The following is a 247,517-nucleotide window of genomic DNA, read 5'->3' as shown; positions in this document are numbered from 1 at the left end:
AGCCAGGTAACCTTCAGAATGGAAACTGGCAAAGGAAAGGTCTTCAGGTTTCATTTAACATCCTTGAATATGATGCAAATTACTTTTACTGTAGGGAATGTTCACTGCTGTTCATAGATAACCTAAAACACAAATTTTAAAAATGGGAGACTACATCATGTCCCCTCCAGAATTGCTACGTACTCATGTAAACACATTTTTCTTTTCTTTTCTTTTGTGGGTCAGGGATTAAATTCAGGGCTTCACACATGCTAGTCAACTTCTCTGTATCCCCAACCCAAAACACATATTTTTACCTAGAGTTGAGACTCAGATTTCTGTCCTTATTAGATCATCAGAATGACATTGTACCCATTGAGTGCCTAATCCCAGTTCTGATTTTCCCCCCAATTTTCTTGGTGGATCCAGCCCTTCCAGCCTTCTGCATCAATCCCACTCCTAAACAATTTTTGGTTTTGTTTAGTTTATATTTTATTTATGTATTTTTGTCATTGTTTTTAGTTGGTAAAGAAAAACTTTTGGATATATTTCCTGGTGACTGTTTTATCCTTTTTGATAAGACCCAGGCCAGCCAGGCAAAAGCCAGAGAGAAGACATGAGATGGTGGTAAAACCAGAGAGAAGACATGAGATGGTGGTAAAGATTGAAATTGTCTGATTTGAAGTCTGATGGTATTAGGTACTAGCTCTATGACCTTGGGCAAATCATTTAATCTCTGTGAGGCTTAAATGAGAAATATGAGGGTCCAATATTTAATATGGTAATTATAGCATGCATCAACTAAAAACAAACTGTATATTTGTTAAGTAAATTACATCTTTGAGAAACCCCTAATTTCTAGTACTGGGACTGGGGTTCCTGGTGAATGGGAGGAGTGTGGTTGGAAAATGATCTTTCTGGGCAGAGAGAGCAAGCTTCACACAGAGCAGAGGGTGTGGAAAAGTAAACTCCTTTTCAAAGTGGACTCTTCCTCCTAAACCCCTACACCACCTCTTCGAGTTTGGTATAACCTTAACCCTCCCTGTTTGTTCTGTGGGTTGAAAACCTGTTGGAAGGGGATGTTTATTTTTTATGTGGCTGAGTACGTGTAGTGTGTACGAGTAGTACTAGTACTCACATTTTACTGGGAAAAGAGAGATTGGGAAGGAAGGAGGGCTGAATAAGTAAAAAACGAAGAGCATCTGTCTAAAATATGTGTGTTCCAGGCTGTGTGATTTGTCCTCTGTAGTGACACCAGAGGGACAATTCAGGTCCTATGACTTTCAGCCCACAGGTCTGCCTGGAGGGAGAAATGAGAGAAGTGCATCCAAAGACATGTGGGGACATGCCCCAGGCTACATGCTAGTAGCCAAAATAAGAACCTAGGTCTCTGAGAATGTAGGTTTAGAGGTCTCTGGACACCTCAGGTAGGGGAGCAGTCAACCAGTGCTTTCTACTCTGTGGCCTCCCTTTCAGAAATATGAGTGGCTGAAAAACCAGACAAAACAAACAAAAAAGCCCACCACCACTAACAAACCCACTAACAAACAAGAAAGGCCAAACTAGTTTCTAACTCATCTAGGGAGGCAGAGGCACTCCCCATTGACCTTGAACATCCTGTGGAAGTTCAGGAGAAACAGGGCTGCTGTGGAAACCCCGCCAGCCTGCGTTGCTGCATAAGCCTCTTAGAAGTAAAAGTGTGTTGCGTTAGCAACTGTTTCCTACCTCCTCATAAAAATGGTGCCGAAACTAAGTTCTCTGCCACCCTTGGGCCCACACTCCTCTAAATGAACCAGTCCACATTTCTGAGGGTTAACAGAATAGTTTCTTTTTATAAATGGGTGTGATGACATTATTGGAATGGAATGGAATGGTTGGCTCACACACTTGCCACCTCTGTGTCAGATTTCTGTGACCTTTCATTTCTAGATTGAGTTTCTGAAACTCGCCCAGGATTTGCAAGTCAATGATTTTGAAAGAAATATCTTGTAATGAGTGAGTGCTGTTTAAGGCCCTCTTAATGGTTATAGAATTAACTTTATTAACTATTAATAAAAAAGGGTTGGGCAAACCAGTTCCTTTGCTAACTCATGGTCACAGTTTAGAAATGAAAATAATTTCTTGGCTCAGTGGTGGAACGCTTGTGCCTAGCATATGTGAGGCACTGGGGTTGATTCTCGGCACAGCATATAAATAAAGTCCATTGACAACTAAAAAATAAAAATTAAGAAAATAATAATTTCTTAGAATGTCACCCCTCCCCACATCCTTCACCCTGTTTTGCCACCTCCATACCCTGATTGTCCTGCCTGACTCTATTCCCTGAAAAATCATCTATTTTTTTTGGGGGGGGGTGGTCTAATAATTTTTAAAATTTGTTCTTTTTAGTTATATATGACAGTAGAATGTATTTTTGCATATTATACATACATGGAGTATAACTACCCGTTCTTGTGGTTACCCATTCTCCACCTGATGTGGAGTTACACTGGTCGTGTATTCATCTATGAACATAGGAGAGTTATGTCTGATTCATTCTACTGTCTTTCCCACTCCCATCCTCCCTCCCATCCCCCCATTCCCAGCTGTCCAATCCAGTGAACCTTCACTACTTCCCTACCCCTGCCTATTGTGAGAGTCAGCATCCACGTATCAGAGAGAACATTCAGCTTTTTGGTTTTTTGGCTTATTTCACTTTTGCATAATATAGTCTCTGCTTCCATTCCTTTACTAGCAAATGCCATAATTTCATTCTTCTTTATGTTTGAGTAATATTCTATTGTGTATATGTGCCACATTTTATTTATTCATTCATCTATTGAAGGGGACACATAGGTTGGTTCCATAGCTTAGCTATTGTGAATTGAGCTGCTATGAACATTGATATGGCTCTGTCACTGTAGTGTGCAGATTTTAAGTTCTTTGGGTATAAACCAAGAAGTGGGATAGCTGAGTCAAATGGTGGTTCCATTCCAAGTTTTCTTAGGAATCTCTATACTGCTTTCCAGAATGGTTCCACCAATTTGCAGTCCCATCAACAATGTATTAGTGTACCTTTCCCCCCCACATCCTTGCCAACACTTATTGTTACTTGTATTCTTGATAACTGCCATTCTGACTGGAGTGAGATGAAATCTCAGTGTAGTTGTAATTAAACATATATATTCTTAAAGCAACTTGCTCCAATTAACTCTTGACATTTCTTTTTAAAATTATTTTAAAGCACTTTAAAGAAAAATTCATTAAAATCTTTAAAAGCAAAAAAAAAAAAAAAAAAAAAAAAATCTTTAAAAGCAAAATTCCCGGCATATAAAGCAACAAAGTTTAGAGTCAAAACTTTTCTAGAACATAAAAATCATCTTATTTTGTTCATATAAACTGACAATCTGCAAGCCAGATTGTGCAACAATAAGGTGCCAGTTCTCCTATGGGAATTGCAGAGGGCATTGGATCAGGAGATCTGGATTCCAGCTTCAGCTCCTTGGGTTCTGGCCATGATGCCATGGCACAACTTGATCTAAGCTTCCTTTTAAAATGGAGATCAATAATAATATTTTCCATACTGAGATGCTATAAGATTAAATAAGATAATATGTATGAAAATACTTCAATATAATAAAATAATACATCTCTATTCCATGAAGTGCTCCTATTATATAGTCTCAGATCATGAAAATTTATTTGACTACATTCTGTTATGATTGTTCTATTTAATGACACTGCTTGTGCAAATGAGAACATACAGGTTGTAAGGCTTCTGATTATAACTGTTTTTGCTAAGAGGAAATGTAGTTGTGAAGGGAAGTATCAGCCAAGCTCATTTCAGACTTGGAATAATGAGAACAAAACCATGTTGTCTGATGAACTTAAGTTGAAAGAATTGTGATTCTCAAACACGTCGTAGTTCATTGGTAGGAAACTGAACTCCAGGAAAGGAAGCTTAGACTTCAGGAAGGGACTCCTAGACAAGTATTTGCACCTTCTGATGCATTTTTGTTCCACAGATTCGCCAGATTGAATTAACTGGTCTGGTTTTATAGGTACATGTGACACAGACTGAGCAATGTGAAGACATAATGTTCTCTGGACAGCACAATGCTGCCTTTGGTAAAATTAAGATGTCAAAAGATAAATACCAAGTGGGCAGGCAGTGGGAGTTGAGGACAAATAGGAAAGATGCATCAATCTCTTAAAAGGCAATTGCAAACTGTTCTTCAAACTCCAGGTACTCTGTATGCATGAGTGTGGCCTCTTCCACCTTACCTGGATACAGATGCCAAATGAGAAACAGTCTTGCTGCATGTAAAGTCCAGGAACTGCCTCTCAAGATGTAAAAATGGCCTCATGCTCTGCCCTGTGGAGATGCAGGAAGTGACATATCAATACCACTCAGCAATGGAGCTGTCTTGGCCACCAATTTGGTGGGTGACTTTACTCTTGACTTCTGTGTCGACAGTCTTTGTGTCTCGGATGAAGCCTCTCCTGCACATGGCTCCCTGATGTCTGTGATGACCTCCCCGCCCCGCTCTGCCCTACCACCATTAGTTCATGTGAGTTTCTGCTCTTTGAAATTTTAATTCAGGCAAGGGACTGACAAATAACTGAGACATGAGTACAAATCCCAAACTGCAGTACAATTCACATCCCGTTTTAGGACCCAGGGTTAGACTTCCTCAGAGAGGAAATCGGTAGAACTGAGAACTGTGGTAACTTACCCTCTGAACATTTTTTCCAGTTGAGCAAGTGATTGAGAGGAGGGGAAGGAGGCAGCTGCGGTGGCCTTCGACCCTCAGAAACTTTTCCAAGAGGCCTGGCATCATGGGAATTTGCTCAGTGTGCTTTGAGGAGGTATTTCAATCCTGCTGGGGCCATGCTCAGAGCAGTTTTTGGCTTCTCTGGAGTTCTAGGCTTGAATGTCTCTGTATAGAAGTATAGTATTTTGTTTCCTAACCAGTTGTTCCTTCCCATGGAAAATTCACGTAACACATTATTGGGTTTCCTGAGAGGTATGCAATAAGATTCCCTTACTGTAATAAGAAAAGGGACATTTTTTTTTCTTGTAGCTTATAAAGATAACTGCTATTTTTATTCAATGGATTACATATGCTCATTAGCTATGCACCGAATACTAGCCACATATAAAGGGATACTCTATTCTTTTCCAATGAAGGAGGTTTGATGATAAAAGACCTGATTTCATTCCTGGGATAACATTTGTCTGGCTTTACTTCAAACAAATGTATTCCAAACTGGAATCACCACTCCACACCCAACCACCAAAGAATGGCACTCACATATCTGTCTGAGCCTTTGGAATATGAGGTCTGAGTTCTGAGCTCACATAAAAGTTATGGTGGAATCCTCCCTCCCTCCCCGCCCCATTCTAACTGTGGGTACATTGACTAGAATAAATAAATTTGGATGATTTGAATTTAGAATATGAAACCAACAATTGGAATTTTTGCATTCTTGAATCAAAATGACTTAAAGCCACTCCTTATACTTGGTACACATTAGTATAACCTAAGGATTTGAAAACAACCACTACAAAAAGCCTGATGCTTGGGTCCCACCTCCAGAGATGCTAATTTAATTGACATGGTATGTAGCCTGGTAACTGGAATTTTTAAAGCCTCCTTAAATGATTCTGATGTGCAGTAGATTCTGAGAATCACTGGTTAAAGCTGTAAGTTGAAATGATAAAGAGAAACCAAGAGTAGATAGAAACTAAGATGTAGAGAAAGATATGAAGAATGCAAGTGGATATAGGGAGGGTAGCCGCAGGAGAATCAAAAGAAGGCGTGCCATGAGCTGGGTGCGGTGGCATATGCCTATTATCCCAACCTCTTGGGAGGCTGAGGCTGGAGGATTGCGAGTTCAAAGCCAGCCTCAGCAAAAGCAAGGTGCTAAGCAACTCAGTGAGACCCTGTCTCTAAGTAAAATATAAAAATAGGACTGGGGAATGTGGCTCAGTGATCATGTGCCCCTGAGTTCAATTCCCAGTACCTCCCCAGCCCCCCCAAAAAGAAGGTGTGCCATGAGAGTTGGAGCAGAGCAGAGATTTGTTGATGGTGGAGAATTAAAGCACAAAAATGTAGCAGATTAGATTTCTGTTGCTGAGAGCTCTGGACTGTCTAGGATCCAGAGAGGCTGCCTGGGAAGGGCCTCTCCAACACTGCTCCTGTTGTTCTTGCCTGTCTAGGAGCAGTTTCACTCCTCACTGATCTATGGTGGAGTGAACTGTTCTTTAAAGTTCAACTATTTTTTTTTTTTTTAAGTCACAGGGTCTCACTGTGTTGCCCTGGCTGACCCTGAACTCTTGAGCTCAAGGGATCCTCCTGCCTAGCCTCCTGAGTAGCTGAGATTACAGGCACAGGCACTTTGCTCAGCGTTTATTTTTGTTTTGTTTTGTTTTGTTTTTTGAATAAATGATGCTACAGCTGCTCAGTGGGCAGCACTTGTTGTGGTCCTCCCTCACGAACATCTGGCACTAGGGCTGTTCACATGCCATTGCTCTGTGGGTTCTTTTGTCCAGTAGGTTGGGGTGCAGTACGTCCCATCATAATGCAGTTGTCATGCTCACTCTGCAAGCCCCCATGTGGCTTCTGGGTGGTGCCCATGTGAAGCAAACCATGAAAGGAAGATGGCCCAGAGCCACTGACGTACTCAATCTACATGGACACACCTCATGAAGACCATTTCATAGGCACCAGAGTAGAACAAGCCTGTGAGCCCCCATCTGTCCTTGTGGAATATTCAGTGACTTCGTCTGTCCTTGACCTTTCAAAATCACACTTTATATAGCTTTAGTTCACGTCTTCCACTTCTCTGGGGTAATGGGTAGAGGAATTGTTCCTGGAAATGATTGGTAAATACCACCCACCACACATTTTGATTCTGTTTGTCCTTCTTTCTTTCTTTGTGTGCATGTGTTGGGGAGGCAGTGCTGGGGATTGAACTTAGGGCCTCACACATGCTAGGCGAGAATGCTACCAATAAGCTACATCTCAGCCCTTTTTATTATTTTATTTTGAGACACTAAGTTGCCCAGGCTGGCTTTGAACTTGCCATGCTCCTGCCTCAGCCTCTGGAGTCGCTGGGTTTACAAGGATGCACCACCACTCCTAGCACCACACATGTTCCTAATGGAAAATCAGATGTGTGAAGGTCTTGGCAGTTTTGTCCTGTTCCCCTTCCTTCTGAATTACATGTTTTTATTTTTTAATTAATTTAACTGCTCCAAGATCTCAAGTGCCATATTGAACTCCTGGAGTCTTAAAGCATAGGTTGGAGTTACTAAGTGTCCTGAGCAGGCTCTCATCTTTCAACAGGCAGAGAAACCCCCAATTCTGTCAGATTCCAGATGGACTGTAGGGTTCTCCTTCTGTAACTATTGCTTATTAAAGTGGCTGCATCAAATATGTATTTGTCACCACCTGTCTCTCATGTTCTGTGGCCTTAGGCGTCTTAGCAGGTGGCAACTTTGAAAAGTCTAGTTCGTGGGTTCGATCCCCAGCACCCAAAAAACAAAACAAAACAAAACAAAACAAAACAAAACAAAACAAAACAACAACAACAAAAAAGAAAAGCCTAGTTCGTTCTTGGTAAAATTATACTTCTGAGACTCACCTCTTTGTGCCTTTGATTTGTCCAACTGCTGTGCCTGATCTAGAGGCCTGTGGCGCTCTGTCCACTGACTGCCAGATCGCTTAGTTTGGTTTGTCAGTGCGTTTTAAAAATGGCATTTTCCACTCCACCCTTGTTCTCTTGTCAGATTCCATTCTGATGCTGTGTTTGCTTAGTGGGTGGGGTGTGTAAAATTACACTTGGGGGGACGTTTGCTTGGTCAGGGTGTTTACTGCTTACGAAGGAAGGTTGCTATGTTGTTCTCATGAAGGCTGTGATTCAAAGGAACATTTCTAGAGGAGTCTTTGGAATATTTCCTTAAAGGTGTCTCTTAGGAATCAGCCATCATTATTTACTGATTATAAGTACAATCCATAAATGGATATCTAAAGTAATCTTTCATGGAACTCTCTCAGGGAACATTTTCATAACCTTTTCTCCTTCACCCTTATAACTTAAAGGAGCTAACAATGAAAAGAAAACCATTTCAACTGACTAATGGTTTCATGTTACCAAAGTGTTTTTGGTAACTATATTCAATTGTCTATTACGTCATTTGGATTTGTGTTCTCTGTCCCCCTACACACACACACACACACACACACACACACGCACACACACAAATGGTACACTGTTTCCTCTGCTTGGAATATAATCTTTTTTCGGGGGAGGGGTACCAAATTTCTTTACTTGAAGGAATGGTATAAATTAAAGAACATAAGTGGATGTTTTGGTACAATTTATAGAAAAGGTGAAGGTAACCCCAACGTGCATGCACTGCCTTGGTGACCAGGGAAGTCACTTCCATAGCTATGGGCAAGTCAGCCTAAGGTTTAGCTCTCATTATCACCGTCTCCCAGGGTGTGCTTGTCAAAGAGACTCTGCCATGCCAGATTCTGGGGCTCCCATCTTGCCCAAGTTGGTTACATGGTCACCCAATTCTTTGATGGATTTCACCCGCTCATTCAGGTAATGAGTCTCAATAAAGTCACACAAGTGGGGGTCATTTTTGTCAGTAGCCAGTTTGTGCAGTTCCAGAAGTTACTGATTCACACTTTTCTCCAAGTGCAAAGCACATTCCATTGCATGGAGCCCACTCTCCCTGTCATCACGGTCTGATTTCTTGATATTCTGAAGGAAGTTCTGGCGACCTGGTTGGTTCTGCAGCTTCATCAGTTTCTCAGCATATTCCCTCTCGTTTATGAGATTGGTGAAGAAAGTATTTGGCAAAGTTCTTCAAAGCCACCTCATCACGGTCAAAGTAGTAAGACATGGACAGGTAGACCTGGGAGGCATAGAGCTCCCGGTTGACCTGGCGGTTGATGGCGGCCTCCGAGGCCTGATGGTAGTTCTGGCGCACCTGCAAGTGGGACGCGGTGGTCATGGTGGGCAGCTGTGCTCCGCTGCAGTGTCGGTGGAGGCCTCGAGGGAGGTCCGAGGGCGCTGTGAGGAGGTGGTAGAGGGCTGCTGGCTCTGAGGGGCCGGCCGGGGTGGGGGTTGAGCGCTGGGTTGAAGCAAGAAACTGCAGCGACTCTCAGGGAAGAACGTCTCTGGAAAATAATCTTTGATGAAAGGGATTTTAGTCAGTGTGCTAGTCCCAGTGCTTGGGATGGTCTCTGGCACATAATATGTGCTCACCTAATATTCGTGAAATGAACATGAAAATGTCCCCAGTAGCCACTGTGCGCATGGTGGTTAGGAGCACTTGCTCGGGCCAGGTCTCCTCATTTTGCCTCTCAGCTTTGCCATTTACTCTTCAGGGCCCTAAGCCAAGTTACACTAATGGCAATGCCTCCCTCGCTGGTATAGTAAATGCTATTTAAATGTTGGATGTTCTTAATTACATCATTAAACAGGGCTAGTCCTTTTTCTTGCATTCGTTTATTGGGACAGGTTGTTTGAGCTTATCCTCACTGTCTATTTTCTGTGGAACATTGTCAATAGTCTTATCACTAAACCAACCATACTTTTTACCTATATCCCCTACCAAAGAAGAAACATAATTGAGAGTTATTCCCCCTCTGTGAAATGAGATCCACCTAATTGCCTCCCACCATTATTCCCCTGTGACCCTACTTAATAAGGTGACCCATTGCCAGTCTTTGTGCCTGGTCTTTGGTCTGCTTCCTATGGCAGGGCGTGCTCTGCTTTATTCCCTTGACTTCTCCAAACCTCACTACAGTCAGTGACCTCTGCAGTCACCTGTTACCTGAAGTTACTATTTACCCCTACACCTCCCCCTTCCCCTCAGAGATAGGTGCTGTGTAGTGGTTAGGAGCACTGGCTTAGAACCTAAAAGAACTTGATTGGCAACACTGCCCTTTCTGTGAGATCTTGCCCAATGGATTTCAACTACCATTTTTCTCATTAGGGAAGTAAAATTAATCATTCCTACTTGGTCTGGAGATTGTGACAATAAAGACAACATGTGTAAAGAAAAAATTGACCCACTTTCTTTTTTAATTTTTGACCCATTTTCATTCATAATTTCAATAATAGTTATTGAGCAGGAGCTAGTACCCACATTCAGCAAAGAGATGTCAAATGGAGTCATGTCCTTCTTTTTTCTACGAGAAGTAGGTTCTTTCCTATGTGTAGCCATTTTGCTGTACCACCACCCAAAAGATGTGGGTAGGAGCAAGATTCAAGGTGGATTGGGGCTCATGTTTCTCTCCAGTGAGGGTTAAACCTAAACTAGACAGAAATCAAATTTGTCAAGGGGGAAAAAAACAAAAGCAATGGAAAAGAGTGACCGCAGATTTAAAAGGACTTTGTATGGTAGAGGGTGGAAGATGGGTAGGGGGGTCACAGGCAAAGTCTCTCTGCTAATTCCTAGGGCATCATTCTGGAGAACAGCTCCTGTTTTATGAAAGTTGAAGCACCAGGCAATGAAAGGACTTAGGCTTAGGTCACAGGTCTGGTAAACCACAGAATGAGGAAGAGAAGTCAGATGTTCTACTACCAAGTCAGCCAGGGTGTACACAAATATGGAGCACTTCAGAGGCCAGAGCTATTTTTTGTTGTTGTTGTTGTTGAATTATGTAGCTTACTTGAGGTCTTCATATATATATATATTGCAGTACTGGGACTTGAACCCAGGACCTCACTCATACTAGGCAAGTGTCCTACAGTGGAGCAACACCCTCCAGCCCCATCTTTTAAATCCTTGATTATATAATCCTTCATGTTCTGGTTTAGTTTATTCACATAATATGCAATTGCTTCATAATTTAACCTTCCCCTGAGTGTAGATCCTTAAAGCTGTTTATACTCTTTTTTCAAATAATGATAAAAGGAATTTCTTTCTGGCCAAATCTTTGAGTTCTAGTTGAGATGAAAGTGGTCATGTTTTATTTGATGAGTCTCTTTCTTACACTTTAGTATCTTTTCTGTTTTCCTATTTTCTTTCTGAAGCATTTTTTTTTCTCCCTTAAAACATGAACTTTCTTTACATCTTGAGTCAAAAACAGCCATGATACCTGTTTACCATACAAATACCTAGTCCCTTCCCTAAATCAGACTGGGAGGGGGCTGGCTGTTGAATAAATCTGCCTACGGATTATCATATCCTCAAAGCTTGCAGCCATAGTCGTAGGAGATGCAGATAGGCCCTCCTCTGGTTGGGTGAGGTCATCCCTCTGGATCTTCCTTGTCTCATTGGTCCCCACAAGGCACAAAAGGATGGGATCAATGTTAATTTGAGTAACTTCATGGTTATTCTCAAAAGATTTCTAGCACCAGGCCTCTTCCTAGCTTTGATGTGCAGGTGAAGTTCAAAATTCAAACTTGCAATTTCGAATAGGGCTTGGGGACAGTTCTCATTTTCTCTGAACTTCTTCACAAGCATTTGAGAACACAACTCAAATGCACAGAAAACAATTTTTTTTTAACAAGCAATAGTTTGCAACTTTTCTTCTTTCCAAGGACATAGCAGCCTGTAGCAGTTTCTAAAAATAGACCTTGCTAGTACAGGTCACTAAGCAGGAATGACCTCCTTGTCACTCTGTTTACACAGTTTTACATCTGACACCCTCATAACAACAGTGCTGAGGCACCAGAACCATCTGTCTGTGGGAATTCTTGGTAAAAATGCAACCTGGGGCTACAGCCCTGGAACAGTCTAGCCAAAGCTGGAGGTGTTTGGACTCAGGGCCCTTTCAACCTTTGCCTCATGATTTCTCATCCCCCTTCCATCACTGTCTCAAAATCAGGGGCAGAGGTCAAAAACTCCATGTCATTCCATGAGATACTAATGAACAGAAAAATGAACTCGTGTTGAGGAATTTAAGACTCACAGTGCTTGATTTTGTTTTGTTTAATGTATCTTGCATTTCTCCTCTTTCAAACATGTGAGCTTACATATCATCAGCTAATTGCAAATTTCATGTTGGAACCTTTAAAGGTTCAAAAAAGTCTTTTTCTTTGCTGTTTTCAAAACAGCCCTGTAAAAGTAAGCTGTCTTTTCTCTTTGTGTAATAAGTTGGATATATCCCTGTCCCTGACCCTAAATGCACAGACAACATGGGTGGTATCAGAACTACAATTTCTTAGGATTAGCATTCTAAATTTATGGAAATGGGATAAAAGAGTGGGGGAGCAGTTGCTATTGAATATACATGAGGAGATTGAGCTGGACCATTGGACATTCACATATGTAGAATTCCTTGCAGGTTCTGAAGAAATAGGTTAATTTGGATCAAATTTTGAATATTACTTATAGGAATCAATTTTGATTCATGCAATAGTCTGTGATCTTTAAATAAATAAATAAATCGACTAAGCTCTTAAAAACGTGGGTTCCGGGTGCCCTAGTCTTTTACATCCTCTCATTTAATTTCATAATGACCTTGAAAACAGGTAGGTACCATTATTTTTCTATTTTACAGATAAGGAAACTGACTTGTGAGAGAGCAGTCAGCCGAGAGGGCACCTCTATTAGTGTGGAATTGAACTCTAGAGTATGACACAGAAGCCCAAGTTCTTACGCCAGTCTGTGTTCAGAGGAGCTGGTCTTCTGTGATTTCTCAAACCCCAGAACCCACGCTGGTTCCTCAGCCTCTGGTTGACTACAGGTTGGACTCTGCCAGTGCGTTCCTTTGTTTTGCTTTAAAGACAGCATACTGACTCCGGCTGCAGGCTCTCTTCACGGGGCGATCCAAGATGGCGGCCTAGAGGGAGACTGCACTCCCAGTGGCGCCAGAACCCAGGAGTTAAGAAGGGGAGGCACTGAGAGACTCGGACTAAAATAGAGCCACAGGTGAGTCTGCCCACTGGGTAAAGCTCGGCCCGGGTGGCAGGCCCAGATAGAGGTGGCTTATCGGAGCCGGGCAGGGCAGCTAGAGTCATCCACAGGCAGCCCTGCGCACTCCGGCGGTGGGCCCCGCCCACACAGCCAGCTTCTCCAGGTTCTCGGAACGGAACTGGCCTGCTAGTGAGAGCCTTTCTGACCAGAACAAGCTCCGAGTCCCAGAGCCACTGCAGCGCAACGTACTCCGGCACACAAGCAGCTTCAGGGACCAGGATAGGGCAGCCAGAGACCTCCCCAAGTAGCCTGGACCCCTGCGGTGGGAGGTGCCTTTCAAGTCTAGCTTCTCAGACCAGACCGCCCAGTGAGAGGTTTTCTACATAGAACCAGCCACAAGTCCCCGAACCAACGGAGAGCTTCGATCTGCAAGCAGCCTCTGGGATCAGGGCAGGGCAGCCAGAGACCTCTTCAGGTGGCTCTGCCCACTCCGGCTGCAGGCTCTCTTCACGGGGCGATCCAAGATGGCGGCCTAGAGGGAGACTGCACCCCCAGTCGCTCCAGAACCCAGGAGTTAAGAAGGGGAGGCATTGAGAGACTCGGACTGAAATAGAGCCACAGGTGAGTCTGCCCACTGGGTAAAGCTCGGCCCAGGTGGCAGGCCCAGATAGAGGTGGCTTATCGGAGCCAGGCAGGGCAGCTAGAGTCTTCCCAAGGTAGCCTTCCACACTCCGGCAGTGGGCTCCTCCCACACAGCCAGCTGCACGGTGCAGGCCCACAGTGAGAGCATTTCCGCACAGAACCAGTTCCAAACTGTGGAACCAGTAGGGGGCTAGGGGCAGTTTTCTTCGGATGCGCTGCTGTATCAGATTCCTCCAAGACATCAGGCTACTGAAGGCTGGGAGGTGATACACTGGAAATCTACCGGGACACTATAAGCCAATAGCGGAAAACTGCAATATCTCAGGGTCCCACTGACAGCTGACCAATATGAGAAAACAAGGGAAGAAAATGTCCCAAGCAAACCTAGATACTACATCAATAAAACCCAATGACAGCACAGCAGAAGAAATGTCAGAAAGGGAGTTCAGAATGTACGTAATTAAAACGATCAGGGAAGCTAATGAGGAGATGAAAGAGCAAATGCAGGCATTGAAGGAGGAGATGAAAGAGCAAATGCAGGCATTAAATGATCGCACCAATCAACAGTTAAAAGACCAAATACGGGAAGCAAGAGATCATTTCAATAAAGAGTTAGAGATACTGAAAAAAAAAACAAACTGAAATACTTGAAATGAAGGAAACAATAAACCAAGTTAAAAACTCCATAGAAAGCATAACCAATAGGATAGAACACCTGGAAGACAGAACCTCAGACATTGAAGACAAATTATTTAACCTTGAAAGTAAAGTTGTCCAAACAGAAAAGATGGTAAGAAATCATGAACAGAACCTACAAGAATTATGGGATATCACGAAAAGGCCAAATTTAAGAATTATTGGGATTGAGGAAGGCTTAGAGAAACAAACCAAAGGAATGAACAATCTATTCAATGAAATAATAACAGAAAATTTCCCAAATCTGAAGAATGAAATGGAAAACCAAGTACAAGAGGCTTATAGAACTCCAAACATACAAAATTACAACAGACCCACACCAAGGCACATTATTATGAAAATACCTAACATACAAAATAAAGACAGAATTTTAAAGGCCGCGAGAGAAAAGAATCAAATTACATTCAGAGGGAAACCAATAAGAATATCAGCAGATTTTTCAATCCAGACCCTAAAAGCTAGAAGGGCCTGCAACAACATTTACCAAGCCCTGAAAGAAAACAGATGCCAACCAAGAATCTTATACCCAGCAAAACTTACCTTCAAATTTGACGATGAAATAAGATCCTTCCATGATAAACAAAAGCTAAAGGAATTTACAAAAAGAAAGCCAGCATTACAGAACATTCTCAGCAAAATATTCCATGAGGAAGAGATGAAAAACAACGATGCAAATCAGCAACAGGAGGCGCTAGCCTAAAGGACTAGCCAAATAAAGGAGAAACCAAATCATGTCAAAAACAAATATGAGTCAATTGACTGGGAATACAAATCATATCACAATAATAACCCTGAATGTCAATGGCCTGAATTCATCAATCAAAAGACACAGACTGGCAGATTGGATTAAAAAGAAAAATCCAACAATATGCTGCCTGCAAGAGACTCATCTCATAGAAAGAGACACCCATAGACTAAAGGTGAAAGGATGGGGAAAAACATACCATGCACACAGACACAGCAAAAAAGCTGGAGTATCCATCCTCATTTCAGATAATGTGGACTTCAAACCAAAACTAGTCAGAAGGGATAAAGAAGGACATTACATGCTGCTTAAGGGAAGCATAAATCAGCAAGACTTAACAATCATAAATATCTATGCCCCGAACATTGGCTCATCCACGTCCGTCAAACAAATCCTTCTCAATTCCAGAAATCAAATAGACCACAACACAATAATACTAGGCGATTTTAACACACCTCTCTCACCACTGGATAGATCGTCCAAACAAAAACTGAATAAAGAAACTATAGATCTCAACAACACAATCAACAATTTAGACTTAACGGACATATATAGAATATACCATCCAACAAAGAACGAATACACTTTCTTCTCAGCAGCACATGGATCCTTCTCTAAAATAGACCATATTTTATGCCACAAAGCTACTGTTAGCAAATACAAGAAGATAGAGATACTACCTTGTACTCTTATCAGATCATAATAGATTGAAATTAGAAATAAATGACAGAATAAAAACCAGAAACTTCTCCAATACCTGGAGATTAAATAATACACTATTATATGATGAATGGATAACAGAAGACATCAGGAGGGAAATAAAAAAATTCTTAGAAGTAAACGAGAACAAAGACACATCATATCAAAATCTCTGGGACACTATGAAAGCACTACTTAGAGGAAGATTTATTTCATGGGGTGCATTCAAAAAAAGAAGTAGAAATCAACAAATAAACGACTTAACACTATAGCTCAAAGCGCTAGAAAAAGAAGAGCAGACCAATACCAAAAGTAGTAGAAGACAGGAAATAGTTAAAATCAGAGCCGAAATCAACGAAATCGAAACAAAAGAAACAATTGGAAAAATTAACAAAATAAATAGTTGGTTCTTTGAAAAAATAAATAAAATTGATAAACCCTTAGCCACACTAACAAAGAGAAAGAGGGAGAAAACTCAAATTACTAAAATTCGGAATGAACAAGGAAACATCACAACAGACACGAGTGAAATACAAAACATAATTAGAAGCTATTTCGAAAATCTATACTCCAACAAAACAGAAAACCTCGAAGACATCAACAAATTTCTAGAGACATATGAATTACCTAAACTGAACAAGGAGGACATATACAACTTAAATAAACCAATTTCAAGCAATGAAATAGAAGAGGTCATCAAAAGCCTACCAACAAAGAAAAGTCCAGGACCAGATGGGTTCTCAGCCGAGTTCTACAAAACCTTTAAAGAAGAGCTCATTCCAATACTCCTCAAACTATTCCATGAAATAGAAGAGGAGGGAACCCTCCCAAACTCGTTCTATGAAGCCAATATCATCCTGATACCTAAACCAGACAGAGACACATCGAGAAAAGAAAATTTCAGACCAATATCCTTAATGAACATCGACGCAAAAATTCTCAACAAAATTTTAGCAAATCGCATACAAATATATATTAAAAAGATAGTGCACCACGATCAAGTGGGTTTTATCCCAGGGATGCAAGGTTGGTTCAACATTTGGAAATCAATAAATGTCATTCACCATATCAACAGACTTAAAGTTAAGAATCACATGATTATTTCAATAGATGCAGAAAAAGCATTCGATAAAATACAGCATCCCTTCATGCTCAAAACACTAGAAAAAATTGGGGTAGTGGGAACATTCCTTAACATTATAAAGGCAATCTACGCTAAGCCCATGGCTAATATCATTCTAAATGGTGAAAAACTGAAAGCGTTCCCCTTAAAAACTGGAACAAGGCAGGGATGCCCTCTTTCACCGCTTCTATTCAACATCGTCCTTGAGACTCTAGCCAGAGCAATCAGACAAACCAAAGAAATTAAAGGGATACGAATAGGAAAAGAAGAACTCAAACTATCCCTGTTCGCTGATGACATGATTATATATTTAGAGGAACCTGGAAATTCCACCAGAAAACTTTTAGAACTCATAAGTGAATTCAGTAAAGTAGCAGGTTACAAGATCAATGCTCATAAATCCAATGCATTTTTATACATAAGTGATGAATCTTCAGAAAGAGAAATTAGGAAAACTACCCCATTCACAATAGCATCAAAAAAAATAAAATACTTGGGAATCAATCTCACAAAAGAGGTGAAAGACCTCTACAATGAGAACTACAGAACACTAAAGAAAGAAATTCAAGAAAACCTTAGAAAATGGAAAGATCTCCCATGTTCCTGGATAGGCAGAATTAATATTGTCAAAATGGCTATACTACCTAAAGTGCTATACAGATTCAATGCAATTCCAATTAAAATCCCAATGATGTACCTTGCAGAAATAGAGCAAGCAATTATGAAATTCATCTGGAAGAATAAAAAACCTAGAATAGCTAAAGCAATCCTCAGTAGCAAGAGCGAAGCAGGGGGTATTGCAATACCAGATCTTCAACTCTACTACAAAGCAATAGTAACAAAAACGGCATGGTATTGGTACCAAAATAGACAGGTAGATCAATGGTACAGAATAGAGGACATGGACACAAACCCAAATAAATACAATTTGCTCATACTAGACAAAGGTTCCAAAAATATGCAATGGAGGAAAGATAGCCTCTTCAACAAATGGTGCTGGGAAAACTGGAAAACCATATGCAATAGAATGAAATTAAACCCCTATCTCTCACCCTACACAAAACTCAACTCAAAATGGATCAAGGACCTCGGAATCAGACCAGAGACCCTGCATCTTACAGAAGAACAAGTAGGTCCAAATCTTCAACTTGTTGGCTTAGGATCAGACTTCCTTAACAGGACTCCCATAGCACAAGAAATAAAAGCAAGAATCAACAACTGGGATAGATTCAAACTAAAAAGCTTTCTCTCAGCAAAGGAAACTATCAGAAATGTGAAGAGAGAGCCTACGGAGTGGGAGAATATCTTTGCCAACCATACCTCAGATAGAGCGCTAATTTCCAGAATCTATAAAGAACTCAAAAAACTCTACATGAAGAATACAAATAATTCAATCAACAAATGGGCTAAGGAAATGAACAGACACTTCACAGAAGAAGATGTACAAGTAATCAACAGATATATGAAGAAATGTTCAACATCCCTAGTAATAAGGGAAATGCAAATCAAAACTACCCTAAGATTTCACCTCACCCCAATTAGAATGGCGATTATCAAGAATACAAGCAACAATAGGTGTTGGCGAGGATGTGGTGAAAAAGGAACACTCATACATTGCTGGTGGGGTTGCAAATTAGTGCAGCCACTCTGGAAAGCAGTGTGGAGATTCCTCAGAAAGCTTGGAATGGAAACACCATTTGACCCAGCTATCCCACTCCTTGGCCTATACCCAAAGGACTTAAAATCAGCATACTACAGAGATACAGCCACATCAATGTTCATTGCTGCTCAATTCACCATAGCCAGATTGTGGAACCAACCTAGATGCCCTTCAGTTGATGAATGGATAAAGAAACTGTGGCACATTTATACAATGGAATATTACTCCACAATGAAGAATGATAAAATTATGGCTTTTGTAGGCAAATGGACGAAATTGGAGAATATCATGCTAAGTGAGATAAGCTAATCTCAAAAAACTAAAGGACGAATGATCTCGCTGATAAGCGGATGAGGACATATAATGGGGGGTGGGAGGGGTTAGCATTAGGTTTAGGGTTAGGTTTAGGGTTAGGGATAAGGAGAGCGGTAAGAATGAAGGAAAGAAGGACTGTATAGAGGGAAAAGAGGGGTGGGAGGGGTGGGGGGGAAGGGAAAAAAAATAAACATCATTGCCCTATGTAAACGTATGATTACACAAATGGTATGCCTTGACTCTATGTACAAATAGAGAAACAACATGTATCCCATTTGTATACAATTAAAAAAAAATAAAAAAAAAATAAAAAAAAAAAAAGACAGCATACTGGTGCCTTTTGTTTCCCTTGTAGTGTTGATTCATATTTCCTTAAATAAATTAACCTTGCCATCTTGTCTCACTTGTTTGACGGGAGCACGTCCATAGGCCAATAAAAATAGAATTGGAGGAAGTAGCCTAGCAGAAGGGAGTAGTGACAGAGGGATTTATGGTTTATCAAGATATGGGCACAAATTCATCATGTTCTACCTGCTGTCTAGAAGACAATAAAACAAAATCCCCCAGCTAATCACAGCTTGTTCTATAATTTTAAAAGTGATTGAAATACCTGATTAATATTGAAATGTCAGATATGCATTATTTTGTAAGAGAATATTTTCTAGTTCCAATGAAATTTTATCATTTCTGTCCCAAATGGGAGATGCTTATTAAGAATGCTCCTAAGTATAGAATTTGCCAGTACTAATTTAAGGCCCTAGAAGTCTCCTTGTCCCTTGTAGGATGGGATCTTCTCAGGATTAATCATATTTCAGAAGGAGCTGAAATTTATTTTTGTGCTGTTACTACCAGTATTCTAATGAAATCCCCTTATTCCCCCATCTGCTCTCTGTTCCCTATCCCCAAATCTCTCCTTCCTCAGAATTATTCCTCCACAGTTGTCTCTTTCCTAATTCCTCATCCAGAGTTGCCTATCCATTCCTTACTCCCTTGGAACTTTGCTAGATGACTTGCTAATCTCCAAAAATGTGGCTAAGAATGGTAAAAATCCTCCAGTAACATAAAACAGGAATAATAAAGTAACATAAAACAGGAATAATAAAGCTATTGCTCATATATTTTTGTTTGTCTGTGTGGTGCTGGGGATTGAACCCAAGACCTTTGACATTCCAGGCAAGCACTTCACCACTGAGCTACATCCTAGTCCTATTGTTCATATTTTTATGATATATGACTATATTTTTGTTTGATTTTGCAGATTATCAGTATTCTCCATAAAGGAGTGGGTTCCCCCTGGGGTAATCTTAGTGACAAATGGCTTGGTATTATTTGAATATCGATAGGTGGGTCTGTCATTAGATGAAGCCTTCAAGTCGTGGGCCAGAAGGTGACCTGGAAGGCCGACATTGACCACGCCAGTCTGTATGTTCTGTGTCGTCCTGAGAGATTGGTGTGTGACTCTCACTGTTCCCTAAGGACAGGGCACTTTAGGGGCAGTGACTGTAGGCCATGAAGGTGAGGCATAGAGGATATATCAGATATCCTGACAGTATAGTAAAAGGCTCATTCATAATTTTGGAAATCATTTTGCAAGGATACTGTGAAAATTCAATGTGACTCTATATTTTGAACATATTAAAAAGAAAGTGATTGGCACATCTCGGGTTCAGGTCTATCAGTACAGTATTTGTCTCTTTGTGGACTGTCAGTAGGGGAGGGTTTATACTGAACTACTTTTTTCTCTGCCAGACAACTGTTTCTGAAATATTGATATAAGCCTGAAACCCAATAAAACTGGGGTTTAGATCTGTCCTTTCCTCCAATTGGCACTATAAATATATATTGAAACTATATACTGATTTGAGATTTGTGGTTGAAGTGGGTCGTTGAATAACCTCATCTTCCCATGTGCACATGCAAATGAATAGGTTACAAGTAAGGTGGCCCATTTTAGCAAATAAAAATACAGATGCCCAGTTAAATTTTGGTTTCAGGTAAACAATGAATAATATTTTCCAAAGTATAATTTTAGCTAGCAACCTACTTACATGACAAGTTAGATGTGCAGAAAAAAAGTGGGTTCTTTCTTTTGTCTAAACTTAAATCTTCCTTACAAAACTATTCCTGCTGGTTAGCCAAGAAAGAAATGAAATAACTTCTAGTCTTTCTAGTAAAAGCTACCTTGGGCCAATCATTTGACTAGTCCTTTGAGGTAATGCTTAGTTTCTAAAATAAAATGCACCCTTTCGCAAACATCATCTTTTATCTCCACTGTATAGCCACCTTGCAAAATAGGCAGGGCTTAGGGGTTTGGGACAGTGGTGACTACAGGTCTTTGGCAGTGTCTCTGGGTCGCCAAGTTCTTTCTGTAGGTTTCCCAGTTGCTGCTGGCCTCCACACTGTGTTCTGCAGCTGGTAAATATGTGGTCAGTTTTGTTTTGGCCTGGTCAATGCCCTTAGGATCACTGTGCACCTCCCACCTGCAAACAGCCTCTGCTGAGCTTCAGATACCTTAGCATCTGCTATTTCCCATTCCAGCAGCCCACAGACCCAGGGTCCCACCCTAGGCTCATCTCACCCTCCCCACCATAGCTATCTTGTTGCAAAACTACTGGCTAACATCTGGAGTCTGAGACTCTTCTCTCTGACTAGACCACTGGAGACCTCTGGATATATAGCTGGACCAGGTCCTCTCCACAGTGATGTTCTCCTAGGATTTCAAATAGAGCAATAGAACGAAGATTCTTTGAGCCCTTGATTTTCCTTATCTCTACAGAAGAACTTGATTCCCACAGCTTGACTTGTCACCATCCTCTCCCTCATGGGAGAGGATAAACACCCTGGGATGGTGAGAGTGGGCCCTTCTCGCATTCTCTTACTCTGCTCTGGGCCTTTCTTCCTCTAACTGCAAGCCTCCTGTCTCAGGTGGGAGGGAATCATCTGTGCAGTGTGGGTAAAATTTGGAGATTGGAATCCTCTAGGTTATAGGGATTCTCAAAAGTGTGTTCACAGATCAGGAGCTTCTATTAATTGCAAATTCTCGGGCCTTACTCTAAGCCTCCTAAATCAGAAACTCTGGGATTTGGGCCTGGCAATTTGGCTTACCAAGCCTTCCCTGTGTGTGATTCTGATGTACCCTAAGAGCCACAGCATTAGAGATTTCAAATAATTCTCTTTCCCTTTCCACCACTTCCTCTCTTATAGTTAAACAGACCAGATACTCTTTCTTAATCTAATTGATTGATTACCCTAAACTCAAAACATTTTGTTGTTTAACAAAAAGGATTTGCCATCCTGAAAAAGGAAATTCTGCCACATGCTACAACAAGGACAAATCTTGAGGACATTATGCCGAGTAAAATAAGCTGACTAAAAGACAAATGATTCCACTTATATGAGGCACCTAGTCAAATTCATAGAAAAGAAAGTGTAATGATGATCGCCAGGGCAGAGTGGTGGGTTGAGGAGCTACCGTCCCATGGGAACAGAGTTTCAGTTGTGCAAGGTGAAGAGCGTTCTGGAGACAGCTGGTGATGATGGCGACACACAGTGTGAGAGTCCTTAATGCCATCGAACTGTATGTTTTTAATTTTAAAAATGAAAGAAATTTGATGATTAAAGTAAAAATTAAAATTATGAGTTAAAAATGGCTTAAGTTCTTAACAATAGGGATTGATTTGAGAACAACCACCTGGCTAACTCAGCTGCTTAAACATGAGCCACAATCCTAAAGGTTAGGGTTCAGATCTGAATGTTGAAGCAGATGCTCCTGGTATTTGAGTTTCACCAGATCTTAGTTGAGTTTCTGAGCTGTCTAAAGTATAAGAAGCTAGTCAAATAGAGCTGAGTCAAGAATTCAATTAGTGTAGTTGACTCATTGTGGCTGTTGAGTTAAAAGATAATACTGACTTGGAATTTTCACATACCTTCAGCTAAGAAGTCCTCGGTATAAATTAACTCCTAATGGCCTCCATCCTTCTATATTTTTACATAGGAAGTATTGGCAAGTTGTGGCTTCTCCCCATGTGCCAAAAGGAAGAGCCACTGAGTAGAGCCTGGCAATTTACCCTGTGCTTGGTTTGGGTAGGAAGTCCTCTGGGTCTCTTACTGCTCTACTCTTCTAACCATTTATCATCGGTTGTTGGTCCTGTCCTCCCAGAGGCAACAAAATGGAGAGAGTGGTCTTAGTAGATGGTGGGACCTTTGAGCACCTTCTCTGCTTCCTGTATTACCTGTCTAATAAAAGGATATTCCTGAATATAAACAATTCACATTTTCTCAATCTTGATGAAGGATAAATTAAAGCATCTCTAGGAAACTTCCCCGATCTAAGGAAAAACAGTGAACTTAATATACAGAACGCAGATTCAAGATGAATTCCTACAACTCATTCACAATCCAGTTGCCACCCGTTGGCCCCCTTTTTATGAAATTCTGAGGCCACTGCTGTTTTAATACAATTTTCCTGTTGCACACATTTCCAGAGAACAATCTTCAAACATCCAATTCTACCTCCTGTCTCAGAACTATATTGATGCAAGACAATGTTCTCATGGGTCTTGGGAAATTAGCTTAGGTGAATAAAGGTAGATAAGACCTATACTAATAAAAGATAATTATATCTTTCTCTTTTTTCACTAAGTTGTGCTTTTTTTTAAGTACCTAAGGCTGGGTTTGGTGGCACAGGCCTGTAGTCCTACCTACTCAGGAGACTGAGGCAACTTAGTGCAAACTCAGCAACTTAAGCCCTGTCTCAGAATTTTAGAAGGCTATGGGTATAGCACAGTGGTAGAGCATTCCTGGGTTCAATTGCCAGTACAGAAAGGGGGCAGGGATGTACCTGCATAATAAACACCAGTTTTTGATACCGCCAACACCAGTCCTTATAATTTGAGTCATAAAATTACACATTTTAAGTGGAATAAGGTTTATGGTGCTTCTGGTTAAGAAATGATGCTTATCATGTTCTTGTAGAAGAGTTAAGAAAATATACCATCTATTAATCTTATGGGAAGGCCAAATAGTGCAATGGAAAAGTACTTGGGTTTTGGAGTAACCCTACCTTTGAATCTAGACTTTCTACTTATTAGCTGTGCAATTCCAGCTGCATAACCTATCACAGACTCAGCTCCCTTTAGTGTACAGTTGGAATAAAGTTGCATCTCAGAAGGTTTTTTTGTGATGCTTAAATAAGATACAGAGATAAAATTGTCCCTCTGTATCCACTGGGGATTGGTTTCAGGACCTGCCCCTCTTCCCCAACTATGGATATCAAAATCTGCAAATTTTCAAGTCCCTTATATAAAGTGGTATAGCATTTGCATGTGACCTATGCATATCCTTCATATACTTTAAATTTCTTGTTTGTTTCTTTCTTTTGGTGCTAGAGATTGAACCTGGGACCTTGTGTGTTCTAGGCACGCACTCTGCCACTAGGCTGCATCCCAGCCCTCTAGATTGCTTTAAATACCTAGTACAATGCAAACACTATGTAAATAATGATACTATATTGTTTAGAGAATAATGAAAGGAGGAAAATCTGTACATGTTCAATACAGACACAAATTCTTTTTCTGAATATTTTGGATCAAAGGTGGGTTGAATCCATGGATGCAAAACTCACAGATACAGAGGACACACTGTGCTTTATGAAGAGTGATATGTAAATACATGCATGGTCACTGCACAGGAAGTAGAAGTTACCAGGAGAACAGGTGTGTGCAGGCAATGAGCATCAGAAGCTGATGAAGCCCTGGGCTGAGTCATCACTCTTTCCAGGGATGCCTGCATTTTGTTAAATGCAGTTTTATTTCTTTCAACCTGAAGCAACTCGGTCAGTTTCTCATGATGAAGATTTGAATAAGGCAGCAACAGGCAACATGCTGATGATGGAGGTTCAAATCGGGGCTGGAGAGTCTGGAATAATTCTTGGTGTTACTAGAAATGTTCTCATTGTTTCCACTTTTTACGTAGATTACTACACTTCACATCATGCTCTGTGTATTTACACTTTGGGGTAGGGGTTCTGGAATCAAACACAGGACCTTGTGCATGCTAGGCAAGTGTTCTACCACTGACCTGTATCCCGAACCCTTAAAAATGATTCAAACCAGCACAGTGGCACACACCTGTAATCCCAGCTGCTTGGGAGGCTGAGGCAGGAGGACCATAAGTTCAAAGCCAGGCTCAGCAAAAGCAAGGTGCTAAGCAACTCAGTGAGACCCTGCCTCTAAATAAAATACAGAATAGGGCTGGGGATGTGGCTCAGTGGTCGAGTTCAATGTGCAGTTCCACCCCCCAAAAATGATTTGAATGCTGTGCACATAAAGATCACAAGTCTACACATACAAATCCACTATTAAAGTTAGTCATTTTTAATTTTAAAAAGCCAACTCAGTGAATTTAGTAATGTTCTTTGTTTGAATTTGAAAGTATCATCTTACACACATATGTGGTCTGCAGATATTTGTTTAATTCCACATTAAAAATTGGAAAATTTTATATACTGTGGATTTCTAGCTTCTGGAAAAACCAGACCATCTGGTAGAGTGACTTGGAACTGCATGCATCCACATCAGGAGAGGCATCCCCTCTCTGGTTAGCAGTAGGGCCCCACTGCTTCCTATGGTCTTACACCTGCCACTTGGCTGTTACCTGCCTGGCCCAGTAGGTACTTGAGGTTGCCAGGCTGGTCAGCCAGATGCCAGTTATCTTTTCCATCTCCATCTGACTGTGCTGCCTTTCCCATTAGTGGGCTGACTGACAATTTCAAATACTGAAGTGGGGAGGGAACCACCGTATCTTGCTCCCTTTGATCTTTCCAGTACTCTCCATAGCAAGTGCTCAGGAAATGTTTGCTGAGTGAACGAACAGCCCCATTTCCTGTGCTGCCTGCCCACCCATGTGTGTCTTCTGTCACATTTCTTTTCAAAACTCATAGGTTTGCTAGCTCCACTGTGATTTTCATTGCCTTTTGCTCCTATAGCACAAGATGCAGGCTAGGAAAGAGAAAGGAAAAAAAATGTTCTCCTCCTTGTCAGTTTAAATTATGATTTGAAGCAGGTTTTATTATACCAAATTATCATCAGGCTAATTGCTTGACAGGCTCTCCTATTACTGCTGGCTGGCGCCATTTGACTGATCTACTTTGCTGATATCTGGCTGGGAGAGGTGGGGCACATACTCACCAGGGAGAATTCTGCTCCCCAGAAAAATGCCCAAAGCCCCTAAACACCATCAAATCCAACATGTGCAAAAGTGTTAAAGAGCATATAATCTGAAACCAGGCTACTAGGCTCTAAGTCCTGTTAGTACTATTTGTTAGTTCTTTGACTTTGGGACAAGTTTTTCATCTCTGCGTCTGAGATTCTTCAACTGTGACATGGGCATTATTATAGCATTCCCATTGGAAAAAATCTTAAAAAATAATAATGCATTTCCTAGTAGGGTTGTGGAGAGAACTAAAACAAAATTTATATAGTACTTGGTATCTCCTGCGTGATAGGTTGTAAGCACCCTAAGTAAAGAAGTGCATGTGTAGGTAAGAGTATGAATGTAACTACATGCGCTGCTGCTCTGACACCTTATTCATTCTTTGGATTAACTGCATAATGATCCTAGAGATGGAAATGAGCCATTAACAGTGCTGTAATTTTGTTCCGCAATGCCATTTCTCCAGAGTTTTTCCATCCCTGAGGCTAATTGTGAATCTAAATGTAATTTCTTTACCCTTATTCTTAGCGCCAAATGGTAACCTGGGTCCCCTGGCTGGGATGCTGGGACTTTGAAGCAATGGCTGAGTACAGTGCCTTTGTTGACCACTAATGTTCTTGTGAGGAAGCACCTTGGTTTTCCCAAAGAATTAGAGACTGTGAAGAGAGAGAGAAAAGAACAGGGATGGTATGATTAATTTAGGCCAGTAGAATAGAGGCAGAATTAGACTGAAAAGTGTATTGACTGTCATTAGGAAAGTGAAAAAATATCATGGCTTTTGAGTTCTGTGTCATGTGTGGCTTATGTCTTACAATTATTATACAGGAGAGGTATTGGATAATGACACTTTGGACTCAACTGACATCTTTTATGATGTTTAGAGGCCTTAGGCGTTATCTCATCAACCTCGTAAATGTCAGGTGCCCTCAGATTGGGATGAAAGGCGTCGCCTGAATGCACAGGGAGCATTGGCTCAGCCACTGTGTCTCTTAGAATGTCCTTGAAAATCTGACTCCTGCAGACACTTGGAGTTCTCCAGCAAATAGCTTCCCATGACATTAAATGAAAATGAACTGGAAGCAACAAATAACTTCCTGGTGTCTCTCTCCACTCACTGCTATTTTCCTTGTGCTGGGAGCCTGTCTGTGGGGGTCTGCGCAGTTGGCTACACCAGTCCTGAACCCTGTGAAAGGTTATTGACTGGAATCTTTTCCCACTTCACACATCATCACCACATCAGTCACTGTCACGATCCTCACCATCGTTATTTATTCTACAAGCCTTCTTCCTTCTAAAGATGAAGTGGGATTTCTAAAAGTGAGGTGTGCAGGATAACAGTTCTACCTGAATCTTTTGAATTATTTTATAAAGTTCAGTTTTTTTATTAAGCATCTGACTGTTGCTCTAGGTGCTTGGACTCAGCCATGATCAAAAGCAAACATCTTTGTCCTTATGAAATAGACATTCTTATGAGCAAAGACAATAAACAATACACACAATATGTATGTAAATTATGCAGTATGTTGGAAGTTGGTAAGTGCACTAGGAAAAGAAAAGCAGACCAGAGCCCAAGAGACTATTTCTGTCACCTCCACTCATAATATTCTTTAAATTCCTCCTTGGAATATTAAGGACAAACTTCTAATTTAAAAAATCCTACCCCAGGAAAACTCTTCCTGCTTCAAGAATATACCATAAAGATCCAAGATGGTGGATTAGAGGGAGGCTGCATTCCTTGTTGCTCCCTAACTCGGGTTTCAAGCAGAAGAAAATCTGTTTCTCTGTGAGGCAGTCTTTGCTGCTCATCTATCCTGTTTACACCATTTGTCCACCTTGATCACCTGCAGTCTGCCAGCATATTGACTACTTTTTGAGTGCAGATTGCTCACTGACTGCTGGCTGTCATCCGCCACTTGCCCGTTTGCCTGCCTCTTGCCTGCCCATCACCTGCCTTTCATCTACCCATCACCCACCACCTGAGTTCCATCTGCTGATCGTGTGTCAGTGGCCTGCAGACTGCCTGCAGACTGCCAGCGGATCACCAGCTGCCTACTGTTGCCTGGAAGTTCACTGTCACAGTACCCACAGGTTTGGTTACACGTGGCTGCCGCCATTTTGGGACAACACCCAGGACCTGCAGGACCCTTGGCCAGACTGACCACACCCTGCCTTCAGGACCCCTGCCCGACCGACCATACCCCACACGGACTCGGCACCCATGCCCCAGCTGAAGCTCCCCATTTACCAACACATTTGGAAGCCAGTGCAGCCATCTTGGATTATCCTGGAAGCAGAAGCTGCCATCTTTAGTTGGAACCAATCCCATCCTGAGACACCTGCTGGAGACTGGAAGCTGATTGTTAGGTACCTTTCATGCATCAGGCTACTGAAGACTGGGAGGTTTGAATAGTATATGACTGTTATAGTGTAAATTTTTTTTCTCCTTTTTGAAAATTTTTCAGTTTTTATTTATTTTTCTTGCTCTATTTTCCTTTTGTTTACTTATTTCCTCAGAATCTCTTTCTCCCTTTTCTCATGCTAACAACCAACTTCTTTTCATTCTGCCTTCACTCTTCCTATGATCTAGTACTTCTATATACTCTTTTCTTATCCCATTAACAGTTACATCCTACACCCCTTCCCATCCTCTTTGTCTACCATTAGAAACTGTAGACCTCATTGCAAATCTATTTGTTATACTGTAGATAATAATTAAACTCATCCTTTCTGTTTATTATGACAATATTGTTAATATCTTCATAGGGGCTATTTGTTTTAGGGCTGCATATTGTCTGTACTGGGTGTTGCTAATATTGATCTTCCCCTTAAAGAAGAGGTTTTGGAGACCTGCAGGGTCACTAAGTCTACAGGAGGAAACTGCAGTACACCAGATCTGCACTGCTAGAGGGGAAGATACATGAACAGCATGAAAAAACAAGGGAAGAAAGGATTCCAAACAAACCAAGATTCTATATTAATAGAATCCAATGATAGCATGGTAGAAGAAATGTCAGAAAAGGAGTTCAGAACATACTTAAATACAATGATACGCAAAGCAAAGGATGAGATAAGAGAGCAATGAATGATCACTCCAATAAATGGTTAAAAGAGCAACTGCAGGAAGCAAAAGATCATTTCAACAAAGAGAGATTCTGGAAAAAAAAACACAAACAGAAATCCTTGAAATGAAGAAAACAATAAACCAAATAAAAAACTCAATGAAAAGCATCACCAACAGACTAGATCACTTGGAAGACAGAACCTCAGACAATGAAGACAAAATACTTAATTTTTTTTTTCTTTTTCAGTGCTGGGGATTGAACCCAGGGCCTTGTGCTTGTGAAGCAAGCACTCTCCCAACTGAGCTATATCCCCAGTCTTAAAATATTTAATCTTGAAAGTAAAGTTGACCAAACAGAGAAGATAATAAGAAATCATGAACAGAAACTCCAAGAACTATGGGATATCTTGAAAAGACCAAATTTAAGAATTCAGGATTGAGGAAGGCACAGAGATACAAACCAAAGGAATGAACAACCTATTCAATGAAATAATATCAGAAAATTTCCCAAACCTGAAGATAAAATGGAAAATCAACTACAAGAGGTTTACAGAACACCAAATGTACAAAATTACAACAGATCCACAACAAGGCACATTATAATGAAAATGCCTAATATCCAAAATAAAGTTAGAATTTTAAAGGCTGTGAGAGAAAAGCATCAGATTACATATAGGGGAAAACCAATACAATATCAGCAGATTTCTCAGCCCAGACTCTAAAAGCTAGAAGGGCCTGGAACAACATATTTCAAGCTCTGAAAAAATATGGTTGCCAACCAAGAATCTTATACCCAGCAAAACTAACCTTCAGATTTGAAGACAAAATAAAATCCTCCCATGATAAACAAAGGTTAAAAGAATTTACAAATAGAAAGCCTGAGCTACAGAACATTCTCAGCAAAATATTCCATGAGGAGGAAATGAAAAACAACAATGTAGGCCAGCAAAGGGAGGAACTACACTAAAGGAAAAGCCAATCAAAGGAGAAACCAAGTCAAGTTAAAAACCCAAAATAAGCCAAAATGACTGGGAATACAGATCATATCTCAATAATAATGCTGAATGTTAGCGGCCTAAACTCATCAATCAGAAGACATAGACTAGCAGATTGGATTAAAAAGAAAGACCCAACAATATGCTACCTTCAAGAGATTCATCTCATAGAAAAAGAAATCCACAGACTAAAGGTGAAAGAATGGGAAAAAACATACCACACACACAGACTCAGAAAAAAAATGGGGGTTGCAATTCTTATATTAGATAAAGTGAACTTCAAGTCAAAGTTAGAAGGGATAAAAAAGGACATTTCATACTGCTTAGGGGTACCATAAATCAGGAAGGCATAACGATCATAAATATTTATGCCCCAAACAATGGTGCATTCATGTATGTCAAACAAATCCTTCTCAATTCCAGGAATCAAATAGACCACAACTCAATAATTCTGGGTGACTTTAACACACTGCTGTCAGAATGCACGAGAAAATGCTTTCCCCTCCAGAATCCTATCAATAGATGTTAGTTAACTTTGGACTTTTGTCAATGAAGAGAGAGAAAATGGTCTTTCATCCACAATTTTAATTTACATTTCTCTTTTTTAATAAGTGAAGTTAATGATTTTTGTTTATTAATAGCAAATTTTATTTCCTTTTTCTATGTTTCAAAAGGGTTATGATTTTGTCAATTTACATGTTAGGAAGGATTGCTCTTTGCGATAAGAGCTGTAAATATCTCCCTTAGTTGTCTTTTTTAAAAAGTTTATTTATGATGCTTCTTTCCATAAAAAATTGATTTTTTTTTGTAACAAAAAGTACCAGTGAAATAATTTATGACTTGGGGATTTTGAGTCATGAAAGGTTAGATAGTTCTTGCTAACTCCAGATTCGTAAAGAAAAAATTTTCAAGTTTTCTTCTTCTTATTTAATGGTTATTTTATTTTAAAAATATCTTTGGTATATATGGAATTTATCATGGTATATGAGGTAAGGCAGGGATATTACTCTACTTATCCCTATAACATTTATTGACTACTTCTTTTTCCCAGTGACCTGAGATGATGTCCTCTTTATGCATTCAATTTCTATATGTATCTGAGTGTACTTACATCTGGGCATTCTGTTTTGCTAATAGACAAGTATGATACTCTTAAATTATTTAGGCTTTTAAAAATGCCTTAGTGTGTTTTAGTACTGGTCCCACTTCTATGTTTATTTTTTCACTAAACTTAGCATCAGGTGATAAAGCTTAAAACTGTTAAATTTTCAGTGACAGTTTGTTAAATTTACAAATGAATTTTCACAATAATATGGCCCTTCTATTTGTAGAAAGACTATTTTTTTTGGCTTCAGTGGTATTTTAATTTTAATTTTTAATAGGTCTCACATTTTTATTGACAAATATATTAATATATCTTTTGTTACTATTATATATGAAATCTTTCTTCCATTAAATTTTCCAAAAGATTATTTGAATATGTGTAAGCTACTGATTTTTGTATACTGATTTTGTACTTGGTAATCTACTTGAGCTATCTTACTATTTGTAGTAGCTGTTAATAAAATATCTTGAATCTAAAAATTAAAAAAAGAATATACCATAAAAATATAAGACCTGGTGAGTAAGTGCCCCAGCTGCGTCCAAAGGGACCTTAGGTAGAAAATCAGTCTACCTTACAGCTCCTAGAGAATAGAGTGTTATGAACTGACACAAAGGAATGGAAAGTGAGCAACAAAACCACATTGTCTTTCTTATGTTGTGCAGCTTTCCCACCACAGACCCTCATCTCTAATCCCAAGCAAGCACCCTGCAAGGACATGTGCAAATCATTAAGGAAAAATACCAGAGGAAATCTGGTGTTCTGAAATCAAGCTATCCATCTTGGTCTGCAGTTCATCACTAGAGTAACATAAAACTCTCCTGTCTGTGGGTTTGTTTTTTAAAAGCAATCAGAAGAAAATAGGATGTGCCAGAGTAGAAGAGCTGCCAGCTTTTAGAGAAAAGGAAAAATTAAAGCATCTTATTCTTTGAAAAACACATCTAGTGTTGGGCATGGTGGTGCACACCTGTAATCCCAGCCACTCAGGAGGTTGAGGCATGAGGGTGGCAAGTTCAAGGCCTTCCGTGGCAATTTAGTGAGACTCTGTCTCTAAATAAAAAAATTAAAAGGGCTGGTTCAATCCCTAGTACCCAAAACGAAACAAACAAACAAGATACTTCATCTAGTATATTTTATTCCTCCTTCACCATAAATATTAGGATGGGAAGAAACTTAGGAATGTCTGGACCAGGGCCCTCCTCTAAGAATGAAGAATGGAGTATAACGCCTTAAGTGACTTGTTCGAGTAATCAATGGCAGAACAAGAGGGAAAGGCAAGTCCCCTCCCTTTGGGCCTGAGGAGTCCACAGTGCTGCTCCAGATTGGACCATCAGTACTTCTTCAAACATGGATGGCCTAACCCTCTACAACTGATTACCAAAGAAGCTAGGCAGGTGGCACGTAAGAAGTGGATGTTTGGGAAAACATTCGAGATGTTTAGTAGAACTCTGAAGTAGAGAAAGCAGGCAAATAGGAGATGGGACTGAGGGCAAGGTTTTACCTGGACAGTAGGCAGTAGGATGGGAAGCAGCATTATGTGGATGGTCTTTTTTCTAAAAGAGGGGTTTTGGGGAAACTCACGCACACTCCCTTATGAAGAACTTCTACACCAGAGTAGTCTGTACTGATTGTGAAAGGCATCTGCATTAATCAATTTTCCACTGCTACAATAAAATAAATGAGGCTGGGTAATGTATAAAGTAAAGAGGTTTGTTTAACTTACAGTTTTGAAGTCAGAAAGTCCAAATGATATGGTGCTAACTCTGGTGAGCACCGCGCCCCTGGTTGTTTCAAATCATGGCAGAAGTGTATGTGAGGAGAGAAAACAAGGTGAAAGTGGAAAGGGGGTCAGTTTTTGTTTAATTGTTTTTATAGTACTGGGAATTGAATCCAGGGCCTAGTTGAATCTAGGCAAGTGCTCTACCACTGAGCTGTATCTCCAGACCATTTTATTGCCTATGTTGAGCTGGGTCGTTCTAAGTTTCAGGCTGGCCTCAAACTTGCAATATTCCCGTCTCAGCCTCCTGGGTAGCTGGGATTACAGGTATGCACCACCACCCCTGGCCAGTCTTGCCCTTTTATAAAAACCTTCACTTGAGAACTAACCAGGGTCTCCTGAGAACTACATTAATCCCTACTAGGACGGCATCTCCAATGGTCCAATCACCTTACACTAGGTTCTACTTCTTAACGGTTCCAACAACCTCTGACATTGCCATATTGAGGACCAAACTTCCAACACCTGAACCCTCAGGGGACATGCCATATCCAAACCAATGCAGCACTGCTCCAGACTTGAGGACCCCTGACTTCATTGCCCTGCCCCACGAGTGGCCATCTGACCACCCAGGGAGATGGGGACACACACATGCTGTCTCACCTTGAGTCATGCAAAGATTGGGAAAGCAATCAGCTAACCCATACCACCATCATTTCATGAGAGCCCTAGTGCAGCCAGGCACAGCATGGTGTGCATCCTTTTATCATCGCCTTCAATCCTCCTGTTTGATGGGTACCCATTTCACAGGAGAAAATACTGAGGCTTGGGAAAATTCAGTAAGTTTGATGGAGTCACAAAGCTAGCGACTGTCAGAGCCTCTATGATAGAGTATGGTTCAAAGTGTGGATTTTGGAGTCATATCCCAAAGTGTGGACCTGGGTGTTCATTCCAGTTCTGCTGCTAGTTGTGAAATGTTTGACTGGTTACTCTTAACCTCCTCAAGGCTTGACTTCCACATCTTTAAAATTGAAATAGCAATTTTAGTATTTGCAATTTTAGTATGGAATTGTGAATGATTAGAGAAAGGGACATACTGTGGATAAAACCACATGAGATTGCTACACATATTAGCAATTTCAAATGGTTCAATCTGATTCTACTAATATGCATCCATTCTTTGTAAATGTTATAGTGGTTGCTTTATTCATCTGGTAATTTGTGAAGGGACAGGTGATTTAATTACTTAGTATAATTTTAGTACTGGAGATTGAACCCAGGGCCTCACACGTACTAGGCAAGCTCTCTACCACAGAGCTACCCCAGTCACCCTTTCTATTTTTTATTTTGAAACAGGGTCTTGTGCCCAATGCTAAATTGCTTGAATTTATGATCCTGTCTCAGCCTCCGAAGTGGCTGAGATTACAGGCTTATGCCATTGCACCCAAATCACTTTAATATAATTTTAATTTTTTTCCTAGCCTGCTTATTTTATCTTCCCTAAAGAATCACACAAATATTTCTTTTAAAATGACATAGCTTCCATGACGACATACGCACTATACATAGTTCCTGGAACCAGTAATCTATCCAGATAGATAGATTTCACAGAGAACTTGAAGAGGAGTAGATTTCAAGTGAGCTTAGGGTGGACAGAGTTGGGCTGTGAAGAAATCACTGGTGGAATGAAGAGGGAGTTGACTTCTGGCTCTTTTAAACTCCTGTGAATATTCTGCTGTTTGAGGGAATGGTGTTCCCACACTAAAGGCGGGTTGGGATAAACAAATGTCAAACATAACCATTTGTCATTCCACACAGTGGAGAAAAGATTCTTGGTCAGCAGCAGGAGGTTGTTAAATTTGACACATTCAACATGAATTGTGTAGCCGGCTGCTCTTGAACTCTGGCCTGCTGTGCATAGCTCATGCAGGAAGGAAATGCAACCCAGTTGTGGTGTTCGGGAGGTTTTGGGGTGGGAGGAGGAAAACACAAGACTGGAATGAGAATTTTGCTTTCCTAAAAAAGAAGGCTGTTTTTGAAAGAATGCATCTGGTAGAAGATCCTCTTCTGATAGAGGATTCTGTGCCCCTCCCCAACCATTGTTCACAGACACTTGTGCCTCCATCCGATTTCCTTAAATTTCACTCCAGAGATATAAATAGCTCTGGAATTCAAGTGGAACTGTTCTGGAATGACAGCCTTTCTAGTTAATATAGAAAGGGTCTTTAAATAACAATGGTCTCACCTTTGAAACGCAGTGATATATAGGTTTTCTAGGTGTCTGGACTGGAGATTACTCTTGTATATAGAATATAATGCCCCCTATGATTTTAGAATTCTGACACACAGTGTACATGGGCGTGCATGTGTGTGTGTGTATGTGTAACTGTGTTCTTTCTTCTTTCTTTCCCTACTAAAAAATAATTTGCAGGCTGAGTTGTGGCCCAGTGGTAGAAACCCTGGGTTCAATCTCCAGTTTGGCAAAAATAACAAAAAACACAAACACAAACCACATACTGGGATTGAAAAAAACAAAACAACACAAACAAAAAAAAACCCCAAAAAACTGCAAATCTTAAGATTCTTTTTGCTGGACTGGGGAGATAGCTCAGTTGGTAGAGTGCTTGCCTTGCAAGCACAAGGCCCTGGGTTCGATCCCCAGCACCGCAAAAAAAAAAAGAAAAGAAAAGATTCTTTTGCAAAGAAATTTTCAAAATATCTCTAGGTATTTGTTTTTTGCCACCATGGCAGCTCTAAACTGATGAAAATGCTCTGACATACCCAGGAACTCAGACACACTGGGAATCCCATTTTCGATCTGTGTGTACTGTTCTCTTTCTCTTTGTGTCTATGGTTACTGTTAAGCTGACCTCTACAGTCTGGGGCAAATACCAAACTTGAATCAAGCACTGCTTATCCATACAGCTGCGAAGGATTGCAGTTTCAGGGGCTCAGATGATAGATTTAAGTAAAATTCCTTTCACTGGTTGCACTTCAGGGAACCCATGATAGTTCCATCCACGGGTAGGCTACATTGCCTCCGCGTTGCTGAATTTTAAAATGAGTTTTCTTCGTTGTGGCATCTTGTTGGTTTTTTGTTTGTTTGTTTGTTTGTTTTTTCTTTTTTACAAGCAGCATCTTTTAAAATTTTTGTGTGATCTAGGTGGTTTTTTTTTTTTTTAATACAATATTGAATTTCATTGTTGGAAATCATGACTGTAAAAAAGGTCTGTATTTGCTTCTGCTTCCCATTCTCCCAGTTTCTGTAAGCAACAGTTGCTTGCAAAAACCATAGCTAATTAAAAATTGAACTTAATCAGTTGCAAAAATCCTGACCGAAAATTAACAAGGGGAGGGAGGAAGAGCAGAACAAAGAGGCACTGGATGGTTGCCAGTGCTACCTATTCTTTACCTTCACTTTGTCGTCGCAGCACATTGTGGTGTCTGTGCGTCAGAGGACCCTACAGCGACACTTGTCAGGGAGGGAAGGAGAGAGCTTACCAACACCACAAGCTTTCCTTGCCACAGCCTGACAGCCTCTGCAGGGTGCCCTGGAGCCCGGCTGCCTGCGGCCACTGTAGAAACCGGTTCTCAGGTTCTGGCCGAGTGGACTTCCCCTTACATCGGGGGCCAGCTCCTGTCAGGCAGGCTGACCGGTGATTGGCTGGGGAGAGGGCAGTAATTCGAACCGCCTTTTGTACTTGGCTAATCAGGGCAGCGCAGGTTCCGAGGAGAGGTGCTTCAGTGGTGGAAGACACCTGTGTCTTAGGTCTCGCCTTCCCGGGGCTGGTTCTCCGGGATTCTTTCTGCGCCAGGATTGCACCTCTGTGCCACCTTTCCCTTGCCACTGAGCACCCTCGGTGGGCCGGCTTGGCCCATGACATGCTGGACAGAGATAGCTAGCAGAAAACTGAGAACAATGAAATCCTGGGCTTAGACTGCCATCAGGTAAGTTCCTTTTAAACCAATCATTTCTCCATGACGTTTTCTCTACATTCATCTTGACAGAAATGCCAGTAATGGGAAGGTAAACTAAAGTGAGACAGGGAACTTGTTCAGTGCAGGCCTGTGTGGTGAAATCAAGTTCCTCAGCTATTGGGCGTGCTGGCAAACGATACAAAGGAATAAATAAGGATGTAAGCGGGGAGGGGGGACTTGACAAATTATTGTAACCTTTACAGGCACTTAGCACCTCACTGTATACTCCTTATTTGATAAGAACTCAAGTGATAATAAAGTAACTTAATTAATGATAACAAATATGTATATGCTAATTTGTACAATATTAGAAAGTCAGATGGAATGTCTTGACTCCTCCAGTCATGCGACCCCAAGGATTTGTAGTCTAATTTTAATTTCTCATGTGATGTGAAAGCAGCTTTTCTTTTTTCAGGTTTGTTCACCATAGGTGAGTTAGTCAATTCCACTTCAAACGAGGGCTTCTGATTGTATTGGTTGGCTCACCTTGCCCATCTTATGTTTGAGAGAAGGTCAGATTCTAAATGCAAGCCCCTGAATTGGTGCAACAGTTGAGATGCTTAGGAATGTTAAGCTGTCGTTCTGATTAAGCTTACATTCTGCTCTGATTTCATTTTACTTGTAAATTAATTGACAAATACGTCAGGAACTGTCCTATTTTCCAGCTTGGGTTGGTGTTGGAGTACTTGTAATTTGAGGATTTAATAGTCAAAGATGTGTAAAATGTTAGTGGTTTGGGATTGCTATTTTCACCCTGAGGTTTTTTTCATGATGAGGAGGAAGTAATTTTCCCTTGGATTTAATTTTTTTTTTGAATGAAAACATTTTATAAATAGGTGAGATTTTAAAAAAAATAAATCTAAAGAGGTTCCAAGATTATTTTTCCCATTTTATTAGTTTCAAAAGTATAAACACCTTCCTTTCATGAATTCAGTTCCCAGTGATTCTAGTCAAGTAATAAACAGAAATGGAGAAAACAGAGGTGACAGGCATTCAGAAGCCATATACTCAGAATCTAGGTTAATCTTCTGGAAATATGTCATTTATTTCAATGTTCATAGCCATTTGGAATTTTCCATCTTAGCTATTAGCTAAAATGTCTTTATAAACATATTTTTCCTGTAAATCAACATATTAATAATGCTAAATATAGTTGCTAAAAATTACTGCTCCGATGAATAAAGGTACCAGTATTTTGATATTGCCCATCAGGGGAAATGTGATCATCACCCAAGACTATAGTAATTACTATAATATAATATGATATGATATAATATAATATAAAATATAATATAAATGTATATATGTATATATATCTGTGTGTGTGTATATATATATGTATATATATATATATATATATATATATATATATATATAATGGTTGATAATGACTTAAAAATATAGATTGATAGGTAGGTAGAGAAGTAATACTAAGTGAATTTATAAAGGTCAAAAGAGTTAAAGAGACCTGAACATTAAAAGCTAAATAGATATCAAGTGTTTGAAATACGTTTATATTTCAACATTTTACCCTTTGCTTATGATTTACAACCAGAGAATATATAAATAAAAGATAATTTCATGGGTTAAGAATAAGTCATGGGGCTGGGGTTGTGGCTCAGTTGTAGGGCACTTGCCTAGCATGTGTGAGGCACTGGGTTCGAGTTTCAGCACTGCATATAAGTAAATAAAGTCCATTGACAACTAAAAAGTGTTTTTTAAAAAGAATAAGCCATTTTTGAATGGGGAGGAATAAATACAATATTAGCTCTAATTAATATCTTTAAAAGAAATTCACTATCAATAAAAACCCCAGTGTTTTAGAAAGATAAAGAAAGCTAGATGACAAGCTTTATTTCTACTTTATTAATAAGTCACATTAATAAACCCCACATTTCGTATTAAGAGTATGGAAAGTCTCTGTACAAATCCACATTGTGCCAGGTGACGCCCAATATGTAACTCAACACAGTCGTTAGTAACTAGGGTGGACACAGAGGTATTTCATTCCAAGAACAGTATCATTAGAGAGTTAGATTGGAGGGCAGGGGGATTAAATATCTTAAATTTATTGTTGGCCATTTTAAAAGCCTCCCTCTTGGAGCTGTGGAATGCCTGCCAGGCTCTCTCCACAGACCACTGTGTGGAAGGGTTCCTTCTGGTGCTGGGGACAGCACACAATGGGGCACAGTAGGGCTGCCCAGTCTACCCCTTTCATACCCCAGTGGTTGCACTTGGAAGGTTCAGCTCTGCAGGTGGAAGGCTGCTAGCATCAGATGTCTCTCCCTCCCTCCCTTAGAAGCTGCACAGCTGGGCAAGGACCTTCCTTCTCAATGTGCTCTGGCCATAGTCATCAGATGAGCAAAGTGGGGTTCAGTAATCCTAGACACCTGAGAACAGGGAGCAGCATCCTCACCATCACCCCTCTATAGATGACTTCATTAAAACGTCCCTGGTTGATAGGAAAAAGTTAGTACTTTCTGTGAGGCCATACCTCTAAAGGCATGTTTTTTAAAAAAACAAAACCCACAGCAATTCAGATGGCCACATTTTTGAGACAAGTGGGAAACTACACCACAGGACCTACAGGAGATTTTAGAAGGCAAGAACCTGAGCAGTCTCCACTCATTTTTTTGCTTAGTTGGACAGACAGGGCTAAAAAAATCATGATAGTGGCAGAGTGGTATTTGTGGCATATCATCTAATCCTATTCATAGAAAAGCTGTCCATGGCCTTGTAGGAACTGCAGATGGTAGGAGAGCCATGCTGATGCTGTTCCTCAAGTGATCAGGAGAGCTGGCGGCCAGTACTTAAGGAGGACTTTGCTTCTGTACTCCAGGCCTGGTTCCAAATTGAAAACTTGGGATGGAATGTAAATGAGCCCCACCCTGATAAGCTAGGGCTGTTTAGAGCTGCTTGCCTGTTTTTTTTTTTTTTTTTTTTTTTTTCCCTAAGTATCAAACTCCTCAGTGAGCAATCAGGTTACAAGGGGACCCTCCTTACCAACATCTGGGGCCAGCCCAGCCTCGCGGGAGTGGTGGTCTTGGCAATGAGACACCAAGGTAAGGTGGGTCTTCAAGTTCCACCCTTATCTTTCCTCTCAAAGCAGTGGAGATCTTAGTGACCTTACATTTATGCCCTGATGGTTCACTTGTTTATTAATCCTGGCCCACTGATTCCACCATCTGATGCCATCATTATCCTAGTTTGGGAAACAGAGAAAAGGGCTGAAGCAGGATGATTTGTTCATCAGCACCAAGAAGTTAGTGAGAAGTGAGAAACTCGAATGCCAACCAGTTCTTCCGTTTTGTCTTTCTGTTGAAAGGGGAAACTTTCCCCCCAGCAATTCTGTCTGGGCACTAAAATTGCTTCAGGCCAAAAGTATTCTGGCACTCTTAGGAGGATTCCTCTGCACCTGGGAGGGAGTCAGAGGCTTAAAGACAATGAAATGAAGCCGGGCAGGGTGGGGCATGCCTGTAATCCCCGCAACTCAGGTGACAGGAGGATCACAATGTTCGAGGCCAGCCTCGGTAATTTAGCGAGACTAGGTTTCAAGCGTTTTTTAAAAAGGGGTGTGGGTGCAGCTCAGAGGTAGAATGATCCTGGGTTCAATCCCCAGTACCACCCCCCCCCCAAAAAAAAAAGACAATTCAATGAATCAGGCATAGAGTGATCTGTACAAATGGGTGCGTGCACCCTCTGTGCACCCTCGTACACGCCCACCTGCCCACTAGAACCACCCAGACACCCAGTGTTTGGTAAAGTTTGCTGGAAGCCTCAACTGAGAAAGACCGCCCCTCTCCACTGTGACCTTTTCCTGGAGAGTCCTGATCATTTCATTTATAACAAATTTCAACCCAGGCCCCTTGACAGGGGAGGGCAGCTGGTCTGAAGGTGGCTGGCCCGCTTTGCCTCCGAAGGTATTTCAGGAATGTTAATGGTATGCCTGAGTGGAGGGCTTCACAGCTCCTAGCTCTGGCCTGAGAACTGTTCCTGCAGCCATCTGTTGTGGCCCGGGAAGTCTCATAGCAACGGGCGTCTCAAGAATGGAGCCCTTTTTTAAAAAAATTAAAATTAACTAACACAAAACCAAAAAACTGCTCCACTGCGCAAGAAGAATCAGGACAGGATTCAGATTCTTTGTACAGAGGGATGAGCTTTTAAGGAAGAAAAAGCCCCTGCATCTTTAATTCCTGTTCTTTAAATGAGCAATTTGTACTTGATGTTGAGGTCTTAATTCCCGCCCCCACCCTGCCACCCGCAGGGTAGAATTCTTTTTTCCTAGAGAAGAATGGAGGTGAAAACAAGTTTCCAAAGCTTTGGGCAAAATAATTGGCAAAAATATGGTTAAGAAAAAAGTGGTCAGGATTTTGAGATTTTCCTGGTATTTGGTGCTCTTAGCGATCCTGTTAGTCCCTGCATTTTTTTCCCTAGTATAATACTGTGAGCTTTATAAGCCAGGCTGTTTAGTTAATGAAATGATTTTTAGACAAAGACACTAGTTTTTACTGTGACCGTACATGCACTCCTGTATGAATCTCTTGAGTCTGGGCAACAATAGGTCTCAGAAGAAGAGGGAGAGGAAGTAATATTTGTAGTTTTATATTTTTTAATTGTTGAGTATTAAAGTAACCATTTACAAAAACTGAGGTCATTTCCCTGGATAGTAAAAACTTGAAAATGATAAACACCTGAAGCCTGTGCAGGCAACCAGATGGAGACTGAAGAATTAGATTCCATTTCACATTCTGCTATTTACCGGGCTATTCTAGGAAGGTATACAACCTCTCAGAGGGCCCTTCCTCATCTGCAAATTGGATTTCTGCGTTATTATGAAGATTAAATATAATCACATAAAAGGAACTCAGAAACAATCCTGGAATCTGAATAGCATCTATAGAGGAAGGTTCTATGCAGTCATTCTTGTTCAACTCTGGGGAAACATTTTCCTGAGAACTTTTGCATTTCCTTCATTTTTTAGTTTGGGACATTTTCCCCAAGTCTCATGAAATAAAATTTCCCAGTGTCACAAACTATTCCAAGTGATTTAGCCTAGACATGTGTAGTTCCTGGACTTAGGACACGTTTGGAATCTCCTCCGTATTTTTTTTTTAGTTGCAGGTGGACACAATACCTTTATTTTATTTTTATGTGGCGCTGAGGGTGGAACCCAGGACCTCATGCATATTAGGCGTATCTTTGACGGCTAATGTGTGTTGCTGTTCATGTAGTTCTCAGGTCTCATGTACTCTCTCTGATGGTCCAAGGTAATGCCACCAACCCCAGGAAGAGGATATGCACTGAGTTTGTCTTCTGGAATGTGAATTCCTAGTGGAGTCTTTCTATGAAAGTCATGACCACTTACCTTCTGTGTGCCCACTGCCTCACACGTAAAATTTAACCAACAAATATTTATGGAGGGGCTACTATGTGCCAGGTGTGTTTCTAGGTACTGGATTTAGAGCCGTGAACAAAAGTAAACAAAAATCCTGGCATACTTTCCAGTTAAGGGACACAGACAATGAACTGAAAAGTCACTTGGTTAGGAAATAACTTCTATAGAAAAACAAGCAAAAGGGTTATTGCATTTTTCCAAAGGACAGTGGGAGAAGGACTCACTGGTTACCTGTGGAGCCCTGTGGGAGGAGAGGATGGCATGTGCAAAGACCCGGAGGGGGAAGTGTTTGTGGAAGAGCTGTGAGGCCAGTGTAGCTAATCGGAGCAAAAATTAGAGCAGGCCAGCCATTCAGGGCCTTCCTGGCCACTGAAAGGCTTTTGGCTTTTTCTCTGAAAGTATCCTATGAAAACTGAGAGAGATGTTGTGAGGATTTAATGAAACAAATTTGTGCAAACCTTTAGCAGAGTGCCTAGCACTAAGAAAACCTTCCATACTTGTTAGCTATTGTCTGTTCATTACCACCACTACTGAGGGTTTAGGATAGAACAGTGAGCACACAGCACAGAGCCGTGGTCTATTTAAAATGCATGCTTTTGCCATTGGGAATGTTCCAGGAGGAGCTGGTCATCAGTGGTCAGAGGGTTACCAAGCAATTGGATGAGAGTTTGATTTTTAAGATCCTTTCTAAATTTATGATTCTGCTGTCTTCTAATTGTTCCCTGTAAAAACCAAACTCCCAGCCTTGGCCTTTTAAGTATTCATTTCTATTGACTCATCAGGTCCCAGACTACATCTTTGCACTTACACAGGGGGAAAACTGAAAAACTGACCTTGTTTTAGTTAAACCGTTGCTTCTATTATGAAAGTACAAAGTTCATACTCTTCAGGGACAGGTGTATTCTGAGACATTTGGTTCCAATTTCAGCAACAAAAGTCCTGTTGGATTCCACTGAATTTACGTGATACCTCAGTGTACTTATGGGTGAGCTTGGATATCAGTTCCCCTGTCTAGGCCAACAGGACTTGAGGTTGAGAGGAGCCTACTGCAGGGTTAAGAAGACAAGGGGTCAATGTGGTTTCCTTCTCCCCAGAGTCTACAAGCAAGATTGCCTTTCAGGGGCTCTTCAAGGACCTCTCTCAAAATAATCTTCCTGGACTCCTCCCTTTGTCCAGATTCTTTCCTCCTGGGACCTTGGAGGATTTGGTCTTAACTCTGTCAAGTGATGGTGAGCTCAGGAACTAGGGGAATTGAGGGAGTTCTTTTCTCCAGGCATATTTGGAGTCAGGTGTATTCTTATTTTGGAGCCAGGATAAATTCTCAATAAATGTAAACGTCTATTTAAAAATGTTCTCCCTCCCTGAAAATGTTCCAGGAGAGGATGGGTTATCAATCTCCGGGGGTTCTCAGACATTTGGATCAGAGCTTGACTTCCAAGACCCCTTCCAAATTTGTGGTTCCGACTTGGTTCTGACTTCTAAGATCTGCTTATCAAGAACTAAATTCCCCTGGAAAAGTCACCTTAAATTCTCTTTAACCGACACATTATTTGGGGGTTTCTGAGAGCAAAAAGTCAACCCTCTGTGGCAGTGGGGTGGTGACCATAAGAGTCATCCTCCTGTGTCTCCAAGGCCCTGGAGCCTGGATCCCCCCCATTCCCCCCAACACTGACAATGCTGTGTGCCTCTTTGCAGATTTTGAGGTTCACATGTTGTCATATCACTGCTGCTTGCTGCTCAGGTACCATCTGTATACAGAGTTGGTTGGAGCTCCTTTTTTCTTTTGAGCAAATGTTTATACAGCACTTACCACATTCTAAATGTTACTTAGATGAAAAATGTGCTTTTCAATTGTCTGACCTTTTACTTATGAAATGCTAGTTCTCATAACAGCCCAAGACAAAGTGACAACTTTTACCTCCATTTTACAGGTTAAACAATTGAGAGACATTGTAAGTAACTAACCCAAGGTCAGACAGTGGCAGACTGGGATTCGTACCCAGGCTGTCACCAGCTACAGGGCCAGTGCTCTAACTGCTCTGTTGGATTTGCCCACAGAATGTTTAATCTAGTCCTGTGCACATACCCCAGCCCCCACTTTTCTTTTGATGGTAATAGGGATTGCACCAGGGCCTTGTGCATGCCAAGCAAGTGCCCTACTACTGACTACTCCCCCAACCCCTCTGCACTTTTTATTTGTTGTATCTCTCTTGTTGATATAGAAAAAAGTCATATGGCATATCATTACATTTTATTGCCCTCAACGAGGGCAGAGAACGTAAGCTGTTGATACCCAGGGCCTAGCGTAGCATACAGATACTCAAATATTTGTTGAATGAGTGAGGGAGCGAGGGTGTGACATGAATAAACAGTCGTGAGGCCATAGAAATGCTTTGCTAGTCTTGAAAGTCACAGAGACATATGTGATTGCTGGATGCCACTTATGTGAAAACCTTAACCTTGAAAAGTTAATAAATAAATAAAATTAGAGGTGGGGATATAATGGACAGTTAGTTGAACCAGTGTCGATCATTTCATCCCTGCAGTGTGCGCCTTGATGTTTTAGTTAATAAATCACATCACACTAGAAGTAGTACCCCAAACGACCCGTGTCACACTCACTCCTGTCATGTTACAATGAAGGAATGAAGAAAATGGAAGCATAGGAACACCAGGAATTCCACTGAACGGGGCTTTCGTGTGTGGTTTGGATTCAGTGCAATTAACACATGCAGACTGAGACTCACAGATCTGTCGTGGGGTGAAGGAGGAATGGCTGGGCCCGCCCAGTGCCAGTGTCTGAGGGAATATTTGGGTTCAAAGAACATAGGCCCACTCAGACCAGGTGAACTTTGGGGTTCACCTGGTGGTTAAGAGTTCTGGAATCAGAAGGCCTGGGTTTGGACTCTACTTTGGCCTTGCTGAATCTGTGACATTGGATAAATTACTTGATATCTCTAGAACTTGTTTACCTATCTAAAAAGCAGGAAATAATCAAAGTGTTTACCTAGTGGGTTCTTGTGTTAGATTAAGTGAGGAGATATATTTAAAGTACTTGGAATATTGCCTGACCTATAGTAGCGACTCAATAACTATCAGCCTTTATAATTATTTAGAAAATTGGTATCTAGTCACTTTCTCTTAGAATTGCATAGTTGCTCATTTTAGTTGACTTTGAACAGTGGGTCTATTACCCTCCTTGCAGACTGGCTTCCTGGAAGACATGGTGCCAGGGTTCATTCAATGGCATAGATTTGCCATGAAGGCTGCAGGTTTGTTTATATTTATATTCTCCCATCTTTGGATGTTGACTTTGATCCTCAGGTTTACTCCTCTTAATCACAAGATGGTTGCTCCAACTCCCTCCAGGCTTCACGTCCTCATACAGCCTTATCTAAGGAAGGAAAGGCGTTCCAATTTTTAAATATTGTATCAATAATAAGGAAAGTGGGCGGGGGGAAGATGTAGCTCAATGGTAGAGCACTTGCTGGCATGAATGAGGCCCAGGGTTTGATCCCCAGCACTGAGAGGGTGGGGGGAAGGAAAAGGAAAGAATGATAAGCACTTTTAAAATAACCTACCTGCATACTTTGCTTTGAGTCAGATCTTTTTTACCTAGGGTTCTGTCCTATATCCGTGCCTACACTAGTAACTGGAGGGATTCAGATTGCCATGACTGGTGAAGATTAAGCATGATTAATTTCTTGGGGTCATGGAAGGATCCACCTTTCTTAGCATATAGCCATGTGGTACTACAATAGAATCAGAATTATATTTGTGAGGGAAAAGGGAACGGTGGCCATTGAGTACTTGATCCTAAGGGCCTATCTTACATGAGCAAGTGTCTAAGGCCAGGCAAACCAGAGTCCTTCCCTAGAACTTTTTTTTTTTTTTTTTTTTTTGTGGTGCTGGGGATTTGAACCCAGGGCCTTAGTGCATGTGAGGCAAGCACTCTACCAACTGAGAGCTATATCCCCAGCCCTCCTAGAACTTTTAAATCTATTATATTCTGAGCTCAACCAGGTATGGTAGTACACACCTATAATCCCAAAATATTCAGGAGACTGAGGCAGGAAGATGGAAAATTCAAGGCCAGCCTAGGCAACAGCCAGACCCTGTCTCAAAATAAAAACTTTTAGAAAGGGGCCTGGGTTTGTAGCTCAGTGGTAAAGTGCTCCTGGGTTCAATCCGCAGTATTGAAAAGAGAGGCAGCGGTGAGGAGGCAGATTTCTTTCCTCTGAAGTTGTTAATCAGGGATGAAATAAACCTGCAGTTCCCACTCTGTGGTTGTTTTCTGTGTGTGTCTCACACCCAACACATTGAATTCTTTTTGGGTAGATAAAAGTGAGGTGTGTCTGTGTATATATGTGTCTCTCATTTTTTCACTAATAGGTATACATATCTAGATATTATGATATCTATATCTACATATATCTAGGAGGTAAGTCTTTAAAAATATATATATGGTGGGCGGGGAACCCAAGTAATAGTGCCCAAAGGGGTGGGAAAGAAGGAGAACCTGACAGTATTTTTCATTCCTGGAGGCCATCTCCTTCCCCGGCCTTCACAAGACATTTTCTGTTTTGCTTTTCAATTTCTTTGTGAGTTCAGTGTCACTGGTATAATTTGCAATAATAAAAACAAAATATGGTTGGATAATTTCTTTTTGGGGGCACTAGGGATTGAACCCAAGGATGCTTGAGCACTGAGTCACATCTCCAGGACTCCAGCCCCCCCAGCCCCAGCCCTTTTTCTTTTTTTTAAATTTGGAAACAGCATCTCTTTAAGTTGCTTAGGGCCTTGCTAAGTTGCTGAGACTAGCTTTGAACTTGCAATCCTCTTGCCTCAACCTCCCAAGCAACTGGGATTACAGGTATGCACCATCGCAACCGGCTAGTTGGATAATTTCCTTACTGACTCTGGGATTCTGTCTTCCCACATCCGTTGGCATGTGGCTCTGCTCTCTGTGGAGGTGCCCAGGTCTCTCCTCCATGTGTGCTCACAGCTCTAGAGCCTTCACCTGGCTGACGCAGCCTGGGTCCCAATGGCAGCAGTCTGCATGGCTCTGCTCATAGCCCAGGTAGAGCTGGGCCAGCCTGGCTCCTTCAGCAGGGGCTTCGTCGGGACTATGATCTGCTAGAACATATGTGAATAATGGACAGGAACTTCTGTCTCTAATACAGATGTGCAGTATCTGCCCAGCCCTTCCTAAAATGATAGTGTAAAAGGCCATACAATTGAAAAGCACATTTTTCATTAGTACCATGATAAATTTGCATATATACAAGTGCCTTTGACAGGGAGTTAAAATTTGGTGCCACCACTCCCTTCAGTCGATTTAAATAGGAGAAGAGAATTCAGGATTTGCTTGGGTAGGAAGTTAGTGAAGGATTTGAGAAGTGACTAGGAGAGCTGAGTAGAGTCATGAATGAAACCAGTGTGGCTGTCAGGTCACTTGTACTCATGAGAAAAATTCCACAGGTGAACGTGGAAGACTAAAATCTGTGGTTTAGGAAGCATGAATAGGTCTTTTTAAATTATTATTATTATTCACTTTTACTTTTTTATCATGAGAACATCCAAAGTTTTGTGAAATTAGAAAGTACCACAAATTCTGTGCACCCTCCACCCAGGAGGATAGCTCGTGTTAAGTAGAACAAGACAAGGAGGAGGGAGGTGAAAGAATCCAGTGAGGGGCAAAATACTCAGACAGATGTATTAGTGAACTTGTCAGGAGGGGACAGGAAGTTGAAATCCAAGATGTTTGTTCTCCTTAATCATAGGTTAATGAAATAATTGCTAAATGAGATCTGGCTTCTAGCTATTTGAGTAGGGATTATGTAATTTGAGGAAGCAGACCTCATGGCCTAATCTCCAAATTGCTCTGTGGTGGGGGCTGAAAGGCCCCCATCCTACGTGGTGACAAGGCTGAGAAAGCAAGAGGCGGTATTCATTTGGCATTTGGCAACTATTTATTATACTCTTCCAGGCACTGTGCTAGGCTGTATAGGCATTCAGATCTGGAAACAAGTTCCTTGCTCTCGGAAAATGGAGCATCCGGTGGGCGGAATAGATGAGAAAATCTGTGATTATAACAGACACCAAATGAAAAGGCGAGGGCTGGGGATGTAGCTCAGCGGTAAAGTGCATGATGAGCATGCGTGAAGTCCTGGGTTCCATCCCCAGCTCTGCAGGGAAAGGGGGAGGGCTTCCTGTAGGAGGATGATTGTCTTGATTTCTGGAAGGATAAGTAGGAGTTAGGTGATGGCTATAGTGATGAAGGCATTGCACGAAGTAAACACTTTGTGCAGAGGCAGAGAGGCACTTAATGAGAACCTCAGGCCAGGGCTGCAAAGCCTTTGCTGCATTTGTGCTAGAAGACAGTGTGAACCTAGCCAGGAAGCAGGATGCAGGGCCTGAAATCCAGGCTGGACTTTGCTTGCTGGTGCAGCTGCATCCACTAGAAAAAAAGGTGTCTTTCTAATTTGTACAGGTGTCACATGGGCTGGGGGTAGCCCTGCCTGAGTGGATTTGGTCTTCTTTGACTAAAGAGTGTATGTGAAGGCTGGGCCCAGTGAGCCCACCGCGCTGGAGGAGGCGGGCGCAGGCCGGGCCGCCCTGGACCACAAGCCACTGCTGCAAGAGTAGCCTCCCGCCTACAACCTGGAGGCCGATGCGGGCAACTTTGTGTGCAGCCGGCTCGGCTCTGGCGCCATCCCCGCGGTGCCCCCACTGCTGCCCTACCCCTACCTCATCACAGGGATACCCACCCACCTCCCCAGGGTCTACAGCATCCAGAGTTGAACAGTCACCGGTGCCCTGCCAACTCGATCGTCGTCGGAGGCTGCCAGGTGTGCAGAGTCCGGGTCCTGGAGGACAAGGACAGCTTCACATTCCTGGGCATCTCCCTGGCCATCATCTTGTTTCCCTCCGGGTTCATCTGCTGTTTTGCCTTGAGAAAGCGAAAATGTCCCAACTGTGGAGCAACCTTTACTTAAAGGGAACAAAACACCTGGCTTTCCTACATCTAACTCTTTTCTAATGTGAATGTTGTGTATAATAGTTTTATTTGATTAAGCTTCAAATAAAGCTGTTTTGTAAAGTGAAGTGGGATAGACATGGCATGTGCCAGCCAGGGCTTGGCAGAGTGTGGAAGGCAGCGACCCTGCTCCCAAGGTGAATGACAACTCAAGAAAGCATTGCTTTTATTTTTTGCAGTCTTCAATTTAAGAAAGGTGAGGAACACTGTTTTAAATAATTGAGATTCATACCATTGGGGGGGGAAAAATAGTATATGTGAGAAGGCTCATGAGTTTGAGCAGGACCCAAAAGTTGATGAAGAGTTAATGAAGAATCGAAAAGGCAGAGCTGTGATAAAATCAGACCAGGGTTAAAGAAAGGCCATTCGGATGTATTTTGGAAGGCAGTCTTGAAGATGGCAAATCTGGAGGAAAAGAAACTCCCAAGGGCAGACTGATCAGATGAGGAATAATGAGGGCCCGGCCTGTGGCTATGGGTGGGGGCAGCAGCGCATTTGGTATCTAGAAGTGGCCTGGGTAGACTTGGTGGCAGGCTGGCTGCCTGGGTGAGGGGAGCAAAGATGACCTGTGGCCTTTTAGCTTCAGCTGCTCAGTGAAGGTTATCTCTGTCCAGCAAGGACTGATAAGCCCAGGAACTTTGACATAATATGTGGTAAGGTGCTAACTGTTGAATAATAATAAAAAAGCTCCTTATATAAGTGTTGTGGTTAAAGATTAAAAAGAAGGCTTCAATAATAGCTTTTGAGGCAGAAGAAAAACACCCTGGTCTTGGGTTGTAGCCCTTCAGAGAATGACCAATTGTTACAGAAGGAAATCATAGCTGTGTTTTGGGTTAGGATTTCTTTCAAGTATAGCAAAACCCCCAGCAAAAAATCAGGCCACTCAAGATAGGACATAAAACAATGCCTAGCCATAGATGACTAGTTTGTTACCTCTATTCTTTCTTTTACAAGTGAAATGAGCCTGGGCACAGTGGCACACGCCTGTAATTCCAACTACTTGGGAGTGTGAGGCAGGAGGATTGCCAGTTCAAGTTCAGCCTAGACAACTAACAAGACTTTGTCTCAAAATAAAATAAAAAGAGCTGGGTATATAACTCTGGTAGAATACTCACCTCGCATGCGCAAAGCCCTGGATTCAATCCCCCAGGACCCCCCAAACACACACACAACTTGAAGAATAAAACTATATAAATCTAGAATATCCCAAATCCTTTCTTCATTATCTTTGGAGAAAGCAGTGTTTTGTTTTGTTTGCGTCTGGTAGTGGACACATTAACAGCATTCTTCCTGTGACCCTGTGCTTGTCAAGATGGTTAATAGTTTGTGGTTTGAATTCCAAGTTTGTCACCTTCTATCATTTTGGGAAGAATACTTACCTCTATGAACCTCATCTGTAAAATGGGGATATACATGGCGTACCCCATGGAGCTCCTGGAGGGTTAAGGGATAAAGAAAGTGGAGTGTTTGGCATAGGTTGGCCTATTGGTCATAAGTGGTGGAGGTAGACACAGTCATTGTTGCTGTTATTCTTGTTATTAATGCCAAGTTCAGATATCAGGAAAGGAAAGAGTTTGCATTTTTGGCCTTTGGTTATTCCTTAGGCCCACATCTATTAGATGGCAGCTATATACCATGTTGCTGCTTTTGCGGGTTGGCCCAAGGACGAGGAGTTCATGTTGCATGAGTCACAAGAGCATATTGAGTACACCCCATCCTCCTTCCTGATGTGCCTCGAGGTAATGCACTGATTACTCTTGGTATGGAGAAGAATATCATTAGACTGTAGAAACCTCTGGAAAGAAAGCAGAAGACTATGGTGCTCTTGATTTTCACATGACTGAAATGTTTTTTTCTAGGACATGAGGCTCCTGAAATTACACTAGATATTGCTTTAATAATTTAACATAGAATATTTATTGTAAACTACCAGCCTGTGGCTTGAGCAGCTGAAAGTACCCAAAGAAAAAGTGCTTTGACTTTCTTATCAAGAAACGGCTCTGATATAACTCAGTGAGTGTAACTGTGGTCATCGTTCTGGAATGTCCCCTAATGGTGTTGCCAGTTTTCTTTGCCCAATAGGTATGATATGAAAAATTTTACAAATGTTCCCATTTTATGTTTTCACAAATGAATAATACTTTTATGCTGCACTGTAACTGGAAACAAATTAGTATGCTTCCATCTCACCTATAATAAAGAAGTAGTAAGAATTCAGGAGGTAATACGTTAGAGTGGCTGGCATAAGAACTACATGTTTAAGTTTTAAGTAGTATTATTTTTTTAATTATTAAAATCTTTTTTATTTTTACAGACTGCAAGTAGTATTATTTTTGATTACCACCCAATCTTCAGGAAGCAACCACCTATTCTCAGAAATCAGACTAGGAAAAGTGGAAAATCTGTATTTTTATGTTATTCTACATCTGTTCGAGAAGGAAGAAAAAAAAATTTAAGTGTTTAAAATTAGCCAACCATGACAAGTTTGCCATAAAAGAGAAAGCAGAAAATTCAGTGTCAGTTAAAATTTTAAACGAGTTCCCAGTTAGAGGTGAATTTTCCTGAAGGAACATTTAACAATGCCTGGAGACCTTTTTGGTTGACACAACTGTTGGGGTGAGGGTCCTGCTGCTGACATCTAGTGGGTAGAGGTCAGGATGCTGGTTAACATCCTAAAAACACTGGATGGTTCCCATGACAAAGAATTATCTGGCTCACAATGTCAGCAGTGCCAAGGTGGAGAAACACTGAGGTCAAAGATGGCTGTTGGGAAAAACAGGTGGTTATGAGCCAGCACTGGAGTCTCTTTCAGCAAGAAATTAGCCCCCCCATTGTTTTCTGAGAATTGAAATTATTTTCCTCAGACTACATAGGGCAAAATCTCCTCTAGCTTCTTACAGGTTTAGTCTGGGCTTTCTTCTTTAAACTTAACTCTCAAATTATCAAAAACAAATCAAGCCAGGAACTTGGGAGACCGTGGGTGGGGAGTAGGCCTGCGTCAGATCCACTCAGGGATTCACTGACCGGCTCCTTAGTTGATCACCCTGTGCACACGCAGCTGTTCTGCAGTGATAAAGGGAGCAGAAGGAAGAGGCTGGGTGGGGACATGCCTCCACATTTCAACACTCCTTCAAGGAAAAGGAAAGTTAACTTTTCAAATACTTGCCAAGTATGAAGCTATCCAGGGCGATTGCAGAATCTTTCTTTCCATCTTTCTTCTTTGTCTTCCTTGATTTAATTCAGAAGCCATTTACTCAATATTTATCATCTCAGTTCTTCTGGTAATTGCTTCTCATGCTACAAAAACTTAAGGATTTTAAAAATAACTATAAGAAACCTACAAAGTCGTATCAATAATCACCTATCTGAAAAAAGAGAAAGACAGAAATGTTGAACAAAGGAAAGATTTCTCCCCAAGATTTTATATCTTACAAATTACCAAATAAATCCACATTTTACTTTTCATTTTTCTTTACTGAAAATTGTAAAAATATACAAATTCATAATAAATGACTGCTGTAGCCATATGTTCATTTTCGTGTTTTTCCCCCCAGTAGAAAGGCTTTGCACCAGATGTGGTAGTGTACACCTGTAATCCCAGAGGTCCCCCCGGTTGAGGCAGGAGGATCATGAGTTCAAAGTCAGCCTCAGCAACTTATTGAGACCCTGTCTCTAAATAAAATATAAAAAGGGCTGGGGATGTGGCTCAGTGGTTGAGTGCCCCTGGGTTCAATCCCCAGTATTTTAAAAAAAGGAAAAAAAAAAAGGCTTTACTTTCTGAAAAAATACCCAGATCTGGGGCTTACTAGTGGAAGCATATTGGTGCATAGTAGGCAAAATAAAATTTAATTACAGTAAATAATTTTTAAAGGTGAAAAGCACATACCTTTTATTAATACTTACATACTTTGGGACTCATAGAAAATAGATTGGTCAGAATCAAATTAGACTCAGGGCTTGTTTACCCACAAAGGAAATAAGGAGAAAGGGCTGAGGCTTGCTGAGTGGTTTATAGGAGGCCATTGTTTGGACCAACCAAAGCAGGATGGAGTTACTGGAGCTAGATTCCATGGACTCAAACTTTAAAATGGGTCTGTTTTCCAAAAGATACAAGATTCACAGCAACCAGTTATAGAAGGGACCCTTTTACCCCAGCCAGCATAAGGAAATCCCATGTGTCAATCCTGCAAAAACCTTTGAAATGATTCTAGAAAAGTCCAAATATATCTTTAAATATATATATTAAGGTATATTAATTTGGAATTTTGTGTTTCTATCTGGCTTAAAATGAGTAGGAAGTATGGAAATATAAGGGTAAAGTCTTGGAAGATAAAGACCATGTTATTGTGGTCTGTTGATACATACTCATCTTGGTGTTCACTGTCTTCAGTGACAATTGTAGCCCTTTTGTCCTGGTATGATGGAGTACCTTCCTCAGAGGGTAATGTAAATCTTCATCTGCTTTTAGGCAGATTGACAAAGGTCGAGAACTTTCCCTTTATCTGAGTCTCAACTGTAGTTAACTCAACTTAGTCCATATGCCAATGTAACATGTTTTGTGGTGGGATGTTCTGATCCTTCAGAGCAAGTTCAGATAGGTCATAAGAAAGAGAAAACTATAAATAGCCAACAATTTTACTTATAACACATAAGATGGATGGATATTGTAAATAAGCTCAGTGGAAACGTATTGCCAATGTGAACATTGACTTTGAGGTTGGTTTTTCCAAAGGGTAAATAGTAAATAATCTTATTAAATGATATAAAATGGCTTTTGAGTTGAATTCCTAGTCCAAACTATTAAAAAGCAAATTACTTTTCATTATGATAACTGCTAGTGCATCTCCAGTTTCTGTAATGGAACTCTGTGCAAACAAAACATAAGAGTTAGGAGGATAGACTAGAGCCAGATAGCCTGCATTGAAATCTTGGTCTGTTGCTGACACTCTGTGGCTGTGAAACTTTGCACACATTGCTTCTTTCCCAGTGCCTTATCTTCAAAATGAGGATACTAGCCATTGTATTTTCCTCAGAGTGACTATAAGGATTTAATGGGCTAATGCATGTAACTAGTATACAGTTAGTACTCAATACGTGTTAATTTTATTGTTATCATCATCATCGTTTTATATTTATTATTGCATATTTGTATCTAGCATGGGACTGATAATTGGGCCATTGCAATTCACCCAATTCTAACATGTTGTAAAGGTACCTAAGTTGATTACTAAGATAAAATAAAAATGCTTTACACAAACAGGTGGTAATGATTCATAGCTTTGACTTTTCAGTTTATTTCCTAGAAATGTATCTCACTTGCTCTCCTAATTAAAGACACATGATTGTTTTGAGCTTAACTACATTTAACTTGGTATCTAAATTGTTTATGCATTATTCCAGTAAAGAAAAGTGCCTGATCAAAATGATCTCTTAAAAGTTCAGATTGGTTTGTTAAAATGAGAACTAGCCACCTAAAGAATGCCTTGAAAATATTAGAAATCATTATCTTTCAAGCATCAGTGATGATAATTATTAATGTCCGAAACATTTGAAATCTAACAACCCAAAGCAGCATAGGAAAGGGGAAGAGTAAGGATATAGAGACATTAAAATTGTTTATTTTATAAGACAAAAGTGATATTACTTTCAAAGGAAGAGTTCTGGGAATTGTATTGATTCCAGGTTGGATTTCTAATAAATAACCAGTTACCTGGATATAGAAAGCCAAGGATTTGCTCATCTATAAAACCAACATAGTGGGAACTAGTTGATCTCTAGGGTACATTTTGTCTCTAAAATGTCAAAATCAATTTAATGTGTTTTTCTGGATTGAATTCCTCAAGGGTCAGAGCAGATGTACTTTTGATACAGTGGTGAACAAAGCATTACTCGTAAACATTAAACTGATTTGGATTTAAATACCCTCTTATGCAACTTGAATGCAGGCTCTAAAAGTAATGTCCCCATGGTGATAAAAGCATCAGTATGAGGCAACGTGTGGAAGGATTTGTTGTAGGAGGATCAGTCGGCTCTATTTCATGATGACTTCAATGATGTGGGCACAGCCGAGGAGTTAATGGCCTTGACAGCATCATCAGAGAGAACTTTAATTAAAAACATGAGTGGAGAAATCAAGAGCCGAAATGTACCCAAGAAACAATTAAATGACATTCAGTCCATATTTTGAAGCACCATTTTATTGTATGGTTCTCATTACAGATATTCCAAGTATATCCCATTACAGATATTCGGTAATGAACACCATAAATTAGATTTGAACTCGACAGGCTTTGTAGTCTCAACACATTCCATTCTATATCCCTTTAAACTGTCAGAGGGTAAGTAGGTATAGCCCATTCCTCTAACTTGGGCAAGGAGAACATAAAATAGTTTTAATATGCAAATAGCAAAAGGAGGAATCAATAAATACTCAAATAGAATTGCCCAAGTCTCAGAGAAAACTGCCACTCAGCTAAATAACAACAATGGGGGAGTTTAATGGAGTCTGTGAAGAGGAAAAAAATACTTTTTCAGTGACATACATCCAGAGCAAAGAAAAGAAATAAGGAAAAGATGTAGGCTTTTAAATAGAAAAGCCCTTGATTTCTTAAATGTGACTCTTGGTGGAAATTCTAATACTTACAGTTAAATTTCTCCAATAATAAAACTTTAGATATAGAATCACCCTTTACCTTTTCAGTTCTAAAACCAGAAAAGGCACAACACAACATATTTGAAACAAATATTTCTAAATGTTAAACTTTTTGCTGACTTTGCTGCTTACGAGGGTAGAGCAAGTTAACTGCCCTGAACCTTTGTTTTCTTATTTGTAAAATGGTTGTAAAAAAACCTCTGCCTGTGGAGTTACCTGGAGTATTAACTACACACATATTACATTAGATGACATACACAGTATTGTACTGGGTAGCTGGCAGGAGTTCAATAAATGCTGTAGGAACATGCAGGTGGTAGTTTTGGTAGGTTAAACTCCGACTCTGACATAATTTTCATAAGTATGTCACCAAATCAGCTTTCCAGGCCTCGACTACAAAGTCTGCAAAAATGAGGGAAAAACTGTCAAATGTGTGTGTATCTGTGTGTGTGTGCATGTGTGTGTATAATATTCACATTTATATGTATGTGTATGTGCATGAAATATTTGGGATTTGCAGTGTAATCATGAATATAAAACATCTTGGGGAAAAAAATATGCCACTCAAATACAAATTATGACTTGTCGTTTTCCCCCATTTAAAAGCACCAGTTGCAACATTTTATAACCTTATCCATTTCTGTTTTATGGAATTAAAACTTGATTCAGTGCATGTTTTGTGGCCTTTCTGGGTTTAGGAGGTGAACAGGCCAAACTGGAAATAAGTAAAGCCAGAAATCTTAAGCAAGAGTGGAGAGACTATTCACTCCCACTCCCTGAGGAATTTATGACCAGTAAGTTGCTCTCTAATGAGCACAGAACAAGAGCACTGAATCTTCTCTTAATTAGTTTGACAGATATTCATTTAAATTTGAAAAGATTCCCAGGCTTGGGATAGCCAAGGAAGGGCCTGAATTCCTTTTGCATCTTAATTCTGTTTTTGTTGTGGTGGCTCCCAGAATGTCAATATCTGAAGACAAAAAAAAAAAAGGCCATTCCTTCATGTGGGACCTCCACATTTTCTATTTATAACTAGCTGCAAACCACCTCATTTTTGAGTTTGCAGCTGTGAAGTCCAACACAAAGCACTAGGTTCTGGAAGAATATTGTTGGGCCTGGTTTCTATGAGGGGTGGAGTTTTTTTTCTCATGCCTAATAAAGGATAGAGTTTTGAGGAGGGCCTTAAATAGCCAGCTTTACATCAGAATAAGTCACTATTTAGGGGTCAGTGACATGAGGTACAAACCCAAGTTGATGAATTCGATAACTAAGGAATTGTACTTCAAAGCAGCATGATCATTGGGTTACCACCAGTCCTTGGTTGTCCATGGAAATGAGTCATCAGAAGGCCATATATGCTCCCAGACTCTTTTAACCAATAGTAACACTAACCTTTATCTGGGGTGGTTAAAGTATAGCCACAGTGGTGAGGTGGTAACTGGTGACCTGTGGGAACGACTGGCCCCACGTTATTACACTTTGATCTCCAGCTGGCCAAGCTTTTCACTCCAGGCAGTGCCCAGGTAGGGAGCTCCATCATTGGCCTTGCCAGGTACCTGAGGTTCTGTCTGCACTGCCTGAGGCCTGCCCTTTCTTTCTGCATACAAGGAAAAGCCCAGTTGGCCAGCTGCACATGGACCGACTGCATAGAGCTACTATCAGGGAAATGTCCAAATGCAGACCACCTTGGAAGGAAAGCGCAGTATGCCTTAATCCACCAAAGCTAAACATTTAGCTCTCTCTCAAGGGTAGTCTGGGTCAGCTTTACTTTGGCCTCCCACCACTGTTTCTTTCCTCATTGCCTTAAAGCAAATTCCTTTTATCAACTCATCTTAATGAAGCCAGAAAATAACATACAAGTAAAGGGGCTGTCTGGTATTTTTGTTTCTGATTAAAAGAAAAAGATGCAGAGTTTGCAGCATATCACTTCTTAATGCAGTCAGTTGGGCTGGTCTGTAGATTATACACGCTGGGAACCTTATTTGATTTATTGGGCAGAGATTATATAGCATCATACAGTACAGGTCAGAAGACCCACATGAAAACCCCTGCTTTACCATTAGTAGAATGTTCTTAAGCAGTTTAATTCACCCTTTAGAGAATGCATTTCCTCTTTGGTAATACAAGAAAAATAATGTGAGGATCAGATAAGTTAATACCAAAGTACTTTGGAACTGGGAGTGTAGCTGAGTGGTAGAGCACTTTTGTAGTATACATAAGGTCCTGGGTTCGATCCCTGGCACCAGAAAAAAATAAATAAAGTGCTTCACACTATCTTTGTGGAAAGCAGTGGTTCTGTAATCCTGGGTCTTGGCCCACCCACATCACCTGGGAACTTGTTAGAAATGTAAATTTTCTCAGACCCCCAAATGAAAACCTCAGGAGCGTGAGAGAAAATATTTGTGAATCATATGTCTGGTAAGGGGTTAATATCTAGACTATATAAAGAACTTTTGGAATTCAACAAAAGCAAAACAAAACCATTAAAAAGTAGACAAAGTAGAATGGTGATTGCCAGGTGCTGGGGGCTGGGGCGTTCTGGTTTAATAGGAATTGAGTTTCAGTTTTGCAAGATGAGAAGAGTTCCTTGGATGGATGGGGGTAATGGTTGCACAGCAAGGTGAGTGTACTTAATACTTGTGATGTGTATAGTTTAAAATATTTAAGATGGCCAGACATGGTGGCAGATGCCTGTAATACCAGCTATTCCGGAGACTCAGGCAGGGGGATTGCAAGTTTGAGGTCAACCTCAGCAACTAAACCAGTTTCTATCTCAAAGCAAAAAATTTTAAAAAGTGGTAAGGATGGCAGGCTAGGGATGTAGCTCAGTGGTTAAGTGCCTGTTGGTTCAATCTCTGGTACCAAAAAAAAAAATAAAAGAAAAGTAAGCTTTTACTTTCCTTTCAAATGGGTCATCAGAATGGAAGTCAAGAGCAGCATTAGTGGGCAACTGAGTCCTTGCACCCATGGAAACTTCCCAACACTTAACTAATCAGACAAAGTCTAGAATTATGTGCTCCCCCTTCCATTTGTTCTGTTGAAATTAACAATAGAAAAGAGAGCATTAATCTACTTTTTCGGTAAAGGCTCCTGAACTATAAATATCCCATTTGCCTTGAGTTTAGGTTTTAAAATTTGTTTCAAACAGTTCTTGCCACCTGGTACCCATTTTGCTTTATTTTTATTTAACTCTGGAGAGCAAAAGGTGAAAGGTTTTGAAGAATCCCCCAGGCAAGAGAGAAGCATTTTCTGCAACAAAAGTTGATTGTACCTTGTTTTCCTTTTTAAAGAGCAATGAGGATATAATCTCAATACCACATTTGACCACCATCTGTCAAACCAAAGCAAACAAGACATTGCCAGTCTTTCCTTATTGTAAAACTGGAACCGAAAATAACCATGATGTGGTGGTTGTCCAGCCAAAGAAAACTACCCTTGTTCCAGAAAGTGTTTACTCTTTTGCTCTCATTGAGTGACATGCCATCAAACTATGAGTTAAACAGTGGTATTTTGTGGAGATGTCTTATTTGTTTAGCAAAACCACAGCTGTTCATTTTTGGTAATTTTGGGTTTCCTAAAAGGTAGCATTAGATTCTGAGTGAGGCTTTTAGTCATCTTTAGGATGTTAAGGGTTTTTTTTGTTGTTGTTTGTTGTGTTTCACCTTTTTTTTTTTGGATGGTGCTGGGGATTGAATCCAGGGTCTTGTGCATGCTGGGCAAGTGCTCTACCACTGAGATACACCTTCAGCCCCACACTGAGGGATTTTCTGATCTAAACATAAAGGTATTGATGCAAAGAGAGAGAGAGAGAGAGAACAGTTAGTGTCATATGAATTAATAAGAAATTTGGAGATTAAACCTTCTCTTTTGCAGAAATAATTGCATACCGTTGTTTTCTACCATCCACTTACATATTTCCCAAATAACCACATATCTTGATGTGCTCTTCTAGTGATTCTTGTTTTCTTTGTTTGTGTTTTCTTTACAGTGAGATGCATCCCTGGGAATCTATCCCTTACGTTTCCATGTTTTCGTCTACAATTTGGGTTTTTCATGCAGGCATCCCTGCTGAGGGATCCTGGTGTTAACTTCTCTCTAGGCCAAATCTCAAGGTTATCTTCCCTTTTCTGTTGACTGAGAGGTGCAGAATCAACAGTGGGTCAGAGATTATGTGTTTAGGGTCTCACTAATGAACAAGCTCTCCAGATCTCCAGACTCAACTAAGTGTGTGGGCATCGGGTAGGAGAGGGGGGCTATGGTTCTGGTAGTTGGTGATATGAGATGCTGCTTGCATCTAAGTTCAGTAGCCCTTGTCCAAATGAGAAACTTTTAAGAAGTTTAACAACCTTAACTTCTTTGTTCTCCCCTGTGGGTGGTAGTGGGAAAGGACTTGTTTAAAGAATTATAGGTGATTTTTTTTTTCTATTTGAAAATATTGTAGTAAAATATATGAAACATGAAATTAACCATGTTGGCCATTTTTAAGTGTGCAAGCAGCAGCCTGAGTGAACTTACCTTGTGTAACTATTACAACTATCCATCTCCAGATCTTTAAGATGATTTTTTCGAAGTCATATCTTGCCTCTATTCCCAAATTCTAGTTGACTTCATGTTCTCTCTCGCACACACACACACTCTTTTAAAGTCTGTGTCCCTATTCTGGTTATTTAACTTGGAATATAGGAGGGATTTTTTTTTTTTTTCCACTACATGATGAATTGGTCTCTGTGGAATTCAAACAATCTCGTTGTTTTGGTTATGTCTCATCGGGAATGCTAAATTTTTTTCTGAGAGTGATGGCAAAGGTGAAGGGGCAGAAAGGAGGCGACTATTTTTTTTTTAAATCAATTTAGCAAAAGAGGAAACAGTGGTAATAAGTCATTCCTGGAAATATAATCTAGGTGCTAATAGGACAGGTTGGCACTGTGAATGGGCTGAGTCCCACTTTTTCCTAGCAAATCTTCAGGCTATGCTTCAGGGAAGCTTCTTGGTGTTTTTCTATTTGCTCTCCAGTGTTGAGAACTTAAGGTCATAGTGTCCTTGGGTTCCCACTGAGCTGGTGGAGGAAGTTCTTTTATATTTACTCAGTGTGGATGGTATACCAGGAACTCAACAAAAGGTACACTGAACATGGCCAGCCTCCAGCTTGGCCTTTCCAGGGGACACTTTGCTGCAGGCACAGCCTCTGCTCCTTCCAACTTCTGGAGTTCCAGGGGGACCCCCGAGGGGTTATACTTTATTCACCCAGAGTCTATATTATTGACCATTGAATCCTCTGGACAACACAGGCTGAATTGGTCCCATGTTGAATAAAGTTCATTTTTCTTCTTGGAATATTCTTGGAACGATTAATGCATTTTCTGAAAGCAGAGATTCAGACGTAGTTCTCTCTGGTTGAAATATCCTGCTCTCCTCTGCCTATCCCAACCTGTATTCTAAATCTTCTTGGGTGGGAATTTTGCACTTTTTAGAGTTCTGTTTTTCCTTCTGGATATGGCAGTGTCCAGTAATATTACATCAGAAAGAAGAAATAAAATTTTTATCTATGTGCTACTACTTGCATATCTTACTTCTCCTAAGGCAGGATGTTCTAGTTAAATCTCTGGATAATTAAGAGATAACATTAGGATTGGGCGTGGTGGTGCATGCCAGTCATCCCAGCAACTTGGGAGACTGAGGCAGGAAGATCACAAGTTCAAGGTCAACCTGGGAAACTTCGTGAGACCTGTCTCAATATAAAAATAAAAAGGAGTGGGGATTTAGCTCAGTGGTAAAGTACTCTTGGGTTCAATCCCCAATACCAAAAAATGGAAGCAATACTCATAATATAGGAATTCTTAAAACTTTTTGGAGGTACTTCTGATGATCTAAGAGTATGTTAGCCAGTAGTGAGTTGTAATGCCCTTTAAGTTGCTATTGAATCTTAGAGCTCAACACTATGAGGTGCCGAGTAGCTCCTAAGTGGGTTATTGTCAGGCTTAAAAGTGTTTTCTTTTGGTTGGATGTTTAGGGTTTTCATATTTTATGTCAGTTATTAAGTTTGCTATACTGAAAAATAATTTAGTATAATAACACGTTAATTTTCCATCACCATAACAAACATCTGAGATAATCAGCTTATAAAGAGGAAAGTTTGGGGCTGGGTATATAGCTCAGTGGTGGAGTGCTTATCTACTGTGCTTAGGGGCTTGGGTTGACTCTCCTGTACTGAGGGGGAAAACAGAAGAAAGGTTTATTTGGGTTCACAGTTTTGAAGGTTTCAGTCCATGATCAACTGGCTGCATTGCTCTGGGGACACAGGAAGATAGCACATTCTGACCAAAGCGTGTGCTAGAGCAAGCTACTTACCTCATGGCCACCAAAGAGAAGAAGAGGAAGGAACCTGGGTCTTCCTGTGCTCTTCAAGGGCATACTCCCAGTGACCTGAAGACCTCTCACTAGACCTCTTAACTGTTCTAGCAGCACCCAATAGCACCACACTGAGGACCAAGTCTTTAACACACGGGCCTATGGCCAACACTTAAGATCCAAACTATAGTAAATGATGATATTTATGTCAGGCAAGTGTTACATGTTGCAAATACTCTAAGAACCAACTAATTTACAGCCTAATCCATGAAATAGCAATCATCAGAGTATCTAGTACGGTGGGTTAACACCAGATGAGTGATCTTCTACGTTATCCAAAACAAACAAAACAAATGGAAGGAGAAGGGACAATTCCCAGCTTCAGGAGTTGGAGCGGGCATTATAGGAAAGGAATTCCAGCGGTCACCCTCAGACTTGCCTGACTCCCACTTTACCACTGTGTCTCATGCAGGAGACTCTTTATATCTAGGACAGATGTGCATCTGGCCTCTCCTTGCATGGTTTCCCAATTTACCAAGTCAGCTCACTCCTTATTTGCATGACTTGAATTGTTAGAAAGTCACAGCTATGAGTCCTTAGTGCTCTACCTTAAGTCACCACTGACCATACCAAAGGAAGCGGTTCTTTCATCCTGTCAAGTTTTATGAACACACATGCATAATTCACAGAAAGCATTTACCACGGACTGTTAGTATTTTAGCAGAGTTCACAGAATTGTAAGGAGCCAAGTAATACTACATGAGAAATGTCTTATCTGTTTCATTAATACCTCCTTTGCTTTGATAAAAAGCCATCAATGGTCCTGGGGACATACCACAGATGGGTGGGTTGGCAGTTTGGAAATTGGAAATCACATAGTATTTTGATGGAAGTCACTCATTCAAACCTGAACTTTGGAATTTTGTCTTCAAAGTTCCAAAGTTTTCGACTTTCATTTGACTCCTCTTGCTGTAATGTTGACAGCAAGCAAGAAAGGGCTATGACTGGGTTCAAAAGAAGACATGTGTTAAGAGTGCTGGATGAGTCATCAATCACTTGGTCATGGCTTTTACTGGCCATGCTGTGCCCTCAACCTCACTTCTGAGGAACTAGAATCAAGAACAGCATGATAACACTTTTGCCCAGAAAGCCACTAAATCATATAGTCATGGAACTGGAAGGCCTACCCTGATAGTTTACAGATAGGAAATACATATAATGGCCTTCATTGGAATATCTACCAGATTTGTAAATCCACAACCTGCAAGATGAAGAAAGAAACACAAATGAATAGAATGTGCCAGGTATAAAATCCAAATAGCTGTTTTTTTTTTTTTTTTTTGTTTTTGTTTTTTTTTTTTTCTGAGAACTTAAGTGGGGAGATGTAATACTAGAGCAGGTTGGAGGACTCCTACCCCATCTAAAAGAAGGCAGCTTCCTCTCAATTCCAGAAGGTCATTATTATGAAGAAATGTAGACTCACCATGGCCAGGAATCTGGATTTTATGTGAACAATCCCAAAGAATGAAATACTCAACAGCATTATGCGAATCGGCACAGAGTAGGCCAACCAAATGAGCCTGTAAACCAAATTCCATTTGCAGGTGCTGCCTTAGGCTTAGAGAAGTTCAACTTAGAAAAGTGTTTCCAGTAAGGGCATTAAAGAGAGAACCGTGAGTGGGTCCTTGTGGCTTTCTGCAAATAGCTTTTGCCATTCCCTTCTCCCAACCCCAGAAAAGATTGAGCTAAGCTCCGTACCACCCCTGGAGAAATGCCTAGCTGCCCTTTGAAATCAGTTGACCTTATAGGTGCGAAGGAGGAAACCAGCTGAGAAAAGAAGTATGGAAATATATACAAAATGCAAAGAAAGCACAAACTCCAGAGACCACGCAAAGGTCAAGCAAATGTGAAGAGATGCTTAAAATGTTTTGTTTCATTTTGTGGTCCTGGGGATCGAACCCAGGGTCTCATGCAGGCTAGGCAAGAACTCTACCACTGAGCTACATCCCCAGCCTTTTTTGAAGCTGTATTTTGAGACAGGGTCTTGCTAAATTTCCCAGGCTGGTCTTGAACTTATGATTTTCTTGCCTCAGCCTCCTGAGTAGCTGGGATTACTGTAGTCACATGCAGCTATACCTAAATTCTTCGTTGTTGTTGTTGTGGTGGTACTGGGGATTGAACCCAGGGGGGGCTTAACCATTGAGCCACATCCTAGCCCTTTTTATATTTTATTTAGAGACCTGATCTCATTAAGTTGCTGAGGCTGACTTTGAACTGTGACCCTCCTGCCTCAACCTCCCTAATTTCTGGGATTACAGGTGTGCTGCACAATGCCTGGCTATACCTCAATTCTTGATGTTAAAAACTTTAACATTTTTCTCTCTTAAAAAAAAATTAAATTAAAGTCCCTTTATTGGGTGTGTACTATGAGTATTGCCTTCAGCTGAAAGCTGCTTAATGGATTTGGAATCAATGCTCTCAAGCTCAGTATGCTGTGATCCCTTTAATTTTGACTGACTTGTTCTTTCCGGGGGATCAGATGGGAAAGGTGCCTGAAAGGGACACTGGGGAATTTCAGTCCTGATTTGCAGTGAATGATTTATGCCAACTGATGCTGCAATGCAGTATGTTCAGAGGACCTGTTGGAGGAATGTGACTTTTGTGCCTCTTCCCATTTATCATGGTGTTTACAAATCCTGTTTGAAGTTGAAAGTAAATCATCATCCTGCTGCTTAGCAGCTGTTTTACAGCTAAGAATTTTAGGTGTGATTGAAAATGAACCCATCACTGGAGTCAAGTGAAGAAGCGAAGGGAAAGGAGGCATCAGGAAGCCCCCTGTAGCATGAGTAAGGCTTGATCTAGGAATGGTGCTAGTGGCCCAGGCCTGAAAGAGGGATGCTCCTCTCTTTTAGAAAAATATTGACCCAGTTGAATGACACTACTCTATAAAACATGGAGGCAGTTCACATTTATATATGCTGGGATTTGGAGTTCCGATCAGGAGATAGGCCCAAAGAACAGTCTGGTCCCTCAGTTTCAGAGATGTGTATGAAATGTGGAGCAGAGGCTGGGGATGTAGCTTAGTGGTACAGAATGTATTTAGTATTTGGGCAGCCCTGAATTTGATCCCCAGTACCCCAAGCAGTAAAATAAAATGTTGAGTGGTTCATCAAGTGAGAAAGTCAGAAGAGCCTTCACTCCATGGAACTTCATACTAATCTACCTCCTGTGCTCCCTGGTCACATCTGGGCGTCTTAGAGCAGAGAAGGCTCAGAGACAAAGCATGTGAGTTCCAATACTTGAAAAGACTACTATGTGAAATAGGATTAGATCGCATAGAGTCAGGACCAGTGGGTGGGAGCCAATGGAAAGCAGAAGTCAGGCTTGATAGTAGAAAGAATTACATTCCAATTAAATTGTTCGAAAACAGAAAAGGCCCTGAGTTAAACAACTCCTTGGTTGCAGATATTTTAAAAGAGATTCCAGTGTTATAGTGGGGGTACGAGGGATGAGGACCCTGTTCTTATCTAACCTGGATTGTGTGATTTTAGTGATCTGGCTTGGGACCTTTTCATTTGTTCATTTATTAATTTGTTTTTTATAGTGCTGGGGATTGAACCCATGACTGCATGCTTTCTAGGCAAGTGCTCTACCACTGAGCTACACTCCCAGCCCTGGCTTAGAATCTTGAACAGAACAACCATCCTGCATTTCTTGCTTCCTGGACCATAAATAATGTTGTTTTGTCTTTGTTTTTGTTTTGTGGTATTGGGGATCAAACCTATGATCTTGCACTTGCTAAGAACGCTACCACTAAGCTACATCTCCAACCCAATCCAATTAATAATGTTTTAACAGCAACCATCTGGGCATGTGCAAAGCCCTGGGTTCCATCTCCAGTACCACAAAAACAAAAAACAAACAACTCTGCCCCAGTAATTTGACTTCTTTGTCTACAGGTTGGACTTCCCACATGCAGAAGTTAAGATAGAACAAGTGGTGAAGTTAAACAGTAATAAATGAGATATAAAATATATGGAAGCCTTAGAAGTCAAAATTGTTAAGTATGTACTTTAAAATAAACTTACAGCACATTTGAAAGCTGAAACAGTGATTTGTATTTGGTCTAAATGGGTGTTACCCATGCGGTTAAGAGCTTAGGCTATGAGCCAGACTGCCTGGGCTCACGTCCTGGCTGTTGTAAACTGGACCTTGGGCAAGTTATTTAATCTCTTGGTCTATTTCATCATCTGTAAAATGGAGTTAATGACAGTACCTACCTCATAGAATTTGTGGGACGAGTAAGAGGGTTGAGGATGTTTTAAGTGTTGCGTGCTGAGCACAGCACAGGGCACTGGATCATGACAGGGTCATTGTTGTATAGCAATGAAAGGCTCTTTACAGACTTGAACTAATGAACTGCATTTTACTTTTTTGTCCATGAAGAATTTATTCAAACAATATCCCTGTTGATACGTAAATGGTATTTAACTATTCTGACAATGTTTTTTTCTGTCCAAGCTGGTGACATTATGAAAACTACAGGAATGATGATATAGCTGAAACAAAAGAAGTTTTTGTAGCCTAAGGAAATTTGCTCTTGACCAGATATTTTGCAGGCTTCAACCTGGTAGACAGACCTGTGCTAATTTGACTCCTTCACTGCATTGCAGAAATATAGTTTCATTGTTTGCTATGAAAAAAAAAAAAAAGTTGCTCCCCTAAGGTACAGTGTGAGGCTAATAGTATTTTTCTGCATTCTGGGAACTGGCCCACATTTATTGTATTTTAGTAAAAAATTAACACATAGACCATTAATTAAAATATGAAAGCTAAATTTAAGGTACCTAGGTAATCCTGTAGAAAGCTAAAATTTTAACACTAAAATCTGAACCCAGAGGCACTTTACCACTAAGCCACATCCCCAGCCCTTTTTATTTTTTATTTTGAGACAGGGTCTCACTGAGTTGTTTAGGGGTTCACTAAATTGATGAGACTGGCCTTGAACTTGAAATTCTCCTGTCTCAGCTTCCTGAGCTGCTGGGATTACAGGTGCATGCCACCACTCCCCAGGGAAATTACAGAATTAATTTGAAACTAATTAACACATACAGTAGGTATGCATAATCCTCAAATCTGCTTCCACATAGTTTGAGCTGATTTTAGGAATAAAATGTTGAAAGACAATAGAGCTGAACATTATACACATAAACATTACATAAGCAGTTACTGGATTAAATATGTACACAATAAGAATTTACCTCTTCATCATTTTTTGACTCTTTGTAATATGCAAGACTACCCTGCTTATCAGAAATAAAGAACCAGGACTTAATTTTTTATATCTTTATACTTTTTACTTGAAAATTATTTCAAATTTATAGAAAATTTGCAAGAATAAGAATAGTATGTAGAACATTCGTTTATCTTTTACTCAGATTTTACCTACAACTTATCTTTTACTCCATTTACTTTTTCTTATGTGTTTCTGTCTATAACATTTTTTGAACCACCTGAGGATAAGTTATGACTCTTTATATATTAATCCTTCATTGTTTATTTCCTACAAATATAGCTATTCTCTTTCATGGCTACAGTATCATTATCAACTCTAGTAATTTTAACATTGATATAATACTTATATCTACTCTTTTGTATTCATTTCAATTTTGTCAGTTGATACAATAATAATGTCCTCCCCCCCACACACACACTGAGGATTGAACCTAGGGGTGATCTACCACTGAGCTACATCTCTGGTCCTTTTTATTAATTTTCTTGAGACAGAGTCTCCTCAAATTGCTGAAACTGTCCTCAAACTTGTGATCTTCTGTCTTCAGCCTCCCAAGCACCTGGGATTACAGGCTTGTACCACCATGCCTGGCACTCAGTGATGTCCTTTGTAGCATGGTTTTTCCTTCCAGTACAAAATCCATTTTTAGGCCAGGCATTGCATTTAGTTATTGGGCTATTTTAGTCTCTTTTAGTATCAGCCTTTCTTAAACTTGTCATTTTTGAAGAATATCATCATCTTCCTTTTTAATAGAGCACTGAGGACAGTTTGACTTTCTGATGCATATTGTGTTTGAAATATGATTCATTCTATTGAATTCGTAGCTAAGCCCTGATCATGATGCTTCATCCCCACATCATGTTGCTTGAACATGGTACATGAGGTTTCTTCTTTTTTTATTTTTATTCTTTTTAGTTATACTTGACATTAGAATGTATTTTAATGTGTTAAACATACGTGGAGTCTAACTTCCCATTTTTGTGGTTGTACTTGATGTGGAGTTACCCTGGTTGTGTATTCATATATGAACATAGGAAAGTACTGTCTGATTCAGTCTACTGTCTTTCCTATTCCCATCCCCCCAGTACTCGAGGTTTCTATGTGGATTCCTCCAGTCTTAGGAGGGGAGCCTGCCCTTGAAGAGGCTTAGTGAAGCCATCCACCAAATGCCTTCACATAAAGAGTGAAATTTATAAATATAAAAGCATTTGCCTCTTCTTTTGGAATTTCCAAAATTATTAAATAATCCAATGATCTTTTGTTCACTTATTTTCATGGCAGAGTGAAAGCAAGTGGAAGAAGCCCTGAGGAAGGTAGGCAGAAGTGCAGTGGAAGTATGGCAGTGAGCAGGTGTCCTAATATTTTTTTGTAAGAGACAGACATGCAATGATAATAGAATGAATTAGACATTACTACCCTATGTGCATATATGATTATCTGACCTGTGTAACTCCACATGATGTGCAACCAGATGAATGAGAAATTATACTCCACTAATGTATGATGTGTCAAAATGCATCCTAATGTTGTGTATGCCTAATTAGAACAAATAAAAAAAATAGTGCTATGGTTGAGCAATCCCCCCTGCAAAAAAAGAGAGAGAGAGATATGTCATAGTTCAGAGGTAAGGTGACAAAGGCCTGAATTAGGGTGATGGTAATAAGAATGAAATAGAGGGATGGTCGGGACAGGCCCTGTAGCCCTCATAAAACAACACTAGGACGTGGCTCAGTGATAGAGTACATGCTTAGCCTGTAGAGGCCCGGGGCTCAATCCCTGGCCCCCCAAAATAAATGAATAAATAGGTGAGGGGTGGTGATCACAACTGTTCATGAAGGATGTTTGAACCCCATTAACTTGTAGAATTGTGTGGTGATCTGGGACTCTTTTGCTTGGAAAAGTATAATGTCGGTCTTGGATGTCTTGGGTTCTGTTGGTGCAATTGTCCAAGTTGGACATGTAGAACAAGCCTGGGAGGGCATCTGGAGCAGCGTCAGAGACTGAGGATCGTCTACCCGAGGGTGAGCGCTGGAGATAACGCACGAGGTTCCCCCGGGAAGGGAGCAAAAGGGACCGAGAGAGGAGGGCGTTGGACCTTGGTGCTACAAGGAAGAAAAAATAAAGGAGGAGTGGTGTTTGAGGGGCTAGGGAGAACACATTGCCCTGGAGTCAAGGGAAGACAGTTGAGAGGGAGGGAAGGTTAATGGCGGCAGCAGGGAGGGTGTAGGCAGACACTGAGGCTGGCAGACTGGCAATCCTGGGAGCAGTTTGGGCAGGGATGAACTCCACAGCCCGATGGCAGGGAGTTAGTAAATGTGAGAGGAGAAGGAGGAGGCCGGGCAGAGGGCAGAGGGCCCTTTGGAGATGTCCAGTTCTAAAGGCAGTGAGAAGATAGGGGCGTGTGGTCACCAGGCTGAGGGCCCTGCCAGTGACCCCCTGTGTAACTCAGTCTTGGCCTAGTGTGGCGTCATTTCTCCACACTGATGACTTCTTAGTCATTCAACAGTCACTTCTATCCCAGAAGCAGATCAAAGAACGAAGAGTCACTTTTCCCTGGGTCAGTAAGGGAACGGACCTCATCAGCACCATTATGTGATCTGAAGGGACTAGGATGATGACCCACATTAAAAACTTTGGGTATTCCACCTTCGAGAGCACGCAAAAACACAAACCAGCCCTTTGTAACAGAGTGTAGAAAAGTGGAGCTGGCTTTCATGGGGCTCATGGCGTTTTTGCGTGTGTGTTTTTTCTTTGTTTTTCTGTTTCGTCTCCAAAAGCCTCATAATGCATAGTATTAAAAACAGAAAAAGAAAACAAAAGGTCTCCTTTAGTTGAGGGTGTTCTCAGCACTGTGGAGAGCCCCACCCTGGGCTAATACCATGACCTCAGGTGATACCTGCCTGTTCTAGAACCCTCATCTGGAGCCGCAGAGTTGCCTGAAGACATTCAGTTGACACTCCTGATGGGTCTGATGGAGAAGATGAACTGACCCAAGTTGATTAAGAGAAAATAGGAATTATTTTGTATACTTTCCTAATTCCCAAAGCACCATTTCTGCACCAAAGCAAAATTGGAACATTGAGCTTTGGAGGCGATTTATTTATTTATCCAATAGTTTGAATGAAGCTTTGTTTTCTCTTCCTCATTCTTTCTTCTTCCTTCCACCTTAGGTGGGCTGCAGGTCCAATTGCCTGAAGAATATGTTCCGGTGTTTTCTTTAGGTGTGATACAGTTTGGATTTTCTTCCATTCTTTATAGTCTATTAAGTGTAGGGCAGGTGAATGAGTAAGACTGATGAGTTTTCATAGGAGCGCTCCTACACTTGACATCGAGTCACCTGACATAAAGTAATGCTTTTATTTTCTACGTACTTCTTTGTGAATTTGTTATTTTAAAGGATAGCAAAAGATAAAAGAAGAGGATATTGACATCAGCACAAACTCATCTCTAGTGATACTGGTTTTGCAGAACTATAATTCATGTGCTCACTCCTGCCCTCTTTTCCTAGTGCCAGATCTTCTACTTGAATGTCAACAAAGGGGCAACTCTCAGCAAGGGAACATTCTTGATTCTCCAAGCAGAGAACTAAGCCAAGGCACTGTACATTTGTTTTCAAATAAACTTGTTTTGACGTTGTAAATATTTAAACATTCACTGTAGTATTCCTACCTCTTCCTATTTGATTTTCAGTTAATTTCATTTTTCACAGATAGATAAATGTTTCTCACTTTCCTGAACCCTCTTTAAGCAAGTATTAACTATATTTGAGGGATGTGATTTGAGAAGGAACAAAAAAATGGGCTCTAGAAGGCATATTTTCCCATTGGTTAGGGAAAGGAGGCTATGGGGAACTATGTCCACCAACAATGACAGATGTAAGGGTCAATCTTATGACGACTTTGAATATTTTTATTGTTCCTCCTGCTTTCTGCACTTAATCATTGCTGGTGGCAATGGCTAAATGCAAAGGATTTTTTTCCTTCTCAGTTTTTGGTTTTGAGAGTCCAATAGAGGGACATTAGCCACTAAAGCTACTGGAGAAAGCGGGGGTGATCTTATCTCTAAGGAAAACAACTACCATCAGCTTTCCTTCAACTCTGACTTGTCTGGGTTTCTGAAAGCCCTTTTCTCACTGGAATTTGCTCTTAGAAAGAAACTCTAAGAATGCATTAGGCAGAAGATTTCGATTTACAGTTCTGTTCACTCCTTTAATGATGTATTTGTTTATTTTAGGAAGAAGAGCTCCTTATGGCTCGTATTTTATGCTTTTGGCTTCATTTGCGACTCTTCTAAGTTTGGGATATATTGCCCTCAGGAAAGATATTTTGGTCTATTTTTTCCTCTCCTCTTTTTTTCTCCCCTTCCCTCCTCTCCCCTCCCCTCCTCTCTCTCTCCTCTCCCCTTGCTTCCTTTCTCCCTATACCATGGATCTTCTGCAATCCCAAGTCTGGACATTAAGACAAAAAAATGACCAAAGATTGAATGTCTCAGCTAATTCTTCATTTAAGAATGTCTGATGGAGCTCAGTGTGGTGGTTCATGCCTGTAATCCCGGAGATTTGGGAGACTGAGAGGTGGATCATAAGTTCAAGGGTGGCCTCAGCAATTTAGAGACCCTCGGCAATTTAGGGACACCTGTTTCAAAATTAATTAAAAGGTGCCGTGTGCAGTGGTGCATGCCTGTAATCCCAGTGGCTCAGGAGGCTGAGGCAGGAGGATCACGAGTTCAAAGCCAGCCCCAGCAATGTTAAGGCACTAAGCAACTCAGCGAGATCCTGTCTCTAAAATAAAATACAAAATAGGGCTGGGGATGCCCTATTTTGGGTCAAGTGCTTCTGAGTCCAATCCCTGGTACCTCCCGCTCCAAAAAAGAAAAAAAATACATAAAAGGAAGGAAGAACAGATGGACAGACTGGAGATGTGGCTCTGTGGTATAGGTTCAATCTCCAGTGGCAACAGCAAGGACAAAAAAAGAATGTCTGATACAGCCTGGTGCTATGGCTCGTTCCTGTCATCTTAGCAACTTGGGAGGCTGAGGCAGAAGGATGGCAAGTTCCAAGTCCTAAGCAATTTAGCAAGACCCTCTCTCAAAATAAAAAATAAAAAAGAACTGGGACTGAAACTGGGATTGGAGCCTGGGTAAAGTGCCCCAGGCTCCAATCCCCAGTACCCCAAAATATAAAATAAAAAATAAAAATAAATAAAAGAAATAAAAGAATGTCTGTTGGCATTTGGACCACAAATGACTTTAAAGGTTAACGACCATAAGCATGAGTCAAATTGGAAACATTACCTTGTAGAGCCAGTCTGTCTGCCTGGTCACTTCACAGTTTATAAAACTTGACTCCTGGCTACAAAACTAATTGCCAGAAGGCCCAAGGAAAGCTCTGAGCTACCACTCAGTCCTTTGTGGACTGTGCAGCCTGAACCATGACCAACTCTTCTTGAGGAATTAGGAGGAACATTCTACATTTTCCTCATCCCACTTAAACAAATATTTCCTTTAAGAAAGATGATTTTAAAGGTTATTATTCTATGGAAAATTCCTAAATAAAGCCCCCCTTTTTAAATGACCTGACAAACATGATACTGAACTGTTTTCCTTCAAGCTTATTGTATGTCAAAATCTTTTTCTGCCCCTTTCCTATTTAGCTGTGGATTTGCATAAAACACCCAAATGTTTTTCAGCAGAGTGAGGTGAGAGTGGGGAATTGAAATAACACTCTTGGAATCTGAAATAAGAGAACTTGGGGAGGAGAGGAAGGAGCGAGAAATACCTTGTGCATTCAGATGCGCTATAACTGAGCATTCTGTCTAAAGCATTCTACGGAGAAAGTCTAGGTAAAGTCCTGAGAACTCTTCTTTTTTGTTTTTAATCACAATATATTGAATTTTTTTTTCATGGTATGGGGATTGAATCCAGAGCCTTGCACATGCTAGGCCAGTGCTTTACCACAAAAATACATTCCTAACCCTCCAGTATATTAATATTTGTAATTCTTGTGCCTGGATTTTAAATTTAGCTTTTTTTTTTTTTTTTTCGATTTTTCTAACCAAATATTTTCCAAATCGACATTCTAAAAGAGTTTACCCATTGCTTCCCAGTCTTTTGGCAAAAATCAAGTGTAAAAGAGTTACCCAATATTTTTAACACATGAATAAATGATCATAAAACCTTCACATTTCCTCTTTATTTCTCATTAAAATGCCAGAGTGGAAATGATTCGCAGGCCTGCTTTGCATTCAGACCTTTCAGTCTGCAGTATTCTGTCGTCCTCTTGTCTGGGGCCACCTGTCTGTGATCACTGTCTCGTGCTTGCTGATAAAGGTTTCCTTCTGGAGGCTGTGCCTGCCCTTGGTCTGTGGCTTTGACACTGAAGCACTGTTGTCTGCAAAAGACAGTACATTATAGCTCCTGGGTCCACTCAGCCGCCTGCTTTGCCCCTGTCCCTTCATTCTTGGGAAGTTTCTGGGTTTCCTGGGAGATGAAGCATGAGCAACATTTGCTCCAGCCTCGGTAATTTTCGAAGGCCTTGAGTCCTGTTTTGTTGTTCCGGTTTCCAGGGTTGGGTGAGGGGCATGAGAATTCCCAGCAGGGGCAATTACCACTACACATCAAAACTGGTGCCATGCGACGCTGTCACATTTTTCTAAAGAGTGGCTATCGTGATGCTTTTAAAGTTGGACCGTGCTTCAGAAGCCAAACAGAAATTGTAAAGAAATGTCCACAATGAATCAGTGTGTCAACATCTGAAATAACATGGAGTAAGTGTGTATGCTGCACATTTCAGGGCTGCCTCAAATCCCTTTTGGAGTCAATAATATCAAATGTTGTAACTACTGTTTGAATTAAAGTCAGATAATTCATTGTGATATTTATAATTTTTTGATGTGACCTGTAATGAATTTTAATATATTTCTGAGTTATAAGAAATAATAGCGTACAATTTATAGTTTGTGCCTAGATGGCCTATTATCCTCTCATTATTCTCAGTCTGATAAAACTACAGTATTATTCGAATTTAAAAGGTTTCACATGAGACTTATGTGATAATTCAGGAACCCCCAAATTATATAAGGAGAACAGAAACACTATATGTCAGACTTCTAGTTTATACAGTATTTTGGGATGCTGTTGCTATATTAAATGAGATGATTAGCCATATCTCTGCCTCCCAAAGAGGCCAAAATAGTGTCCAAATGACAATGGCAGTATGGTTACATTTTCAGCTTCCTCAGTCCCAAAGTAAATTCTTTTTTTAAAAAAATTTTTAGATGTTGATAGACCTTTATTTTACTCATTTATTTATATGTATTACTGAGAATCAAACCCAGTGCCTCACACATGCTAGGCAAGCACTCTACCACTGAGCCACAACCCCAGTCCCCCAAAGTAAATTCTAATATGTGATATTAAACAAGGTTTTAAATTTCCTGATGCAAACTACAGGCCTCAAATGTTTATTTAAAAGTTTCTTTTACCTAACTTAAAATAGCTAGCTACTTGATTTTATACAACTATGTCAAAATGAAATATGAAAACATTCCTCTTATTTGGGTGATGGAAGACCAATCTTTCCATTTTCAACAATAAGGCTCAACTTCTCTCTCCCCTGCCTCTCCCTCTTTTCTTTCTTTCTTGCATTACTTAAAGCCCTCATTGCTCCATATCTCCTCTGTATTTCAAGGTACGGTCAAGATTTCTGCACAGTATGCAAAGTCTGTCTCTCTAGCCTCATACCTGGGGTCCTCCTTCCTGTGCTACTGCACAAGAACTCCAGTTACCAGAACCACTTTCAGTTTCTGAGCATACCATGCTTCTTCCATCTTCCTGCCTTTGTACATGCCACTTGTCTAACTAGAATCCATGTCCTCCCCTCCCTAATGGCTGGTGAGTATTCCCATAACAGCATATCTTTGTTTACCCTTGTGACTAACCACACCTTTTCATAAACTTACCCCTCTTCCCTTTTAGACACTAACTTGTGAGCAGAGACTATGTGCATTTCATTCACCATTGAACTCTTCAGAGCCTGGCACAGTGCTTGGTATATAGTAGGCATTCAGTAAATCTATGTGGAAGGCTCAGTTGAGTTTGTTTGTCACTCGGCTTGCTTTACATGCAGAGAATCTCTTGACCTTTGAGTTTATTGATGGACAGCATAGAGCAGAGGAGCAGAGCGTATCCTGGGGTGTTTCGTAACTCTGCAGGAGTCCGCTCCTTATGGGTTAAAGGTAGGGATGTCAGTATGTAGATTTCAAATTGAAGCACAGAAGAGCTGTGCTGTTTTCCTCATTTAGCACTCTATGCAAGGAAGTAGCATTTTATGCTGGGAAATTGAAAGAAAGAGAAATCATCCTCTTTAAGTGGTAAAGATGATAGTGGGGTTTTCCATCTATAGGTAATTATTTTAAACTCTGTCCCTTATTTTTTATGCAATTAGGGAAGATTGTCTGCTACATTAATCCCACTTGTCCAAATGTTCATTTTTGGTGTTTAAGTACAGTATGCAAGCTTCACAGAGGATGTTCACTGAAAAGGTGACTTAAAACTGTTCTTCTTTAAAATATTATATATTATATATTAAATATTTATATCTTTAAAAAAAGATATATATATCAATATATGTAACAATACTGGGGATTGAACCCAGGGGTGCTTTATCACTGATCTATGCCCCTACCCCCTTTTGTTTTTAATTCTGAGACAAGGTCTCACTAAGCTACCCAGTTTGGCCTTGAATTATGATCCTCTTGCCTCAGCCTCCCAAGTAGCTGGGAATAACAGGTATGCACAATCATATCTGGTTTAAACTATTTCTTCGTAAATGTGCATATCCATTGTCTATCTCAAATACTATTTACCATCAATGCAAGCCCAAGTTGCGTGGATAAGAAAATTTTCAGATGATAACAGAGTTTTCAGTTAAGAAATTTCTGGGATTAAGAAATATAATACTAGCCAGGCAGGAGGATCACAAGTTTGAAGCCAACTTGGGCAACTTAGCGAGACCCTGTCTCAAAAAAAAAAAAAAAAAAAAAAAAGAAAGAAAGAAAATTTTAGTTTGGCATAGGTAGATTCACCCAGTGTAGCTGCCATTTATCCAGATTCATTGCCAAACTTTTTACTTGCATCATCTCTGGTCATCTAAACACCCTAATGGGTAGGTAATATTGTCTGTCTTCACAAAGGAAAGAATTGAGGCTCAGAGAAATGTCTTGTTCAATAAACATCTTGTCTAACATCACCTATAAATTGTAGATATGAGATTTGAAACTTTGTCTATTTGCCCCAAAGTACCTGTTCTTGGCAGTGTGTTTTTCCTTTGTGGTAAAAAGCACCATCGTATTCTCAGGCATTGGATATTTGCACATATCATTTCAGCATACCATTCTTTGTATGTACCATACGACGCGGTGACTGATGGGCCACCCCAGCAGCACTCCTCACCACTCTTAAGTTTGCGAGCACAGAGAGCATCCCAGAACTTTGGGATTTTAACTTGTTGCAAGTCTTCCCATAAAGACCAAATGGTGAGGAACTCCCAACACAATGAGTCTACAGTTGTGTTTCCCAGAGCTCTATAGACATGTCATAGTACATGGATCATATCATATTACTTGCTACTGTTAGAAGCATAGCACTTTGAGGGATGCTAGTATAATCTTCTTCTCTGAACATTTTTCTCAAATTTTCTCCAAACTTCCAGACTCATTTCAGGAGGTAAGTCCAGGACCTTCCAGAGGGCAACCTGCAGGGAGAAAACCCAGCATCAATGTGAAGCACAAGAAGTAGTGTTAGACCAGTGGTCCTAGATAGGCCCTCCAGAACGATAGTTATATTTCTTAGAATAAGACACAACCCAACAGCCATTTCTTCAGAGACTTATGACTGAATTTGTTCTAATGACCTAAGAAATCAAAATTTCAGGTCTTATAGATATGCCTGTGAGATATCTACCATATAGAGATTCTATCCAGTATTGTGTTCTCTATTGTTTGTATTCTGTATAGGATGAGGAAGGTGACAAGGATTTGAGAATGTCTACCTTAAACTCCCTGAAAGTTAACTGCCAAGAAACCCAGCAGTCTTCCTAAGATTATCCCAAAGCCTATGATTTAAAACAACACTGAGATCCCCTTTTTGAAACATAGAGTATCTGAGGCCAAGAGTAGAACCAGAGAGGGAGATCAGTTGGGCAGTTATTATTCTAATCCCAGGAGTGATGGGTGCTTGCTCTAAGATGGTAGCAATGGAGATGACTGAAGTGATGAGTTAGGACCCATCAGAGCAACTGATCTGCAGATGAGCTAAATAAAAGGAATGAGGGAAAGAATAATAACGGAGACACTGGGTTTTATCTGAACAACTAGAGTGATAATGGGACCATGAGTTAAGATGTGGAAACTGGGGAGCAGCAAGTTTGGAGGGTAGAAGGATGTGTGGGGGGAGTTATTTAGGAAGTGCAGAATCAAGAGTTTTCCTTCAGATATGTATCGTATATACCAATCAGATGTCTGGATGGGTGGTTAGGTATAAGACTTTAGAATCCCAGGGGAGAGAGTGAGAGAAAGCTGAGAGGTACAGTGGCGAGTCACCAACACATAAGTAACATTTAAGATCCTAAGACTGGAATCACTCTCCTGAGGACAGAATGTGAATGGGGAAGACAACAGACAAAGAGCAAGCCCTGGGACATATCAACTTGAAGAGGAGGAGGACTCCACAAAGGCTATATCGAAGGAACAGTGAGTCGGGAGAGGGGAGAAAACCACAGAAAGGTGTGGTGTTGTGGAAGTCAAGGAAAGAAAGTGTTTAAAGAAGAAGGGGATGGTCAGCTGCAGTGAGTGCTGCCTCTGAGGGATCCCACGAAATGAGCTCAAATTATTGACTTTGGCAAGATGAAAAAGATGGTGAGCTTGAGCAGAGCCATCACTAGGGTGGATGGGGGTGAAAGCTGAGCAGCAATGGGTTGAAAAGAGAATGAGAGGGGAAGAGAATGAGATGGCATGTTTATCCACGCCATCTTAACCCTTCTTTGACACTAATTTCTTGAGTCTGTACCCCTCAAACAGAACAAAAGGCAACAAAATTAAAATTCACATTTGATAGAGCACTTAGTATGCTGTTTAAAGATGTATTTGCTCACTTGATCTTACACCACCTCTTCTAAATTCCAGGCAATCCAATTATAATTGAAATCTTGCAACTCACTTTGTACTTAGGTTGTGGGAGATGTCCCTATGTTTCAGCAAAAGTTTTAATTTTCTCTGTGTCCGTCCCTTATCACCCAAATATAAAATACCAAAAACTTAAGTGGCAGTGTTGAGGTTGGAACTCAGGCAGTCTGGGAGCTCCAGGCCCTTGGTGCCAATCAACAAACTATCCTTTAATTCCAGGCAAATGGAAGGGGTACTACAGAAGGAAAAGCAGATGGCATCTGATCAAACCAGTATTGGCTTAAAATTGCATAAAATTATAATGCATTGAACTGGAATTGGAAGCTTTATCCTAGAAACCCCTTGATAGTAGTGTGTGTGAGTGTGTGTGTGTGTGTGTGTGTGTGTGTGTGTTTAATCTTCATAACAATAGAGTCTGCACTGATAGGGTGCTGGTCTGTGCATTACTCATTATTCTCTCTCATCACTCATTTCACTTGGTCAATGAATTGCCCCTCAGAGTGGAATAAAATTTTCATGTCTATACACTTTTCTTTTGGAAAGTTTCTTGGTAATTTTCTACCTGACAGCCATGAAAACTACTTAGTAGTTGTCTTTATTATCTTTCAGACTGTCTCTTTTTGGGGTGGAGTCAAAGTGAAAATAAAGGCCATTTCCTAAAGAATAATAAGCCCATAAGATACCTTATCCTTTAAATTAAAAAGGCCTACCTGTCAATTGGTGCATGGGAAGCGCCCTAGACTGGAATTGTTTTTGTTCAGATTTTGTTAATCTGAAAATGACAACATAGAACACAGCCAGTGTCATGGGGCATTTCACTGTGGGTGATGCAGCTCTAATTGGTATGTAGAGGGCATGCCTGTGGAATTAGTCCTTGGTCTCTGGGCCAATCAGATCACTTTCAGCATTTCTCAATGGTTAGTTTCATCTTATAATTAAGTAACAACGATCATTTCCTGGCTGCTAATGACTGGCTAGAGGAGTTAGAAGCCTCATTAGGTTTATAATTTATCAAATTCTAAGCTCTTCATCTGCAGGTTTGAAAAAAGAGAAAGGATCTCAAATTCCAAATGATGAAATACAATCTCCAACAGTATTTCCTATATGTGAGTGTTAACTTGTTCTTCAAAAGCTGATTTTACTTTCCAAGGTTTTTAATAATTGTGTAATATACAGTATAATCAGGAAAACATGTTTTATGATAGAAAGAGAGAGAGAGATCAACTATATTAACATGTACACACACTTTAAATCAAAAGTATTTGGTAGTCCATGTTTCCTTTAGGAATCTTCTTGTGGCAATTCCACACCTTTCCCTGAGAGCAGTCTCAACTATCCATTAATTCTAGCAATAGAATCATTGTATTTACCCCACAAATATATAGTGAGTACCTACTTTGTGCCAGGCTTTATTCCAAATGCAATACAGCAAGGCTAGGGGAAACCAAACCTATTCTTCTTGAGCTGATATTCTAATCTTAAGATTCCTGTCTTCTCAACTACCCAGGAAGACTGCAATTAGATGTGTTCAAAGTGGCCAAGGTAAATGTAGAAAAGGACTCTTACTGCGTCATCCTGGCCACGCTGCCCGTGATTATTCTCTCCTCTATGTGGTAACACCAGCTTCTGCTAACTCAAGGATCACTCACTGATCAACCATATAGGGGGAATTATAATCTTTCCTTTAGAGAAAGTGGAATCTCTTCTCCTAGAGAAGCTATTGCTTATCTCTTCATTTTGGAACCTAATAGGAGATGGTCACAAAAAAAACAGTAGTTTCTTTCTCTTTTTTTTTTTTTTTTTTTTCTTTTCTGGTACTGGGGATTGAGTCCAGGGGTGCTTAACTGCTGAGCCATATCACCAGCCCTTTTTTATATTTTATTTAGAGACAGGGCTTCATTAAGTTGCTGAGACTGGCTTTGAATTCATGATCCTCCTCCCTCTATCTCCAGAGCTGCTGGGATTACAGGTGTGCGCCACTTTGCTTGGCAAAAACAGGTTTCTGATCCCTTGATGAAAATATTTATTTCTACATCTTGGTACAGAGACAGCCAGACTTGTCATCTAGGCTCTGGAATTCTAGAAATGTGGAACTTAGAGAACTGTGATTCTTCCAAATGCCTTCTATCCTGCTTAAATCAGGTAAAGACCTCTGGAGAAATGGAACACCATTTTGTTTTACAGCTACTGACCCTTGGACTTTGATCAGAGCCACACCTGAGAAACTGTCAAAGACCTCTTCCCTCCAGGTTGGGTGTGGTGGTGCACACCTATAACCCCAGCTATTTGGGAGGCTGAGGCAGGAGGATTGAAAGTTTGGGCTAGCCTAGGCAACTTAGCTAGACTTTGTCTCAAAATAAAAAATAAAAAGTGGTGGGGATACAGCTAAGTGGTAAAGCACCCTGGGTTCAATGCCTAGTACAAAAAACCAAAACCAAAACCAAAACCAAAACCAAAAAAACAACAAAAAATAACAACAACAAAATTTTCTTCCCATATTCTCATGATTTCATTGAAACAGAGTAACCTAAGGTGCTCAAAGAAACTCCATGGCTTCCCAACCATAGGAGTACTCAAGATATGTGATCCCCTGGGTCATCGGGGGTGGCAGAAGCACACAGCAGAACTCCACAGAAACTTCTGGTGTTTGGTTTGTGTTATAAGATCAATCCTAAAATGCAGGCATGACATAAACCTACTCTTGTCCTGTGTATAATCTGTAGGCATTCATCCTGGTGCCCCTGTGAAAGTTATCTTTTCTGGTCTCCCAACCAAGCATCTTGGCTATAGACTTTTGCAACCAAGAACATGCTCCTAAATAGAATTCTCTAAAGTGGTTCCTGGGAACCCTTTTTAATATCTGACCACTTTGCCCTGAGCACTGTTCATAAATGGGCAGAATGTGTGATTGTTTTCTCCCTTTATTTTATCAGACACTTATTTTCTTCTGTAGACATTCTAAAATTTCAAGACATTTCTCATTACTTCAGTTGAAGTATCATGTGAATATATTTGAAGAAACACCCAGATATTTTAAAACCTTTTAGCAAACTTCACAACACAGATAATTGTTTCATAAATACCCTTACCAATAGGAACCCAAGAGGAAACAAATTGGTCATTATTTAATGGACATTCTGAATGGTCACTTTCACATAAAGTATATCTAGGAACTCAGAAGTAAACTTTTACTAGAAATTATAATTATCAGTAATTTTAAATCACCATTCCTAATGTTTCTTGCAGTCCCATTTACCTATAATGATGGTCTTTGAGTTCATTCCTGGATGAGAGCCAAGATACTTCTATGATATACACTTTTATTAACCAGTTTTCTGATCAGGGTTTTATGGTACCTCTCTGAATGGGCATACCATAGAAAGATCAGACCATAGAATTTGAACCCAAACCCCAAACTGCTGTTTTCCCATTGTTTTTTTCAGGTCTAATGAAAACATAAAGTTTGAGGGTTTGGCCCTACCTGGTAATATCTTCAGGAGTGGAACTGTGGCAGTAAAAAGGAGAACACCAGAAGAATCATTATGTTTTGAGGAAGGAAAGGCCTCAGAAAAAGGGAGATTACTTTGAATGATGGAAGCTCCTTTTCTATTTTTCCAAGGAGAAATTCAGTGTTTCCTTTATAATCTGGAGGGAGAAGGCTCTGCTCAGGTCCTTAGAAGCTGGTGGTGCCCCACAATTACTAGCTGGCAATGAGAGATTTGCAAGAGGAACAAACTAGGAAGGTAGAAAATTCTACCCAGAATGCCAAATCTATGTGCTCTAAGGGCAAATTCGAGCTTTGGAAGTTGTGGGAATGTCTTTAGTCAACTCTTCAATGGTTAGCACTGTGGAAACACCCTTCTCACTAGGCCTAGGGATTAGGAACCGACACCAAGGACTCCAACCTGGCTGAGCCTGGGAGAGTGCCCTGAAAGAGAGTATGCAAGAAGTTGGGCTCCAGCCTCTCCTAATAGGCCTTTCCCTCCCAGGTCATGAGGTCAGGTCTGGCAGGATTGAATGACTCTGAATCTCGACAATGAGTGGCATCTGCATAGCTCAGGGGAAGCAGGCAACCCCATACACACCACACTAGGATTGCAGGTTGGGCAAGCTGAACACCTAAGAGGATATCTTCCGGGGCAGTCAAAGAAAGCTTTGGCCAAGCCTGTTAGGTGAGTCAACAGACAGAGACTTGGATGTCTGCTTTTGTCCATCCTGATTTTTTAAAATGACACTAACTGTAAAGAAAAGAAAAAACTTATCAAATACTGTATATTTATATTTACAAAAGATGTTAGATAACTGATTCATTGGTTATTATTTCCAATGCATGGGTTGCCTTTTTACTCCGGACATAATTGTTAAAGCAAAAAAATATATTCAGTCAAAATTTTCTTTCAAAAAGATTTAGTTAAAGGTTAATATCTGGCATGCAGTGGGATCAGGCCAAGTGAGCTCAAAACTTTAAGTGGTATGATTCATCCATGAAAACCATCCCTTCTCATTTTCTCTCGAGTTTTCATCTGCAAAGTTCTAAATGGTCTTCAGGAAAAGGGCAGTGTAGCTATTTTTTTTTTTTTTAACAAATTCAAGAGAAATACATAAACGAAATGATCTCTTCTAACCTGCATTTGCCCTCCACAGTCTGACCATAGGCAATGAGCCCTCCATGGATCAGACCAAGGGAAAGAATTCATCCACTGCTTCTGAAGATGCTAAAGCTTTTGCCAACCCTAAAAGTGACCTCACCTTTTTGAGAGGGAAGGACATTTGGCCGTGGGTTTGTAAGCCCTTGCCTGTGTAGATACTGAACTGGGCTTTGAGGAAGACGGATCCACCATCATGCACATGTGTTTGTAAGGCAGCCAGTTCTTCGGGGGTTATAGAAACTAACTTAACTGTTTCTACCTTTGGCTGGCACTTCAAGCAGGTAGCTGGCTCTATTTACAGGAGGACATTCTAAAATAGAACAATTGGTAGCCCTTTTCTGAATACCTAATAAATCCACACATAACCCTCTGGTACCTTCTCTTCAGGGAAGAGCCTCTGGTATCATGAAGCCCACCTGCAGTGAGGATTTCTCCAAGGATTGCTTGGGTCCCCTGCTTGTTTTCTGCCTGTTGGCCATTCCCTCTGCCCCATCCCTCTTCCCTTTCATGCTCACAGCAGGGCTTATTACTGCAAATTGGTGATGAGGCAAGGTGGCTGGCTGGGAGGTGCGCCTACCTGGGGGAGTTCTGTTGTTTTTACAACCAGTGCCAGCTCTGAGTGGATGGTGAGTAAGAGCCTCTTCCTCTTCCCTCTGGGCTGCTCTCCTCTCCATACCATTCTCGTCGCTGGCCTGTTTCAGACATGGTGGTAAGCAAGGGCGGCTGCCTGGCTCTGGTGCTTCCCAGACTTGGGACCCAAAACTCAAGAAGGCAACAGAATGCGTAAGTGAGGGCTGCATAGGCCTGTGCTTCCTATGAGCTGGTATTTCTGCCTGAGGGTTTCTGGAGAGAAGTGGTGAATGTGGAGCCGGTACTATAGCGCTCATTCCTCTTACTTCCTCCAGCAAGTAAACGGAAGTGCTTGAGTGGCACACAGGAGTCAAATTGAGTGTACCGTCCAGCCACCTTGGAACTGGTTTTAGGTTAGAAAGCCTTTTCTCTAAAGGAATCTTACTTCTGGAAGTTTCTTTTTAAATTAGAAATAACACCCGCTTGTTCATTCTTACATTTGAAAATTATGATATAAGAGTAATTATATCATAATTTTCTTTCCTGGAGCTGGTTTTGCTCTTTTCCATTCTACTTAGGAGAACAGTGTTGGTTTTGGTTTTTAATTGTTCTCTTGTCATTTTTGTCAGCTTCCTGATGATTACAATCAGATATAGAGAGAAGTTTTCTGCCAGAGAGACCTCCACAGTTCATGCTCAAAAAATTTGTTTTATATACCCTATAGGGAAAAAAAAAATTCATGGATGTCTTTGACTGATATGTGTGTGTGTGTGTGTGTGTGTGTGTGTGTGTGTGTGCGGTGTTTGTGTTGCAGCTGTAATCCGCGAAGATTTCTGCATCTTGAAGTGTACAGATTGGTTTCTTATTTTGAAACTTGATCCTTTTCAAATTTGTAGATTAATTGAATCCAGCTTTGAGTGACACTTTAAGAAACCCTCTCCTGGAGCACCCTGAACCAGGTGCTCCAGGCTCACCTGCTGGCAGTGTTTGATTAGCAGCCAACCCAACCCAGTGTTCTTATTTGTGCCAACTCCATTCTAAAAATGGGAGTCTGTGCTTGAGAAGACTAGTCATGCTCATTATTCAGACCTCCTCCTTGGAGGGAATGTGCCAAAATCACAGAAGCAGAAAATCCAGGAACAGTGTGAGGCTTGATATTGAGGCACCATAAAATCAGAATTTTACCTCATAATATTGCTTTGTTCTTGGTACATCATCCTTTCCAGTGATGAGCTCACCAGTCCTTGCTCTGTCTCTGAACCAGGTGGCATCACTGCCATCCTACAGATGGAGAATGGGAGATACAGCTGGGGAGGCCAAAATGCCTCAGAGCCAGTGATCTAGCTGGAATTGGAACCAACTCCTCTGATTTCTCTCCAGCCCATGACTGTCTGAGAAAAGGCAGCTTAGAAAAAGAGAGCTAGGGGCCAGGTTACAATTGCCCAGTGCTGCTCTAAAACAATCTGTATTTAAATTACCAACCAGAGGCCAGGAGAAACCAGTGAATCAAACCAGAGGGGCTACATGGAAGCATTCACAAACAATGGGGGAGAAGGTTAAAAATGATGAAAGTGGGTACCTAAGTCCAGGAATATAGGGAATATTCTGGAATGTTCTTTTTATGCAGACCACAATGCCTCTTTGAACTGTGGACTGAAATATGCTAGATGATATCTGTTAGAAAGTATAGAATAATTTATGATTACACAAATGATATGCCTTTATGCCATGTACAAACAGAGAAACAACATGTATCCCATTTGTTTAAAATAAAAAATAAATAAATAAATAAAAAATAAAATAAAAAAGTATATATATATAAATAAAATATATTTATATATTTTATACTTTTATATATATAAAATAAAAAAGTATATATATATATAAAAGTATATATATATATAAAAGTATATATATATATATATAACAAAGAAAGAAAGTATAGAATGTCCTCAGTAGGAAAGAGTAATCAAAGTAAAGCTAAAGCATACATTTAAATCATTGATTCAGTAAGTATTTATTGAGTGGCTCCCATGACCCAGGTCCTATAATATTCATTTTTATATCCTGTCACCTCTTACATGATAGGTAGGTGAGATGGATGGACCAACCGATGTTCTGGTGAACACACATTGCCTATGAGTTTTAATTTAAAACACTCCTGATCTTCTTCCTGCTCTTCCTCCCTTGGGACAGCCCATAGCATCCAGCAGACACCTGTCTCACTCCTCCCAGAACCACCCACTCACAGGAAGGAGAATTTCCTTAATGAAGGCAAGTAAACACCAGCCTGTGTGCCCAAAGGGAGGAAGCCCTTATGTACTTTTACCCAGATTGAATCAGGGAAAATTGTGTCAGGAAGAAGGACACACCCTAATCGACTCACCCAAGTAACATTTGCATGTCACAGGCTTCATCCAAGCAGGCCAACACAGAAGTGTATTATTCCTGTGCCAGGCAATCAGCAAATTTGCCTTCATGGTCTTCAGAGTCCCACCATCCTTCATTCACTGTCTCTTGAACTGTCCTCCTGAGATCCCAGCTTTGTCCCAGATATAAACAGTCAGAATCTTATGAAGGGCACACCAAACACCATTATTTATTGAATGCCCTCAATGCATTGGCTTCAAATCAAATGCAGAATTAGATTACTGTACCTGACCAGTTGGTTCACATTTTAAACAAATAAATAGGCAGATAGAGGTGAATTAAGTAGAAAGGAAGGTGGAAATATACTCCAGGGAGAGGCCAGTGCTGGGGAGGGGAAACCGGTCAGAGCTGGTCATTTGTGAACCTAAGTAGGACAGGATCTCAAACTATTTCAGATCCAACTCCTTGTTTTTGATCAGCCAGAGGAAAGGCAAATTTGGATGGGAGGGCAAAAGATGAGCCACACACTTCAAGCCTTTAATGCTGATTCATTCCTGAGTGATTGTTTCCAACTTTAGACACAGGGTGCTTTGTACATGCAAACCATGGCCTAGCAATTATTTTTGTACTTTCTAACTCTTCTAATAGACATGATCTCAGTGGGGGCAAGGACTTTGTTTTCTTCATCTGAATTCTCAAAGTCTGATCAATAAATTCTTGTTGAATTGATATATGATATTCTTAACTCCGACCCCTAAAGCCACATAACAGGGCAAGGATGATTATAATTGGGTCTCAAATGAGAACTCAGGCCAGGATGTGAAATGCTCTAGGGATGCAGAATAGAGGTAACTGGATTTGAGTATCAGACAGCCTTCTTGAATATACTATTACTCCTCCTGGATCTTGAGATAGTGGGATTAAGAGTGGGGTTGCTGGAGGCAAAGACTCAGAATCAGAAACTCCCATGGTGCCTGGAGAATGGAGAATGGGGAGTGGACCAGAGTGACTGAAGCAGAGGATTCATGTTTGAAACCCTGCATCACATCTAAGAAAGGTAGGATGAGGCCAGAGTGAGAAGGGACAAAGATGGTTGAAATGTAAATTTTTGGCAGTAGAAAACCACTGAGGTTGTTTAAGCCAAGGAGTAAAGAGATAGAAGCAAAGCTCAGAAGAGCTGAATCCAGCATGCCAGGCAGGATAGGTTGGAGCCTGCAGTGCTAGAGGCAAGGACCTTGCAGAGGAATGTTCAGCAACAATCCGTGTACCACGCGATGAGATTCTGGGGTAATGAATTTCAAGATTCTGGGGTATTTGGTTGGAGGAGATGGAGATAAGTGTTATCATTTGTATTCACAGTTTTCTCTCTAAATGAGGATCAAAATAAAAATACTTTATTGAGAGCTCCCAATAGGCCAGTCACTATTGTAAGCATTTTACCTTTAATATCCCAATTCATCCTCACAATATTATTATACAGGACTATTATTAGTTCCATTTGACAGGTAAATCAGTCGAGGCACAGGAAGATTAGGTAACTTGCCCAAGATCAGACAGTAAGATGTAGAGCCAGGATTCAGAAAGGATGTAAGGCCACATAGGTCCAAGCCTTAACCACAAATATCTACTTCAACAGGTTTGTGGGAGGATTTAGGGTATGATGAAAGGGATTCTAAAAAGTGATGGGTGGTATCATCATTTTGAAAGGAGATTAGAGGGGCATTTTCTGCATCAGCTTATCTATCATCATTAATTACCTACTCCAGTTTAAGGACCTCCATACACAGTAAAATTTAAAATCTGTGATAGGATAATGTGCTTTTTCTTTTGCCTTTTAAACATTGTTCTTTTTCATTTGAAAAGGAATAATATGTATTATAAAAATTCAAATCTTATAGAAATAAAAGATATAAAGAGTGAACGACTTGTGTAATCCTAATGACCCCTCAAATCATCATCCATATGGTATGGAAATTGGTATGGAAATTCTTCCGGTTCTTTTCTTTTATGTAGTCTGATGTATTATTGTCACTTAAGTTCATATAATCCTTCTCAAGAGTGATCATACTGTTTTATAACATGCTTTTTCGTTTGATAAATAAGACCTATTTCCCTGTCAGTACATGCAGTTTAATCTTATTTCCTTTAAAGTGGTTTAGGATTCACTTTCAGTTTTAGCATCACCAATCAAATTCATGTTCCTTTCCAATCAGCAGAGCAACAGATCTGCTGTGGCCTGAATTCTTACCTCAATGCCACTTGAGTTCCTTTTGTGTCTTAGGACTCAAGGAGAAGCAAGATCAAATAGAGCTTGGCTATCTGTGAAAATAAAAGAAGCTAAAGTTTACCTCGCACTTACTATAAGCCAGCGACTGTTCCTAGCTCCATATGACAGATGCCAATACTGAGACCTAGAGAGGTTAAGCAACTTACTTGCTTAGGGTCATAAGCTAGACATTAGGAAGTTTGAACTTGGACCTTGGCTCTTTAAAGCCTGAATATTTAGCAGCATACTGTCTCTTTATTGCTTTTACAAGTCTTTTACTTCAACTGACTTAAGTGCAGTGGTTTCCATAGCAACATATGGAGGTCAGTTATAGAGTAAAAGCCAATAAAGATGAGCTTTACTACTGCCCTATATGGCACATTTCACAAACACTAGCAGCTGAAAAGGGGGAGTTGTCAGAAAAGCCCCTTCCTTTCTGCTACTTCTTTCTACAGCCTCTTTCCTTAGGTTGAAGTTGGCCTGGAATTGGGCCACTGCCCCTCAGTGTCCCCAGAGGATGCCTCTAGGATTCGAACCTATTTAACATCTTTCCTGCTGATGGAGGCCATGAGTGGAGAGTTACTGAAGACTCCTGCCTGCTTGGTGTGGTGTCCTCCATGTCTCAACCGAGCCGCATGATGACCGTGGAAAGGCTGCATCAACCCACTCAGCAAGGCCCACAGGGAAATTTCCAAAGAGCCTACTTAAGTAGATGAGCAAGCAGATAAACAATCCTTTTAAGGAAGGTCCTTAAAAGGACCTTGGTTTTTTATCTCAGTGAACTAGACTGATTTAATATGTAGCCTCTTTTTAATTGAGTAGCGTAACTCTCTCCTTAGTGGTGTGCTTGGCAAACCTAACAAAGACTTAGGAGATCAACCCACACTGCTACATCCCTGATACCATGAGTAGTTGAGTCACTTGGTTGTACCAAGTTTTGTTGCATCAAATTATTTCTGCTTAATTGGAAAACACTTTTTCTGTGTTCTCAATGCTTCTGATATCAAATGTGTTGTCTGTACCAAGCAATTCCTTAATTCTCGAACATTAACTAGGTATTCTACATTTAGTAGAACTAACTAATCCCGACACTATCTTACCTGGAGTTAATATCAAATCTCACAAGTCAAGGGTTCAGTCGCTGCTATAGTAGTTCAGATATGGTTTGTCCCCAAAGGTTCATGTGTTAGAGACTTGGTCCTCAATGTGGCAGTGCTGGGAGATGTTGAAACCTTTAAGCAGTGGAACCTAGTTGGAGGTAGATAAGTCATTGAGGTTGATAAGTACTGCCCTTAAAAGGGATAAAGGTAATTAGTTCTCTTGAGACACTGTAAAGATCCCAAAAGCAAGAATGGCCCTTCCTCACACTCTCTGGTTTCCTGTCTTGCCGTCTAAATCTTGCCCTCTTGCATATATTCCCACCATGATACCATCTGCCACAATGTGATGTGGCCAGATAGGCTCTCACCAGAGACCAAACAGTGGGGTCACCTGTTCTTGTACAGGTGACTTCAAAACTGTGACTTAAATAAACCTCTTTTAAAATATACATCACCTAGCCTTTAGTATTTTGTTATAGCAACAAAAAGTGGACTAATACAGTCCCATAAGACTGTTCTGTAGAAGTGTAGGACTCTGGAACTTCTGACTAACTGGGATTAGTCAGAATTATACATCAAGAATTCCTATGACCTCCTCCACTAGCAGGCTCACTGATTCCCTGGAAAGGCTCACCGAATTCAGGGAAACACTGGTTTATAAAGATATAACCTAGGAACAGACAAAAAGAGATGCATAGGGCAAAGTATTTGCAGGGGCCATGGATGGGCAGAGCTTCCATGCCCTTTCTAGTCATACCACCCTCCTAGCACCTCCATGTTTTAACCAACCCTAAAGCTCTCTGAACCCCATCATTTAGGGGGTTTATGGATATTTCATCTCAAAGGAATAATTGATCAAGTCATTAGCCATTAGTGATTGAGTTCAATCTACAGATCCTCTCCATTCCCCAGGGGTCTGGGTGTGGGTTCAAAGTTCTAACCCTTTAAGCACATGGCTGGTTCTTATGGTAATTAGAACCCATCCTCCAAAAGTCATCTGATTAGCATAAACTCAGTATGGTTGAAAGGATTTTTAAAATTTTTTTTTAGTTGTCAATGGACCTATTTTATTTATTTATATGCAGTGCTGAGAATTGAACCCAGTGCCTCACACATGCTAGGTAAGGACTGTACCACTGAGTTATAACCCCAGCCCGGTTGAAAGGATTTAAAAACAAAAAAAATAATAATAAAATATTCTTCTCTTGCCCCTATCAGGAAAATCCCAAGGGTTTTAAGAACTTTTTGCCAGGGGGCTGGTGTATATAACTCAGTGGCAGAGTGCTTTGTATGTCAGAGCCCTGGGCTCAATCCCCAGACACACACACACACTCTTTGCCAGGAACTTGAGGATGAAAACCAAGTATGTATTTCGTATGTATATCATGACATCACACTCCCACAGGTAGTGTGGGCTAGAAGGAAACTGAAATATTAAGTTCAGTTTCTCATCCATTTCACAGCAGCCCTCCATAATGGTCACCTAGGCTCTGATTGTACCCATCAAGAAAAATGGATTCAGTAAGTACACAGACTGTTGCACTTTCAGAACATATCAAATTGCAATGGTCATCTGTATGTTAACTGTCATCTGCTGTCCCCCACACAGCAATCCTTTTGTCCTTCTTGGACCAAACAGAAAATACCAGTTTTCCCCCTTTCCTGCCTTCCAACCTTTTGAAGGCCGTGTCATTCCCCTGCCAAATCTTTTTTCCAAGTTAAAGTTTTTCATTCCCTCAGCTGTTGTTCCATGTAGCGATCTACAGCCCAGGACTGTCTAGACCCTCTTCCTCAATTATCCATGTTGTTCTCAGACTGTGTCATCTAACACAAATGTATAAAGACAACCACTTTGCTTGTTCTTGACAGGATGCTAAACTTTGGATTTCACCCAGTTCTTCAAAAGAAGGGAAAACCAAGGGAACTTTATTCTGGAAAATTTGTAAAATAAAAAAAAATTGGTCCATTTAATTTTTCTTCAAGCAACACAGGAAAAAGAAAACTATTAAGATTTTATTATACCCTTAGAAACTATGAACTATGATTTTTTTCATTTGGTATATTATAGTAGCTTTTTAATATGCCTTTTTGAGGGGCAGGGGGTAATAGTACTTATTCATGGCCCTTTCTGTAAAATAGTATTATATAAAAGTAATACTTATTAACGTTTCATAAGTATCTGAGTACAGATCTCTGGTGTACCAAATACTAGGGTTTCTTTATTCTTTTTTGGGGGGAGGTACTGGAGATTGAACCCAGGGGGTGCTTGACCACTGAGCACATCCCTAGCCCTTTTTTATATTTTATTTAGAGACAGGGCCTCTCTGAGTTGCTTAGGGCCTTAGTAAGTTGCTGAGGCTAGATTTGAACTCATGATCCCCCTGCCTCAGCTTCCCAAACTACTGGGATTACAGGCATGCCCCACCATGCCCAGCAATACTAGGGTTTCTTAAAAGTTAAAAAATGAAATGTTGTAGAGTATTTCTTCATGCCAGTGGTTTTTGAAATGGATGACTGAGCCCTTAAAGGCCAGAGTATATTTTTAACCATATCCCCACTCTGAGTCATGTTACTGTGAATTTGTTCATATCACCTTGAAAGAGCTCAGAACTCCTCTCCCTCCCACAGGACTGAGGTACCCTCTTCAGATCCAGATTAGTTTTTAACACTAGAAGAAGGTGAAAGTAAAGTGGTAGAGTAGTTTTATCTCAAAAGCTTTCTTCCATTGGAAACTATACCATATTCATGTAAGATTTTATTATACCCTTAGAAATTACTTCTCTGGAGAAATAGTGCTGGAATCAACAAAGCAACCCATGATGGGGCACATGTGACAGTGGGAAAATATATTATATGTCCCAGTATCATTTTCTAAAAAGCATATGATGGTGGGGTGGGGGAGGGTCTGTATAGGTGAGCGTCACAGAAAATTATTATGTATAAGGAAATCACTGTTAAGGTTAACAGTGCCCTTCAGCCATTGGCTAAGTAAGAAAAGGAGGGCAAAATCTTAAAGACAAATGCATTTTAAATAAAAGCCAACTAATTATAGCAGGGAATGTGTTGGATAAGAGTGGATGTGTGTAATTATATTGTAATTATGTTGAAAATGTAATCACATGCCACCAGCTAGCTACTTAAACTTTTTGCTGGGGGATGAATCCACCTCCAGCAACCACCCGCTTCTGATCTCAAAGACTCACATTGACTTTGTAAAATGTGTGATATGGTCTCTTCTTCTTAGAAGGGCAACCTTTTCCTGGCCAATTAAAAGGTACTGCTTTGAGGATATTGGAATCCGTACTCAAAGGGATAAAAGGAAATTGAAACTTCTATTAAAAGGAGATAATGATGCCTGGAGCAGTTGGGATTAAAAAGAACAAAGTCAGTTTTAAAAAGATTCCCCAAATCAAAGAGCAGCTTCTCTCATCAAAAACCAGGAAAAAGCAAAATGATTTTTAATGAAGAATGGGGCAATGGAATCATCCTTTTACCCAGATCCTGAAACTTCAATCAAAACCAGTGAGAAGTTTTGAGCAAAATTCTTTGAACCTTCTGGGCAATATGTGCTACAGGGATGTGAGATATTATCATAAAAGATAAACTAGCCTTTGTCCCAAATTAAACAATCCAGAAAAATATTGAAAGGGCATTAATAAGAAAAAAGGTGTAAATAGGACTGCTTTGTATGTGTGTGTCAGATTCCCCACTGACACAAAATAATTCTGGGTTAAAATCTAGCATTTGGATGACTTGTGATGTACCCAGTGACAGTGGTTGGGTGATCACCATGATTACAATTATTATAACCTTTGTACAATGTGCCTTAGTGTAGTTCATTATAACCATCTGCATTAGTCTGCTTAGACAGCAATACAAAATATCACCAACTGTGTGGTTTAAACAACAGATTTTTAAAAATTTTTTTTTTAATTCTGGAGGCTGTAAAGTCCAAAGTCAAGGTTCCAGCAGGACTTGGTTTCGTGTGAGGACTGTCTTTCTGGCTTGCAGATGGCTATTTCTCACTATGTCCTCCTATGGCTTTGCTTTTGGATGTGCTTGGGGAGAGAGAGAGAAAATGAGCTCCCTGGTGTCCTTTTTCTTTTCTTTTTTGTAGTGCTGTGCATCAAACCCAGGGCCTTGTGGGTGCTAAACAAGTGCTCTAGCACTGAACAACATCCTCAGCCCTAATGTCTCTTCTTATAAGGACAACAATCCTATCTGATTAGGACCCCATCTTTATGACTTCATTTAACCTTAATTGCTTCATAGAGCCTCCCATCTCCCAATACAGACAGCCACAGTGGGAGTTAGGGTTTCAACATACAAATTCGGAGGGACACAAACATTTAGTTCATAGCACCATCCAACAATACGGAAGAACCAGGGAACATGCTGGGGTTGGCAGGGGGCTAGGCTTCCTGCCACACTTGCAATCCATGGGAGTGCCTTTTCCAGTTGGAGGACAGTTGGGCAGATGGCTCACAAGTCATCAGGAAACCTGAAAGCAGGCTAGTGCTGTGTTTTCTATTTAAGTTATACATGAATGAATCGTCCAAGCCAAAGAACATAACCAGTAGAAGCCTCTTCTTTACAAATTTGTTTGAACTCCCTTGAGATGTTTATCAGTGAGTGGATGATGGGAAATTCTCCATCAAAGGTCATTACTTTTGAGCACTGGTTATCTGTCCAGCACATCAGGGTACTGGCAAAGGAAACTTCACAATGTCCAACTTTATTGCCCTCAACCTGGTTGTGGTTTTAATGGTGGTTAAAACCATTATTTTGGAACTGAAAAGGTTTTCTAACATAAAATGGTTCATTTCTATTTACACCAGGACTCAACGCTAGCTAAAGAAACACCAGGACTCAATGCTAGCTAAAGAAACCCAGAATGCCTCATCTCACCTTGGAAATTCTAAGATGAATTAAGTGTTCTAGGACAAGTAAAGTGTTAAATTCAATTACAAAAAAAAAAAAAAAAAAGTGCACAGTCACTTTTGTGCCCATGAGTATTAAACAAAGGCAAACCTACCCAGGGTCGGCCATCAGTTTGAGCAGTTTAATAATTTGAACTAGATAAAGAGAAAAGAGGTTCTGAGACAGACAAGAAAGATGACTCTTTTCAAAAGTCAAAGACATCTGGACTGATAAGAAGGCAACTGAGAGAGAAGCTAATGATAACCAGGAGACAGGGGTCATAAATTTGCCTCAAAGTTCAGACAGGGGGTCATACAGCTGAATTATAGGCAGAGGTCACCGTGGTGACTTTAGAATTTGTGTCCTGATTTTGATACCTCTTGGCAGCCTCCTTCTCTGTGCACTCTGCTCCAAACATTAGGAGATTGAATATGCATAGATGAAAAGAATCACACAATACAAACATGTGTTATAGGTTACTCATAGTTGATGACACTATGATGTCCCTGAGAAACAGGTCAGCCTGTGTCCCATGCCATAGGCTTCTGCCTTACCTGTGCTATGTCAGATGGCCAATAAAGCTTCCCTGACAGCTTAACAATTTCAATCTTTGCATATCCCTATGATCCCAGGAAGGCCAGGCCTCCTGGAGAGGGTGTTCCAGGATATCAGTTCATGCAGAGTACAAGACACGTATGTCTTTCTATATATGTTTTAAAAACCCAACAACATCAGTTGATGTTGATGAGCTAATATATGTTTACTCATATGGTCCAGCCTTTTAACTGGTTATGCAAGAATGCAGGCATGGAGCAAATGTGTGTATGTGTATGTGTGTGTGTGTGTGTGTGTGTGTGTGTGTGTTGAGAGAGGAGTGGGAGGAAAGGGTCACGTGTCATATTCTATTGATCCTGAGTAGGACTTCTGCTTTATCTGAAGTGTGACTTTAAAAGTAAGACAAAGCTTGATAATGCATCACATCCCTCTAATTCTAGCTACTCAGGAGGATGAGGTAGGAGGATCACAAGTTTGAAGCTAGCCTGGGCAACTAAGCAAGACCCCATGTGAAAGTAAAGTTAAAAAGGCTGGGGATGTAATTCAGTGGTAGAATGCTTGCTTAGCATGTGCGAGGGCCTGGGTTCAATCCTCAGAACTGGGGGGGGAAAAAAAGTAAGAATGAATCCCTTAGATCTGATGCTGCGAAGTAAGCTAATATTATGCAAATTGCTCTATAAACTTAAATGGTATACCATACAATTATGTGATTAATCTTGAGTCTGATTGTCATTTCTACCAGTAGTGCCACTAATCTGCCAGGGTTAGAAGTTCTATATTAAAGTCTTCCATGTACCAGACCCTACCCTAGAATATGATTTTTCAACCTTGGTTCCATGAACATTCTGGACTGGATGATTCTCTTTTGTGAGGGGCTGTGATTGGCTGTGATTGCTCTACCCAGGGGATGCTAGAGACATTACTTACCCCTAGTTGTGACAACCGGAGCATCTCCACACATTGCAGAATAGACCCTAGGAGCAAAATTGCCCCCGGTTATGAACCACTGTTCTAGACACATGATATGTTTGAGACAGGGTGTGGTATATGCAAAAAGCATGAGCTGGAGAGACACCTTTTTGTCTTTGTTTTATTTCTTGAGTCTTGGTTCAGTGTCATGAACTGTTCTAGATGATGGGGTAAGAAAAGGGTGAGTAAGAGAAGGATGAGTAAGATGTGGTTTTTGCCTTAAGGAGAAGAGTCTCTAGTAAGGGAGGAGAGATTCATAAATAAATTAATCACCAACTGATGTGGTAAATACAATGAAATAGTTATGCACCGGAACAGGGAGCACCTGATAATGGTCAAGGGTAGGGGGATCCTGACCCAGCTTGGGAGTAGATGCTGGAGGCATTAAAGAAGACTTTCCCGACTTGCCTAGTCTGAGCTGAGACTTAAAAGATAAGTAGATGCCCGGAGTGAGAACATTAAAGTAGAAGCATAATTCAATGTTACAGGGGCAACATTGAAGCACAAGATAAGACACAGGTGGAAAAAAAGGTTAGTGTGTGTTGAGTGTTGGGCAGGGAAGGTTAAAAGTCTGCAGGGCAGACAGGATGACCTTGTATGCCATTCTGAGAGTTGTCCTTTATTCTAGGAGGCGGGAGCCATTGAAGGGTTTCCAGTGAGGAAGTGACATGTTTTTGTTGAAACCAATTGCTTTGGTATACAGAGAATGGATATGTACGGGGTACAAGAGTGAAAGCAGGAAGACTATTTAAGAGGCCATGAGATAATGAGGGCCTGAACTAAGGCAATGGAAGTCGGGGAGAGATTGGAGAAATAGTTTGGAGATAAAGCAGCAAGACTTAGCCTCTCTTATGATATAGCAGATGAGACAGAGGTGGGGTTCAAGGATGACTGCTGACCTGGTTGTTATGGGGTGCCACTCTCATCGTCTTGCCTGTGGGAAATATTCAGTGTGTGTGTGAGGGGTGAGAACCATTGTCTTATGCTATCATATTAATTTCTTCTTATCCCCACTTTGTGAATGGTAAAAAAATAAGGCTCAGGGGAGAAAGATGGTTAGCCAAAGTCACATAGCAATGAATAGATTTGAGAACTCTGAGAATCTGACTTCTAGCCTCTTTTACTATGTGGCTTTGACTGAGTGTGGATTAAACTGGTGAAAATGAGTTCATTCAGAAAATAGGCTTGGTCACTGTTGGCTTTTTTGCTTAGTAGGTGTTCAGTATTTATTGAAGGGGGGAATTATTTTAATGAAAATTATACCTGATGTATTTGCATATCATTTTCATGCATTTTTGCATGAGGGGAAAAATAAATAGCTTCTGAAGCATTACATGCAAATATCACCACCTGAGCTACAGCTTTAGTCTCTTCTCAGGTTCCTGTACTTATAAGTGAAGTCCTGAGGCCCCACAGTTCATTGTTCTGCTTCTTTGTTAAATGTTCTTTAGACACAGAACCCGGGACATAGTTATCACAAATACTAGTTTAAGGGTTCAGTAATTTATATTATTTTTTAGCTTCAACATTAAATTTTGCTCCAATAAGAAAACCTCAGTTGTATCCCCATTTCCATCCAAAATATTTCCATCCAAAAATATTGAAGACCAAGAATGACCATTAGGCAGGAGAAAGGGGAGGAAAGTCACTGGGCTAAAGGTAGAAATTTATGGATGTTGTTAAGATAAACAAAAAGAAATTCCTGTGTTACTTCTCTCTGCGGTTGCTCCCTTAACCTTTCCTTCTCCAAATCTAAACTTCAAAGCTCCTAGAAAAACCAAGATACACAAGTGTAGGATTAGTGGCCTAATTTACTTATATTTTAAGAAAGTGTCCAAAAAGGCCAGTTAAGCCTGTCTGACAGCAGTGACAGTTCTCATCGTCAGAAAATTCAAGAATGATTATAGCCTGTGACCTGTGGCGGCTCTCAAGGCCTGCAAGGATTGCCAGGGAATGTCACTGGTTTTTATCTCTGAGGATCACCTTCCGTCCACTGCCAGGGAGAGAAAGTTCTCAATTGGATAGAAGATTCACAGTCCTCCTGTCACTCTAGCTGCTCATATTCGTTACCTTTGTATGTAAGGTTTGAACCAGAACTGAAAACAGTCACAACTTTGAATTCATGAAATCTGAGACTTGCGTAGACCACTCTTGCAGTGGCCTATCCTTACAGTGCAGAATGGATATTCCATGGTCTGGAAGTCAGATTTGCAGGCAGAGGGAGTATACCAGGAGAGCCAGCAGGAAGTTCCTCATTCCTTATTGCTACTGCTTCTGCTTGGGTTCCAACTCCAAGGAAACCCATGGAAGTACTTCTCATTCATCTGTGGAACCAGACCCCCCTCACTACTGCCGAGGCAGGGCCTGCCTCTCCATCCCAAGCAGAGCTTGGCACTATGGTTCCAAACTGTTACTGAGACTTAGGTTGTTTTAATAATAGTGTTCAGATTCAGTTAGATTTAAAAGGAATAGATTATTCTTTTTAAAAAGATCTCTAAATTTAAATCACAGGTAACAATAATATTCTTCTACTTCTCGCCTAGGTGCTAGAGATTTCTCCAGGTTAAACACCCTTGACCTGATGGGTTTTTTTTTTTTTTTATTAATCACCAAATCTATTAAAAAATAAGTTAGTTTGTATTATGCTGAAATTTTGGGGACTTTCAGATCTCTGCCTTTTCCAACTACATTTCTGAATGCATAAAAATATCCATTTTTTCACAGACTTTTGTACTTCAAAATATGTTTCTTGTCTATCAGTATTAACTATTGTGATACTACTGGTTTTGTATGTGTTTTTTCCTTTCAGACAACAGTACATATAATTGAGGTACAATTTGATTTTTGTTCATGTATTTATTTCATTCCATTTGATTTATTATTATTGTTGGTACTTAATTGGTCAAACAGTAGATATTATTTGTTTTATTTATGATATATTTCAGCTTAAAGTTATCTTTGCGTGAATGTAAATGTAGATTTAGTGTCTGGAAAAAAAATCACCTGACCTATATTTCCCTCTGCCTGCCATATTTTATTCTCTCTCCAGATCTAAGAGGTTACCCCTTTCTGACTCCTCACTTGGTTGCACAGTACCTGGCAAGAGCCCTCCTCACTCTGTTGTAACACAGTTGTCTATGAAAGACCTTAGAGTTTCTCTGGGGCCAGAGATGGCTTCATTCATTGTAGAGTGTCCAGCAAGGGACACACAGTGGGTTGTCCAAGAATTCTTGAACTGGCTTGAAGCACATCTAAAGTGCAGGAGCTTTGCAGGCCAGCAGACATAGATTTGCATTTTTGTGTTGTCCCCTCCAGCTGTGAAATGGAAATGCCACTGGTTCTTGCTGGACCTCAGTTTTCCCCTATGGAAAATGGAAATAACAACTCTTACTTAAAGAGTTATGAAAAGTCTAACACAGTTCCTGGAATATAGTAAGTGCTTAATAAATACGTTTATTACTTTGATAATTATACTATGTTGGGAATTAGAAGTTCTTTTTCTGAAACATTAGTACAGGGCCATTGATAAGATGAGAGGTCTCACTCTATCAGTATACATTAGGTATATACTTATAATTTTAAACTTTGCCTAACCATGAAAGGCAGTTTCTGAATGGAAGAAACACAATATTTGAAGTCAAAGGACCTGGTTTGATTTATTTTGTGACCTTTTCTCCTGATAAGTGACATATGCATTCATTTATAGCTATTCAGTACATTCAAAGCTATTCGCCTTAACTTGTCCTGAATATGCCTACTCATTGCCAGTTCTAAAAATTAAAAATGGAATATCAATTACTATCTCATTTAGAATTGTTTCCTTGTGGTTCAGAGTGTGTGTGCTACTCTCTTAAAATAACCAAATAGTGAGTGTGTGGTTGTGCAAGGTCGCCTGGGAGTTGGTTCTGTTTCTATGGTGCAACAGTGACATCCATTGGCCTATTGTGCTAATTTTAGAAGACACTTGCTTCTCAGCTCTGTGACTATTGAGTTTCCTAATACAGAGATACAAAGACAAATGACCTCTAGGACCAACAGGTAAATCAAGCTAGTGGTCAGTGAGCTCGTGATCCTCTGTTCCCTGGGTTGGTTTCAGCACCTTTCCCAATCATGTGTTCTAAGATTAGTGTGCCTGGTCTTCCCAGTTTAGGTGGGCAGAACTGGGACTGGTCCCCTCAGTGGAGTTCAGCACACTCATTGGGCAGAGGGGAAGTCATTGGTTTGGGATCCAGATATGCTACTGAATGCATGCACCAGGGCAAATCACTTCTCTACTGAACCTTTTCCATACTGAGAAAGTGAAGCTGATGGCAATACCTGCTGTGTGGTTACCAAAACCTTTTTCTTACATTTTATCACAAATATCACAATCCCACAACGATTGTTGTGAAAATTAGGGAATTACAGATTAGATCTGCTTAGCATTCACCAGACTATGAAGTTTTCAAACCTCAAGCATAAGTGACTTATGTTCACTACCCTAGTTGGAATTTGCTGAGTCATCACAGAAACTCCAGCATCATTTTTGGAAGAACCCTGAGGAGAGGGTCTAAAGATGGAAGATCAAAGGGGAGGTTCTGTGGCAGGGTGTGAGACTGAGGAATGAGCAAGCATCTTTAGGTAGAAAAAGATATCCAATGCTGGTTTCCATTTTCATAAAGAATATAACAGGAGATAGCAAGATTGAAATTATGTATTTTTACCTATTCTGTGCCAGGTACTCTGGGAAACATTAAGAATGTAACAAACAATACAAACTCTCTGTGTCTTCAAAGACCTCTTTGTCAAGTGAGGGATATGGAGCAGGAACAGTGACTTACAATAGTGTGCTGTTGTGTCAGTCACTCCTGCAACGGGCTATGGCAACACCGTTCTAGTGTCTCCTCGTGTGTGTGTGTGTGTGTGTGTGTGTGTGTGTGTGTGTGTTGAGATGCAAGAAGTGGTTTGGGATGGAAAAACAAGTGAAAAGTCTCAGTTCAATTCAAAACCAAAATATCAAACATTTCTCAATATCGAAACCAAGCACATGGTAAAACTGACTCATCAGACACATCACACATACAAAAACAAAACCCAGAGATTCAATTTTACCTTGTATCATTTCATAGTAAATCTTTTTTTTTTTTTTTAACAGAGAATTTGTAACTAATTCCATTCCATTTGTAACTAACACATTACTGACTCACTGGTAAAGCTTTATTGCATCATTGCTTTGATTAAACGAACCCCCCCCCACACACACACACCAAATGACTCATCTAAAGAAGAACCTCATTCAGATTGCATTCTCTCTTTTTGGTTATTCACCTCCTGGGAAAACTTGGTTTCAGTGCTCCATCTTAAGAAATGGTCTCATTTTAACTCTCACTGTAAACAGCCAAGGCCCATCCTTCAGTCCCTTCCTCTCCCTAGTGACAACTTCCCCATGGGAATTCACTGACCCTCTCTGGAGAGGCCCAGTGTGTCATTCCCCACATACGGGCAGAACTTTCTGAAGACAAAAGTCAACAGCTGACCCAAGACACCTTGCAAGTGAACGGGCCACATGACTCTGAGTTCCTCACTCCCCTTCATCTAGCCATTTGGGTTCCTTTGGAAGAAGTGAAGTCCAAATTTCATCTTTTGGGTTTAGAACCACCTGTTAGATAGAGATCTTAACAGTTGTAGAACTGCTGGCCTTGTTTAGAACCATGTGTTACACAAGCACCAAGGACTAAATTAAAGGAATCCAGTGAAGCTCAATGGACTTTCAGAAGCCTCTTTTACCAAGTAAGAAAACATGTAGGAGGCTGGACATGAAGCTCAGTGGTGGAGCATGTTCTTTGCACACGAGGTCCTGAGTTCCATCCCCAGAACAACAGAAAGAAAGAAAAAAAGTCAAGAAAGAAGAAAGAAGAGTTCATTTAACTGTAGCAACACATCCAAAACACATGTATTTCTCAGTGTGTTAATGCTAAAAGAACCAAAAATGAAGCTGTGTGGGAATATGCCCAGAGACCCTCAGTGCTCAGGATTCTGGGTATTACATGGTGGTCCCCACTGCTGGTTGTGGTCCCTCAGCTACCAGATCTGAGAGTGTGAGCTCACCCTCCCCACCTGCACACTGCCTGTCTCTGTGCACCCTACTCCCCTCCAGAGCCCAGTAAGCTCCAGCACCACGGGCATCTTTGCCTTTCCTCTGTCAGCATTTTGGACTTGGGCATGAAATAAACCCATAGCAGCCCTTTGCAGGACTATCTGATTAAGTGTGTGTGTGTGTGTGTGTGTGTGTCGGGGGCAGGGGAAGGTAATCTGAGGTCCTCTGGGGAGGTCTCACTGCCCACAAATCTGTCTCCCAGCTGCTTAGGGGCCTGTACCCTGTTACCTGTCTGTTTTTAAATGGATGACTCTAGGAGAGAGTCATTAACACCTCAGTGATAACCAGTCTTTCACATAAGGAGTTGAATTTTCTTTTATTTTTAATTTTTAAAAATGTTTTTTACTTGCCAATGGATATTTATTTATGTATACGTGGTCCTGAGAATCGAACCCATCGCCTCACACATGCTAGGAAACACTCTACCTCTAAGCTATGGCCCCAGCCCTCTGAATTATTTTTAATTTGTTTTAAGGTATATTTTTATTGAGGGATAATTTGCAAATAGAAAGGTGTGACTCTCAGTATTACAGTCTATGAGTCCTGACAAGTGTGTACACCTAGGTAATCTACATCCGTAGTGAGATAAGACCGTTTTCATCATCCCCAAATTTCCTTTGTGCCTCTTTCCAGTCTACTCCTCTCAGGCATCCATTGTTCTGATTTATTTCACCATAGAAATAGTCTTTTATGTTGGCGTTTTTCACATTGTTTTTTAATTTCCCCCATGTAGCTTATATTTGTAGTTCATTGATTATTCATTCTCCCGCTGATGGACATTGGGTTGTGTCCAGTTTGGGGCTGTTATGATAAAGCTGCTAAGGATATTAGTAAACAAGTCTTTTTTGTAGACATTTGTTTTCCTTTCTCTTGGGTAAGCACCTAAGAGTGAAATGCAGGAACTGTAGGATAGAAGCATATTTGACTTTGTAAGAAACTTCCATACCATTTTCCAAAGTGACGTGACCATCTCACAGCCTGATTTCAGTTGTCCCACAACCTTCCCAGCACTTGGTGTTGGTAGTTGCATTGATTTTTTATTGCTGCATAACCAATCACCACAGATGTAGTACTTTAAATCTACGTAAATTAGCTCACAGTTCTCTAGATCAGAAGTTACACATGGCTTCGTTGAGTTCTCTACTCAGGGTCTCGCAAGGCTGAAATCAAAATATAGAAAGAGCTAGGCTCCTCTCTGGAGGTTTGGGCAGAGTCCACTTCCTGGCTCAGTCAGGAAGTGACTGGTTGAATTTGGTTTCTCAAGGTTGAAGTCTCTGTTTCTTTACTGGCTGTCACCCGGGCCTCTCTGTTCTCCCAAGGGTGCCCTGCATTTTATCTCATGTGGACCACTCTATCCTCAAGCCCTTCAGTTCCTTTCTGGCTTTGAACCTCTCTGACTTCTGCTGCCAGCCAAAAAAATATAAACTCAGCTTTTTAAAAGGTTCAACTAGTTGGGTCAGACCTACCTGGGCAATCTCTAAATCTTAAGATCTTAGAACTATTTCTGCCTTCCATGACAGTCTATTGTGAAGCTTTAAAACCAGCATCACTTTTCCTCATCAGTTGCTTTTAAAGCCTGAGTGTCCACATGCAGATTGAGTGTCTCTTATCTAAAATGCTCAGGACCAGAAGAGTTTCAGATTTTGAACTTTATCAAATTTTGGAATATATGCATAATAAGGTATGTTGGGTATGGGACCCAGGTCTACACACAAAATTCCCCATGTTTCATATATACATTATATCCATAACCTGAAGGTGATTCTTTTATGCAATATTTTCAGTGTACCATGTTTTCACTGTGAGGTCAGGTGTGGAATTTTCCACTTATAGTGTCATGTTGGTGTTTAGAAAGTATTCAATGTTGAACCATTTCAGATTTTAGATCTTGGGGTTAGTGATGCTCAATGTATATATTTTCCTCCAGTGAACCTTCCCTACTGTGGTTTCAATAATTATCTCTTATCATTTGTGTTCTCTGCCTTAATATAATTTCTGCATTTGAAAACATTCAAGTATTTCATCAACTTTAAGCATGGCAGCCCATCCAATATGATCAGGTTAACTAGCAATACAAAAACTAGGAAAGTTAGGCATAAGTTAAAGTGGTTTGACCAACTTGAATTTTGCCATTTCCTTGTGCCTTCTACAACTGGATGCAGAATTGAGAACTAGAATTTTAATTTGGTAACTAGAATAATATAATTTAATGTTGAAAAGTCTGCAGATCTTTATAGTCCAAGAAAGGATCAGAGAAATTAATTCACAGAGTTTAACTAAAGTTGGAAATAAGTATAGAGACATGGCTCTTGATTCCTGGCTAGAACACTGTCTACTACACTCTGAAGCCTCCTTGTCTGATCCTGCAAGGAGATGAGATTTGTTGATTTAAGTCCTATAAATTTCTGACAATCTAGAAAATATTTATTGTAAATCATGCATAGATTATAGTATCTTTCTTAGCCCCAAATCAGAAATTTTAAGCTGACCAAATGCATTTCGAATTAAAAAAATACATCTTTTGTCAGCTTAAAACCAACTAGGGAGAAAGGAGACCATGGGATCTGACATGCTCATGCTTAGCTGTAAGATATTAGGAGTCTCAAACAAAAGAATCATTGACCTGACCTTTAAGACACTCTCATGAGCCCCCTTATTTGTCAAGATGCATTCCTGAGAAGTTGACAAAGTCATACAAGTTGTCAAGTCATGACTAGAATCCAGTCCTTGTTTGTTCTTTACAACAGAAGTAATACCAGCAGAAAAACAGCCAATCTCTCCTGAAGCTTTGGTTTGTTTGTATTATTGGGTTGCTTGTTTGGGGGTTTTGTGAAGTTTTATTGTTGTTGTTGTTATTATTAAGACAGGGTCTTGCTATGTTTCCCAGGCTGTCCTTGAACTCCTGGGTTCAAGTGATTCTCCCACTTCAGTTTCCCTAATAGCTGAAATAATAGATATGTTCTACCACACCCACCCAGCTCAAAATTTTCCTTCTTTTTCAGTGCTAGGGATTGAACCCAGGGCCTCATACATGCCAGGCAAATGCCGCAACACTGAGTTACACAACCCCCTAGCCCAGATTGTTGTTTTTTAAATTGAATTAATTTCTAATATTTAAAAATTGGAAGATATCACATATAAGTTCAGATGTCCAGTTTTTTTTTTTTTTTCTGAAAAGTTGAGAACACCAACTTTCTACCCTCAGTGACACAGTTGGAGGGTCCCTTTTGTCAGAATGAAGGTACTCAGGTGGTCACAGTCCCACCTGGTCCACTCCCCGCCCCCTTTACCTTCTCTGTCCCTGTAGGAATTTGAGTAATGATGCCTGCCTTACCCTAAGCTGCAGCTTTGAGACACCTTGCCTAACTATTCAAACAAAACAGTTTCTTATCTGACCTATACACATATGTTTGGCTCTCATTTCCTGACAGTTGAAGATAATATGTTTCAAAGTGGGTGAGCTACTTCCTGGCATTAAGTCTGACTTAAAGAACACTTTGTAGGTCCCCTTGACCAGTAACCATATGGGATTCTCGTGGCAGTTGGCATTCATATACTTAAAAAATACTCTTTTTTTTTTTCATGGGCTAGCTTACTCATTCTGACTTTAAGTAAAGAAAATATTTGGTATCTATAGAATCAAAAAGTTTATTTAGAAAAGTCACTTTCTAGCCAGGCATGGTAGCACACACTTGAAATCATAGCTACTCAGTAGTCTGAGGCAGGAGGATCATTAAGTTTAAAGTTGGTCTGTGCAACTTAGTGAGACCCAATCTCAAAATATAATAAAACATGTTGGGAATATAGCTCTATGGAAGAGTGCTTTGCCTAGCATGTGTAAGGAGGCTCTGGGTTCAATACTCAGAACTGGGAAAAAAAAAAAAAAAAAGCCACTTTCTCATCTGAAGAACTTACTGAATGGTATTTCTTTGAAAGAACCTTTGTGTAGCCTTATGAAATGTACGCACTCCTTCATCAATTGAAATTCTTGAGTTTTTGCAGCCAGAATCTATAGTTGACTGTTAATAGTTGTGATTCTCAGAGAATCTGGTTCTTTTAACTGCACATAGGAAAAGATATGGGGATCTTTAAAAATAACGATGTCAGTACTAGTATTAAAATGATGATGATGATAATGTCTGAAATCCATCCCCAGGAATTATAACTTGTGGTATGAAGTTGGTTTTGGGCCTCTGGAGTTTTTTACTTTCGTTGCAATTGTTTTGTTTTATTGTGGTAGAAAATATATAGCATTAAATGTACATCTTAACCAATTTTAAGTATATAGTTCAGTAACATTAGTATTTTCAAATTTTTGTGCATTATGAATGAATCTCCCAAACTTTCTCACCTTGCAAAGCTGAAACTCCATACTTGCTGCAGAACAACTCCCCACTCCTCCACCCACAGGCCTGACGGTCCTTGGTTTTAAAGACTTCCCAAGCAATGAGCCCCAAACAGAACCATGGAAAGATTCCCTGCCTGCCTGCAAGGATTTCTAGACTTTTATCGTTCTTACCTAGGTTTCCACAGCTGCCAATACCATACAAAATGGGAGGGATGGATTTATTGGCTACATCATAGTTCCAAGACCTCCTATATCCTTGAGTAGTAATTATCCTCTGCCTTGGGCCTTAAATAGTGGAATCACTTCAACTTGACTGCAACTCCACCTATGAGGAACTTACTCAGGTGGCCTGACCTGGCTGGGATCCAGGGGTTTTTATGTCTCTTATCTCCCTACCATTGATAGCTAGCCTGTGTTTAATTTTTTGGCCCACCCTCCATACCAGTTGCAGGTGGGGCATCTGGGAAGGTACACAAGGAAGCTGTGGCATTCCTGGAGCACCCTGGGCCTAGGATGTGGACTCAGAAGAGCCAGCCATTTGGGGGAGAAAAGGTGCTAGGAAGGCCCAGGTCCACACAGCTTTCCTGCCCCAAGAGTGGTGAGACCCACCCCTTGCCTGGGGTGCTATGCTGTTTTGTGATTTTTTTTTTTTTTTTTCATTTTAACATTTTTTTTTTTATTGTAAACAAATGGGATACATGTTGTTTCTCTGTCTGTACATGGCGTAAAGGCATACCATTTGTGTAATCATAAATTTACATAGGGTAATGTTGTTTGATTCATTCTGCCATTTTTTCCCTTCCCCCCTCCCCTCCCACCCCTCCCCTCCATCTATACAGTCCTTCCTTGTTTTGTGATTTTGACTGCTCTTTGCTACATCTCCCTCCACAATTGAGTGGTGTTGTCTGATGTTTATGGTTATTGAAACTTGCTGGTTTTATTAACTTAATTCCTGGCATATCTTATCAGTCTTTCCTGAACCTGATAGAATGGAAACGTTTCCCTGTTCTGGTATTTTCCATGAGCTACCTGCCTTGTCCATCTGTGGAGAGCAGCAATCTTTTTTTTTAACAAAACAGATACAAGTTGATGAAGCCTGGACCATGCTGACATCCTTCCTTGGTAACACAGAATTCAAAACACCTCCCTGCTCTTTGCTGGTGTGTGTCTGATCTTTCTCATTGCCATCAGGTGTGACATCCTGACCCCATGTCATAACCTTCATTCCCTGATAAGTGCTGTCCTGGTAAGTTCCTCCCTGTCAGTGCTGACCTGCTTGACCTGGTCTCCTACAGAAGAATTTAAGTGCATTAGGAAGTTCCAGCTGGACATTTTTATCACCAAACCAAACAGAACCGGGTCACTTTCAGGACCCTGTAGATTATGGGGAAAAGATAATTTTATGAGGAAATTTTTCGGTTGAAGAATTCATCGACTTAAGTGTACCGTTCAGTGGCATTAAGTATATTCTCATGGTTGTGCTGCTCCAAAAAATTGCACTGTTTTGAAGAACTTTGAACCACATATACAAGGTACCTGAAGTTGTCAAATTCATAGGAAAAGGAAGTACAAGGGTGTTTGGCAGGGACTTGAAGTGGAAGGATTCAAGAATTATTTAATGAGTATAGAATTTCAGTTTTGCAAGATGAAAGAGTGCTGTGGTGATGGTAGCAGAATCATGTGAATATACCTAATGCCACCCAGCAAGGACATTCACAAATGGTTAAGATGAGACGTGTCGTGTTATGTGTACTTTGCCACATGTTTTAAAAAAGGAAATGCTGAGAAATAAGAAGGTGTTATAATTGTTATTTAAACAAAAATAAGTAGTTTGTATTATGTGAATTTCTTCTTTGACCAAATTTCTAAAGAGAAAATCCTGTTACAGAGAATTATTTTTATTATGCTTGAGAAATAAATCTTAAAAATGGAAAAGATTTCTCAAAATAGAGCCTAATTTTGTTGGACATTCTGAGGAAGCTATCTTAAGATTCCACATCCATGTGTCCTGCTGACTGGGCACACCCACCCAGTGTCTCAGGGACACTCGCCTCAAATGGAGGTCACCTTTCTCAACAAAGCTGCTCTTCCGATCTCCTTATTTCAGTGAATTAGATATCATCACCCATCCCATCGAACTATTCTGAAATGGGGGCATCTTCCTTGACCCGTTAATTTTCTCACAATCTCCTACATCTAATCAAAATTAACAAGGCCTCTCTGACCACTCACAGACCTTTACATGAATATTCAAAGCAGCATTATTCACAATGGACAAAAGGTGGGGACAAATGTCTATCAACTGGTAAATGGAGAAACAGCGTTCTATATCTATACAACAGACAACTAATCAACAATAAAACAGAATGAATTAGGGTTGGGTGTGTGGTAGAACGCATTCACAAGGTCCTGAGTTCAATCCCCAGCACCACACACACAAAAAAAGGAATGAACTATTGAAACTTGCTACAACACAAAAGAATCTCAAAAACAAAAACACACCTAGTAAAAGAAACCAGACACAAAGGATTATATGTGGTATGGTTGTATTATTTAGGAAAGGCAAATCCATAAAGACACAAAGCAAATCAGTGATGGCCTGGGACTGGAGAAGGGACAGGGATGGGGAGGGGACCTTTTAGGGTGTTGCAAATATCTTAAAACCGGAGGTTGACGATGACTGAAAACCTCTATACAGTTTCTAAAAAATCATTGCACTGTAGGTTTAAAATGAGCATTTTATTTGGAAAATACTTAGATATTTTATATTTAATCAAATAGACATTATGGAAAGGAATACAAGGATGAGTAAATCAATAAAGAGATTTTTTTGGGTGGGATAGATACTGGGTATTGAACTCAGGGGCACTCCACCACTAAGCCACATCCCCAGTCCGATTTTGTATTTTATTTAGAGACAGGGTCTCACTGAGTTGCTTAGTGCCTCACTTTTACTGAAGCTGGCTTTGAACTCTTGATCTTCCTGTCTCAGTCTCTCAAACCACTGGGATTACAGGCGTGCGCCACCACATCTGGCTGATAAAGAGATTTTTAAGAAGGCTTTTAAAAAGATGAACAAGAACTACCACTGCATTTCCTAATTTTTCTCTTCATCTGCACCAATCCTTAATCCCCTCTGGAATTACCTAAGGCTAGCCTGTTTACTTGTTCAACAAATATCCAAGCAACTATCTTGTGCCAGGGCACTTGAGGTAGTCAGCAAGCCAGCTGAGATCCCTGACCTGATGGAGCTTACGTTCCGGGATGGAGGACCCCATCACATCCAGGCTGCACTCCTGTGGCAGTGTCCTAACCTCCCTCCCTACCTCCGGCCTTGCTCCTCTCCATCAGTGGTCACTACAAGCAGCATGAGCCTTCTAAATGCAAGCCTAAACCTCTATTTCCAATGACTTCCAATTGCTCTTTGGATAAATTCTGAACTCTTAACCAGGACCTAACTGAATTTGCATGTCCAAGGTCTGTTAGACATTTGTCCCCACGTGACATCTGCCCTGCTTAGCTACTTGCTCCTTTGCACTTTCCTCCATCTATGCTGGTGAATTCCTTTCCTGGTCTCACAGTTCTTTTCCCTCCTTTCTTATTGCCACACTAATTCCATTTAGCCTATGGGTCTCCCTGTAGAATCCCTTTGTAATTTCTCAATTCCAGTTTAGGAGGCCTTGCTGAAAGTCCTCCAGCCTGCCAGATTCCATCCCATAGTGCCCTGGCAGAGTAGCTATTCAATAAAACATGCCTATTAGATGAATGGACACCCAGAAAGAAGCATGCCAAGAGACAGGTTTAGCTGGGGTTGACTTTGGTTACTCATGTGATGCCACAGCCACCACACTTAAGGGAAGGAGTCCTTTTCAGAGTCAGGAAGCAGGCACTTTATATACCATACACATGAAGGACAGAAACCACCCCCACAAATCTGTAGACCTAAAGGAAGCATAAATTAAAATCTTTGCTGTTTGTCACTTTGATCAACAAACACCCATCTATGAAAAAAAAAAAATTCCAAACTGGGACAGATTTTTAAAAAATCCCTTCTCCAAATTAAATCAGTCAATGGAGACTCTCAGCCTCCCCATTGGATAAGAAAGGAAAAGTGGTTTGGAGGGGGGTTAGGGAGAATTAGCTATGAAATGGAGTTGGGTTTCCTAAGCCTCTCATTGTGCCTGTTGGCGGGACTGTCAGCTGTTAGGTCGCTAGCTCTGAGAACTTCTATTGGACTTCTGAGTTGTGATCATACAGCAGGGACTCAATTCATCTGTTACTTTGCTCTCTCAAAGTTTCTTTTGCAATTACCCATTATACATATGTAATTTTAAAAATATCCTATGGCTAGTGGTTGAGAAAAAAGACATTTCTCAGAAGAAGGTGACCCCAGTTCTCCCTTCTGCTTCTGGAAACTCATGTCCTTCTCTTTTCTCCCCTTTTGTTCACGTAAAGAGAAGGATATGTAAGTGTAACTGCTGGTAAGAGAAAAGCAGGTGGGGTGGGGAGTGCTGCAGGGTTTAAATAGCCTGTGAAGAGCACATGAGGATTTGCCTCCTCACCATTTTTAGTTGTGCAGTTCAGTAGTGTTCAGTACATTCACGCTGTTTTACAACAGGTCTCCAGAGCTTTTTACATCGTGCACAACTGAACTCTATGCCCACTGCACAGCTCCCATTTTCCCTGCTTACTTACTATTGTTTTTAAATTAGAATAAAAAAGATGAACTTTTATGATTTTTTTTTTTTTGTACTGGGGATTGACCCCAAAGGTACTTTACATCTGAGCTACATTCCCAGTTCTTTTTATTTTTATTTTTAAGTTTTGAGACAAGGTCTTGCTAAATTGTTCAGGCTGACCTCTAACTTGCCATCCTCCTGCCTCAGACTTCTGAGTTGCTGGGATTACAGACATGCACCACCACTCCTGGCTACTTTTCTAATTCTTTATAAAACACATTATGTATCAGTAAGTCAAAGTTTTTGAGGTTTTTTTTTTTTTTTTTTTTTTTTTTTGTTAAGGTAAAAGATACCTGTTTTCCTCAAACAATGATCACTTACCAATATTTCTCTAGATTGTCTATCTTTTCTAATCTTCTACACCTTTCCCCGATCACTTACCAATATTTCTCTAGATTGTCTATCTTTTCTAATCTTCTACACCTTTTAAGATTGATGAGGGAGAAAATAACTCCTATCCTTAAATTTTAGCAGCTTCTCCAGCTTTCCCCACAACATGGGGGTTGAACGAAGCTTGTTTTATAGTTGCTTGGAAGCAGAATGGTCCTGCTTACCTGGAGCATATGTCAAGTTTCCAGAAGTCATTTCCTTCCTCCCACCCACCCAGCCTCCACATTCTCCCTATTCTCCAGCAACTGTGACATGAGCACCAGGGGCCCCACCTGGCTTGGCTCCAGTTTTCTGAAGTCTGCCAGTTAGTTAATAAGAAAACCAGGGATGTAAATCATGGGTGCAGACAGGTTCTCTGGGGAAGCTTTTAAGTTCTGTCAGGTCTTCTCATTCCTATACACAGGAAAGAGACCAGTGCTCCCTTCAGACACAAATATGAATATAGACCAAGGTGGGGTCTTCAGACACAAATATGAATGGAAATCAGAGATAAACAAGGTGGCTGTGGGCAGGGAGTGGGAGGGAAGCACAAAGTCACTTTATGAAAAGTGGGGAATCCCATGCTGGATTTTTTTTTTTTTTTTAAACAGCACTGAAGATTGGTTGTAAAAAACAGAATTCTTCACCTGGCAGTTCCCATACTGATAATGGAAGGGTTCTCAGTTGTGAATTAGCAATATGGAATACCAATAAAAAAGTTGTAAAGCGTTATTTGTTTGTTTTGTGAACTTGGTAGTTCAAGACTCCAATTGGACATTTATTGGAACTCTATTCTCATGCACTATAGGTCCCCAGATGAATAAGAAAGATGTGGCCCCTGCTCTCAAGAATCTTACCATACAGCTGTCAAAACCCTGGAGTATATTACATAGAACAGGCTGAAGGCTGGGGTAGTCTGAGGAACAAAGTCAGGGCCCCCTAATTCTTTAGGGGATCAAACCAGAAAGGCAAATAAAAAACTCACCATAGTGCCTGAAAAACTGCTCAAAAATGAAAGTTGTTCTTAAAAACACGAATAATAGCATTGTCCAGAGACATTGACCTAGGAGTAGATCTATTGAGAATCCAGGACATACATGCTTCACAGCAATGTATGGTATGCACCCAAAATTAAACTCACAAATTTAGGGGAAAAATGAATAGAGCAGTTGAGGAAAGATCTGGAAGGAATGGGACTTACATTATCATTGGGGGTACAAGGAGGACAACCTGGACTCATAATTTAACCATTTCTTTTTTTTTTTTTTTTTTGTACCTGGGATTGAACCCAGGGGCCCTTAACCCCTGGACCACCTCTCCAGCCATATATATATATATATATATATATATATATATATATATATATATATGTATGTATGCAGTGGTATATATATACATCCCACTAAAAAAGGTAATATATATATATATATATATGAATTTATATATATGTGTATATTTAGAGACAGTCTCACTGAGATGCTAAGTGCCTCACTAAGTTGCTAAGGCTGGCTTTGAACTCATGATTCTCCTGCCTCAGTCTCCTGAGCCGCTGGGAATACTACAGGCATGCTCCACTGTGCCCAGTTTAATTTAACCATTTCTATGTATCCTGTGCACCATGGGGCATCTGAGATGAATGAGGCAGAATCCCTGCTCCTTTTGTTAGAGAGATTTTTGTTTTAATGGCACCAATTTTATTAAAAGTAAAATGTGGTAAGGATTCTATTAGGTGACTGATGCAGTTTTGAACATTCAGAGAAGGCAGGGATTCTTTTTATTTTATTTTGGTACTGGGTATTGAATGCAGGGGCACTCAACTACTGAGCCACACCCCCAGAGCCTCCCCTTTTTTCCGCAGTCTTTTTAATAATTTTTTAGAGACAGGGTCTTGCTAAATTGCTTAGAGCCTCACTAAATTGCCAAGGCTGGCTTTGAACTCAAAATCATCTTGCCTCAGCCTCCCCAGCTGCTGGGATTACAAGTGTGCACCACCATGCCCGACTGAGGCAGGGATTATTTTTGGATGAAGATCAGAGAAGTGTCACTGAGAAAGGATACATATTGCAGGTCCTAGAAGGCTAGCATTTCTATGGTAGGGAAGACTGAAACCCAGACAAAGGAAAATGTGAGTCAAATGTCTATGAGGGAAACCAGGGCATGCTTGCAAAATGAAAATTATTTTACTCTATAAAAGTCTTTAGAAAAATCTGTCCCCCAAAGCTGCACCACTGAGAAAGGAATCAGGAAAAATTTAGTGCCCTTCATTTGCAAAAAGACAAAAATTTTAAGGAAAAAATATAGTAAGTTTCCATTTACTGAGGAGAAAGATCATTTTGGAGAGGTTGAGGGATTTGCTCATCCTCCATTACAAGTAAATGAGTTTCCAAATAGCTTTATTTTTCTGGGTGCCCAAATAGTAATAAAGCCTTTGCCTTCAAATGTATGGATATGTCCACTTTCCTTCACCCTCGGGAAGACAGCAAAACTTTGTCCTCTTATTAAAATAGTTTAACTTAACAGTGTATCTTGGTCATGGAGGTGCAGAAAATCCCATGCTGGATATGTAGACATTCAGTTCCACAAGGTCTGTACTTCAGAAGCACACAGACATCCTTGAGTCCTCCTTCTGCCACCTCTTCACTGTTGGACTTTAACAAGTTACTTAAAAGCTGAGCTTTTGTTCCCCCTGTAAAACAGGACTGATAATAGCTGCCTTGGGTATTATTGTAAAAATTATAAATAATAAATGGTTGCTGTTACAGTGACTTATAGACTGTTGCTCAGCTCTTTCTGGGCAAGTCTGTCTTTGTATTGATTCTGCTATGAAGTAATGGCAACTAAGAGCCTGTTAGATCTGCTCAGGTTTCTGTTATCTTTTTGCTTTTGGCCAATGCAAGCACACTTTGGACACCTCCCAAACTTGCTGATTACAAGAACTTTAAAAATAAATTTTCTCTCCCATCTTATCTTGTGGTTCCTAGGCAAGAACACAAAAGTATGCGGAATAACACTGACATCCGGCTTGGAGTAGAAAGGTTTCCTGAACACCTACTGGGAGAAAGTTGTGTTTAAAAACAAATAAGCTGGAAAGTAAAGAAAGATCTTCCTCCTGCTGGACTCTGCATGTGAAAGTATAAAATAAAACTTGCAATTTGAGGCAGATGAAAGAAACCCTAGAAAATTAACTCTGAAAAAGTTAGCATGGTGGTTGATGGCTAGAATTGCTTTCAGAAGCATTTGTTTAAAGAATAAGAGGAGGTGACTTGGCTTCTTTAAGTCAGTAATAAGGCTGCTGCAAAAGTCAATAGGCGCTGCATTTAATTCCTCTGTTTTTCTTTTGAGAGCCAAAGAAACTAGTACTCCAAGATCAACAAAGCTTGACAATTTGCTGGTGGGAAAATTTCATTTTCAAATACAAATATGAAGGTTTACAAATGAAGATCAGACAGTTTTTGTTTTTCGTTTTAAACTTGGAGCACCAAATAAGATTTTACCACTTTTGAAAAATATGTAGACATTCAGTTCCACATTGCCTGAACCTCATAGTAGTAAATCATCAAAGTAATCATTTCAGAAAAGTCCTAGTAACTTTCCTGTCTTTGAGCTCCTTTGTTTTTGCTTCAGTATTGAGGATTGAATTCAGGGGAACTCTATCACCAAGATATATCCCCAGTCCTTTTTATTTTTTATTTTGAAACCAAGTCTTGTTATGTTGCCTAGGGTCTTGCTAAATTGCCCAGGTTGGCCTTGAACTTGGGATCCTCCTGCCTTAGCCTCCCAGTTGCTGGAATTACAGGCATGTGACACTGTCTCTGGCTTGTTTTTAACTCTTGAAGTTATTTTTCCCCAGCAATGATAATGGCACTGTTGATGACATTTCAATATTTAATTTATTTTCATGCTGTCAAGACTTAATATACTAGAGTCTTAAGAAGCAAACCTAGTTGGTAGAATAGGTGTTTTGATGTTATAAATAAAAATAATGACAGGTCTTTTTTCAGAGGTCTCAAATTCTGATCTAATGCAAAGACCCAAAGCACCAAATCAACCAGTGAGTTCATTTAAAAAGTCATTTGGGGTCTGGGACTGTAGGTCAGTGGTGGAGCACTTGCCTGTCATGTGCAGGACCCTGGGTTTAGTCCCTAGCACCAAGTAATTATGGTTTTGTTGTTGATGTTTTGTATTGTTATGAAGTAATCATTGTTAATGTCTTTGATAAGTCAGGGAAGCAATGAGTCATATGTTTATAATCAGTAGAAAGCATGATTCTTTTAGCCATTTAAACAGATTTCTATATGCTGTATTTTCAGTTTGCATGCCCGTTTTTTAGAGTGTCACCTGTCTCCATTCCCAGTTCTCCTCTCTCCTTATCTATCATGTGAGATTGGATTCAGAAGCTCAATCTGGCTTTAGACCCTCCCCCTACTTGCCTCTAGGCAAGCTGGTGTTTTCCATTCCAGGTTTACTCTTGGTTCAGGCTTTCTTCCTTTTTATCTCTCATCTGTGCACTGTCTCTCTGGCTTTATCTCCCTAGCCTGTCATCAGGCAGGTTCTCAGGGAAGAACAGTCCACCCTCTGTATCTGTCCAATTGACCAACCACAGATCAAAACTCTACTATGCCTGTGATGTTGCACATGTGGACTCTTTTTTCCTTGTCATTGTTCCCTAAACAATACAGAATGATAGCTATTTACATAGCATTTCCATTGTATTAGGTATTATAAATTATCCAAAGATGATTTGTAAAGACTACTGAAGGGGATGGGGATGTAGCTCAGTGGTAGAGAACTTGCCTAGCATGTGTGAATCCCTGGGTTCCATCCCCAGAACCATACAAACAAATTAATTAATTAATAAAAATAGAGTATACAGGGCTGGGGTTGTGACTCAGTGGTAAAGCGCTTGCCTGGCATGGGTGAGGCACTGGGTTTGATCCTCAGCACCACATACAAATAAACAAACAAAATAAAGATATTGTGCCCATCTACAACTGAAATAAATAAATAAAATAAAAATAGAGTATACAGGAGGATATGTGTAGGTTATTTGCAAATACTACACCGTTTTATATAAGGGATTTGCACACCTGTGGATTTTGGAATCTTTGATGGGGGAGTGTCCTGGAACCAAGCCCCAAGGATAGCAAGGGATGACTGTATGAGTTAAAATACAAATCACAAGCCAAGGACAGGAATTACACTAATTTGCGTCTCTAAATCAGTTATGCTTTCCTGTCCTTATGCCTCCCCCAAAACCTTTTTTTTTTTTTTTTTTTTTTGGTACTGGGGATTCAACCCAGGGGGGCTTAACCACTGAGCCACATCCCCAGCCCTTTTTTATATTTTATTTAGAGGCAGGGCCTTACTGAGTTGCTTAGGGCTTCCCTAAGTTGCTGAAGCTGGCTTTGAACTCATGATCCTCCTGTCTTAGTCTGCCAAGATGCTGGGATTACAGGCATGCACCACCACACCCCACTTACCCCAAAATCTTTATCTTCACTTATATCTGAATACATGGAAACCCGAATAATTTTCTGGGGGCAAGGAACTTTATAGCTTCCTTTAAAAGGTGGGATTATGTCCCAGAAGAGATTTCAGTCCTCCAGTTTTATACTTCTTGGACATCATCAATTAAAATCCTCACTTGCCTTGACAGAAAATGTCCCCATTCTGTGTAGGCACAGCTTGGGCTCTGAACGCTCTCTGCCTCGGTCCTGTCTGCCCTTGTGCACTCCCCTGGGCACATTCTCTGATGACAAGGACATACCAGGATTTGAATGCACTCCAGTTGAACCCATGCTGTTAAGGACCTGTCACTGGCAGAGCTTTACCTTTCAGGATTCGGCCTGCAGCCCTTATTGTCACCTAGATCACATGTGTTTCTCAAAGAGTCAGCGCCTTTCACATACCAAGCACACTTCACCTTCTTTTGGAAGGTTGCTGCCTCTAATGGGAGGTGGCAGCTGTCAGTAGTTCATGTCAACACCGCTCAGAGCTTTAGGGTTGAAAAGGAAAAACACTTTCTTCAGCACAAACCACCAGAGTCAGTTTCAGGTCGGCGAGATTTGAGTTGCCTGGATTGTAGCTCGACTTCCACCTTTTTTCCAGGTGAATTTATAAAGTGGATTTTCTTCTCTGAAACTTTGCTTGGTGACCAAAATTTAAATGAATATCATAAGTAGATGACTTTACAGTAATTCCCCAATATAGTCACCCTTTCCCCCCCATGCAAATTTAATGATGATTTTACACACTACTTAGTTAAGAAGAGCTAAAATTCAGTAAGCACTTAATTTATACCAGGCACTGATCCAGTGCCTGGTATAAAGTATTAGACCTAAACCTCCAGTAACTCTGTGGTTAAGACTGAATGTTTAGCTCCCATTCCACAGATGAGGAAGCTGCTCCATGGAGGTAAGTGACAAGCCCATGGTCACATAGTAAGTGCCACAGCCAGGTCTCACATCTACCTGTACCGCTTCCAGAGACTTCATTCAGAATCATGATGCAACCCTGGTCCCTGGGGAATGGGATTACACCTTAATGACAAAGGTACGTGGTTAAAATCATTGAGCCCAGCACCCCCCATTCAACCTATGCTCCACACGCATCCGTGTGACTTCCTCAATGAGCAGATCTGATCACAACCCTGGTGTAACAGTTTTAGTGATTTCTTTTGGCCTACAAGATAAAGTCTAAATCCTAAAGATGGCCTACAGACCTTCATCTTCCATCAACTCCCTCCCCAGGTACATCAATTGCCTCCTGCCTGTGCCCTGGTGATGGTACTTGCAGTACCCCAGTTGGTCTGTGCTGTTTGATGTTTTGGGACCTTTCATACTGAACTACTCCTTCCCACTTCTTGCACATCCTTCAGGACCTCTCTCAAACACCCTCTGTATGCCCTCTTGGACATAAACATCCTCTTTTGCTTGCTAACAGGATATAGAACTATTAATGAAAATAATCAAAGCTACCATTTTTGAGCTCATGCATGAGGCACACTGATGAGCCCTTTGAATGATGGCTAGGTACAATTCTTGAGCCACAGACACAATTATTGAAGAAATATACTTTGTTTTTTTTCATTGCTGGAGATTAAACATAGGACTTCATGAATGCTAAGCAAGTGTTCTGCTATCAAGCTACATCCCCAGCATTTTTTTTTTTTTAAACTGGCCATAATTTCTATTTTAAGACCTCATTCAGCTGGGACACAGAAACCTATTATCAGCCAGTTAAGGGTCTCTCTAGCTCCTGGGGTTGCAGCTGAGATGTAAGAGGCTTGGGCAGAGTTCAGCTATGAGTGTGTGGTGTGTGTTATAGTAGTGGGGCCAGTTGAAGTTGCACCTTTGGTCTCCATGTTGCCATCTCTCCTTGCTGGTGTCTGGTCTGTGTCTGGTCACCATCCCAGCCAGTATGGTGGCATCTGCTTCCCCCTCAAGTTAATCAGGAATTTGTGCCCTCTTGGCTTTAACAGAAACATTTTACCCATCCTGAACCATGGTGGGTGGGGAGGATTGGTGAGAAGCACGAGGCACTTTCTGGTCCAGGTGCATCACAAGATAGTTCTTTGAAGCCCGTTCTAACTTCTCCCAGATGCTTGCCTAGCTCAGGACCTGTCTATGTATTTTCTGCTCCAGATCTGAGTCTTTCTGGAACTTCTGTCCAGGAGTTACTCCAAGCTTCTAGTGTTCCTTCTGTTTCCTTGGATTCTCCTTGCCTGTCTGCTTTCGTCTTAGAAAGCTGTACTATGTGTTGGGGAGGAAAGCTGGCTCTAATTGAATATTATTCTAAATCTTAAGTCTTTTGCCTGACTCCTTTGTTCTTTGAGTTCTGATGAGTCATGCCTTCCTGGTCAATGAATGACACTAGCTGGGAGGAAAGACCAGGGCTACCAGGAATTCGACAGAGAGAGTAAGGACAATCAATAACTCACTCTTACTGAATGGGTAGTATCTTAGTCAGGTAGGGCATGGTTGGAGGAGGGGATCCCTGGGGCATGCCTTGGAAGGGTGCAGCTTCCCTGTGGCTCCTTCCCCCTTCTCTCTCTTGAGTAGCTTTCCTGGGCTAGGCCCTTCCTGGATTATGTGCTGTCTCACCTTGGGCCCAGAGCAATGGAGTCAGCCATTGTCAACTGAAACCTCTGAAACCATGAGCCCCAAATAAACTTTTGCTCCTGTAAAACAAAACAAAACTCACTCTTATCCTTCCCCAAAACACTCAATGATTATTCAATATAATCTAAATAACCTTCTGTGGATATTATGTGGTATAATTTTTCTTATTTTACAGAACAAAAATTAAGGCTTAGTGAGATCAATTTACTTTGCCTTCAGCTGGCAAGCTGTTGAATATCGTCCATGCTCTTAACTACTCCACAATCTTCATCACATGGGACCAAAATGATTTCTTTAAGACCTGAGTTTCTCACTGAACCATGAGCTTCTTGAAGTTCATGCCAGTGCCTCATCCAATACCTGTCACATAGCATGTGCTTGGTAATTGCATTTAAGTAGGTTAAGGAGAGAGAAAGGACTGTATAAAGGAGAAATAAAAGATGAGTGGGAAAATTCCCCTATGGTAAGCTATTCTGAAACTTCCCAAATGATATTCTGTCAACTAAAATGTAAGTGGCATTAGAAGTTTTAATCCTTTGGCTCAGTGGTGGTGCAGGCCTGTGATCCCGGTGACTCCTGAGGCTGAGGCAGGAGGATCGCAAGTTTGAGACCTTCAGAAACTTAGCATTCTGTCTCAAAATAAAAACTAAAAAGGGATGGGGATGTGGTTCAGTGTTTAAGTGCCCCTAGGATCAATCCCCATTACAAAAAGAAAAAAAAGGAAAAAAGAAAAAAAAAAAAAGAAAATAGTTTTATTCCTTTTATTAATAAATAACTTAATAAAATGTATTATTTAAATCAAACCTATAACTAGACTCTCCTTACATTATATGGTCAGATAACTCTAGGTATAGAAATTAATTCCTTGTGTCCCTAAAAGGGTGTAATGTGATTGGTGACAACAATGACAAGTGAGAATCAGGTGTGTACGTGAGCTGTGGCCAGAATTGCTGACAGTTATTATCAGTCAATGCAGCCCTAGTTGATTTTATTTCCTTTCTAGATATTTTCAAACAAGATGCTGGTGGTATATAAATCTGAAAACAGCCTGTCACATGGTGCATGCCTGTAATCCTAGCTACTTGGGAGGCTGAAGCAGGAGGATCAAAAGTATGAGGCCGGAATGGGCAACTTCACAAGACTCTGTCTCAAAATAAAATAAAAAGGGCTGGGGCTGTAGTTCAGTAGTAGAGCACCTCTGGGCTCAATCCCCAGTACAATGAAATAAATAAATAATTAAATCCGAAAACTTCAAAACCATGTGGAATTCCACATCTTTCTATTATGTTTTGGTCTGGAGACTCTTGTTTTACCACATTACATAAACATCTCTAATAAGAAGTATCATATTTATTAGACTATGCATATAGTTGAAGAGTGAAGGTCTTCAACTGTGACATGCCCAAGTTACAATCCAGGCAGGTTTGCTCTCCAGTATTTTTTTTTCTTTATAATCATCTACATGTGTTTTATTTTTTAAAGTTTCTCTATTTGATGTAATAAAGGATACTACAACACAGTATAAGGAAAATGATACAGTCAGTCTTCACCCCATCTCTCCCAAGTACTGTATATTAACAGGCTGGTGTGCATTCTTCCTTGTTCATTTAATATATGGTCAAGCACCTGCTCACAGGGGTTTGCTTTTGCTTCTTTCATCCTCTTTCCTGACCTCCTTCCTTGTCTTTTATGCTCCTGCTAAGACCCACCATTCTTTCTCTTTTCCTTTTCTCCATTCCTCCTCCATCTCATTTTTTCTCTGCTCCTCTTCTCTATTTTTTCAGTTTCCACCTCTCCTCTTCCTCGCTGTGTTTGCCTTGGAGTACCCAGGGTCTCAGGAAACCAAGTTCATTTTCAAGGTGTGATGTTTCCATCTGAGCTTTGGGTTTGAGCTTTATTCTTGGGTTGTTTTGTGCCTCAGCACAAGAAAAGAGAGAAAGTAGCACACCTTATGTCCTTCCTAAGCTTTTCTCCAGGAAGCAGTAAATTCACATTGCATATGTGTTTCTTCTTGGTCATGAGCTATTTATATTAACCATTACACATTACCTTAAAACTGATTTTCAGTATTCAACAGGTCTGACATTGTTTTACTAAAATATCAATATTCAAAAGAAGAGTATCAATAAACCAGGGAATTTATTGCATGGTTGCAGCAATAGATAGATGCTATTATTATCATGCAAAGTTGCATGTTTCAAATAATTATATTTTTCACATCATAATTTTATTTACTTCAGGGGCTGGGACTGTAGCTTAGTGGTAGAGTGTTTGCCTAACATGTATGAGGCACTGGGTTTAATCCTCAGTACCACATAAAAATAAATAAATAAAATAAAGGTATTGTGTCCATCTATAACTAAAAAAAAAAATTTCAAAAAAAGAATGCCAAATCAAATTGGGGGCTTATTTAATATTTTAAAGTACAGAAGTAATGGTGACTATTTCTACCTGCAATTTGATATTATACAGTACACTATATATTATGAAACTACACTACAATATACAAAAAGAAGTTAAATCATGTATATGGTTTCTATACATAGTCTCTTTAAACATACAATTAATTACATGTATTAGGCTAATTAAAATGAAATAACTCTGGGGGCTGGGGCTGTAGCTCAGTTGCAGAGGGCTTGCCTAGCACATGCGAGGCACTGGGTTTAATCCTTAGCACTACATAAAAATAAACAAATACAATTAAGGCATGTTGTCCATCTGCAACTAACACAAAAATTTTTTTAAATGAAATAAAGAATAAGTGCTGAATCTACAATTGAGAGATGTGTACCAGAAATACTAAATTTCTAGAGTTTTTTTGTTTGTTTGAAAAAATACTAATTCTTACAAATTTCTTCTTCCTAATAAGAACCTGATAATTGCTGTGTGAAAACTAACTTATACATATGTATATAATATGAACCAATCCATTCTGAATTCTACTAGATCCTCAAACAGTATATTCTACTGGATGTCATTTTAAATATTTGTTTTAGAGGTCATATTTATCTCACACTGCAATTTGGGTTGGTAGGTGGAAATATTTAAGAAGAGAAAACCAACTTGGCCTGTGATTGTACAAAGTGCCCCTACTGGGTACTATAAACCTATTTTTGACCTACAACCCTTCTCTCATAGGTACTAAGGGACCTCAGGGGATTCTGCCTCTGATGTCATGGTGCTACTGGGATAGAGATTTTTTTTTTTTTTTTTTTTTTTTTTTTTTTTTTTTTTTTTTAGCAGTGCTAGGGGTCAAACCCAGGGCCTCATGCATGATGCATGTTAAGCACACACTCTACCACTGAGCTATACCCCTAGCTCTATGAGGGATATATTCTGGTCTCTGTTCTTTTACTCCAGTATCAGAAAAGGCTTTAGGGGAGGTGAAGAAGCAAAAAACTTGTCTTTTTAAAAGTGTAAGTTCTAATGGTATGTGAATTACATCTCCATTAAGATTTTTAAAAAGGGTTGGGGTTGTAGCTCAATGGTAGAGTGATTGCCTACTACGTGTGAAGCATGGGGTTTAATCCTCAGCACCATATAAAAATAATTGAATAAAATAAAGGTATTGTACTCATCTACAACTAAATATATATATATATATATATATATATATATATATATATATTTTAAAACCCATGACTTTAAAGAAAGTATGCACATAGCAGATTCCAGACTAGCCATGTACACCCTAAGAGTAGACTATTGTTTTTTTTCCTGTTACTTTCTCACAAAATACAGTAATAGTTTTAAACATTTTATTTCTTCACCAATTTTTTTTTTCATTAAAAAAGGCTTTGGATTCTAACTTGATGTGTTATTTCTGAAAGCAGTCAATATAGGAACTAAAGGACAGTGTGACTACAGAGAACATCATTAATAAGTGGCTTGGAGTTTACACACACAGGATACATGTATCTATTCAGAGTCACTTACTAGCTTTGCTTTGTGAAGGCAGGGACAGACCATTTTTGCAGAAGATCTGAAGCACCAGGTGAGGGCATTTGCCCCAGTTCATGCAGAGAGACATTGGCATAATTTTGTAGTACTGCTGAGATTTCTTCATTTCATACCTCACCTTAGATCCCATGAGACAGGTTGCTTTTCTTCCATCTAAAAATATGCCTCCAAACTGCAGATACAAGTAAAAAGTATTTCTCTAGAACCTGTGGTCCAATGGAAGCCCAGAGACCTCTGGTCACAGGGATTAATTTCACTGGTCCAATACAATCTGTGTGGGTGGTAAGATTTGGATCCAAAGTGTGTGTGTGTGTTTTCCCAAAGTGTGTTTTTAATCACCAATTTAAAGTGATGTTTCACACAGGGATAGAGATCTGTTCCACCCTTAGGAGATTTCACCTGACTGAGCATTTAGGAAACAAGATAAAGCAGCAGCAGGAGAGGAGGCCTTATGGTTCTGCCTGAAAGTTTCTGGCTGTGTTCTCCAGCTAACACTTATTCCCCCAACATGGTGGTGTTAGCAGCAATGTACTTCATAAAATGGAAGTGTTGACCTCTTCTTCAAGGCCTAAGTTCTGGACATCACCTGCCTGTGGATTCCCACAGGACATTAGGACACAGGCAACATTAGCCTCCCAGCTTCCAGTGCTTAGGAACACTGTGGTACTGGTTGACTGCATGACAGGTGCATATGCAGGTGTAGCTGCTTATGAAACCACACGTAAAGCAAAATACAATTGTAAGGGGGATAATACCTTTGGGGTGGAGGCCTGTCCAGGAAGATTTCATTAAAGACGGCTGTGGCTGCCAATGCTCCTGAATCCTGCCAGGATGTAACAAAGAGCTCGCCAAGTAAAGGCAAATGGATCAGCTGTAACTGAGTACTGTAACTCAGTAACTGAGGCCCCTAGCTCCTGCCTAGTTAGGAATTGTCTTCTCTATGTCTATGTGCATATGAATTGCTTAAAGTATAGGACCTGGAAATTTTTGAGGGATTCTGCCGGAGATTACCCAATTTCAAACCTTATTGTTATTTTAATCTCTGGAGATGGAGATGACATATGAAAACAATTAAAAGAAGTATGGGTGTGGGGAGGGTACTCACCTCCATTGAAAGAGGCTGAAAGAACATTTGAAGAAATATCAAGAGGGAAATAACACAGTCCTTTCCTTAAGAATATTAACTAATGCCCTGTATCATAAATGCAAAACAAACTCAAATATATGCATTGTCTAAAACCCCAAAGTTTGCAGTTTAATAAAAAAAATCTCCAGAAAGATTAGTACAAGAACTGATAAAAGCACCTCTCCCTTGATGATTTGAAATGATGCTCATGCAAACAAAAGGGGGGCCGAGAAGAGGCTTCAGCAGCTGTACCCCTTCCTCAACAACCTGAATCTCTCTGGTTGACTTATACTGAAAAAAGGACATACTGAGAAAAGTGTAGTTATTTTTCTTGTAATGTGAGCCTTTTTTCCCCCCGCAGCGGTGAACTTTTTACCTTGCTTCAATTCATGCTTCATTTGGTCAATTACTAACTGTATAGCTCCTGTAAAGCGAGCTCCGGCTTCGTAAAGTTGATATTTTGCTTTTGGATTTTTGTTCATTTCAAAATGCGGGAGCAGGGGTGAAGACACCTCTGAGTGTGAACTGACAGAAGGGACCGAGTGTGTGCGTCTGTCCCCTTAACGAGGGCACCCGCGGACGGCGGAGAGGCGAGTCGCGCGCGACTCCTCAGTCCCAGAATCCGTTTTCAAACCTTAGGGAGCCTTCTTTGTCATTGAAATGCAAATCCCGTCCTGAGCGCCCGGGCCAATCGGGAGGCTTCCTGTGGGATTACCTGGTGGCGGGCGCCCGGCGAGCGCGGCCCCTCGGGCGGTGGGGCGGGCGCGGGGCTGTGCGCGGCCCCCGGGCCGGAGGTGCGGTGGTGAAGCCCGTCGGCGCCCCCGCGCCGGGACCAGCCTCTTGCGCCGCACGCGCGGGGTCCGCCGCTGCAGCCCGTGGCGCGGCGGTCCGCCCATTGTTGAGCGCGGCCGAGCGCTCGGGCGATGCCCGGTCGTCTCCTCGCAGCCCGGGCGAGGTTTGAACTTGGCGTCGGCGGAGCCCCACGCAGCCGGGAGGCGGGGGCGGCGATGGTGAGTGCGGGGCGGGGGTCCGCTACCCCTCGCGGGCGTCGGGCGCGGCCGGGGACGCGAGCTCGCGGCTGCCTTAGAAGCGAGGAGGGCGGTGCCGGCCGGCGGCTTTCGGAAAGCGTGTGCGTTTCACTCTGCGGTGATACCGGGAAACCCTGGCTTGGCGCGGTTTCCCAGAGCCGGCTTCCCGGCCAGCAGCTGGCCCGGTGCGGGCAGGTGGCGTGCTCGAGGGTCTCCCGCCGCTCCGTGGCCCTGGCTTTTTTATTAGCGAGGAGAGGCTGCCACTCTAAGAGGAAAAGAATTGTTGATTATTGACAGCATGAAAACTTTTCAGGAGAAATGATCTGTGAAATGTTTTAATTTTGATAAATTGCTTCCCACGAGGGCTCCTATGGAGTTTAGAACGCCTTGCCTTTCTTAATTTTACTGGATTTGTTTCTGTAGGAAAGGCCCCAAACGTGCTTTGAGGGGCGTGACCCCCCCACTTTCGTTCTCTGTACATCTTAAGGGTATTATTTTGAAACGTGTGTGCCACTGTCAGGTAGCATGGCTGTCACTGGCTTTCTTCTGAATTGCCAGCGGAGTATCAAAAGCCTTGTTGCGGAGGGGGTTGTAAAGTTCCCATACAAAGAGCGTCCTTTGGTTGGGGTATATTCCTCTCTTCCTCTGATGTCTTTTTTTTTAATTTTTAAATTTTATTTGTTCTAATTAGTTTACATGACAGTAGAATGCATTCATACATTTTGTTAGATCATACATAGTGTGTAATCTCTCATTTTTCTCATTATACATATACATCGTTATGCAGTCATACATGTACAGGAGGTAATAACGTCTGTTTCACCCTACTATCGTTCCTTCTCCCATACCCCTTACATCCCAGCCCCTTTTAAATCCTAGCGTTGTTGGGGACCGCTTGTGTGCAGGGGCGCTTTTTGACTGAGCAAATGGGCACCCATATGCATATAATCTCCACGGAGAGACTACTGTGAGAGATCAGAGTGCAACAGGAAGTTCTAGCATGGAGGCTTCCAGAGATAGTGCTTTGCATTTTCTATTTCCGATTACATTTAAAAAAAATATTTTTAGTTGTAGATGGACACAGTACCTTTATTTATTTATGTGTATGTGGTGTTGAGGATCCGACTAAGTGCCCTACACTTACCAGGCAAGCCTGTACCACTGAACCACAACCCCAGCCCTGATTAGTTAAATTTTAAATTAGTTAAACTACCATTTCTAATTTAAAACACTTTGGTCAGATATATGGCTAATCTTCCCCCACAGAATTTCACCAGAAATTAGTATAGATTTTCATTTTGAGGGTTACTTTGTCTTTAATTTTTTTCCGGATTCTAATAGTGGTACATGATGGCTGCAGAAAAGATGGAATATACAGATCATACAGATCAGAGAAAGAAGTAAAGGTGACAACATATGTGTTCTACTAAGAATTTTTCATAGAAACCTAGTCATTTGAAAACTGCAGCACTATTTTGTCATTGTTAACAAATCTGGTTTAGCGACTAAAACTAAGAATTGACAAGAAAATAAATGCAGTCTCTAAAAATAAAAATAAATAAATTGCTTTAGAAAAATGTTATAACCAACAGTAACTTAGTCACATTGTTCACAGATTGGAAGTGAGTTTATTGTGGCAGTTTCTCTTGAATCAGCTTTCCACATCTGCTCCTGGCAAATGGTTTCTGTTTGTACAGCCTGTTTTGTAAATACATCCCTCCACTGTTCAGGCAAAATGCCAAACACATACCCCTTTCCAATGCTTATAGCTTGGCTCCTAGAGTTAATATTTTTATTGGTTTCTACATCAGAACTTCCTCACCAAACCCTTGATAAAACCCTGGAGAAGGTTACCAAGGGATGTTGTAGAGAATTTACTTCCCTGGAGATTTTAAGAATAGGATAAACATCCATTTGCCTAGGATGGCTCCAATGCAGTACTGCCTGAATAAAGGAAGATGAGGTCACTGCTCAGAACCTAAAAATTGAGGAATTCTAAACAAATTCCCATCCTTAGTGACCTGGGACCAAAGGAAATAACAATTGCCAAAAGTACCCGAGCCCAGTGTGAGACGAAATCCTCTTTTGATTTATGTGTAACAAAAATATTCTTTTGGGTGAGAAAGATTTTAGGTTATCTTAGGATTTACCAGTCTTTCTATTATGGGCAGGCAATGGACAATGGTTTTGATTGCTTTCTAGGAAGTTATAGGATGAATACAGAATAAATTCTGTGAGGTAGAGGAATTGATTCATAGGAATTAAAAGTTTTGCCTCAAAGATGGAAGTGTGTTTCGTTGTTGTTGGTTTTTTGTTTTTGTTTTAAATGATGGTGTCATGCTATATGTTGGTCTCAAACTCCTGAACTCAAGCAGTCCTTTTGCCTCAGTCTCAGTTCGCTAGGACTGCAGGCAGGACCCACTGCACTGAGCACACATTCTGCATTGTTAACTCAGTGTTATTTCCGGTACCTTATCTTGGGTGTCAAACATTTACGTTTTTAAAAAATCACTGGTTATGTATTTTTATTTGACAGGAAAATCGTACGTATTATGGGGTACCATGTGGTATTTTTATATATATCTACACTATAATGTTCAGATAAGGGCAGTTGTATTCAAACAGTTATCATTTCTTTGTGGTTACATTGTAAAACCATCAACATTTTACTTTCTCCTCAAAATTTATTATGGCTTTCCATGTTCATGTAGAAGTCATATAACATGTTGACCAAAACCAAGCATTCCTGTAATTCTGTGGGAGGATATTCCACTGGGCTCCAGCAGTGCTTCAGTTTTGCTGGTTACTTCCAGAAGGTCAGGATTTCATGGGTTGCTGCTTCCTCTGCCCTCCTGTTTGACAGAAATATCCTGTAATTCTAACCACAGTGTGACCTCAATTGCAGTGATACCTTCCTCCCTTTCCATAGTATCACTTGAACAGGAGCTGCCACCCCTGTTTCCTCTTGTAAGATCACAAAGAGGGTTTCACTTTCTAGGACAGGTCATATCAAAAAGAAAAGTTAAAAAAAAAAAGTGGAAAGTTAGTCTTTTGGCTGGGCAATTTTTCACCTTGCTTGCATTCACATCCCGCAGCTTGTCCGGTTCTCTGTACAGGCCCCAAACCAGCACTCTCTTGCTATCCTAACACCCAAAGAAGGAACAGGAGTAGGGACAATGGTCTTTCATTTATTCAGCAAACATTTACTATGTGGGAGGCATCCCAGGAACTGCTGATGGGTTGGTTCCCTGTCCTCAGGGAACTCGTCATATAAGAGGAAAAACAAAGTATATTAATAAGTTAGTGCCATTCTGAGGGAGTAGACTACAAAGGAAAAGACTGTAAGTTTGTTGTAAAGTTAAACATACACCAACCTATGACCCAGCATTTCCACACCTAGGTATTTACCCAAGATAGATAAAAACAAGTTTCCACAAAAAAGACTTGTACAGAATGTTCATCACAACTGTATTCATAATTGCCAACAATAGGAAATCATACATCTATCAGCAAAGAAAGTGAATAAATGACGGTATATCCGTGCAGTGAAATACTACTGAGCAATCAACAGGAAAGAACCCAATACTCAAAACACTTGGGTGAATCTCAAAAGTGTTATGTTAACCAAAAAAAGTCAGACACTAAAGAATGCACAAGCAGCGGTATTTATGAAGGGCTACAAAGGGGAAAACTAATACATGACAGTAGAAGTCAGTGGTTACCTCTGAGGGTGGAGTGTTTAGCTGGAAAGAGGCAAGTGATTTTCTGGAGCAATGGAAATATTTTATATCTTTTTTTCAGAGATGGTTATATAAGTATATACAATTATCAAACCCCATTGAACTGAACATGGAAGACCTGTGCATTTTATTTTGCATGCAAAACATTAACTCAATTAGAAGAGGAAGTTGGGTTCTAGAGTTACACAAAGGTATACATCCCATCTCTGTCTTCAGGCATATGTTACCTTGGGCAAGTTTTGAAATGCCTCTGAACCTCAAAACACTAGACAGTAGTAGCACATCTTCATAGGGTTTTTGTGAGGATTGAGTTAAATAATCAAAAGTATTTAGCTTGGTATAAGTTCAGTGAATGTCATCTATAAATCCATGTACTATGCTAAACATAGGATTTTGATGTCGTTGATAACATTTTTATACTCTTTTTTTGAAAGCCTTCTCATTTCCTTAAGGTTATCAAGGATTTTGTAACATATTATCCTTGGTATTACATGTAGCTTCACTTTAATAGGTTGTTTTTTGAACCTTTAGGGAATTTAAATACAGAGTTCTTGCATACATGATCAAAATACCACTGAGGCTTTCCCTTTAAAGGTTAAACCCCAGGACTGGGATGTAGCTCAGGGGTAAGGTACCTGCTAGCCTGCATGAGGTCCTGGATTTCATCCCTAGAACCACACATACAAAGGTAAACTCCAAGGTAAGGAAATGCCCACTATGCAAACCCTTCTTTTTTGAGTACTCATTTAATGTTAGCATTTGAAGCTGACCTCTCAGGCTAAGCTCATAGCATCTTTTGGGAATTTAGCAGAAATGTCTACATATTACAGTCACTTTCTAAAAACACAGGTAGAAAAAAATTCTTGTATCAAATTAATATTTTATTAAAGGGACTAATCATGTAAATTGAATTTTCAGCAAAATACTTTGGATAGAATGGCATATATGACAGTAGTTTTCTTAATCTATTAAATTTCAATTGTATCGAAATTCAACAGTGTTTGGGAAAGGTGTTATATACTTTGCCAACTCAAAGAGACATTTTTTTTGGTTATTGTAGGATTGGTTTAACTCATTTAGTAAACACTTACCAAACATTTACTGAACACTTATAGCATCTGCTAATTCCGTGATAAATAATAAGATATTGTACTTGAGAGTTTGTGGATATTCTGACTTGGAGTGGGAACATGTGCATTTCTGCTGGAATGTTTTAGAGAGCAGAGAGCTCTGTTTGTCTAGTCTTGGTTTTTTTGTGTATTTTGTTTATAAAGTCTTGGATTGACCAAAGTGCAGGTTTAAAATCCTGGCTGTTTCTCTATAGTGCTATTTTCCTAAATGTTGAAGTTTCTTACTAGGCTTTTCTCTTGTTACTCCCTACTATGAGTAACAACAAATGGTCTTATGTAGGCAGTTGAGTGTTACAGAACATCTTGGACTGCGGAAACAGAATGACCTCTGTTCCCATCTAGGCTCTGCTCCCTTCTAGTGATTTGGAAAGTCCACTAAGCCTCCATTTCTGCATCTGCAAAATGGTGATAAAAATAGATCCATAGAGGCATTAATGCTTATCAGATAAAGGTGGTTGCAAAGTGACAAAATACATATAAAAATCACTAGCTGGGCATTGGATGTTCATTCTTACAGTTTATCAGGAACTTACTAAGAAGAGTTAATCCTGGTCTGAAACTGCTCTTCCACTGACTGATTTAATGTGAGGCGGGCGCTATTATTTCCTTTTAAAGGCGAGAAAGCCGAAACACAGAAGAGATTAAATAACTTCCTGAGGGCATAAAGGTGTCAGGGTAGAACCCAATCCATTCTGCCTCATAACTGATGAAGTCCATAATAGATGTTAATTACTTTTTCCTTTTAGGTGAAATTATTATAATCATCATCATTATTTTGTACCAGGGATTGAATCCAGGACCTTATGCATGCTAAGCAAGTGCCCTACCACTGAGCCACATCCCCAGTCCTTTTTTATTTTTTGTTTTGAGACAGGATCTCACTTAGTTGCCCAGGCTGGCCTTGAACTTGCCATCCTTCTACTAGCCTCCCGAGTAGCTGGAATTATAGGTGTGTGCCACCATCCCTGGCTTATTTTTGAGATTTAATTATTGCAGGGAAAGGGTATGCCAGTAAGTGGCTATAGGTTCACTATATGGGCTACATGCAAATGAACACTGGTGGAGGAAGAATTGGTTGATTCCCTGTGTTCTTAAATGGTTGATGGGTCTTCCATCTCGTTGCTGGGATGGGGTTGAAGTGATGTTAGAGAGGTGCCAGTGAACCTGTCAGGTTCTTTCCCTGACCCCTCAAAAGTCTACTTGTCTGGCATTGTCCTTCATGCTTTACCTCAGTAACTCCAGTTAAGTGGTAAGTCCAATAATTTGTGAACCAAAATGTGGAGAAGCAAGGCTACCTATTACGACTCTCAAAGTCTCTGTAAAGATTCATATAGATGCAATATTTCCTGGGTCTCCAGAAGAAAGGAAAAGTTAGAAATGTGGTCCAGAGCACTGTTACAGTAAGAGGAAATTGATCCAGAATATTTCATATTTTTTATTTCCATTGATATTTCCTCAACTCCCAGATTCTGGAGAACCTCGAACTAAAACTTTAAAAATAAATCCCAGGTGGTATATTGAAACGCTACTGATTTAATGAAGACTTTAAAAAATCACATTGACCAGTTTATTAAAATAATATATATATGCCCAAAGGGGAGAGATAGCTAAATAAATGCCATATGGATAATATTACTTGTTTAGATATAAGCCTTTCATTTAAATCTTCCTCTTCACCCAAATCCTGATTGTTGTGCAATATACTCTGGATTATTGGTCTTGACATCCACACCTCTCCCTCATTGTGCAGGGTTAGCCAGACAGCTGAAATCTCAGACTACTTCCTCAAGCACCCAAGAGGTGTGTTTGCATACTGCCTGAGAAACCCCCCAGTGTGCAGAGTAGGTAGCTCTGGAGAGGCTGGGCTGAAGCCAGGTGGTGCAGGGAGAGGCCCTTTGCAAAATGTTGCCTGCAGTTTGCGGAATGCCACTGTGTACCAGTACTGTCCATCCAATCGAGCCATATTATCTGGGGCCAGAATACTGGCAGATGAAACTCAGGACTGTACTTGCTGAAGGGGAAAAAAGAAATCTGGGAGATCTTTTAAGAATCAGCTTTCTGGTTGTCCCTAACACCCCGGAGGCCTTGTGCCAGGCCGCTTAGCTGTGCACAAGCTCCACTTTACTCGTAGTCTGACTCACAATAGATGGGCCTGGCTAAGTAAGGAGAATTGCAGGACTGTCACTTGAAGCCCCTCTCAGCCCCTTCACCAGCCTTTCCCTCTAACATTAAGCCCTTTGTGTCGGTTCCCATGGTTACCTCTTCACCACTAGCAGCTGGAATGTGTAGGGAGAGGAGGCTGCCTTCCCTACTGAGCCAGGTCTGACTGGGGCGGAGGCCATTGATCTGCAGCTGGATTCGTGAAATGGGGTCACAGTCCAGTACCTCCTCTTTGTCCTGGGTTTTGTACCTTTCCCAGGCTTGATGTGTCAGGGTTGCAGTGGGAGGGGACCTGTGTGCTGATAGACAGTTCACAGGGCATTTCCTGCCCTAGGCTGGTCTGGCCTGGCTACCCCATGACCTGCCCACCTTCTGCCTGAGCTGTCTCCTGTGTGTTAATGCCCAATGAAGGAGAAGCAGACAATGGTCACTCACTTCCCTACCTGCTTTCCCTTTGGCTTTGTTCCCCATACCCATCTGTTGATGAGTTAGTGACATTAACAAAGCAGGCTCCCATCTTGAAGGAATTGATAACAAAGGCAGGTTTTCACATCCAGCCTGGAAGACCAGGTAGGCACTGGAAATGGGGAAAATGTGGGGCCTTGAGGTTCCAGATGAGGACAGAATTGGCCAAGAGTTTGTCTTGGAGCTGTTAGGTCCCTTCTCATTTGCAATCCATTTGGCCCCAGAGTAGAGGCAGGACTTATAACCACAGGTGGAAATTAAGTAGCCCTGGTGTTGAGGAGAAGAGTGGTAGTCACCAGTAGAAACCACTAAAAATCATCATTCCAGAGGAATACAATCCTGGAAGAATCATTCTTCTAATATGCTCTGCTGGAATAAGGCAACTCTTTTCTGAAATCTTTCAGCCCTACAGATGTTTACCAAGCCCTTAGGTGATGCAACTGTGGTAGAAGGCATTTAAGGGCACCCTTGGAACTGTGTCTTTGTCACTTTTTTTTGGTGATCTTGAACAACCTGTGCCTCACTTTCCTGTGAGACTAAATATGGCTGTTATGAAGATTAAATTTGTAAATACTTTATAAATCACAAATCTCAACACAGTTGCCAGCTGTAATATTTTTAGATGGTGTTTTGAAAATACCATGCTAAAGACACACATTCCTTTCTTCCTTTCTCTTTGCAGTGCTAGAGATTAAACCCAGGGGCCTCACACACTTAGGTAAGCTCTCTACCATTGAGCTACATCCCCAGACAAGACATAGGTTTCATGTGGCCTGCTTTGTGTTGTGTAAGCTAGGTATCTAATCGCTTGGGACCAGAGGTATTTTGCAATTTGGCATTTTTCAGATTTTAGAAAATTAACAGACTTTACCAGTTGAACATCTTTACTTCAAAAATCTGAAATGCTGCAAAATCCAAAACTTTTTGTGTCTTGTTAGTGTTCAGAAAGTCTTACATTTTGAAACACATCAGATTTCAGCTTAGGATGCTAAATCTATATATGTCATTGGATCCAGTAAATTGCAGGCAACTACATTTCCACATATTGACTGCCTTTTGATATCATCTTCTGTATAAATCGTGGTTCCCCAGAATTAAGGCAACAGCTGGGGGGAAAGCTGGGAGATGAAGAATTTGCTTCGGGTGATAGCAAAGGTTGGACACATTTAGGTTTGAGATTTGGAGGCATTTAAATAGCATGGAATGTCTATTATTTACCCTAAAAAGCAGAACGAATCTTGGATATTGTGGACACAAATGCAGTTGGCACAGGCTTTTAAAAAAATGCATGTGAGCCCCTTTCTAAGACCCGGTAATCCTCTTGGGCAAAGTAAGGATTAGGCTTCCTCACAAACAAGGCGGCCGGTTCATTTTTGCTAAGATTCCTCAACTGATGCCAAATTTAGCAAGGGACCTATTTTCTCCCAATGAATGTCAACTATCATTTACATTTTTAATGTCTACCCCTCCTCTATGGGCAGGTCTAGGGCTAGAGCAACTTATTTGCAAGAAGATGGGAGGGAGAAAGCCTGACCCTGTGGACCACATTGGGATCCCAGGGACCTTCTAGAGGTCCTGAATCCCTCCATGTTTGAGAGGAGGGGTTTTACCCACAACCTGAGGTGGGAAGGACTCAGCTGAGAAAAAAGGGGAGGGTGTCCTAACTGTTTTAAAAATAACCATGAAGATAAACCCACTGACATGCATCCCAGCCTCGTGCCTGAGACTCCATCTGGTGAGCAGCTGCCTCTAGACCGACTCCTCCAGGTTAATTCTGTCATTCATGATCTTGAGGAACCATTTCTTTCTCAGCAGTCACTATATCTTTTCTAAGGGGTCCACATAATACCCACAATTTCCTGCCATTTTCTGCCAAACAAAAAACAAAAACCTTCCACTTTGCCTTGAGTATTTGTAATTGCCCTTTTTGAGGAATTAAAAAACTCATTGCACCACCATCTTGCCACACTCCCATGGTGATTATCCACATTTGTCTCTCTTGTGTAGACCGTGCTGATTGAATGCGAGTAGATTCCATCCTGTAGTGGTTAGCATGTCACAAGGCTCTGTCCCCTTTATTAAAAAAAAAAAAAAAATTTAGTTGTAGATGGACACAATAGCTTTATTTTATTTATTCATTTTTCTGTGATGCTGAGGATCAAATTCAGCGCCTCATATGTGCTAGGCAAGTGCTTTATGCTGAGCCACAATCCCAGCCCTGCTCTGTCCCCTTTTAAAGATGAGGTTCTAAGGCTCAGAGAACAGAATCTGGCAGAGCTCAGATTGGAACCCAGGTTATCTGACTCCAGATTCTATGTGTATCTCCAACAAGACTAAAGGCCAGCAACTGTCCTTTATTCTACAGAGCGTTCAGCTTGGAGACTGTGTGGAAATGCTCATCACATGTTGATGTAGGTCCTCAGAGGTTGTTTTCTCACTTAGGATTTGTCATTTAGGCCCCTTTTCTACCTTTGTTCGTAGACTATTAAATGTAGAATGAAAAAAAAAAAAAAAAAAAAAAAAAGCCCTCAACACCTCCTCATTTTGCACATGAGAAAATAGCCCAGAACATTCTAGGGACTTGCCCATAGGGAGGGACTGGTACAGGCCTCCTTGGCTGCTGCTCCACACAGTTTCTTTCTAAAATAGTGCACATGTGTTTGGCCATTTTTGGTGTCCACTTAACCACACTCCTTTTCCTAATATTGTTTGGGTTAAGAGAAGGATTACCAAATCTTTTTTTCCTGTTGTTATTTCCATCATGTTGCTATTCATTCTGTCTTCTCTCTTCTACCAGTAGATGATTTCAGAATTGCTTTCCTAGAGATCACTGGTGTGACTGCACCATGAAGCATGGTCACGGGAGGCATATCAGAGGTGTTTGGACATGACCTATTTGGCTCCCACCTTATCTTCCCATAAGAGTCCCATGATGCTGCCCTTTGTGGTCTGGGCATTTGTTGAGTTGTGGTCCCTGCACCCCTCCCGACCTGCCTCAGCAGACCAGCAACACACTGGTGTGGTCCAGGCAGATGGCAGTCCTCATTCAGAGGCATGGGAAAGATCATTGCAGGGAGCCCACAAGGAAGTTGCCTTAATATCCACTCAGTATGTTTTTATTTGACAAATATTTATTGGGCGTCATCTCTGGGAAGAGAACCAAACCAGGCCAATGAAGAAGAGAAAACTCCAAATAAGATAAAGACTACTGCGTAGTGGTTAAGAGCATAGGCTTCGCCATCACACCCAGATCCAGATTCAGATTCTCCAGCAGAACATCTCTGCTTCTCTGACTCTCTCTTCTCATCTGTAAGGTAAGGATGTAATAGCATAAAGGAACCGGCCTTGGAGATTAATTGTGAAGACTGTAAGAATCTGAGTGGGTAATAGTTTAGCACCTAGCCTGCCTGAGAGCATTCCATAAGCTAATTGCAACTTGAGGGACTACTGCTATGATACCTGCCCTCCATGAGGCATGTGACTGGGGAAGCAAGCATGTATGCAGACCGTAAGGTGAATGAAGAGGCAGGGAGGTGTGCCGAGGTGGCAGTGCTGTCCTGGTCTCGTGGACTCTTTTCCAGCACTTATGGTTTGTAAGTTTTGGATTTGTCCAGTTATTTTACCCGTCTTTCATTTATACTTCCACAGGAGGAGGGATTGCATCTGTTTTGCTACCACTTGCAAGTCTAGGGTCTAATTTGATGTGTGTTCCGTGGCTGGTGCTTAGTGACTGGGGATTGGATGATTGGGCTTGGTACAGAAGTGGCCAGGCTCAGGGTCTCAATGTGATACATCTACTTCAGCATGTGTTGCATCATTTCAGCAATGTGACCAGTATTAGGAAGTTCTTCTAAGGGCAGGAATGCAGTCTGTGTGTCCAGTAGGTATGAGGGAGGCCTTCATATTCTGGCCTCCTTTCTGTAGCTCTAGGAGCAGCTGGACTTGGGAAAGAGGAGTCCCATCTGAATTTCAGGAATTCTCTACTTCTTCTGATGCTTTCCATTTAAAAAGCTTGTGATATTAAACACTTGCACCTTTGTCAAAAGACTTTTAGGATTGTAGATTCAAAGGGAGTGTAAAATAGAGTGCACAGAAATTGGAGTTAAGGACCCTGCTTTGCTAGTTGTATGATTTACAAGTCCTGATTTCAAGCAAATAACTGTCCCTCTATGTAACTGTGTCTATGCCTATCAATTGAGAATCTATGATTCCTGCTTTATGTGTCCTTTGGGATTATTGAGGGACAAATGGAATAATGTATGGGAAAATGCTTTCTTCCTATCATGCCTGATAAGGAATTAGGGTTCACTGGAGAGATTTGCTCTCTGGGAATGTTACGTCTTACCATTGCTAATGGAGAGCCAGGGTAGAAGAAGGTGGCTGGGGTGTTCCTCTCCCTCTACTGACACTGGTTTCCCAGAAACCCTGCTTTCTCCTCCATTGAGTATTTTCAGTGATTGCTGAAGCCCCCAAACTAAACTCCTCTACCAGTGTGAAGTCTTCTCACTACCTGGGTTTGCTTGGGAAAGGAATATCCACCTTCATCTCCTGGAGAAGATTTTCCTTTAAAAATATGGAGAAAACTGGGCACAGTGGTACACACCTGTAATCCCAGCAACTCAGGAGGCTGAGGCAGGAAGGTCTCAAGTTCCAGGCCAGCCTGAGCAACTTAGCAAGGCCCTCACAACTTAGTTAACCCTATCTTAAAAAAAGAAAGAAAAAAAAAAAAAAGTGGGGGTTTGTGTGCTGGGGATGTGGCTCAGTGGTAAAGAGCCTCTGTGTTCAATCCCCAGTATGAAAAACAAAAAATGTGGAGAAAATTATGCTGGACATGGTGGCACAAGCCTGTAATCCCAGTGGCTTTAGAGGCTGAGACAGGAGGATCACAAGTTCAAGGCCAGCTTGGGCAACTTAGTGAGACTATCTCAAAATGAACAAATAAAGAGGTCTGGGAGATATAACTCAGTGGTAAAGCACTCTGGGTTCAATACCTAGTATCCCCTTCCCCCAAAAAAAGAGAAGGAGAGAGAAATTTGATTCTTAGACTCATTCTAGTTAGAAAAAATAAGGCTAATTTTACATTTTCTGATAATTAAAATAATGTTGCAAGATATAGAAAATGTGAAGAAAAATGTCACTTAATCCTATCACTTAGCATAATATTTTTGTTATATATGCTGGTCATCAAAAAGATGTTTCATCCATATCTTTTTGTCTTATGAATAGCAAAGGGGTGATGTGGGACAAATAACAGGTATACATAGTTGGCATGTGACTGATGTCTAAAAGTATTCAAAGCCCAGTGATCCTGAATTTATAGAATTTAAGGAGGTGTGTAGTAGAGAAGGCATGACCTTCAGTTATACATCTTCTGAATTGTTTTATTTACTTTTGCTTTTTTTTTTTTTTTTTCCAATTTATAAAATGAGGCTCATCACTACCTCAGATGTTAAGATTAGCTCTGGAACTGTTTTTAAAACATAGTATCTGGTAGATACCATGCACTGTAATTTGTACCTAGAACATCCTCCATTGGCCCATATGTTAAAGCTCGGTCCCAAGCTTGACCTTATTGGGAAATGGTGACAATTTTAAGAGATGGGGCCTATTGAGAAGTCTTCAGTTCATGGGTACTTGCGTTTGAAGAAGATAGTGGGACACCAGTCCCTTTTTCTTTCTCTCTTTTGCTTCTTGGCCATGAGGTGAGTGGTTTTATTCTGCCACGCTGTGCCACCGTAGGTCCAAAGTAATAGGGTTGAACAACTATGGACTAAATTGTTTAAAACTATGAGCCAAAATAAGCCTTTTCTCTTTATAAGTAGATTACATCAGGTATTTATAGTGACAGAACATTAACACACATGTACCCAATAAATATGAACTTCAGTCCCATGGATGAGATGTTAAGATCTGGGCTGGAGATGTGGCTGAGTGGTTAGTACACTTGTGTAGCTTGCATAGGCCTTTTGCTCCCCAGCACTAGGGGGAAAATGTGAACATTTACTGCCAGACGGTATTCTAAGTGCTTTATAGCTATTAGTTCATTCACAACTATACTTTGATGCAGGTGCTGTTTTTATCCTTGTATTGTAGGGGAGGAAATAGGCACAAAGTTAAGTGACCTGCCCAAGGTCAAAACACTTGCAAGGTGGTAGAGCCAGAATAGGAGCTGGAGTAACTGCCTAAGAATCCGTGTTGTCCATATACATTTCAAGCTCTAGGGACTACAAACCCTAGCAAAAGTGTCTTTAGTTGGTAAGCTGTTAAGAGTGGGGGCTCTTGGTTTTCTTATGCACTTACCCTAGACTAACTATGTCAAAGTGCTCAATGGCTGGAGGGATTGAAGTCAAAAGTAAATCTCAAGAAGATTAATATTTGTTAGGCAGGTTAAAAAATTTGGGTAGTCATTCGGCTTTTTCCCTATCCCCCTTTTCCTGTTTTTATGCAAGGTTGACATGGAGGTCATTGGCTCAGATCTAGAGATAGCTAAGCTTATGGTTTCAGAATTAGAAACAGGCTGAGTGCCAAGTGGTATAAATTGTATGCATGGATCCATTTGAGAAGTTTCGGGGGAAATCAAGTGAGAAGCAGCAGCCAGAGCAGTTGCAAGTGGACCCCGGTCTGAGACATAAAAGCACATCTGTGCATGACTGAAGGGCTACATTTGGCCCTCTCATGATGAATCAAGCTGCAGGACCAAAGTGGGTTAGCAAAAAGACAGAAGAGGTCTGTAAATACTAGTGACATTCCTATGATTAAAACACTAGGTACAATACAGGCCTGAGGGCATACAGAATGAGCTTCCTTGATTGTAAGGAATGATTAGAAAAACAGAAAACAGTAATGAAGGGACAGTGACCCAGAAGGTTAAGTCTCAAAAGTATAGCTAGCAAAAGGTCACTAAAAAGAACAAGGGGTCCTTTAGAGAAAGGGCAGTTCATGAGAATGTCTATGAGACCTTTGCTGATGCTCAGTCATCAGAAAATGAAGAGCAGCTATGTTTACCTAAGAACAGAAATCTGTACCCAAGGGCATTGCTTCTTAAAATCTTCCTCCAGACATTGAGTAAGTCTAGCATCCAGATCTTGTCAGTCTTCTGGATCTTCTAGGGGAAAAGTGCTGGGGAAATTATGGCAGTGACATCAGAGATCTGCTACTGAAAGGAAAGTGGGTGGATGGCAGGACAGAAAGACAATAATAAGGGCCGCTTTGTACATGAAGGAGATGGAGCAGAATAAAAAGAAAAAAAGACACTTGGAAAACCAAGAACCTGGCTTTTAATAAGGCAGATTGTCTGGAGAACAAGTCCACACATAAACTCAGCCTAAATCCAAAGGAATTTCTCCAAAGGGCTCCAAGGACAAACTTGCCCTGCATAAATGTGCACCCTACTTAATTACAGAAAGTGTTCTGATTCTTCCAAATATAAGGCAACAAAACTTCGCTGATCCATGCCAGCTGCTTGTTGGCCATCCCCCAGTACTGGTCTTCTCTGGAAACCTGCCACCAGTGAGATGGATCGGAAGTTAGGGCTGGATTCTATTTTCATGGAGAAATTGACACACAGCTTCTTCTAGAAAGCGAATAGAAAAGAAAAGTTTAAGGGTTCATTTTGGAAGCATTACACAAGTATTCCCTTTACAATCTCCTATGCTTCATTTAACACGTATGTATTGTGTGCCTATCATGAGCCATTTACTCTGGGTGTATGGTTTTTAAAAAAGACAATGCTAAGGAATTTAAGCCAGATGTGGACCATGACCTGGCTGAGCTTACACTCCTGATGGTGAAGTGGACAGCATACCAGTAAACAATTCCATGCAGTGGTAAGTGCAATGAAGGGAGAGATCAGGTGCTGGAAAGAGAATATTTGTGTCAGATAAGGAAGCCTCTGAGGAGCTGTTTTACTTGGGACCAGAAAGCTAAGAAGTGACCAGCTTAGTTATGAATTGGAAAAAGTGTTCCAGGTGGAGGGAAAAGTATATGTGAAAGCACAGAGTTTGGTGGATTTGAGGAACTTCTAGGGATGCTGTTGAGGTTCCAGCATGAGCAGAGGGAGAATTTGAAGAATGGGTGGGACCAGCCCACTCCAGACCTCCCAGGCCAAGTAAGGAAACTTAGGTTTTATCCAAATTGCAAAAGGAAGCTACAGGATTTAATTAGGGAAGACACCATCCATTTATGTTTTTAAAAGGTTGTGCTCGCTGTAGGGTACTGAAGTAGAAGCAGGAGCCCAGCAAGGAAGCTGTTCCCTATTGGATAATATAACAGAAAGGAAGAAGTGGCTGATCCCAACAGATCAGAGGACAAAATAGAAAATTTAAACTCAATAGAAACCAGCAACTAAAGGGTTCTAGAGAGACCAGTTTAATAGTCTGTTTCTTCCCCTTTATTCCAGCTTCTCCTGTCCTCTTAATTTTTATAGTGTTCAAATGAGCCACAGGAACAGGGTAATTTGGAACTTAATCTGCTTGTATTGGCTGAAACTCAGTTCAGAAAGCAGTTAATGGACTCTATTAAAATACCACATAGCAAGGCAGTCAGTGTATATTCAGGACTTATGACTATTGGGGGGCAGGATGTAGAAATGTAGGTAGTTGACCTGAATTTCTTGTTTCTTAATTATCTGGGGGAAAGAAAGATGATGCAATGGATCCTTGTGGTTGCGGATTATAATTTTTTTTTTTTTTTTTTTTTTTTTTATCCCTACTAACCCTCCTGAGGTCAGCTTAGGTTCTAGTTCACTCCACATAGTTGTGATACCCTAATATTGAGACAGGAGACAGCAAGAGACAACATAAAATAGCCCCAAGAAAATTCTCATTGATTTTTACCAACAAATTGTAAATTGTTGGTAAAACGCTCATCCTGTGTTCCAAATGTGGAACACTTATAAAACTTAAGCAAGAAAAATGTAACCACTTATGGATAACTTTGAAATTAATTACTATGTTTACAGAATTGAAAGCTTGGGATCTCTAATGGGTTAAAAGGAATTTTGAAGGAAGAAAGGTCATAGATCTGTCGAACATTTAGCAGTACTTCATTCATTCAACAAATATCGTTTGAGCAACTCTCTGTGAGGCACCACACTGGGCCTACTGTCTTTGTTGAGTAGTGGAAGAGGGACCAGCAAGCAGACAGTTAGAAGGCAGTGTGAATTGCACTTAGGTATGAGCACCTTGCAGGGAGGCAGGTGAGGTGGCTGCTTAGTCAGTAAAAGGCGATACAGAAGAAATGATGATATCCCAGCTGAAACCTGAGGAGTGTGGATAGCCAGGGAAGGGTAGCATCTTTAGGAACCTGGGAATGGCCCAGCAGCACTAGAGAACTGTATGTTTTACTCCAGCATTTTTTATTAGAAGCGGTTTTATTGATTCCAGGGTTTCTATAGTGTATATTTTAAGTAAAAATAAACATTCGATGATATGTTTAGTTAATGGCCCCATCACCACCAGATCTGGGTTAGTGATTAATTCTAAGGCCTACAGAATTTATGGCCTAAACTGAAAAAGTTTGAAACTGCTAACCTGAAAGGAAGAAGAGTGGTTGGTAGTGGTTTTAGTCCCAGGTGTGATTTCATATGTACTTTGAGCCGAGATATATTACCTCTATGTCTCAGTTTGTCTACCTGGAAAATGAATCTTTAAAAAAAGATGCCATTCAGCTGTAACTGTACATGCAGACCTATAACTTGACAATTCAGGAGGCTGAGGCAGGAGGATCACAAGTTCGAGGGCAACCCTTAGCAATTTGGTGAGACCTGTCTCAAAATAAAAAATAAAAAGGGATGGGGATGTAGCTCAGTAGTAGGTAAAGCACCCTGAGTTCAATCCCCAGTACTTTCCCTCCCCTCAAAAAAACCTCGTTCATTCTCTCCTTCATAAAGACGTTCCCGGATTAACTCCTGACATGGGAAAGCACATGTCCATTTGTGAGAAAGACATGGAACAGTCTGCCTGAGGCGTGTGGCAGCACTGGAGCACCATTCCCTGAGGAGATCAGCACCCTGCAGCCTGTCATTTCCAGCCTGCCCTGAGGCAGTCAGTTAGCATAGCAACCTGCAGTGCGTGGGGAATTGTGCGCTCTGGAGACCTCAGGAGTTCCATGCGCAGATGGGCGTGTGCTGTACAGATAAGGCAGGAGGAGAGAAGGGCACAGTGACCGCAGGACCTTCTCCTGTCTCTATTCATTACAGGATTTCTTTTCACTAGAATCATATGAATTTAAGCGTTTATTTGTCATCCAGGTTATTCCAGAAGAGTTTAAGGCAGAAAAAATGTGCCCTGGTTATTGGTGATTCTTCCAGCACTCTCTCCAGCCTGATTCCTAGTTTATGAGATGCATCTTCGATTCTTGGTCCTCTGTCTGGCTTCAGAACCAGCCTATCCCAGGCCCGATCATGAGGATTAGCAGGGAGGCTGCTATGATTTAGCCTGGGGGTTGTAATCAAATGTATTTCATGAGTGTCACCCCGAGTTGCCCACTTCAGCCGGTCCTCTGTAGTCAATAAGCTGTAGCACACTATGACTTTGGAAAGCAGTGCAGGGGGTGGAAATGAATCGTGTATTGAAAATCCTTAAAAAGATGAGATAACTTTGTGTTCCTCTTCCCTCTTTTACTCATTTGTCTGCTCTTCCTGCCAGCCCTTCACTGTAACAGCCGGAACCCCTAGACCTCTGTCTGTGGGTGTGTCTCTGGAAGGTGGAGTGGGAAGCGTAAGCCATCGTGTGGAAAGGAGTCAACAATTGTGGTTTAGGCAAAAAATGAGGAAGTTATTAAGTGCCACAAAGGTCTTGTGATAGCTCAGACTAGGCCCTGATTGTTTTCTCCCAATAGAGGGCATTAGGGTGTAGAGGAGACCAGGAAAGGAAAGACTCCTCCCTTGCTGTCAAGTGGGTGGTCTTAGAATAAGCTTTTTACGTTTTTATAATCTTTACATTCAGATATTGGATGATGAGATATCTTTGAATTTACTTTCTCCCTCAATTATAAGCCAAATGGCTATTGGGATTGATGCCTTGGTGGATTGGGTGAGAATTCCTGGTTGAGGACAACAGGACAAATTTTGCAAAAGGTGTTGATGGCTAAGGCTCTTCTATTCTTCCTAGAATAAATTAGGGTTTTTTAGATGTAACCATTTTATATAACGTCTTAGTTAAATAGAACTCTAAAATGAAAATACAATAGTTAGACAAATGAAAATAGTTTATTAAGCACAGACTGTGTGGGAAGTATGCTAGACAGTTAAAATACATTATCTAGAAATCTTAGAGCAAGACAGGTATAGTATTAATGGCTAATTTACTAAGGGCTTAATGTGTCAGGCTCTGTTCTAAATGTTCGATTGAATTATTTATTTCTCAACAACCCTATGAAAGAAGCTGCACCGACTTCACCAACTTCATAGATAAGAGATCCAGAACGTACATAGGACAAGGTCACAGAGCTGGACAGACTCTAGAGTCATGCTTCCAACTGTTATGTACAGGGTATCTTATTTTTTACTTTACTACAGATGAGGAGCCTAAGGCCGAGTTAACTTGCCCAATGCAGTTCAGGTCATAAGTGACATAAACTTAACCAAGTCTTCAGACTTAAAGTCTTGAATTATATTGAATATTTTAAATGCCAAGAATCCTATGAGAAAATAAAGCACAGTAAAAGGTGTAGTGCTCACAACTAAGCGTATAAGTCAGTTTTACATTACTATAATGAAATACCCAAGGTAGGCTAACCTTATGAAGAAAAGAGTGATTTAGGACTGGGGAGATAGCTCAGTTGGTAAAGTGCTTGCCTTGCAAGCACAGGGCCCTGGGTTCAATCCCCAGCACTGCAAAAAAAAAAAAAAAAAAAAAAAAAAAAAGTGATTTAGCACACAGTTCTGGGGCCTGAAGTCTAAAATCAGGGAAGGCCATTTATTTGTCCTCTGGTGAGGGTCTTCTTGACTGTGTCATGTCCTGGTGGATTATATCGTGGCAAGAATGCATCAAAGAGATTACATCACAAAACAGGAAGTCAGAGAGCTTTTCAGGGTCAGGCTTATTCTTATAACAACTCATTTTCTGGAGAACTACCTTAATTACTTCCAGGACCTGGGTTCTGGATGACCTAATAACCTCCCACTAGGCCCCGCCTCTTAAAGATCCTCCCACCCCAGTTGCAACACATGAGCCCTCAAACCATAGTACTAAGGTAAAGAGGCAAACTTTAGCGAAGAATTGGAAACTCCTGTTGACCTCCTTGTCATCAACTCCATGCCCTAAAATAAAAAGGGATCCTTTTCATTTGCCTTGGGATTTAAGAAAGTGAGCTCTTGGGCTTCCATTCTGTATTCCAGGAAATATGAGGCCAGATGGACAGGGCTTATTCTTAACAGCTGTTCCCTAATCCCTTCCCCTCTCAGCCAAGGCACATGCAGAGGGGGCCCAGCCTCACCAGTTGGATCTTGGAGGCTTAGAAAAATCCTTGAAGACAGAAATTGAAAACACACCACTGTACTCAGCAAATTGAGATGATGACAAAACCCACTTCAAAGGCTGAGGCAGGGGACAGTCTGATAAAGAGGAGGCATCAAGAGTGTTTGGGAAATCGGGACCCGAGACCATCAGGAGAAGTGTGCCTGTTCCCATGGCGGAACACATTGGGAGGATGGAGGAAAGGAGTTCTGGGAATGGTGTTAGGCATTGGGGGTGGGAGGGTGGATTCAAATGGACACACAAAAGGCTTGCCTCCCAGCACAGTGGAATCTAAACAATCTGAAATAGCTCAAACTCAAGAATTGGCATGTGCTTCTGAGCTGCCACCCACTGAATAAAGCAAGGGCTGTTACACTTGGAGATTGCCCTCCTTAAAGTGAAATTGAGAAGTAAGGCAGCAGTTTCTTGGTTTCAGGGGGCCACTGTGTTTGACAGTGTGCTTCAGTGAATCCAAGGTCGTTTTTTAAATTTTTGTACTGGGGATTGAACCCAAGGGCACCTTACCACTGAACTACACTTTCAGTCATTTTTTAACTTTGAGACAGAGTCTCACAAATGGTCCAGGGTAGGTTCAGTTTTGTGATTCTCCTGCTTCCTGAGCTGCTGGGATTACAAGCAACTGAGTTGCTCTGAGTCCAAGTTTTCACTCACTTATCAACTTTGAATTATAGGACAATTTATCTTCATAAGAGTTAATGTATCTTTCTTTGTCTTAGAAAATCAGTTCTCCAAGATTGGAAATATACATACTTTATTGTGCTATGTAAACATAATCAGGAGAGACAGAGACCTTCTGTTGTGGATTTGCTTTCTTGGGGGCAGAGAAATGTTAGATGCCAGCTTGGAACCCTGCACTGAGCTATGTTGTTCTTTTCTGGCTTCAGGGTCCATTTTCATGCATTTATATTATTAGATTTATTTGTGCTCCTGCCCATGAACACCATCATGCTCAGCTTTTTTTCCTATTTTTGACAGAGATGTGTGTGCAGACCCGGACCATGCAGATCCTGGTGCCTCTAACTCCTCCAGCCCAGAGCACCTCACCTCTGGCCTCCAGCACAGGAAAGCAGTGTGGCCAGGAGGGGTTAAACTTCGGCTGAAGCACAGGTAAGAGGCTCAGAGGTCAGTGTTGAACACTGAAGAAATAAGAATCAACTGCTGAAAGAGGGAAATAGGGGCAAGGATGGTAAACATGTAGGTTGGGGAGAGAAATAAGGGCGGAACAAGTCAAATAGCAGCTCAGAGCTCAGAAGTGTGATGTTTCTGTGGGCAGTTTTTACCTTATATTCTAAAGAACTCTAAAGTTCCTGAGAGGTGATCTGGAGGTCCCTTAAATTATTTGGTTCAAATATATTTTTAAAATACATTAATAGTTGTTTTTAAAACTATAATATATTCAAAGCACTATTCCAAGGTTTTGTACTTTGGTGGAAATGATCAGCATGTTAAATTATATAGCAAGATTAACCCATGTCTAAACTAATCTTCATTTAAAACTTCTCCTCTCATCTCTGAGGAACATTCTGAGGTTGCAGCCAAACAAAGACTTGTGGCTATTTACCTGTGAGTCAGATTGTGAGAATGAGTGAACCTCAGTGCTTCTGATGTGCTGAGGCTTTGCATGGGCTGTTTCATGGAGCCAGGCCTGTGAGCTTGCACTGGTAGAGTGTGCCACTAGGAGGCAGAGGATTCAAATTCAGCAACTTGACTGAGTTCACACTGACTATATTCTGCCTTCGGTTCGGGCATACCAGAGCCTGTTTCATAGGTCAACTGTGGAATTCAGTGGGATAAGGTATTCAGAGTACTCAGCACAGAGCCCACTTATAGAAAATAAGAAATGTTAGGTTATGATTTAGTGCTGCTGTGGTGTTTTCCATCATTAAAACAAAATATCTGAGATAATTAGCTTATTTTAAAAAACATTGACCTTGGCTGGTAGTTTTGGAGGTTCCTGTTCAAGATCAGGTTGGATCTGTTGCTTTTAGACCTCTGGTGGAGATGCCAAATTGCATCCGCAGGAAGCATGTAGTGGAGCAGACTACTCACCTTGTGGCTAGGAAGCAAAGTGGAATTGTATGGGGCTAGGGTGACATGATCCCCTTCAAGGGCACACCCCTCAGTGACCTAAGGACCTCCCTTTAGGCTCCTCCTCCTAAAGGTTCCACCATCTCTCAGTAGCACTACCCTGAGGCTTTTTATACATGGACCTTTGGGGGACATTCAACATCCAAATGATAGCTTTATTGAGGTAAAATTGAAGTACAGTGAAATGCACATATTTGAAATATGCAATTTGATCAGTTTTGACATGTATATAACCAATACAATCAATATAAAAAACTTTTCCATTACTTTTTTAAAAAACATTTTTTAGATGTTGATATATCCTTTTTTATTCTTTATTTATATGTGGTGCTGAGAATTGAACCCAGTGCCTCACACAAGCTAGCAAGCGCTCTACTGCTGAACCATAACCCTAGTCCCTCCGTTACTTTTTAAAAATTTGAAATCATGTAGACTGTTTCCTGCATGATTTATTATATTAGAAATCAATCACCTTAAGATATGTAGAACCCCAACCCCTCATGTCAGCTATTTCAAAATTAAATGGCACACTTACAAATATCTCAGAGGTCAAGGAAGAAAGCACAAGAAAAGTAAATAAAAAGTAATTTGAACTAAGTGATAATAAAAGCTTAAAATATCAGGATCTCTGGGATGAAAGAGTACTCAGATGAACATTTATAACTTAAAGTACATGAATCAGGAAGGGGCTAGAATAACAATCAAATTACTATCAAATTATGTAGTAGGAAGGAAAAAATAAGAGTAGAAGCATACATATATGAAATAGAGAAGAAATAATACAACTAAAGTTTGATAAAAATCAGACAAGTCTAATCAAGAAAAAAGCAAGGACACAAACATTAATATTAATGGAAGGGAGCTATCAAAATAACCCTACAAATATTAAAAATATATTAAGGTAATATTACAATTGCATGCCAACATATATGATAGCTTATATAACATGATCTATATTAGAGAAGGATCCGTGTGCTGCTGAGAAGAAAGTGTATTCAATCATTGATGGATGGAATATTCTGTACACATCTGTTAAGTCTAAATTATCAATTGTATTTTTTACTTCTATATTTGCTTCTTTATTTAGTTTTTGTTTGGAAGATCTATCCAGTGGTTATAGAAGCATGTTAAAGTTACCCAGTATTATTGTGTTGTCTATTTGGTTCTTGAAATTGAAAAGGGTTTGTTTGATATAAGTAGATCCTCCATTGTTTGGGGCATAAATATTTATGATTGTTATGTCTTGTTGATGTATAATTCCCTTAAGAAGTATGAAATGGCCTTCTTTGTCCCTTCTGATTAACTTTATCTGATATGAGGATAGAAACCCTGTCTTGTTCACGTGATCCATGTGAGCAATAGGTTTTTTTCCCATCCTTCCACCTTCAGTCTGTGGATGTCTTTGCCTGTGAGTTGAGTCTCTTAGGGACAGCTTATTGTTGGGTCTTGTTTTTTAATCCATTCTGCCAGTTTGTGTCTTTTGATTGAAGAGTTTAGACCATTAATATGCAAGGCTATTATTGACATATGATTTGTATTCTCACACATTTGAGTTTATTTCTAGTTTTTAATTTGAATTAGTTTCTCTTTTGATTGACTGTCCCTTAGTGTAATTCCTCCCTTTGCTGATTTTCACTGTTTTTTTCATTTCATCTTCATGGAATATTTTGTTGAGAATGTTCTGTAGTGCAGACTTTCTAGTTGCAAATTCTTTTAACTTTATCATGAGGGTTTTTACTTCTTCTTCAACTCTGAAGCTAAACTTTACTGAGTAGAATTCTTGGTTGGCATCCATTTTCTTTAAGGGCTTCATATGTTGTTCTAGGACCTCCTAACTTTGAGGGTCTGGATTGAGAAATCAGCTGAGACCCATATTGGTTTCCCCTTATACATAATCTGATATTTTTCTCTTGCAGCCTTTAAAAGTCTATCCTTATTCTGTATGTTAGGCATTTTCATTATAATGTTCCTTGGTGCGGGTCTGTTGTATTTTGGTACATTTGGGGTCCTATAAGCCTCTTGTATTTGATTTTCTATTTCATTCTTTAGGTTTGGGAAATTTTGTGATATTATTTCATTGAAAAGATTGTGCATTCCTTTGGTTTGTATCTCTGCACCTTCATCTATTCTGAGAAATCTTAATTTGGTCTTTTTATGTTATCCCATAGTTCTTGGAAGTTCTGTTCATGATTTCTTAACATCATCTCTCCATAGTCAACTCTATTTTTCAGGATTATGTACTTTGTCTTCATGGCCTGAGGTTCTGTCCTCCACGGTCTATTCTGTTGGTGATGTTTTCTATTGAATTTTTAATTTGGCTCATTGGTTCCTTCATTTCAAGGATTTCTACTTTTTTTTTTTTTTTCCAGAATCTCTGCCTCTTTTTTGAAGTGATCTTTTACTTCCTGTATTTCCTCTCTGATTTCATATCTTACACCATCCTTTACTTCCCAGATCGGTTTAACTATGTACATTCTAAACTCCTTCTCTGACATTTCTTCCACTGTGATGTCAGTGGATTTTGTTATTATTTTGATTTGTTTGGGGCAGTTTGTTCCCTTGCTTTTTCATGTTGTTTGTGTGTCTACCCATCTAACAGTATGGATCTGAGGCAGTAGAGTTTCTACCCTGAGGACTTCTAGTGTCCCTGAAGGTTTCCAGTACCCCATGGTTTAGGGGGATACAAATAATAACAACAACAAATGCAAACAATATGTAGCATTAAACCAAATAGTTTCTACTATGATGCCTACAATGTTAATTATCACAATAAACAAATAATATGATCAGTTATTGCCTACAACAAAAATAGCAAGTTTGCAAAAGGGTTTATAATTTCAAATGATGGACAGGGAGAGAACAGAAATGATACAGTATGTGATGATTATGAGGGGAGAGGAGGAGAGAAGACAAAGGTAAAAAAATTAAAGAAAAAGTAAAAGAACAGTAGAGATTGGCTTTAGCAGAAAAATGGAGAGAATCAAGGGAAACAGGAAGGAGAAAAATGTACATAAAGTGAAAATTTAAAAAATTAAAAATAAAAATCAAAGAATACCAAACAAAACTAAAATATAATAACAAAACATCCTAGCCATGTGTGGTGGCGCATGCCTGCAATCCCAGCAGCCTGGAAGGCTGAGACAGGAGGATCACAAGTTCAAAGCCAGCCTCAGCAAAAAGAGAGGTGCTAAACAACTCAGTGAGACCCTGTCTCTAAATAAAATACAAAATAGGGCTGGGGATGTGGCACAGTGGTCAATGCCCTGAGTTTAATCCCCAGTACCACCCCTTCCCCCCAAAAAAATCTTCATGAGAAGTTAAAGAATTCTTTCCACTGGAGTCAAAAAGATTCTTAGTTTCTTTTCTCAGCAGTATTAGGCGGGGTCTTCTGCAGTGTGATGCTCCACCCTCTGGATTGCTGGAGTGAGAGAGGTAATCCCACAGGCGGAGCTCCTGGAGGCAGGGTTTAGGCTGAGGCAGCTCCAGGTTCTTCACTGAATGCCAGTTGGTCTGGAGATTTTAAATCAGTGCACCTTTAGTGTCCAGTACTTGCTGGTCCATGCTAGAAGACTGTACCCCAGGGAGCTCCCCTGGCTTCCACTCTAGTGGTGGGGGAGCCAATTCTTAGTCCCCTACACATCTGCAGACCCCATATTTCCTGGTCTTGGGTTCAGTCTCCAGTCTCTCCTGCCCCCGCCCTTCCGAGTTCCCAGCCAGACACGACTCTCGAAGCCAGTCCTGCAAGGATTGGAGAGGGAGGGGCGGGGGGGGGGGGTTTCCATGACTAGTTGTCCCCTGTGTAAGCCTCTTCCTGTTTGATTTTCTCCTGGTCATTTAAGCACACTGTGTTGTGCAGTGTGTGCTTATTGGGTCTGTATTTCAGGCCAAACTCTGGTTTGCCAGGAATTGGCCCCCTTAGCTGCTGGCTGCAAAATGGTTCCTTCCTTAGTCTTCCACACACTGCCTAGAGAGATGGCAGATTCTTTCCCCACACACGGATATTGTGCAGTGTGACCTTTTCAGGTTTGCTGGGCAACATCCTTGGTCTCTAAACCCTCCATACCCAGACACACCTTGGGCCTCCCAAGAATGTGAGTTCCTTTAATTCTCTTCTCCCTCCACTATGCTCAGGGAGGGACCACTCTGGCTGGACCTTCTGGGATTGCTTTCTTATTTTATTATATCTGACCTCCTGTGTCCCAATCTGCTTTGAATGTCCAGTTTTAAATTCCAGCAGCTTCCCCCTGTGTTTTTTTGTTCACCCACCTTGCTGAGAAGCTGCCTGTCTGCTTTCTTGATTTCACTCCACCAAGCAGCCAGGAAAGCGACCTCTTCTATTCCGCCATCTTGCCAACTCCTACCAGGGTAATTTTCATCATTGTCACAGAAGTGTGCACCAACCTGAAAGATGATATAATACAGGGAATAAGATGGTACTTACAGTTTCTCTACCTAGAATTCAGACCCCAGATGTGCCACTCACTGTGTATCCACAGGCAAGTTATTCAAGTCTCTGAGTTTAACAACTGACCTGCCTCTTGGGGTTGCCAAAAGGATTGAAAAGCTGATACACCTAGAGCACTTAGGACCTAGGTGGCATGTCATAATGGTTATCATTGTTATTAGTTATCCTGATTTCAGTTATTTCATATGGACATGGTGATTTGCATTATCAATAAGTAAACAGTATAAAATTAGATTTATGCCAATCTAAACTTGCATATTTGGACCATATGTTTAGTATATGCAAACATATTGAAGTATTTGTTATGTTTTATATCATGAAGCACTTGTATCTAGTGTTTACATTAAGGTTCTTTATAATATTTCACTTGAAGAAAAAGATTCAAAAGCATTTTCTACATGCCATTGGTCTCCACAAGCTAGCTATCTGGTGACGAAGAGTCAGGCCAGGAATGGAGTGAGATTCACAGGGAGGACCAGCTGGCAAGGTTTCTCCTGGGGACAACCTGAAGAAGCAGAAGCTCCAAGGTTATTACTGTTCCCTTTAGTCTCCTAGCATCTTCAAAGGACAGAGAATCAAACTGCTTCCTTATTAGGAGTCCACTGAACTGTGTAGGTTAATCTAGAGTCAGTGCCAAAGTATTCAAGGTCAGAAAGTTGTAGTAGGAAGTTGGTCCTCTAACCCTGACGGTTCTATTCAAGACCCTAAACTAAACCAGTGGTGATGGAACAAGGAATGAGATAGATTTGAGAAAAATTTCAGCGGCAGAATCAGTAGTAGATGAAAGGAGGGGAAAGAGAAGCCTAATAAAAGAGTGACTGCCAGGTTCCTGCTCTGGGGCACTTGGGGATATTTGTAGGGCCATTAGCCAGGACTGGGAAGGCAGAAGAGCAGAGCCGACCTATGTATTAAGATGAGAGCACACAGACCTGTGCACTTGAAACAGTTACAATATTCAAAGTTGAATGAAACACATGAACTGAAATGTGAATCTCTTTGGTACCCTAACCACAGATAAATTGTCTTTAAAATCATCAACCTGCTGAAAGCTGGGCAATAGTGCCTTCTATATGGAAGAAGAACATGGTGCAGGTGGAGAAGCAATTTCCCCTTTAAAAAGTCATGAGCTAGATGCTGCACCCATCACTCCTGCTCATATTCTCTTGGCTGGGATTTTATTCTATTTATGCCCCGAGAATTTTTATGTGTTTTATCTCCACAATTGATGATGAATTGTAAGCCCTTATAAGAGTCCACTCTGTAACTTTCCTATCTCCAGGGACTCTCTGCAACCCAAGTATTGATGTTTTTGGTGGCAGCTATTACTGCAGTGTTCTAAAAATGATTCTGTACTTCCTTCATTCCTTCTGAATTTATTAATTGAAATTCCTTTGGTAGGAAGAACTGTTCCTCCTCTCTCATTCATTTATTTTATCAACTATAAATGTGTGACTGAACTTGGAAATTGGAGTGGTTCTTATCTAGTTACATTTAGATCCTAAATCCTGTTTGCTTTAGTTTTTACTTTTTATTTTGAAATCATTTTAGATTCACAACAAAGTTATAAAAATAGTACAGAGGTTTCCCAGCACCTACCACTCAGTTTTCCCTAATGTTAACATCTTTTATAAACTTAGTACAAATGCCCAAACTAAGAAATAAGCATGGGTCATTAGTAATACTACAGACGTTAGGGCTTCAGGAATTATAGACTTTACTTAAACCTCACCATTGTTTGCCATGAATATCCTTTTTTTTTAGGATTGTATATTACATTTGTTATGTTTTCTTAGTCTCCTCAGATCTGTGTTATTTCCTCAGTCTTTCTGTGGTTCTTATGACCTTGTCATTTCTTTTCTTTTCTTTCTTTCTTTCTTTTTTTTTTTTTTTTTTTTTTAAAGAGAACTGACCAGCTATTTGTAGAATGCCTTTAAATTTGGGGGTATCTGATGTTTTCTCATGGTGAGACTGGGCATTTGGGGCAGGAATACCACACAGGTGATGTTGTGTCTTAGTGTAGCACAACTGGGCTCACGTGATGGCCACGCTTCATTACAGCTGATGCTGACCTCACTCACTTGGTTATGGTAAAGTCTGCCAGGTTTCTCCCCTCTCAGGTGGCTGTTTATTCCTTTGCAGTTAATAAGTGTGTTGGGAGAGATCATTTTGAGGCTCTCCAAATAGCCTATTGCTCCTCAAACTTTCTCTGCTAATTTTAGCATCATTTGGTATTGTCAGTGGCAGCTATTAGTGTAATGTTCTAAAAATGGCTCTGTACTTCCTGCATTCCTTCTACATTTACTAATTGAAATTCTTCTGTATGGAAGAACTGTCCCTTCTGTCTCATGAATGTATTTATTCAAACACTTAATTTATATCAGTAAAGACTCCATATTTATTTCATCCTGTGGGTTGTAATCTAATACGACTATTCTTTATTTTGTTGCTCAGATGGTTCCAGTTTGGGCCACTTGGAGCTCTTTCAGGATGGCTCTGTTCTAAATTGTTCTGAAACTCGGGCAGGGATGAGGTGCTGATGGCTTGCTCCTACCCGGGAGCATCTGTGTGCTTGCCGTCTTAGAGGTTTAACAAGTGCTGAGGACAGACCCAGGCTGAGACACTGAAGTGCTGGGATTTCCCCATGGGCCACAGAGCTCCTTCTTCATTTTGAAAATAGCCAGGAAGGATTTTCTCACTTGTGTATTAAAAAAAAAAAAAAAAAAAAAAGAGCAAAAGGAAGATGGCCCTGTATTCAGGGAACCAGCCAAACACCCAAGTTGTTTAGTTCAGTATTCTCACAGATCCAACCCTGTCTTGCCTTTCCTGCTTAGATCCCTGAATCCTCTCTTGTGAGATAAATCCTCTCTTTTTCCTATTGTCAATAAGAATTCTATGATCTAACTTATCTTGGTAGAATCTTCTCTCTAAAATATAACAAGCCTCAAGTTAGGGTAGTTCAGTGAGTTGTTAAGGAGGCAAAATGTTCTGACTTACTCCTTGAGATATCCAGACCAGTGGTTTCCTCCAGAAACCTCTCATTCCTTCCTCACCTTCTATCATGGGACGGAATGAGAGTTCCTTAACATGACTATGCAGTCTGTTATTAAGCATTTACCCATACATGGTGATTGATTACATCATCTGTAAAGAAAATCAGGGTGAGTGGATGATAGAAACTCAGAGTTTGCCTTCTAATTCCCTCTCAGTTGAGCAATGAGGTTAGTGGCACTGTCACTTTGCATTCCCTTGTCAGTGAATTCTGTCCACAGCTGCTTGCTTGGTGTTCTCAGGACAGAGCACCTTAGGAAGCCTGGGTGAGATGTTATAGAACTGCTGCTTCAACAGCCTCCAAACCGTTGGAAGTTTGAAGCAGTTAGCAGACTCTTTGGCAGACAGTGGCATTTTCACACGAAGATAAGAACATGGGTTGTTTGGAAAAGATCCTTAAGCAGACCCTGATTTCAGTTTGATGCATCTTATCAACCATTAATTTTCCTTGATTCCCTCCTCCTCCTGCCCACAAACTAGAAATCTGGCATTTCTAAGCCTTGTGCTGTTGTCCAAGAGGCTGGTTCTCGGGGTGAGTTACTAAGGGCCACCCTCTCTTCTTCCTTTCATAAAGCAGGAATTGAATTTTAATTGGCCCATTCACAGAGGTGACTTGGAATTAGAGTCCCTCCCACTTGCACGGAACTGGTGAGGTCAGGCCGGTTCAGGCTGGCTAACTGCAAGTGCAGGGAATTGTTGGGAAGCTTTACCACCCAGGGCAGAGCAGAGAGCAATAGCTGGGTGAAATGACTTTTTATCCCACTCCTGAATATGACATTAGATTGCCCAGGGGGTTGCTGTCTAAGATGTTTCTATTTGCCACAAGGTAAGTCCAAACTTGTTAGAATGAGATTCAGAATCTTTGAGCTCAAGAGCATTAACTAATGAGCCTTTAACAGGTGTCTTTTCAATGCTGGGGTATACCTGTTTATGAAGAAAAATAACCACTACGTGTTAAATTGAATCCTCTTTCCCTAAATTGTCATGAAACTGTTCATTGAGAATCTCCCATGAGTCAGTGTGCTATCAAAATTCTCTGTTTACAGTCTGAATTACAGACTGAGTTTACAGTCATTGTCTCCTATATATAAATACAGTCACTCTCTTCCTTGAGATGTACCTATCTAGAGTGACTTTATCTCATTCAGATCAGCAAATGCTTTGTGTTATAACTTCATGGTTTTGGTTCCTCATTTCTGGGGGGAATTTCAGAGTAACTTTCTGTTTCTTGTAGGAAAGGCTATGTATCCATGAACCAGTGGCCAAGTTTTTCTCTGTCCTCATTGCCAACATTTATATAAAGAAAGGAAGTTTTGTTTTTTTTTTTTTCATTTACCCTTACTTATCTTTCCCTGATGCTCTTCCTTTCTTTATGTAGACATATCATTTTCCTTCTCTCTAAAGAACTATTAATATCTCTTCCAAGACAGGTCTACTAGCAACAAATTGATCAATTTCTGTTTGTCTGACAAAGTCTTTATTTCTCATCACTCTTGAAGGGTAATTTCACAGGGTACAGAATCTAGGTTGGTAATTTTTTTTCCCTCAACACTTTAAATATTTCACAACACTTTCTTTCCTTGCCTGGTTTCAGAGATGTTAGATGTAATTCTTATCTTTGCTCCGCCATAGGTAAACTGTTTTGTTCTGTGGTTTCTTTTCAGGCTTCTTTCCTTTCCGTTTCCTTTTTTTGTACTGGAATGGAATCCAGGGGTGTTCTACCAGTGAGCTATATCCCCAGCCCTTTTGATTTTTTGAGACAGGGTCTCATTAGGTAGCTCAGGCTGGCCTTAAACTCGTGATCCTCCTGCCTCAGCCTTGTGAGTAGGGTACAGGCCTGCATCTCTGTGTCTGGACAGGCTTTTTCTTTATCTTTGGTTTTCTGTAGTGTGAAAATGATATGCAGACTTACAGTTTTTCTGACATTTATTACGCTAGGTAAACACCTTTAAGCTTTCTGGATCTATGGTTTGGTGTTTGACATTCATTTGGGGGAAATAATCATTGTTTCAAATATTTCTTTGGTTCTTTTTTCTCTTTCTTCTCCATTTGGTTTTCCTATAATGTACATATTACACCCTTGGTACTTGTCCTATGATCCTTGGATATTGTGGAGTTCCCCGCCCCCCAGTATTTTTCTCTTTGCTTTTCAGTTTTGGAAGTTTCTATTGAGTTATCTTCAAGCTCAGATTCTTTCCTCAGCTGTGTCCAGGATGAATAGTGGGGAAAGAGTACATGAAATCTCTGTGTCTTCTGCTCAGATTTGCTATGAACCTAAAACTGCTCTAAAACTATAGAGTCCATTCAAAAAATGAAGTAAAAGAAACCTGTGATTATATTCCTAACTTAAAAGGTTGTCTTCTCATTCAGCTTTGAAATTATAGTCATACATGAAAGGAAATATCGACAGATAGCCAATTGTACATAATTTATCTCTGACACAATTGAGGGTTTGACTTCTTCATTATTTTCCCCCCTATTTATTTGAATTCCACTTTTATTCTTTATATATATATATATATATATATATATATATATATATATATAATTTTTTTTTTTTTTTTTTTTTTTTTGTACCAGGGATTGAACCCATGGGCACTCAACCACTGAACCACATCCCCAGACCTCTTTTGTATTCTATTTAAAGACAGGGTCTCACTGAGTTGCTTAGGGCCTCACTAAATTGCTGAGGCTGGCTTTGAACTCATGATCCTCCTCTCTCAGCCTCCCAAATTGCTGAGATTACAGGCATGTGCCACCACTCCTGGTTCCTTTATAATCTTGATTTGAAATCTTTGTCTATGCTTAATGTCTGTGCTTGTTTCTAGCAATGTTTTTACCTAAAAAATAGGATAAGGAAAAGAACAGGTAGATGCAACAGTCAGAATAATGTTGTAGATCTCCAGCTGACTTGAATATTTGTTTTATCACTATAGGCGTTCATTTTATTATTATTATACCATATAAATGGTAAAAAAAGTATAAACTACTTATATTATAAAGCAGTTTTATATATAGAAAGGTCACAGGGCTGGTTTTTCAAGTTGTATTTGGCATTCTTGCATCTGAAAGTGAATGAGAGAGATCATTCTTTGGGTTTTTTATTCTCTCCTGGAGTGTCAGGTTCTATGTTAGCAGTGGTGGTGGTTAAACCCTTCCCTGTTGTTTAAAAAAAAAAAAAAAAAAAAAAAAAAAAAAAAAAAAAATTCATTATGGAAATATTGGTAGGTAGGAAAGGAGTAGCTAGAATGGGTGTCTAGAAGTTTTCTGTGTTTTCAGTAGCTCTTAAATCCTCTGTTCTTTTTAATCAGGTTCTAATATTTGGAAACTATTTTTATGGACAGTTGCTTTTCTAGTATGATTTTAAAACAATGGATTCTTCTTTTCACTACTGCTTAAGGTTTTTAACTAAAATTAGTTCTTTTGCCCTTTCCTTTGTTTTCTTGTCTCTTAATTCCTTATTTGTGACCTCTGCCTTAAATGAGGAGGAAGACAGTGATAGAAGTGAAAAACACCATACCTTGCATCAGATTAACTCTGAAGTTTCTTTAGTGGGGCTGTTTGGGGGATGTTTTGTTTGTTTGTGTTTGAGTGGTGTTTAGAAGAACTACCCAGAGAAAAGGCTTCTGCCTCAGGCACACTCAATATACAACCTTCTCTTCATATGATTTGACAAACGCAATTTAAAGTATTTTTTGGCATTGTACATAATTAGCTATGCTTGATTTTGAAATATCATAGTTGGTACTTGGACTCTTAAACTCGCGAAGGACGAGGACTGTGGGTTTCTGCATCGAGAGGAGGATTCTAGCTGTGTTGGCAGAGCAACCTTCTCCGCCTGCAGTCCCCTGGGTGGAGGAGGAGAATCATTTACCTTGCACTGGGCTCTGCCGAGCTAGTCCTAGTTTGTCTGCCAACAGGAGTCCTCTGGGAAAGTCCCCAGTCATCTTTTCCCCAAAAGCAGTAATGATATAGGGACCCCCAACAATCTTTCAAGTTCTCTTTAGTTATCTAAGCCTCTCTGAGATCTATGAGAATCTGTTTATAGGTGTAGGTGTCTGCATATGTGTGTGTGTGTGTGTGTGTGTGTGTGTGTGTGTGAGATAACAAATCAGTATCGCAGTGATTTTTCCTAAGCTCTAACACATCCTGTGGCACAGAAAGATAGTAGGGAAGAAAATCCCAAAATCGTAAAAACTGCCAAATGAAGAAATCGCTAGGAACCTATCCATCTTCCCTTCCTCCAACAAAGTGTCTAGTTTCAAGTTGAGAATCAAGAAACAGAAATTATTTTTTGGTAGACTGTAGGCTATCCTATTTATGCTGTGCTGTTCTGGTATAATTGAGTTTAAAAGTCAACAAATGACAAAGGTGAATGCTGTTACAGATCACAGATACTATAGTGTTTGCATACATTCTGTCATGACATGTGCAAATGTTGATGTGTGGGACGGACTGGTGAATATTCTGATTCCTTTGCATGTGTCAGAGTTGAGGGGGAGATAGGCAGGGGGAATATTGAGAAAAAGGATGTTTTCACCATCATCACCCCCTGGTGACTAAGTGAGAAACGCCCACCCTGGGCTAGTCCCTCTCATATTTTATTGTAATATTTTTGTGAGGTAATCAAAAATGTTTCAGAAGGAGGGTGGGGTGGAAATGAACTACACAGTAGTGAAAAGGATGTGGGGAGAGGTGTGGAGGAATAGGGTAAAGTACAGTCCAAGAAAAAGGTTTTGTCTTTACGTCAATTTTTGGTGTTAGTCTTATGCCTGTATGGTAGTAGGCTTCATGCTTGATTCAGTTGTAAAAGCCAAAAGTCCCCAGGACATATTATCAGGATGTGACATTTAAAAAGAATGTCTCTTTTTAGAAAGGACTCTGTGTTGCTATGAGATTATATTACCTAATGCATACTTTTCCACCTACTGGACCACCTTTTTCTTATTCTTTTCTTTTCTTTCTGGGTAGGAAGACTGGGATTGAACCCAGGACTGTGTGCATGCTAAACATACATTTTTACTTTTAAGCTGCACCCTGAGCTCATGAACCACGTTTGAAAGCCACAGTTTTCTTTGGTGTTTTAAAACCTTGGGAAAGTATTCCTGTTAGGCTTCTGTGAATCTAAAAATTCTGAGGGATACCCTCAGGGAGCCCAGGAGTCATAGAAACCAGAGGTTGGGGATGCTGCAGAAGACTGTAGGATTTCTCAAAAGTGATGTCTTTGCCAACACTGTGTGATAGGACAGGGTGTCCTGTGGACATTTGGAAAATATCTCACCTAGAGTGAGTTCTCTGGATCTGTGAATGAAACTGTTATGAGTGCAGCTCAGGGTAGCTTGACTTAGTCCTAGTTTTCAAATTCTATGTATTTTCATCAGCAGTGTTTGGAGCTTATAATTTTCCTGTGAACAGAAACTGCCCCAAAAGGCATTGTTATTAAAATATGAGAATCAGCTTTTCTATACTAAGATATTATTATAACTTCCAAAGATTATTTGTACAGTGACATTTAATTATTCATTTTGACTTTGTTTCTTTTTTAAAGTGTGAAAGGGATAATTTAGCAATTACTACCAAAATTGCAAGTGCATCTGCCCTTTGAGCCAATAATTCCCCATCTAAGAATTTCTGTAGGTATGTTGCCCTACATGGAAAGCAGTACATGGACATGGCTATTCATTGCAGCATTATTAGTAATAGCAAAAGACTGGAATTAAAAAAGTATCTACAGAAAGAGTCTGGCTAACTAAATATGGTATGTGCACATACTGGAGTACTACTAGCAGCTGAAGGGGATGAGGAAGCTTATAAGTATTGATGTTGAGTGCTCTCTAGTATGTATTGTTGAGTACAGAACCCAAGGCATAGAACACTGCATATAGGTCCTTTTGTTAAGCAGGTGAAGTGAGGTTTCTGTATTCACATTTGCTTTTTGCCTCTGTGGTGCTGGGGATCAAAGCCGGGCTTTGCACATCCTGGCAAGCATTCTACCACCGACCACATCCACAGTCCTTCATGTATGCTTATAGTCACATGATGAAACACTGGGAAAGAATTTAAGATAGTAAGTAACTACAGTAGCTAGTTGTAGGAGGAAGAAAAAATTGGGGTTGAGGGGACATGGAGGACAGGACTTCACACTGACTTTGACTTCTTTTTTAACCATGTGAAGAATACCTGAAGTAAATATAGAAAAAATAATAAGTTTTGATAAATTTTAGTAATGAGTATGTGGGTAGTCTTTATATTAATCTGAATGCATTTATATATTTTTGAAGTAAGTCATAATTTTAATAGATGAAGAAGCACCCCCATGTGGTGGCACATGCCTGTAGTCCCAAGCTCCTGGGGCAGGGTGGGGGGAGAGGGGAGGGTCATGAGGCAGGAGGATCACTTGAGCCCAGGAATTCATGGGCAGTCTGGGGAACCTGCTGAGACCCTATCTCTAAACAAAACAAAATAATTGAGGAAAAATAGGGGATAAATATCAGTGATGCACAGAACCTTGGGAAATAATGAGTTGTCCTCACACAGGTGTTCAGTAAGTGTACCATAAAGATCCTCAACAAATCTTTGAAAAGTTCATTCACATAGACTTAGTTTACAGAATACATCGATAGAATGTATTACATTTCTCAGTTTGTGGTGAGTATGGAGGGTTAGACTAGAACCTTGTTTTGATGGAATTTGTCATCTGTTTTAGTGTTATGCACTAAACCAAGATGAATGGACAGGTAAATGTGTTGTAAGTGGATTAAGAAATGATTCTTTTTATTTTGTGGTGCCGGTAGTCTGAGTCTGTTTTGTATTCCTACACATTTGACTCATGTCTGGTTGGCAACTGGCATGATTTTAGAATGTTGGTGTAACCAGGAGGGCCCACGCAGAGTCTCAGTCATAACAGCTCATCAGAGAACAGCATCAACAAAATAATTTCAGCTCATATAAATGCTCATTTTCCAAGCTACAGTTGTTCCCTTCTCCATTTATTCAAGGGTATGCCAATCCTTTGATCATCTAAAGTCCCACTGTGCTACCAAGCCTTTCAGACCCTGTTCACATGAACTTTTGGTGCTTATATCTAAAATGCCTCTGGCGCCTTACATATGATCTGAACATGATCTGAATCAGTGTCATTAACTCTTCATTCACAGGTGCTGGCCACACTCTGTTATGTTCTTTAAACACCCCAAATCATTCCCAACTCAGACTCTGCATTCCTTGCTCCTTCTGTGCTATATTCTTCCCCCAGCGCTTTGCATGCTGATCATTTAGGTCTTGGGTTGACTGTCACTTTCTCAAAGAACCTGTCCCTGACCTAAATAGGGACCTTCAAGTCATACTCTCCCATTACCTGGTTTTATTTCCTTTGGAACACTTGTAATTATATGAAAAAAAAAATGCGTGTGTGTGTGTGTGTGTGTATATTTATGTATAAATATATATATATTTTTTAAATTTTGCTTACTTGCTGACCATGTGTCTCCCAGCTCTGCCCACCCCACCTCCCTCTAAGCTTACTGCTTAGAAATGAAGAGCGTGGGCTCCAAAGACAGATGTCTGTGTTCTAGCAGCAGCACTGCTCCTCACTACCTTTGTGACTCTGGACAGGTTATTTAGTCTCTTATTCAGCTCATTTTCATTGTTAGTAAATATTTATTGTAAAGATGGCATAGAGGTTTAGAGAAAATTCTCAAGTGCCTAGAATGGTGCTTGGCCCTCAGTAGGCACTCAAACATTTCTTGAGTGAATGAGCAACACTCTGATTTTACATAATAGTACCTTTTTTGCAACTCAGTCTTTCCAAGGAGATTACAGACTCCTTGAGTCCATCTGTGTGACCTTGCAGATCTTCAGCCTCAATTTAGAAAGGTAAAAGGCACCCAGTGGGTGATCAAGGAATACTGTTTAAAATACCTGAAGGGCTTCTTGTAAATTTTCAGAAACATGTTTTGCATTCCTGAATCTGTGCTAGGGCTAGATCATCTAAGAAGGACACAGTGTCACTTGCTAATTCCAGTTTCATCAGCCTGCCCATCCCACACAGTTGAACTTCCTTGTTTGTGGTCAGGAATGCAACAAAAGGGCTTTGTTTGAATTCTGCCCACATATGAAACTTAGTTTGCTGAATTTTAAAATAAATCGTCTTCTGACCCTTATTGATACGCACACTATGTAATGTATTTTAAGAAAACATTTCTTTATCTTTTTAAAGATCAGAGTGATCTCAAAATGTGAAAGCATGCTGTGCTCTTTAGGAATGCTCAGTACATTATTTGCATCATCGGAAAAGTCAGTAAATAGCTATTGGACTTCTTTGGTTATCTCAAGATACAATGAGTTATATTTCCAAAATGGGAGGCTATTTTTAAAATATTTTGTTTTTCAATAGATAGTACATGTACATGGTACAAAATTCATAAGTTAAGTCTCTGAAATAGAGTGAAAATAAGTTGTCTTCTCCAAAGGCAGTCATTGTTTCTAATTTCTAAAAATATTTTCTGAAAATACTCTTCACATGAATAAACACATATGTGATTCTGTATATTTCCCCCACCCCTGCATACTGTGTACACAGTTCTACATCTTGTCACTTGACAATGTATTTTGGAGATATTTCCACATAATATTGTAAGAACCCAGGAAACCATGTGGGACACGGGAATTGACATAAGAGGGTTTATTAAGCAAACAGAGTGTCTCCCTGCAGGGTAAGAGAGAAAATGAGAGGAAAAGAGAGAGTGTGCACGCAAGAGAGAGTGTGAAAAGCGAGGAGGAGAGAGAAAGTGAGTAGGAGAGAGAAAGCAAGAGAAAACATGGCGGGGAAGCTATCCTTAAGCAGTTGAATTCCGCCAGGCTGACAGGAGACCAATAACTGCAAACTGACTGATGAACCAATAGCTAGCTAGGATGTTCACAGACTGACAAGAAGCTGGGAGGTGGGGAAATGACTGCAACAGTAAAGGGCGGGGAGCAGCTTTATATTACATTACAAATATGTATAGAGCTACTCCTTTCTTTCAACAGCCTGTAGTATTTCATTATGGAAGTACCTTACTGGCTTAACTAGCTTGCTGCTGATGGACATCTAGGTTGTTTTACAATCCTTTAATCAAAAAAATTTTTTAATTATGCTAGATGTTACCAAACTGCCCACCATTCAGGTTGTACCAATTTATACTCTACCACAGGTTTGATTGTTGATAGGCCATTTGGGGGCATCTTTTCATTCTTCTTTTTTCATTCTATCACCTAACATCGATATGTATAGTGTGGAAAAACCATATAAAACAGATTTCTGTTTGAGGGCTTCTTCCAATAGTATGTTGTACCCAAAACAAAGTTTTGGGATTTTTTTTTTTAAAAGACTTTTTGACTTGGTTGTTTCAAAAATTACCCTGTTCTTCTTAAGCTATAATACCTGGATAAAATCTGTTATCCCACCCAAGGCAAATAAAAAGTCATCTCTCAGATCTCCTCCAAAGAAAAAGCTCCCCAAGTCAGGTCTTCTGTTTTGACATTGCAAGTCTTGGGCTTACTTTGTGAAGCACTTATTTTATCTTTACTGTAGTTTACCCGCCAGAATGTAGGTTCCTTAAGGGCAGAGACAACATCACAGTCATTAATTTTTAAAAATATCTTTAATCAGTTTCAACTCTCCTAGTCCCCCTTACCATGTCCCTGGAGCCCTAATCTGCTACATCAACCCTTCCCTCTCCCCTGTGCTGAGCTAGGCTTCATAATGAAAATAGAGGCTACCAGGTGTGAAATCCCTTCGGCTTTCATCCTGCCCACACCCTCGAAGAAGGTCAGCTTCTTGCCTCTTTCTTCTCATCTTATATTCCTGCATAAGGTGATAGATTCTTTGCACCTGAGCTCTGGCATCCCATCCCTTCCTTCCTACCTGTCTAAGGAGCATCATCCTCCCGTGTCTTCAGCCCTGCATGTGTGTACCCTTTGTCTCATAGAAACTTGCTCAAACTTCTCATGGTTTAAAACAAAGCCAGCATGATCAAAACTTTTTTCCTCTGGCCTTGTAGGCTTTGGACATTATCCCCTTTAGAGCCAAGATTTTTAAAGAATATTTTTCCCTTGCTATCTCCATTGCATCTCTTACTTAGCTCTTATCCCACTATAATCAGGTTGCTTCTCTCATTGTTCATAGCCAAGACTTATTACCAAATCCAGTGGACATGTGTCTTATCAAACTAATCTGTCTGTAGCAGCTGCACTGATTGAAGGTTTCCTGCTCCCCCATCTCCCCAACTGCCACCACAAGGTTTTCTTGAAACTCCCCATACTCTCCTGCTTTTCTTCCTACTTCTCTGGAAGCTCCTTCCTGGGCTTTTTCTCAGACATCCTTTATCCTAAATTGGGATGGTTGTCAGAGACCCATCTTTAAACTACTTCATCTCCCTATGCATTCTTCCTGAACAACCTACCTTTCTCAGATGTGCTTTATGGCTCCTGACTTTCTGTGTGCAGCCAAGACTTCAGTCCTCCAGCCTCTACTGCCTCCCATATGTCTCCCCTAGAAATCCCTGAGGCCCCTCGCAGTCCATGCCCCAGTGTGAGCATCACCTTCCATATCAGCTTCTTTCCTCCCTCCTTCTCTCCACTCCCACACCTTCTGTTTAATGATACTATGTTCCAGTTCAATCTGGAAACATAAAGGCCACACTTCCTCCTGGACTACACTCTTCACCACCACCTCTGTCCCTCTGGTCACTGAGACTGGATTCTGCTGTCTTGATAGGTTTAAGATCTGTCATCTCTTCAAGTTCGTTGCCACTGCTTTAGTGTTGGGCTCTCATTATCTTGTACCCTGGCTGATACATTAGCTACCAATCTCATCCCTCTCAAATTCATTGTCCTTGTTATTGGGAATGTCTTCCTGAAACTCAAATCCAAGCCTGGCTCTCGCTGACTAAGGTTCTAGAGCCATAGGACACTGTCCAGACCCTTTCAGTGTGGTGTAGCATGAGACTTTTTATTATCTGGCCCCTCCTCCCCTTTCACCTGCATCTTCTCCAAGCCCTCGTGTTCATCATCTCCTCTCCAGCTAATTTGGTTACTAGTACCAGGTTCTTGCACATTTCCATGTCTTTGTCATGCTCTTCCTTCTGCCTGGATGGCCGCCCTTCTTTTTCCCACTTTTATCTTATTCTGAATAAATCTCTCATGGCTGTTAGTCAGCTTTACATGACTGTAACAAATACTCGAAATAATCAACTTACAAAGAGTGGACTTACTTTGGCTCATAACTTTGGAGGTGCCAAGCTGTGACTGACTGGTTGCTTTTGGCCTTGTGGTGAGGTAGCACATTGTGGGGGCATCATATGGCAAAACCTCTCACCTCATGGCCAGGGAACGTAAGAGGGGAGGGTTGACTCCTACCACCCCCTTCATGGCACATCCATGAAGACCTCTCACTAGGCCCTACTTCTCAAAGTCTCCAACATCCCTCAATAATGCCACTTTGGGGAACAAGCCTTTAACACATGGGCCTTGGAGTGACATTTAGGATTCAAACTATAACATTTCAGCCTCTGGCCTCCAAAGGCCAAAGTCCATCTCACAATGTAAAATGCATTCAGTCCATCTCTAAGGGTCCCTAAAGTCTTAACTGTTTCAGCATTGCTCAAAAATCCAAGTCCAAACTCTCCTCTGGGACTTAATTCTTACCTATAAAAGTCAAAACATTAAATTCTTGTCTAGCATCTAGGGCACACTATAACCTTACTGACTGCAGCCCACATGACCTCTCTTGGGCAAGTTTCTCATGCTCCTTGCAGCTTCTTTTGTCGGGCATTCCATCTTCCTTACATCTATATCTTTTGTGGGGGTCTCCATTATAGAGACTGTGACCCTGCCACACATGCCTGTCCTCCCAGGCTTTCCTTTGATATCTTGGTGGAAGCCTTCATGATCCCGTAACTGTTGCTGGGTTTGCAGGCATGCAGGAATTTTTACATCACATGGACAACCCCAAGGTCTGCTGCCAGTGCAAACTGTACCTGAATCCACTTGAACCAGGGCTGCAGTGGCCTTAGGATGCATTGCTGGCTTAGGCTGCCCTGGGTGAACAGTGTACCCCTGGATTTTTACAGAAGCTCACAACTCAGAGTTTACCTTGAGTCTTGGAGACTTGAACTTTTTTTTTTTTTTTTTTTTTTTTTGGTTGTAAATGGACACAATACCTTTATTTTATTTACTTATTTTTATGTGGTGCTGAGGGTTGAATCCAGTGCCTCACACATGCTAGGCAAGTGCACTACCACTAAGCTACAACCCCAGCCCCAAGAGACTTGAACTTTTAAGCAGTGCTGGATGAGTTAAGACTTTGTGAACTCTTCTCAAAAGGATCTGCCTTAGAATGTCTATTTATTTATTTATTCATTCATTCATTCACCCCTTCATCCACCCCGCCCCCCAGTTCAATCAACCAGCAATAGCCATGCCACTCTCTGAGTGCTTTGCTGTCTTTGAAGTTTTCTCTACCAGAGAAACTAGTCTATTACCTTTAAGCTCAGCCTCCCCAAAGTCTCAAGGTATGGACAAAATGCATTCAAATTCTTTGCTTTGGTGCAACACAGGCAGCTTCTAGTCCACTTTTCAGTAAATCCTCGTTTCCTTCTGAAACCTTAATAGCATGTACCGTTACTGTCTACATTTCTATAAGCATTCTGAGCCCTCACCAGAATTGCCTGTTAGGCTCTATTTACAGCATTCTAGGTTTTCTCTAGCTTGAGTCTCCAAACTTTCCCAGATTTCTCAATTTAGGCTTCTCCCTAAGGTCTCAAGTATAGTCACAGAAATGACTCCACTTCTTGGTACTGTTTTGTGTGTGTGTGTGTGTGTGTGTGTGTGTGTGTGTGTGTGTGTGTGTGTTAGCTTTTCATTACTTTAACAAATACCTGAGACAAAATCAACTTATAAAGTACAAACATTTATTTTTGCTCACAGCTTTGGAGCTTTCAGTTCATGATTAGTCTACAAAAATATTTCATAGTTTATTTAGTTAATAGTGAAGCTTTCCTGACCTAACCCTGCAGGGTTGTGACTCCCTCCTCTATACACTGAGGACCTTGGGCAGGTGTCTGTTATGGAACCCATGACACTTATAGTCGTTTGCTTCGACACTCTTCTATACTGCAAATAATTTGGGTCTAGTGATACTTTATTCTTCTTTGTTATCTCCACTGCTAGAATAGTGGCTGGCATATAGAAAGTCTATAAATGTCCCCTGAATGAATGTTAAGGAAACTAAGAAAAGGTCTGGATAACTAAAAAAAAAAAAAGTCTTGGCTGGTAGGGTGGAACACACCTGTAATCCCAGCAACTCCAGAGGCTGAGGCAGGAGGATGGCAAGTTCAAGGCCAACCTGGACAAGTAAGCAAGACCCTGACTAAAAAATAAATAAATAAATAAATAAATAAAATTGTAAAAGGGCTGGGGATATAACTTAGTGGTAGAGCACCCCTGGAGTGAATCCCCAGTACTAGGAGAAAAAAATTCTTCAAAGCACAAAGTGAGATTTTTTTCACTTGACCTGGGTGAAGCAACTCCATTTGTCTTCTTTTTATTGTCCTGTGCATAGCCCTTCAAAATCTGATTCAGAACTTCCAGGAGGTGTCTGATCTCCATGAGAGGTGTACCAACTGATACCATATCTGGATAGCTATATTCATCAGGGTACCTCCCCGTATCCTTTGGGGTTTCAAACTAGAGGGTATCTCTGGAACCTCTGAAGTTCTTGGTGATCATCATCCCATGCCTCATCATGACAAGAGAGGGCTCTGCTTTCTGTGGGATTTATTTGGGCCTATCAGTTTTCCTCGGCAGGAAAAGGGGGCCAGTGTTTTTAGCTAGGCATGGACAAATCCTGCTGGGTTCCTCAGCCTTTCAGTGGTGCTATGCTGAGTTCACTCTTCACCCACGTTCATTGGCTTCTCAAGGCCAGACCTGAGTCCCAGGGCTAACATCCTGTTACTGAGAGAGGTTCACCAACCCCTTCACTAAGTAGCTAGGACATGGAGTATGAAGATGACAATTTTGTTCTTTTTCCTTGCTGTTTTGGACCCATTTGGGTCCAAAATGATATGTATGTGAAATGCTCCCAAGAGGTTTTACTTTTTCATTTTGGTCTGGGTTTTTGCTGAATAATTATCAGCAACATTTGTTGAGTACCTGAGGTCATATGTAACTGGCTTTAAGCCCTGGCTACCAGACTTTCTGACTGTGATTTGGGCTAGCCCTGAGGAGCTGTAGAACTAAGAAAGATTCTAAGCACTGGACCTAACAGCGCAATAAGCTGGGAGTCGTTAGTCAGGAGCCAAGGTTGAAAAGGGGTAGCTGCGTTTGAGGAGCTGGTTGAGGAAGCATCAGCCTGGTTTCTAGGGAGCTCGCTGTCCAAGGTCAGAGTGGAACCAGCAGCAAGAAGGACATGCTGCTAAGATGCTGAGCCATTAACCTAGAACTCCCGATTGCCCCCTCCAAAATAAGGACTGTTTAACTTTGGGGTTTCTCTTACACATTTTAAAAGTTGTTTCAGATTAAAATGGGGTCAATCCAGTCTCTTTGATTTCTCTCTTTTTAGATGAGCAAAGACTTAGGGAGGAGAAGTGACTTACATAGGGTCACACAGCAAGTTGATAACAAAGCCAGAACAAGAACCCAAGTCTCCCAACACCTGGTCTATTATTCTAATATGCTTAACAAATGAAATTTTATTGCCATCAGGGGAATGAGTTTCATTTTTATTATGGAAACTTTTTCATAGAAAAGGGATGGGTGGGTTTTTAACCTCAAGGTTAAGTACAAGGGATTGGAATAACTTAGAGCTCTTATCTGTACCATATCAAAGTGTAACCCTGGATCCTGTAAACGTGTTTCTAAACTACAGAAAAATTCCCCTGCAGTCTTCCAGTTCAAGTGTTTTCAGCATGAAATGTCTGATAGATCACCTCACTGTTTTGCCAAAAATACAGCCCAGCAGCTCTCCTGACTCTGGCCTTCTATAGCAATGTGATCCTTCTTGCTGCGCTCATCCTTCATTGCTGCAGTCTGAAGGACACCCACATTCGCCCTTTGGTTTGTCAGTCCTTTGTGTTTTAAGGGCAGGATGTTTAAAAGTTTAAGTCATTGACTTGAAAATGATAAACTTTTGGAGACCACTTTGTTCTCTGGACTGTGCAACTTGGAGCATGTCAACATTGAGTCCTCCTGATTTTTATGCAGCTCTTACCGAGAAAATAGTATGTATTCAGCATCAGGATGTATAGCCACACAAAGTCCCTTGGAAATGGGAAGGAATTGGTGCTCCCTTTTTAAATATGGATAGAGGCCAGGAAAGACCACACAACCATGTGTGTTTTACATTCATAAAGCACTAAATGTTAACATGCAGGCCGTCTAGGTGAAGGTAATATGGGAACTCTTTATCCTAATTTTACAACATTTCTGTATAATCTGAAATTATGTCAAAATAAGGAGCGAAATAAAAATACCGATTAAGCAGAGAATAGTAGTGATTGGTAAGAGAAAGAAGTAGTGCCATCTTCTTTCCAGTTTTTACTTGGTTGCTTTTCCATCTCTGAATGACATGGCAGTCTCCGCTCGCAAATCCCCAGGCCCCAGCTGAGACTACTGCTCGTGTTGAAGAGGTCCTCTCTCCTGTTTCCCCAGGCGCAGTGAACCTGCAGGCCGACCTCACTCGTGGCATACAACCAAATCTGGGGAGCACCAACCTGATACCAGCATGATGCAGATATCTCAGGGCACAATGGGCCCTCCTTGGCACCAAAGCTACCATTCCAGGTAAGTCACTACAGCTAAGACCTAGGGGTTCTTTTAAACATCTTACTCCCAGAAAAAAGAGCATTTTCTGCTTTGAAAACACTTTGTCATATACACCTTGAATCTTTATCCTTTTAAAACGCCTATCACGAGTGTGAGTCATCCTTATATCCTGGGCTAGATGGGCTTGAAGAGGGGCTAGAAATATAAAGGACTCTTCTGGGTGTTCATATGAGGTATTTATAGGACCCGTCAACTCTTGTCAGGTACTTCTTCAATTGCCCATTGTAATAGTAGATCAAAAAACTTGACAGACTTCTTCCTTCAGTGTTTAAATGTCCTATCTGCTTTAGACAGAATTGTATGTTTTTTATCCGCATGATTCTGCTCTTGCGTTTGAACTTCCCACTTGGATTTTCTCCCTCTGTTAAGGCAATTTATCCATCTTAGCTCAACAACTGCAGCAGCTAAGATCTGGAGGGGTACACAGTGCTTGCCTGAACTCAAGTCATCTTTTATGCATATCTTTAAAGCAGATATAATGTTATTCACCCCACTTTACAGAACAGGAAATTAACCCTTGGAAAGGTTAATTAGTCCAAGGTACAATGGCTTATCAATGCCTGCTTTAAGACAGAACTGAGCTAGGTTCCAGAGTTTTTGCTTGTAACCACCAGTTTATACTTCCTTTGCTTCTCTCTTGTGCCAGTCGGAGTTTGCTCAGAAAAGAGCTGACCTGCCATGAGCATTATAGGAGAAGGGATTTATTCTAGAAATCAGATCTTATATAATTGAGAGGAACTGGGGAGAAGGGAGTCAAACCCACTCAGACACAGTAAAGAGAGAGCCAGGACTACCTCACACCTGCCACAGATGCAAAACGGCATCTCTCCTCCAACCCCCAGAGAGGCAGATTCCACAGCACATCTTAACTTGTGAGAAAGGTTGGATGAGGATAATAGTAGGAATGTGGAAAGGCCAAGAGAGTAAGGGTCATTTCAGGCCCCTGTATAGGCAGAAGATGCAAGTGCTGGTGTACAGGTATTAGGAAGGGGGGCACCGTACAGCTCTGGAAGCATGACGGGGCCGATGATGGCTGTGCATTGACCAGGCCAAGACTCAGTCACAGCCCTTCATGCTCAAGTCTGGTCAAGGGTCCAGTCCAGTCCTAGACCTCTCACTGATGGTCACAGGGCAGACCTCTCCCAGTGTATTAGGCTAAGCTTCAAGTCACAGGAACAGACAATTCCTGGTTACAGACCGTCCATTCCTTGCCATGGCCCTCCTAGTCACCCCAAAGGAATTCATTCACACCATCTGAGCCTTCTGTTCTCAGAGAGCAGGTCCCCTTTTCGTGCCCCTTCCCCACATCTGGAGATGTTGGGGCCATCATAAGGTAATGTGTGGGACCTAACAGTTTGAAGGAAGAACAGCACAGCGTAAGGTCCTTGGGCTGTTAAATCAGACTTGGGTCTAAACCTCACCTTCACCACCTACCACATGAGCTTGAAGCAGATCATTTAACCTCTTTGATCTTGGCTTCCTTTTCTGTAAAATGAAATAGTACCTATGTCACTTGATTGTTGTGAGGAGTAAATAAAATAACATGTACAGTTCCTGGTACAAACACTCAATAAATGACTAATTATACTAATCAGGCTAAACACATAGAGGCATGGTGAAACCTGGTAATGAATTTGAAGGTTAAGGGCATAAACCAGCAACACTTATAAATGCAGATGTATATTAGCAGAGTGCCCCTCTGAGTGAATGGTGGGATCCTTTGAAGCTTCCTAACCCTAACCTTATCAGGAAGCCCTAAGTCTGCAGTTATACTGTGACCTAAAAATGTGCTGGCCTATGGCAGAAATAAGACTACTGCTGGGAGTGCTTAGAATAACTGCTTACAGTAACAGCGGTGAGCTCCGCAGGCCTCGGGGGATGGTAGAGTTGCCTCCAGAAGTAGAGTATTCTGAAGGCAGAGCTTCTCCGCCTCCTGCCCCCCTCCCTGTCCCAGACTGCAGAGGGGTTTAGGCTGGCGATCTGCCCTTGTGCCTCCTCTCACTCTGCCTCTGTGAACCAGGCTTCAAAGTAGCTCCTCCCACACTGTGACTGTCAGCACAAAAGCACTGTGTGGTACAAAAGGAAAAAGGAAAGCTGAGATGACCCAAAATGCTGCAGAAATGCGCATCCTCTTCTGCCCCCACGGATCAGTTCATTCCGTGCCTGAGGCTCGAGTCCCACTCCTGAGGCCTGATACAAGCAGATGGAGAAGCGCTCCAGGTGTGTTTTAAGGAGCACAGTGGCATCTAGTGGTCTGGTGCGCCAAATCAATTGGTTGGTTTCCCTCTGTCAGCCTTAATTTAGTTCCCCAAACCCACTCTCAGGTCTGTTTATGGTTCTGTTTTTCATTAAGAAGCGGGAGTATGAGGGAGCAGGATGGTGATGGAGGAGTGGAAGAGAGAAGTACAGACACACTAAGGACATCTAGTTTGGGTTTTTTGGTGGTTTTGTTTGTTTGCAGTGCTGGGTCTGGTACCCTAGACCTAAGGGCTCTGCCACTGAATTACACCCCCAGCTCAAGAAAGACTTCTAACTTTAAATGACTGTTAAGCTGGATTGGATTTGGAATTTCTCTGAAACTTTCTTTCAGCAGCTTTGTGCCAAATCCTTGTCACTGTCTTTTTGTTGCCCTACAGGAATCTCACATAGGGGTTGTAAACTAGCAAAGTACATTAGAAGTGACCTTGAAAAGTCTTGCAGTTAAGTCTTTTGATAAGAGGTTGAAATAATAGTAATGAAATACTAAAGTACCAGCACTTACTCAGGGGTCCACTCTTTCGCAAATATGAGTTACCTGTTATGTCTCAGATGATTTCTAGGTATTGGAAGTAAAATGCACCCCCATCTTACAATACTTATTTATTTCTCAAAGCGTGGCCATGGGATGATAATCCATTAGATGCTCCATGGAAAAAAGTGATAGGGTTAAATAATTTTAGAAAATATTGCTCAGTATATTTCCCTTTTAGAATAGCTAATGAGCCAGGTGCTATGGCAAATGCCAGTAATACCAACTATTCATGAGGCTGAGGCAGGAGGATCAGAAATTTGAGGTCAACTTGGGCAATTTGGAGACCTTGTCTCAAAAAAGAAAGGAAAAAAAAAAGGCAGTTGAACAATAATTTATTATTAGAGTCAGAAGTCCTGCAAAAAGTAAAACTGTTTAACTTATTTAGCCAGTATTTTCCAAACATATTTGATTATTTAAGGAATTTAATGTTCTGTAATTATACTTTAGGAAATAGTTCCATATGCTTGCATCATGCTCTTTACAGTGTTCTATTTATAAAGTACTGTTAAACATACAAAATAGTCATTTTATAAGAGTACATATATCTGCCACAGAAATAACAAACATTTTCTAATGTGTGCTTCAGTTCTTTTAACATTACCAACAGAATCAAAGTTCTTTTATAGGGGCTGGGGTCATGGCTCAGTTATAGAGCACTTGCCTGGCATGTGTAAGGTACTGGGTTCGATTCTTGGCACCACGTATAAATAAATAAAGGTCCATCAACAACTAAAAAAAATTTTTTTAAGAAGTTCTTTTATATAACCCAAAAGAATAGGATGTAATAGCACATATTGCTAAGTGCTATGAAGAAAATGAAGCAGAGGTACTGGGTGGTGGAGCACTTGCCTTGCATGTGTGAGGCACTGGCTTTGATCCTTAGCACCACATAAAAGTAAACAAATAAAGGTATATATATGTTTTTTAAAGCAGAATAATAGGGCATAAGGAGAGCAGAGTTGATACTTAGTTCTAAGAAGTCCTCTCTGAAGCAGAAACTTGAATAAAGGAAGGGAGTGAGCCAGTGCAGAACATTCTAGGCAGTGGGAGAAGCAAGTGCAAGGCCCCGAGACCCTTTGGCCCTCCCATGGGTTTGGGTTAGTCAGGAGGCCATCATGCTGGAATGTGTGGGTAAGGAGAAAGTAGAAGTTGGAGTAGTATTGTGATCAAGGCAAGAACTTTGACCCACTTGGGGTGCACGCCTGGTGATAGTATGGCTGTCTTCATGTGAGTTGGGACTCTTGCAGGATCCACGATGTCTTTACAAATTGTTCTTATCCCCACTAAACATACGCTTTCAGAAGCAGGGATGGTGAAGTTAATCAAAATCAATAGCTCAAGGCAGTGGTGGAGGAACTTGTTCCCAGAGGTTAACAATGGGTAATTCCCCAGGGACAGAACACTCCCTGGTAGCAAGGAGGACACCTTTCAAAGGTCTCCTGTGATGCTGCCCACCTGAGGTTTGCTGTCGAAAGGAACTTCCCAGACCCTTGCTCTGGTCTGCGTAATGGTTCTCTGATATTTCTAGACACCATCTATAGTTTGTGATATGTTAGTGATGACATTTTCCCCACTCAGTAGTATTTCAGTCGACCATGAGTTTAGTCATTTTGATTTGTGTGTGTTTTTCTAAGCTAGATTTGAATTGTCCTTTCTGAAAAGTGCAAAAATTCTCTGCAGTTAAAAGGAGAATTAAGCAGTAGCCACTTACTATCTGCATAGATTTGGTGAGCAAAACAGCCCTTATGAGTTCTTCCACTTCCCCTGGAAGTAGTCTCTCCGAGTCTGTTGGAGGAGATAAAAGGAAGCATAGTAGGTCCCTGGAGTAATCTTCAACTGGGCAGTCTCTTCCTTTTATAACAGAACCTCTTCATTTAGAGGTGAATTGGGAAAGGAGTAGGGGAGAATAAATTCTGGTGGTGGCACATGCTGTGCCATGCCGTCAAGGGCCAGATCTGATTTCCCTGAGCTGATCAGCTTGGGAACTGTTTCCTTCCATTCTCCCTTGAATTTATTCCTGTCGTTCCCAAGGCAGCTGCTCCATTCAATGAAATGACTTTTTCTGATAGAGGAAACGGGCTGGCCTCAAATTTGCAGTCTTCTTCCCTAGGCCTCCAGAGTCACTGGGACTACAGGTGTGCGTCCTTGTGCTCAGCATGTAGTCTTCTTTTCATTGAATTTCATTACTAGTTTTGACTCAGAATATGGTCCTTCTAGTTTCTTGACATATTCTCTGGAGACATTCCAACCATAAAACATTATCATACACTTGACCAATAAGACTTATTGGTCAGATTTATTTGTATGAGATCTTGAAATACAATAGCTATTTGAATTTTAATAGTACTTAGATGCTTATTCATTTAAAAATGTGACATCTTAAGCAAGAATTCTTAGTGATTTCTTTTCTTTAGAGAACAATCACAGACGTTTGAAATACGGAGATTGTCGTTTGACTCTTGAACTGCTTATTCCTACCACTGTGCCCTCTCCACCAATACATAGGTCTTTCCTTTTCTTCCCCTTCCCTTCCCTTCCTTTCCTTATTTCTTTTTAATGCTAAATAATATTTCATCACCTGGATATGCCATAGTTCATCTGTTCAAGTCCTTCGCATAAACGAAGCTTCTGTAAACATCCCTGCACATGTTTATGTATGTATTAGTCAGGTTTACATTATTCTAGTGAAATACCTGAGGAAGGCTACTTTATAAGGAAAAGAGATTTTTTTAGTTCACAGTTTCAGAGACTGAAATTCCAAGATTGGGCAGCCTCTTTGGCTCAGCCTCTGGTGAGAGCCTGTCAGTGGATGGGTGCTATGCTGGGAGAACATGTGGGAGGAAGAGATCACATCTTGAAACAAGAAGCCAGGGTTTGGGCTCACTCTTACAACATCCCTCTTCCACCACCACTAGAGCTCCCACTAAAGCTATCTTAGTCCTCTCCCAGGCCAGATCTCCCAGTGTTGTCAGGATCTCCCACGAAGCCCCTTCTCTTAAAAATCCCCTACCGTCTCCAAACATCACCACCCTGGGACAGACTTCCATACACAAACCTTTGGAGAATAACCATATCCAAACGGTAACAGAGTGTGATTGCTGGATGTAAGAGTATGTTTTAGTTTAGTAAGAAACAGCCAAACTGTCTTCCAAAGGGACTGTGCCATTTTCACTTTCCCACCAGCAATGAATGAGAGTTCCTGTTGCTCCATCCTTGCCAGCAGTCGGAGTTGTCAGTGTTCTGGATTTTGGCCATTCTACTGAGTGTATACTTGATATCCTATTGTTTCAATTTGCAATTCCCTAATGACAAATGGTGTGGAGCATCTTTTCTTATGCTTATTTGCCATCTGTGTCTCTTCTTTGGTAAGGTGTCTATTGAGGTCTTTGACCAAGTTTTAAATCAGGTGTTTGTTTTCTTATTGATTTTAAGAGTTCTTTGTTGAAGTGTATCTTAAATTTTTAATTAATAACAAAGCATAAGTTCTTCGTTGAAGTATATCTTAAGTGTATAATTTTGTTTTGAGAAAACTGTGGAGTATGCAGTGCCAGGATTGAGAGTCTTCCCCTCTCTCCCAGCCAGGGTCTGAAATGTACCTGAAGAAGCCTGTAAATGTGAAGGTCTCACCCTCTTAAATGCACAGAGGTTTTGCTCCAGCTTTGGGAAGTCACTCATAGGTGACGGAATCCCAGCCCCAGGGGCCTCCTGTGATTAAGACTCCTTTTAAAGTTTCTTCTCCTTTCCTCTCTCCCTCTCACTCTCTCAAAGTGTTTTTGACTTGAATTTTTCTTTTTCTCTCATTTGGCTTTGTTTAGCTTTCTCACCACAAACAAATTGTCTCTAGTATAATTGAGATTCCAGGAAGATTGCCAGGCTGTCGCTTTCAATTCCTTAAAAAGGAAAGATATTAACTAAAAACATACACATGTACACACCAAGTCTCCCTCATCCCTTCACATGCCTATTTTCTAACTTTTTGCTTTCTTCCAACAGACACAGAATTGCATTCTCTATCACTCTCCCTCTTCCTCTTCTTTCTTTCCCACCCCTCCCATTTTTTGGCACATACAGAATGTCATTTTCAGCATAGCAAGTCACATCAGTTGTGCTGCCTGTGCTCAAAGGCCACATACCTTCCTCTGTGCCCCTAGCAAGACTGGGTGATTAATTAGAGGCACATAGGCTACAGAGTTGGAGAGTTAGTCCTAGTGATGACACAGAGGGAAGCTGAGCAAGGCCCAAATATGGCCCTTCATACCCACCCTTCCAAAACCCAAACATCCTGCCCAGAGCACATTTATAAGCTGGGCCCTGTGCCTGCATGCCTATTAAATCATAACTGCTTAGCGGTGCTGACTGTCTTCTCACTGTTTCTTCCAGCTCCTCGACAAGTGATCTCTCCACCTATGACCATGCTTATCTGAGGCGCAGCCCTGACCAGTGTAGCTCCCAGGGGAGCATGGAGAGCCTGGAGCCCAGTGGGGGATACCCATCTTGCCATCTTCTTTCCCCTGCCAAGTCCACCAGCAGCATTGACCAGCTCGGCAACCTCCATAACAAGAGAGACTCAGCATATAGCTCCTTCTCTACCAGTTCTAGCATCCTAGAGTACCCACCCCCTGGCATCTCTGGCCGTGAGCGTTCAGGCTCCATGGACACTACTACTGCTCGAGGTGGCCTCCTAGAAGGGATGAGGCAGGCAGACATCCGCTACGTCAAGACGGTCTATGATACCCGGAGGGGAGTCTCAGCAGAGTATGAGGTGAACTCTTCAGCCCTGCTTCTTCAAGGTAGGGAGGCCCAAGCATCCGCAAATGGTCAGGGCCATAATAAATGGCATAGTATTCCTCGGGGCAAGGGCACGCCATCCCCATCCTGGAGCCAGCAGTGCCCCAGTCCCTTGGAGACTGCCACTGAAAACCTGCCTCATAAATTGGGTGCACCCCTGCCCCCAACTCGAAGTGACAGTTATGCAGCCTTTCGACACCGTGAGCGGCCCAGTTCCTGGTCTAGCCTTGATCAGAAACGGTTCTGCCAACCTCAGGCAAACACTTCAGGCTCCCTAAAATCATTCATAGAGGAGCCGCTGCATACTGTACTAGAGAGGAGTCCGGAGAACAGCCCCCCAGTGAAGCCTAAGCATAATTATACCCAGAAGGCCCAGCCTGGCCAACCGCTACTGCCAACTGGCATCTACCCTGTACCTTCCCTGGAGCCGCACTTTGCCCAGGTTCCCCAGCCTTCTGTGAGTAATAACGGTATGCTCTACCCTGTACTGGCAAAGGAGAGTGGATACGCTGCTGCTCAGGGAGCTTGCAACAAGATGGATACCTTTGATGAGAATGGGAACCAAAATGGAGCTAGCAGGCCTGGGTTTGCCTTCTTCCAGCCCCTAGAACATGACTCACTGTCCCCGGTGGAGAGGAAATCAGAAACTACAGCCAAGTATGTACCCTACAAAGTTCATTTTTCTTCAGTGCCTGAAAATGAGGAGGATTCCTGCCTGAAGAGACACCTCATACCTCCCCAAGGCAATAGCCCACATCCTAGTGAGAGAAAGAGCTCCCTTGGTGACAAACCATGTCCTAATCTCCACAGCCTCAAATCCCCTCGAACTCAGGTTTGGCAGGTGAGTGAAGACAAGAGATTTTCCAGGTCCCTGGAGCAGCCCTGGGAGGGTGATTTCCAGGAAGACCACAATGCCAACCTCCAGCAGAAAATAGAGATTGAAAGCCTAAGCCAGAGCCTGTCAGGAAACTTTGGCAGGACCAAGACAGGCTTCTCATCTCTCCAGAACATTCCAGAGAGTGTAAGGAGGCAAAGCAGCCTGGAGCTAGAAGGGGAAACCCAGGAGGGTTACCCTGGTGGCCGGCCCACTTGTGTAGTTAACACTAAGGTGGAGGACCCTGGAAGGAAAGCTGTTCCTGACCACAGGGGCCATTTGGACAGGCCAATTTCCTACCCAAGGCCTGAGGGGAGAACCAATACCTCAACCTCTTTCCCCAATTCAGATCCAAGGTATGAAGATCCGCCCACCCCACTACACCAACAGACATCCAGTCTGGGCAGGAGGAGACTTAGCTCTAGCAGCGCCTCCACCCTGCAGGGCTTTCAGTACAGGAAGCCCCACTGCTCTGTGCTGGAGAAAGTTTCCAAAATCGAGCAGCGAGAGCAAGAGAGCTACAGAACCCCGAGTGTGGCGTGTGGCCCCAACTATAGGCCCAGTAGGATGGTCCCAAACTCCGGTACTTCTGGGAATGATCTAGAGGAGACAAAAGGAAGCATCCGTTTCTCCGAATCTGCTGAGCCTCTAGGCAACGGGGAGCAGCACTTCAAAAACGGAGAGCCTAAGTTAGAAGAGGTTTCCTGGCAGTCATGTGGTCAGCAGCTGAAGAGAACTGCGAACGGTGGCACTGGCCCCCTACTCCGAGGCAGTGAGCCCCTGAGGCCAGACACACGCCTGCTCCGGAGCCAGAGCACCTTTCAGCTCTGCAGCGAGGCAGAGAAAGAAGCAATCTGGCCAGACGACAGACCGAGCACGCCCGAGTCGCCCCTACTGGATGCACCCTTCAGCCGCGCCTATAGAAACAGCATCAAGGACGCACAGTCCCGAGTCCTGGGGGCCACTTCCTTTCGACGCCGGGACCTTGAGCTGGGGGCCCCTGCCGCCTCAAGGTCCTGGCGGCCAAGGCCTGCCTCGGCCCACGTGGGGCTGCGGAGCCCAGAGGCACCCACGCCAGCCTCCACCTCTCCGCATACCCCACGGGAGCGGCACAGCATGACCCCGGCAGAGGGCAGCCCAGCCCTGCCTGCACCCACCACGGCTCGAAGAGGGGCGCGTCGGCGCCTGACTCCTGAGCAAAAGAAGCGCTCCTACTCAGAGCCCGAGAAGATGAACGAGGTGGGGATCTCCGAAGAGGCCGAGCCTGCGGCATTGGGCCCACAGAGGAAGGGGCTGCATTTTCCCGAGAGCACTGTTGCCGACAGGCGCCGCGTCTTCGAGCGAGATGGCAAGGCCTGCTCCACACTCAGCCTGTCGGGGCCCGAGCTGAAGCAGTTCCAGCAGAGCGCCCTGGCCGACTACATTCAGCGCAAGACTGGCAAGCGGCCGGCCTCCGCCGCCGGCTACGGGCCCCTGGAGCCCGGGCTGCGGGAGCGCGCCCAGAGTGCCTACCTGCAAGCCGGCCCCACAGCACCCGAAGGCCCCGGCCTGTCCTCCGCCTCCAGCCTGAGCTCGCTGCGGGAGCCAAGTGTGCAGCCCCGCAGGGAAGCCGCCCCGCTGCCAGCGGCCGCAGAGCACCTGCGGGCATCCAGAGACCGCAGCAGCTCCTTTGCTGGTGGACGCCTCCTTGGGGAGCGGCGACATGGGGACCCCCAGGCCCTGAGGGAGCTGCGCAGTGGAGCGAACAGCATATCAAGGGGCACCCAGAGGGTGGACAAGACCCCTGGGGCGTCGTCTTCCTGGGGTGCAGTAGCCGGGAGGGCTGGGAAGTCCATGTCAGCCGAGGATCTGCTGGAGCGTTCAGATGTCCTGGCCGTCCCTGTCCACGTGAGGTCCAGGTCGTCTCCCACGGCAGACAAAAAGCACCAGGTAGGTGCAGCCAGCTGTTAGTGGCCTAAGACTGTCCTTTGGCCTTGGAAGATTTAGTGGGGCAGCCCTAGCCCCTTCCCTCCCTCTTTGATCAGTTTTCTTTTTAAATGCAGAAAAGTAGCATTTGTTTTCATGAAGGTTTTTTCCCTCAGTGCCCTTTCCTGGTTCCTTTTTTGATTCTTATGGATAGATATAGGTATATATAGCTATAGATAAATATCTTGTAGAGTCATATATATGCGTGTGTGTGTGTGTCTGTGAGCTTGTGTATGTATTATATGGTGTGTGTGTGTGTGTATATCCCACATTTTAGGAAGTTGCCTACCTCTCAGTATAGGAATGCATGGTTAGGAAAAGTTAGGAATTAGTTTTTGTGTATGTTTTGCTTTCATTCCTTGGCTTCATGGAATAAAGACTATCTGAATATTTTGAAGATTTTAACTTTGCACCCTCTGTTTCTTTTGCTAGAAATATTAACATTGATAGTCATTGGTTATTGAGTTTCTGGCCCACACCTAAGTGTGTAGCTGACCTTTAACTCTTTTTATGCTTTTCACTTATTATCTCATTTAATCCTCAAGACAGTTCTCTGTCTCCCATCTGCACTCTATCCTAGTAAGATTGGAAAATCAGACTTTCATATCAGAATCTCCTATCAAAGGACTCTCTTAATAAAGGCTCCAAACTGTGCAAAGATTATAAAAGTGTCTTCCTCTGGAAATTCCAAGTACAGCTAGAACCAAAAGCTGGGCATTCAAATTCCCAGGAGTCTGTTAATTTCCACAACTAATTCTTAGCCCATCTCTGGCAGTACTTCTGTTGGAGATCACGTGGCTCCCTTCCCACCTAAGACGTTAGGAGTTCACGTAGAATAATGTCATTGTTCTCTTGTGGAATTGGACAGCTATGAATGTTGTTTTGCCTTTCCCCCTAAATATTTGGTAAACCTGGTCAACTGGGGAATAGTGCTAAAATATAGGTATTGTAGAGAAATGAAGAGAGATACCTTCAAATTCCAATTAATTACCTGTTTTGAAAATCTTTTTAGAAAAACAGCTAAATATAGAACAATATTTAGGAACCCTTTTAATAAAAGAAATGCCATGTTTAAATATATTTAATTTGGGGAATATGAAGCCAAGGGGATAATATTTCAAAACAAAATACTTCTTTCATGCTGCTTTGTGCCAACACATTCTGAAAAATTCTTGAGCTTCCTTTTCTTGTTCTCCTCTCTCCCCAACCCTGACCGTTGTTCTCTGATTAGAGAAATGGCCCATGGCAGAGTTTACTTCTTGATTCCCTTCACCATCTTCTATTTGTAGTCAAAACTAGTTAAAAACAAAATTATGTTTCACCATGTAACTGCTTTATTATTTCAAGATATTATATTCTGATTTTAAAAATCATTACCAATTCTAAGAATTCTACCATTATTAAGCTTTTGTGAAGATTTGTTAGTAATTTTTCATCCTAACTTTAGAGGAAAGTTGAGTGATCCCATAGAGACTATCTTCCTGAGTTAAAATGTGAAGTCTGTTTCTGATGCTGGCTTAGTTTATGACACCCCCAACATACTACTTGCTCTTCTTGCCAGTCAGATGCTAATAGAACAGGATGTTACAGGCTTTTTGTGTGCATATGTGCTGGTGTTTAACCCAGGGCCTCACACATGCTAAGCACATGCTGTACCATTATAAGCTTTTGACCAGGATATAGTGCCTTTTCAACATTCCATTAACAAGGACACTTTCTGTCTCCAGATATAACATCATCATGGAAATCATTTCCTGTGCATATGATAATTGATCATTCTTGGACCTGAAGTAATGACTGTAGAAGGCTGCCATTTTGAACCACTGGTAGCCTGACACCTGCTTAGATATTGGGCAAGACAGGGTTCCTCCGTAGCCAGTTTGGGATCCTTTCCAAAATACGCAGCTACCGTTTTTCTCCCATTTTGATTCCCCTTCATTTGAAGGGTGTACTTTCAGAACAAATAGATATTAGTGATGGAGCTTAAGTGCATATCAGATTCTTGCCTGTTTCCCCTTACTTTCTGTGAAACCTTAGAAAATCTAATCTTTTTAAAGTGAGTGGGCACTGCAGAAAAATACCCAAAATTTCTGCTTCAGAGGCAGAAATTTATACCTCTTCATTGCTTAGATTAAAATACAGCAGAGACAATAAAAAAAAGCCATTTGGAGAAATACGATTCCTGGTGGGAAATTGTTTCCCAATGCTAAAGAAGAAACTTATCTGGTTCACACCAAATTTGGGAAGAACTTCATGTTTAACTGGAGATGGTGTGACAAACATTATTTAATTGCTGAGGAAATTGCTCAGTGGATAGCACCACAATGTTGATATAGACTTGATTCTGTGGGATGCAGCTAGTAAATCCTTTTTAGCTCCTCTCAATAAGCACACATTCAAACTTAGGCATAATTAATGGAAGTGACTTTCAACAAAATGTGAAGTTACTAATAACTAACATGATCGAAATTTTACTATGCAACAATGATTATACTACGTGTTTTATAAATATAAAATTAATGTTCACATCTATGTGAAGAGGTACATACTATTATTATTTTGGCTATAAAAAAGGGAACCAAGGTCCAGAGAGGCTAGAAAATTTGCCCAGAATAGTAGAAAGCAATGTTTAGATCCCATACTGACTGACACCAGTCTTTAAGTCACTCTACCAGACTGTTTCCTTGAATAAAGAAAGGCCAAGATGGGGAGAGGGAGGTTAGAGTAAAACTTAAGTCTTATATCTGAAAATATCAGCTAATGAAAAGATTTCATTTTAACAATTATTAGTTACTATTGCTTACATTTAAATAAGATTTTCATGTGGATTTCTAATTAATTTTAGTAGACCCTTGGAACCAATACCCTAAAGTAGATGAATATTATCATCTTCATATTTTATTAGTCACAAAACATTATAATGTCTTAACTCAAAAAAAAAAAAGTAAGGATTGATATTCAACAGACTTTAGGTTTAGTGTTAAGTGTGCTGAGAACTGGTGAATTTTAAGTCAGTTTTGAGATAATAGAAATCGGATGCTTAACAAGTTGGTATAAATCGTCGATGCCTGGTGTTTCTTCCATAACCATTGCTTTTCCCTATATTTCCCTAACATTTTCTTTATATTTCTTACCAGTTTACAGAAAATCAGGTTGTCTTTGACAATGAACATATGCCAAAGCAAAGCATAAAACACAGCAGGGAGCTGTCCTCCTCGAGCTTCACTAGGTTGGGAAGGCATTTTCTTTCTGTCTAGATGGTTTTTGATAAGGAGTTTAAAGAATTCTCCTGGTAACCTGTTATTGGATCTAACTTCCTTTATTTTATTCATACCCACATAAATATCAATTTAAGCTTGACATTCCAGGGACCAAGTCATATAAATACAGAAGTCATATTCATTCTCATACTGGAATACAAACAATATAATAGAATATGAAAACATATTTAAACTTCACTGCATTAGGAGCTCAGATGGGGCAAAGTAAGTATATTTGTGTCAACAAAGGGAAGAGTGGTGGTGAAAGACTTTAAAAGCACCATAAGTTTTCATGGAGTGCAGGAATTCCCATTCCATATGGTGATATTTGAGTGAGTCGGAACACATGGAATTCATTTTTCTTCAAGGATTCAATTCTGATTGCATCCATGCCAGCCAACATTTAATGTCTTGAAATTTCACAGGAAGATCTTGGACCTGAATCCTTGCTTCTCCATTGATTTAACTGTGAGATATATTCTTCTCCGAGCTGTAATTACACCCCTTCCCATTGTTATAAAGATTAAATTACAAAAGAAACGTCAAGTGTCCTAATATTCCAATCACATAATCAGTGGATTGCAAGATAGTTGGCAAGAGTCTGGCAGAGAGTCTGAGACCCAGTATGGGGTAGTATATCCAGGTGTTTCTGCTGCTTCTACTTACTACCACTTTTGATTCTTTTTATTGCTTATTAGTAGTAATTACACCACTGACCCAGGAGAAACAATGAGAAAGGGAGTAAAAAACCTTTTGGACAGGGTAAATGTTAAAATAAAATTATTAAAATTTAGAATTTTTTTTTAAGAGATTTTATATGGATCTAATGTTTTTAATCCCAATACTGGGGATTGAACCAGGGGCAGTCTACAACAGAACTATACCCCAGCCTTTTTTATTTGAGACAAGGTCTCACTAAGTTGTCAAGACTGACCTAGAACTTGCTCTCTTCCTGCCCCCAGGTAGCTGGGATTACAGGTATGCACCATTGCTCCCAGCTTTCTTTTTCTTTTCTTCTTCTTCTTTTTTTTTTTTTTAATAAAACCTGTGTCCTATTAAGTGATTGAGAGTTGAATGTTTTATTATCAATGCAATATCATCAGCATCGTGGACCAGCTCACACAGGACAGATTTTACACTATCAATTTTACACTATTGACCCTTTAGGACACCAGGATATAGTCTTAAGTATATATGGGCCTGTCTCTTCCTTCCTTCTGCCTCTCCCTTCCCTCCCTCCCTCTCTCCCTTTCTCCCTTCCTTCCCTTCCTTCCCTCCCTCCCTCCCTCCTTTTCTTCTTTTGTTGGTCCTATCTACTCTTAAAAACAAAAACTACCCCCTGAAAAGTCCCAGAGTTAATGATATCACTTAGCATGAGATTTTTCTCACTTAGCATGAGATTTTTCTCAGAGAATTTACTGCAACCTAATTACAAACCAGATTCATATCATCTCTAACCATTATTTGGAACATTTGAAATTTTTGCAAAATTCAATTACTATCCTTATCCCATTGTCTCCCATATTTCCCTAAAATGCTTGACCCATTGAACTCATTGTCATTATCATCATCATGTTTCAAGTATTGCAGTTGTTTTAACTCAGGAGGCAATTGTAATTATATGTCTTTTACTTGGGAAGCATCCTTGTTAGGAAGGGCACCTGGTGAGACAGACCAAAATGCAAATTCCGTCACTTTTGTCTGTGGGCCCATTTCCTCATCAATGCACTGGGATTAATAATACCTCCCAGGGCTTTGAGCACTAACTGAGAAAGTATGTCAGAGTGTTGTCATGGTGCCTGACAATGGTAGATCTACAGTAAGTAAGTTTTCCTTCTCCTTTCTGCCTCTATTCCTTTGGTAAATTTAAATGTCTGTTTATTGGTAATAATCCTGTGCCTTTCCTGTGTTTCAAGGATGTTATCCTGGGCCAAGACAGTGGCTTTGGTTTTGTGAAGGATCCATGTTACTTAGCTGGCCCTGGATCTAGGTATGTATGAGTAACTATGATGCCCTTGGCTATGAATGCTGCTGACGTTTAACAGCTCCTTTCAAGAAAAATTGAATGTGATATTGTGATGTTGCCTAGTGTTGTGTGCTGCCTTTTCAATTTGTCTAGGCCACAGGGACTTTTTTACTTTGGGTTACAAATAACTTTTTCTAAAAACAGCCCTTGTTCAAAGTGGGGTTTGAATGTGTGCTGTTGAGGAAATGCCTGACTTCTAACAGGTTTGGCATCAGAATAACTAATGGAGATGCTCCTCTCAAGCACATCCCATGACTCTCATTCATGGGGCCTCTCCTGTGTGGCACAGTTGTGTGTAGAGGATCAAGTCTGGTAACTAAGGAAAGAATGGGCAGTTCATGAACAGCTTCATAGAGCAGGACAAACTCACAGGAGGCACCTGAACTAATAAACTCAAAATCATAATCTTTAGATATGAAGCTAGAAGGTAACAAGCAAGTCACTTAAAAAAAGTTTACCTTCAAGATCATATCTCCTAAATAGAAAGATATGAATGTAGTAGGAATTTCCAGAGATTTTCCCTGAAACACATGTCTTATGTATAGTTTTAGTGCACCATCATAGAACTGTGTGCTACAATTATTACTAATGATAATAATCTTAAACTATCTCAACCCTTTCCGTGTTTTTTCAAATCAGTTTCTTCATTTTTCTTAATTTAGTTATTTCCCTCTCTCCAATAACTCAATATTGTCACAGAGAAGCAGCCAATGTGACCAGGAAATGGGAATTGGTACCTACTGTAAAGCCAAGAGCATCTTTTCTCAGTATGTGCCTTTGCTCTGATAGCTGTGTTGAAAGGGAAGAAGGAGTTCAAGGTGAGGTTGAGGCTTTTGATTAGTTTTGGTACATTAATTAAAAGCTGGATACAAGGAAAACTAACAGGGGAACAGGGGCACTGCTAAAGGAGAACTGGTTTAAAGTCAAAGGTGGAACTAAACAACAAAAAAATCAAGTAACCCACCGGGCACGGTGGTGCACACCTGTAATCCCAGTGGCTCAGGAGGGAGATCGAGAGTTCAAAGCCAGCCTCAGCAACTTAGCAAGATAGTAAGCAACTTAGTGAGACCCTGCCTCAAAATAAAAAATAAAAAGGTCTGGGGATGTGGCTCAGTAATAAAGCACCCCTGGGTTCAATCCTTGGTACCAAAGGAAAAGAAAAGAAAAGAAAAAATAACCCTATTTAAAAGTGGGCAGAGAACTTGAACAGACCAAATTTTCTTCAAAGATGTTATACAAATGGCCAACAAGCATATAAAAAGATGCTCAGCATCACTAATCATCCTAGAAATGCAAATCAAAACCATGAACTGTCACCTCACACCCATTAGGATGGCTACTATCAAAAAAAAAAAATGTTCCCAAGGATGTGGAGAAATTGGAATCCTAGCACACTATTCAGGTACTATTTTACATTAGTGCAACAGTAGGGAAAATGGTATGGAGATTTCTGGAGACTTTGAAATATAATTAGTACATAATCCAACAATGCCTTTCTCTCCTGGGTATGTGCCCAAAAAATTAAAAGTGGGCTTTCAGAGAGATCACACACCCATGGTTTGTAGCAGCACCCTTCATTGATCTCAGTAGAAATAACTCAAGTGTCCATTTATGGGTGGATTTATAAACAAAATATGGTAAACAGACGCTGGAGTAGTCTTCAATCTCGGGAAGGAAATTCTGTCGAATGCTACAGCTTGGGTGAACCTTGAAGATGCCATACAAAGTGAAATAAGCCAGTCCTAAAAACACAGAAACAGAAAACAGAACGATGATTACTGGGAGCAGCAGAAGAGAAGGATGGGAAGCTGTTTAATTGGTATAGTTTCAGATTTGAAAGATATGAAAGTTCTGGAGCTCTGATTCACAACAATGTGAACTTGTTTTTTCTTTACATGTGGTAGGCAAGCACTGTCGGCTCATGAACATATTTAACACTACTGAACTTAAAAATGCCAAAGTTGTAATTTTATATTGTGATTTTTCCATAGTGAAAAAAAGTCTTTTTTTAAATGTGAAAATCTTGCTCTCAAAATTCATATTCATGAATATTAGGATTCATGGATATGGATCAAGAGACTTTATCTAAGCCCCTTCACACCCTATTTTAAAAGGATCTTGAGCATAATCTTTTTTTAACCCTAAAATTTATTCCTGAGAAACACAGAACAATTATCATGAAGAAGCATGCATGTAACTGAAATGTTATCTTCAGAAACACAACTGCATGGGGCTGGGGAGATAGCTCAGTTGGTAGAGTGCTTGCATCGCAAGTACAAGGCCCTGGGTTCAATCCCCAGCGCCACAAAGAAAAAGAAAAAAGAAACACAACTGTAATCCGGGCACAACAGCACACACCTATAATCCCAGCTGCTTAGGAGAGTGACAAGTTGGAGGCCAGCCTTGGCAACTTATAAATAAAAGTAAAAAGTGCTGGGTGTGCAGCTCAGTAGTAGAGTATTTACCTAGCATGTGTGAGGCCCAGGGTTCAGTCCTCAGTACCACAAAAATAAATAAACAAAATAGAACTTTAGTGTGGTTCACAAAAACTAGGCTCAAACATAAACTAAAAACAAAGTTTATTAGACTGGACCTTTAAAGGATAAGTGCTATGTTATGTGAAGAGCAGAACAGCCCATCTTAGATGTAGAGGGGTTCCTGATAAACTCTTCTTGAAGGGGTCTGTGATGGGAAGGGAGGGGTTGCATCTGAGAGAGAGATGGACCCTTTACTCAACCATGCATCTACAACAAAGAAAAAAAAGGCATGAGAAGAGCTAATTTGGTCTTTGTGGTCTTTCCCTTCCATATGCTGCATTATGCTCGCCTGACACTTACATGGTTTTGTGACTGACCCGGTACTACTGCTCTGATGTAGGACCAAGTCGTGGCTCCTCAGAGGAGTCAAATCTGTGAAATGAAAAGTGCCATCTGCTCTCCAGATTTCCTTGCAGAGCCAGTCAGGGAACTACAGATATGGAATTCACAAATGATGGATGTGCTGGAGATTTCTTTTTTACTCACATTAACTTGTGCATCACAGTTAATGACAGTCTGCAGTGCTGCGGACTCCATTTTGTCTCTTCCTTCATACACAGTAATGAAAGCATTGGGAATTATTGGATTTTCTGCAGTAGCTAGAAGACAGTTGTTTTAATCACCATGCACCACGCTTGCTTATTGTCAGTTTCTTTTTCCACAGGTAATGCCTAGTAGCTTCTTAGGTGAGACTCTCCTCTCCTTTTTATTTTTCACCTTAGGAAATGAAAACACTAGGAGATTCAGGGACACTTTTAAATAAAACCTTCAAGTCCAGCAGCCATGCAAGCAGACCTCTTCTTTGGGATCAGGCTGGGAGAGAAGGAGGCAGCAACCTTTTTTCCCCAGCTCCAGCAGCTGCTTCTCAAAGTAGTCCTACAAGGAGCTGAAGAAATGTACCCCTTACTTCTTTTTATGTCCTGCAGCCTGGGCTCCGAGGCCACCTTATGTGTGTATGTGTGCAGGAAGCGGGGTGGTGAGGAAGGGCTAATAAAAGGAGATGCCCTGAATGCAGGCAGTTCCACACATGCTCCTGTCGGGGCTTAAGCCTGTCTGGTACTTTAACTTGGTTCTGTTTATAAGCAGCCATAGGAAGATGGAGGCAGCTTTGGGGGGGGGTGGTGGGGAGAGTCCTCATTAAATTTATTTCTTGTCTATATAATGAATCTTGGGCTCCCTGTTTACCCCTTTCTTCAGAGCTGTAACCCTCATGTCTACCCTGTTGCAGGTCACTCAGTTGTTCAGAAAGAGGCCGGGAAGCGATGCCATTGTTCATTCACCATCCTACCCCTCGTTGGGCTGGCTCAGGTGGCAAAGCAACTGGTGGTTCCTCAGTTGCTAGTGAGTGTCCTGGAGCCCTAGACCATCCAAGGCAAGCCAGCAGAATGTCTTGCCCCAGGCCACTACCAACAGGAACTCAAGGGCATCTCACAGATGCCAGACCTGCACCCCCGACCCCGCTCAGCTCCCCTCTGCCTTCATCTGTTCCCTCTAGCTGTTGCTCACAGCTTGCCACTGAGCAGCAGACCGCAAGGGATGGTCAGGCAGGTCGACAGCCTCTTTCTCCCTATGTCCCTGTGGTCACCCACAGAAGCAATGGTCACCCCCTGACCCAGCCTCCCAGTCCAAGAAGCTGTGAGTTCAGCATCCCAGAGCATGGGGTAGAAGAAGGAGCATGGAAGAGGGTCTCACTGCCTCAGCGGCCACCACCTTCCCGAGTGAAATGGGCCCACACCGTCAGAGAGGACGGCCTTCCCGAGGAAGCCTCCTCTCCTGAGTTTGCAAAGCTGAAGCTCTATAAAAAACAGCCTAGTCTTTCAAGTTCATGCAGCACTTCTGACCCAGACACTCCAGGAAGGATCTCCCTCCGAATATCCGAGTCAGTCCTGCAGGCCTCCCCACCGCCTCGGGAGGACTATGATGATGAAGTGTTTGTGAAGGACTTGCACCCCAAGGCCACCTCTAGCCCTACATCTGAAGCTCTTCCCCCACCCCCACCCCCTCCTCTGAGCCAGGAAACCCCAGTGAAAATCTCGGATGACTTCCCTCCACCTCCTCCCCAAGCTGTGCACGAGGCGGCGCTGGACAGCCAGGCTCGAGAGAGTTCTAGCAGCAGGTGAGAGTGGCCTCTGGGTAGGGCAAACCTTTGGCTGAGGAGGAAGAGGGTTTCCCTCAGTAACGGGAGATTTTCATGTCCAGGCTTTGCAGATCCTTCTGTTGGCCACAGGAGAGCCTTGGGATGGAGATATTTTTATATAAACTCAGCTCATGAGCTGGCAGGACTGCCTTATTTGTTGTCCTTGGGTGGTAGTTATGCTGTTCTTTATTGGATACCAAGGAATGAGTGGTGAAAATGAAAGCCAGAACCCAAGTGGCACATTCCACTTCCATGGGTGTCATAGGTTAAAGGGGTTCAAATGAATTCTATCCCCCTTCCCTGGCTGAGTTCTGAATCAGTTAAATAAGACAAATTAGAAAGGTGTATAGGAGACAGAAATACCACTTTTATTACAGATAGAGTGAACACTGAACAATGTGGCATCTGTTTGGGGGGGTCTCCTGATACTTAACCCCAAAACTAAGCAGGCTTACCTACCATGCTAGACACATACACAGTGTGGAGGCAGCCTCTGTCTAGAGATACCCCCATGTCCACAGAAAGGAATATAGAATAGAGCTAAGCTGAGTACGGTGGTGCATACCTGTAATCCCAACAACTCTGGAGACTGAGGCAAAAGGATCCTAAGTTCAAGACCAGCCTTAGCAGCTTAGTGAGACCCTAAGGGGATATGGCTCAGCGGTTAAGCACCCTCTGGATTCAATCCCTGGTACCAAAAATAAAAAACAAAAAGAATAGATCTTAAGGTCACTCAGTGGTGCTGAGGTAAAACCTCCTCTTGGAAGCCAGAAGAGGGAAGAAGCATTTCCCAATACATAGACCCTCGGACAAGTAACCTCTCCGAACCCCAAAATAAAACAAACAAAGCGACGTAGCATTCTCTGAACACTAGAAATTACTTACCACTACTACCTTCTCTTATCTCAGCCTTTTAGAAAGCTCTGGAATCTAATAGCAACATTGGCCCAACACTGAATTCCTACTGAATCCACCTCCTTTAGGAGATGGTAGCCTTTCTGGAATCAAGTGCTATTCTCAGGAAAAGGTCCTTTAGAATCCCGGGGTTGGAGGGAGGGTAACCTCAGAAATATGACACTTCACCCCACTCCTGATAGGAAGCTACAGCTCTGAGGTGGAAAACTTCTTCCTCGCCCTTCCTTCAAACTCTGTTGACTCTTACCACTTTTTTTTTTTTTTTCATATCCTTGTAGTGCCAGCAAATTTTCTAAGGTGACAGCTACAAGGGAAAGACGCATGCCTGATACACCTCATCTGGTAGGTGGTCAGATATTGGCTTCCAGACCACAAACTTCTATCAGAGGTACAGATGCCAACAAGTCCAACCCTCCCTCCATCATGAGTCTTCAACCTCAGTTTGCTGGATCTCTTAGCAAGGAGCCAAGCCCGGGGCAGCCACCTCCCAGCCGAACCCAAAGCCTCATCCATGAACCAGTCAGTGTAACTCAGGGTTTAGAAAAGAAAGGCAGTGCTGATCCTCAGAAGACCTCAGAAGACATAAGAACTGAGGCTCTGGCCAAGGAAATTATCCACCAAGACAAATCTCTGGCAGACATTTTGGATCCAGACTCCAGACTGAAGACAACTATGGACCTGATGGAAGGTTTGTTTCCCCAAGATGTTAACTTACTGAAGGAAAACAGCATAAAGAGGAAAGCTCTGCAAAGAACTGTCAGCTGCCCAGGATGTGAAGGCAAGAGGTAAGTCCCTGGAAATGGCCCAGAGAGACAATCTTCTTATGTGGGGTGATTAATGTAGCAATGCTTATCTGATGTTTTACTACTTCCATAGATCCTTAACACATTCCATCTCAGAACCCTAATGTTCCATCTCAGCCTTAGGGATGTGTGATTCTGAGGATTCAGATGTGGGACAGATGTTCAACAATAACATGAATGATAGCAATAGTAAAAATTATCATTAAACCCATATGTCAAGCTCGTATTAATTTCTTTATGTAAACATTATCTCATTTAATCTTCACAAGAACCCTCTGAAGAAGCTGCCAATTTTATTTCTGATTCACAAATGAGGAAATTGAAGCATCGAGGAATAAAAACCATTCTCCACCAAGGCCCTAGACCATGTCCCTGGTCCCTAGGATGGTCCCTGGACTTGAACTCAGCCCTTAGCAGTGACACAATGCCCCTAACAGCAAATGTGCAGTTGCCCATTCTCTATCAGAGTTGCCCTTGCAGAGAAGCCCCTTGGACTCAGTTCTGTGAAAGAATCAAGTGTAGACATGACTGAGGACCCCAAAACTGAGGTTGAATGTGGTCTTTCCCCCCAAAAATGTGTGAGCCTAGAGAAATAGATCCATTGTTCAGAATGTTCAGATCCACCGAACATTCACCTTTGAGGCATTAGGGTGAGTATCTGCTCAAATCCTGAAAATCAAGAAAGGTCCAGGTAGGGCTCACTCTTCTGGATTTGCTCAACCCCTTTAGCCTCTGCTCCTCCATCTCCCTGAGGCACATGTTGACTGGTCTAGCATGTGTCCTTGCCACAGTGAAAGAACAGTCTGTATTTCTTATTCTTTTGATTTCTCCTGGATATTTTCTTACATGTGTGATTTCCTTAAAGGACTACTATGAGAACAGTTTAGAGTGGTTTTTATTTTCTTTTTAATTTTCAGTGAAAACTATGTGGATCAATAGACTGAGACTCAGCAGCTAGCAGCTTCCAGACTAAATAAAAACAGAGCATTTCATCACAATTTGGGCTTGCATTTTAGAAATTTCTAGCTGATCCTAACTAAATTACTAATAGGAACACCATGTTTTGTGTTTTAGGGGACGGAGAGAGGAAAGAGCTGTGTAGTACTTATAAGCTGTTTTGTTATCAAAGGCTCTCCTGATTCAAGGTCTTATGGTCACTGGCCCATCCTCTTCTTTTTGACACATGGGTTCAGAGCCTGAGGTGAGGTGACTTATCCAGGCTCATGTGTTCAGCAGACATTACCGAGCACCTGCAACCAGTGCAATCCAATGAATGTTTGGGGGCCCCAAAGATGAGCTTTTGTGAGTGTACCAGGAAGTTCACTACATGTGGTTGTAGTCTGTTCGTTCTGTTGTCTGACTACTCACTGTAAAAAGACCAAAGTAATTTAGAAATACACTCTTAGGAAGATTTTGCCATCAAGAATGCGTGTCTCAGTCTATTTAAAAGTGAAATGGTCTTATAGCATTTGCAATCCTGAGACCTCTGGAGGTTTCAAAAGGATGGCATACGCCATCTTCTGGTGAAAATGAGCATCGTCCTGTCGTGAGTTTTAATCAGATGTCTAAGAAGCCCACGTGTGACACATGGATACTCTGATAAAAGTTTTTTAAAAAATATGATCAGAAGATCTTTGTCCTACTTTTTAATCAACTGGATTAGAGGTAGATGAATTGCTTAGAGGGTAGTCATCAAGTAGGGAACCAGTAAATATTACTTCTTTTTGTAGTTCTTTATTCCAAAGTAGAATAATGCTAAATGTTAAATAATTTCATGAGATGAAGTAGTTAAAATTCCTCTTCCAAGAGAACCTAACTCACAGAGTCGTTTATTAGGTGAGTAGGATCTGAACTCTCGAAAGGCAATTTGATTACAGCAAAACTTTGACGCACTAGAAACCGGGTCTCTCAGTTCCCAGTTTTTTCTACAATATTAAAGCCACCAACCCCCTACTGCCCCATTGTATAATTAATGAGTAGATTTTACATTCTGTATTATTTCAGTGTGGATTGATAAGCTCCAGATTCTCCTCTTTTAAGAGGAAATCTTGTAAGTGTTTAAGCAGCAGTACAGTGGGCATTAGAAAGGTCATGGGTAACAAAGGAAGAGTAGGAGATAACTAACCTAAAACTCAGGACTTGTGCAGCACCTTGAAAATACTTCCACAGCAATCAAACCATGGCTGTGCATTGTCTTTCTATGAATTAGGCAGCATCTTTCTTATATTTATTATTAAAAGGAAAAACATGCAAAGAGGTAAAATGACTGGGCAGAGGGGCCTGGCAAGGCCATAGCCCTGACTCCCACTCCATCCCCAGTATGGCCTGTCATGGTTTTTCCATCCTGGCTTCGCCAGGCTTGAGCCTTGTACACAGTAGTCATGCTTTAGTAAACACTACTTATTTATCCTGATATCTGGGGAGGAACTTAAATAGAATTTCTCACACATTTCAGAAGAAACAGACCATTTTTGGTGAAATGAAGTTCCTGGTATATGCTATTATGGCTGTACTTTGTGTTCTTTATGGTCCAGGAATGACGACAAGGACATGGTGGGCACGCTGGTCAACTGCTCTGCCTACTACAGTGTGTCTGCTGCCAAGGCTGAACTTCTGAACAAAATCAAAGATATGCCAGAAGAGGTGACTGAGGAAGAGGAGCAGATGGATGTCAATGAAAAAAAGGTAAATAAAGAATGGGCTTACCCTTATTCTTCTTCCCCCAGAAAGATAGTCAAGGTCCTTATAATTAGCAGGGCTACTGGCCCCTAAGGCAGGAAGGCAAGGAATCTGTCATATCACCAAATTTTGCAGACACCACCATTAGACTTTGGATTTGCATGGCACTTGAACCAATTTTTTTGCAGCTTTCCTGCAGGTAGGCATGGCAGGTCATTTTCATTTTAACACATGGCAAGAGTGATGCTTAGAGATGCTTTAAAATTTCGGAAGTAGACTGGGACCTCAGTCTCCAGGCTCCTAGACCAGCACAGGGATCTCAGCAGCTGATCAGTCAATGGTCTGAATAATTTTCATTTTATATTTTATGATCAAAAAGATAACTAGAAACTCTGGAAAGTTTGTTTAGAAAAAGAGAAGCCAATTGTTGAAAGACGGTTCTGAGAAAAAGTAACATTAACCTTTATATATTTTCAACTCTGCAATACCTTAATGAAGAATTCAGAAGTGCAGGATTGGAATGTAGTTGTTAGCATTTGTTACTCCTACAGAAATTTTAAATGTCAGACATTTTTAAAATGACCGTGCCGTTGCTTTGGTCTTCCCACCTGCCGTGGAGATCTCAGTTGGGCGGTGTCTGCAGGGAAGGGAGTTGTTGCCATTCCACTTTGCCTGTAGCCCCAGAGAGGCTGCCTTCCACTGGACCTGCTGCTCGCCTCACACCTCAGTCCTGCATACTGCAAAAGGACACTCAGAGCTTGCTTCTTTGGAGCATGGCATTCAGTTGCCCTCATTTCAGGAGAAACTCTTATTTTATTTCATTTATTCCACAATATGTGTCCCAAGCCCTCTTGGTAATCTTGGAATGAAACCACAGGATATGGACTCGAGGGCAGGAGGGATTTAAGCACCTCTGTCCGTGTATTCTTCTTCCGCCTACTTCTCCAGCCCTGTGGGCTTGAGGCCGGGCATGCAGACCTCGTGGTTCGCCTGGCTCAGTACCTGCTTCACTGCTTATCTCCTGCTATCTCCTCTTGGCAGTGCAGAGCACCCCCATTTTATGGATCCTGTGGTTGGAAAAAAAGACCACTTTGCTCTCTTGGTCTGTGTTTATCCCAAAGAAGAAGCTATATAAACACCATGAGATGTAGCAGGTTGCCATAACGTCTTCAGCTGAACACTTTACAGAGATTTTTTTGTCTTATTTTCTACATGGAGACATACCTATAATGCAGTAATAGTGTGGCAAATTACTCGTTGCTTTTTCTCCCCATCTTACTTTTGTTTTAGCTGATTTTCATCACTTTATTATCACCCTCTCACTCTGAGTATTATGTGACAAAAGGTATTTTTAGACTAAGAAAATGAAAAAATACAGTATTAATTCATCCTCACAGGAAACAAGTAATAACACACTATGTTTCAGGTATGAACTGTGTTTTTTATTTATTTTTACTTATTTATTTTTTACATAGTGCTCCATTGTATTCATAATTTATTTTAAATTCCACTGATGCATACATTGGGATATTTTACACTAAAATAGAATTAAAGAACTTGAGTATTGGGGTCACACAACTCATAGATAGTAGAATGAGATTTTAACCTTAAGTCTGTTTGACCCCAAAACCTGCTAAAAACTGCTCTAAAGTCAGCTACCTCTAAACCTCACAGCCCTGGGAACTGAGTTAAAATGGAGATGTCTGAGTATAATTAGCCAAACCCCGAGTCTAAACTTAAAACCAGTTAAATCCCATTTTAAACCAAAATTATTAGGACAGCAGTATCAGCCATTTGAGGCCTGAGGAGCTTTAAGTCATTTGCAGTGCCTTAAAATGCAGCAGCAGGCTTCAGAAGACAAAAGCCCACTCCCAGGGCACAAAGGGGCACCAGGGAGAGACCATCTCCCAAACAGGCCCCTAACCAGGACTTACACTTAGCATGCGCAAAATGCATGCTTGCCGAATGACATTATAAAGGGCAGAACCCTGGAGTTGGATTTTACCAAGAACACCACCAAAAGTGCACTGTGAAAGATCATGGGACTAGAACACAGGTAAAATATTTGGGATTTAATAAAGTTAAGCAAGTAGCTTGACTTTTTTTGACCCTTAGCTTTCCTTATAAAACAGTGGTGGCAATTCCTCACTTGTTGTTTATGGGAACAAATTAACTAACAGATTAACGTGCCATTTAAGCTCTAAGGTGCAAGACTGCTGCTGCTCCTATCCTGTTCTCAGCTGGGAGATTCTTTTTTTTTTTTTTTTTTTTTTTTTTTTCCAGTTGTAGAGGGACACAAAACCTTTATTTTATTTATTTTTATGTGGTGCTGAGGATCAAACCCAGTGCCTCACATGCCCTAGGCAAACTCTGTACCACCGAACTATACCCCAGCCCAGCAGGGAGATTCTTAAGGTGATGCCATCTAAAGATGCCTTGTTGACATGGCTGGTGTTTTAATAAGCTGGTGTTTTGTTACTAACAGGGCTGGACAGTTCTTAGTCTTCCTAAACCAGCTACTTATGAGAAAAAGTACCTCACAGTTATTGTTCCTCTTCACCCATAGCACCAGGAAGATAGAAACTTGCTCTTTGGGTTGATCTGGCCTCACAGGGAGGGAAGAAAGATAAGAATAAGATATTTAGTTAAGGAGGGTCCTGACAACCATCAGAGGACTTTTGGTTTCTTCTTCCTTCAGTGATGGAGCCTTTGGACTGGTGCAGTATTATGGGTCTTCTGACGGATATATGTGCTGTTCTAGGGAAGCCCAGAGAAACAGGAACTAATCCAGAGAGTGGAGTCAAGGAGGGCTACTCGCAGAAAGTAAAACCTGAGCTCAGTGTTAAGGAATGTGTCAGAGTGGGTCAGGACAAGAGAAAGGGGTCATTTAAGACAAAGGGAAAAAAGTATGGAGGAAACTCCAGAGAGATTTTTCAAGAAAGCACAGAGAACATGCAGATCGTGAAGAAAAGATACTTCAAGTAGTATGGAAAAATAAGAGCCCACAAAAATGGTAGATGATGAGACCCGAAGGATCCACAGGGCCAGAATGTCATGGAGCTCACACACAGGGCTTTTGTAAATTGCTGAAGTTCAGATTTTATCATGTGGCAGTGGAGAACTCTGATGGTTTGTGTTTGTTTTAATGAACTACAAATATATAAACGTGTAATAGAATTTCCATTAGTGTCACTTAACATCAGATTTGGAAACAAAAAATATGAGCTTTAAATAATGTTGGTATTGAAGGAATCTATTAATGTGTTCAGGATAAAGTTCAAAATGCAATTTTCTTCCTGACATACAACAAGCTTTTCCTAATAATGGCCTAAAAATTGATGCTTGGTCAGTATTCATTCCCACAAATTGTTATGTGGCAGAATATAGCCTTCTACTTTTGCAAAATAATAATTCATTATCTAATATTTAAAGTTATCAAAAACCTAAGATATGTTTCCAGGCATGAAACTCAGTAAAAGCTGCAGTGTCGCCCCTGACATCTTCACTGGATATGGAATTCTGGGTTGACCATTCTTTTTAGTTTCAGCACTTTAAAAATGTTCCATATTCTTCTTGCTTTCCATTGAGAAATGTAGTTATTTAAATATTTGCTTCTCTGTGCAATGGCACTTTCTGTAGTTTGATCATGGTAAGTATAGACCTGATTTTCTTTGAGTTGATTCTGTTTGGAGTGTGCCGAGCTTCCTGATTCTGTAACTTTTTATCTTCCACCAAGTGTGGGATGTTTTCAGCCACTATGTCTTTACATATTTTTACACCTTGACCTTTTTCTTCTCTCAGGAGTCCAGTGACACAGTATTAGACCTTTTCTTATTGCCCAACAAGTCCCTGAAGCTCTGTTCATTTTCCTTTCTCTTTCTCCTTCAGTTTGGACCATTTCTGTTGGTCAGGGCCGTAATACAGAAAGTGATGAGTGTCAGGACAGTGCAGTAAAAGCAGTGAGAAGCAGAGGGATTGATCAAAAATAGAGAAAAGGGAGCAAAAATGGGCAGAACCTGGTGACAGATTAAATGTGGGGGATGAAGAGAAGAAAGAGTCAAGGATGATTCCCCAACTCCAGGTCTAGGTGGTGGTCATAACTGCAACAGAGAAAGCAAAGAGACCACTTCAGTTTAGTTGAAGAGATTTAATATTGTTTCTAGTGTTTTATCAAAGAATTCTGATAACTGGAACCAAAAACCTGTAGATAAGGTGACTTTCTGGTCACAAGCCTTCCCAAGAAAGAATGATTTTTGAGCCAGGCACAATGCCATATGCCTGTAATCCCAGCAGCTCAGGAGGCTGAGGCAGGAGGATCAAGAGTTCAAAATCAACCTCAGCAAAAGTGAGGTGCTGAGCAACTCAGTGAGACCCTGTCTCTAAATAAAATACAAAATAGGTCTGGGGATGTGGCTCAGTGGTCAAGTGCCCCTAAGTTCAATCCCTGGTGCTGGCCCCCGACTCCTGCAAAGAAAAGAATGATTTTTGGCAGAGAATGTGCTAGAAAATATTTGAAATGGCAGTCAAGCCCCCATGATCTTTTCACTTTGATCAGGTTACACTACATGGGAAAGAGGTGTGATCCAGTTTCTGTGCCTGGGACAGACACTACCCCAACCCTCTCTGATGGAATTTAGCTAAGGATAGCAATAATATGCTGCAGCCAAGATCTTCACTTAAATCGAAACTCCACAGTCTACGAGGTATAAATGGCTTTACCTAGCCCTCGTTATCACTAGCAGAAGTCTCAGTTCCACTCTGGTCCCACACCCCAGCCACTCACCCAATCATCTTGCATTGTTCTCATTTGAGTGAAGGTGGGCCATGGAAGTCAGAGGTGTTGGTTGTGACATTGCTGGCATACCACTGGTACAAGTCCCTGAGCAGAAAGAGAAGCTGGGTCTTCCCCTCAAGATGGCTGCCTAAACAAGTGCTGTGTGTCCTTCAGATGGTACCTAATTTTACGATGGCACGTGTGCACATACACACACACACCAAAGAAAAAAACCTGAATGCGAGTGATACTTTTCCATAGTGTCTGCACAATCCGTATTTTGTTTGACACTCATAATGTTCCTATGAGCTGTTTTAATGTAGCGATTGAAAGTCTGAAAGTCTGAACCCTGTAGCCAGACAACCTGTTACAGTTAAGCCTGCTCTAACTGTAAGGACTTGGACAAGTTCAGGAACCTCTACCTGCCTCACTTTGCTCATCAGCAAAATGGGGATAATAATAGTACCTGTATCATCAGGTTGTTGTAAGTAGTAACTAAAGAGAAAAACACTTGAGTGGTGCCTGGCACAGAGAAAGAGCTCAGTATGACATTATTATTAGTCTTAGGCAGGTATTATCCCCTTGCTGTTGAGTCACTGAGACACAGAAGTCAAATAACTTGCCTCATGGTGAGTTTTGTGTCTGAGCCTGGTCTCTGACTCATAGTCTGTGCTCATCCCAAAGCTGCAAAGAAGGAGGGGAGGGCCCAGCAGGATATTTCTGCTTACAGATGGGGAGGTAGGAGGGAGGGTCTGTGAAACTATATTTAGAGAAAGAACCCTTATAAATAGCATCTCACGCAGGCTGAGTTAACAGTTTATGCCAGATGAGAAGCTAAATAGATAAATGTCAATGATTTTACAAATTAAGTAGCTCCTGAGAGACTAGGGTGGTGTTGACGCACATGCAAACACACCTGTCCTCTCCCTCCACCAGTGATTTCTGCTTAGTGTTTTGTTTTTAAGAGATCTGCCTGGCAAAGATATGACTATAGTATAATCAGTTTTCCCTTTTTGCTCCCTTTATTGCATTTTTTAACCCAAATCTGCACATTCAAGAGCTTAGTGGAATAAAAATTTTTTCAAATACCATCCAAATACGTAGTAATGGACCAGAAGCGACAGAGATGCCCTCACAGTTACCCTGTTTTAGTGTCCATGGCTGCACTCAGCCTAGCAAATCACTTTCAAAAAAGTCAGAATGCAGGTTGGTTCTTCCCACAGAAGCTTCCCCATACCACTCCTAGACATGTTCATCTCCTTCTGTTCTTCCTTAGACCATGGAACCTAGAACATACAGCAGGTTCCTATGACACATTTTATGGTTCTGCCCAGCATTAGTGTCTTTGAAAATCAAAACCAGGTCTGGAAGGGAAAAACCTAGTAGATCAGTCAAGCCTGACCTCCAGTTGCTATCCATGGTGGCAGGTCCTTTTGACTGTCCTAGCACACTGAACATGCTGATCTCTCAGGAACCTGAGAGTTGAGCCAAGGTCAGCAGATCTCAGGAGGATGAGCCTTCTAGGACTTTGTGAATTTGCATTGCTGCAAATTGAACCCAGGGCCTTCTGCATACTGGGCAAGCCACATCCCTGGCCCTGTCACTCTCACATGTGAAGCCAAACTACTTGTCCTTGTGGTTTTTGTTCATGTGCAAGTTGTTAATCATCACACTTGTCCCTTAAACTACCAGCCCCTGTGAGCCAAAATGAGAATTTTTTTAAATGACATCAATTAAACTATTAAAAGTGCTTTGACTTCCTTCCAAGAGTGACATGTGATGTTAATTTCAAAAGTCATATATGTGTAGAGGAATAATGAAAACCATGAGACTATTCTTTTCTTTCTACCAGTTCATGTTTTTTTTTTAAAGCATTTTCTAGAAATTTTATTTCTCAAGATGAAAGGTGGAAAAAGATACCGAAGATTTGAATGAGCAGAAGGCCTTTTCCCAAGCAGAATGTTTTGCTCAGTTAACTACCTCTTTGTGTGTGTGTGTGTATAACACATTTTTTTCATTGTTGATAGACCTTCATTTTATTCATTTATTTATGTGTGGTGCTGAGAATCAAACCCTGTGCTCACACTTGTAGGCAAATGCACCACCACTAAGCCACAACCCCAGCCCACTTAACTACCTCTTTGGGTATAGCCCCATTTTCTTCAAGCCCAGGAGCTACACCCTACAAGGTTAAAAACTCCAGGTCTACCGTCGTGTGACTTCTCATGGCGGCCATTCCCATTACCTATCTGAAAAACAGAAATAATGGCATTTGATTTGCCTTGTCGCTGTCCAGTGGGAACATTGGGCAGGGTTGGTTTTCCCCACTGCTTTCCTTCCGGAATCCTTGTTCTTCTCTTCATGTGAACTCATCACACCTTACCAGGCATTTTGCTGGCGGAACCTGCCATGCTGTCTCACAGGCAGATACCATAGCTGCCAGCCAGCGGTGCTTTTGGGGGAAACAATGGCATTTTCCAGGAGAAGATAAGGAAAATTAAAGAATTAACATTAGACACTGTTCTTTTCCAGCTGCATTTTTCTGGGCTCAGTCTTCAGGGGAGGAGTGAAATGCTTATATAATGGACATTTTTTTTTTTTTTTTTTTTACTAAAATTGTCTTTTTGCATTGACTTTGGCTTTCCTCAGGTTGTTAAGACAAAGATCATAACCCACAATGAGATGGTGTAGCAGGGGCGAATTTTGTAACCACCTGAAGCCTTTGGAATTAGGCAGGTTGATGGGGCAACGGGACGTCACCATTCAGACCATTTCAAAGACATGGTGAACCTCTCTAACACTGAGGAACCTCTAGAGGCTCAGCTTCAAGACAGGAAGATCATGAAAAAACAAATATTTCTTTGCAGCAATGTCCCTGTATGCCTGATGGGCCCTCTGTGGTGCTCACAGTGAAGAGATAGTATGAAAAGTTGTCCTTCAATTCTGCTAGACAAAAACATTGATATCTTTTCCTTTGTTGTTTTATTTCCCCCAATCCTTTAAAATGAATATGTATTCCAACTCAGAGGTTGTGACCTTGATTTTTAACCAAGTCTTAATTGGAGCCACACAACTCAGCCTTGAAGTGTTGTGTTTTAAACTGGAAACTTTTTAGTGATAAAGAGGTTTACAAGAAAGGATTATATTCTTCTTCCATCTGGTTGCCTTAGGCTAAGAGAAAAGATGAAAGGCTAATTACAAAAACCCTAGAGTTTAATTTCTCTTGCAGCAAAGTAGCAGGCACTTAATGTAAATGAAATCAGACTTGAAACCACTAAGACATTGACTTCATTCCTTCAGTTAAATATACTGTTCGTGCAACCCTGTTTCATAAGTATTGAAATTTGGAATTAACTTGTTAAGTCGCATAGCTCTGATAAGTAGAGACAGTGAGGTGATGTACAAAGAACAAATGGCTGACTCTGGAAAAGGTCCAGGCGCAGTACTTATGATGAGCCCCAAGTCATGCTGCCGGCGCTCAGGGTGCCTTGCTTCACCTCAGTCTCCTAGCCTCACCTGTCGTAGGTGGATAAGAGTCCTACATTGCTGGGAAGACCGAATGAGATAATCAGCCTGGTGTCTTGCGGTGCATTGGCCTGTAGTAATTGCTCTGCAAATGGTGGCTGTGACTAACAGTCCACTCCACCCTCAGACCCTGCACAAGCCCCTTCATTCCTCTGACCCTTGGCTTCTTTATTTGTTAAACAAGAAGAGGGTGTACCCTAGCTGCCTGCTTGCCCACAGCATTGTTGTATCAGGTGAAAACCTGTCTTGAAAGGACGTTTACCTGTGAGTGGTTAACAAAGCAGTTGGGAAGGCAGAGCGGTACACGACACGACACAGGTGGGAAACACTATAGGCCGTGTGCAGGCAGGTGTTGGCCTGTCAGGACTGAATGGGTTCAGGGGAAGCAGTTGTAGACACTCAGGAGAAGGAAAGAATATTATGGCCTGCCACTGGGGAGTGGGCCTTACGGGGGTGGGGGGGGGAGACATTTGGCTGAGCCCTGGAGAAAAGACAAGTTGTGGCTGTAAGATGTGAATCCTCCTCACATTGACAGCTGCTGGTGATCTTCGCTGTCTCTCTCTCATTACAGGCTGAGCTCATTGAAAGCCTCACCCACAAGCTGGAGACACTCCAGGAAGCCAAGGGGAGTCTGCTTATGGACATCAAGCTTAATAATGCCTTGGGAGAAGAGGTGGAGGCTGTGATCAGTGAGCTCTGCAAGCCCAATGAGTTTGACAAATACAAGATGTTCATAGGGGACCTGGACAAGGTGGTGAACCTGCTGCTCTCCCTCTCGGGGCGCCTGGCCCGTGTAGAGAATGTCCTTAGTGGCCTTGGCGAAGACGCTAGTAATGAAGAAAGGGTACGTGGCCTAGAATCTTAGTTCAGTAAGTTTTCCCTCTGAGTGCACATATGTAAGAGCAATGCCATTAGACAGGATCCCTTCTCTCAAGAAGATAAAATCAAGCCAGGCACTGTGGCACACATCTGTAATCCCAGAGGCTCAGGAGCCTGAGGCAGGAGGATTGTGGGTTCAAAGCTTAGCCTCAGCAACTGAGCGAGACCCTGTCTCAAAACAATAAAAAGGTCTGGAAATGTGGCTCAGTGGTTAAGCACCCTTAGGTTCAATTCCCGGTACCCTGTCCCCACCCCCAGAAAAAACATGATGATAACATCGCCCTGGAGCTAGCAGGGAATAGATGATGAAGATAAAGGTAGCATCTTCCATGTCAAGGTGTGATGCTGACACTTAAGGCTCAGACTGCTAAGAAAAGTAAAAACACCGATGCTGGGGTTTATTCCCTCCCAACCTCTTCCTTCCTTTCTAGAACAAGATAAAAGCATGATGATAGATATTGACATTTAAAAAACAGACAACAAAACTTTGACTGGGGGAGGGGACAGAAGCATGAGCTCAAGGTTCCAAGGACTCTGTATGTGAGGGCCCACAGGCATTGCGAGGGTGCAGTGGGGTGTCTCCACCACAGCCCAGTCTGGAAGGAAGAGGACAGGTAACACAGTGCCAATCTCACTGGATAAATGCCTCAAGTGCTCTGTGTCACGCACTCTGGACTTACGTGCTTTCTGTGTGATCTCCTTGGATCCTTACCACACTTCCTCAGCATCAGTTTTTATTAAGAAACCAAATCTAATGCCTTGGGGTTGTTTTAGGTCTGTTTTCTGATTGGGCAAAAGAAGATATTTGAAAGATAAAACTTCTAACTTTGTACTCCCCCCCCTCCCCCAGGCATTGTTATGTAAGATCTCACAGGCTGTTTAGGGGGATTTAGGGCAAATACACATGAGCCTTTGATAATCCTAAATAAGCTAATTGGTGCTGAGGGATATTTAAGTGATTTTATTTCTTTATTTCCATTTTAAATTTTCTCAGTCACTTTGGTCTGAAAAGCCTGAAAGGATAAATACTAAATTTTTTAAAATTTAAAAAACCACATTCATGTTAGTTTGTTAGATTTTAAAAAGGAAAAGAAAAGCATGTTAAAAATTTTTATAGACTGGGTGTGGTGATGCCTTCCCGTAATCCCAGCAGCTCAGGAGGCTGAGGCAGTAGGATCACAAGTTCAAATCCAGCCTCAGCAACTTAGCAAGGCACTGTCTCTAAATAAAATATTTAAAAGCGGGCAGGGATGTGGCTCATTGGTTAAGCACCCTTGGGTTCAATCCTTGGTATCAAAAAAAAAAAAAAAAAAGATTTTTATAAAGCATATTAGCTCTGATGAGGTATTCTACTGCTGGATGTGGAGGTACACACCTATAATTCCAGCTGCTTAGGAGGATTACAAGTTCGAAGCCAGCCTCAACAATTTAGCAAAGTCCTGTCTCAAAATAAAAAGGGCTGGGGGTGTAACTCAATGGTAGAGCACCTCTGGGTTCAACCCCCAGTACCAAAAGAAAGATAATAAAGTGTGTTACCTTACCTTTGGGCTTGTGTAAGAAAGTCTACGATTATGAAATCAACATCGTTGATGGATTTCTCTCATTTTTTTTTCCCCCAGAGACTTGAAAAAGAAACCAACCTGAAAAAAAAATAAAAACTGATTTCTTTAGATTTGGGAAATATGATAGCCCCATTGTTATGGATCAGGGAGAAGTTCTCAAACTTTAAAATGTTGTAAAAGTATCGCCATGCAGTCCTGTTAAAACACGAATTTTGGGCCACCTCTACAGTTTTTTATTTAATAGGTGAAACGGAGGCTGCAAATTTGCATTTTGACAAGTTTCCAGGTGTTGCTACTTCTGGCCTAGCAACCACACTTAAGAAGCACTCAGGCACTCAAGGTACCTTGCTGATTGCCTTTTGTCAGCCCAGGGCCAGAAAGTCAGGTCATTATCCCAGCCATCTAATGGAACCCCTCCCAACTTGAAGCTACCAAACGGCTGTGCAAGGGAGAGAGCTATAGAATGTGCAGCCTAAGGGTTATGAGTCGATGTTCAAAACATTCTCCTCACTGACAACAACTGAAATAAAAACTGAACAACTGAGGTAGGAACTTAGATATTTTGCAGTCTTGCGAAGGTTGCCTTGCAGGGAGCTTGGTTCTTTTCTTCCGTCCCTGTGCCCTCTGCTGATCTGTTTGTTTTGCCCTGGCAGAGCTCTCTGAATGAGAAAAGGAAGATGCTGGCTGGGCAGCACGAGGATGCCCGGGAGCTCAAGGAGAACCTGGATCGGAGGGAGAGGGTGGTCTTGGACATCCTGGCCAATTACCTCTCGGCAGAGCAACTCCAAGATTACCAGCACTTCGTGAAAATGAAGTCAACACTCCTCATTGAGCAGCGAAAGCTGGACGACAAGATAAAACTGGGCCAAGAGCAGGTCAAGTGTCTGCTGGAGAGTCTGCCCTCAGACTTCACTCCCAAGGCCGGGGCCCTGGCTCTGCCCCCGGACCTCACCAGCGAAATGACTCCTGTCGGGGGATGTACTTTCAGTGGCATTTTTCCAACATTAACCTCTCCACTTTAACCTATTCTAAAATACCCAACCAAAAGATCCCTGCTTCTTTCAACACTATTTAATCTGAAAAAAATGTTTCACTGTGTAAACCACTGTGTAAACTCCATGGGTTACTGGGGCTTTCCTGGATAAGAGGAAGAAAGTCCTATGCAGGAAGAAGCCTGGTTTTTTCTTCTTGCCCTTCATGATTGATCTTTTGAGAGCTTGAATGCTGCTGGAAACTCACCCCCTTTCTATTATTACTTTGTAGTAGAAAGAAAGTTAATGAAACTGTGAGGCTTATTTGGAGGGTGTTGATTGCTCGTTTAGGTTTTAACCAGCTGAGGTGACGTAGATCAGTGCGTCCCTCAGGAATGTATCCACAGTGGCCTTTCTTGCTGATGGGCAGGATATCCTGATGGCAGGGTACAAGTACCATTAATGAAGGGTCTGCAACACAAAGCCTTAAAAAGACACATGTTGAGAAGAAACTTGCAAAACCTTGAACATTGTTATTTATATTTTTGAAAATGAAAAAAGATCATTATGTTTGTGTGCTAACCACTTATTTGATTCTATTTTGTGGTGGATGTAGACAGTTATGTCTGAGCTTTGTATTTTGTGAAATAATGAAGAATTCCAAAGATAGTCACATTGAGCGTGGAGACTTTGTTTTTTCTTACCCTTTTGACGCCTGTCTGATTTTTACATTACACGTAGACAGTCCAACTTGCCTTAGACTGAGTACGGGGGAATCCCAGTTTCCATTGCTGCCACATGTCTATATTCCTCCTGTATTAAACAGGAACACGCACGCCTTCCCCAGCAGGAAGGCTCTGTGCAAAATGGTTGCCACAGCACTTCTAGTGCTTTTCTGTCATTATCACTGTGGAGGAGAAAAAGCTAAATTTTATTAAAAAGGACAGTACTCAAACCTATAAACAAGAGAAAGAACTCCAGAATCCAAACCAGTTCCATGGAATTTGTTCTGTCCTCCTATACATTTTTTTTTTTTTTTTTTTTTTTTAAAGATGGGGTCTTGCTAAATTGCCCAACTGGACATTCAACTTGCAATCCTCCTGCCTCAGCCTCCTGAATAGCTGGGATTATAGATGCATGAATGCCTTCCTTTTAAAGTTAGTTTTCCTAAAATGCCAAACCTATTAATTACATTTTTATTAAAAACTTCCTCCTTAACCTCTAAAGATTGATTCTGCACTATCATGTTTCAATAATGACACCTCAGGGGTTCTGTAGCCCTGTTGAGTTTTGTCTTGTTGCTCAAGTTGTAAGCCTATCAAACTGGAAGGATGAGAAGGAGGTTAGGGGCCAGTAGCAAGGCTCTTTACTGCCACTGAGGTGGCACGACCCTCATACTTTGAGCAGGTGGTAGTGAGCAGTGCTGTTGGTTGGTTGGTTTTTCTCACATGTGTTTAATCTGTGACTGGTGGCCACCTCTGTTGACTTGGACTTGCAAGTACCGTATCAGCTAGTCATAAAAAATCTGGAGAGTAAAATTTTTAGGTTAAAAAAATGATGAGGATACCAAATGCTCCTTTTTTTCTTAGTACATTTTAATTATTTAATGACATTTCATCTCTGGTTAAGAATACCAAAACTGTAGTTTCGGTCCCCAATATAGATGGTTTTTTATTTACTTAGAAACTTCCAGGTGGCTTATTATTTCTTACAAGCAATCAACCAAAGCTATTGCTTCCTACTTTGGAGTTTATAAAATGTGTGACTCGTCTGACAGTATCTTGTTTTCCAGGAATGTTTTCAAACGCTTCTCTCTTACATCAGAGGTCCATCCCCCAGGAAATCAGTGGCAGCAGCGAGCACATTCAACAGCTACACTACACAATCATTCTGAAATAAAGAAAAACCTTGCATCCAACTGACATCCCATCAGACTTAGGCCAATCCAGAAGCCTGAAATCAATTCCAGTTGGCAAATGTATGTGTCTGGATCCTTGCAGTCAGACCAGATTGAAGCCAGTCAGTGAATGTCTACAGATGTTCTTAGTGAAATTCCTCACAGGCGTTCTAGGGCTTCCAGCTCCCAGCAACTTTAAGATTATTCTTCAGGATTTAGGGAAGTTTTTGCATGTTCAGTCTTTCTCCATGACTTTTCAAATTTATTCATGTAAAAGTAACCCCACTGCAGAGTGACAGGCGATGCTGCTTGGCATGCCACAAGCTTATGACCCTTCCAGAATTATATCCCTTCTTTTGTTACACTGCAATGTTTTTCCCTTGTTATGTGAAATGTGTGAGGTTGTAAGTGTGATTTTGAAATCTAATTCTTGGGTGGATGTGGTACTTATTGGAATGGGACTTGACCTCTGTACTTTGAAGCAATCACTCATCCAACTTTCAAAGTTTACTTTTAAATGCCTTGAGCTAGAAAAGAAACCTGTGCATTTTTCCTTTTTCCATTTTGCATTCTTCTCAAACTATTATATAATCATTTACAGTAGAAGCCACCCTTTTTCCTCCTAACAATATCCAGCATGATGTCTGTCAGGGTTTTAGGATACAGGTGACAGCACTGTGAGTGTTCGGGTCATTAATTTCAGACACATTTCCCATTACACATCAGGTGGTTTAGTCTTGCAATGCTCCAAATAAGGACACTCCACAAGCCTGTGAAGCTCCAGGAAAGTACAGTGTCCTGCAACAAAGTCAGGTGGCCTCCACCTCCTGGGCCACTTGAGAGGCTCCTGGGCCTGTTGCTACGTGTCCTCCTTTGACTCAGCCTGTTCTCATGCTGTTTTTTTCTGGTGGCTTCTAACCCCAAAGAATGCAGGAAGGAGCCATAGCGAAAGTGTCCGAGTTTCTCTCAGAGACACTGTCGAAACCAAACATATTTTCCTTTGCTCCAGGGGAACATCTTAGGTTTCGTTTTGCACAACTGGTTTCCAGAATGGAAGATTAGCAAAGGGCTGAGGTCCTTAGAGGGGCTCACAGGAGAAACAGCCTGGACTCTCCCACTTTCCTCCTACTCCATTGTTAACATCTGATCTAAAATCACTAGAAGTTTAAAAAGTTAATATAGGCCTTGAGCTTTGCCTTTAGACATATATTTTATTTAAGCATCTTTTATGAAGATACTGGGTTTCTTCTGGATACCGAAGAACATGTTGACTTTTTGATCTTACATGGTTCCAAACATTCTCTTTAGTTTTACTGTCCATAATATTGCAGGCTTTATTCTATTAGTTTAGAATTATTTTTTTCTCTTTTAGAACAAAATGAGTTTTATTCACCTTACTGTTAGAAAAGGGAAAACTTCAGGCCGAAACAACTTCGTCTCCAGCAATATTTAACAACATGGTCAGGAGAATATGAAGTGGCTGCTCCACATAGATTATTTGGGATGAAGGATGTATTGTTGCCTTTACTCTAGGATGAAGCATGGGATAAAATGATGAAGGCCATTTCCATATCAGAAAGGAACACATGAATAGTGTTCTAGTTTTAAACCTCACTTTTCTTATGAGAGCTCATTTGGACAGTTTAAATCATGGTTTCTTGAAGTGTGGTCAAGACTGCCTACATCGGAATCCCTTGGAATGCTTGTTAAAAAATACCAGTTGCTGTGACACATCCAAGTAGGCCCGGAATCTGTATTCTAGTAAGTTCCCTAGGCTATTCTGCATGGTAACACTTGTAGTATCATTTGCATGATTTCTATTGTTATGATCACAAGACTAGCATAGGTTCATGTAATAATCCCAGGAGATTTTATTTATTTTTATGTGGTGCTGAGGCTTGAACCCAGAGTGCTCTACCACTGAGCCACAACCCCAGCCCCGCTAGTATCTTTATATGACCCCCAAGGTAATGATAGGGATTTCTCCACTGCTCACTCTTCCTGAGATCTGTTTTAAGCATCAAGAAACTAAACACTTGAGCTCAATTATTTTTCCTTAGAAAGAATCAGCTTATCATACCCTGTCAGTAATTTGAAGTTCTGCCCAACTGAAATAATCATCACTGTCCTTTTTCAGTGGGGACTTAAGATTTCTGTCACTTCATCACAAATCCCGTGCCACATATAAGTTAGAATATCTATTGGCTTTGATTTGACAATCTAGCTAATGAAAAAGAGTGTGTTAATTTCCTTTGAGAAGTGAAAGGAGCTAACCACTCAGTTTCAAAACCCTAAAATCAAAATTAGCAAAGAAAAAAGTTGCAAAGGAAGAAACAGGCTCACTTATTTCTACTTCATGTTTTAAATTCTTGATGAGTGGAAAGGCAGCTGCATTTCTTACTAAAACATCAGCCTTGATATTGATTTACATAGTGAGCTGAACAAGGGAAATTTAGTATAAAGAATTATTAAATTCCGATAAAAGACCACAGCATATAAGGAAATTCTATATGACACCCTAGAACTATGAGTATCCAAGGAAAGAGACTTAGCCGCTCCCTAAGACAGGCTCAGACTGCCTTGGGGAACTGAACTGGTCCCACATAGAAGGGAAGGTGGCTGCTTTGCAGTCCCTGGGCAAGCCACCCTCCAAAGTGCAGGCAGGTACAGTCCATCCACAACCAACTGCCTGGCAACGCACGGGGTAGAGGGGCCTGCAGAAGGCGTGGGAACCCTCTGGGATGCAGATGATCTGCAGAATCAAAGAGCAGGTATTGGCATTAGGTGTTTGGGGCATTGAAGCAGGCAAGAAATCTTTGGGGGCTGAGGAGAAAGTTATCCCCAGGCTGAGTCTGCAAGGTCCCTGAGGCACCACACATTCTGGGCACGTGGTTGGGGCAGAACTCCACCAGAGGGCCTCATACCTGCATCACTGACCCACCAGGTATTAACCAGGAACAGCAAGGATACGGTCTCCAACTTACAATGGCTAACCTCAGGGTCTTTGGCTTTTATGATAGTAGAAAGCATATTCGTACAACTATTATTTGTCACTTTCAGAATAGTATTCAATAAATTACATGAGATGGTCAACACTGTGTTATAAAACAGGTGTTGTGTTAGATGACTTTGCCTGACTGTAGGGTAGTGTTCTGAGTGTGGTGAAGGTAGGCTAGGCTGAGCTATGATGCATTAAATACATTTTCAACTTAAGATAATATTTTCAACTTACAATGGGTTAAATGGTACATAACCCCAGTAGAGTCATCTGTTGTCCTTTCTTTCTTCCTGCCCCTCTAGCGCCCTCTACTGAAAAACTTACAGCGTGCTCACTGAAGGGTGAACTTGGAGCAGAGAGGCAATAGATGGATAACTGAAACAGATACTTTCTAGATTATTACCCTTGCTTTATCTTCTGGAATCATGCAGAACTTTTTAGTTGTTGATTCTGTAAGAACCACTTCTCAGACAGCAGATAACAATGTGTGTCAAATGGACAACACATCTCTTGAAGGAGTCATCAAAAGTGTTTGTTTGTTTCCTTTAGATGTGATCCAGGCATCTGTATTACCCAGAATACCCAAAGGAACAGTTAAACTGCAGTCTGTTTAAGATCACATATTAGTTTCGTGTCTGTCGATCTGTCTGTTACTGCTAACTTCTATCTTCATATCTCTCTGTGTCTCTACATCTCTCTTGGTGTGTCTGTGTATTTTTGTCTATCTCGACTTCTATTTTTGTCATTTTCTTGTTATTTTATTCCCCAAATGATTCAAATTATCTATCTTCATTTTATCCTTTGTAAATTTCAGATTGGCTTTGTTTTGTAGAATAATTGAGTTATAATAAAATGAAATAAGTCAACAAAGAGGGCTCATAGGGAATGGGATGACAATTTCAAAAAACTGTCTTCCATCCTGAAGATTAAAAGAAAGTACACAAGGATGTGATTCAACATTTATTCCTTTGTTTTTCTGTTTTAGGAATGCCTAAAAAATTAAAAACTGATAATGCTCCTGCTTATACATCAAAACCATTTAAAGATTTCTGTTCTAGGTTTAATATTTCTCATTCTACAGGAATTACACTGTATTGTATCTCTAGTGAAATTATTTGTGAACAAATTTATTAAAAGGTGAAAGATAGTCTAATATTCCTGCCAGTGCAATTAGGTAGAACAAAAATGAAAGTAAGCTTAGGATATAAAGAACAAACATTTTTCCAACTTGAAAGGTCAAATTCAGTTTGATAATAGATATGTTTTGATGTTATTATTTAAAACTCTGAGAAAACTGCCCAGATTAAGGAATAATTGCTTTAATGTAAGTTTAAAACTCTGAATAGATGCTATATTTTCACACACAAAATACAAATCCTTTTCTTCCTCCATGTTTCCTTTTAAAAAATCTATTCCTTGACATTTTCTACAAATCTTACTGAAGTTTTCTTGCTTTTGAATAATAAATTTTGAGGAGAATGTAACTGAGGATTTAGAAGGAAATCATAAAGACTTCTTGCAAATGTTAGTAAAAGCTAAGGAAGAAGAGAGAACCACATACAGTGGCATACAACTGTAATCCCAGCTACTCAGAAGGCTGAGGCAGGAGGATCCCAAGTTCAAGACCTGAGTAACTTAGTGAGATTCTGTCTCAAAAATTAAAAAAAAAAAAAAAAGAGAGAGAAAAAGAAAAAAGCCTCTAAAACAGTTGGGATGTAGCTCAGTGGAGGAACATCCCTGGTTTAATCCAAAAGAAAGGGAAGGGAAGGGATAAAGGAAGGAAGAAGGAAGAAAATGTATTGAAAGAAATAATGGCAGAAAGCTTCTCAAACCTGTGGAAGGAAATCAAAACCCAGGTCTGGGAACTCAAAGGACCACAATAAAATGAACTCAAATGAACCCCCATTGAGAGACACCTTATAATGCATGTCTAAAATCAAAGAGTTTTAAAAGTACAAGGATAAAGCAAATTGCCCCATAAAAGAGAACCTGTGTAAGATTCTCAGTGGATTTTCAGTGGAAACCTTGCAGGCCGGAAAGGAGGGGGATGATATATTCAAAATTCTGAAAGAAAAAATTGCCAGTAAGGAATATTATACCCAGCAACACTGTCTTTCAAAAACGAAGGAGTGAGGCTAGGGTTATAGTTCAGTTGGTAGAGTTGAATCCCCAGCACTGTGGGGAAAAAAAAATGAAGGAATAATAAAGACTTTCTCATGCAAACAAAAGATGAGTTAATTTATCACCACTAAACCTGCCTTAAAAGAAGTGATGGGGAGGGAGGAGGAGAAGGACAGGGTGGTACTAGGGACTAAAATGCAGAAAACTATGTTATATGCATATATGAAAATGTCAAAACGAGCCCCACTATTATGTATAACTACAATGCATTACAAAAATAAGGAAGAAAAAAAGTGCCAACAGGAGTTCCTCAAGCAGAAGAAGGAAGATATTAACTCGTAACATGAAAACATATGCAAGTATAAAACTCACTGGATAAAGTAAAACAATCTAAAACAGTCTAACACTGTATTGTATCTCTAGAACAAAGGCTAAAAGTCAAAACTATTAAAAATAACCAAAGCTAGCCCAGCACAGTGACACAACCTATAATCCCAGGAGGCTGAGGCAGGAGGATCACAATTTCAAGGCCAGCCTCAGCAACTTAGTGAGAACTGTCTCAAGTTTTAAAATAAAATTAAAAGGCCTGGGATGGTATTAAAATGCATAAATGCATAAAATTTTTAGAAAATAATGAGGAAAATTTCAGGACATTAATCTAGGCAGTGATTTCTTGGATATGACCCCAAAAGCAAAGGCAATAAAAGTAAAAATAGACTAATGCACTGTAAAGGAAACAATAAAGGGACAACCTGAGCTTCGGAGAAATTATAACGGCACATCAGATAAGGGGCTAGTATTCAAAATATTCAAGGAACTCAAACTACTCAATAAGAAGAGAACAAATAATTTTATTTAAAAATGGGCAATGGACTCAAATAGATATTTCTCAAAACATACAAATAGCCAACAAATATGTGGAAAAATGCTCAACATCTTTCCCAAGTTTACGGTAGCATTATTCACAGTAGTCGAGACATGGAAGCAACCCAAACATTCATCAATGGATGAACAGATTTTTTTTTAACATGGTATATATACACATAATGGAATACTATTCAGTCCTCAAAGCAACAGGAAACTGTCATTTGAAACAACATGGAGGAACCTGGGGGCATTATGTTAAGTAAAATAAGCCAGGCACAAAGAGACAAATACTGTCTGATCTCACATATATGTGGAATCTGTAAAAGTTGATCTCAAAGGAGAGTAGAACAGTAGTTACCCTCGGCTGCGGGTGAGATGTCTAGGAACCTGGAGCTGCTGGTCAATTAGCAATGAGTCTCAGAAAGAATAATCTCTGGTGTTCCACTATTCAGCCCTGTGACTACAGTTAATAACAATGTATTGCATATTTCAAAGTGGCTAAAAGAGAAGATTTTAAACGTTCTCACCACGAAGAAATAACAGATAGTTGAAGTGATGAATTCGGTAGTCCAGTTTGCTCATCCTGTAATGCATTGAAGGAACTGAAATCAGCATGTCAGAAATGTACCGCAGGACTGGAGATATAGCTCAGTTGGTAGACTGCTTGCCTAGCAAGCATCAAAGCCCTCAGTTCAATTCCCAGCATCGCCAAAAAAAAAAAAAAGTACCCCATAAATATACATTGTACCAATAAATGTGTAAAAGTATTTTGTTGATTAAAAATAGAATTTTTTTCAACAAAAGAAATCAAACAGAAAGCTAACTAATAATGTGCTTAGTATAAGCTCAGGAAATCTGTTGGCGTGTGGCTAAGTAATGCATCTCCAGAGGTGGATGATGAGTAGACTGCATTGGGAAGGGGGTACAGCAGGAAATGGGTGATCCATCATTACTCTGGATAATTAAATATGTCCATTGGCAAGGAGAATTGAGAAGAAAAAATGTCTGGTAACAAAATAGAACTAGATAGCTCTTCAGATCAGCATGATCAGAAATCAGTGGGAGGTATCTAACTAAAGGACTTCTATCTATAATGCATAAATATATTTTTCCCTATGCATTGCCAGGTTCAAAAACTGAGACCCTATAGCAAAAGACAAATCAACAAGAGAAAAGCTTACCAATTTATTAATGTAAGTTTTATATGACATGGGTGCCTTCAGAAATGAAGACCCAAAGAAACAGGGGAGCTGATTTTATGCCTCAGTTTGATGCAGAGTGGACAGTCAGGGAGATGGGTTATTAAAAGGGCTCTGAACTAATGGTGATAAACTGGGGCAACTTAGCAAGGCCTGTTCACTCAAGTTCTTCTCCGTGTCTGTGTCTTCCTGGTTTTCCTCTGTGTGTGGGGAGGACCTCTCTGGAATGAGGGTCTTATGACCTACCTGGGGAAAAGTCCGAGAACTCTCATGGCCTGCTCTAGAGAAGCTTCTGCTGTTTTCTCCATTGCCAAGCTGGATTATTTTAGGAAAGTGTCCTGTCCTGTCCTATGTTACAAATAATAGACTAAATTTGTATTTCTTGTTACATATAAATACAAACGAGCAATGAAAAGAAAACAGTTTTAAGGTCTTGCACAAAGAATTAAATAGACATTGCACAAAGGGAGATATATAAATAGCCAATAAGCACAAGTAAAGTTGAGCAACATCTTTAAATTATCAGGCAAATGCAAATTTAAACCATGATGGGATTCCATTTTACTCACTAGAATGACTAGTCTAGTGTTGGTATGTAGAGGAAATGGGTTTCTGCTGGTGAGCATGTAAGCACTTTGAAGAACTGTTTGGTAAAATGCCACGTAATTAAACATTTATTTAACCCAAGATCTAGCGATTGGATTTTAAGTGGTTTTTGTTTTTGTTTTGGTACTAGGGATTGAACTCAGGGGCACTTACCACTGAGCCACATCCCCAGTCATTTTTTGTATTTGATTTAGAGACAGGGTCTCACTGAGTAGCTTAGTACCTCACCATTGCTGAGGCTGGCTTTAAACTGGAGATCCTCCTGTCTCAACCTCCTGAGCTTCTGGGATTATAGTCGTGTACCGGGGCATCCAGCTTAAGTGATTCATTAGAGAAATGAAAATACAGATCATTAACAATGGTTAGATTTAATGATTTTTCAACTTTTAATGCTTTGTGAAAGCGATGTGCTTTTGGTAGAAACCATACTTCAGTTTTGATCTTTTCCCAGGGTAGCAATACTCTTTCATAACGTTGGGTGGTGGCAGTGAGCCTCAGGGCCAGTCAGCCATGTGATCAAATGGTCACCACATATAAAATAGACTTTATGTTAGACGATGCTGCCCATCCATAGGCTAATGTAAGTTCTGAGCACATTTAAGGTAGGCGGGGCTGTGCTCTGATGTTCAATAAGTTAGAAGTACTAAACGCATATTTGACTTGTGATACTTTCAACTTTACAATGGGTTTTTCAGGACATGACCCCATTGTAAGCCAAGGAACATCTGTATATGTCCATTAAGAGACTTGTATAAGAATCTCAGTGGTAGTTTGAATCACAATAGTCAAAAAATTGAGGTTCCTTGTCGCTCCATAAGGCCGGTTTCAAGCAGAGGATATCTGTTTCTCGGTGAGGCAGTTTTTGCTGCTTATCGATCCCCTTGTGTTTACCCATTTGTCTGCTATGATGACCTGCAGTCTGCCAGCATATCGACACCTTTTTTGAGAGCAGATTGCTCACTGTCAGGCATCTATCATCCGCCATTTGCCTGCCTCTCGCCTGTCCATCGCCTGCCTTACACCTATCCATCACCCAACGCACGAGGTTCACTCCCGATTGTCTGACAACAGTCAGGAAACTGATTGCCAACCGCCAGTGGAGCACCAGCTGCCTGCTGCGGCCTGGAAGTTCACTGTTACAGTACCTGCAGGTTTGATTACACGTGACTGCCGCCATTTTGAGACAACAGCCAGGCCCCATAGGACCCCTGGCTGGATTGACTGAGCCCAGTCTCCAGGATCCCTCAGCCCGACCAATCACTCCCTGCCTCTGGGGCCCTCACATTGACTGACTGCTCCCTGCCGCCAGGACCCCCAGACCAACTGACTGCGCCCTATCACCGGGTCCCCAGACCAACTGCACCCGGCCTCCAGGATCCCACAACCACACCAAACACACCTGACCTCCAGGACCCCTGCTGGACCAACTGCATCCCGTCTCCAGGACCTCCAGCTGACCACGTCCACCCCTGAGCTGCAGCTCCCCATTTGCCAACACATTTTGAAGTCAGAGCAGCCATCTTGGATAATCCTGGGAGCCTGAGCTCCAATTTTTGGGTGGGGCAAATCCCATCCTGAGACGCCTGCTGGAGGCTTGAAACTCATTGTCAGGTACCTCTCATGCATCAGGCTACTGAACACTGGGAGGTTTCATTACTATATGACTGTTATACAGTAGATTTTCTTTTTTCTCCTTTTTAAAAAAATTTAAGTTTTTATTTCTTTACTTTTCTTGCTCTCTTTTCCTTTTGTTTACCTGTTCCCTCAGAGTCTCTTTCTCCCTTTTTTGCATGCTAACATTCGATTTCTTTTGATTACACTCTCACCCTTTCTATTTTCTAGAACTTCTGTATATTCTTTTCTTATCCCATTAACAGCCACATTCTACATCCCTCTGCATCCTCTTTGTTCTCCATTAGAAACTGCGACCTTATTGCAAACCTGTTTGTTTTACTGAAGATAATATTTGAACTCATTTTGTTTATTATGACAATTTTGTTATTGTCCCAATAGGAGCTATTTGGTCTAGGATTGCATAGTGTCTGATTTGGGCACTGCTAATATTGATCTCCCCTTAAAGAAAGGGTTTTGGAAACCTATAGGGCCACTAGAAGCCTACAGGGGGAAATCTGCAATACACCAGATCTGCACTGCTAGAGGGGAAGATACATGAACAACATGAAAAAACAAGGGAAGAAAATGATCCAAACAAATCTAGATTCTATATTAATAGAATCCAATGACAGTATGTTAGAAGAAATGTCAGAAAAGGACTTCAGATTATACATGATTATACATGTCAGATTATACATGATTAAGATGATTTGCGAAGCAAAGGATGAGATAAGAGAGCAAATGCAGGCAATGAATGATAATACCAATAAGCTGAAAGAGCACCTGCAGGAAGCAAAAGATCATTTCAACAAAGAGATAGAGATTCTCAAAAAAACCAAACGGAAATCCTTGAAATGAAGGAGACAATAAACCAAATAAAAAACTCAATGGAAAGCATCACCAAAAGACTAGACCACTTGGAAGACAGAACCTCAGATAATGAAGACAAAATATTTAATCTTGAAAATGAAGTTGCCCAAACAGAGAAGATGGTAAGAAATCATGAACAGAATCTCCAAGAACTATGGGACATCATGAAAAGACCAAATTTAAGAATTATTGGGATTGAGGAAGGCACAGAGATACAAACCAAAGGAATGAACAATCTATTCAATGAAATAATATCAGAAAATTTCCCAAACCTGAAGAATGAAATGTAAAATCAAATACAAGAGGCTTACAGAACACCAAATGCACAGAATCACAACAGATCCACACCAAGGCACATTATAACGAAAATGCCTAACATTCAAAAATAAAGATAGGATTTTGGAGGCCGCAAGAGAAAAGCATCAGATTACATATAGGGGGAGACCAATACGGATAGCAGCCGACTTCTCAACCCAGACTCTAAAAGCTAGAAGGGCCTGGACCAACATATTTCAAAGCTCTGAAAGAACATGGTTGCCAACCAAGAATCCTATAACCAGCAAAACTAACCTTCAGATTTGAAGATGAAATAAAATCTTTCCATGATAAACAAAAGTTAAAAGAATTTACAAATAGAAAGTCTGCACTACAGAATGTTCTCAACAAAATATTCCATGAGGAGGAAATGAAAAACAACAATGGAGGTCAGCAAAGGGAGGAACTACCTTAGAGAAAAACCACTCAAAGGAGAAACCAAGCCAACTTAAAAACCAAAAATAAGCCAAATGACTGGGAATACAAATCATTTCTCAATAATAACCCTGAACGTTAATGGCCTAAACTCATCAATCAAAAGACATAGACTGGCAAAATGGATTAAAAAGAAAGACCCAACAATATGCTGCCTGCAAGAGACTCATCTCATAGAAAAAGACATCCACAGACTAAAGGTGAAAGGATGGGAAAAAACCTACCATGCACATGGACTCAGTAAAAAAGCAGGGGTTTCCATTCTTATATCAGATAAAATGAACTTCAAGCCAAAGTTAGTCAGAAGGGATAAAGAAGGACATTTCATACTGCTTAAGAGAACCATAAATCAGGAAGACATAACGATAGTAAATATTTATGCCCCAAACAATGGTGCATCCCTGTACATCAAACAAATCCTTCTCAATTTCAGGAATCACATAGACCACAACACAATAATTCTGGGTGACTTGAACGCACCGTTGTCAACACTAAATACATCTTCCAAACAAAATCCAACCAAAGAAACCATAGAACTCAATAACACAATCAATAACCTAGACTTAATAGACATATATAGAATATTCCACCCATCAACGAGTGGATTTACTTTCTTCTCAGCAGCACATGGAACCTTCTCGAAAATAGACCATATGTTATGCCACAAAGCAGCCCTTAGGAAATGCAAAAAAATAGAGATACTGCCTTTTGTTCTATCAGATCATAATGGACTGAGAGTAGAAATCAATGACAAAATAAAAAAGGGAAATTACTCCAACACCTGGAGACTAAATAATATGCAATTGAATGAAACATGGATAGCAAAAAACATCAGGGAGGAGATTAAAAAATTCTTACAGGTCAATGAGAATGATGATACAACGTATCAAAATCTCTGGGACACTATGAATGCGGTACTAAGAAGAAAATGCATTGCATGGAGCGCATTCCAGAAAAGAATGAAAAGTCAACAACTAAATGACCTAACATTACAGCTCGAAGCCCTAGAAAAAGAAGAACCAAATAACAGCAAAAGTAGTAGAAGACAGGAGATAATTAAAATCAGGGCTGAAATCAATGAAATTGAAACAAAAGAAACTATTCAAAAAATTGACAAAACAAAAGGTTGGTTCTTTGAGAAAGTAAACAAAATAGACAAACCCTTAGCCACACTAACAAAGAGAAGGAGAGAGAAGACTCAAATTACTAAAATACATGATGCAAAAGGAACTATCATGACAGACACCACTGAGATACAGAACATAATGAGAAGCTACTTTGAAAATCTGTATTCCAACAAAATAGAAACCACCGAAGACATTGACAAATTTCTAGAGACATATGCTCCTCCCAAACTGAACCAGGAGGATATACATAATTTAAACAGATCAATATCAAGCAATGAAATAGAAGAAGCCATTAAAAATCTACCATCCAAGAAAAGCCCAGGACCAGACGGATTCTCAGCCGAGTTCTACAAGACCTTCAAAGAAGAACTCATTCCAATACTTCTCAAAGTATTCCAGGAAATAGAAAAGGGTACCCTACTGAACTCATTCTATGAAGCTAATATCACCCTCATACCCAAACCAGGCAAAGACACATCAAGGAAAGAAAATTTTAGACCAATATCCTTGATGAATATAGATGCAAAGATCCTTAACAAAATATTGGCAAACCGTATCCAAAAACATATTAAGAAAATTGTGCACCACGATCAAGTGGGGTTCATCCCTGGAATGCAAGGATGGTTCAACATTCGTAAATCAATAAACGTAATCCATAATGTCAATAGACTTAAGGATAAGAATCATATGGTTATTTCAATTGACGCAGAAAAAGCGTCAAAATAGACGCTTTCGACAAAATACAACACCCGTCATGCTCAAAACACTAGAAAAAATAGGGATAGTAGGAACATACCTGAACATTGTAAAGGCTATTTATGCTAAGCTCATGGCCAACATCATTCTTAATGGAGAAAAACTGAGACTATTCCCTTTAAAAATGGGAACAAGACAGGATGTACTCTTTCACCACTTCTATTCGACATTGTCCTCGAAACTCTAGCCAGAGCAATTAGGCAGACTAAATAAATTAAAGGGATACGAATAGGAAAAGAGGAACTTAAGCTGTCACTATTTGCAGATGACATGATTCTATATTTAGAGGATCCAAAACCTCCTCCAGAAAACTTCTAGACCTCATCAATGAATTCAGCAAAATAACAGGCTATAAAATCAACACGCATAAATCTAAAGCATTTTTATACGCAAGCAACGAAAGAGCTGAAAGGGAAATGAGGAAAACAACTCCATTTGCAATAGCCTCAAAAAAAAAAATAAAATACTTGGGAATCAATCAAACAAAAGAGGTAAAAGATCTCTACAATGAAAACTACAAAACATTGAAGAAAGAAATTGAAGAAGACCTTAGAAGATGGAAAGATCTCCCATGTTCTTGGATAGGCAGAATTAATATTGTCAAAATGGCCATACTGGGCTAGGGATGTAGCTCAGTTGGTAGAGTACTTACCTCACAAACACAAGGCCCTGGGTTCAATCCCCAGCACCACAAAAAAAAAAAAAAAAAAAAAATGGCCATACTACCAAAAGTGCTATACAGATTCAATGCAATTCCAATTAAAATCCCAATGACGTACCCTACAGAAATAGAGCAAGCAATCGTGAAATTCATCTGGAAGAATAAGAAACCCAGAATAGCTAAAGCAATCCTTAGCAGGAAGAATGAAACGGGGTATCGCAATACCAGAACTTCAACTATACTACAAAGCAATAGTAACAAAAATGGCATGATATTGGCAACAAAATAGACAGTAGATCAATGGTACAGAATAGAGGACACGGACACAAACCCAAATAAATACAATTTTCTCAGACTAGACAAAGGTGCCAAAAATATGCAATGGAGAAAAGATAGCCTCTTCAACAAATGGTGCTGGGAAAACTGGAAATCTACATGCAACAGAATGAAACTAAACCCCTATCTCTCACCCTGCACAAAACTCAACTCACAATGGATCAAGGACCTTGAAATCAGACCAGAGACCCTGCATCTTATAGAAGAAAAAGTAGGTTCAATTCTTCAACTTGTTGGCTTAGGATCAGACTTCCTTAACAGGACTCCCATAGCACAAGAAATAAAAGCAAGAATCAATAACTGGGATAGATTCAAACTAAATAGCTTTCTCTCAGCAAAGGAAACTATCAGCAATGCGAAGAGAGAGCCTACAGAGTGGGAGAATATCTTTGGCACTCATACTTCAGATAGAGCACTAATTTCCAGAATCTATAAAGAACTCAAAAAACTCTACACTAAGAATACAAATAACCCAATCAACAAATGGGCTAAGGATATGAACAGACACTTCACAGAAGAAGATCTACAAGCAATCAACAAACATATGAAAAAACGTTCACCATCTTTAGTAATAAAAGAAATGCAAATCAAAAACTACACTAAGATTCCATCTCACCCCAATTAGAATGGCGATTATCAAGAATACAAGCAACAATAGGTGTTGGAGAGGATGTGGGGAAAAAGGTACACTCATACATTGCTGGTGGGGTTACAAATTAGTGCAACCACTCTGGAAAGCAGTGTGGAGATTCCTTAGAAAACTTGGAATGGACTCACCATTTGACCCAGCTATCCCACTCCTCGGCCTATACCCAAAGTACTTAAAATCAGCATACGACAGAGATACAGCCACATCAATGTTCATAGCTGCTCAATTCACAATAGCCAGACTGTGGAACCAAACTAGATGCCCTTCAATTGATGAATGGATAAAGAAACTGTGGTATATATATACAATGGAATATTACTCAGTTATAAAGAATAATAAAATTATGGTATTTGCACGCAAATGGATGAAATTGGAGAATATCATGTTAAGTGAGATAAGCCAATCTCAAAAATCCAAAAGACGAATGATCTGACTGATAAGCGTATGATGACACGTAATGGGGGGTGGGAGGGGGGCAAGAATGGAGGAAGGAGGGACTGTATAGAGGGAAAAGAGAGGTGGGAGGGGTGGGGGGAAGGAAAAATAACAGAATGAATCAAACATCATTACTCTATGTAAATGTATGAATATACAAATGGTATGCTGTTATTCCATGTACAAACAGAAACAACATGTATCCCATTTGTTTACAATAAAAATAAATTTAAAAAATTGAAATGAACCCAATATCCATCAATAGATTAACATATTAATCAAAATTGCTGCACCTTAATACAATGGAATACTTGTCATCAATTTTAAAAACTGATAACAGTTTGTTATCAACAACTGTTGATACATGTAAAAACATTGTTGAAATGCAAAACCATTGTTTTAGGCAAAAGAAGTCACACGCAAAGGAATAACCTACTGTTTAATTCCATTTATTTGAAGTTCTAGAACAAGTGAAGCTAATCTATAATGATAGACATAAGAAAGTGGCAGCCAGGATGGAGGGAAGCTAATTGAATGAAATGAGCAAAGGGAAATTTTTTGGAATTATAGAAATATCCTGTATCTTGTTTTGGGTGTGGTTCTATGTGATGAGGTTCAAAATACTCCATGTCAAAATGTAGCATCTTGGCATATTAAGTATTTTGAACTAATTGAGAAACTGCATGTGTAGAAAGATCTTTCTGACCTTCCCCACCCTTTTCCTCTGAAGCAGATCGTAAAACTTTAGAAGGATTTTCTCATTTTCCCTTGAAGTATGTCATAAGACCCTGCTGTGAAAGATGCCACCCTTATACCCAGAGGAAATGAACATCTTTATCTCTGAAGACTCAGGGACACAATAAAGAATCTGAATGAACAGGCTTTGCTAAACTCCCCACCACAGTCCAGGGCACAGAGGACTTGAACAAGACCAACTATCTTTTTTTAAAAAATATTTTTTAGATGTCAATAGGCCTTTATTTTATTCATTTATTTATATGCTGTGCTGAGAATCAAACTCAGTGCCTCACACATGCTAGGCAAGCACTCTACCACTGAGTTTCAACCCCAGCCTAAGACCGACCATCTTGATATTACTAGTATTTGTTGAACATTACACCCAACAACTGAAGAATACACTTCTTTTCAATTATGAATGGTATGCGCACCAAGACAGATCATATGCATGGCCATAAAACAGCTTAAAATGAAAAAAATTAAAACCATGCCAAATGTTCTTTAACAATGGAATTAGAAATTAACAACAATGGGATACTTAAAAAGCAGCAAATATTTGGAAATTAAATGATATACTTCTATAATTGGATCACAGGAGAAATCATGTAATTAGAAAATATTTTAAACTAAATAATAATGAAACACAACTTACTGGTGAGATATTGAATATTCCCCCTAAAACTAGGATATAGGCCAGGTTATCCTATTCAACCACCTCTACTTTTCATTTACTGGAGGCCCTAGCCTTTGCTACAAGGCAAAAAGAAGAAATCGAAGGTAAAAGAAGAAATCGGACTTTGCAGAGTTTACAAAGGAAGAAATAAAACAATCTCTATTTTCATTTGCCATCATTATTTACCAAAAAAAAAAACCCTAAGCAATCTATAAATGACTCTTAGAACTAATAAGTGAATTTAACAAGGTTTAAGGATACAAGGTAAAGATACAAAAGCAATTGTGTTCCTAAATATTAGCAACTACTAATTTATAATTGTGTAAAAAAAAAAAAAAAAAAACTCGAAATAGTTAGGAAAAATGTAGCCAAGGACATGAAAACCTCTATACTGATGATTATAAGACACTGTTGAAAGAAATTACAGAAGTGTAAATAATGGAAATATGTCAATTCTCCCCAAAATTTCACAAAGAAAAACATTTATTTAAGTCAGTTTGTTTAATTCAAAGAACTGAGGGTACTAAAGCATTTTGAAAACTAACAAATTTGGAGTATTTACATTATATGACTTTAAGAATTACTGTAAGAATAGATTAATCAAGAAAGTGTGATCCTGGCTTAAGGATCCACAAAGAAGAACCAAATGGAACCCAAAAATATACCAGCACTTATAAAGTCCATTGATATTCAAAGAGGAGACCAAAACAATTAAACGGGAAGAAAGGTCTTTTCAACAAATAATATTGTCATAACTGGATGTCCACATGGAAAAAAGTGAATCTGGCTCTTTTTAACACCATTCATGAAAGTAATTTTAAATGAGTCATAGATCTACATATAAAAGTTATAATCATATGGCTTTAGTAGAAAACTTGGGAGAATATATTTGTATCTTGGGGATATACAAAGTTTTCTAAAACCAGTCACAGAAACCAATGAACATATATTAAATTTCATCAAAATTAAAAACTTCTGCTTATCACAAGCTATCATTAAGATAATGAATAGGCAAACCACAGATTGGGAAAAAATATTCACAAATTATATTTTTGACAAAGGACAAGAACTTCTACAACATAACAATAAAGACAAGCAACCAACTTTTCAAATGGGCAAAAGATTTGAGCAAAAATGTCACAAAAGATATACAAATAACCAGTCATCACATGAAAAAGTGGTTAATCATCACTGGTTAGTGTCAGAAAAATGCAAATTAGAACACAAAGAGTCATTACTACACACCTACCAGAATGGCTAAAATTAAAAAGATGGACAATCCTAAATCTTGGTTATGTGGAGAAACAAGAACATTAATACCATGTTGACGGGAGTGTCAGATAGGTACAACCACTTTGGGAAAACTGTCAGTTTCCTATATAACTAAACATATATCTACCCTTGTAACCCAGCAAGTTATTTCCCCATAAGACATGAAAACATGTCCACAAAAAACTTCACAAGAACATTTGGAGCAACTTTACTCATCATACTCCCGAACTAGAAACAGCCCAGGGATCCATCAAAACAGAAAATAACTTGGCATATTCCTATAATGGAATGAGCTACTGATATAAACGGCAACATAAATGGACCTCAGAATTGTCGTGTCGAGTGAAAGAAGCCTTCCACAAAAGAGCATATGTATGGTAGGGGTCCATTTGCAAATCAAATCTATGGTGGAGAAAATAAAATGAATTGTCTCTGGATCAAGCAGGGCAGTGATGGAGAGGGAAGGAGCACAGTGTGGGGAGCTGGAGTGAGCTTGTTGGGGGGATGCAGATGTTCTCTATCTTGAGAGGGGTTTGAGTTACACAGGTTTGTATATTTATTAAAATTCAGTGGATGGCTGAAGAGGTAGCTCAGTGGTAGTGCACTTGTCTAGCCTACACGAGGCCCTGGGTTCAATTCCCAGCACTAAAAAAAAACCCCAAAACCAAAACACACACACACACACACACACACACACACACACACACACAGCACCCAAATCTCAGTGAATATAACATTTGTGTATTTCACCACATGCAAATTTCACATCAAAAGAAAACTAAACAAATATCTCTGATTAATAATATGTATGCTGAAGTATTGGGGAGAAATTAAGCATTTGAAATGCTTAATAAATTAGGTGAATTAATTTTAAAAATGGGTATTATGAGAAAGTAAGAATAATAAAATGTTTTGAGTAAAATCTAAGTGGCACATATAGGGAAGAAGATGATTGTAAAATTCCCTCGACTTCGTGTTTGTAAAATTTTAATAACAAAAAATGTGGGGGAAGCAGCACACACGCTTAAGATTTGTGCATCTTATTGTATTTAAATTTCACACCAAAAGAAAAATGATAGGCAACCTGAGGAATTTAGGGGGTCTCTGCAATTTTGAAATGGGTCAAAAATTAGAAGGGATTGATGGATGGGTAGAAGGATATATAAATGGATATATTGATTATGAACAAGAACAATAAAATGTTAGTGGTAGAATCTAGGTAGTGAACATGTGTATTCACTGCAAAATTCTTTTATTTTTGTTGCATGCTTGAAATTTTTCAAAATAAACTGTTCAGAGAAAATAATCTCTGAGGATAAAGGGCTTCTATAAATAAATGAAAGAAGAAAGCACATTCAGAACAATTAGCACCCATCCAACCTCAGTGACTGTTTACTTGGTGACTGAGGTAGTTGCTTCCCTCCCATTCCACCTTTTTCTCTGAGTTAAATTCCATCCTTAGTCATTCCTTTTTTCCCCATTTTATTTTATGTTATTGTTTGTCCTAATTTAGTTATATATGACAGCAGAAAACATTTTGATTCATTTCTTTAACTTCGACTTTGACCCTAGCTGAAATTCAGATGCTTTGTTAATTCCTATTGTCTTCTTTAGCATCTTTTCCTGAGCTCATCCAACGCTCAGTGTTATTCTATGCTCTAAGTGTCATTCCAAGGCAGTCACTGCTAATCATGCATCTGGTTCCAAAATCCAGCACTGACTTCCTGGCTTGTTTCGATTTGTTTTTGCAGGAACAGGGACTGAGCCCAGGGTCTCCCACACCTGCTAAGGAAGTGCTCTACCAAGCTACACCTCCAGCCCTTTTAAAGTTTTTATTTTGAGACAGGGATTGCTAAGTTGGCCTCAAACTTGCAATTCTCCCACCTCAGCCTCTGGAATAATTGCAGGTGTGCACTACTGCACCTGGTTCAGCACTGACTTCCCTCAAAGCCCTATTCATTCACATCCAGCTGATTCACAAGAGTTTCTGGGAAAGAAACTGCTGCCACCTCAAAACTAGTATTTGCAAAATCAGAACCATCTTCCTTCCTAAACGCATTTCCCTTTTCTGTTTCTGTTTCTGTTATTACCACTACCATTCTTCCCTGGGCAGAGATTTACCTCATTTTTTCATTCAGTAAATAGTTACTGGTTTTTACTTTGAAATGCGTATGCTAGAAGTTGTTGGACAAAATGAAGACATGCCTGTTCTCTTGAGGCTAACAGTGTATTTAGACCTAGTTGTTCCTTCTCTTTTCCTTTTTATGTATTCACCTACATTTGATTGTTCCCCGGCCCACTCCCCTTCCCCAGCACCAACCCTCCAGGGGTTTAAGAAGTGCCATGGTCTGGTAGAGAGGGAATAACACAGGGATCATCCATTCATTGTCACCCAGGTTACTGTAAACTGGGACATCCATCACTACTGTTTGCATGGTCCTTTCGGTCCCCAGGCTCCGTACTTCAGTGCTCCGCTTAGGGCCCTTGAATCCCTGAGGTCACCTCTGCTTCCCTCTGTTCTGTGCCACCACTTGCCTGGGACAGTTCTGGTTGGTGCTTGTTATCACAGTGTACTTATCAGTAGTGTCCCTGTCACTGTCAACTGTGTCCTGGTTTGCCCAGTAAACTCTGTGCCTGCTGTCTCCACCCTGAACCACACACAGTCATTTCTAATCTGAGCACTCAAACTTAATCACACAAACCAGTAGGTCAACAGAGGCCTCTCTGTTTTCGGAAACTTTCTAATCTGGGAGTTAGAAAGCACCACTGTTCTCCTCTGCCCTTCAAGAAGGATTGTCTGTCTGAGGGAATTTCCTTTTCCTGTGAGTTTGGACCTTAAGATATAAAAGTCAAAAAGGGCTTTAGTCTCCCTCTAGTTTACCCACTCAGCCACATCCCTTGCTTTGGATAGGGGAAGAAAAAGAACAGGGAGGGAGATCTGAATTTCAGTCTCAAAATATTATCCCAGATTTAGAACCCAGTTATCTAACCCAGTTAGAACCCAGTGCTCTATCTATAATGCCTACATGTTCATTAAGTTCCAAGACTTCCTTATTTTCTTTTTAAAAACTGATACTCCTCTCTCCCCTTCCCATTTGAGAATCAAATCTTAGGGGTAGACTCACTAAAAGCTTGTTGAAGATATAAGTATTATTATCCATTTGCATCTTAGTGGGAATGAGTTACATTTATTTTCTAAGTACAGGTTTAGATAGAGAGGAAGAAAAGCAGTCAAGTATTTGAGAGATTTTTAAAGATCCAGCTGGGGCTATGTACAACTCCACAGATAGGCAAAATAAACTTCCTGCAGTATTTGCCCATCTGGTATATGGCCCCGCCTCTCTGTTCCCATACTGAATATGATTCTGTTTAAGATATCAGAACTTAGATTTTCCCTTGCATTCACTCACTGCTTTTCTGTACCTGAGTAATAGGTTCAAAGACACCTGCTCCAGACCTGAGTGCCAGGCAGTAGGCCAACATCTGGTGAACGCATGAGTGGACTTTGAAGGTGTCCTACTCTCAACTGCTGGAGAAGCAAAAATGTGAAAATAAGAGCAGAGATCTCCCCATATCCCCAAAGACCTTCCTAGGGGCCCTAGTCATTCTGCAACTTCTGAGGCAAATACTCCCCAAACTCTGCAGGCTTCAGACCGGACCCCACACCCATAGGTCCCTGTCTGCCTCATTCAAAATAACTCATCTATTTATGACACCATGAGGAAAAAACATATGCTTGTAGCCAGACAGCCTGTGTTCAAACCCAGGTGCACCATCTTCCCGGGTTGTAGTTTGATCATCTGTAAAATGGGGCTAGTATTTCAAACGGCTCATGCTGAGGATCAGATTACTTCTAAGTACAGACGGTTCCTGACTTGCAATGCTTTTGACTTTCGGATGGTACAAAAGCAATAGATATTCAGTAGAAACTCTACCTTGAATTTTGGCCTCTTCCCGAGCTAGCAATATGAAGTACAGTACTCTCAGGTGAAAGCGGCAGCTCCTGTTTAGCCCCACAAACACGAGAGTAAACAACAGGTGCTCTACAGTCTGCTGGCTTGCTAAGCTATGATGTTCCGTAAGCACAGTTTTTCTTGTCGTTTTTTAGGAGACAGGTTCTTGCTGAGTTACCCAGGCTGACCCTGAACTCTTGGGCTGAAGCCATCTTCCTGCCTCACCTCCTGAGTAGCTAGGACTGCAGTTGTGTGCCACCATACCCAGCTGGTTAAAAGCATTTTGATGCACATATTTTCAACTTAGAAATGGCTTTATCGGGGTGTCACCCCATCCTAAGCCAAGCAGCATGTGTATCTACATCGTAAGCATTCAGTCAATGGGCACTCTTGTTACATTTGCCAAGAGTTATTCTAGCATAAAACATGCTGTTAGCCCCAGCTCTCCTCTGGTTGCTTACACCCTTCCAAAAAATAAGAAGTATTAAATAAATAATTTGTAACAAAAAAAAAAAACAAAAAAAAACAAACAAACAAAAAAAAATAATAATTTGTAACAACACTGGCAAACTCCTCTGTGCTCTATGACCCTCGGAACTATTTAGTTAAGTCTGAATTAGCAGTCCCCACTCTTCACAAAACCATCTATTTCCAGGCCCTGAGCCCCTGGGCACAGAGCCCTGCTCCGTGTTGCTTACTTTGGGGTTCCTGCTCCTCAGTACCATGCTCATGCCTGGTACTGGGCAGATCCTGCCAGGTCCTCTGACTGTCAGCAGGAGAGAAGACTGTGTTGGGGGCACCAACACGTTAAGGGGTATTCTGGCCTGGGCACCTAGACAGAGCAGTCGGACTCCTTCTCAGCGGCGCCTCAGTCTCCCTTAAGTCCCCTCCCACAAGCTGCTGCTGTCAATCAACTGCCCTGGCCTTGACTCCTTCCCCTCACTTCTGCCTTTCACCTGAGTCAGGAATTCAAGGATGAACAAGGAAGCTGCTAATCAAAGTCTCAGCTTTGCTTCTCTCTTTAACTTGTCTCCATTTTCTCCCCTCAAAGCCTTTACCTAAAATCCCCATCACAGTTTCCCCTGCCCCAACAGCCCTGCTGAGCTTCCCTCCAGGTCATTTACAGCAGCTGAAAGGGGAAATTCATTTTCAATTACATGCTTTCACAAGAAGCATCTGCTGCATGCTCCTCTCTGAGGGGAGAAAGAATTGGAAACAATGCCTCTGGGCACCCAGTCACTGGAAGGATGGAGCATCTCTGGGACTGAGAACCACAGAAAAGGAGCCACAGTGAGAATTGCCACTTTCGTGGGGCACCCCAAATAGCACTGACTGCCATGGAGATCACTCTGAAACAGAAAAAAGTGTTCTCTCTGGAGAACGAGGGTGCCCCTACAAGACAGATTCTGCCATCTTGCTCTTGGCTGCTTCTGAAGGAGACCACTTCATAAGAACTTCCTCCAGTTCATGGAGGAGAATGCCCTATGCCAAAGAAGGGCTCCTCAACTCTTCTCAGAAGGTGGCAGAAACTTGGGCCACTTTCTTATGAAACTCTGAACACATTGTGTTCTTTTTTTTTTTTTTTTGCACTGGGGCTTGAACTCAGGGTGCTTAACCACTGAGCCACATCCCCAGCCCCTTTTTAAAAAATACCTTATTTTGAGACAGGGTCTCACTAAGTGACTTAAGGGTCTCACTAAGTTGCTAAGACTGGTCTTGAACTCCTGCCTTATCCTTCCAAGCTACTGGGACTACAGGTAAGGAACATCATGCTCAGCTTGAACATATTTCTAGGATGAAGCCATACCACAACAGCTACAAAAATTTTATTGTATGTTTTCAAAAGCCTAATAAATCAATGAAATACCTTTGTAAAGGTTTTTAATCAAACTACAGCTGTTGACATGCATGAACTAATATAAGGGCTGCATGTATAAGTTCACCTGGAGGTAACGCCAGAAGGCCCTCTGTAAGGCTCTCGATATACATGAAGCCAGAACCACATGGTCCCTTTGCTCCTCTCCACTGAGATTGGCCCAGAGCCTACGAATGCACAGGGATGGGAGAGGAAGTGGCCTGAGAGGAGACCTGGAGGGGGCAGGTGGGAAGAGAAACTAAGCCTGTTCCAGAGAAGTGAAATCAAAGGAAGGTGTAGTTGAGAACTAGGTTCCTATTGGTTCCCAGTTCAGATGCTTCACCTTCTTGATGCCTCATTACCAATCTGTAAGCTGAGGAATGTTGAAAGAGGTTCTAAAGAAAACAAAGCCAGAAATGGCATTCTAAGCAAGAAGGAAGCCATGGGCAGTGGAAGCAGGAATGCATTACTTAATGTCCCCTAATCTTCACCTCCCTCCCTCCATCCTTGCTTGCCTTCCTGCTTCTCTTCCTGCCTCCCTTCTTTCCCCTCTGAGTTGGAACAAAATGCTTTAAGAGGCAGTTGGCAAAGAACATCATTCATCCTAAACCGCTGGAGTTTAGTTTTTCCTGTGTTTGGTATGCATTAAAATCTTGGAATTCCATGCCTCATCCACATTTCCATGTGGCTTCCTTTCATGCATAAACATCAAAAAGGGTTCGGCTTGTTACATAAACTTGTGAAACTGCAAAAGCCCAACATTCTGTTTCCACCCAATATGGGGGAGGGAGGCAAGCATTTATATATTACGGCCCTAAGCAACTTAAAATCAATCAAAATAATCAGGTAGTGCAAGTCAGTAGTCATTTCAAAAGGCTATTCATAATTATATCTGTGAATTTGAATTTTAGATTTCTGCACGTATGAGATATTGTCATTGCTTGTGCTCTCCACACTTGCTACTAGTTAAGAAAAAAGCATGGTCTCTATCTCTTCTAGTTTATCATCACCCTCGGGGATGGATCATGCAAGGAGAAAACCATGTTGACTGCGCATTGTTCAGCTCCTTACCTTCAGCGGTGTGAACCGCTTCTTGGGCAAGTTTGCCTGTCATTCAATTTGTCTGCCTGGATGAGCTCTTTGGCGGCATCTCCATTGGCTGTCCTCCCAGACCCGAGTTCTTTTTCTCCACCCAACAGTCACTGGCCACAGGCCTATGCCTGTGTGGGGAAGGACGTCCTCAGGCGCCTCTCTGCACTCCTTCCCTCCCGCCTGGAGGAGATCTCAGAAAGGGCAGGAGAGGTCATTCCAAGCATCCTGCTGAACCTGCACTTTTCACAAAGGCCACCCTTTCTCCAGGACACCACCAACTCTGTAGTGCTCTGTGCTTCTTGGAAAGAAGAAGGAACCTCGTCAGCAATCTTCCTCCTAGCCTTGCCAAGGGGCTGCTGTCCCTTGGCGGGTCAGCACAAGCCCAGCAGGAAAACCTGAATTCTTCTCGTCGTTCTCTCCCTGTGGAGAAGAAGAGCAGAAGCCCTTCCCCAGGGTCTCACTGAGAGGTTTCCCGTCAGAGCTGTCGGGGGAGGCCTGGGGTGAGGGGTGAGGAGAGATGGAAGACTTGGGATTTCAAACTTTTCCTTTAAAGAAACAGCAATTTAGGCTTTCCCTAGGTCCTGTGGTAAATGTTTTTAAGTCTCCAGAGAAGGTGTCCTGGGATTTGCTTTCCAGTTTTTAAAAATTTAACAATCAAGATCCTGGTGTTTTGTGCCTTGGTTTCTTTCTTAAAAAAAAAAAAAAAAAAAAAAGGCATTTGGATGATGTAAAATCCAATCCAGATTTGCTTCTGTAGGCCCCAAGAGAATGCGTGCCTCCCCTTTCCCACACGTCTAGTCTCAGTGTCCACCCCATTGCTCTTATTATTTTTTTTTCCTTCTTCCCTGGCTGCTTCTCTAATCATCTTACAAATGACTTCTCCAACTTTTGTCTATTTTTGCCATTCTTGATCCCAAATGCAACCATGGCACTGTTTCCGTGAGCTTCAGAAAGGAGCCACTGGTGAAGAAAAGCTGGGACAAACCTGGGGACAGCAGCTTTGCATGGAGCCCCATCCTCTGCCTGAATCTTTTGGAGGTTAAGTGCATCTCAGGCCACTTCCATTTGCTGAGGTTCCTGGAATACTTTTTTAAAAATTGAAAAAGACCCCCCAAAGTCACAGAAGCTGTAGAATACTTAAGTATTTAAGGAATAGTCCTTAACTCACACAAAATAATGGAACTACTTACTAGAATTGTCAACTAAAGTCTAGAAATGAGGCTCCTGGTGAATGTGGGACCCCAGTGAAAACTCTGCTCTCCATTTCCACGCCAAGAACCTGCAACCCACATATTACTCTTCTTACCTTGCTCTCAACCAGCTACGGGCAGAATGTTCAATACCTCCGCTGTCAGTCTCCACCGTGGTTGGGCAGTCTGAGATTCCACTGGGCCTCCTCCAAGACTGCGTTCCTGCCCTCAGGTGGCTACTGATAGCGAGAGGCTGGCTTTTAATGTTATTCTTTTAAAAACCATGACTGATTTTCCAACACCGCACTCAAGGGTGTTTTTAAATTAATTGCTTTTTAATCTCTGTTTTTGAATTAATAAAAGTGTTTTAGAATTAGCATCATCTGGAAAAACAGAACGTTAAAAATTGTGGAACTGGGGGTTAAGTACTTGAGGAACTGTTGTGCTACTCTCTCTACTTTTGTATATGTTTGAATCCCTGATAAAAATGAAATATAAATAGACTATTCTGAATCTATGTTTACTCTGAATAGCAGTGTTGGAATAAAATGTTCTGAATTTCCCTTTGTAAGCTGAGAAAACAATCTTTTACTCCTTCCTATTTCCTGTTTGTTTTTTTTTTTTAAATTTGTCTTGTTTTGCGTGTGTGTGAGGTTTGTTTAGTAGAATCTAAGATAAAGATACTGTTTATCATTGGATTATTTTGTATATTAAAAATATCATTTTAAATCAGTTGGCTTCTTTGAATAGCATTTATTAAGACTTAGTAAGGACCCCACAAAAGTTGTAGCAAGTGAGATGTGAGAAAAATAATGACGGACTTAGTGATAACTGCTAATAGCAGCATCCAGTTTGGGAAGAGCCAATGAAGGAGCTGACCTTTGAGCTGAGCCTCGAAGAATAAAATAAACTTCAGTAGACTGGACGTGTGGGAGGAGGTGGAGTTATTCCACAAAGGAATTGTGTGAACTCAGATCCAGCACAGGTGAACTCTGCTGAGTAGTCGATTTCTTTAGTGTGTGTATTTGATGGGAGGGGGCAGGTTGGGGGCAGCAGGGAGGACCAGCCCATGACGAAGTTACAGAGGAAGCTTTGGCAAAGGCCAAATTATGAGGAAACTTGTAAACCATGTGCTCTGGTCTGAATGGTTCCCCCCTCCCAAATTCATATGTTGAAATGCAATCCCCCCGGTGACAGTATTAGGAGACAGAGCCTTTGGGAAGGTGAAGGTCCACCCTTATGGATGGGATTGGTGCCCATATCAAAGAGGCTGAAAAATGGTGGAATGAGACAGACATCATTACCCTATGTACATGTATGATTACACGAATGGTATGAATCTACATCATGCACAACCATAGAAATGAAAAGATGTACCCCATTTGTGTACAATGAATCAAAATGCAGTCTGTAAAAATAAACAAAAGAGGCTGAAGGCAATGTATTTGCATCTTCCACCATCTGAGAATCCAACAACAAGAAGCCATCTAAAAGGCAGAAAATAAGTCCTCACCAGACAGCAAGTCTAATGGCACCTTGATCTTGGACTTCCCAGTTTCCAGAACTGTGAGCAGTAAATTGTTTAAAAATTACCCAGTCTAAGGTATTTTTGTTATAGCAGCACAACAGACTAAGATACCATATTAAGAAGTTGAAATTAGGCACAGTGGTATACACTTGTAATCCCAAAAACTCAGGAGGATTGCAAGTTAGAGATCCTTGGTGAGGCGCTGTCTCAAACAAAAAATAAAAGGGATGGGGATATTGACCAGTGGTAGAGTGCCCCTGGGTTCAGTCCCCAGTACTGTGAAGAAGAAAAAGGAGGAGAAAGAAATATTGAAGCTTTACCTTTGGGTCAGTAAGTCTGGGACAAGGCCCAGGAATCTGCATTTAATGAATTATTTGCAGGAAGTTCAGAGATCTTTCTGTAATACTGGTCAGAGGATATCCAATATGTACTTTGGAGGCAAACAAAAGGAAGTTCCGGTCTCAGAGATGCCTTGTACTAGCAATGTAACTTTGGGTAGGTTATACAATATGCCTAAATTTAGTTTCTTTACATTAAATTCAATGGAATTTGGAGAAAGTGACAGAAGATATATTTATAAAGTGCCAGACAAGGTATTAGGTGTAAAGCACCAAAGACCCATAAAACTTGAACCTAATTCTCAGCACACAGCATGGGCTGATAAGACTTACTAGAAACAGTAGGTGTGGTTGAGTAGATTGTGCACCACACTACAATGTCACATCTAAGAGGGTACCAAGCACATTTTGGACATCATAGATTTGTGTGTTACAATAATCATTTTGACAGATGTCAAGTATCTTGTTTTAATAAAATGAGTATACTATTACTTTCAACAGATGGAAAGAAAGTGTCTTGAGGAAGGGAGGTAGATTGCTATATTAATGGTCTCAATAAATCACATTTTCTAGTATCTATACCCTTATAGAGTCCTCCACCATGTTGACTCTGATGGTTTCCAACGTCAGATACCAGCAAATATGACACAAATAGTTTGCAGAACCCCCAGTTATCAAAGTTAGGGTCTCTGTGACTTTTCTTGAGACTTTCTTTCATCATCAAAAGATGACTGCTGCTGATCCAAACAGCTGTAAGCATCATATCTGCATTCAAAGTAGAAAGAAAAGGAGGAGAGCAGGCAATACCAACTAGAGCTGTTTGTTTTAGAAAAGCAAAATTTTTTCCAGCAACCTCTGAGCAGACTTTCATTTATATCTCCCTGATCTGTGTCATATAGCCTTTGTTAGCTATAAGGGAGTCTGAAAAATGGAATATTTAGCTTTTTCAGTGTTTGTAGGAAGATACAGCAAGAGAATGCAAATCTGGGAAAGGATTGGGTTGGCTAAATAGCAGCGTTTGCTATAGAACCTTCAATCATGGATCCTATTCTTCTATTAATACCACAAAGGCACATAACACAGGGACTATAAGTTACTAACCATTTCCCAAACCTTATATTATAATTCACAGGGTAGAGATTATTCCTAAGACATAGATACGATGAATGTATACGCAAGATCTTCAAGTAAGGTATTGAGTTGGGCTCTGCAATATCACCTTGAGATGCAGGAATAGACCTGCTGCCCTAGAGGACCAGGGGTGTAGCCTCACGGTAGACCTAAAGGAAGGGGAAGGAAGATCACCAACGACCTCCCATTTCATTTTCACGTAGTTCTGTTAACTTCCATTTCCATTCCCATTCTCTTCTTTCATCCATTAGCTTTTGTTGCAATAACTATCCACCCCCAAACTTAGTGGCTTAGAACTACAACATATCATGGGTCCATGGATGGTTTTTCAACCCCCCAGGCCTGGCTGGTCACAGTGGGGCTTGCTCATGTGTTGCAATGAGCTGGCAGGCCAGTTGAGAGCTTTTGGCTGAGGATGTCTCACTCACATGTTGGACTGGCTCTCAGCTGGAGCAGTGGGGCATCAGGGGCCCTTGTCCCTCACTATCCTGCAGCCTTGCTCAGGTGTATTAGCAAGGTGGTGGTTAGGGTTCCCAAGATAGCAAGAGTAGGTGAGCCTCAATGTGCAGGTCCTTTTCAAGTCTCTGTTGGCATTACATTTGCTACCTAATTCATCAAAGCAAATCACAAGGTCAACCCAGAAATAGAGTCCATCTCAAGACAGCAGGAGCAGAATAGTCATGCTGAAAGAAAAAGAGCAGGAAAGGGAAGAATTTGTGATCATTTTGCAAACTGCCATACTCCTTTTCTTCTGCTATGTTATATGTTATTAGTCAGGTTTTCAATGCTGTGATCAAAATACCTGACAAGAACAACTTGAAGGAGGAAAAGTAATTTTGGGCCCAAGGATTAGGAGATTTGGGCCCATTGCTCTGGGCCCAAGGTGAGGCAGAGCATCATGGGAAAGGGTGTGGCAGAGGAGAGCCACTCAACTCACAGCAGCCAGGAAGCAGAGAAAGAAAGGGAAGTGGCCACAGGGAAGATGCACCTGGGCACACCCCCAGTAACCCACCTCCTCCAGTCATGCCCCATCTTCCTACAGTCACCACCCAGTTAGTCCACTAAAACTAATATGACTGATTAGGTCATACCTGTCATAATATAATCATTTTTACCTCTGAATATTCCTGCAGTAGCACAGGAGCTTTTGGGGAACATCTCATATCCAAACCATAACATTATACATCAGAAATTTGTTAAGTTGGTTAATGATCTTTGAGGCCTGGGTGCAGTTCGTTTCTATCAAACATGCATCATTGTGCCTGGACAAAGAGATTTCAAACTTCTTTTCAATCAAAAGTAGCTCCTCATTGGGGATGGGGTGGGGGAGGGGGAGACTGAATTATTCATCACCAGCTCTAATCCAGTGACTGTTAAAATTTATGGACTGAGATCCATTAGTAAAAATTTATTTTATATTCATCTGGAATACACACATATACCTGTTTCATAAAACACCTTATTATATGTTGCATTCTAATATTCTCTATCATATTTAAATTAATTTTTTCAAAAATTATGGGCTACAGATGTAACTCAGTGGTAGAGAGCTTGCCTAGCAAGCATGAGACCCTGGATTAATTATGGCCGTGTTAGTTGGTTTTTCATCATTGTGACAGATTGCCTGATATAATTTGACTTAAAAAGAGGTTTGAAGGTGCAGTAAGGCCTGCTTGTAATCCTAGGGACTTGGGAGGCTGAGAAGGGAGGATGGAAAGTTAGGAGCCAGCTTGGGTAAGACCCTGTCTCAAAATAAAAACTAAAAATGGTTGGGGATGTAGCTCAGTGGTAGAGCACCTCTGAGCTCAAAGAGAGAGGAAGGGAGATTTATTTTGACTTGCAGTTTTGGAAGTTCTAGTCAGTAGTAGTTGGTTGTCCTGTGGCATTGGGGCCTGTGGTGAGGCAGCATATCATGGTGGGAATATGTGGTGGAGGAAGCTGTTCACTTCATAGTGACCGGAAAGCAGAGAGAAGGGGCCAGGGTCCCAGTAACCCCCAGTGACCTTACTTCCTTCCACTAGGCCTCACCACTACCTCCCAATAGCCCCACCGGCTGGTAACCAAGTCTTTCACACATGGACCTTTGGGGAACATTGAAGATCCAATATACAACAATGACTCACTCAATTAATTCACCACCTGCTAATGGGTCAGAACCTAGAATGAAAAGTACTATCAAAAGCTAAAGCCAGAAACACCATTTTTTTCAAGTTTTATTTTCTTTTTGTTTTGTTTTATTTGCAGAGCTAGGTATGAAACCAGGACCTTATGCATGCATGCAAACATTGTGTAATGATCAAATCATGGTATTTAGTTTATCTATCACCTCAAATATTTATCATTGCTTTTGGTGAGAACATCCAGAATCCTCTCTTCTAGCTATCCTAAAATATACACCACAATACTGTTAGTTACACTCACCCTATGGTACTATAGAACACCAGAAGGTATTCTTTCTGTCTGACTATAACCTTGCACCTGTTGACCAATCTCTCCCTATCATACCTTCCTCTGCTACCTTCCCCAGTGTCTGGGAATCACTGTTCTATTCTGCATTTTTATGAAATTAGACTTTTTTTTAAGATTCCATAAATGAGTGAGGTCAAGAGGTACTTGTCTTTTTGTGTCTGACTTATTGCACCTAATAGAATTCTCTCCAGGTTCGTCCATGTTGCAAATGACAGGATTTCATTCTTTTTATGGGTGAATAGTATTCTTTTACATATATGTACTACATTTTCTTCATTCATTCACCCAGAACACCACTTTTATAAGCAAAGGGGAGCCTGATTCTGGAGCTTTTGGGACCTAAAGACCAGCATGACCAGAGCCTATTGGGTGGGAGGTGAGATGGGAAATGTAGGCAGGAGCCTGCTAGGAAGGTCTGCAGGCTGCAGTAGGGAGTTTGTGACTTATTCTAATAGAAGTGCTGGATGATTTGAAGCAGAGAAATGATATGATATGATCTATTTTCCAAAATAATTTCTCCTGATCTAATGCAGAGTCCAAGAATGATTCCAGATTGACTTAATTTAAAATGAACCTGGAATGACTTGAAGGCCCTCCACAGATGATTCTCTCATTCTATCCCACATTTGTTCCATCAAACTCATTTCCTGACTCCTCTCCCTACACCAGGGCTCCCACCCTCTGCTGATCAGACTCCTCTGGAGACCAGAATCCTGCAGAAATACCAAGTTCTAAAATTCTTCTATCCATCCCAGTACTTTTGTTATCCTTCTAGCACTAAGAATGCATTTATTTCCTGGCACATGATCCTCCTTGGCCAGAGTCATGCATACCCAGATTTTTTTTTTTTTTTTTTTTTTTTTTTTTTTTTTTTTTCCTGATTTGCAACATTGACACTTGGAAGGACTTCTCTGAGCTTTGGCAGCTGGTCTTCTCTCCCAGTGGGTGTCTCCTCTCTGCTGGGCTGTCTGCAGCGCCTGCTGTTGGGAGCTACCACACATGGTCTCGATCCTAGACACACAGACTGAGGAGCAAGCTGGGAGGGGGGCTGTGTAACAGGAGGTGGGCAGATTTCCCAGGGCCTGGGTTTCCTTCTTGGCCTGTCCCCAGGAGATGACTTCCAGCTGCTTTTCTTTCCTAAGCCTTCTTTTTCTTCCCTCTCCCCTTTATTATCTCTTCCCCTCTCCCTCCTCCTCTGGCCAACCCCCAAGCCATGCAAGACTTCAGGTGGAAAATGTCCCTGTCAAAAATCCAGGCCAGGGAACAGGATACTGAAGAGTAGAGAGGGAGCGTCCCCTCTCCCTCTCCTGGAGAGTCTGTGATCTGCTGCCTCTTGTCTGGGGTGCACTGGACTAAGGACTCCTCTGACAAGTTAACCCCTCATCTCCCTGTTCCCAGCCTCTTTCCCACACTGATGACTCCACCCTGCCTGTGGACAGCATCCAACAGATTTCTTTTACTTACTTTGTCGTTTCCAAAATAGACACTTTGAAAGCCTGGAGGCAGATACTCTTAGAAAAGAAATAGATGAGAGAGAGAGAGAGAGAGAGAGAGAGAGAGAGAGAGAGAAGAGAGAAGAGAGAAGATAGGAGCTGCATTGAAAATCAATCCCAACAGTCATGGGCAGGGCTCCACAATCACTTCAAACCAGTTGACAACCCTGTTTCTGCCCCTCCTCCCTGCATGGATTAAGTTTGGTTACTTTAATCTCTCTAAAGCTGCAATCTCTGCTGTAAAATAAGCCTATTTATTGTACCTGTTTCTCAAGGCTGAGAACTAAAGAAATTCTTAATGCAATTATCTACACTAATAAGTGCCTGTTAAATGGTAGCTTAACAATAATATTCATGCAAAGAGCACTGGAATAGAAGCTAGCAGAAACCTTTGAAGAAAGAAACAGAAAGATCTTCCAAAATGCAAGCTGTCAATTTAATACTGTCCATCTTTGTGAATCAGAGTCGGGGGTTTCCCAGGGGCTCTCCTGTCTCTCATCAGTCAGGATCTTCATAAGGATGTGAAGTATGAAAGATGAAGAGATGTTTATTCACATTCCAAAGAAAAGGTCCAGATGGAATAAGGTAATGAGTGTAAAAGTACTTAGAATACAATACAGTGCACTAAAGTGTGCACCTGATTGTTCCTGGGTTTTTGTCGTCACATAAACTGATCAGCAATGGGATGGTCCTACCTAAGCAAGGTCCTAACTCTTCAGTGTTCTCTCTGCCTCTCACAGGAAGAAGGGAATCAGGTGGGCATGTGAAGAGATACTGTCATACACATACTCAGGTATGTGCCCCATGATTTATGTGGGTGTAGTCTCAAGCCTTGGAGGACTGTGAGAGACAGGAAACAGGCTGGAAAGGCCAATCCAGTATCCCCAAAGCAATGTCTGAAGATCACAGTTATAAGGATAATAGATTTAAAGTGGGAGGTAAACATAAGTTAAAAAAGCAAATAAACAATGGAAATATCTCCCCAGTAATAATCCTTTTGAAGGCAGTTCAAGCTTAAAAACAAAGAGACCATCCCCAATAAAATGAGGTGGTTGCATTTTATAATCCCCCCACAGCTAAAAGAATCTGATTCTTTTTTTTCAAGGACTGGAAATGATAGCTTGGATTGCAATCAAGAAGACCACATAACTGGTTTTGGATCCCAGTGATTTTGCAAATAAGAACTGAGAGAAGCAAACTGAGTGTGGGTTACTTGCTGAAAATAAACATAAATCAGACTTGCACAGGAAGATGCCAGAATTATGCAAGTCACACATCTGGTCCTATATTCTCTTTGGAAGGCTTCTGAGCAACTTTTTTATTATTATTTTTTAATCTCAATCTGTTTTCCTAGTGAATCCTTCTGATTCTTCTTTGAATAAAACACAAAAACGGATATTTCCTTTAGGGTAGCTGGCTGCTTGTCTATATGGCAAGCACCTTAAACTCAGCATATCAAAAATAGAGAAGGTGTTCATTATTTTCTCTAACCAAAACCTCCATCCTCCTACAGTCCACTCTCATTCCATATAACCAGTCACCCAACCAAGAAACCTGGAGTCCTCCCTTGGGTGCTCCTTGTCTTCATGCTACTCATTGGTAAAAACACGAATCAGTGCCTAGTTAGATAAGGAGACTCTACAGAAAGTGGTGAGGAAGGAGATGGAGAGGAAGAGCTGGCCATTTCCCTTATCTCCATTCTTTAGGTGAGAAGCAAAGCAGAATGATCTTGGTTGTAAAGTAAAAGGATGTACTCGAAAAACATCTGAAGAGATTCATCTGTGCAGTGGGCATTTGACCAAACCTATACATTCCCCTGCTTGTAGAAGAAGTGTGGCCCTCCATTGTACCCCACTGCTGCCAAGGAGTGTGTGTTATAAAATGTCCAAAACCTTCCTGCTGAGTGCTCCAGTTCTTTCTTTGGGATCAACAAACAGTGTTTACGGGGTGTTTGCAGCCCGGGGGTTGAGCATCACTCTTCCCATAAGTCACTATGATCTGTCAAGTCTGTATCCTAAACATTTTTCAAGTCTTACCATTTCTCCACCTCCTCTTGTCCCCATCTAATCCTGTAACCCATCTTTGCTCACCCAGATTGCTAAGTAATAGCCATAAAAGCCCTGCACCTCACCCCTGAGGCCCACACTGGCAGCCCTCTGCCCAGCCCAGGCCTCAACCACCTGAAAAGTGACTCCAGGCTTTCTAATCAGCAGCAACAGGCCACTCTGCCACACTTCACCCACCCCTAACAGCTCAGAAGCCCAGCACTGAGGGTCCAGAGGGAGAAGAAGGGAATGCTGAGGGCCACCCAAGAACCACACTCTGAGGCAGACAGCAGAGACCCAAGGGGCGGGCATGTAAGGCTGCCCTGCTCATGTGCTGGACTCCACAGCCTCCTAACCTCAAACCTTGCTGCACTGTAATTGTCTTGTGTGTGTGTTTGTGTGTGTGTGTGTGTGTGTGTGTGTGTGTGTGTTAAAATAAATATGAAATTTGCCACTTTAACCTATTTACTTATAAAGCCAGGCATGGTGGTATGTGCCTATAATCCCAGCTACTCAGCAGGCTGAGTGAAGCAGGAGAATCACTTCAGCCCAGGAGTTTGGGGCCAGCCTGGGCAACATAGTGAGAACTTGACCCTTAAAAAAATAAAAATAAATCCTTCATGGCACTAGGTAACCTCACATTGTGCAACCACCACCACCACCCATCTTCAGGATGTTTTCAGCTCCCCAAACTGAAATTCCATACCCAAGAAACAATAACCCCCTCCACTTATCTTCTGGCAAACACCCTTCCACTTTCTCTCTCTGTGCATCTGACTAGTCTAGGTACCTCTCTAAGGGAATCATGTAGTATTTTTCCTTCGGGTTTGAATTATTTCACTTAGCATAACGTCTTCAAGATTCATCTATGTTGTAGCCCCTATTAGAATTTCATTTCTTTTTTTAAGGCTAATATTCTCTTGTACATATTACCACATTTTGTTTATCCATTCATCCTTCAATGATCATTTGGGTTGTTTCCATTTTTTGGTTATTCTGAACACTGTTGCTATAAAGATCTGTTTACAAGTATCTGTTTGAACACCCTGCTTTCTGTTCTTTGGGGTATATATTCTCAGAAGTAGAGTTGCTGGATTATCTGGCATAACTACATTTTGATAACTTGTCTTCCCAAACAAATTGTGAACCCTTAAGAGACAAAGATTAGGTCTTAACACAGTATTTGTTGAACAACTGATCATTAACTCCAGTAAAAAAATCTTGTAAGAGACTAAAAGATGATAAAGGACAGGGAGAATAGGAGGGACTCTGGACTCTCACAAGGTTTAGATCCTGCTAAATTTACTAAACTTCAATTAAGATCTTAAACAGGTTTTGTCATTTATCACTTGTGGTTGAGTTCACAGGCTCTGGAGCCGGACTACCTGGATTCATATTCTAGCTCTACCTCTTCCTGGTTGTGAGCCCTCCAGCATGTTATTTAAACCTCTCTCTGGAAAATAGGGATAGTCATGGTGTGATTGTGAGGTTTAAAGGAGTTAACATGCAAAAAAAAAAAAAAATTTGTAAGAGTATTTGGTACAAAGTATGTACTCAATGAAAGCTAACTCTATTAACAAAATCAAAATTGGATAAAGAGTAGATTATGAGCTAACTTTGGAATATCTAAATATTGTTAGAATATTTGGATATTGTTAAAAGACAAGTGCTGTGAGCCTCCTTCTTTTTCTCTTCAATGTCTCCTACAGATATGACATGTGCCTGTGTGGTCCCAACTGCCATCTTGGAAGCTCAAAGACCACAACCTAGAAATGGTAGGGCAGAGAACTGAAGAAACCGTGCTGTGGGGCTCTTCCTGCTCTGAATCATGCACACCTGGAGTTCTTCATGAAGGAGAGAATTGAACTTTATCTTGCCCAAAGCCACTATTAATTTAGATCTTTCTCTCACATTTTCTGTTAACCAAATCAACACTTATGCCTCCTAATTAATAGAATCCCACTTCTGGTATGTGTATGCGTGAGCCTTCCCAAACTCTGGCCCTGGAGACCCATTCCTTGCTCTACCTACCAGGAGAGAAGAACACAGTCCCAGTTTCCAAAAGTGGTTTTTAGCTCTATGCATCTTGTTCAGTATCTTCTTTTAGACAAAGGCTGGTAGCCATGCAACCAGGAAACATATTATTAGTCTGTCTACTAAGCAGAAAAATAAAACATAATTTTCCTTGTGTTGTGGTTATTAGGAAAACAAGTCCACTAAATAAACCCAATCTTTGTAGCTCCATTGATTGAATAGTGATAGAAATAAGATGTTATTCATTAAACTGAAAAAAGTTGATAAATTAATATAAGTCTTTTAACTTAAATCTCATACCTCATTTCTTCCTTGGAAAATAAATGTAATTTGTTTGAAGAGCCATTTGTTATAGCTTGCCTTGCAGTTATTTGTTTGTTCATTTACTCATTTAAGATAGAGTCATTCATTCAACAACACTTGTTAGTATTTCAAAGTAAAAAGTTAGACAACACTTGCAAGTAGAATTTATTCTGTTCATCATGCTAGACACCGGAGGAATGAAATGCAGAAACCCTGCCCCTGGCAACCCAGGAAATGTATAAATTTGCTAAGAAGAGAAAAAAAAAAAACATCTAGGGAGAAACTAAAGCTTATAATCAAATCTGGGCTGAGACTTTCTTGCTAATGGTTGTTCAAATACACAATACATGCTTGCATATATAAATATATGAAGATTCTACTAAGATGAAGCAGCTGCCCAAGGGGATGTGAGACTCAGTGGTTTGGGCTTGCAGATCAGACCCTCTCATACGCACCTCAAATGTGCCCATCTAACTGGTTGAAAATTCTCATTTGAAACTTTCATCCCTCAACCATCTCCCTTCCATGAAACCTGAACCTATTTCAAAAACCAGCAAAAGAACAAGCCACTATAAGATCTGAAACTTACTATGTAAAATTATGTGCGAGTTGGGCATGGTGGCATATCTGAAACCCTGGTTATTCAGGAAGCTGAGAGAGCAGGATTG

General features: G+C 40.9%; 1 protein-coding gene and 2 pseudogenes across 3 annotated transcripts; 2 read left to right on the top strand and 1 right to left on the bottom strand.

Annotated features, from left to right (window-relative positions):
* Positions 1-8,328: 8,328 nt before the first annotated feature.
* LOC124994379 (ferritin heavy chain-like) lies at positions 8,329-8,989 on the bottom strand (annotated as a pseudogene).
* Positions 8,990-36,434: 27,445 nt separating this feature from the next.
* Shroom3 (shroom family member 3) lies at positions 36,435-208,522 on the top strand. Of its 3 annotated transcripts, none has more exons than XM_047566174.1 (10): positions 36,435-36,762; positions 146,874-147,005; positions 171,190-171,321; positions 178,535-181,745; positions 186,958-187,031; positions 190,833-191,720; positions 192,935-193,441; positions 195,994-196,144; positions 205,009-205,281; positions 207,532-208,522. In XM_047566174.1, the coding sequence occupies exons 3-10, from the start codon at positions 171,263-171,265 to the stop codon at positions 207,898-207,900; spliced, it is 5,532 nt and encodes a 1,843-aa protein (XP_047422130.1). In that variant the 5' UTR covers positions 36,435-36,762; positions 146,874-147,005; positions 171,190-171,262; the 3' UTR covers positions 207,901-208,522. The 3 variants fall into 3 exon arrangements, with proteins under 3 accessions (XP_047422130.1, XP_047422129.1, XP_047422131.1); XM_047566173.1 differs by lacking the exon at positions 36,435-36,762 and adding an exon at positions 84,027-84,131; XM_047566175.1 differs by lacking the exon at positions 36,435-36,762 and adding an exon at positions 125,601-125,906.
* LOC124994246 (brain protein I3-like) lies at positions 48,236-49,185 on the top strand (annotated as a pseudogene).
* Positions 208,523-247,517: the final 38,995 nt, after the last annotated feature.

The sequence above is a fragment of the Sciurus carolinensis genome, chromosome 10 (assembly GCF_902686445.1).
Source record: "Sciurus carolinensis chromosome 10, mSciCar1.2, whole genome shotgun sequence".
Lineage (NCBI taxonomy): Eukaryota > Metazoa > Chordata > Mammalia > Rodentia > Sciuridae > Sciurus > Sciurus carolinensis.
The sequence above is the reverse complement of the archived record's forward strand: the minus strand, read 5'-3'. Positions and strand labels throughout refer to the sequence as shown.

Excerpts from the sequence above, each read along its gene's own strand:
- Shroom3 (XM_047566173.1), top strand. The coding sequence starts at position 84,052 with ATGGTGGTAAGCAAGGGCGGCTGCCTGGCTCTGGTGCTTCCCAGACTT. Across the intron at positions 171,322-178,534 it reads CACCAAAGCTACCATTCCAG|CTCCTCGACAAGTGATCTCT; the intron begins GTAAGTCACTAC and ends TGTTTCTTCCAG. Across the intron at positions 205,282-207,531 it reads ACGCTAGTAATGAAGAAAGG|AGCTCTCTGAATGAGAAAAG; the intron begins GTACGTGGCCTA and ends TTGCCCTGGCAG.